Source organism: Myotis yumanensis, unplaced genomic scaffold (assembly GCF_028538775.1).
Source record: "Myotis yumanensis isolate MYYU_CA2020_CCGP unplaced genomic scaffold, mMyoYum1.0.hap1 SCAF_13, whole genome shotgun sequence".
Lineage (NCBI taxonomy): Eukaryota > Metazoa > Chordata > Mammalia > Chiroptera > Vespertilionidae > Myotis > Myotis yumanensis.
In genome coordinates, this window is record NW_027223764.1 from 47,722,952 (window position 1) to 48,009,922 (window position 286,971).

Consider the following 286,971-nt stretch of genomic DNA (forward strand, 5'->3'; position numbering starts at 1 on the left):
GTTTGACAATCAGTTTGAGGCAGCTCTGCCTCTGTATCTATTATTGTTCAAAAGTTTGTAATGGTCTTTATTATCCATGAATGAGTGAGATCATGTGGTATTTTTCCTTCATTGACTGGCTTATTTCACTTAGCATAATGCTCTCCAGTTCCATCCATGCTGTTGCAAATGGTAAGAGTTCCTTCTTTTTTACAGCAGCATAGTATTCCATCATGTAGATGTACCACAGTTTTCTAAACCATTCATCTACTGATGGGCACTTAGGCTGTTTCCAGATCTTAGCTATGGTGAATTGTGCTGCTATGAACATATGGGTGCACATATCCTTTCTGATTGGTGTTTCTGGTTTCTTGGGATATATTCCTAGAAGTGGGATCACAGGGTCAAATGGGAGTTCCATTTCCAGCTTTTTGAGGAAACTCCATACTGTCTTCCATAGTGGCTGCACCAGTCTGCATTCCCACCAGCAGTGCACAAGTGTTCCTTTTTCTCCACATCCTCTCCAGCACTTGTCGTTTGTTGATTTGTTGATGATAGCCATTCTGACAGGTGTGAGATGGTACCTCATTGTTGTTTTGATTTGCATCTCTCGGATGACAGAAGAGATATTCTTATCATTTGCTCAAGAAGGTAAAGAATTGGGTACTTTTCTTGATTCAGGTCAATCGCCCAAACACTTGGAGAGGTTGTCCTAAGCCATATTGCCCCTCTCCCTGGACTACTAATATTTGTGTCATTTTGGTACCTGGGGCAACAACATAGAGGTCAAGTCTCTTCCATAGCCAAGTATATCAGAGTTGCCTCTTACATACCAAACTCTTCTCCAACCCTCAGATGGGTTCCTAAGGCCATTTATAGTCTACTTGATGTCAGTGAGACCTTTGATCTAGCATTTAAACTCAAGTTGACTCCTGTTATAGCTTATCCAGACATATCACTCAGGGAAGTGCTCATTTCTATGTTACTTCTTGTAGGGATTGCGACAACAAATCCTAATGTCACCCGGCTAATTAGGAGGCTAACCCTGACTAGGGTTGATAGTCAATGTGTGCAAGCGCCTAACTTAGACTCCTTACCAGGGATGCTGAAGCCCCTCAGTGTAATCAGAACAACAATCACTGAGGTAAAGAAAACCATAGAATTGTCCTTGTCAAGCTCACCACAACGTAAGGTCCTTGCTCACGAGCCCCAACTGGCACTTGTCCGTGTGCCTGAAGGCATATGCAGCAGTGTATGTGCCTGAAGTACTTGTTCTCTGTTGTGATACTCCTTCTGAGGTCATTCTAGACCCATGCCATGTTTGTAAGATAGTTATGCTAGGAATCTGGAGAGAGTTATTGAGGAAGATTTGTGTGGTGCTACACAAAGAAAATGTGTTGTCCGACTTTTCACGTGCCACCCTTCCTATCGTTCAGCACTACTATGATCGTGCCAATTCCGAATTCAAGGAGCTATCACACCCTGTGCCTTCAAAGTGCCTGCACTGGTGGGACCCTCCAGACTTAGTTTGTCACAGGGTTACTCAGGGATAAGCCCATGGATCTGCCAAGAGCTTCTTCTATGCATTTGGAGCCTGGTGATTTGTGTTCCTCAGTGTGTCCAAAAACTGACGGTATTTTCTGTGCCACTGTGGAGGCCACATTGTCAAGCTGTAGTCTTACCCAATTGTTGCCAAGCATGCTCTCTCGGTTTGGTCTGATTTCTCATGGGAAGTTCTTATTGCTCCAAGGCTAACCCCACTGATCCAGCAACTCCATTGCTATTTGGAGATGCTTCACAGTGCAGTGAAAATGAGGCGGAGGAATCCTCAGACTTATGTTTGCTTGCCCACGGCTTCTGGGGGTGTTCGGGTTTCATTGTTTGGGGAAGGGCTTTGTATATGAGTTCAATCTGATGTCCTTGACACCGGCTGGGTTGTTCCACCTTCTACTTTGGCTCCAGATAGGCTCTCACCACTGCTGTGATCTAGTAACCATTCGAACCATTTAAGGAAAAGAGATTATAATGTCTGCTCATCCCTGCATATTTCCGTGCAGATATACCAGCCCCTATATCCGTGGTCCTCAAAATGTCAGTCCCTTGGGACTTGGGAGGCTTGTTTAAAAACTCATCTTCCCAGGTCCATCCCCACTCATAGGGGGTGCCTGGTACCTGGCATTTAAAATAAGCATCCTAGACGTCCCCAGACCACAATTTGGAAAACGTGCCCTCTTCCATTTTTTTCTCCAGGACCAGGATCAGGCCAGGTTTGGCCATCTGGTAAGAGGTCTGAGATGGCTGGAAGTGGCACTGGCCTATCTATCCGAGGCAGAAAGTGTAATGTGCTTTCAGAGAAAGGATACCTAGGTTGGAATGCCAGTTTAACTGTCTCTGATCAAGCCATGCCCCCCACTCCTCCCCCCCCAACCCCCACCCCCCGGGAAATTCAGTTAAAAAGTCGTTGCTGGATCAACCTTTCTCATTGGTGAGGACCAACTGACAGTTCTTAAATAACTGTCAGCAGCAACTGGTAGGCTAAGCCCCACCCACGTTGCCAGGGCAACCAGGCTTGCTGAGCCTGGCCCAGCCTCCCTAACACCAGTTGCCACTGGGTCCAGTCAAGAGAGGAGGACCAGGGAACTGCTCCCCTCCCTGAGGCAGGAAAGAGGCTTGAAAATGGGGGGAGAGGGAAACAGGTGGTCCCTCGAGGGCTTAGGGAGCCAGGGTCCCCTAAAGGCAGGAGCTTCCTGAAGCTCTATTTCAGAAAGCGGGTCAGAAGGAGGCTCAGAGCTGCCGCCAGGCCTGGGAGGGGCAGCCATCAGAGGCCATGGATGGGGAGAAGGTTCTGCTCAGTTCTGAGGGGAGGGAAGCTGCCCCATGGGCCCCGGCTGGGGCAGGCCCAGGTTTTACATGAAAGGGGTAGATGAAGTAGCATGGGGCATGGGGCAGGAGGATTTGGCAAACGCTTCAAACTGACCTATATACAGATATTAAATATAAGAGAACCAACACTAGTTAAAGGAATGGGAAGGTAGTAGAGAGGAAGTGGAGCAGGGGTCCTCCAACTTTTTAAACGGGGGGCCAGTTCACTGTCCCTCATACCGTTGGAGGGCCGGACTATAGTTTAAAAAAAAAACTATGAATAAATTCCTATGCACACAGCGGTGGTAAAAACACCCGGAGGGCCAGATAAATGTTTTCGGCGGGCCGCATGTGGCCCGCGGGCTGTAGTTTGAGGACCCCTGGAGTAGAGGAAGAAAATGCCAAGTACTAGCCTAAGGAGGCTGGAGGAACTCACTGCACAGAATGTCGCTCTGCGCTTCCCAGCAGTGAAGGGAGCAGGTGGGTGACTAGACTCTGACTAGTAGAAGGAAGCATCAGTACCAGTTTTTCAGGAAAGGAAAGTGATTTCCCGACTCCTGAGCAAGGCAGCAAGCCACAGACGCCTATTTCTCAGCATCTGTAGAGAGGGGCACTCTGATATCAGAGAGATGATAGTGAGGGGTTCGGAATCAAGGAAAGGAGGGATAGTTCAATTCGAAAGGAGGTAATTGATTAGAGATTATTGCCTTGAAGCTAATGAAGCTTAACTTCAGGACCCCACCCTCACAGGGCCGCTCCTTGAGCTCCTGTCCCTTTTTCTGTCATTCCAGAGAAGACCATATAGAATTGTGGGTTGTTTGCCTTCATTGGTTTTTACAAATTCAAATCAACTCATGGATACAGTTAGGGATTTCGAAACAAACACAAAAGTGGCGAGTGCTCTCCTAACAGCGTTGTATGTTGGGAAGTTAGCACCTCTCTACCGGCCACAGCTGCTGGGAAGGAGCTGACTGGGAGCTCTGGGAGCGCTGGCAGCACAGGGAATAAATGCCTCATGAGCTGTTGTGGACGGCTGCAGGGTGGAGGGCTGCAGGGGTGGAGGGTTGCAGGGTAGAGGGGAACAAGGGTGGGGAGCAGGGGTGAAGGGCAGCAGGGGTGGGGGGCAGTAGGGGTGAAGAGCCACAGGGTGGAGGGCAGCAGGCCAGACAACAAGAGGCTCAAGCCCCCCCCCCTCCCCCCCCCCCCCCCCCACACACAGGCCTGGCTGCTGTCCTCTCCCTCCCAGCCTACCCAGGATGCCCTGCTGGGATGTGGGCTCACTGGGGGTGAGATGCCAGGTCCGGAGCTTGTACTTCTCCTACTGGACTTACTTTGCCCACCTCCTTTCACAGCTGTTGTACTCAATCCTCTCCACAACAGGCCCACTGACGCAGGGGCAGATCTTCCCTGCCTTGGCTCCACCCAGGCCCTCTGTCGTGCACAATATACACATCGGCACATTCTTGGGGGCTTGATTCTAACAGAAGTACAGGAAGTAGGAGACAGTGTGAGCTCTGAGCATGTTTCCAGTCCTATTGTAATAAGACACTTGCAGGCAAACGCAGCCCTACTCACTGATCAGTTAAGCAGCACACGAGTTACCGATGGTCAGAAGCAGAGATGGGTGTAGGTTTTAGGTGGGCTGGAAATCTATAAAACTGGGAGAACATTGAGAAAAGTAATGCAAGATTACAAATATAAGGCCCAGAGCTGGGGAATATGGGGTACTGAAGGCTAAGTTTTAAGAACTTCAAGGGTAAAAAGCCTGTGGTCCATGCACGTACCTGAGGGAGGTGTCAAACAGATGGCACTTGAGCTTGGTGAGCCTGGAAAAATGGGCAGAATTTGGAAAGAGCGCATGAAAAGGGCTGTGTGTCTGGAGGAACTGACTTAAGAACGCCAGAGACCTGCAGGCCAGCAATGAGCAGCCCAGTCCACCTGGACAGGAGCTTTGCAAAGCGCAGGCAGGGAGAGGAAGGCTAGGAGCCAGCTCGGCAGACTGGGGAGTGCTTCCGTGCAGGCGAAGGCATCTGAATGGCTTTCACTGCTCACAGGACCCACGGATGTTTTTATTTTTTAAATGTCAGAGTGACTTGAACAGGTAAATGGCTTACAAAGATGAGCCTGGTTGTATTGTACAAAGAAGGCAATGAAGCAGGAGGCTTTTCACAGGAGTCCCGGCCTGGGTGATACGGGCCTGAACCTAGGTTGTAGCTGTGTGGGACTAAAAGGAAATAACCAATGAGGCGGGCTTTGGTGAGTTAGGGACCAAGAGGGGAAGATTTCCAAGAAGATCACGGTATCTGCGGAGTATGAGAGGGCTGTACCATTAAGAAAAATGGGAAGGTCAAGAAGGAGAGCAGATTTGAAGGAGAAAATATGGGGATTTTAGACTTTTGGGCTTGAGATGGTGGGAGAACCACGGATTCTGAGGTGCTCACCTGATGCCTGGCGTTTCAGGAATGGAGCTTTGCCATTTGGTAATCAGAGTATTCACTTATTCACTCATTCAGTATGCACTTATTGGTGACATGTGGCACACCCAGGTCTGTGTTAGATGTCAAAGGCATGTAAAAGATGAAGTTCCCCCTCCCTTTGCAGAATTCAACTGAGTGTATCAGGAGAGAAGAGACGGAGGTGAAACTGGTTGAGTTAGGCGCAGGGTGGGTTGGGTATACAAAAAGCCACCAAGACTGAGAAGTGGTCTGTGACATCTGGCCTCCTGTTGTTTCCAGAATTATTGTTCTGACTGGCCACCATGTGACTATCCCGCTAACTCTCTCCCACTCCACTCGTGTTCCTCCCCGAACAGCAGACTTGTCTGAAGAGAACGGTGCTCCCAGAGACCATGACTGTACTGCGGCCAAGGGTCCTCGGGTCAGAGTGGTCTAGACAAAGTGATGCCGGGTCACAGAATGAGAAACCCTAGAGCAAGGCCCCTGACTCCTGGAGGAGGTGGGATGGTCTGAATCCTAAATGATGGAAGGGGAGGGCTGACCTGGCCCTAGGAGATAACAGCGAAACCCCATCCACTAGAAAGTACCTGATACTGGGCTCATCCTCTTCAACCCATAAAACCTCAGCTACACAGAGGAGGTAGCCTTCCCAGTAGCAGCAGCATTAAAACTGGGGTGACCCATGGGGAAGCTCCCTGACTTCCCTTGTGTGACTCCCTCCGCCTGAAATGGCTCCACCAAGAGGCCAGCATTGGAAAGGGAAGTGGAAGCAAGGAGGGCCGTAGGGGTGGGCAGTCAGGAGGAGCACCGGGGTCCATGGAGGCGTGGGCCACACTTCAAGGTGTCCAAGTGCATCTAACCGGCCAAATTCTAAGCGGAAGGCCTGGTCTTAGCAGCGAACTGACTAGAGCTGTTGTTGCACCTTAAACTAAACAGGAGTGGCCTCATGTATGACATGTTTAAGTTCTATCATTGAAGGATGTTTCAATGTCCTCGCTTCATAATATCCCTTCTTGATCTTTGTATGTGAATGTGTACAATACATACATTTTTAAAAGGTAATTAATTTTAGGCATTTTGGACCCAAGCAGAGCCATCTGAAATCCAGAGGGCTTGATTTTCTTCTTACCTGCCGGCCAGGCAGTGTGTCCGCACACTTTTAAGAAGCTGTCCACTGCACAGCTTCACAGCCCGCCTGGAAACGCGGCATTCCCCCCTGAAGCAGTCCTGACCTCTGTGTCCCCATGGCTGCCTTTGGTCTCTCCAGGAGTTTTCTCTACCTTCTACACCTAAAGTGAAGCCAGGAAGAGCCAGAAGAAGAAAGAAAAGCGTTATTGTATGTCAACTATCATTTAAGATTTTTAAGAAAAGAAGTAGCAATCAAATTAATTTTGCCACTTATTCCCACTTGGCCACCAGCATACAATATGATGCTGGTGCTGTGGTTAGCATGAAGGTTTTTAGTCATTTCCATAAATAGTCACACCTCCTATTAGTGGACAGGTAGCCCATTTGGCAAGGAGAGCTGGTCACTTCTTGGTCAATGAAACGATACTTTGTCAAGTGCCGAATGAGGCCCACATGCGTCCAGGCGAGGGCCTGAGGCGAGGCTCTGAGGCCGCAGTGAAGGTGCCTGTCACTTCTATGACCCAGTCCCAAGCCCTCGGAAGATTCCCACACCAAAGAACCCTGCCCGCCTTGCTGCCAAGGGAAACTTACTCAACCATGTAAAGCTCAGCTCCTAATGGGAGACAGAAAGGGACTTTAGGTAGGAAATAGGCCCCCATTATTTTTTATTATAAAATATTTCAACAACCAAAAATACTGAGGATGAATACCCATACACTCCCTACCCAGCTCGAGCAAACTCTATTTTACTCTTCCTCTTCAGATCATCTTATTTAAAAAGTCAGATCCTGCTGCTGCCCAGGAGGCTTCTATTGTGGCATAAGGACAGAGAGGGTAACCCAAAGAGCTTCCTGCGACAAAGCGCCTAGGAAATGTCGAAGACAATTGATCAAACATATTTTTAATGCATAGCTGAGCTTGCAAGAGGGTCAGGCCAACCTGCAGGGGCCGGAGGCCAAGGGGACGAGCACCAGAGCCTTCAGCATCGGCAGCTGCTCTAGCTGCCTAAGGTTGGGCGTGTGGAAGGATGGGGCTTGTGTTAGGAAGCTTGATCTTCAATGCCCACACAGGGAGGGAAACAGGAGCCTTTGACCTTGCTAGGGAGTGTTCGAACTAAGAGACATAAAATTGCTCTAAAAGCAATGCTCTCAGCTACAGGGGAAATGAGACAAGTTTGCACAGGAAGAAAAGGGTCTGTCTATCTTAGCCTAGATGCTGGGGAGGCAAGTCTCCCTGGAGAATTCTGAACTGTGGTCTAGGACTCATGGGCTTTGGACTGTACATACATGCTACCCTCCTATTTGGGGAACTCGGTAAACTGCCCCTGTGCTGACCATCTCCCTAGATTGCCCGGCATAAGCAGGCTAAGTATCTCTGTGTAGGACTGATGTCAGAGGGGCAAGTCCCCAAGGGGCGCCTCGAGCCCTGAGCCAAGGGGGTTCTTGTCTTCATGTAGGAAAGAGTTCAAGACGTGAGCCAGACAGGAGGTTAACGTGGAAGGGTAGGTTTTGTTGAGCAAAGAGGATAAGCAAGAAAAGCCACTCCCCTTAGAGAACAGCTGACTCTCCTCCTGAGACAGGAAAGAGGGGCCCCAACCAGCTTTGTGAGAGGTCGAGCTCGTACCCCTGTAGATTCTGTGGAAAAGTGCTGTTATGGGGAAATAGTGGAAACACATTGGAGTTAACTTTAGTCTTCACGTGATATATCTCGTGGCCAGTTTTCCTTTTATGTTACTGGGGTAACAAGAAGATGTGGGGGAGGAGCTATTAACCGATCATTGCAGGCATTTTCTTTTTTCCGAAAGCAGCAGCTCATGGGCTGCTTGGGTCTCAGGTCAGCCGAGTTCCGTGCCAGGCAGCACAGACCAGGCCCCTGACTTTGACTTTAGTTCATTTATGTAGTTCTCATGCCCCTCTCCTCCTTTAGGACCAACCCATAAGCCAGGCTTCACAGAGAAAAACCCGGCTGAAGATAAACTCATAGTCCAGGACGTCGTACACTTGAAGAAACAACCCACCCCTTGGCCCGGATTTCCCCCGACTCCAACTGTGATTCTCCCGCTATCCACTACCCTCTGCCCCTGTCAAGCAACAGCTGTCGGCCCCGAGAACCTGTGCCCCTCCCCTGTCCTATTAACTCCCCAAGAGTAACCAGGAAATTCTTGATAATTCCCATGCATCATTTTATACTTAAGCTATACTGTGTGACTCCATAAATAACATGGACATGTGTTTGTGCCCTCAAACATATTGGTAAAGGGGATGTTACCTGGGCCACGCAGCAGGCTGAGTCCAGAGGCAAGGAGCGGCGCCCGCTCCCCTGGCCCAGCACAGCCTGCCCATCGCCAGCTCTGCACGTCCATGTCCGAGACAGAGGGAGAGGGCCTCCCGCCGCAGCGGGGAGGGCCTGTGCCGTCTTTGGGAAGCCTACGTCCCAAAGCAGCTTTCCAGTACACTTCTGAATTTAAAAACATTTGAAATGTTTTCATTTTCAAAAGAGTCTGTTTTAGAAGACCAGTTTGTAGAAGGCAGGTGCCCTTTTCGGCCTAATAGCGAGCACAGCACTTCTTATCAATATAACTTGATTAGGATGTAACTTCACTAGCTGAACAGATTCCAGGTTGGTTTCAGGAAGTAACTCCAAGAACTCTCATCCTGCCTCAGGCTACCTGCACATTTTATTTTGTAGTGTGGTTTTTTCAGCACTGCTTGTAAAAGACTTTTTTAATAAAATGAATTGGTAGGCAGGGCCCTCGGCGGTCCCGGGTCTGTCTTGCTTCAACAGTGTTTGGATGGAACAGACCAGGGACACCCTTCTTCCAGCCTCCGACTGCCCTCCAACCTCTTTTCCAGTCACCACCTTCGGAACCACCTCAGCCTCCTCAGCCTCTGAGACCAGCCAACACTGTTTTCCTACCTTAACTCATTGCCAAACAACCATGAGCTCCCAGATTCATCAGTTATTCCACGGAGGTGCAGGCTGCGGTCAGCCGCTGGCCAGCCTGCACCTGCGGGGCTCCCCACCTACCTCTGGGCTTCTATTTTGACCACGACATGTGGCTCTGCAGGGCATGGGCACTTCTTCCCTGGTTGGTACAGAAGTGCGAGGGCGCTGAGCGTCTCTTAAAGAGGCAAAACCTGCGCGGTGGCCGCATTCTCCTCCAGGACGTGCAGGGCCTTCCCCAGATGAGTGGGTAACACTCAGGACGCCACAGAAGCCGCCGTGGCCTTGGAGAAGAACCTGAACCAGGCCCTTTGGAGCTGCAGGCCCGGGTTCTACCCGCACAGACCTCAGCTCTGTGACTTCCTGGAGAACTACTGCCTGGGTGAGCAGGTGAAACTCATCTAGAAGATGGGCGGTACCTGACTCACCTCCGCAGGCTGGCGGCCCCCAGGCTGGGCTGGGCGAGTATCTCTTCGAAAGGCTCACCCTCAAGCAGGACTAGGAGCCTTTGGAGCCCAGAGGCCTTTGAGGGCCCCTCTGCATCCCCCTGGAGTCTGGCTTTTGCCTGAGCCTATTAGGCCTCCTTCTAACCACCCTGAAGCCCTCTCCCATGCCTGGGCCCAGACGGGAACAATAAAGCTTTCTATAGCCTCCCAAAAATAAAAAATGAATTATATATATTTTAATATGAAAAAAAAGAACTCTCCTGTGTGTCAGGAAGAGAATTCTTTATTGTGCCTAAACTTCCCAGTAGTGTCATTAAGAAGTCATTTTAGCTGTCAGCTTTAAGAAATCAGCATTAATTGGCCATTGCAGGCTGTTCCCAGTCTCCTCCCAGCAGGGCTCACCTTCAGCAACCCAAACATATATTCCCAAGCGTCACTGCAGGGGACAGCTTGAACTCTGCCTCATCCTGGGTTCCCTTTGGCGGAAGCAGTCCCACCCTGGGGGCTGGGAGCTCAGAGAGCGGGTGGAAGGCCCCAGTCCAGGCTGAAGGGCTGCCCACCTGCAAAGGGCCGTGGATGACCATCTGGGGAAGGAGTGGGTCCAGGGCTCCTTTGTGATTCCCTCAGACTAGTTCCGTGTAGTGGGGAGCTGCTCCTGGAATCCCAGCCAGGAATGGGACTGGAGTGAGGGACATGGTATTGGGGCCATGCAGCCCAGCCCATTGCCAGCGCCCATCTGGGATCTCCCCACCTCACTTGGCCATGGAACAGGTGCAGTTGCTGGGAAGCTGGCATCTTCCTCCAGGATTCTCTCCTGGCGCCTGGTTCTGACATTCGAAGCCAAGCATCACATCCCCCTAAGACGCCTTGTGTCTCATCCTCAGGGTCTGTGCAAGGCCTTCCCAGGACAGCGGCAGGGGCTGGGGGGCGCTGCTCAGCTCCTGCGCAGGGCAAGCACATGGCCTGCTCGGTCAGTTCAGGCTCACAGCACATTTTGTAGGATTTTCGGGTCGACCTACTCCTGACCTTACACTTTCCAGATAGGTAGACTGGCCCAGGATCTCCCCCTGGGGACTCTTTGTGCCATTTAACTCGTCTGAGGATCCCCGAGATTGCTCCGCCGGGGTCCCTGGCCTCTGGGGGTGAGAGTCAGGAACCAGCCGCAGTTTTACGGTTGATTCGCTGCCGCTGCTTCTATACCGTGTTGCTGCTGACCACTGACCCCAAACAGTGAGACACTTGTGCCCACAGATAGGATGGTGTTCTTGATGGTTCAGATCCTCACTGAAGACACAAGCGGTTTCAGAATCCCATGTGCTCAGCTGCTCCGCCTTGTCCTGGGGCTTAGCCGCGGGCCATGACAACGCCTCCCTGGATACCTTTCTTTGTGACAGCCCTCAGCTGCAAAGGCCTACAGCTGCGAACAACACCAAGGAACTTGCCTCCCCACAGGCGCGCACACCTGAGCTTCCCTAATCTCGGGACCTGGGGTTTTGTCTGCGACCTGTCACCGGGTATGGTCCAGGCTGCCCATCTCACAGGGACACAGCTAAGGGGGATTTCCCCGGAGGTTTCTCCCCAAGCAAACACCCTGACTACACACAGAAGTAGCAGGACTCGTAAAAACTGCAGCTTTATTGATTACATTTAAAAAAATGCATCGATTCCACCAGACAGCCGACTACGTGTCTATTTCTAGCAGTCCCTTCTAGTTAAAGTCTAAAAAACTGTTCTTGAAAATAAACCCTCAAAAGGATGTTTTTAAAGGAGCTTTTCACTCTCACAGTCAATGATGTCCCCTTGGGAAATTGACCGCCTCCAATTCCTGTGTCTGGGGCTGGGGCTGGGGCTGGAGGGGTGAAAGGGAAAAGGGGGTATCATGCGTTGCAAGTTCTAAAACCAGAGGGCTTCTTGTGAGGTGACATTTTGAGTCCTGGTGTCACTGTCCTAACTGAAAGATGCCTCTCTGTCTGCAGATTAGGCCTCATTTAGTAGTACAGGGGGTCATGGCATAGCAAAGGCCCGCAGCCCTCTCTGGCCCTCCCCTAATGGTGCATGTCAGTCCTGCCGATACCGATGTAATTAAGCTAGTTATTGATAACAGGAGGGGAGCAAGGGGAAGGCCAGACACCGGCAAAACATTGCGGGGAGAGGGCTGGACAGAGGGAAGATGGACGCATACCCAGTGAAGTTAGGGTGCCTTAGGGAAGATAGTTGTCTGTCAGTCACACCTGGGGACAGAGATGGTTGGCCAGAATGGGCGTGGCCACTGCAAGCGTGGGAAGATTTGAGAGATTTAATCCATGAACGAAGGAATTTGCTCTCTTGTGCTTCCGCGACTCTCAGGACTCTAGTTGCTTGGGGCATGTTCTCCTGCATTCGCCCACGTGGCCACTGGTGGTGTGGACCCCACACACAAAGGACTAATGGAACCTAATAGCCTGAGTCCAAGCTGAAGGGCTGGAGGCTGGACTGGTTCCGGCTCCAACATGGAAAGGAAACTCTGGACACAGGCTGCTTCGAGCTCGACTGAAACCCCAGGTGCACGTCTTCCATGACTGGATTGAGGGAAATGGGACTTTAGAAACCCGATAATGTAATTCCATGACAATAAAGCTTTCTACCATATCTCATCCTCCCGTGGGGGCCTCCACAAATGCTTATTCCAGCGGAACCCCAAGAACCCCACCTCCACCAATAACACTGCCTCCGTGTTGGGAGCGGACTTAGGCAAGGTTGGCTGTATCAGGCCTCCAACCATGTCATTCGCCAGCACAGACACTGCCCTGCGGGCCCAGGGCATATGAACTGGAAAGGAGCTGTCCCTGCCCTAAGGATGTCCCACAGTGAAGGGGGGCCTCAGACCCCCTGGTGCTCACCAGGACTGGCTCCGGGTCCTGCTTGGTTCTCTTTCCTCTGGCTCCCACTTTCCTCGGCAAAGCTATGTCCTTTGCTGGATCGGCACACCCGCCTGCTCTTCAGACACCGTCCTCCCCCCAGGCCTGGCCCAGTCTCTAGGTCTGGTTTGAGGATGTCCACTTCTCAACCTCCCAGCAGGCATGCTAGGAAGGGAGTCAAGAGCACAGACTCTAGCTGTATGACCTTAAAAGCAAGTTTCTCAACTTCTCTGTGCCTCAGTTTTTCCATCTGTAAGTGGGGAATAATAATACTTACCAAATCAGATTGCAAGTTAATTTCGATAAAGTACTTAGGGAAGTACCTGGCACATGGGTAGGGACCATGTAACTGTGGTCATTGCCTTTGTTACTGCTTCCTCGGGACACCATAGCTTTTCATCCACCCCTTCCAGTTGCTCATGCATGGCTGTGACAGAAAACTAGTTTGAGGATCTCTGATCTGATACACAGAAACCAGAGATGCGCTCACTCCTACCAAGGATCCCACATTGTCCAGCAGAACAGAGGCCTATTCTTCTTGCTCATATTGTAAGGCCGAATCCGAGCCGCCCTGCTTTGGTTGTCAGAGGTAAACTGGTATTTTCTTTTCTGTCTGCTAGGAGAGTTACTCTAGCAGGCCACATGCAGAGCAGCACTGTTCATCTCGTCTTTATCATTGTGGACCCTGAGAGAGAAGGTGCCTATAAGAAGGGCTCCCGCTGGCTAACTGGGCTCAAATGTAAAAAACAGCCCAGCAGTCATTTCTACACGGGCCTCTCACACCTGCTTCTGCATGTGTTTCTGCCATCTGAGCCTGGGGCACCAGGGAGAGGGGCTGGCGGTATGGGGTCACCCACCCCAAGCTGCTTATGTCCTGCTCCATGTATGGGAATCGTCTATATTTTTGTAATTTATGTACCTTGTGGGCGTACGTGACATTTCTCAGCAATACAGATTCCAAAAGAGCAGCTAATGGGTTACTTGGGCAGTTTACATAACCATTGATTGCTATACAATATTTCTTGTGTGCAGAGTCAGAGCTCAAGAGTCACCTCTGATTCTATGAACAGGTTGTGGTGGCCAGGCAGACGTGCCACTCGATCTCCTTCAAGAGGACCTGCTGTGGGTACAGAGTTCCCCACAGACTGACAGCTTTGGGCTCCAGAGGCCATTCCCCTGGGGCTGCTCCGGCTGCTGCGGGCAGCGACTGAGCAAGGCAGCGGGAGCGCGGGCTCACTCCTGCCAATATGGGACTCTTCTGAAGAGCAGCTTTTGCTCAGAGCCTTTGGCCTGGCTGAGATTTTCTCCGAATTGTACTGCAGCTTTGAGGATCTTCCTCCTCAGTCCTGCCTTCCTGCTTTCCCCCGCAGGAGTCGGATCTAACTCCAGCTCCAAGGCTTCTCTCATGCCCACCCACCCCCATTGTCCTTCACGGGCATTTCCCCAATAAACCTCTTGTATGTCTAATCCCATGTTGGCATCTGCTTTGCAGGGGAACCGGCTATGTTCTAAGGCTTTTCCCTTAGAACATCCTTTGAAAAATGGAGGCCACTCTCAATGTGTGGTTTCCTGTATCTTTTCATATTACATATTTTGAGCATTCTTCCCTGATACTACATGTTCTTCAAAGCGGGCCTGTAAAACAGCCACCTGTCGCATGTAATGAATGCACCATTATCTTATCCGAAGACTTTTGGATTCATGCTGTGCACGTGTTCCGCCTGAACTGCCCAGCATGCTTTGAATATCCTTCCTTCCACTTGGGAAACCCCCACACTGGTGGGCCCCGCCTCCCAAGCTACAAACCCACATTTTCTCAGGCCCCCTCGCAGGTGGGAGCATGGATGACCCTCCCGGTTCCACGTGCAGAAAACCTAACTTAGAAAGAGCAGTGCGTTGTGTGGGGCACATTTTCTGCCATTGGCGTTGGCGGTGACAGAGATGCTGGGCTTCCCAGGCAGTGGTCCTGCCTGTTAGGTCCGCTCCCGCAGGAACCAGGCCAAGAGACGACGACGTGAGAGTTTAAGACATGTTATTGCATTCTCTCACAGCCGGCTGAGCCCAGTGTGTGGGAGTTAGCCCCGCGGGAGTGTGTTCTCTCCTATAGGGCCTGGGTCAGGGCTGGGCCAGCCTGCGGGGGGCGCTGCTGAACAACAGGACGTCCTTGGGAGATAGCAGGATGTCCTGTTCAGGGACGCACAGCACAGCTCGGTCAGGCAGAGGAGGCGCCTGAGTCAGCCAGGGATTGTATCATATCCTCTGCAGGTGCAGGCCGTGTGCTTCGAGCTATGAAAAAAAATTACAATAATATTTCAGAAAACCCGTCCAAGCGGGAGAGGCCAGGCGTAGTGTATCCTAACACCGCCTGTTCCTCATCTTTCAGAGACATTCGCTTATGGTTGTAAGGAAGTAGCTGCCCCACTTATATCCTTCCTTCCTTTTGGGAAATTCACCACATAAAAACCAGAGGTGAGTGTTTAAAGTGACCTCTATCGTTGGGTCTAGAACAATGGCTGAGGCGTTTTGACTCCTGATGAAGTGCCCCAAAGTGATGGACAGGTGACAGGTCCGTCTCTGAGAGGCCAAAGGTGAAACGGTCCCCAAAGATGGGCTGCCAGGAGCACTGGTTTTATAAGCTCTGTGAACTTGGCCCCGAAGCCTGGTCCTCTCTCTTATGGGGCAAGCAACCAGCCTATTTCCTTTAACACTGCAAGGCTTCACTGTTCCTTTAAGAGTAGAATTAGATAAATGCTTTTAAGAGCAGAAAAGCTATGGAAAACTAAGTCACCAATATTAAATAGGTGATGGTTCCTTCATGCCAATAAATACTCTGCTTGTAGCTGTGAAAGGAACGAGGCAGATCCACATGTTACGATACAGAAAAACCTCTGTGGCTTTGGGTGGGGAAAGAGCGGGTCGGTGGGTTGTGGCTTTGTTTAGGTAAAAATAGGAAGGGGGGTGCAAATCTGTTTTCTGCTTGTGTAGACACAAACTGTGTCCCAGTGGTTCCATGAAGGAAGGGCAACTGAGGACGGATAAAAGTCGCTCCTTTCTAAGCATTAGTGTGAGAAGTTCAAACGCACCAGCCTGCTGTTCGGGGATGAAAAGCCAGGCTCACTGTCCAGATCTAAAGCTACAACATTCTGCCATGTGCATCAGCTGTATCTTGCTGAAGCATTTCAAAGGACTTTAGACACTGCACCTCTGAAGAGTTGAGCATGCATTGCCACATATTCCCCTACACAATGCCAATAGCACCCTAACATCCTAACCAATTCCCTAGTATCATTCCAGTCTAACTCCTTATTCAAATCTCAATTGTTTCCCAAATGTCTCTTACAAAGTTGTTCTTGTATTTGGTTATATAAATCTCTTGCCCTGACTGGTTTGGCTCGTTGGCCTGAGAATAGGGTCCTGGGTTCGAATTCCAGTCAAGGGCATGCACCTTGGTTGCCAGCTCCAACCCCAGTAGGGGGCATTCAAAAGGCAGCTGATCGATGTTTCTCTCTCATTGATGTTTCTATCTCTCTCCCTTCCACTCTGTAAAAATCAATAAAAAATATATTTAAATCTCTTAAGATGTTTTTAAGTAAATAGTTTTATTATATACCAGTGGCCCGATGCACAGATTCGGGAAAGGAAATTAATTAGAAGAAATATTTTAATATCACTATTTGTCCTTTCTCTATAATAGAAGTGTCAGGGATGAAAGAAAATTAGTAAAATGTATATGAAAATAATATATAAATTGAATAAGAAATAAATTGCTGTCAAGTTTGCCATCTCCAAGTTTTACTAACCATTCGCTATAAGCAGAATCCTTTGGTCTCATATTTGTTTTAAGAGACAACTGTCTGAAACATCCTCAAATACTACAGTACTTTAAACTCATTTGTACTATGGCTGATCGCATAGAATGCGGTACAATACTGAGACATTGTCGAAAATCCCCTCCAAGAAGAACTTTCCCACCAAATGCAACATTCAAATTCATAATTTCTCTTAGTAATCTGTCTATGGTGTTTATAGCATGACTGGATGCCATGGTGCATTCATCAATAATGAAAAATTGGGCCTTTTTAATGGTCTTAGCAACTTCACTCTTTATATTGAGTCTATAAATTGAAGCTTCATTTAATGGAATTTATATTGGGAATGAAAGGGTCTTCCACCGAGAAGTAAATTTGCAGCAATTCCTGTAAATCAGTGGTTCTCAACCTTCCTATTGCCACAACCCTTTAATACAGTTCCTCATGTTGTGGTGACCCCCAACCATAAAATTACTTTCGTTACTACTTCATAACTGTAATTTTGCTACTGTTATGAATCATAATGTAAATATCTGATATGCAGGATGTATTTTCATTGTTACAAATTGAACATAATTAAAGCATAGTGATTAATCACAAAAGCAATATGTAATTATATATTGTGAAATATTTATTTCTAATTACAAATAAATGAAATTTTGTCTTGAAGCATGATGTAGCATGGGTAACAGTCTTAATATAACAACAGTAATCTACATTGCTACATTTTGCGACAGTATGCGTAAAAAGCCAACATCAGTGCGAAGGTTAAGATTGCTTCTTTCTCACCAGATCAGAAATTCTCGGGGCAGTCTTTGCAAGAGCACAACCAAGATCATCTTCCACAACAAGTCTACTTCTGTATTTAGACTTGATAACCAACAAGCTGGAAAACCCTGTTTCACAAAGATATGTTGTTGGAAATGGAAGAAGGCGCAACACAGTCTCAGACAGAACAGGATATGACTGCAAACACTTGATCCAGAATTTTGTAACTGGCATTGTAGAGAAATCAGTTCTCGCTGCATCGTTGTTAATAAGTTCAATGAACTCCTCTTGTGCTATCTCAGGAACATCTTCAACTTTGACTGTGAATGGGCTTCTGGCAAGTGCAAATGGGTGTCAGGCAGATTTGGAAAGTATGATGAAATTTCGTCTGCAAGCATGTGCAAGTGTTCTTTCACAGAAATTATCATCGTAATCCTTTTGTCTGGTTCAATGTCATGTTCTAAAAAAAAACAGATAAGGTAGGCAACATGTAAATTTTATTTTCATCCAATTTTTTTTGCCAAAGCTGAAGTTTCATTTGGAATGATTGGATCTTTGCAGACAAATGAGGCATGTTGCATTTGGTCTTTGCAGTGGTAAATTTAACTCATTCAAGATGGCAAAGATAGCAGCCAAGTAAGCTATTTTCTGCAGTTCACTTTTATCGCTGAAAAGTGCTTCGAACTACGGTCTTGCTTTCTGATTTAAAAATGTTTTGAGTTCAACACAAAGCTCAAAAACACATTTTAAAATTTTTCCTCTCGACAACCATCTCACTTCAGTGTGAAATAGCAGAGTCTTGTTCAGCGCATCCAACTTGTTGCACAGTTGCAAAAACAGTTGACTGTTTAAAGTGCTCGCCTTTACAAAATTGACACAACTTATGACACTTTTCATTACTTCTTGTAACTCTTGTGGCAGCGTCTTCGTTGCTAATATTTGCTGATGAATCATACAGTGAGTTCCGATGACTTTTGGTGACTCATTCAGTACCAAACGTTGAAATGCAGATCAACATCCTAGCATAGCTGGAGCACCATCTGTGCAAACACCACACACCTTTTCCCAAGAGATCTTATGCTCTTTCAGAAATGAACCAACTGTGTCAAGTACATCACGTGCAGCAGTTGTCGTTTCAAGAGGTTTGCAAAAAAACTCTTTAAAGTCGCCATCATTAATATACCTCACGTAAACCAGTAACTGTGAACAGTTTGCAACATCTGTAGATTCATCAAGCTGGATACTGAATATTGGAAGTGGAGCAGATTTAATTTCCTGGATTACCTGATCAAGAATATCAGCAGGCATGTCCTCTATTCTTTTGCGGACAGTGTCGTTAGATAAGGAAATTGCACTCAATTTCGTAACAAATTCGTCTCCGATCATAACTTGAACAATGTCTTTGGCCGCTGGCAACAGTAAGTCCTCAGCAATGGTGTGAGGTTTCATAGCTCTGGTGATTCTGAGTGCCACCAGATATGAAGCTTCAACGGCTGCTACGTTTTGTTTGTGGTACTTGCCACCAGTGTCAAGTCTGGCTTTCTTGAGTCCATCAGCTTTGCTTCTAAAATAGTTGGTATCCCATGCCCTAGCCAGTTTGGCTCAGTGGATAGAGCGTCGGCCTGCGGACTCAAGGACACAGCAGCTGCTTTCTACACAGTAGCTGTTCTCTACACATGTGTGACTGGTCTGCATAAGTACATTATGGCACCAACCCTGTCACACCTGTATTTGTACAGGGTGTATGTGATGGGGTTGGCGTGATGATGTCATCACGCCAGGTACTCGTATGTGGGCATATCTGCATGTGGATGGATCCGCCTAGAGATGGATAGAGGAGCGGTGTCTCGGTTCCTAAGACCATCGAAAATATGTGTTTTCCGATGGTCTTAGGCGACCCCTGTGAAAGGGTCGTTCGACCCCCAAAGGGGTCGCGATCCACAGGTTGAGAACCCCTGTTGTAGATGCTGTGGGTAAAACAGTATCACCATGACCTCCAATGTAATGTATTAAAACTTTATACAGATATGTCTTTCCACTGCCGCCTGGACCATCCAAGAAAAAGCATTTGGGGTGTACAGTTTGATCTTCGATGGCTGAAGTTATAGTCTGAAAAGCTGCCAACTGTTCATTTAGAGAATTGATCAAAACCTCTGCCTATTGTCACTCATACGATTCATCATATGTATTTGCATTCATTAATAAAGGAGAGTCCAGAAGTTTGAAATGCGAACATTTCATTCCATGCAATGTGAATACTTCTTTAATTTCGTTAAGGGCATGCATTTCACAGTTCACACAGGCACCTTCTCTTCAGTGTAATTTCCAACAAAAATCTTCAATAAAATGAGATTTATTCTCATCCCATAATTCGTCTGCATCAGAAAGACATCCAAACACGCATATATATGCAAAAAGTTGCCATAGTTGTTTGGGCATATTAAGGATGACCGAATCATCATATCTTTCCAGATAGTGTCATCGATTAATAATCTTCGATTTTAGCAGCTTCACAAAAAGTATCATAAATTACACCTCCTACAGTTCGCAGATCAGCAAAACTTATTGCACCTTTAACATGCAGAAGCAAAAGTCTAAGGTAGTATTCTGGTTCTCTAAAGCTCACAGTGAACACTACCTAAAACTTTATTCCCACCCTTTTGGCGTTTTCTCCACAAAGAATTATTAAACACACAATGCTGTGGAATCTCCCACAGAATGTCAGATGGAAACATGCGTGCGGTTGGTGCCAGTGAGAGCTTTATATGTATTGTGCATGTGCAAGTCAACGTTTATTTTTAAATTGCCAGTGCGCATCATATGTACCAGCCGATCGGTCGGACTGCCGGTCAGTCAGTCACTTAGCCTTTTATATAAAGAAATAGCATTTAAGAGACCAGGTGATTGTCTTGTAGAATATCCATTGTAGATTTGCCTGGTTGTTTCTGCATTCCCTGAATTTGCTATTAACAAGCAGCTGGATTTGATGGCTTGACGAGATCCAGGGGAAGCATTTGGGGCAAGGATACCCCATAGTGATGCTGTGTCCTTATCTCATGTTGCATCTTCATCGTAATGTCTGGTGGTTTCATCCTGAGAGATTGAATATGCTAATAGACATCAGCCAGGCCATACACAGAACTAGGACTTGGACCCACAATCTGCAGCCAAGCAACCCCTGAAACCATCGGCCCCAAATGGCCAAGAGTTGAACATACCCGCCAGCCTCCTTAATGTTTTCCTGGCTTCCAGCTTAGCAGGACAAACAGAAAAAAAAGACAAATCTGCCCCCTAACCAGTCACATAGGATGCCCCCTACTAACTCGTCTGCCTCCGGCTGCCCCAGGCCATGAGACTCTGACCAGAGCCTCCAGAAGCTTTGCTTTTCCCCCTCTAGAGCTTCTCCACCCCCCCCACCCCCACCCCCCATCCCCGCCTGCCTCAAGTCTCTGCCAAAGGAAGTGCGGGGGGCTGGCCCCTCTGTCACAGCAATCTGGGAATGAATAGCCTTTGCTTGTTCTTGAGTGGCCTTATTCCTACAATTATTGCCTTTGCCCAATGTGATCACAGTGAAGGTGCAAACAGACCGCTCACTCTCACATTGTCAGTGCTCTGCATACCATTTGCGTGTTTGGCCATGTGCCTATATTAATTTTGCAAGAAAAAGGTGGTTTACTTTTTCATCTAGAATTTGTTTTGATCTTAAATAAGTGCTGCCAACCAACTATGCAATTTGAAGCCAAATTTTGCATATCTGGTCCAATGAATCAAAATGGCGGTATTGTTTTTACATGACAAGGTTCGGCCCTCTTTTCATTAGAATATGTAGTTAATGAAATTGTCTCATACAAATGAGTTTCATTGTAATTTGAATGAAAGAAGGCTATAGTCAAATACCATTAAAAAAGAACTTTCCCCCTGGGAAGTGTGAATACAGAGCATCTGCACGGGCAGCCCTGGCATTGCCCGAGGACCGCAGCCTCAGGGCCCGGAGGAGGCAGCAGCGCACACTCTCTCCCTCACTCCCATGATACCAGGTATTGTTCCTTCCTCCAAACTCCTTCCCTCATGCCTCAAGGTCTCAGCCAACACAGCAGGCTCAGAAGCTTATATAAGAATCAAGTGGACGCTTATCTGCTGCCTTCCCTCAGGAAATTGCACCTCCTGTAACTTCGGGGTGTACAGGACCACACCACATACAGAAACACTACCCACAGCCCAAAGCAGGGCTGAGTCTTCTCTTTGTGCCCCCACATACGGGCACAAAGCAGGGCTTCCAGTCTGGCTCAACATAAAGGATCTTTAAAACAATTTTCTTTCCTTTTTTTAAAAAAACACGCTCCCCATTGTCAATTGTCTGTGAAAAACAGGAAATGCCACTAGTTCACACAGCACCAGAGACACTCCCGATGCAAACTCCCAACCCACCCCAACACCTGTCCCGCCTCGGCCTCCTCTGAGGGCTGTGTAGCATTTTAACAGCATCTCCTGCTTCTCTGTCGGGGAAGTCGGCTCCCTGTGATGGGATCTGAACTCCAGCCCACCTTGCACGGGCTTGTATTTTCCGGCTGCTGGGCTGTTCACCTGGTGGCACGCTGCGCTTTTGATCTCAACTATGACAGCTTCATTTGCCACCACAGTGGTAAGTGCAATATGAAGCAAAAAGCGACACCAACATGTGGGCTTATGTGAGAAAAGTCCGTCACAGAACACTACGTGCACTCCTTCGGGGGCAGAAATGGGGCATTCACATTCCAGTCAGCTGGCATCTGCGTCACGCAGAAGTAGGAATAAACTGACAAAAATGTGTTCTTTCTGGGACGAGGGGTGGAAATGGTGTGTTCTACTCTTGAAGCAGAAAAATGAAAAACTCCTGATCACCAGAACCTTCCAGAGAGACATCTTCCCAGGCAAGGAGGCCCTTTAGTCCCAACCACTGAACTCGGGAAATGCTTTAGCCACCCACCCCCACTCCCTCAGTGATGTTTCATGCCTCCTTTCACGGAACAGCCAAGGCGGGCCACCTCCTTGTCCCAGGGAGCCATCTGGGGCCTGCAGTGTTGAAACCACAACCAAGAATCCAAGAGGCCTTTGAAAACTCCAGCACTTTTCACACACACACACTCTGTGGGCTCCTGGCTTCTTTTCATCCCTACACTGTTTTCCATAGATTGGCTCAGTTGTCATAGCCAGTATCTCCACTGCCTTAAGAGCACTGAGTGTGTCCTGTGGGAGTCTTCACTGTCAGAGCCCATGTGCTTGACCTGCCATCTGACGCTGTGACATAGGCGTCCTGACTGCAGCTCGTGGAGTGCTCTCCAGGGCTCTGAACTCAGCACAAGAGGGTGTGTGCTTGCTCCACCAACTGGCTACTGTAGAGAGATCAGGAAAGGTTCTGGGAGAGGACAATCCCTGCAGGACCTGAGGGCGCCTGCTCACCGGCCTTCTGAACCTCTTCTGCGGCCAGGACAGCTGAGTCTCGCTGCCCTTGGGGGACTGCAGTTGTTCGCTCCCTGCATTGGTCTTGGTGCCCACTTGCTGCATTGGCTGCTGTCATCTGGCATGTTCAGCAATATTTTTACTTGCTCAGCTAGTTCTTTCCCTGGGGACTTGAATGCTCTCATGACGATAGCCATTATGAGCCTCCAATCCAGGGCTGCACACAAACCCAGTCAATATCTGGGTATAATTGATAGATTGCCGACTTCGTTCCTGCTTGTGAGAGACACCATAAAGGCCTTCGACCTCTTCAAGCATGATCAGCACCGACAACCACCTTCTTTGCGGATCCGAAAACAATGAGCACATGCATGTGATGACACAACTTGAATCGCAGTAGCCTGGCTTCCTGGGCTCCTTCCTGTGCAGTGGCTGGGCACACCGACCTTTGCTGACTCGGTAGTTGGATGTTAGCGGTAACCTTGACCTCTATGTGAATACCTGCAATATCGACAGCATCACGTAAGCCACTATGACACAGCATAGAAGTCACACCTGTTACGGACTGAAGGAGGGGCTCCAGTCTGAAGTACTGCTTTCACATTCAGGCCTGTCCCCTTCCACTCTGCCTCAGACTGGGCCCTCTGCCTCAGACTGTTGGGGAGACAAGTACACAGACTGTAAGAGACCCAAAGAAGTTCTTCTAATGGGCTTCCATCCCATGTTCTTCTGCATTTGTAGACATTTTATTGGTCCCGTCCCTCCATTTTTAAGGGCCAGTTACCTGGGCTTTGACTGGAAATAAAGCCTGCCTTCTGACCTTCAAGGATATGTACACAGATACACTCTTTTCCTATTCAACTCTGACATTTTTTTTGTTTTAAACAATTGTATTCCCCACAAATGAGGATAACCTCAAGTAGCAGCCTCCTAGAGCAACACCTGCTCAGTCCAGACCCTGTCAACATGTAGAAATAATAGAATATTTAGGATATTTAAAAAATGTAATTCTAAAAAAATACATTCATTTTTAAGAAAAAATGGAATTGCTTAGAAATTATAAAATGTTACCAAAAGCACTTTATTTCAAACACAAAAATGTAAGTACAAGTTACTGTACTTCAAGAATAATGTAAACTTCTAAATTGCAAAAGTTAAACATATAATACCTTCAGTCCCTGTGAGGCTGAGACGGCCCCTGTGAGGCTGAGATGGTCCCTGGGAGGCTGAGACGGTCCCTGTGAGGCCAAACACAGGGACACATCACAGATGGAAATAGCTACGTTTTCTATGTGTATGACCTGGCAACAAAAAGCGTACACCTATGGATGAGGACAGTGGGGGGGGGGGGGGGGGGGGGGTAAAGGCAGAGGGTGCGGGGGGGAACTGGGTGGAGGTGAGCTATGGGGGGAAAAAAGGGGAACAACTGTAATAATCTGAACAATAAAGATTTATTTAAAAAACATATAATATCTTTATTCTAATTATTAGCAGATAATTTTAATAACAATAAACTGTTAGTAAAAAAGGAGCCACTGTCATTTCCAGCAAAATACCTTCTAATTTCAGGTTTCTCATTTTTGTTGTGTCCACGGAGAACTGACACCAGCATGCACTGCTGCTGACCCTGAAGGAGCTTTGGATTCTGCTCTTTTTTACTGTGATGTGTTCTGAGCTGCATACCAGATGCCAGTCACATCCCACAATGTGCTGCCAAAGCATCCAGTCAGCAGGTGGGCACCCAGGACCCTGCCAGTCCCACCTTTTATCCTCACAATCACTTATTCTAAACATCTCTGTCCATCTTTGACTCAAGTAGGCATAAAGTAGCTAGCTTAGATGGTTAACTTCCTCAGAGCAGGTAGCATCTGAGAGAAGCTAAAGAGAGCAACTTCAAAGTAAATACAATTGTGCTTTTATCCTGTAAACAAAGAGGGGCCATGTGCTAACCTGACAAGCTCAGGGAAGGCCTGCGTGGTGGCCTTGCCAACTCAGAGGCCTAAAGTAACCACGAAGGATGGTCTGGAATTAAAACTTTTTAACTAAAAGCAGTTTATGGCAGGTAGATGCCGTAGGCCAGTATCTTCCCTGACAAAGGCCAATTTTTACCTTAACTGAGCCTATCTACTGTCTTTTTACTTCTATGATAACATGTCTTTGGAATGTCAAAGTAATTTTCCTTTTTCTGTTCCCCTCAAAGCACAGACACCGCTCTGTGGAGACCACAAATCCCCTCATTGTTATTGAATTAATTGTTGACTGTTAACTACCCTGCACCCACCTAAGTAAAAGAAGTATGTATCTATCATTTTACTTTTCATCCAATCCCAAAGGTTTTTCTGCTTTGCATTTTCCCGCTTCCCTAATCTATCACCAGTGAATTTCATGTAACCTACTTGCATCCGCTCTTTTGATTATCCTATATAATATCCAATCTAATAAAAGGCTAATATGCAAATCGACCAGATGGCAGAACGACCGTCGCTATGATGCGCACTGACCGCCAGGAGGCAGATGCTCAATGCAGGAGCTGCCCCCTGGTGGTCAGTGTGCTTCCACAAGGGCAGCACCATTTAGCCAAAAGCTGGGCTCACGGCTGACAAGTGCAGCAGCAATGGCGGGAGCCACTTCCACCTTCGCTGCAGGTGGGCAGTAAGGAGCAAGGGGTCCTGGACTGTGAGAGGGATGTCCAAGTGCCAGCTTAGCAGACATCCCCCGAGGGGTCCTGGACTGCAAGAGGGCGTAGGCTGGGCTGAGGTACCCCACCCTCCGCACGAAATTTCGTGCACCAGGCCTCTAGTAATGCTAAAATAAGGTGCAAAACTACCATTCTCTGAAGCATTATCTCAATCCGTTAAGATTTTGCTTCCTGCAATTGTAGACAATTTGACTCAAATAAACTCACAAAAATTCTCTGTTGATTTGAATGTTTCTTATGTTGACTTTCACTTAGCATAGTCATCAGTATTCCAAAGAAACTTACCCAAGACCACCCTGTGGACCCGGACCCAGTGGGTGCTAGCATCCAGCAAAAGGCTCATTGAGCCTGCTGGCTCCCCGTCACTTTGCGTGAACTTGGGTGAGTTGTCTCCAGGATCCCGGACCTTCCCTTGCTTGTGGTAGAGGGTCTGACTTTATTTGAGCTGTACTCTTAAACCCTCGATGTAGAATTAAGGTTAAGGGTTGACAGAACCCAGGCTAAGGTAGATAGGAGGAAAAATGGGTGACTGGTTTTTAACTTTGCTTTTCTATTGGAAATGCTTTCTGAGAGTCTGAGCAAAAATCTTCGCTGTATAAATGAGAGCTCATTCAGCTCCAAAGATAAAGGGGATGTCCTCCTCCAACCTGAATCTCAGGTATTCCTCTCCCTTCTTCTCTCTGTAAGAATCAATAAAAAACATTTTTTTTAAAAAAACAACAATAAGAAATGTTAAAGATGGTCTCTGAACTCTTCGGAAGCTAATAAATGCCTACACCCTATTCTTCCCCCTTCTATAGCTCCTCTACCATATCTGTGCTCTCTGAGCCTCCTTGTTTGGACTTGCCCTTTCCCTCCCTCTTGCTTCCCTTCTATCTCCTCCACTACCACTCCCTGCTGACTGAAGGGAAAATCAGAATAGGAATTCTACTGGCTCCCTTTGAAGAAAAGCTGGTCTCAGCTAGAGAGGAACCAGCAATTGTTCTCAGTCTTATCCAGGACCCTGATGGGTTCTCAAAGAAATTTAACTGTTGAAACATGTAATCCTGGCTCTTCTGTTAGGATGGCCAGTGATGCGGATGGTGAACGAATCCACCAAGAAGAAGAAATGTGTCTTACTCTCCAAGGGAGGAAAGGGCCAGGCACTGATAGAGCAATACCAGGTTGAGGAAAGGGGCTTGGGCTTTGAAAGAGTCAGCAGTTGCTGTTGCGGAACAATAAGGGAGGGAGAAGGTTGTGTTAAATTAGCGATTCAACTGTGACTAGATGCCGAGGGTTATCTTGAAAAGTTACAGTTGTTTGGTTTCCAGGAGGTGGTCAAGCAGATACACCGAGGACTTGCTATATCAGCATTTTCCCAGGCCTGTAACTTAGGCTTAGGACAGAAGTTATGAAGCGTTCAAAGGGGAGGTCTTTTTGAAGGGGTGCAGGAACCAAGACGGGGAGGAGGAATCCTAGTTCAACTCCTCACTAACCAGAGACTACTTAGTGGGCATCATCCTGAGGCTGCTCAGCAGCAGGGAGGAGGGAGAGAGAGTGCAGCCTGACTAGGCCACTGTGTGAACAGAGGAGCCAACAGCCTCGGGGTTTCATTACCAGGTGCTGCTAACAAACTGGGGGGAGCCCCCCCACAAAGAAAAGGAGAGGCCTGGTTTCTGTCCTTTCACTTACCCATTGCCATCAATATACCTTCCGGTTTCTGGGAGCCAACGCAACAGGATTCCAAATAAGGTCCACAAGACACGCCTGTGAAGAAGTCTGTCCACTGTGAGGGTGACAGGAAACTGAAATCGGATTTAAAAACAGACACAAACAGAAACCAGCAGGGCTGCTCTGAGGACTACAAGGAGGCATTTCCCCTTCTCCTTATTAATAGTTTGGGAGAAATTAAAATTACCATAAAAAAGGGAGAGCTTATAATTCCATGTACGAGCCCCTGTAATTCTCCCATCTTTCCAATAAATAAACCAAGTAGAAAAAACGGAGATTTGAACAAAATCTCGGAGCTAAAAATGGGAGTTATTCCCAGACATCCTGCAGTTCCACATCCACATACCTTGTTATCAGCCATTCCTGTGACTGCCAATATTTTTTAGTAATAGACTTGGAACCGGATCATCAATGGGTCCAGGCTACCTCTCACTATGTGAGCCAATTCAGCAGAGACAGGGTTAAATTATAGATGAGCGTTTATTCCAATAGTGCCTGCAGTATGGGAGAGCAGCAAGTCATCCACAAATACCTGCTCTGCCCCCCACTATAGGCCAGTTACTTATATTGGGTAGAAGGACAATTACTTGGGGAAGTAGGCAAAAGGGTATGCCAAATGGGCAGTTTACAGGTAATGCAGCCTGGGCTTTTGCAAAGGCCTGCGGGTATGCAAAGGGCTTGGGGGGGGGGGGGGGAGGGTCTGGTTTCTGCAAGTAGGTTGTTAATCTTTCCATGGTACTAGGCAGCTCCCAGGTGTGGAGGAGGGGTCGCATTTCTGGGTGAGCTCCAAGGTCCTTGGATGCAACACCCAGCCAGGTTAGAATGTGCCTTCTTCAATCAGAACAAAACAATCACAGTTAACAGAGCACGATTAATGTTTCTTAAATTCTAGTTGGTCCCCATCATTCTATTTCTGCCCCTGTCATTAGTGTTCCTGGAGATACAAACTTCCCTGTCACTTGTGGGAACAAGGTTCCTACGATACCTTTAGAAAATGAGTCTTCTAAGATTCGCACAAGAGAATGAGATGTGGTAAAGGCTTTATTTGCATGGAGTTACATTCCTTGGGTTCCAAAGTCCCCTGCCCCTTAAACCAGTCCTGAGAAAGGTGTGGCTGGGCTTCCAGTAGAGCCAAAGGAGGGCCGGTGTCCAGAGTGTCTGTTCCACATTGGAGGTGGGTCAGGGTAGCATCCAAGCTCATTAAAGTCCATTAGTTCATTGTGTGGAGCCCCACATGGCCGTGGACCACACGGACTTGGGAGTGCAGCCCCTGCAACAGGAGTCACAGGAGTGTAGGCAAGAGAAAAGAGCATGGTCCTTTGTCTAGAAATTTAAATATTCACGTTTTGCATGCTGGCAGTGGCCACGCCCTCCTGGCTACTGACTCGCTTCCAGGTGTGATTGACAGACAGGTAAGCACCTTTCCACATCACTCAGACCTTACCGGGTATGCATCTAAACTGCCTTTGTCCAATCCCTTCCCCCATTGGTCAGCGGGGAAATAGACTTGGAAAATATTAAACTAGCAAAGCTATATGGCATGCATATATTATTTTAGTCTTCCCCTTTGCTCCTTTTCTGTTCAATAATAACCAGATTATTACAATGGTATATGGCAGTGATGGCGAACCTTTTGAGCTCGGCATGTCAGCATTTTGAAAAACCCTAACTTAACTTTGGTGCCGTGTCACATATAGAAATTTTTTGATATTTGCAACCATAGTAAAACAAAGATTTATATTTTTGATATTTATTTTATATATTTAAATGCCATTTAACAAAGAAAAATCAACCAAAAATATGAGTTCTCATGTCACCTCTGACATGCGTGTCATAGGTTCACCATCACTGGTATAAGGGTAGCTGTGCCTTTGGTGTAGCTCACAACTTTAGAATGTTGTGGAAACAGAAAGGCTTCTTAATTTTCAATGGCAGCCCCTAAAGAATGGAAAATACCAGAACCTGGCGACCGAACCTGGCTGGAGAACCTAGTGAGAGAACATGGCTACAGAACCTGGCTAGAGATCCTGGACAGAACTTGGCTGGAGAACATAGACAGAACTTGGCTGGAGATCCTGGAGGGAGAACCTCGCTATGCTGATGAACTGAACCCTGTCTCTGTGTCCTTCCTTCTTCGCCGACTCCATCCATACTTTTGGGAACCACTGGACCCCAACACCCGGTGAGGCTGGGACGGCCCCGGTGAGGTTGAATTGGCCCCCATGAGGTTGAGACGGCCCAGGTGAGGCTGCGACAGCCCCGGTGAGGTTGAGACGGCCCAGGTGAGGCTGCGATGGCCATGGTGAGGCTGCGACGGCCCCAATGAGGTTGAAATGGCCCTGGTGAGGTTGAGACAGCCCCAGTGAGCTTGTGACGGCCCCGGTGAAGGTGAAATGTCCCCGGTGAGGTTGAAACGGCCCCTGTGAGGTTGAGGCAGACCCTGTGAGGCTGAGACAGCCCTGGTGAGGTTGAATCGGCCCCGGTGAGGTCGAGACGGCCCCAGTGAGGTCGCGATGGCCCTGGTGAGGTTCCAACTGCCCTGGTAAGGTAGCAACTGCCCCGATGAGGTTGAAATGGCCCCAGTGAGGCTGAGACGGCCCCAGTGAGGCTGACATGGCCCCGGTGAGGCTGAATCGGCCCCAGTGAGGTTGAGACAGCCCGAGTGAGCTTGTGACGGCCCCAGTGAGCTTGCAATGGCCCTGGTGAAGGTGAAATGGCCCCTGTGAGATTGAGGTGGACCCTGTGAGGCTGAGATGGCCCCGGTGAGGTTGAATTGGCCTCGGTGAGTTCAAGACAGCACCAGTGAGGTCGCAACAGCCCCGGTGAGGTTGTGACGGCCCCAGTGAGGTTGCGACTGCCCCGATGAGGTTGCAACTGCCCTGGTGAGGATGAAACAGCCCCTGTGAGGCTGAGACAGCACCGGTGAGGCTGGGACAGCCCTGGTGAGGTTGAATCGGCTCCGGGAGGTCGAGATGGCACCGGTGAGGTCGAGGCGGCCCCGGTGAGGTCGAGACGGCCCTGGTGAGCTTGCAACAGCCCCGGTGAGCTTGCAATGGCCCCAGTGAAGGTGAAACAGCCCTGGTGAGGTTGAAACGGCTTCTGTGAGGCTGAGACAGCCCCTGGGAAGCTGAGAAAAATACATGATCTCACTCATTTATGGATAATAAGGGCCATTATAGACTGATGAACAAAAATGGATACAGAGGCAGAGCAGCATTGAGCAGGATGTCAAACTACAGTGGGAACCCTGGGGAGGGTTGAGGAGGGGTAGGAGATCAACCAAAGGACTTATATGCATGCATATGAGAATAATTAATGGACACAAGACACTGGGGGGTGGGGGAAGCTGGGGGAATGTCAAGGGGGGGGGAGGAGACATGTGTAATACTCTTTGTAATACTTTAAGAAATAAAAAAAGAAAAATGAATGGAAAATAGGTTGCAGAACGATTACATGTCATACAGAAATTAAAACAATTGGCAATTATCAAAATTCCAGGACATTCTCAAGAGGCCACCACGGAAGCAAAATGAAATAATTTCGCTTATTTTGCAGTAGACCTGTTTTGCCATTCCCAAGGGAAATGGACAGAGGTTCCATATACCCAAGGCTTTATGGCTCTCTGAGGTGACCCTGAGCTATGTGCTGCCTATAAACTAGAAATATATTCCCAGATGAATAAACACTACAAAAATGGGTGAATGGATTTGTCAGCCCATTGCCAACATTTGGGTGGCAACCCAATTATTGAGGTTGAATAAATAAATAAATAAATAAATAAGTGCTATCCTTGTTTTACAATGCAGTCTTTACAGGGCCACAGGTGTGGTTTGAGAACATCCAAAACCCAATAAATCCGTTACCCTCCTCCATGAGCTCCCCTACTCCTCTCAAGAGGTTATAGATAATTGACTTTAAGAAACCAAAGTCCTAGGACTTTGAAATGCAAATAGCTGGACTTCATCAAGAACTCTTATGTGGGACATCTTTTAAAATGGAAACAGCCTAAGTGCCCATCAGTAAATGAATGGATTAGAAAACTGTGGTACATCTACACGATGGAATACTATGCTGCTGTAAAAAAGAAGGAACTCTTACCATTTGCAACAGCATGGATGGAACTGGAGAGCATTATGCTAAGTGAAATAAGCCAGTCAATGAAGGAAAAATACCACATGATCTCACTCATTCATGGATAATAAAGACCATTACAAACTTTTTGAACAATAATAGATACAGAGGCAGAGCTGCCTCAAACTGATTGTCAAACTGCAGCGGGAAGGCCAGGGAGGGTTGGGGGGCAGGAGGAAGGGGGTTAAGAGATCAACCGAAGGACTTGTATGCATGCATATAAGCATAACCAATGGACATAAGACACTGGGGGGTAAGGGAGGCCAGGGGATTGTCAAGGGTGGGGGGCGGGGGGGAGGACACATATGTAATACCGTTTGTAATACTTTTAGCAATAAAAAAAAGAAAACAAAAAAAAAGAACTCTCATGTGGGACATCTTTTAAAATGTGAATGTTGCAGAACCAAGATGGCAGCATAAGGTATAGACCTGTGCGTGCTGCCTCCCACAACAACACTGAAACTACCAACTATTAGACAAACAGCTATCATTCAGAGCCATGGGAAAGCTGGTCCAGTGGAAGTTCTACAACTGGAAGGAAAGAAAGAAGTGCATTGAGACGCCAAGAACAGAGGTACGGAGTCGCGCGCCAGGCGGGCTGCAACTGCATGCGTGGTTTTTTTCAATAAGGAGGGGTTATAAACTCTCGAATCCACTGAGCTTGTTTGGGGCAGGATTCTGAGGCCCCAGACCCCTATGGGGAGAGGTGGGACGGCCTTGCAGTGGGTTGGAAAGCAAGAGTGGCTCTCTCGCGGAGCTGCTCGCCGGCACTTGGGGACGCAGAGTCACAGAGAGGCGAGGAGTCACAGAGACGCCATTGCTGCTTGCTCTGCCCTGGTGATTCCTTGAGACCCCGCCCTACTCAATTTACATCCCCGCCCAACCTGTGCCAGTGGCACAAAAGGAACCACCTGCGCTTTTGCAGCGTAATCCAACAAACTGCAGATTTCAACTCCTCGCACCCATAAGGGACACACTCAAGAAGCAGACTCAGGTTTGGAGGAAGCTGGAGCCAGACCCAGCTGGGCCAGTGACATGGAACCGCTGTACCAGCAAACGCACAAGCAGGTCCACCAGATCCAGTCTCACATGGGACACTGGGAGATGGCAGACAAGCAGTCTGTGCACTTAGTAGAAAACGAAACCAAAGCAAGCATACCAGATATTCAGCCAACTAGAAAACCTGGAGATTTTGTCCAGCAAGGAGCCTCCCAACAAAAGGCAGAATGCCAAACTTCGTGTTGACCAGTTAAAGTATGATGTCCAGCACCCGCAGACGGCTCTCAGAAACTTCGAGCAGGAGAGACAGCAAGAGGAGCTTCTGATTCGCACCTTCACCCCCAACATGGGATGCGGCACCCCCTGCGAGGCTGCGGCGGACCCTGTGAGGCTGAGATGGTCCCATTGAGGTTTAGATGGCCCCTGTGAGGCTGAGACGGCCCATGTGAGGCTGAGACAGTCCCTGTGAGGCTGGGACAGTCCCAGTGAGGCTGAAACGGCCCCTGTGAGGCTAAGACGGTCCCAGTGAGGCTGAGACACTCCCTGTGAGGCTGAGACAGTCCCAACGAGGCTAAAATGGCCCCTGTGAGGCTGAGACAGTCCCAGTGAGGCTGAGACAGTCCCTGTGAGGCTGGGACGGTCCCAGTGAGGCTGAAACAGCTCCTGTGAGGCTAAGACAGTCCCAGTGAGGCTGAAATGGTCCCAGTGAGGCTGAGACATTCCCAGTGAGGCTGAAATGGTCCCAGTGAGGCTGAGACGGTCCCTGTGAGGCTGAGACGGTCCCTGTGAGGCTGAGACGGTCCCTGTGAGGCTGAGATGGTCCCAGTGAGGCTGAGACATTCCCAGTGAGGCTGAAACAGCCCCTGCGAGGCTGCGACGGTCCCTGCGAGGCTGTGATGGCCCCTGGGAAGCCGGCAGAACCGTGTGAGCTGCCCAGACGGCTTCATCAACAGCCCGCAAACCAGCGCACAGCCCTAAGCACAACTATCACCCCAAGGGCGAGAGGGGCAAGAGCTGCTGTAGTGTTGCTTTCTCCTCACTTTTGGTAACAAAATCCTCATTTTAAACATGAGGACACATTATTTTAAAAAGCTGTTACGTGTCACCGTACCCTTTCTGAGTAGAGCGTGAACAAGTCGTGAGAGACCTTTCCGAACACAGGGACAGGTCGCGGATGGAAATAGCTACATTTTCCATGTGTATGACCTTTGACCTGGCAACAAAAAGCGTACACCTATGGATGAGGACACTGGGGGGTAAGGGCAGAGGGTGGGGTGGGAACTGGGTGGAGGGGAACTATGGGGGGAAAAGGGGGAACCCCTGTAATAATTTAAATAAAGATTTATTTTTTAAAAAAAGAAGTGGGGTAAGTAAATAGAAAACTAAATGTGCCAAGCTGGCAGTTTAGAAAAATTAATTCGGTCAAACTACTTGTAGTTAAGGGGCAGTACAATCCCCTAACTAATAAGGATGAGTCCAAGATTTGACTCATGTGCATAAAACCAGTGGGGAATGAAGTATGGCAGCAATTATCTCAGGTAGAAACTATAGTTTAACTTTAACCCTGCTGTATGGCTTCTGCACTTATTTCTTTTTTTAACAATAAAAACGTTATTTTAAAAAATTCGAATGTTGGAAGGTGATTCTTTTCAAAAGAAAAAAACTTAGCCATCTAAGCAAATCAATTTAACTCATTTCAGCAATTCCTTTCTAAATTAGTAAATTTGATACATTTATTGTATCTCTAGATATTTTGAAATAACATGAAATACTAAAACATTGATTGTGCAGATGAGTCTTGGGTTCACCTGCTTTGGGCTTTTGCTGCAGAGAGGCTGTGGGGGAAACTTAGAGCTATTGATATAAATACCTAATGCTTTGTTAGAGGTGTGTTTCTTGAAAGTGCCAATTGAGAAATCCATGTTTATAAAGATTATGAAATTTTTTCATAAAAGTCAATCTAGGGAATACTGGTTGCTTAGATTTTTGGTTATCATTGGAAATTGAAGTTTCTAAAAATTAGAAATTCTAATTAAATCGGAAAAAAGTTATATAGTTTTGGTAATAGAAGGCATGAGGTATAGAAATTCATTTTTGAGGGAAAAGGAAGAAAGTGAGTTGTGTTAAGGATACTTATTTCTGAATGGGTAAGAAGGTTTGTGAAAATTGCAGAAAGGTTTGTAAAAGGTTGTGAAGACTATAAAAGTTTGTGAAAGTTTTAAGTTTATAAAGAAAGAAACCCAGCCTGGCTCTCTCCTGTTGCTTAATTCCTTAGATAGTAGCCAAGTCTTTCTTTGTCGCCACTGCTCATTCGTAGCCCTTGACACTTTCATTGAAAGTCTCAACAGGAGAAACCAAGATGGCGGCATAGGTAAACACCGGAAATTGCTGCCTCCCACAACAACTTCAAAAATACAATGAAAAGACAAAACGGACATCATCCAGAACTACAGGAAGGCTTGCTGAGTGGAAATTCTACAACTAGAAGGAAAGAGAAAAGCACACTGAGACCCAGAGGAACTGCGGAAGTAAAGTGCAGAGGTAAAGAGGCTCGAGCGTGCACGGAAAGGGGCTGGCACCTGAGGACGCGGCTCTCTTTTTGAATCGGGAGGGAGTCACAAGCTCCTGACTGCTCTGAACTCCAGTTCCGGGAAGTCTCTGGGGACCCAGGACTCATACAGGGAGAAACTGGACTGTCTGGCAGCAGGCAGAACTCGGAACATGAGGGTGGCTTTCCCTCAGAGGTGCTTGCAGCAATTACCAGGACACTGAGACACGGGGCCCCTTAGGGCAGGGCTGAGGATCAGCCATAGCTGCTTGCTCCACCCTGTTGATTCCCTGAGACCCCGCCCCACCCAAGCTGTGAATAGAGGCTTTTGCATATGAATGCCCTGGCCCTTTGCAATCTGAAAATTACCTAACAAATTGCAGCTGGGCCAGACAGACCCAGAACTTCCAAGAGAAGGCCCAAGGCCCCACAGCAGCTTGCATTGCTTCACAGCTGGGCCTCATCTGGGCACCTCCAAACCCCCCAAAAAGGAAGGGGAATATGCAGATCTCTTCATAGCTCCTGCTGGGTAGCCTCAGGCAGAGGCTAAATTAGCACCTCCTTAGATCCAAGAGCCAGTGTACCCAGTGGTCAGAGTGGGACCATCCAGAATACAACTCCTCAGATCCATAAGGGACACACTCAGGGGGCAGACTCAGTGAGCACCAAAGCCCCACTGAAGCAAGTCTTGCCCCAGAAGGGTGTCTTCAGCACAGAAGTTCTCTCACTGCAGACACAGCTGATTCTCACAGCCAATTGGCCTGGAGGTCAATTCATCCCAGTGATAACTACCACAATCAAGGCTTAACTACAACAAGACCACAACAAGACTGTGCACAAAGCCCACAAAGGGGTGCACCAAGAGTGTCCACCTCAGATAATTGGGGAGGCTGAGCCACTGGACCCTATAGGACACCTAGCACACAAAGCCACTCTACCAACGCAGGGAAGCATAAAAAATGTGGAGATAAAGAAACAGGTCACAAATGACAGAAATGGAGGAAAGCAAACGACTGGATATAGAGTTCAAAACCACGGTTATAAGGTTTTTCAAGAATTTTCTGGAAACCGCTGATAAATTTAGTGAGACCCTGGAGGATATGAAAAAAGTCCAACTAGAAATTAAGCATACACTAACTGAAATAAAGAATAATATCCAGAGATCCAACAGCAGACAAGAGGATCCCAAGAATCAAGTCAAAGATTTGAAATATGAAGAAACAAAAAACACCCAACTGGAAAAGCAAAAAGAAAAAAGAATCCAAAAATATGAAGATAGTGTAAGGAGCCTCTGGGACAACTTCAAGCGTACCAACATCCGAATTATAGGGGTGCCAGAAGAAGAGAGAGGGAAGATATTGAAAACCTATTTGAAGAAATAATGGCAGAAAACTTCCCCTACCTGGTGAAAGAAATAGACTTACAAGTCCAGGAAGTGCAGAGAACCCCAAACAAAAGGAATCCAAAGATGACCACACCAAGACACATCATAATTGAAATGCCAAGAGCAAAAGACAAAGAGAGAATCTTAAAAGCAGCAAGAGAAAGAAAGTCAGTTACCTACAAGGGAGTACTCATACGACTGTCAGCTGATTTCTCAACAGAAACTTTGCAGGCCAGAAGGGAGTGGCAAGAAATATTCAAAGTGATGAATAGCAAGAACCTACAACCAAGATTACTTTATCCAGCAAAGCTATCATTCAGAATTGAAGGTCAGATAAAGAGCTTCACAGATAAGAAAAAGCTAAAGAATAAAGAAAAAGCTAACTCCTTGTTCATCACCACCAAACCAGCATTATATGAAATGCTGAAAGGTATTCTTTAAGAAGAGGAAGAAGAAAAAGGTAAAGATAAAAATTATGAACAGCAAATACATATCTATCAACAAGTGAATCTAAAAATCAAGTGAATAAAAAATCTGATGAACAGAGTAAACTGGTGAATATAATAGAACCAGGGGCATGGAAAGGGAGTGGACTGACAATTCTTGGGGGGAAAGGGGTGTGGGGTGCAGGAAGAGACTGGACAAAAATCATACACCTATGGATGAGGACAGTGGGAGGGGTAAGGGTAGAGGGTGGGGTGGGAACTGGATGGAGGAGAGCTATGGGGGGGGGGAAGAGGAATAATCTGAATAATAAAGATTTAATAAAACAAACAAACAAACAAAAAGTCTCAACAGATCTATCTGTTTGGCATTTAGAACTTCACTCCCCTTTTCTAGTCTTCTTAAAAGATGTGAAAAGCAAATAAGAAAATCTTGTGCCTTCTCTACAAAAATTAGGAACTGAAATTATGTGTGTGGTCTTTATGTGTTTGTCTACATATATATGTAACTAGTGCCCTGGTGCATGGATTCATGCACATTAAAAGAAAATTAATTAGAAGGTGGCTGGCGGGGTGGGACTGGGCAAGAAGGGCCGGACACACCCTGGAGCCAATCTCCCATGGTCCTGCCCTGGCTGGCTGCACTTGGGGCAGCGCTGGGGCTCAAAGGGCATCTGTGGAGTAGTGGGGTCCCTCTGGCAGGTGGGGTCCCTCAGCCTGGCCTGCAGGGATTGGGCCGAAACCAGCTCTCTGACATCCCCCAAGGGGTCCCAGATTGCAAGAGGACAGTTCTCGAGTGATGCACCCCAGAATCAGTCTCTCTCCTCTCTGGTTCAGGAGTGTGTCACCTGAGAACTGCCGTTGCCAAGTCACTGCAGCTTGGCAGCTGCTGCATTGAGTGTCTGCCCCCTGGTGGTCAGTGTGCATCATAGCTACTGGTCAGATAGTCGAATAGTCGCTTAGCCTTTTATATATATAGATGTGTTTTCTGCCTCTGGATGGCATTACTAGGGTGTGATATTTTAGTGGCCTAAAGAGATTAAATACTTATCTAGGTTAAGCAGGATCCTGTGGTCTGGACAAAATATTTAATATTAAAACCAGTTTAAGTTTGATTCATGTCTTTAAGAGTTATTACCATAAAATACATTTGTTTTACCTAGATTGACAAGGAATTTATGATATAATCTTTTGGTTAAGTATATTTGACAACTTTCTCAAAGTTTAAGTTTTAAGAGACTTTTTTTAACTAAAAGATGACTTTGAGTTATTCCAATGGGCCTTGGAATACCTCAAGGATTTATTCTCTCTCCTTATAAAAGAAAAGCTTTTAAACTAATTAGGCCTATTTATTATGCTTGAAATTACATGGGAAGCTTCGCCAAAATAATAATAAAATAAAATTGTTCTATTTGTATACATATATTTTTATTAAAGTGGGTGTTATAAACATTTCATCCTGCCCTAGGGAGGAACTTGCAAAGATTCAAAGCCAAGTTCAAACAGGCCCAGGAGTAGCAAGTGTCCTGCCAGCGACACCAGGCAAGCCAAACGTGATGGTTCCCTGTCGGGGCATCCGGCAGTGGTACTTGGGACATTGGGAGTTTATGAATTATTGCCAGTGCTCAATGTACACTTCCAATAAGCCATGTGCAGCATGTTAAAGTCTTGCATATTATCTGTTCTTTATATATTGAAATTCTGTATTGAATCTAAATATATACATGGACTTTATATTATTCTCTGTCATTCTACAGTAATTATTTACCAAGAAATTGTTGTCTTGAAATGTTATGTCTTACAAAAAAGCAAGGTGTTTTTTTTATCAATTGCATTATAATCAAACTTATAACTATGCCACTTTAAGTTTTGTCATTTATAGACAGTCATTGTTTTACTCTGATGCATTTGAAGATATGTTACATCTTTAGAAAAATACATGAAAAGGACTCTGACTTGCTCTAAATTAGACGTTTCTAAGCAGGTCATATCTTTGACCTAGATGGAGATTTATAGAACTCTAAGGAATAACTGAATTCATGAAAATACTGGCAAATAATCAGAATAAACAAAAAAATTGGTTATGGGACTAAATGAACTGAGAATATTCTTATGATCCTGTTTTAAGTATTGATTTTTAAATTTTTTTGTTTTCCAACTGTAAGGAAACTAAAAGGAGACATTCTGCTTTATTATCAATGGCTCATTAACAAGGTTATAGGGACTGATAAATTAGTAACATTCATTTCACAGTGTGGCCCAGCAGATGAAGGTTCCAAAGACCACAACTTACAACCAGGAGATGTTCATCCACTTATTAAAGACTCTCTCCAACAGTGTTGGAAGGGGCCTTATCAGGTGCCTAACTGCAAATGGACATCTGCCCCTGTCTCTAATACTACCCACTACCTACCTACCGGAGATGAAAGACTCTTCAAGGATGAAAAGCCCAAACATCAGACAGCCATCCAGAGACACTGACAAGGCCTGTATACCTACAAATCAATGTTGCTAATAATTACTATTATTATTATTATTATTATTATTATACTTGTTCTTTAGCCTTTTCTCAAACCCACCTCATGGTCAGATTATAAAAACTAAAAAGGTATGTATTATGCCCTCAAAACTATAAGTGAATGTTAGTTATATTAGATGCAAAATATATAAAAGTGAGACAGGTAACAAAACCTGGATCACAATAGCTTGTAGATTAGAAATAATCTAGCAGTGGTTCTCAATCTGTGGGTCGCGAACAATGAAAATACATCCTGCATATCAGATATTTACATTACGATTCATAACAGTAGCAAAATTACAGTTATGAAGTAGCAACAAAAATAATTTTATGGTTGGGGGTCACAACATGAGGAACTGTATTAAAGGGTTGCGGCATTAGGAAGGTTGAGAACCACTGAGAATGTTTTTCTTAATAAAGACCCATAAGACCTAACTGCCTCCCATTTACCTGCCATTCACTTTGGAGGAAAAAAAATTTGGCCTTGACTTCCATCCAAGGTTATGGTCTTGCCCCATCCCCAATGATCCATTGCTCAGAAAGACAAACACTAACACTGAGATTTCCTAGGAATGAGCCTTCCTAGCACTGTGGGACCTTGTTATCCAACCAAAAGGTTGATCATCATTGCATCCTTTGGATTGATTTATGGCCAAAAGGGGTACGTATGGACAAAAAGGGGACACATGCTAACCTGACAAGCTCAGGGAAGGCCTGCGTGGTAGCCTTGCCAACTCAGAGACCTAAAGTAACCACAAAGGATGGTCTGAAATTAAAACTTTTTAACTAAAAGCAGTTTATAGCAGGTAGTCATGTCCTAGGCTGGCATCTCCCCTGACAAAGGTCAATCTTTACCTTAAGTGAACCTGTCTAATGTCTTTTTGCATCTGTAATAACATGTCTTTGGAATGTCAAAGTAATTTTCCTTTTTCTGGACCCCTCAAAGCCAGACACCACTCTGTGGAGACCACAAATCCCCTCACTGTTATTGAGTTAATTGTTGACTGTTAACTATCCCACACCCACCTACTAGTATGTAAAAGATGCGTGTGTCTGTCATTTTACTTTTCATCCAATCCCAGAGGCTTCCCCACTTTGCTTTCTCCCATTTCCCTCATCTATCACCTGTGGATTTCATGCAACCGCTTGCATCTCCTCTTTTGAGTGTGATGTATAAAACAAGGTGCAAACTTGCCATTCTTTGGAGCAATATCTCAATCTGTTGACATTTTGCTTCCCTGCAATTGTTGACAATTTGGGTCAAATAAATTCACAAAAATTCTCTATGGGTTTGAATGTTTCTTATGTTGACAATCCTAAAGGTAAATGGCAAAAAAGGGGGTGGGGGTGGGGGACTCAGGCAATTTACTCTAACGGCGTAAAGCCTCAATGTCTTTATCTGTAAACTATAATCTCCACATAGAAGTTTCTATAAAGTTAAATAAGTCTGTAAACACAACTACAAACTTCATCCAAATGGCCATCTGCTGAGAACTGGTTAATTAATTTATTGGCTGTTTTTTGTTTTCTTGTGTCAACTCGGCTAGGCTGCAGTCCCCAGAACGGAATTAGACACTACTCTAGGTGTTGCTGTGAAGGGATTCAGCAGATGCAATAAGAGCCCCTAATGAGACATTACGATAATCTCAGGGAGCATCCTGGATAACGTAGGTGGGCCTGGTTCAATCAGTTGAAAGGCATCAGACGCAGAAGCCTTAAAAGCTGAAGCTTCCGTGAAAAAAAAGAAATTGCGCCTGTGAACAGCAGTCTCACCCGTTCCTGTGAAATCCATCCTGCTCACACTCTGCCCCTCTGGTCTGCCTCAGAAAACTTCGCCTGTGAGTTCCACCTGCCTGTGGTCTTCCGTTCTGACCACTGGCCCTGTGGGTTTCAGGCTTGCTTAGCCAGTACCCACAATCCATAAGCAAATTGCTTGTAATAAATATGTACATTTACGTATATTCTGTACTGGTTCTGTCTCTCTTGTTGAAGCCTGACACACCCACAACCTGGAAGGGGAGGCGCCTGAAAGGAATGAGATATGCATCCTAGGCTCTTCCAGGCCCCACAGAGAGTAATATACTAGTAAAGGAAAATGAAAAGGTAGAAGCCTTACTTCTGGGTTTAAAAGGCAGGTTGATAAATAAACTTAATTTTGTTCCTCTATTAAAACAAAGTAAATAGCCCAGCCAGTGTAGCTCAGTGGCAGAGCATTAACTTATGCACCCAGAGGTCACCTGTTCGATTCCCGGTCAGGGCACATGCCTGGGTTTCGGGCTCGATTCCCAGTGTGGAGGCATGCAGAAGGCAGCAGGTCAATGTTTCTCTCTCATTGATGTTTCTATCTCTCTCTCCTTCTCCCTTCCCAGGTCTGAAATCAATAATAATAAAAAGTAAATATAGGAAGAGTATTTCTTTTAAAAATACATCAATCTAGAAATAAGGGGAGAGCAGAGGCAACGACTGCAAAGTTATTTTAGAAGCCGAAAGCAGGTGGACCCATGGCAGCACAGTGGAGAGCAGTGATGCCATCGATGTCCAGTGCATTCCGACCCCCACGGTCCAGCAGAACAGAGGCCCATTCCTCTTGCTGGCCTTATCGGGCCGAATCCGAGCCCCTCTGCTTTCATTGTTGGAGGTAAACTGGCATTTTCTTTCCTGGCTGCTTGGACAGTTACACACAGGAGTTACTCTTGCAGGCTACATGCAGAGCAGCACTGTTCAACTCATCTTTATCACTGTGGACCCTGAGAGAGAAGGTGCCTACAAGAAGGGCTCCCGCTGGCTAACTGGGCTCAAATGTAAAAAACAGCCTAGCAGTCATTTCTACACGGGCCTCTCACACCACCTGCCCCTCAGAGAGGAGGGTGCATGGAACTACCACCCCCTGCACTGTGTTTTCGCCATATGAGCCAGCCTTACTAAGGGGTTCCTGGAATCCTATTTGAACCAATAGGACTGAGGTTTCCCTCATCCAATCAGAGCTGCACAGCTATATCCCCCATCAGCTTCTTCACTGACCAATCAGAGCAGCTTCAATCAGGACAGTCAGTGCCTTTTGGACCAAACTACAAGGAATTTGAGTCCTCATTTGCATGAGAATGGGCCAATCAGGGATCAGGAGTGGGTTTTCCTGTCTATATAAGTCAGGTCCCCTCTGGTCTGAAACTGCACTTACCCTTTCTGAAGACTGAAGACAAGTCTCCCCAGTTGAGCTGAAACACTGCAACACTGAAGCTGTCCGCCCGGAGCAGAGCAGAGCCGGCCAGCACAGGAGCAGGGCGGAGCAGAGCTGTCTGGCTGGAGAGGGGCCCAGCCCCTAGTTCTGAAATCCTGTCTTACAATTTTCGTGAGAAAGCTTCCCAGCTTGTGCCAAGTTGAAGGAAACGGAGTAGCCCTGGAATTTGGAACGGAGGAAATCTGTTTTACAGGCCTTCCTGAATTCCATATTTAAGCTCTCCCTCCACTGACCGAACTTCTGCCAGACAGTGAGGCCCTGGTCCTTGGAGAGCGCTGCCACCTGAACTCATGTGTGACGCCCCCTGGTCCCAGGACTCCTGCAAGTCCTTGCTCACTGACCCCCAGAGGAGCTCTTATAAACTCCCGGGGAGGCTGAGCTTCCCTCTGACCCACAGGTCGCACTCCTTTCCTGGCCGACTTCACCTAAAGGGGCAGAGGAGTTCTTCCCCCACGTGGCTGAATTTGTGCTTGATGCCTGGTGTTTTCAAAACTGAACTGTTTCGAGATATCTCCAGTGGGGGGTAAAAACAGGAAACAAAGACATGATTAAACCACAAGTCAGTAAGCAACTACTTGGTGGAAAATGGGGAGAATTCAACTGGGCTGGGCATAAGGTGGCTTCTAAGGTAGTGCTGTGCTCCTTAGAGACAACACCCATCTTATTCTTTGGAACATACATTTATACTATAGATGTCCTTCTGTATGTGTGACACATTTCACAGGTTAAAACACACATCAACTCGTAATAGCAAGACCTGCAGGGGCAACACTGAGAGGCTGGAGACCATGTTCCAGAAGGCGTGAGCAGAGGAGAGCACAGACTGAGGAAGGGACAGCGAGGACACTCACAGGCTAGACTCCCAGGAGAAGGGAGTCTCAGAGAAGGCCAGCTGCCCAAGGCCCAGACTCGGAGCCTTTCCCCTGCAACAGGACGGTCACTCCCAGGCCAGCCCAGCTTCCCCAGGGGGAGTTCCGCTGCCTCTGAGCCCCACCCTGTGCTTCCTCGGTTGGCATCCGTGACCCAGGTGGCCCTCCACCCTGTCAACTCACTGCGGGCAGCAGCTCAGCTTCCTAGCACCAAACTGCAGTTGGCCACTCTGCTCAGCCTCAGAGCTTTCTCTCAGCCAAGAAGAGGCCCGAGGCTTTGGGCCAGTGCTTAGCTCCTAACCCAGACTCCTTCCGTTTCTGTTCCTAAGCATCCAGCCTCAAACTCGCCCCCAGCCTCCCGCAAGCCATGTGCGTGCGTCAGGGCTCCTGGAACTGGGGTTTGCTCAGCCTCTGCAGGGCTGGGGGAGGTTGGCACAGGCGTCAGCACAAGAAGGGGCCTTGGAGATCACCCAGTCTGTGCTGTCTTTGAAGGCCCGGACACGGAGGCCAGGAGCAACCGACCAAGGCCTCCTGGCTGGAGCTGTCAGCTCTGCCTTTCCAGAAAGACCTGAGCCTGCATGCGACAGGCACCGAACTGGGGGAGACTCAGGGAACAGTGCCCCCCACCCCACCCCCACCTGGTCTCAGTGGCTCAGAGCAGAGCAGGAACCCCCTCCCAGGGCTGCTGGCAGTGTGCCCAGGCTGCCCTGCACGGCCTTGGTGCATCCCCAAAGTGTGTGGGCTCAGCAACTTGACTGGCCCTCCCTCCATTTTTAAAAGGTGGAATGAATTTTGCCTTGTAATTATAAAAGAAAACCAAGTTTCCCATAGAAAATTTGGAAAATACATCTAAAGAAAATAAAATTACTCATAATGTGCCGGGGTCGTTCTCAAGCATCTAGAAGGATTCAGGAATCTGAAGGGACTGTGAGTAAATTAATAGAGACTAGACACTAGACATGAAATATAAATTTGGAAGGCATTTTGGGGGAGTCAGAGGAAGCTTAGCTTTAGTAACTAAGTTCCTCGAATCTCTGCACTCAGGGCTTTTTATTCCCACATTTTGTCCTCTAGCAAAGCAGATATACATATCAAAGGTAAAGTTTGGTAAACAGTAAGATTATCAGGTTGGGGGAACTGCCCTCAGCTGTCAGGCAGCAGGCTATCATATGTGCAGATCTTCAGGTTTGGGGAAATGCTTTCAGCTATTCCAGCAGCAGGTAATACGATTCAGCCCTGCTGAAGCCTCAAGTTCCATCAACCTTTTGATGAACTCCTTGCATTTATTATGACATGCTGGAATTAGCCTCCAGCAATAATGCCCCAAGTGCAAACTGTTAAGGTTTGGGCAACATGGCTGAGCTCTTTAAAAGAACCCATTCCTGAAACAAGCAGCGTTCCCTGCATACATTTACCCTGTAGGTGACAAAATTGTCACAGCAACTGCCCCCTGAGAACAGCGCTGCATCTGGGCTGCCAAGGAGGTGCGGGCAGCTCTATGGCTGGATGCATGTGGGTAGGGCTGTGCCCTGGGTCCCAGCCAGCGGACCACAGGTGAGGCTGAGTGCGGGTCCACAATGGAACCTGCAGGAAAGGACCAGCGGTTGGCCTGTCCCCACAGCAGCAAGAGGCTTTTCCAGGCCCCCAAGCTCCTCCACACAAGAGAAGAGGAGGGCTCCTCAGTGCCCCAGGCCTCGGAGCCTTTACTGTGGCAGCCCTGGCATCCTGGCTACTTCTCCCAGCCTCCCCGCCCCTGGAACACAGGCTGCTCCAGAGAGCCCTGCAGTGCTGGGGGCATTGTCACAGCCCCACCAGGCTGTCCCCCTCACTCCAGGCTGGGCCTTACCCCTGCAGACAAGGCCTTGACTGGGAACGTTATGGGGTCCCTTCCCCTTTGCTTTCCAGGGCCCAAACCTGCAGACTGAATGTGAGCACCTGAGGGCAGGATCTGAGTCTTGCAATCAGCCACCTGGTTGCGGCCGCACCCACGCTGTGCTGGACAGATGGGCGGATGGAAGGACGCACGGATGGTCGCATGGGAGGGGAGGAGGGAGTCAGAGAGAGGCTGATGCAGCAGGAAAAGGGGCTACTGATTACACTGGAGCTGGAGCCCACACATCAGCTGGTTCCTGCTGCCGGGGACGAAGGAAGTTAGGAAGAAGCAGGAAAAGACGGGAAACAGTAAGTACAGGCGCCTTCATCACAACAAGTTACAGAAATTGACCTTTATTTATTGTACTAAAGTCTGTTTTGCTTTTGATACAAAGTAAGGTTTCATTACAGAAAATCCCAGTCTGTTGGAACAGTACCTGTGCACACTGTACCATCACAGTCCCACTGTCTGCAGCTCAGAGCAACGCCCCGAGAGCGCGTAAGACTCGAGACAGCCTCGTGTCTCGGCTGTCTGAGCTAGAAACTTGTACCTGTAAAACGAAGGGCAGCACTGAGGACCCAGACGTGTCTCTCTTTGAACAACTGTGCAAGAAAATATATCCCTTTTTAAAAAATGTCAGTATGGCTACACTATCATCTAGTGTCTAGAATTACAAAGGATAAAATGAAATCAAGGATTTCTTGCTAGTAAAATGAAATGTTAGGAACAGTATTAAAATATAGTCCTACCCCAGTGACACACGGAGCCCAGTACAGTACCTATTAACAACAGGACGCACAGTTTAGGGAGGAACCACATCAAATCTGCAGCCAGAGATACCCAGCGTCAGAAGTGCAAAAAAAAGAAAAGACAAAAGTCCCAACGAAGACATCTTCAAGGAGCACTGGGCATGCCGGGAGCGCTGCAGCCAAGACTAAAGGATCCTGCCTGCTTTTTAGATTTCGACAGTGACAACACTAACCACTAGGCTCCCCCGAAGACTCTCAACTCAAAGTTTGAAACATTTTCCATGTCCAAAAGAGCTGACGTGGCCGCTCCCTCTACAGTTTGAGAAGTACCCTGCAAACATTGCACTGAGAAAGGCTGTCTCTATTTACAGAACCTACAGAGGACAACGGCATGCATCGGCTGAGCCTCCTGCCAGAACCAGTCGTCGGCGTGAGCCCGGGAGGCTCCGAAGGACAGAGAGAGGCGGAAACGATCAAGGCAGGTGGAGGGGAGATGAGAGGGCGTGCAGGCGGGAGGGAAAGTCTGAGACGAGTCTGTGAGATGCCAGTGTCGCCTGCCCTGTTGCAGGCAGGGAAACCACTGCCGCTGGCGAGTCGGCCCCACGAAGGTACTGGTTCTGCCACCACCGATGTCCAAGCATCTGCCATGGCGATGTCCTTCCGGGAGAGACGCCACCGAGGAGTAGAGGTTTTCAGAGCTCTGGTCCCACCACGAACCTTCCAGAGCAGAGCAGCCCATTGAGGTTCCAGAGTTGTTTCGCTGAAAACAGGAACAAAACCAAAACACGAAAGCAACACGGGATTGACAGGGGCAGAGGCTGGGCACCAACAACATGGGCCGTTCAAGTAAACAGAAACAACCAAATACTTAGAAAGGCTTGTAAACTTGTGATGTGAAAGGTTCTCTGCAGCATCGCGGATCGCGGCCTCGGAAGGCTGGTGAGGAACCTCTAGCAGGAGTCCTGGGTGGTTACTGTTTTTGTCTTAAAGCACACGTGTGAGGAAGACGGTCTGTGCGTCGCGGCCCACTGTCTGGGGCCCTGCTGGTGGACCCTCCTCCGGTGCTCATACTCCGATGGACTTTCAGTCAGAGAAGCTGAGCCAGGACGGACGCTGGTGACAAGCTGCCTCTGTTCCCAGCACAGCGGCCTACGGCGGGCAGGCTGGAATCCACAGGACTTTGCTCTGCTCTTGGCTGACCAAGGCCACGATCTGATCGCAAATGCTCGACAGGGCTCCTCCCTGGACGACCCCTGCAACAGAGGAAGACCCCAGGTTCGAGGCAAATAAATACACCCCCTCTATCTACTCTTTCTGTTTCTCCGCCTATTTTGAGCTCCTGCCTCTCCGCCGTCCACTCTCTTCCATCAGCAAGAAATTGGGGAAGAAAAGGAGTTGAATACAAATCACTTTGGCTTTTTACCTGTCTATCTGGTCCACTGTTCGGCAGGATGCTGGAAGCATGGGCTTAAATGAAGGTGGGTGTCAAACTTTGCCAGGCTTCCCCAGCCCGTCACAGGGTAACCAGATATAACCCTGGGCATGACATGCGAGTAGGCCTGGTGCCCAGTCTTGCCCCTGGGGAGCCCAGCACATCAAAAAGCCATTTGGGGGCGTGTTATGAAGGTCTGATCCCCAGCAGAATTGTGCAGGAAACAGGGGTTAGGAGCTGGGCATCCCATGGACGAGAAAGGATTCCCAGCAAAGACGTGATGTTTCCATGTGTGTTCCAGCCCTGCTCACAGGCTTTCAACACCACGGGCCCTGAGACACCAGCCAGGGCGTTCAGTGTGCTCCACAGAACACGCAGTGGACAAAGCGTGTCCCAGGTGCCCGCCACGGGCATGACCAGGACTTGCTGGGGAGCGCTAGAAACTGCTATAGACATGTGACAGAATCTGTGTCTGTTGAATCTAATAAAGAAGCAAGGCCTGTATTTTATAAGTTTGGAGTTTTAAATCTTCATTTCTCTAGTAACTGTTAAAGTATTTGACTGAAATACTAGTCTGTGGTGGACTGGAAATTCACACACACACATACACGGGGAAGCCCCAAGGTTGGTTCTGAGAACAACCACTGCACGCGAAGCACAGATCCCAGCAGCCTCCATGCTACGCCAATCACTGCCACACCTCTCCGTGCCCACACCCCACTAACCCCCCACAAATGACTAACGTTGTGAAAGAGGCTGAAAGCCACAGGGTCAGCGACAGCCAGCAGCTGGGCCAGGCCTGTGGCCGTTTGCTTCGCTTCAAAGACCAGGGATGGTAAGGTTGCAGCTTTTCTTCACCAAACCTCAAGGCAAAACTGACCTGCCTGCAGGTGCTGGGAGCACAGGGTCAGAGCCGCCCTGTGCTGCCGCCCGGGAACCCGGAAGCTGTGCTACAGGCTGTGAGACAGACCTGCCACTGCACACGTGACAGACCTGGGTGGACAGGCCAGACCATGGCCTGAGGCCAAATCAGGGAGCTTTACTCTCAACCTATTGAATTCCTGACACTGCCCTGCGCCTGCCATCAGAGCATCTGAAATGAGTGTTGGCAAGGGCATCACCGGTCCCCAGCAAGCATGGCTGTGTCACTTCTAATTCTCTTCGGGACACCCGATTCCCGGCCACCTGCACCTCTCCGAGCGACGCACACCTACCTGTGAAGTACCTACTGTACTCCTGCTCAATCTTCTGAGCCGTCTCAAACTGCTCTTTGGAATGCCTCTGTGTCACCTTGTCCTTCAGGTACACGGGGTCTCTCTGCTCCCTGTGGGGATACACAGGGAACTGAGTGAGCCTTGCACTTCCCCGGTCCCTCCTCTTCCGTTCCTTTGTCCAGAGTAACAGGATCCCCATGTGCTCCCTTTGGAAGCACAGCCACAGCCTGCAGGCTCCATGGGGAGCTCTGGGCAGAGGTGGAGGGGGGCACCCCCGTGCACGCACATAACGAGCAGACACCCCAGCGGCCCCCGAGAGCAGGTACCAGACACTTGGAAGCACAAACAGGCAAAAGGGAGGGGCCTTGATGAGCTGTTAGCCCAGCTGGAGGTCGGAGAGCAGAGGCTCACGACACAGCCTGCTTCTGGCGGAGCTGGGCGCCCAGGCCCCCTAGCTCCTGTGTCCTGTGAGCACCAGCTGAGAGGCAGGAGAGGGAATGGGGACAGGGCGGGAGAGGAGCTCTGCAGACAAAGCTGGACCTACTCAGAGCTAGGGCAGCACCCAAACAGGGCAGAGGGGGGCGGGCAGGGAGGAGCTGAGCCAGGCTAACACTGCCCAGCTCTGAACGTGTCAGCAGCTTGAGGCGAAAGAGTCGTTCTCACATGTGCTGCCTATTCCAAGGCCAACAGGCTGGTCTAATTCTCCCACTCCCACCCGACGCCCCAGCACCACCACCCTGGCCGTGGGAGCAGCAGCCCAGCCAGGCCCCAGGCCGGGCCCAGGAGCCCCCACCTACTTGATGTGCTTGGCGCTCTTGTAGTGGATGAAGATGACGATGGGGTAGATGTGCATGTGGTGCAGCCGCTCGATGGCGTGGGGGGCGACGTCCAGCAGACAGTGCCAGTTCTGCGGGGGGCGGGCGGAGAGTGAGCGCCGGGGCCAGGCCTGGGGGCCGGGCCTCGGAAACACCGCAGCCCTTCTGGGGACACTTCCGCTTTCTCTGCCACCAATGGGGCCCACCTGTCCCCTCACAGCCTCTTCCTCGCTCCACAAATGAATACCGAGTTCTACCCGTGAACAAACAAGCGCGGCCATCTCTCATGAAGACAAGGCATGACAAACTGTGGGAAGCTAACCCCAAGCTCTCCCCCCACAGCTGTCGGTGCTGTGGGGTCAAGGCTGGGAGCCAGTGCCCAGTGGGGGCTGGATGGACGACTGCAAACTTCCTTTCCTGCCTTTGCCAAGATATGGGGAACTCTTTAAGCGCTACCCCACCTTGTCCTCCGATGAGCAGGGCCTGTGGTGGTGGACGCGAGTGTCTGTCTTTGGGGGACTGAGACTGAAATGCACTTACAGCCCTAAGAGGCCCGGGAAGGCAGGGCCTGAGGAGCACCCACAGCCTCGAAGGTGCCTTTCCCACACGCCCTGAGATGTCCACTTTCCCTCATGCAAGTGGAGCCCAGAACCTTCTAGAACCTAAAGACCCACAGCAAGGGCTGCTAGCCCACCCAGGGGCAGGGTCCCGACAGAAGCCATGGGCCCTGTCCCAGCAAAGGCACAGGAAAGCTCTGCATCCAGCTCAGCAGACGTGTGTGGGACCCAGCTGAGAACCTCCCTGGAAGAGGCACCCGTGCACAGGGTAACTCCTGCACCCCTCCCTTGCACCCCCTACACAGGGTGACTCCTGCACCCTCTCTTTGACCCCCTACACATGGTAACTCCTGCACCCCTCCCTCGCACCCCCTACACATGGTGACTCCTGCACCCTCTCTTACACCCTTTACACATGGTGACTCCTGCACCCTCTCTTACACCCCCTACACAGGGTGACTCCTGCACCCTCTCTTACACCTTTTACACATGGTGACTCCTGCACTCTCTCTTACACCCCCTATACAGGTTGACTCCTGCACCCTCTCTTACACCCCCTACACAGGGTGACTCCTGCACCCTCTCTTACACCCCCTACACAGGGTGACTCCTGCACCCTCTCTTACACCCCCTACACAGGGTGACTCCTGCACCCTCCCCTACATCCCCCTACACAGGGTGACCCCTGACCCCTCTCCCTGACCGGCTTCCTCTTCATGAAAGTGGAAGCACAGAGCAGCCATGGGCCAGCCCCAAGCAGGCTCATCGGACTGAAGGGCATGGGTGAGGGTCTGGGGCTGCACGGGGCGGCACCAAAGGCTCCAACAGGTGCAAACCCTCGGTCTGAAGCAGCAGGTACCTTTTCTGTGATCTCCTTTATGGAAGCCACCGTGGTCACGTCGAAATGGCCGCTCCTGCGCTTGTAGTCGACAAACAGGCAGTCTTTGACGCCTCGCTCAATGGCCTGCTGGGAGGCCTTCATCACCTCTGTAAGCAGACACAGGCTCAGGAGGCGGCACCGCGGAGTGCCCTGCGGGGAGCTCTGCAGAGGGGCCCTAGCACCCAGTCCTAACGTCCTCTCTCCAGAGAAAGCCGCAAGCTACTCCCCGTCTAGTCCCGGTCAGAAGGGCTTGGAAACACTGGGATCCGGCCCAGGAAACTGAGGGAAGGGGCACGGGGACGAGCATGGGGGGCCCTTACCCAGGGGGCATCTGCAGAACTTGCTGGGCTCCTTGTTCACCAGCATTTCCTTCACCACGTCCAGTAACGGCCCCAGGATCAGGACGGGCCTCAGGGAGGTACAGTCTACTTTCTGGACCCGCTGGTAGGCAAGGCTCACCGAATCTGAGGGGGGAGAGGGGCAGTGTCATGGTAACCGCCTGGGGCGAGGGAGGGAGAGGAGCTGGGGACACCGTGGTCCCAGGCAGGCTCACCCCTACACTCCACAAACCCAGTGCCAGGCAGTGTGGCCAGCTCACCCGAGTCTACCTGGAACTTGCCCAGTCTTAGCACTGGAGTCCCACGTCCCGGGCACAGCAGGGCACAGTCATGCTGGAGTCCAGCACAACTCCCCAGCCTGTGAACACCCGAGTCATTTCAGCACCTCGGCTGCTGAAACCCTTCCTTCCATGTCGTAGGCCTGCTCCCCCACCCCACTCCTCATTCTCTGCTCTAGGGATCTGTTGCCCAACAATGCAAGTATCCATAACGCCACCGAGCTGGATACTTAAAAATGGCTATGATGGCAGATTTAATGATATGTGTTTTTACCACAAAAATATCAAATGACAACTAAAACTAAAACAGGCAATTTCTGAAATAAGAACGTGTTGAACACAACAGAAGAGTGCATTGTGAACAGGAAGACGGTCAGGAGAAAGCACCCAGGCGGAAGCACGGAGAGAAACAACATGGAAAATGCAGGGGGAAAGTGTAAAACATGTGGGGAAATGGTCAAAGAAGTAAGACAGAGCCCTAACTGGTGTTTCTAAGCAGTTAGAGCATTGGTATATGAACCACAGAGTCACGGGTTCGATTCTGGATCAAGGGCATGTACCTGGGTTGCAGGTTCAATCCCTGGCCCTGCTGCTGGTCGGTGGTACAGGAGGCAACCGATTGATGTGTTTCTCTCACATCAATGTTTCTCTCTCCCTCCCTTCTTCTCTTCCACTCTCTCTAAAAATCAATGGAAAAACAATATTCTTGGCAGAGGATTCACCAAAAAATAATACTAATAAGATACAGGAGAGGAAAGAAGCGCACAGAAGCAGCTTTAAAGAAACAGTGGTCAGGCATTTTCCAAATGACACAATTTTCCAAACTCTAAATCTATGTGCACTTTTCTGTACATATATTATTCTTCAATAAAATGAAAAAAGAATTAGTCACCATGGGTTAAAAAAAAAACACTACTTACAAGAGACGTTTAAATATAAAGCTACAAAAGTTTAAAGTAAAAAGATAGAAAAAGAAGAACTGTGTGAACAGAAAGCTGTTATAACAGTAACATCAGACAAAACAGACTTTAAGGCAAGAAACATTCCTGAAGATAAAGATGTACATCTCATGATGATAAAAGGATCAGCTCACCAGGAAGATATAACAATTCAAAAGGTGTATGCACCTAAAGACAACTTCAAACAACAACTGATGAACTAAAAGGAAAAACAGACAAATAGCTATTTTTCAGAGATATTAATATGTCCACTGAGCACACAACAAATATGCCTGAGATGGTGTCTATGGGAGAAAGGGAATGGGGATATTGAAAGTGGAAATCAAAGAAATAAAGAAGAAAAGAAACAGAAAACTAAATAAGTGAGAAACCCAAGAGGTCGGCAGATTTTTTCTATTAAGGGCAAGATGGTAAATATTTTAGGTTTTAAAGGCCAAAAGGCAAAATCAAGTACTATAAGTGCTGTCTTTCTTACACTTTACCATGTAAGAACTCAGTCTCAGCAAGCAGGCAGTGGGCTACACTCGGTCCAGGGGCTGTGGGATGCCTTGTGAGTGACTAGGAGCCTGAGGCCTTAGTTTAAGACATTAAGAGGGGAAGGAAGGGGAGAGAATGAAGGGAAAGAGGAACGGCTGCCTGCCTTCTGCTGCTCACTGCCACCTCCACACCCAGAAGGGCTCCTGTTGTGGGACAGTGGACACATTCCAGGGTCCCAGGAGCAACACACACAAGCACCTCCTGCTTTATGGGACGAGCACACCCTCTCCTCAAGGGCAACCTGCCAGGGGATGTCTGACTCCTGATATGCAACTCCAGGTCGGGCACCTCCCAGCCCTGGGAGGATCTTGTAAAAATCATGAATGGATACAGAAGTGAGGCCAGAAAGGGGCAAAGATCTGCAGAGACCAGTGGTCCTTGGCACCACCAAGTAGTGCCTGTCCTTCCCGAGTAACAGGACCTGCGTCACTGGAGGCCAGGATGTGCCAACCAAAACCCTGCCTGTGTCACGCTCTCGCACATGAGAGTGACCACCAAGGCGCAGCAGAAGCTGCAGGGTGAGCTGTTCAATAGCCACACTCAGCTGAGACACACTTCGCCTGGCCCCTTCCTCCTTCCTGCTGCCGGGACATGGGCATGATGGCTGGAGCTGCAATGACAGGTGGTGACCATGGGGAGGCCTTGAGGAAGGAACCCACATCCGACAGACGGTAGACTGAAGACAGTGGCACCACCATGCCAACCCAGACACCTAACTCTAGACGACTTCTGTGCAAAAGCAAAGCAAGCCTCTAACTTATTTAAGTGGTTGCTGTGAGGAATCTGCGGTCAACAGCCAACCCGATCCTGAAAGCCGTCGGCAGAGTGAGCTCAGCCACTTGCCTTCAAAGAGTGGAATGGAGTCGTTGGAAAAGGCGTCCAAGGCGAGGAGGTCTTTCCCATCTTTGGACCCGCTGCGCTTGTGCTTGTGTTTTCTTCGAAAGAAGGATCTGCGCGCAGCCGCGGACAGCGTCTTGGAGGCGTTGCTGTCATCTTTGACTTCCGACATGCTGAGCCTCCTGGAGAATTCTTGGTCCATCCTGCACCATACGGAATAGCAGAGCTGGGAAGGGCCCATCTCCCGCCCGCCTGCCCCTGAGGAGGGCGAGGGCTGGAAGTCCAAGCTCCGTCCATATTCCTCTGCAGGTCTCCTGGGCACTTCACCCACCCAGGCCACCGAGGAGCCCTGGAACCACTGCTGTGGGGCGAGCTCTCAGAGCAGGTAACGTCTATTCAGATGGCGTCCAAGGACCAGGACAGCCTTCGCTGGGAGGCACTGCAGGCCACGCTCCCTGCCACAGGGGAACGGAGCTCTGATGCACGCTGCAGCACGCACGTTACACTAAGTGAAGAAGCCAGTCAAGTCGACCACGGCTCTATGATCCCTTCCCTACAAAGCCCAGAACAGGGAAACCTATAGACATGGAAGGTAGATGCATGGTTGCCTAGGGTTACGGGGGGGCAGGGAAGGCAGAGAGGGACAGCTAACGGGGCCGGGGCTGCTTAGGTGATGAGGCTGTTCTAAAATTTGTGGTGATGGTTGCACATATCTGTGAATATACCAAAAGCCACGAATCATACACTTCGAGTAAATTGTACGATATGTGAATTATACCTCAATAAATCTGTTAAACATTTTAAAAAGCTGTCTCCTCAGTTGCTACTGTGCTTCTGTGCAGCTGACCCATGCACGGCAGTGACCTGCACTAGGAGCAGCTTTCAGACAGCGATTTTGGAGGACGAGTCAACCAGAAGCCGAGATGAGTAGCAGAACGAGTCCTCTGTCTAGGGGAGAGTGCCACAGGCACCACCCCCCCACCCCCACCCCCAAAGCCCCCCCCACAAAACACTCACACGTATTTGCTGGGGATCTGCCCGCGCTGGATCTTCTGGGCGTTCTCGTCCAGCTGCCAGGCCATCCAAGACCCAAACGTGCCCTGGGGCAAGGTGTCATCGACATAGAGGATGTCGTCTTTCTTAAAGCTCAGTTCATGCTCCACCTCCGCCAGCCGGTCGTACAGGGCCCTGCGCCAGGCGACGAGGGAGAGGATCAGGAGCCGCAGCCTCGACAGCCAAGCCCCAGGTATGCTCTGCTCTGAGCTTTCCCAGACCAGGATCAGGACCTGCTGTCTGTCCTCGTCCGAAGAAGGGAGCCAGGCTACTAAGGGGACAAAGCCGCTGCCTTTCCTCCCTGAGACCCAGGCGCCCTGGGGGGAGGGGAGGGGCCTCATGCCCATAAGGCAGAGAACTTGCCAAGGACCAAGGCCCTGTCCACCTGTCCATGAGAACCTCTCCTTTGGCCTTCCTCCCCGAGTCCAGGCTGGTGGCTCCTACAGCCTGGAAACTCCCCTGGATGGAAACACGTCAGCCCACCACGCAGGGGGCCCTAGAGACGGGGACCCACACCTCATGGCACACAGCTGACCGGTGCTCTGGTTCTTTCTGTGGCCTCAGATTTTAGGGAATAGGAAGGAAGCTATGAGCACCCCCTAGAAACTGCCAGATGCCTGTCCCCCACACATTGCAGAACACCGTGGACACACGGCAGAGGATCAACAGACCTGGGTCGAGGGAAGACGGGGAGAGCAGGGCAGCCCACAGGAAAATGGGGCTCTTCAGTCCCAAGCCCCCCAGGCCCAAAACCCTAAAGGGGGAGCCCACCTGGCCCTGCGAACCCTCGGGATTTTCTAAGTCACAAGCATCCCGCCATGGGATGCAGTTTGGGGCCCAAGTAATGACCACGGTTCCACCCTTTGGGGTGAAAACAGAGGCATTTACCAGCAACAGTCTCCGTCAAAAGCCCCTCCCCTGGCCCCGAGTCCCTGGGAGCCCTGGCACCGGCACCTGATGTAAAAGCTGTCGCCAGGCAGGCCCTTGACCTTGGAGAAGTCCTCTGGGCGGTACTGCACCTTCAGGCGGACGCCATCCTTGGGCTTCAGCATCTCCACGTAGACCTCCTCCACCGTCTTGCTGCGCACGTCCAGACTGCCGTACTGCCCAGGGACAGAACCGGGGTCAAAGGGCAGAGGCCAGGGCAGCTTGGGCAGCCATGAGGGGCAGATGGTGGGATAAGGTGTAGGTTCAACATCCCTTAAAGGAGAACCTGCCTGCCTCCTCTTTGCTGGCAGGGCTGGCACGTCTGCCTGTGTCCGGTCTGCCCTCCACAGCAGGATGGAACCGTGGTACCTCCACCAAGGAGGGGGTTCTAGAGACAGAGACCTATTCCTCAATGGCACACAGCTGAGCGGTGTTTTTATTCCTTCTGTGGCCCAGGAGAAACCCTGCTCCGTCCCTCAGCCAGTAACACCGCACTTCGTCTTGCCTACACGACTGGCATTTCTCAAGGCCTACAACCCGGCTCCCACCATGCAGGAGACCAGGAGGGCAGACACCACGCTCAGCAGGTCAGAGTCCTGCTGCCGCAGGAGCCGAGCACTCCGCTCCGGACAGACGCCGGGGCTCAAAGGGCCAGCGATCTCCCAGGGGGTCTTGGCAGCTCCGCCCCCTCTTGAGAATGAGGAAGCCTGATGTGCAGACAGAGTGCTCAGAACTCACCTCCAGGATGAGGTCGCCCGGCACCAGGCCGTCGGGGCCCTTGGCAGGACTGTCGTCCTCCACCTCGGCCACAAACACCCCGTGTAGGTTCCCACCACACAGATGCACTCCAAGCTCCAGCTGGGACTTTCTGACAAAGACCACTCGTGGCTCTGGGGGCTTCTTGTTGGCATCTCCCACCATCCTTTCAGGAGAGAAATGGAGTTCCTTCGTCAGGCCCAGGAGGAGGGCAGGGAAAAGGCAAAACAGCGGCCAAGGCCCGACCTGTCTGCTTGCTCCCATGTCTCCTGAGGTCTCAGAACCCAGGAGCCGGGAGGTCCGGCTGCAGGCCCAGTTCTAGTGATCTGCTGAGGCTTGGCAGAGGTGAAAACGGGGCCCTGGTTGCAAAGCCAGTTGGCAACAGAGTGGGCATCAAGCCCCTGCTTCCTGGCCAGCTGCCAGCCCCGTGCCTCAGGCTGGGTGTCGCTCCCACCTGGCGGTACTTGCTTTCCTCACCTCGTTCTTCCCGAGGAAGGTGAGAGCCAGTCCCACCGACCAGGACACGGCTCAGGCAGCACACGTTTCCTGAGCAGCTGCTAGGCCCAGGGACAGCGCTGAACTATGGAGAAGGGCCCCGTGCCATCGAGGAAGCCACGGTGCAGTGAGGGAGACTAAGGTGCTGGCAACAGACCGAGCGCAGGACAGGGGGCAGGGGTGGAGTCCGAGGACAGGGACCTCAGGGGAGAAGCCAGGTGATGACCATGTGCTAAGTTCCAATGTGACAGGCCCGGTGCCGAGGCCACAGAGCTGGCCTCACGCTGAGTGAGGCCGGGCTTGGCTGAGGCCCCACCATGACAGGGAAACGGTTCCCTGCAGAGCTGCCTGCCCTGGCCCATGAGGCTCTCCCTGTTGCCCCTCCAGCTCCCATGTGCGCCTGCCTCCTCCTGCCCATGGCAAGGCCGACCGCTCCTCTTGATGGCTTTCCACACCTAACCCCTGCTCCTCCTGAACATCTGACTCAGCTGTCACCATTCCCTGCCACACTCCCGAGGGCTCCCTCGTGGCCTGCACTGCCCTTCCTAATACGTACGAGAGAGAAAAAAGGAAAGCAAGGAAGGGCAGGAAGCAGGAGGGGAAAGAGGAACGGTGTGCTCCCCACCCCAGATCCTGTTGGCTTGCTGTGTGGTCTGCAGCACAGGTGACACCCTGTCCAGTGCCCACGCCTCTGAGGATGTGCTCAGGCCACGACAACGACCCACCTGGACCACCCCACTCACTGAGGCGCACAGGAGGCAGGCTCACAGCGCACATTTGCTGACCTGGAACTGGGGGCGCTCTGCTTGGTCGGGGGGGTGCCAGGGCCCTCGTCCTGCTCCATCAGCGGGTCAATGCCCGAGGGATGCTCCGGGACCGTAGCACTGCTGCCCTGGAGAGTGGAGTGGGTGCTGGCAGGGTCCAGGTGGGAGCTGAGGACACAGGACAGGAAGAATAAGGAGCGGCACTCAGCCTTCCGCAGCCGGAGCCACGCCCTCTCCGGTAGGGACCAGGCTACACGACACTGTGCATCTCATCCCCCTCGCACAGCTGGACAGTGCTGGGTGGCGGGGGCATTTCCTCCCCTTCCCTCCTCTGCCCTGTAACCCACCGCAGGAGGGCAAACACAGGCAGTGCGCGCTGGTGGTCAGGGGCCCTGGGTGTGAACCCCCTCCGGCCACCACACCCCCAGGGGTGGGCCTCCTGCAGCACCGGGGGACCCAGCCATCCCTTTCCACACCCTGTTTCAGGAAGAGACACCTTCCCTCTAGTATGTCCTTTTTCCAAAGTCCCGAGCTAGGCACCCTGGTCTCCGGTGGGGAGCCGAGCACCTGCACACCCAGACAGCCCCTCAAGGCCAGGCCCTCACCTGGACCGGGAGTGGCTGCTGAGCTGGTGCATGTGTGGGTTGTACTGGGCCAGGATGGTGATGGTGTCGCACTGCTGCCCGATGATGAGGCGGGCCTGCTGCTCCGTGGCGCTCCGCAAGTTTATGCCATTGAACTAGGGGACACCCAGAGCGGGCAGTGAAGCGGCGGGATGGGGACGCGGGGGCACCGCTTCTCCAGGCAGGGAGGCTCCCGCTCACCTCAAGTAACTGGTCCCCATACTTAAGGCCAGCCTGGTGAGCGATGCTGCCCCCAGTCACCTTGGAGACGTAGACACCGCCCTTCTCTCCACTCACGATGGAGATGCCCAGGGGCTCCGAGCCCTTCTGCAGCTTGACATGGCGCGGCTCCTCCATGTAGGGCCTTGGAAGAGAGACAAGAATTTGGGGACTGGGACCTAACGGAAGGGTTTGGGGAAGGCCTGAGGCGAGGCATGCAATCAGCTATGCACACAGGGCAGGGAGCGCCAGGCGCTCCCACGTGGACACAGCCGGATGAGAACACGATGACCCACGTTTGTATGACAGCGATACACATCCCGCAACCTCATGCTACACAAACACAACACCCCAAATGGTACGGAAGCACCCAAGCACAAAGACACAAAGAAGGGTCCGTCTGAGCTATACTAGGAAATACTAGTATCCGCAGGAGGAAAGCACGATTTTCATGTGAGATGAGTTCCCTTACAATGTGCCATGTACAAACGCCCCAGTGGGGTCTACTAGTAGAGATGCCTTCGGAGGAAAAGAAAGGCTTCTGAGGTGACATTCGCCCCAGAAGAGGCACATAAAGCATCAGTTTCCTTATTTGCCGGAACACAGGGTGATGTAAGATGACCATGGAAATTAAGCTACTGCAAACCCAGCCACTAAAAAGGGAGCGGGAGGCTGAGAGCAAGGCAGCGGCCATGCACTTGCTGGCCCAGGGGAGCTGACCGCGCGCCCAGGGCCCTAGGGGCTCGGCGGGGCCTCTAGTCGGCCAACCTCAGACTCCTCAGGGAGGAGGACCTGGGCCTGGCAGCCACGGGCAGTCTCAGGAGGGATCTGTGCTGGTGACATCTGGAAGGTGCGAAAGGTTAGAAAGGAGAGGGATGCTCGGAGCAGGACACCCACAGACTCCTGGAACACAAGACAGAAAGACAGCCACGTGACTGCGCTTCACGCCGCCCTGAGCTCTTCCTTTCAGGACAAAATCATGGCCAGAGGCCTAGGGAGGGCCAGTAGGAGAGCCATCCCTCGGGGCTGCCCTCCAGCATGTGGGTGAGGGTGGGTCCATGTGGATCCATGTGGTGAAGGAAGGCGGGCGGAGGCCAGGCCCTGAACCACCCACCCCTGCCACCTGAGGTGCAGCAATCTCTCTTAGAAGCTGAGATAAAAATCCTTCCTGACTGGTCTCTCCTCCCCTCCCAGACTCACCTGCTCTGCAATGCCTTCCTCGACCCTCCGGCTCAGACGGTGAGTCCCGGGCCTGCACCTCCATCACTTTGAGACTCAACACGTATTAGAGAGCCAGGCAGTTTAGTTTTAAGAACCCTTAGTGATGCCCTAGCTTGTCTGACTCAGTGGACAGAGCATCAGCCTATGGACTGAAGGGTCCCGGGTTCAGTTCAGGTCAAGGGCACGTACCTCGGTGGTAGGGTCCTTCCCGGCCCAGGCCCTGGTCGGGGCTCATGCAGGAGGCAACCAATCGATGTGTTTCTCTCACATCAATATTTCTCTCTGTCTTTCCCTCTCTCCTCCATTCTCTCTAAAAATCAGTGGAAAAATATCCTCGGGTGAGGATTAACCAAAAACCTTTAGTGAGCAACCACCCCAACACCCTCCTCATGCCCCAGCCAAGGAGGATGGCATCAAGGCCCAGGCCGGCCTGCGGGTGTGGAAGAGTGAGTTTCTGGTCCAGGCATCCTCATTCCCCACTGAATACCCTTTCCTCTGTCTCACTCCAATCAACACATCGATCTCAATAAAGAGCAGGTAACTGAATCACAGTAGCCATACAATAGACGCCATGAAGCCTAACAAGGCTTCTCTGACATGGAAGGATACCAAGGACATGCGTGGCTGAGAGGACAGGCTGCTGGACAACACGTCAGGGAATGCTAGGTGACCCACTCACGGTGGCCTCAGCCTAGGATCAACTCAGTCAAAACTCCGCCTCGCCCTGCTCCTGCCAGGCGCCTTCCCTCGACAGCTCTGGCCCATTTGGGGATGTGCTACCCATCACTGTGCCCGGCACGGACGCCCAGGCCATGCTCACCTGTCCTTTCTCCGCTCCCCGAGGACCACGGGGTTGACTGCAATTCTAGGCAACGTGGAGGCTGAGGCCTGGGACTGGCTACAAGAGGACAGGGTGTCGATGTTGAGGGGTGACTGCGGGGGGGTGCTGCATTCAGAATGCGACAATGAACCTGCCAAAAAAGGAGTGGGTAACACAGGGCTCCATCTTGCATCTCAGCTCTCCCACAGCCAAGACCCAGAGGGAGATGTGATCCAGACACGTGGCCCCACGCCGCGGCCACAGCTCGTGGCCTGGACTCAGACGCTGGCTCCACAGGGCCTTTCCACCCTCACATCGCCAGGCTGAGCTGGACTCAGTGTTTACAGACTGGCTGGACTGAGGAGGCAGTCACAGCCCTGCCCAGACACTCCACCACGGGCACAGCCTGAACAGCGGGGGAGGGCGTGCTGGGAAGGCCTCACCTCTGTCGGAGCCCACGACAGACCGGGGGTATCTTGGCGTTGATGGGATTTTAATGCGCTCGGCCTTGAACTGCAAGTTGCTTGAAGACCCTGTGTTCCACAGGGGACAGAACTTTAGGCCTGAGAGTACACACCACCCTCACCCCTCTGTGGCCATGATAAAATGCAAAGCAGGGCCCTGCCATTGATCCCCAAGGGGCCTAAATGGGGCTCAGGCAAGAAAAGCCGCTACCGAACACCCAGTACGTGAATGAACTGTGCAGGCTCTGCCTGCTCCCAAACAGAATCACACAAATCTCACTCCGCCTCGGAAAGGGGCTGCAACCCAAGTGGGAGAGGCAGCTGCTCACCTGCTCTCAGAGCCTGGGCACCGCCACAGGGCAAGTGCCAGCCTCCACTCTGGCTGCCTTCCCGTAAGTAAAGAGCACTACAGCCTCCCCCAGGATGACCGACAAGCTCAGGGCGGGAGCAGGGCTCCTGGGCCAAGGGGTCGCCAGGAACAACCGCATGGCCACTAGGAAAGCGAAGAGCACAACAGACGGCCCAGAGCCACCCTGGGCCCCGGAGGGGAGGAGCCACGGAGAGGCCACCACGAGGCGGGCACGAGGCCGCAGATGGAGATGAACAAGGCCGGATTGCCACTGTGACAAGGCAGTGGCGCAGTTACCCAGGCGGGCGCTGGAGGGCAGTGAGTTGGACCCGTGGGAGGCTCTCATCTCCGAGTAGTCGCTGCAGGCCCTGTGGCTCAGGTCCAGGCTCAGGCGTCCCTGGTGCTGGACACTGTGGGAGAACCAGACAGGTGAGGGGCCAAGATTGGACACAGCCACTGGGAGAAACACAAGTGACAGGCAGCAAGGCCTCCCTCCCTGGGCCGGCAGAAGGAAGGCCTGGACGCCACTGGCTGTCAGCTGAGGACAGCAGCCTGCCCGCAGCTATGCCAGCGACACATCCACAAGGGCCCTGCATGAGGGAGAAAGGGCCACACAAATGGAGCAGGAGCGGCCCACCCACCTCAGCCTCAGCCGGGGTCGGGTTCTCTGGAGAAAGGGCTTCTACAGGGAAAACGGACTCTGAATCCTGGCGGGCGGGGGGGGGGAGGGGGGGGTTGGGGGGCGGGCGTGGGGAGAGGCCAGAAGGGCAGAGGGCCCTGGGGAGGGACCGGGGAGCCTCCCTCAGGAGAACGTGCCTGGGGAGCCAGAGGGCAGAGAGCCCAGGCACCTTCCACGCCACACCCAACAATGGCCTTTTAACAGCATAATGAGACTCCATCTCTTCCTGCCTAAAACCCTCCAGTGGTCTCCCCTGCACTCGATAAAACTCCAACTCTGTGTTATGGCCGCAGACCCTGAGGGTTGGTGCCCGGTGACCTGGGCTCACCTCCAACCCACTCTGTCCCAAGAGCCCATCACACTGCTGTCAGGTGCCCGAGCACAGCACCAACAGCCCTCGTCCTGTGCAGCTGGCCTACAACAGCATCCTCCCCACCAGGCGGCCTCCCCACCATCCAATCTAACCCTCCACCAGCTTCCCATTCGGGCTAGCTCGTCGCCTTGTTTACGGTTTTCAGAGCTACTCAGCACCATGTGGTATCGCTCTGTTCACGTTTTCCTATCTGCCTCCCAGACGTGAACACAAACGCCACGAGTAGAAGCTTGTCTATTTAGTTCTCCCTGCATCCCCCTGGAACTAGAACAGTCCATGGCATGCAATAGGTGCTCAATAAAAACTTATCAAATAATTGAATGAATGAATGAGTGAACAAATGAAAGTGACCATTTTTTCAGGCTCAGTTTGCTCATCTATATAAAGCAGAGACATAATAGTCCTTAGCACCTAGGGTTGCTGTGGCAATTAAATGAGATGATGTTTACAAAGGTCTGAGCACAGTGCCTGACACGTGAGCAACGAAGGATTGGCTACCATCACTATCATCTCTCCTTAAATATCTTTTCAAGCTCCACATTGGTGAACCGCTGTCCCTGGGGTCCCAGCGCTGCTGAAACCAGCCCCTTCCCAGCTGGGCAAGGGAACCTCTGCCCAGGAGCCTCTCCATGCCCCGGTGGCTTTATGTCCAGGTGGGCTTGGATGGTTAGGGTGCAAGGAGGTGAGGGAGCCTTCACATACCTGGGATGCAAAACCTGGGGGCCGACCTCTCTGGGGACGGGTGGAGAGCTGCAAGGGCCAACCCTGTGGCTACGCACGGTGTAGATGGGGTTCCTCAGGATGGAGCTCACAGTGGTGCTCGGGGTCATGCTCCGGGGAACGGTGCCTAGAAATGGGTGGGGTGAGAACCGGCTCCCCAAAGCACCCAGCCAGCCCACAGCTATGCAAGCCTTTCTCTTTGCTGCTTCCTGTTTCCCAGGCCACTATGGGGGGAAAGCACCCTGCAAGGCTAGGAAATGTCCCTGACACTGACTAACATCACCCAGACAGGGCAGCGCCTGCTAGCTCTGGGCTGAGGACACACAGCTGCCCCTTGAAATGACTCCATTGCCCCAGGCACTGGTCGGCCCTGGGGCCACAAAGCCCTCCTCTGCCCAGCCCTGCCCGGCTGACTCACCCACAGATGCCTTGCCGGGGTAGAGCGGGGGGTTGCTGTGCCGGCTGGAGTGCCCTGGCGAGTAAGGGGACCACTCCGGGAGCTCTGGGGAGACTTCTCCGCTGGCTGAGACCCACTTCTGCTCCTGCAGAACCAGAGGTAAGAGGGCGTGGCTGGAAACAGGGAGACGCATAGGTGTCTACGAGCAACTGTCCCTTGCACACTAGCTCCTCCCACTTGGACACGAAGTGCCGGTCAGGAGATGTCACTGCTCATTCAAATTGCCTTCTACACCTGGAGGGGAAGAACTTCCTCCAAAAATGCTCCGGAGGAAAACCACAGCGGAAGGTTCTGTTCTTTCCAATCAACAGGCTGTGTGTGTGCAGAGGTGGGCCGTGCATCAGAGCTGCGTGAGGCTCTGTCTGCAGAGCAGCACGGACCTGTTCCGCTCACAGCAGCTCTCCCTTCCGGAAATGCTGCACCCCCGCCATGCCCAGCCAGCCTGTCCTGCTGCCAGGTAAGAGTCTCTGTGTAACCTTCTCTCCCAGAAGCCCTCAAGGCAGGTCCATGTCACCTGGTTTTGTTGTACAGTTTCAAAAGCTTCTTGCTGAATAAGCAAATTTAATGCTACACCCCAGAACGTGTTTCTCTCTTGGTGTCATATCCCCAGGAACGTGCACATCTACATGACTCTGCAAAGGAAGGCTGATCCCACTGGCATCCACCTGCCTCCCTCAGGTAGATGCTCAGAGCCAAGGAGCCAGGGCCAAGCACAAGGCTGGCGACGGCCAGCTACCCCTGCCGCCCCCACCCTCAGCCCAGGCTGGCCCTACCTCCAGGAACTGAGCAGGGATCACCACTGGCGCGAGCTTCGGCCGGAAGCTGGGCGCAGACTTTGGCCGGCGGCGCTTCTGTCCCTGCTCGTCCACCTTCTGGGAAGTGAGGTCCTCATCACAGGACTTCTTGGCGGGCAGGTAGGAGGAGTCCCCGTCCGCTTCAGGGTAGTAGCTGGAAGCAATGCGGACCCTGCCCTTGCGAGGGGGTGAGGCGTGCATGGGTTCCCCAGGGTCCACGTCGCGGGGCAGGGCACTTGGGGGGCTGGTGGACGGGGAGCTGCCCACCAGAGTGGCCTCAGATTCTGAGCTGGTTTCTAGCCTGTGCTGGAACTTAATGGAGTCACTCCTCCGCGGAGGTTTTGGGGGCGTCACAGGGCCCACCCTCTTGGAGGGCTGGGGGGAATGAGCGGGCCCAGGGCCGGGGAGCAAGTAGTCTATTTTGGGGGGCGTCTGGGGGCGTTTGAAAGTGTTAGGGTCGAAGATGGACTTTCTTTGCTTTGGCTTCTTGTAAACAGAGAGCTTCTCGGGCACTGCCACGGAGCTGAGCCCGGCCTTGGGCCAGGTCCCGCCGCTGTGGGGGCCCTCGGGCTCGGCCTTGTCCAGGGGAGCCTCTGTCGCCCCGCAGGAACCAGCCTCAGTCTCGAAGGGCAGCAATGGCCGCTGGGCACACATGTCCCCCAGCCCATAGCCACGCTCCCCAGAGGCATCCGAGCGAAAGGAGCTCAGGCTACGCTCGGAGGCGCTGGGACACGTGTGGGGGGCGGCTGGGAAGGGCCCCCCAGGGAACGGCTTGTGCAGGAAGGAGCTGCCACCGCCTGGGGGGCCCGGCTCCTTCCTGTCCTCCGGCCTGTCTGTGCAGAAGATGTCCGTCTGCGTGGAGTTGTTGTGCTGCATCAGGTTCCGCTTATTCTGAGCCTGGACCTCTGGGCCGTGGGCTCGGAAACTCAGCATCTTATCAGAGTCCTTGATGTTTTCAAAGATGTTCTGGCCACTCCATGAAGAGCTCTGAGGGAACACCTATGTAGGAACCATGGAGGAGTGAGGAAGAGAGAAGACGACCACAGAACCTGGCGCTGCCACTGAAACTGCCCCTGCAGGTAGAGCAACGGCCAGAAATGGGCCACACACCCCAGAAAGCAGACACACACACACACACACACACACACGCACGCACGCACGCACACACTCATCCTCTCCCTGACCGGGGGCTTTCTCACAGCCCTGCTCACTGGGACCCACAGGAGAGTCGTACGTGCTCTTGACTTGAGCACTTTCTGAAATCACATGTATACTGCATACTTTTTAATATTATTAAGTAAAAGAAGATTCATTATTAACAATACATATCTTTTAGTATTCACGTAATGGAATATCACTCAGCAATAAAAGAGATGAGCTATCAAGCCGTGAAAAGAAATGCAGGAAACTTAAATGCACATCATTAAGTGGAAGCAGCCAACCTGGGAAGGCTACATTCCAACGAGAAGACATTCTAGAAAAGGCAGAACGATGGGGACGATGAAAAGATCAATGGTCTCCAGGGACAGGGCGAGAGAGAGGGATGGGCGGTGCAGCCCGGAGGAGCTTCGCTCATCACGGCGAAGCCACGCTGTGTGACACTGCAGTGGGCGACACATGTCCTTGCACATCTGTCCAAACCCACAGAATGTACGACACCGAGAGTAAGTCCTCATGTAAACCATGGACTTTAGTTAATATTAATGTGCTAACATCGTGGCAAAAGAACCCCACTAATGCAAGATGTTACTAACAGGGGAAGCAGAGGGGGAATATGAGAATTCTCTACACTAGTGCACCTTTCCTGTAAACCTAAAACTACTCCTCAAAAAGTCTGTTATTTTAAAATAAATTTGTAAAACTTTGCTTAATGAAGTAGATGGGCCTATTTTTCCAACTTTCTATTAATCAGTATTTTCAATTATGTAGAAGAGTTGATAGAAAAGTACAATGAATACTCATAAACCCACCATTTAGATTCAACAATATTTTTAAAAACTGTCTATATCTGTCAATATTGCAGAACATCTGAAAGTAAGTTACAATATTCATCCCTAACAACTTTATCACGTACTTCCCAAAACCAAGGTCATTCTCCTAGGTGACCCCAATACTGTCACTGTACCCACAAAAATCTACAATTCCTTAGGATCAACTAATTATTCAATCCAGATTCAAATGCACCCCACTACCCCCAAAACGCCCTTCAGAGCTTTTTTTAACTTTTGTTTTTAAAGCAGATTCTGGTCTGGGCTCAGGCGCTCCCTGCACGTCGTAAATCAATACCCCTTTCCAGTGACACAGAGCAGTGGAGCTGGGACTTTGCGAGAGCAGGGAAAGAGCAGGGACGGCGGGCGGGACCCTTACCTTCAGGAGGGAGAGGGTCAGGGAGTCCTGGCAGCTACGCAGCAGAGACTCACACTCATTCAGAGACTTGTTGTCCAGTGCGATGCCATTGATCTAGGGCCAAACAGAGAGCCTGTCAGGCCCGCCGCCAGGACCCGTGCTCTGCCCGCGTGCCAGCCAGGCTGGACAGTGGGCTGGTTCTGTAAGGTCCCCAAGTCTGAAGCTGGCGGAGGAGACAGCCCCGCCCCTACGGCCTGAGGAATCCAGGGAAGGGGCTCCCGTGGCACGTGGACCACACAGCCTTGAGCTCACTCTACAAGAAGATGTGTGTCTGACTCGGACCAAGACACCAAAGTGACAGGAACAGCCAGCTCTGCTTCCTGCTGTGTCAGGTTGGTCCCGAATTGGAACTCCTTCGTGCACAAATTGGAAGATAAACACATGAGTCCCCCAGGGGCGGGAGGAGACTGAAAAACGCAGCCAGGGTGTGAAAGGCCTTTGTAAACGAGAAAGTGCCACGTGAGATGAAGTACTGTCATTGTTCACAAAGAAACACCACCACCGCTTCTGCTTGAACTCCGTCCACATCCCTCTTGGATGTGCTCCAATCTTAGAAAAAGCGTATGAGCAACAAGCCAACAGTCAGACCAGGCTGCACCCACACCAGGAACATGACACCCAGCAGCGGGAAGGAACACAGCCAACCACACACTGTACCATTCTACTCATCTACCGTTCTCGAGGTGACAGAAGCACAGAGATGGAGAACAAACTAGTAGCCAGGGTTTCTGAATGGGGGAGCAGGGTGTGGGTGTCACTATAGAGGGGTAACAGGTAACATGAGGGAGATTGTGGTGATGGAACAGTTCTGCCTTGATTTTTTTTTGGTTACCTAAACATGATAAAACGGCATAGAATTAAATACACATGCTGTACCAATATCAACTACCTGGTTTTAATATTACAGTTATGTAAGATATAACCATTAGGGAAACTGGGTGAAGGGTATATAGGAACCTCCCTCTACTACTTTTTAAATATTAGTTATGAAATATTATAACTGAATTATAATTTTTTATGTAATTATTTCAAGGTCAAAAGCTTAAAAAATATACGCAGAGGGATTATTTTAGAGTGGTGGATTAATTGGGTTGTTTTTTCTTTATAAATTTTCCATATCTTGAAATTTTTCACAATGGCCATATTGCTTTTAACATCTGGAGCCCCCAAATCTGAAAAACACCGGCAAAGCTGTGAGGAGAGGAGCTCCCACGCACACTGCAGGTGGGTTGAAAGGTCAGGACCTGAGCGGGCACAGGGGACGGTCGTCTCAAATGTTAAATGCCTATCTGACCCAGCAGTTCCCCGCCCCAGGAATAACCCCGTGGCACACTCTCGGGGGGGCCCCGTAGAAGGAAGGATGCAGCAGGCGCCACGCAGCACGACTTGTAAAGGCAAAGATGCCCCAAGTTTCCACTGGGGGCGCAGCTAACAGCCTGTGCTGCTGCCGCTAAGGAACGGGCAGTTACTGCGAGGACCAAGGACCCAGACACAGCGAGGAAGCAGCGCAGGGCACGCGTCACAAGCAAAACAAGGCTAGCAGCTCGGTCTGTGATGATCCCTCTGTGTGTGTGTTTAAGTGGGAGATGCCCATGTTTTGAACATTTCTGGAAGAAAACACAGTGAGTTGTTAACCATGGTTGCCACCGGCTGGGAACTGGTTGGTGGGGCGTCCAGAACTGGAGGAGTTCCTGCCACTGTGCCAGTCGCAGGACTGGATTTTTTTTTTTTGGGGGGGGGGGGAGGCGGGGGGTGCATACGAGTATGCCTTCACTTTTAAAGAGTTACTGACAAAGACTAAGCGTGCTGCCCTATGACTCAGCCCCTCACGCACTGCGGGTGTGGTCACCAGGGATCTGCTAAGTCTCCCCCACAGTGGCTGCTGCACACAGGTGACGTCCATGCAGGGCTGTTTGCAATGGCAGAAACTGAGAACAACTCCTATGTCCATCAGTTGTGGGATAATGTAAACTACAGATGGTCAAACAGCTGACCACCACGAGGTGGACAAAAACAGTAAGGACCGACTTAGAAAGATATCCACAATGGCAAACGGCGGATAACATAAGATGGTCCCATTATTGTATTGTAAAAAGCAAACAAAATCCAAACACCCCCATCTGTGCACACGGATCTGTGCGAGCACTTGTGGCCTGGCTGGGAGCACATCCCAAAAGGGGTAGAGATGCCTCCAGGAGCATGATTACAGGGAGAGGGGGCCACCACTTTACACACGTTGGTATCGCTTGAATATTTTACCGCAAAAGAATCTTACTTTGGTAATAAAAAAAGAAATATTACAAGAAATGGATAAAATATTAAATGAAAAAGATTTCTAAAAACTTATTTTTTTTTAATTGGCCTCACTATGCCTTCATATCCTATATAATAAAAAGCTAATATGCAAATTGACTGAACGGCAGAACGACTGGTCACTATGATGCGCAATGACCACCAGGGGGCAGATGCTCAACGCAGGAGCTGCCCCATGGAGGTCAGTGCACTCCCCTGCTCAGCCAGAAGCCGGGCTCATTGCTGGCGAGTGCAACGGCGGTGGCAGGAGCTTCTCCCGCCTCCGTGGCAGCGCTAAGGATGTCGTCCAACTGCCGGACATCCCTTGAGGGCTCTCAGACTGCAAGAGGGGGGCAGGCCGGGCTGAGGTCCCCTCCGCACCCCAAGTGCACGATTTCGTGCACCGGGCCACTAGTATAGAATAAAGGTTGTAGAGAAATACAGTGAAAATGTGAACAAAGGTTATCTATTCCTTCCTAAACCTTTTCTGTACTTCTGAATTTTCTAGGAAATAGAAACATACTATTAGAAGGGGGGAAAATCACATTTAAATGTTTACATTTAAAAGAAAAAGGCGAATATAAAAACTGTGTTCATTACGTCTTGTTCATACCTCCCAAATTTGAATCTAACTGTCTATACGCGCAGCGGACGGCCCATCCTGGAGACTTACCGCCACAATCCTGTCCCCCACGGCAAGAGACCCCTCTTTGGCGGCGGGGCTTCCGGGCACCACGGCGGCAGCATACACTCCATTCTCCAGACTAATGCCGCTGTCTGTCGACCACAGGGCGGACACAGGTGTCCCCAGTTAACCCCGCCCAGATCGCATGGCCCCTGGTTGTCCCGCCTCATCTTTGGGAGACTCTCTTACAAAGCGTCTGTCCATCCCAGCGCCCACCCAGGCCAGACCACCCAGGCACTCAGTTACGTAGGCTCTGGGGAGGGACTCAGACAAGCAGGACCCAGGACCCAGAGGCCCCACATCAGGGGAGCACATGGGCTGCATTCAAGCAGCATCAGCACCTCAGCCCTGGGCATGAAGTGCGCCCGAAAACACAAGGAGAGGACCCCTGCCATCTGAAGCATCTGCCCACGTCATGGGCCGCTACCTTTCTGTCCACTCAGGTTGATGTGCAGGGGCGTGACCACCTTCCCGCCCAGGGACTTCCTCCGCCGCACGACCATGTTGATGGCCCCCTCCCCGTTGAGGAGCGCCTTGAGGGCCTGCTTCTTGTCCTTGTTGATGAGGTCCACGTCATTGATCCTCAGCAGCCAGTCATTGACCCTGCGGAGGACAGCCCGCTCAGTGCCCACGCAGGCCTTGGGACCAGTGAGCCACTCAACTGTTCCCATCCGGGGAGTCGAATGCCAGAAAGCAGGTCCTTCCAGGATGGCCAAACGGTTAAGCTCACAGGTGCTGGAGCCAGACTGCCCGGGGTCAAGACCTGGCTCCACCACCTACAGCTGAGTGACCTAACCCGTCGGGGCTTCAGTGTCTCCATCTGTAAATGGGGTAGCACCTACCTCACAGGATTGTAAGGATTAATGAATTATTTAAAGTACTTAAACCAGCAATGAGCGCACAGTAAGCACTATTTTCTCATCATTGGTATTTCATGGAATGAGCATGCAACGCACATCATACGCTCTCACACGCGGCCTGAGCCCTTTTCTACCCAGAAACGCAACCGGGATGCATTCATTTAACTGCCGCCTGGCCTCCGGGGCCTTTCACTAAGCCAGGGGGGGCCCACCCTCCCTCAGAACCTCGGCTCCCTCAACTCTTACCGTAAGCGGCCGTCTGCAATGCTTCCTTTGTCCACCTTAGTGACAAATATGCCGCAGTCCCCGGGCAAACAAGGCTCATTCACACCTTCCGCCATATCGAACCCCAGTGCCTTCAAGTCAATGTCCTCCTGTCGAAACAGCAGCAGTCACCACACACTTTACGAAGCAGTGATGAGAAACACGTGGCTGTAAACCCCAAGCCACTCACTCGACTATGGGACTGTCCCTTCGCCATGATCGACGGGGCACTTGGGCCACAAGCAGCAGCCTCTGAGCTGCTACCACCTGCCCCTCTCAGCCACTCAGATACACGTCACCACCAGCATCACCTCTGGGGGCCCGGCTCCTCCCTCTCTGTTCCGTGTGCCGTGTCAGCATCCGCCAGGCGACTCAGGAAACTATCTGCTGTAACCCAGCGGGCGCAGGTGCAGGGAAAGGATGCATTTGCGCCCCGGGAGGAAAAGCTGAGCCTCCACACTAGCCACGGGGACCCTGGGGACACTGGGAGAGGGCATCCAAAGTCTTTATGTCAGGAGAACGGGCAGAAAAGACACAAAGGAAGCTCACCGTCTCCCTTTCAAACTCTACAACTTCCGTTTCCCACTCCATGGAATCTGTGTCGATGGCTGAGTCGTGGGAACTGTGGGCCATCAGCTGCCGGAATCGGGCCTCCTTTTCCAGCTGGGATTCCATCTGGTCCCTGTGAAGAGAGGGAGCCATGGCCATGGCCATGGCCCTGTGAGAGGCGAAACATCCCACCCAAGTCACAGCCTGGAAACCAGGGGGACCACTCAAAGCCAATGGGCTTTCATCTTGTCCTTCACGCCAGCTGCCCAACAAATCCGCAGCGCCAGGCCCAGGCTGCTTGGATTTCAGTGGGTTTTTATACTTATTTTTAAAAGACTCAGAAATTCTTCTCACATTTATCTAGAAGTTTCATGCAGTTCTATGAAAATGCCAACAAGACAATTTCATAGGTACAGACAAGACGACTCTAAAGTTTACAGGGAAAGGCAAAAAAGTAGAACAGCTACACTGATTTAGAAAATGAAGAATTAGGTGGGAGAAACACTCTACTCGAATGTAAGACTTTTTCTATAGCTACAGACTCGAGGCTGAGAGGAACCGCCAGGAAGAGAGACACGCAGATCAATGAAACAGAAGGAAGGATCCAGAAGCAGCTCCACCAAGTACAAAAGGTGCAGACATAAGGGAACAGAGGAAGGGTAGCCTTCAACTAATGATGGAGCCGCTGAACATCATGGGAAAAAAAAGAATCTCAACCTGAATACCACACTTTATTTAAAGATTAACTCAAAATGCATCACAGATTTATATGTAAAAAAAAATTATAGCCCGGCTGGTGTGGCTCAGTGGTTGAGTATTGACCTATGAACCAGGAGGCCACAGCTTGATTCCTGGTCAGGGCACATGCCCAGGTTGTGGGCTCAATCCCCACTAGGCGGCGTGCAGGAGGCAGACGATCAATGATTCTCTCTCATCACTGATGTTTATCTCCCTCTCCCTTCCTCTCTGAAGTCAATTATTTATATATATATATATATATATATATATATATATATATATATATATTAAATAAACTGTAGAACTTTTAGAAAGACAATACAAGAGAAAAATCTTTAAGATCTAGGGTTAAGTTAAGGGTTCTTAGATATAACATAATGCATTGAAATAAAAAAAATTAAAAATCAATAAACTGGACTTGATCAAAATAAAAACTTAAGCTCTCAGAAAGACCCTGTTAAGAGGGAAAAAAAGGAGTCAGAAACCTTTCCTAACACTTGCATGTAATGCCCTTCTTCCTAAAACCTGGGCCCAGACCACCTTCCCAGTTCACTAGCCCTGTCCCAGGGCTCCTGGCTGACTCTGGACTGACTTTTGTTTCCTGCCCGGGTGAACAGCTCCAGGACCACACCTTGGCTGGGCTGTGCTCTCATTGGCCAGCTCTAGATGCCACTCAGCCTCCCTGGGCCCCGCCCCAGCCCAGCCCACCTCTGTGTAGCCTGAAGCTGGGCACTGAATCTGACTGCACTCCTCCCTACCACTGGGCCCCTCTGCTGCTCTGCCGGCTGGAGGCTTCCTGTGCAGCAGCGCGGACTCCATCCCCAGCATCCCTGGAGAGAACTCAGTGGAAAGGAGGTGCAGATACAAATGTGCTGAACAAGCAAAGGAAGCTGACTTCTTCAGATGGCCCAGCAACCTGGCGCCATGAGAATGGAAACCTCCTCCTGTACTGAAGCCCCAGGGGGTCTAGGCTGCACCTTCATTTGATTCCATCACTTGCTAGATCCAATGTGGGTCCCTGGAGAGACTGTCGCTTCGCAACCTCTGAGGTTTTCCTTAGAGCACTCAAGCCCAGAGGCTCCAGGTTTCCATCTAATAATATCACTGAGGGGGAAGGGGAGGCTGCACTCCCTTCAGGGCACAGCTCAGTGGGCAGGGCTGGCACACTCCCACTCCCCTGCCTCTCGCCTCCATCACTGGAAGCTCCTGGCACAGACAGAGCTGCTGCTCCTCAACCAGAATCTGGTCCTCGGCTGCAGTGATGGCTCCTGGGCTCTGCAATTTCTCTCTTTAACCTTTGATATTTGTATTTTCAATCTACTGCTTAGAGTCACCAAGGCTTAAACGACACCCTGGGAGCTCTGCTGTCACGGAGGGGGGTTGTCTTACATTCCAAACAGCCTCTTCCAGATGGGCCTCCAAGTAACACAGCAGGACAGACTGGGAGTGGTGGTCACAACCGCCTGCGAGCACCACAACCGTCATCACGCTGTTCCTTTAGTACGTGTCTCTCTGACGGGCCTGTGTGCTGTGAGCCCCACAGGGCAGGGACCTGGCCGGCCTGCTCAGCCGTCTCCCCTGTGCCTCCCACAGGCCTGACCCAGGGCAGGTTCAGTTGATGAAAAAGGGAGGGAGGGAGGGAGGGAAGGAGTGGACAATGCATGCTCGCCTGCGCCCAGAAGGGCTGCCTTGGAGCAGGCCCTTCCTTCGTACACGCCTTTGCACACAGTGCACGCCTCCATGTGCTCACCAACAGGCCACTTCTCGGTTGGTCTAAGAATTTCTAATTAACTCTGCACGTGGAGGCAGCATTTGGACCCATTCTACAGATTGACAGAATAAGGCAGAGAGAAGGAACAGATGGCCAGGCCCTGCCCTGAGAGGAGGGTGGGCACTTCGCTCCCAGGTACATGCAGCCCGGGCAGGCGCCCACCCCAGCGTACTTGAGCTCCTTGAGCTCCCGGCTGACGTCATTCTTCTGTTTGCGAGTGTCGTCCAGGCTGCGCAGGGCCTCCGCCAGCTCGGTCACTGCCCGGTCCCGCTCCCGCCTCAGGTTGTCGCAAAGCGTCCTGGGAGAGGGCACAGGGCAGGGTCACCATGAGGGGTAAGGGGCGCAGCACTCACGGCCTGCAGTGAACACCAGGCACCTGCCTCACCCCCAGAGGCACAGGAATATTTGAGAGTTTGAAGTAAGGCCATCAAGGCCAACCTCACTGAGGGGCAGAGGCAACACTGAGGACCCCGGAAAAGAGACCCCCGGCCCCCCGCAGTTAGCACGCAACAAGCACTGGGTTCCAACATCCAGTGCTCATCCCAGGGCCTCACCCTCAATGTGCTGGGGGTTAATGACCACCCTCCCCCGGCCCACCCAGCAGGCCCTGTGCCCAGCACCAACCAGATGCCTGACAACCCACATGAGGCCTCTCAGAGCTGCCGCCAGCCCACGACCAGACAGGATCATGCCTCATGCCTCTCTGTGGCCTGAGCTCTGCGCAGGTGCAGGCTGGACAGCCCTGCTAATGGACATGTGGCTGCCAGGACCTCAGGACCCCCTCGGCTCCTCAGAGAGGAGGTGGGGACAGGCAGCATGGCAGCAGGGAGTCTGTGCTCCATGCCACCTCCGGCACCACCCCTGCCACTGGAAGGACCCTGAGAGCTGGTACCCCCCTCCATGGCCCCAAGTCCCCCCACCTGAACCCTCACCTCCTGGCCAGCCTGCATGGACATCAGCCTCTCCTTCAAAAGGCCACAGGGATCTTTCAGAAACTCTCCATGACCAAGTCCTTGCTCACTACCAACACCCCACCCTACAGCCTCTCCTAGCTCTCCCTCCAGTGGAATCCATTCCCGGGTTCCTTTCAGGCCCTTAGAACTGCCCTCAAGACAGTCAGCTGCCTCCTCCGACTCCAAGTGCAAGACCTGCTCCAGTCACACCATGTCCTCCTGCCTCCACACCACACCTCTGCTTATGATGGTCGCTCAGGCCGCCAAGCCCGTCCCCTGTGGGAAAAGCCCACTCATGCTTGCATTCTCGCTCGAACTCCATGCTTTCTGGGGAAACTCCCCACCTGCTCCCCCTGCCCAGTGACACCTCACGGCCCTGGAATTCCGTTCATGCATCCTCCTTCCCCTCTGCCCTGGCTGGCAGAGCTGCCCGTGGCCCCCACAGGCATCACACCACCTGGGAGCCTTGGAGCTGTCTCCCAGGATCTCCTTGCTCAAGGGACCTCAGATCCTGGCACACAGTAGGTGCCCCATTAATACTTCCTGGGAGAACGCAGCTCTGACTGTCAGTGTCATCAGCAGCCCCCTGAGAAACCAGCCTGGCCTCGGGCCACTCCGCTGGGTCTCACTGCCCACGGGACCTGGGTGAAGTGCAATCGACACAGAGACGTGTGGAATTCTAATGCTGAGGCGAGTGGGGCATCGCCCAGGGAGAAGAGGGAAGAAGCCAGCCACTCTCGCCTTACCCGGACCCGTAGCAAATGACTGCGGCCCTCCCCACAGACCCTGTGTGCCAGGGGGGCCCGAGCCCACGCCGCCCAGGGCACCGTACCGGATACTGTCCCGCTCGGCCACGATCTTGTCCCGCTCCTGGAAGGCCCAGTCCCGCCGGCACTTGGCCACGTCTGCCTCTTGGAGGGCTTCCTTCAGCTCCTGGCACAGAGCCTTGCACTGCTTTCGAAGGGTCTCGGCCTCCTTGTTGGCTCTCCCGGCGTCGACTGTCACTGTGTCTTTGATCTGGTGGGGACGAGGGCCAGCAGAGGAGGAGGTTACTGGCCTTCTGGCTCGGAAGTACCGTCCGCCTGACAGGAGCTGGGGCTGGGCTGAACTCTCTGGAGCCAGATGGAGGGAAACACTGGGGTCCCAGCCACAGCCCACCCCTCCACCCCCCTGCTGCGTCCCTGCCTCCCAGTGTCCTCGAGCCCCACAGCCATGCTCAGACCTCTAGTGACGTTAGACTAAGTCTAAACTCTCACAACTCCACACAGTGCCTGGACTAGAACCCCCGTCTCTCTCAGCCAAGGTCTCAGTGGCCCAGGTGGACCGTCTCCCCTGGAGGGCTCGCTCCAGGCTCCACCCTGCCACTTACGTGGCTTGTAGCTCACAGGGAGCCATCACATCGCTCTAAAGTGCCCCTGTGAGCCCTGCCCGCATGGCTCAGTGGTTGAGCATCAACCTATGAACCAGGAGGTCACAGTTCTATTCCTGATCAGGGCACATGCCCGGGTTGTAGGCTCCATGCCCAGTGGGGGCGTACAGGAGGCAGCCGATCAATGATTCACTCTCATCATTGATGTTTCTCTCTCCCTTCCTCTCTGAAATAAATAAGTAAATAAATAATTTTTTTAAAAATAAAAATAAAAAAAATGGCTGAGAGAGACGGGGGTTCTAGTCCAGGCACTGTGTGGAATTGTCGAGCCCACAATACAGTGCTCCTGTGACAACACATAACAAAGTAAGGCCCAAGTGCAGTGAAGGCAGAGGTCCTGGTCAGGACCATGTCCGACGGGCAGCAGCACTGTTCCTGTTCTCTGGTTTTCGTACTCCAGCATCCTGGGTGACTTTCCAGTCTGAACAGGCAGCAGTGTTTTGGCGGTGAAGCCTGTGTGTCTCAGTTCGATTTAAAAGCTGAAATCTGAAGCATTTGCATCCTGACACCTCCCCGGAGCATTACATGCTCCGTTAAAATTCAAATCCAACCCTTAGAAGCGCTCATACGGAAAGCTCCCCCTGTGCCCCTCTGATCCTTAGAAAACACGGGGAGACGATAAAGCAAGTGTCTACTCCTCCTCTAGCTCACAGGCTTCCTGAAGGAGAGGAACAGACCCTGCATCTCCGCCTCGGAGTGACAAGCGTGAGGAAGACAAGCACACCAAGGCTTCCCCGGCCCCACGGCAGACAACAACACGCCTCTGCTGCAACACGCCCGAGACCTCACAGGTTCAGCCAAGAGGCAAGGATGAGGGAGACAGAGGGAAACGTGTGCAGTCGGCTTCTAACTCCCCCTCATCTCTCACGTCCAGCGTCAGGGGGAGCTGGGGGCGGGGGCGGGGGGGGGACGGATCTGCACAAAAATAACCCCTTAACTCGAGAGAGGGGCAGTGTCACGCTGCTGAGACACACTTCCCGGGACCAAGTCAGCCAAATGACCTCAGTTTTCATTTTTCCCACTTTCATGCAGTGCCGAGTATTTGTTTAGTTTGATATATTTAAAAAAACAATTATTTTTATTAATTCTAGCATGAATTTATTGTAGTAAGTCTTAGGTTTAATAATGTTTCCTTTTTTTTTAATATATTTCTTTTTTTTTTTTTAATATATTTTATTGATTTTTTACAGAGAGGAAGGGAGAGAGATAGAGAGCTAGAAACATCGATGAGAGAGAAACATCGATCAGCTGCCTCCTGCACATCTCCCACTGGGGATGTGCCCGCAACCCAGGTACATGCCCTTGACCGGAATCGAACCCGGGACCCTTAAGTCCGCAGGCTGATGCTCTATCCACCGAGCCAAACCGGTTTCGGCTTTAATATATTTCTTTATTGATTTCAGAGAGAAAGGGAAGAGAGAGAGATAGAAACATCAATGATGAGAGAGAATCATTGATCGGCTGCCTCCTGCTTGCCCCGCACTGGGAATCGAGCCCACAACCCAGGCATGTGCCCTTGGCTGGAATCGAACCCAGGACCCTTCCGTCCGCAGGCTGACGCTTTATCCACTGAGCCAAGCCGGCTAGGGCTAATAACGATTTCTTAAATTTATATTTTACTCAATGTTTTACATTAACATAGTTTTCTATTGGAAACGTGTTAACATGTGCTTTCAATGAAAGGTCTTTCCTTTTGGCCCCGGATAAGCATCTCGAGCTGAAGGCTGGAGATGGAGACAGAGAGACCAACGCCAGGGCATCAGGCAGCGCCTCCCCTCTCCACCCCCCCCCCCCCCCACCCCGTCTCAAACACCTCCAAAGCAGTTTCCTTCAGAGAAACACCGGAAGCACAATACTGGGTTTTATTGAGAGGGGAGAGGAGGAATAAGGTATCTTTAAAAGGGCAACAGCCATAGCCGGTTTAGCTCAGTGGATAGAGCGTCAGCCTTCGGACTGAAAGGTCCCAGGTTCGATTCCGGTCAAGGGCATGTACCTTGGTTGTGGGCACATCCCCAGTGGGAGGTGTGCAGGAGGCGGCTGATCGATGTTTCTCTCTCATCGATGTTTCTAACTCTCTATCTCTTTCCCTTCCTCTCTGTAATAAATCAATAAAATATCATTTTAAAAATTAATTAATTAATTAAAAAAATAAATAAAAGGGCAACAGAACTGAAGCTGAGGTCCCTTGTCTGAGCCCCTGATTACACCAATGAGGACCCTCAGGGTCCAGGAAGTGACTGCTCCCCGAGGTCTACCTGGGGGAGCTGAGCCCACACCCCAGGTCTCCAAGATTCTTGCCCCAGGGCTTCTTCCTCCACACCACGCAGGTCTCACTCTGCAAAAGCACCACCCATGATCTCCTCTGGCCCCCCAGGGTGGCCTTGGGGCAACAGGCTAAGGAAGGGATGGGCTGGCTTTCATAGGACACTCACGCCCTAGACCTAAGGCCAAGGAGAAAGGCCTAAGGGCAGAGCCCACACAGGCGGTCCCATCAGGCCCTCGAGATTAAGGGCCTCCCACCCACACCTTAGAGCCAAAATGGCCCACTCGGGGGAGTGGGGACATGGTTCTGGAGAAGCCACACAGAGCAGAGGAGGACTGAGCGTTTCAGCTCTGGAGCCTGCCCCGGTGGCAGTGGGGGCAGGGGCTTTCGTGCCTGCTGGCTGGATCGGTGCCTAGAAAAGATTCCTGCCTCAGCTGACAGGCAGACTTGACACCCAGCCAATGCCCCCTGCGAAGCCGGAGCCGGGCTCCAGGCTGGAGGGCACGCCTGAGTGCGGCAGTGGGGGCCGGGCTGCCACCAGATGCTAGCACTCGGAAGTCGGCGGTTCTTCATACTTCGCGGTGCTTTCCACATTCCTACAAAGGGCATGGTTAACCTCCTAGTTTCAAAATCCCCTCCACGTGGGCCGTGTCCTCTCCCGGCCTCATCTCTTCTGTGCCTGATACATCGGCCTTGACTTTCTAGTGTAGTGACCGACTGGCTCAGTCATTTTCAAAGATTTCCTCTTCATCATTTTTTTTTCCTTATTTGATAACAACATTTCCCCAACCATTAAGTTCTCAGAGGCCGGAGTGTGAAAACCATGAGTTGATAGTTTTTCTAGGACAATTACCATGTTCTAATACATTCTATTTACTTATTAGAAATTCCTGCATCGCGGTCTTTTAAAAAATTCATCAAAGTAAACTCTCCTTTTCACAACGGCTTTCACCTTGACAGTCTGGAAAAGTCTCACTCCCTGGATATGAAATTGCCATTAGTTGGCCCATTTTTGCCTACAGAGCACTTCCCCAGGGTTCCTGACAGAGTAGCTAATAATCATCTTAATAACAAAGATTCAAATCATTCCTACTTGGTGCGGGCACTAATCTAAGTCCGTTTTCAATATTAAATCATGTGATTGCCACAGCCACGTGAGGTAGATGCTATCCATTATCATGTCCATTTTGCAGAGGAGGAAACTGAGGCCCCGAAATATATGAGGTCACATGACTGAGAAGGCCCACTCCAAGCACAGGGCCTGTGCCCCTGGCATCCATGGCCCCCCGCACTACCTGGGCATCAGGAGATGTCACTGTCCACAGAGAGCCTCACAGGGCCCTGGCCACTCCTCAGGCATCAGCCCGGCCTCGTGCTGGTCCAGGGGCTCCAGCTCCCACAACCCAATGCCCGCCATCCCCTGCTAACGCGCCCAACCTTTAACAACCTACACAGAAGAGTAGAACAGGGAGGCATTTCAACGGGGGAAAGTCTGCTATGGTCAAGTTCAGCAGGTCTAAACAGCCACACACTGACCGACAGGATGGGGAGGGAACCTCAAATCAGGGAGCCGGCAGGACACATCTGCACTTGGGGTGAGGGGTGTCAGCGATGAGGCCGAGGGGCCAGGAGGAAGGAGGAAAAGGGTCCACACTGACCCATCCCTCAGGAGCCAGGCTAAGTGGCCTGACTCTAATGCTAGTGAGCCCCAGGCCCCCGGCCCCAGAGGCCTGTCCCCCAGGAAGCAAGACTGTAGAGGGGCCTCGGCACAGCCTCGTAGACCATCTTCCCAGCAGGAGCCGGCTGCCCCTAAAGAGCGACCCCTCAGATACAAGGAGGAAGAGCCCTGAGGGTGCTCTTCTGGCTCCCTAGCCAAAGGTACCTATGGCTTTGGGAAGTTGGCCTTGGGAACTTTCTCCTTAATGAGCAAGTCTTTGGGATATCTGCTGACTTTCAGCACAAGATGGACCAACAATGACTTAGCCAAGCGTCTGAGTGTGAGAGTGTCTGTGCATGGAGCACACGCGTGTCTGGGCGTGTCGCCTGACTTTCTTCCTACACTGTGAGCTGTGGAGGCTGAGACACGGCTGGACCTCCCCTCGCATCCCTGTGGCACAGATCAGAGCAGGCACCGAGCACAGCGAGCGCAGCCGTCTCCTGCAGCGCCCACGACCCAGCCAGCACGCAGGCCTCAGAGGAGAGGCTCTTCACCCGACTGGGGAGCAGGCTGCTCACTGGACACCATGTGCGCCGCAGCCCTCCCTCCCTCGCCGCTTTGCCAGAGTCTGGGAGGCCAGTGCCCAGCCACCTACCTGCCGCAGGGCCTCCATCTCCTCGCTGGCCGCCTTCTTCTCCGACGTGCTGCTTTTGAGCTTGGACTCGGCCAGCTCCACTTCGGTCTGCAGCTTGTCCAGCTCGGAGATGACCTGGTCGCGCTCACTCATGATGAGCTTGTACTCGCTGTACACGGCGTCCCGCTCCTCCTTGTACTTCTCCGACTCCTTGGCCGTCTTCGCCTGGGTGGTCCTCAGCTCCGTCAGCTCCGACTGCAGCAGCTCCATCTCCCACTGCAGGTCCTTGTTCTGGGCCGTGGCCTTGTTCAGCTCATGGTGGATCGCCTCGAACCTGGGGAGAAAGGCAGCCAGGACATGGGGGGTGGGGGGTGGAGACCTGCCCGGTCAGCTCTGCTGCGCTGGACAGTCAAGCATGAAGTTTCAAGTGAGGTCACTCTCCGCACCCCCAGGAGGGAAGTCACGGAGCACCAGTGCCCGGGACCGGGAATTTTTCTCAGCCTTTACAACTATCAAAAGTTGAACTGAGGACTTCATGGCCCTGCTCTACTAGAAACAGCAGCAGATGTCTGCCACAGTCCAGCTACGTGATTATTTTTTTAATGCTGGAATCACAGCATATGAGAGATAGGTGGCCTCATCAGTCATTTAATCCACCTCACTTTACAAATACAGAAAATAAGGACATGTAGTGGCTGGCCCAAAGGCACCAGGCTAGTGTGAGAGCACAGCTCAGCCTTTCCAAGCCAGGAGGTACCTTCCATGCGGGCAACCCTGCAAGTTAAGAGCCTGCGGATCCAGAGTAGCATTCCCGAAAGTGTGTTCCTTAGAACACCCATCCTGCATGGCGCTCCATTAAAAAGAAGAAAAAAAAAAGTATGTTCTTGGATGACTTATGTTCGGGAAACACTGCATTCTGTCCAGTGCTCAGTACCCGCGTAAACGCTCTGAGCAGTCCCGCGTTGCAGACACCTGAGTCTGTGTGCAACCTGGCAATTCCAAAACCTTTTCATATCCAGAGAACACTTTTCCTAAGAAAGCGGTGAGCGCTCCAGGGAACTGGGACTCTGCAGAGATGTACTTCACAGAATACTGAGACCAGGGCTCACTTCCCTATGGATTAGATACCTTAATAAAAAAACAAAGAAATTCTGGAAGAAATGATGTCTAGGAAAACTAACTTTGCAATTTGGTAGGTGAGTGACTGACAGAAGGGAGAGGCTTGTAGGAGCCCTAGGAAACGGGACAGTCAGAACACCCCAAAGTTGTTCAAGAGAGGAAGAACTTCTCCCAGGACATACTGAGTGTCAAGAAAACGTTTCCCGGAAATAAGCACTTTTTGCTTGAAAAAGCACAATGGCTGTGCTGCTTTCACTCTCGGGAAGCCTCTGGGAGCCTCACAGATAACCACACGCCCCCAGAGGACAGTGCCCCCGAGCAAAGAAGGTGCCGTTCTCCGCCCTCGGGGCCTCGCTCCTACCTCCGCAGGGAGAGGGCGCACTGGTGCTGCAGCTGGATGGCCGTGTCCCTCTGCTGGGTCAGCATGTCCGTCTGCTTCAGCAGGCGCTGGTTCTCCTCCTCCAGCTGCTCCAGGCGGCTCAGGTCCGAGCTGTGGATGGCAATCTTCTCATTGTACCTCTTCCGTAGGGCGTCGTAGTCCTTCTTGACCACCTCCAGCTTGTCTATGGCCGTGTCGTACAGCTTGCTGAGGATTTCTGACGACCCGTTGTGCTTCAACACCTGGGACCAGAGAGTCACACTCATCACGGGGCTGGGGGCAGGAGGAAGGGCAGACTGATAGGAGGAAGATTTCAGACTGCAATGCGGGACTTCTCAGAGCCTTCACTCTGGTACTGAGCACTCTCACCTCCGGGCGCTGGGGGCAGAACTGCTGACCAGGGAGGAGGCCCCAGGAGTCTCAGGTGACTCCACAGCCCTGCAGTCACACGGGATGACTCATTCGTTCCTAAGCATTTGGTAAATGGTGTGCTGAAGGGAGCTACCCGGCAGGCCTAACTTCTCTCCTTGGAAAGGCTGCTTGCAGGTCCACCCGTGGCTGGTGCTGGGAAGCTGGGTGGCAGAGTTCCCTACACTGATACAGAACTTCCCCCAAGTGACAAGAGGGACTCCCCGTGCCTGGAGCAGGTGAACAGTGTGGCTTAGACTGAGCACCTGCTTTCTCTGGGAGTCTGAAGTCTCAGCACGGCCGAGGCAGCGGTGCCTCCGGGGCCAGCCCCCAGGAAAAACCCTGGGCCAGGAGTGGCTCGGGGCTTCCCTAACACCACTCCACACGTGCTGTCCCGACTCGGCACCGGCGCCCTGAGCATGTCCTGGGACCTGCACTGGTTTCCTCTGGACTTCGCCCCACGCACCTGTCTTTGCTGAGTTTGTGTTGTGTCCTCCCACTGAAATAAACATTAGCCGTGAGTAGGATTATATGCTGAGTCCTCCTAGACCCATGGTCGGCAAACCGAGGCTCACGAGCCACATGCGGCTCTTTGGCCCCTTGAGTGTGACTCTTCCACAAAATACCAAGTGCGGGCGCGCACGTGCAGTGCGATTGAAACTTTGTGGCCCATGCGCAGAAGCCGGTATTTTGTGGAAGAGCCACACTCAAGGGGCCAAAGAGCCACATGTGGCTCGCGAGCCGCGGTTTGCCGAGCCACAGTTTGCCAACCACTGTCCTAGACAATCACCAAACCTGGGGACCACCAGGTCTGAGAACCCCCAACACCAGCACCTGACATGTTCTAGAATCTAGATGCTGGTGATGCCAGACACAACACATACCACTGCGGCTTGTGTCCCTCAAATCCTGAAGGAGGATATAAATGCATAGATGGACAGACAGAGATAAGTAGATAGAAAGGAAGAGAGATAGACCAAATAAAGTAACTTCCTAGCATAATAAGAGCCATCAAGAAAATAACGAATAAAGTAGGCTCATGAGCAGGAGGCTTTTGGAGCAGGTGTGAGAGAGGCTAAGGCCTGAGGAGGTCAATCTAAGAAGGTGATGCAAACGAAGAGCAGCAGCCCAGAGCTCACCTGGCAGAGAGGTGAGCAGCACAAGGGCCCTGCGGCAGGAACGCACAGCATGTTCTAGGCACAAAGAGAAGGGCAGGGCAGAGCGAGGGCAGAGCGAGGGGAGCCAGTGCACAGGGAGCAGTGGGTTCAAAGGGAGCCTGACAGGCTGCTCGGCTTCAAGGCTCACAGCCAAAACGATTCCTGAGGGAGAGGGGAGCCCTGGGAAGTTTTAAGCAAGAGAGCAATTACAGGTCCGCTCGGGGCACTGTTCTAGAGAAGCAAACAAGATGATGACTCAGGAGGCCGTCAGGGGCCTGCAGGCCACTGAGGTCAGGGGAGCTGCTGGCGTTGGCACGTCACTCCACCTCCCCGCTTTCGGTTTCCTTACTCCTCAAATGACAGGGCTGAACCAGAAAAGCCTGCTCAACCGTGCCAGCTCCAACAGTCCAGGCCTCGCCTGGTCCCTCCGCGTGGACCCCGGGTGATCAGAGCTCGGCGGCCGGAGAACCAGAGCCTGGAGCTCCCGCACTCAGGCACCAGGGCCTCCTCTTACTGTGCTCCGCTTCATGCACGTGGAGGTGTGTTTTCTTACAAACTGAAGGCAGCACCCCTGCCGGCAAAGAGACACAGCTCCGGCTCCCGGTATTGCGGTGATCGGGAACAGAACCTGCGAAATCTGATATCTCCGAGCTACCTGGGCAGGGTCAGCCTCCATGAATATGATTCGCATGAAATGCCCAGGAAGGGTTCATGAGTGACCAGCACCACCCAAGGCAGGAACAGGAGCATGTCCCTGGGACACTAAGCATTAGCTCTGGGACTGCAGACTCGCGCAGAGGAGGGGAACCTCAGGAAGCAGCTCATGCGAGGCTTTTAGTCTTTTTCCTTTTTTAAAAAGAAAGGAAGACAGGGAGGGAGGAAGGGACGGAGGGAGGGAGGGAGGGAATCTTACAAAGGAAGGAGGGAGGGAAGGAGGGAATCTTACAAAGGAGGGAGGGAGGGAGGGAGGGAGGAAATCTTACAAAGTAAGGAGGGAGGGAGGGAGGGAAGGAGGGAGGGAGGGAATCTTACAAAGGAGGGAGGGAAGGAGGGAGGGAGGGAGGGAAGGAGGGAGGAAAGGAGGGAATCTTACAAAGGAGGGAGGGAGGAAGGGAGGGAGGGAGGGAGGGGAATTGGTCGGGGAATCATTGATCAGCTGCCTCCTGCATGCCCACAACTGAGCCACGTTGGGCAGCATAATGTCCTCACATTGGAGGGAGGGAGGGAATCTTACAAAGGAGGGAGGGAAGGAGGGAGGGAGGGAGGGAAGGAGGGAAGGAGGGATGGAGGGAGGGAGGAAATCTTACAAAGACACCAAAGTACAAAACTCCTCAGTAAGAGGTTCCCTGCCAGTTAAAATCACCACCGCTCTGCACGGATGGCTTGCTGCTGCAGAAGGACCCACACGAGAAACAGCCGGGAAAACCACTCCACCCGCTAAAGCCCTTTCTTAAAACAAGCAATAAGTCTCTTCCACACACACAGAAAGGCACAGCTAATAAAGGAACAAAGTTCTAAGTACCCACCACTTAGCTCTAATCTCAACATCTCGTCGTCTGTGTCAAATTGATTTTCAAAGAAATACAACATTACTGGTGTTGCCCAAGCCCCCAATGCACCTGCTCATCCCATCGCCCTCTCCTCCCCCGACAAGGAATCGCTCCCCTAAACTCGCTGCCGACCATCACCACGCGGGCAGTGTTATCTGTGCTTCTCTAAGGGCATCGTGTGCCCTTCCTTTACTTAACGTTGCCCCTGAGATTGAGTGGAGTGACGCAGGCAGCATCTCACCGTATGAAACCACAGAATCCCTTTTCTGTCTGATGAACATTTACATTGTCTCATTTATTTGGGGGGAGGAGGGTTCTGTGGGGGTTTTGGCTGTTATGAATGATACTGCCTGAACACTGTCGCACACGGCTGCTCTCCCACACCTGAGGGGTCTCTCTAGCAGCAGAGCGGCCCCGATACCGTGTCGTGACATGGACTTTTTCACACCTTCTGGACAATATCACATCGTCTACCAACGGAGGATCTACCAGCTGTGGGCAAAGTGCTGAGCGTCACCGTCCTCAACACACCTCGCCAAGATGTCATACTTTTAGTTTTTCTTTTCGTTCTTAATTGTGATAAACTACACAGAAAACTGTCTTAACCATTTTCCAGATTTTTAAGGGCACATGTCAGTAGTCACATTGTTGTGCAACCAGTTTCCAGAACTTTTCATCTTGCAAAACTGAAACTCCAGGCCCATGAAACAACTCCCCTCCTCCCCTCCCCACAGCGGGGAAACCACCACTGCCCTCTCCGTTTCCATAAACCTGACGACTACAGGCACACCTCACATCAACGGAATCATGCACTATCCGTCTTTCTGGGACTGGCTGATTCCTTTCAGCATAATGTCCTCAAGACTCATCCGTGTTGAAGTATGTGACAGGATTCCCTTCCTCTGGAAAGACAACGTTCCACTGCATGTGTGTAGTGCATTTTGTTTTTCATTCATCGACAAGGACTCCTGGGCTGCTTCCACCTCTTGGCTACTGTGAAACAGTCAGATGCTTTGAAGTACTGCCAATCTCATGGGCACACAAAAAAGATTTCTTTTTTTAAACTTGCATTCTGATCGCTAAAAAGACAGAGCAGCCTCCTTATGTTTATTGACTATACACATTTTCTCTACCTCTCTCTTCTTCTTCTTTTTTGGTAGAATTTATTTTTCGATTCCAGGTACTGATTCTTTCCTAGTTATATTTATTACAAATATCTTCTTCCAATATGTGGCTCTTAAATTTTCTTGTAGTACCTTCCCTATACTAAACTTCCACATTTTAACACTGTAAAAACTATCAATCATTTCCATTATGGTTTGTGCTTTGGCAGTGTTTTTCGTGTGTTTTTTTTAAATATATTTTATTGACTTCAGAGAAGAAGGGAGAGGGGGAGAGAGCTAGGGAAACATCAATGATGAGAGAGAATCATTGATCGGCTGCCTCCTGCATGCCCACACTGAAGACTGAGCCTACAACCAGTGATTGTGCCCTGGCTGGGAATTGAACCATGACCTCCTGGTTCATAGGTCAATGCTCAACAACTGAGCCACGTCGGGCAGGCTGGCAGTTTTATTTCAAAAGTTCTTTTCTTCCTACCTTGAGACCAGGAAGGTATTCTATTATTTTTATTAAAGCATTAGTTTACTTTTTACATTTAAACCCTTGAACTGTGGAATATATTTTTGTGTATGGTTCGAGATGGAAATACAACATTATTCTCTCCATGTGTGCCAAACAAATGAGAACTGGGCCCCTGAGTGCAGGACAGAGTGAGACACCTGAACCTGTCTGAGCGCAGGCAGTGACGGCTGGAGGACACTGGGGACATCGCCTGACACAGTGCCCATCACTGAGCGGCGAGGAGGGCGCCCAGGGGATGTGCCCACACGTGCCCAGGACAGACAGAGCCAGTGGCGAGCTCTCCTGATTTCCAGGTTAACCAGTGCCTTCTACTCACATCTGGACAGTCCAGCTTCCAGGATGGATTGCCCTGACTTGTGGGCAGGACTTGAATGTTTCAATTAAAAATCATTTCCCCAGGCCTGAGTGGCCCAGTGGTTGAGCATTGACCCAAGAACTCAGAGGTCACCAGTTCGATTCCCAGTCAGGGCACATGCCCGGGCTGCAGGCTCAACCCCTAGTAGGAGGTGCACAGGAGGCAGTCGATCGATGATTCCCTGTCATCAATGATGTGTCTATCTCTCCCTCCTTCTCCCTTCCTCTTTGACATCAATAAATATATATATTTAATCATTTAAAATTTTTTACTCTCTAAATATCCCCTAAGCCAGGTGAGAACCCCAATGTCTCCAAAGGAGTCAAGTGGTTTGCTGCAGAACAAAGGCACTGCTGCCATTCCCGGAGTTCCCACAAGGTGGCAGCCCTGCGCACACCAGGCAAATGCTCTCCAGCAGTCCCACCTTGCAAGCTTCATTAAAAACGAATTTTAAAGGCGGCCTTGAAATGACACAAACAAAGACACCGATCGGGCGTTAGCCAGCAGAGCCCACCCCACCTCCACGATAGAATTCGCGATCTACACCTCGGCTTGACCTTTCTTCATGGGGAGATAGTCCCCAAAATGTCCTAACCACGAGGAGCTTGGACCTCGCTGCATGGCAACCCAGTAAAGCACCAGGGCAGGTGGGTCACCAGATCCCAGTGAGACGGGATTGGTCGGGGAAAATCCCAGAACAGACCCAGGGATCCCCTCTGAGGCTTACCCCACCTGTGATAACATGGTGGGATCCAGGACCTGGGGGGCCAGGGGAATCAGGCCGATAGATAACCTGTGCTGTTTGGGCCAGGGCTCTGGCCACTCCACAGCTGGAAACTGCAGGAAAAGGCCTTGCCTGAAGGGCTTGCCTATTGTGAGCTGAAAACTACCTTCCCCAACGGCTCACCTCTAGCTCAGCCAGCCCAGAGTCCTGCAGAATAACCCTTTCCCACAGAACAGCATCCACAGATTCTAAGAGTCTCCTGGGCCCCAAACACGTCTCAACTTTTCTCTAGAAGAGGCCTCAGGACATGCCTGTGCCAAGGTAATCGAACGCATCTGAAGAAATTTGGGGAAAGCACAGCCAAAGTTAACTCCAGAGAATTCAAAAAAACTATCCCATTAGTCTAGAATTTTTTCCGTTTTATCATTAGACTAGAGGCCCGATGCACGAAATTCGTGCAAGAGGCTTGGCCCTCACAGCTGCAGGGGCTTGCTTGGCCCTCGCAGCCCCGGCTTCATCCAGAAGGTCGTTTGGCTGTCCAGTCTAATTAGCATATTACACTTCTATTATTATAGATTATGTTCAGAGTAAGAATTGCACATGAGCATGCATACACACACACACACACACACACACACACACACACGACAATCCAATGCTCAGCTGCCCAGCCAAGGCTATACTGGAAGTCCAAATGAGGGAGAATTGAAACTGGGCCCAGAATTCTCAAACGAGAATGCAGTGAACGTCTCGTCTCAGGCAGGCAGCAGTCTAGAGAGGCCTGCCCTCCAGACGGTGCGGAAGGGGCCTGGGAGGCGGGGACAGCAGTGTTACCAGGGAGGCACAGAGCCAGGGTCTGGGTCCATCCGTGTGGCTGCAGCCGGAGCCTGAGCTGAGCGGCTCCCCACAGGAAGGCCACACAACTGCCCTACCTTTGTCAGAAACGTGTTTTCTCTGGGACTCTCTTTGAGGCTGTGAAACTCCTTTCCTGGGATATCTGGAAAAAGTTAACTTTCATGAATCACCAAAGAAGAAAGTATATTTAAAGGCAAGGGTCAGAGCCAGGAAGTGCAGAGAGAAGTCTCCTGAGGCCTTATATGTTTCCCAAGTAAATTGGCAGAACCTACTGGTAAAGAACAGCAGTGCTCTGGACCCTGCAATTTTACCTCTAAGAATCAAATTGTATCACACATGCGCAGGGAACGTCAGGACATATGTAAGTGTGTCACCAAAAAGAGCATTTGTAATAGGGAAAAGCAGACAGCCATTCTCAATACATGCAGAGGGGGCTAATAAATTATTGACAACTAAACTGTATAATAGCTTGTTGGATGTTCCAAATTTACAGAAAATATAAGGAGACCTATATATTGTGTCCCCAGGGATGTGTCCCAGCGGTTCAGAGAGGTCGGTCAACGCCAGGGGGAGCCTGGGGTGGAGGGCACTGCACTGCTGTCTGAGGCTCTCTCCTTTTCTTACCAAAGCATATGCACTGCTGTGGTAAAGTAAACGATGTAAAAATACCCTCTGCGTTGCGCCCCCACCAAGGTCAGCAATCTCAGCCCAGGAGCTATGGACACTTTTGACCCAAATGAGGATTCAAGTGGTGCATTCTGACTGAGAAGCCCTGGAGATGGCCTTGCCACGCTGCACACACGCATACACACACACACACACACACACACACACACACACACACACCACCTGTCTGCTGCTCTCAAGTGGGAGAGGGCCCAGGCCCCTGCCTGTGCCGCACGCCCACCCCCACCCCCACCCCCACCCGGGGCTGCCTCATTTCCTCGGAGATAAATCATGAAGAGGGCTGGGAGCCCCACAAATCCCTCAAGCAAACAAGCAAGTCAAACAGCACCATTTACCCTGCAAGGGCCTCTTCAAGTGAACAAGGCGTGGGAGGAACCAGGCAACAAAACCGGCCTTGTCCAGCAAGGGCAACCTTTGCCCCCAGGCCCGTGGGGAGGAAACCTGGGCCTCCCCTGTTCCCTGCTTCCTCCACTGCTGACCTACCAGGGCCGGAGCTTTGCTCAGCCAGGCACCTACCCCGGACCTGGTCCAGGTGAGAGGGCCCAGGCCGGGGGCAGCAGGTGGCCCGGCAGCTTGGAGATCCACCCCCAGCCGTGCCTCCTGTCCTGGTGGGGTCCTGGTGGCTCATGGTAAGGGCACCAGTCCCGCTGAAAGGAACTGGGGAAACTCACTGACCACTATAATAAACTACCCCTGCCAGGGTCACAGCTGTGGGAAAAGAAAGGAGAAAAGGGATGGAGGAGGGGTGGGGGGAACCTTTCCTGCCATTTGTGGGAAGAGCAGGAAGGGGGGGCGGAGTGTGTGCTCATCGCAGGCTGGCTGTCTGCACAGCCATCAGAGGCCTGAGGGAAAACAGGATCGGGAGGCAAGGACATTTTTGCCTCATGAGGGCTGATTTCTTTCTTTTTTTTTTTTTTTTTTTTTTATGACAAGGTGATAACTGGAGTCCTTTTATTTTGAGATATAATTCACATACCACACAATTCAATTCAGTGGTTTTGGGAACAGTCACAAAGTTGTGCAGCAACTACCACTATCTAATTCCAGAACATTTCATCACCCCAAAGAGAAACCGTCCCCTTAGCAGACACTCTGTCTCCACAGATTTCCCTGATCCGGACACTTCCTGTGAATAGACTCATATCATACATGGACTTGGTCTGTGACTGGCCCTGTGCCCGACTCCCCACAGCAGTCATCCTGACCTGCCTCACGCACGGGGTTTCTGCAGAGGACTCCTGTTGGGGTAAAATGGTTTGCCTCTGAACAACTGAAAACGCACCGTCTTAACCCTTTGCTCTAGGAAGCTCCGTGGACACGCAGGGAAATTCAATGCACTCAGCATGGCACTAACCATGGGCTGGCACCGCACTTTCTCCTTGTGCCTCCCGTCGTCCCTAAAGCAGTGCTCCCCCAGCACCGCCCACCCCAGTCCTGATCCTGGAACTGTTAGAGGGACAGAAGGAAAGAGGCAGGCAGTGGAGTCTGTGTGTGTGTGGGGGGGGGGGGGGGGGGGGGGGACAGCAGGGAAGGCTCCATCAGGGCTACCAACTCCCGCCCAGGACCAAGTCCCCTGATCAGAGGGCTCACGAAGACATGGGAGAAGCCCCAGTACATCGCCTCGGGCCCCTCCCTGAGCCTGCACTGGGAACTCCACTAAGACTTCAACAAAGATCACAGAAAGAAAGTCAACCACAGAAGCCAGTTCTTCAACAGTTTAAATGGGAAAATCCCAAAACAGCCCAGGAGTCCGTCAGCAAGGGGCCTGGTTGAAGCCATCACAGTGCGTCTCTGTGACTCAATGCTCTGCAGCCATGACAAACTGGGACGTGGACTTTGTCCTGAAGTAGGACGGTGCACATGCTATATATTCAGCAAGAAAAATGCCACAGCATAACGGACGCGTGGTGCCAGTTTGTGAATTAACCTGACAAGATACCAGGGTTCTGTGCACACATGAAAACCTCAAACTTCCCACTGGCAGTGTGCTCAAAGTAGTTAGTTCTTGGGAGTCAGACAACGGGAGGAATTCTACCTTTTATTTTTTAAACGCCTGTATTGTTCGATTCTTTTATTAGTAAAATGCATATTAATTTTGCAATTAAAAAAGTAGTATAAAAATGAAAAGAAAGTCCTGCCCTTCCCCTTTTTGAACAATTTGACCTTTTGACCTGACGGCCATGAGTGAGGCCGAGCAGGACCTGGAGCTCTAGTCGGTGTGTGGCTCTTGTGGAGCCGAGTGGGCATCAGGGCTGGCACAGGATGAGGAGGGACCTGCACAGGTGAGGCCGGGGGAGGGAATGCACAGAACATGGGAGCTCAAAAGGGTAAGAAGGGAACGTGTGGGAAGGGAGCTAGAGAGGAGATGGGATGAGGGTACACAGTGGGGCTGACCAAGTAACAGATTAAGGACAATAGGAACCAGCCGTGGCCAGTGATACTAAGTGATTAGAGTGTCGGCCTGCACACTGACGGGTCACAGGTTTGATTCAAGGGCACATACCTGACCAGGGTTGCAGGTTCGATCCCCAGCCCCAATCAGGGTACCTGCGGGAGGCAACTCACATTAATGTATCTCTCCCATCGATGTTTCTCTCTCTCCTCTCTCTCTCTCTCTCTTTTACTCTCTCTAAATATCAATGGAAAAAATATCCTCAGGTGAGGATTAACAAAAAAATAAAAAAAATAAAAATGAAATCCCCACACAGTAACAGGAACCAAGTTTCACACTGCTGTAAAAGTGAATTACAAAAAATGGGAAGAGTAAAAGAATGAGCCCTGTGGTGTTGTAGTATTGGACTGGAACTGAAAGTGTTAGTGTGAACTCCTGTTTTCCACATATATGTTACCTATTGAAGATATAGACACAGAAGGGATAGAAAGAGGTGTGAGTGTGGGGGTGCAGGGGTGTCCACAGACATTCCCTACTCTGTCCACTGAGAGGCCCTGGGAGCAGTGATACCCCAGTAGCTATGAATACACCCAGCATTCGGATCTTGCTGCTAAATACCATTCTCAACTAAAAGGAATGAAGACTCTTTGAAGAAATGGCTGATTTTCCAGGACAAGGGCAGGGAAATTATAAAACGGGCTTGGAACACCTTGTGCCAGGGAGCAAGGAAGCACTCAGAGTGAGTAGGACATGACAAAACATGGAGAAGCAACCCTGAGGGGCTCCTGCTGGCCACAGTGGACGATAACCCGCTGAATAAAGCACCAACCATGAGAAAATAGGTAGGTAGGTAGGTAAGTAAACAAAAGAAAAACAAGTAACTTCACAGGAGAGAAGCCAGGGGACACCACCTTAGTCACGTGACCCAAGTGAACATCATTAGTAACAGGCCCATCAAGCAAAGTCCCAATCAGTAGGATGCAAAGAGAAGAAGACAGCATCACGACCATGACAGTCCTGCCTAAGATGCTCAAAGGGTATCAAACAGTGAGGACTGCCAAAATCCAGGTGGAGGGACAGCCTACAGAATAACCAACTGGCTTATAATCTTCCCAAGCATCAAGGTCATGCAGGTCAACGCCAAGGAACTGTTCCCAATTTAAAAAGACCGAAGAGACGTGGGGAATGGACGCAATGCTTTATTCTGAACAGGGTCCTTTTCCTGTTACAGACACTATTGAGACAATTGGCAAAACGCGAAGGGGTCTGCTGACCGGGTGGTAGTATGTACACTACCTTCCCGATGGTGCCCATGTGGCTGCTGTATGGAACATCCTTGCTTGTCAAAAGTACACGTTAGCACGTTCAGGGCTGATGGGGCATCAGGATGGCAACTTACTCTTGAATGATAAGGGGGAAAATTCTCTGCACTGTACTTAAAACTCTTCTGTAAGTTGGTAAAAGTTTCACAATTTTAAAATGTTTAATTACAAATGAAAAAGCAAAGAAGATAATGTCATGCTACATTATCAGATGAGTTCAGGTTGTTCCAAACTGTGCTGAGCAAGCCCAGCAGTCCTGCTTTGTCTCAGGGAACCATAAATGACTCTAATGGGGACGGGCCTCTCTACCTAATCAGACCCAGGCTGCAGCGCTCGGACAACACTCTGCCTCCTCCTGGGCTTGCCTTCCGACCCCTCACGGTCAACCATCTGTGGACACAGCACATGCCACCAGCCCTGCCATGTCCCTGGACAGCCAGGCAGTTCCGAGAGGAGAAAGGGCCACCATCACTCACAGCAAGCCAGGCTCTGACTGGCCTGCCCCTCATGCCTTTGTCCACACGAAACACGAGCTGAGCAAAGCAAAGAAACTAACTTGTAATGCCGAGAGCAGCAAGAGCAACAGGCCACACGCCCACCAAAGTAACAATAAGCACTCCATCTCGTTTGCACAGGGCTCTAAAGTTTCCGAGCTTCTCCACCTGCAATCTCATGGGATCCGTACAAAGGAAAGAAGCTAGAGCCCCCCAGCCCCCAGCCCCAGAGTAAGTCTAATTCCCGGTACACACTGCATAGCGTCTCCTTCTTGGTAACCCTTGCTACATTCGTAATGATGCAAGGGTACCTGGGATTATTTTAGTAACATGTGTCTCCTCCAGGGGACTGCAGAGTCCAGAGAGCAAGGCCTGAGTGTTTGCTCACAGATCCCAGGGCTTCACATGAGGCGAACCCTCCAGAAATACTTGCTAAATTATCAGGGGGGTGAATGGATGAGTGGCTGGAGGGATAGGTGGTAAGCGACTTGCACCCAGCACCCAGCACCCAGCACCCGGCCCGCTCTACCTGCTGCTGCTGGGCCCGGAGGTCGCCAATCTCCTTCTGGTCCTCCTCGTGGAGCCGCTTCATGTCCTCCCAGGACTGCTGCAGCAGGTTCCGCTCCCGCAGCAGTTGCCCATTCTCCCGCCGCAGCGTGTCCACGTCGTCCTTCAGCTGGGTCTGGTCGCTCAGGAGCCGGCTGTGGAGTGTGCTGAAACCCCCCCACAGTGAGCCCCACACAGCCTCCACCCCCACCCCAGGCATCACCAGCCCCTCCTGGGCCCCATCCACCAATACACCAGCCGGGAACCACAGAAGCTGGGTGCCCAGCGCTCAGGGGCGGGCAAAAGCCTGCTGTCAGTCAGACGCCAGAAGGACCCAGACCACTTGTTAAAAACCTGACACCAACAAGGGTGCACAGACAAGGGGGCTACCTGGGACAGACCTGGCACCACCACGTACTGAGGTACCTGGGCCTGAGCAAGTATCAGCAGGTGGGCAGGCAAGTACCCTCAGAGGGGCACCAGGAGACCTGAGGGGAGCATGCTGCATCTGCCTCTCCTGCGGCCGGAGCCGCAGCAAAGCCCTGGACAGTGACCCAGAATCCCAGGGATCTGCCCCCGCCCCGCCCGCCCCCCCCCCCCCCCCCCGCCCCACCCCCGTCTCCCATTCTGCCGACCTACCCTGCTTCTGAGGCTGCAACAGATGGTATGAAAGGTTAAAAGCCTCACTCCGTGCTTGGGGAAACTGAGGCACAAACCCACTTGCTGAAGGCACACTGCTGGCCTCATGGAAGGGGCAGGACTAGAACCAGGAGGCCTGGCTCCAAGTCCAGAAATGAGGAAGGGTAAGAGGCAGCCATTGGTGTATGCCAGAGCCCTTGCCAGGCAGGCCCCACTCACTGGTAGAAGTCGGTCTCCTTGGCCACCTCCTCACACCTCTTCAAGGCATTGGTGTGCTGGTTCTGCAGACTCTGCAGGTCCGACATGGCCCGGACACACTGGATCTTCAGCCTCTCGTAGTCAGGGTTCAGCCTGTGGTAGGGCCTGGCCCAGACAGCAAACGGCACCGTGAACACACTGAAAGGTATGTCTCTTCCCCCGGAAGCCGTGTCCTAGGTCACCCCAGCCCAGTGGTTCCCAAATACCAAGTCTCCTACGTTCCACAACCACCAGGATGTGTGTCAAGCTCAGATGCCCCGGCTGCACACAGGCCAACAGAATGAGAATCCCCAGGATGGAGGGGCCCTCGGCTACCTGAGCGCCCTGCATGGGCCTGAAGAGCTGAGAATGGACCATCTAGGACAGTGGTTCTCAACCTGTGGGTCGCGACCCCTTTGGCGGTCAAACAACCCTTTCACAGGGGTCGCCTAAGACCATCTTGCATATCAGATATTTACAGTATGATCCATAACAGTAGCAACATTACAGTTATGAAGTAGAAACGAAAATAATTTTATGGTTGGGTCACAACATGAGGAACTGTATATAAAGGGCCAGAGGGTTGAGAACCACTGATCTAGGAGCTTCTGGGAGACCTTGTGACAGGCCTATGCACACAGTGGGTCCACCAGAAACCTATGATGAGGTTTCTTCTCTCTTTAGACCAGTGATTCTCAATCTTGGGTATACATTAAAATCCCAGGCCAACTATATCAGCACCCTGGGATGGGAATCAGACATCAGAATTTTTTTTTTTTTTAAACTTTCCAATGGATTCCAACGTGCAGCCAAAGCTGAGAAAACTGGCAGGGTGCAGTGGTTCTCAAAGTGAGGTTCCTGGTCCTGCAGCATTGATAACCTGGGAACTTGTTAGAAATGCAAATTGTCAGGCCAGCCTCAGACCTCCTGGATCAGACACTAGGGAGGGCAGGCTAACTAGCAATCTGTGCTTCAACAGTAAGGCCTCCGGGACTGCAGTGCTTACTCGATTTTGAGAACCCCTGCCCTAGAGCAGACATCAGCAACCCTTCTCTGTAAAGGGCCGCACTCTAGACTTTGCTGGCCACACGGCTGCTGTGGAACCACACACTCTGCCTCGGTAGCATGAAAGTAGCCATGGACAACATGCATGCTGGCGCACCGTGTCCTCACTGCCCTGCCTTTGTGCCATCTGACTGGGTCATGTCCTCATCAGCGCAACCTCAAGGAGCCAGCTTGTAGCCCGACATTCCCCCAAGAGGAATCTTCCTCGGAACAAGGCACACACTCTGATGCTCTTAAAGGGAAGAAGCTAAAACACCAAGGACCTCTCCAGCATCTCCTGGAAGGATAAACCAGTCTGCATCCCTCCTCCTCCTCCATGAAGCCCCCCGGAATCATGGAGGTGGGTAAGGCCTCTCCCTCTGCCCCAACCCTTGGACTGCCCTTTCCTGGCAACAGGAGCAATGAAAGATTTTCTTCAAAACAAAGAAGCCATGTGGGATATATTCTTCCTAATACATATACATGTCAGGATACAATGAATGTGTTTGCATGCCACATAAAGATCCATCCAATAGGAGGTAGACTGGGGTCTTCTGGGAGACAGTGGCACATGGACACACGGACACACACGGACACACACACACACACACACACACACACACACACACACGGCACCACGGTCAGGGGCCAAATGTATGATAGACACACCCACATCTTTCAATCCTCGAGTTGTGCAATTCAGGCCATGGGCTTCAATTTCCATTTGGAAGAAGCAGAACAAGCCTGTGCCCCTTCCCCCTGGAGCTGAGGACCCCCTGGCGGGGAGGGGATGGTGATGGTACTAGGATAACACCCTTGCCCTTTGGCAGGTTGGTGAGTGTTGGGCAGGGGAGCTGGCTGCTCTCTACCTCTTGTCGAAGGTCGTCCCGTGAGTGGCGAAAGCCAGGCGCTTCCGCAGTTCGTTCCTCTCCCGGGTCATCAGCCGCAGCTGAATGGAAAGGTTCTCCACCTTCTCATTCACTTGGCGGTCAGTGAGGAGGGGCGGTGGGGACGGTGCCTTTCCGGTGGTTCCTGGCAGGAGGGAAATAATAAAGAGAACTGGAATTGAGGGAAAGTCACCAGGTGCCAGGCTCTGTTTTGACTTTTGGCTGCATTACTCATGCCCAACGGCCCTGCCAGTGTATCCTGTGAGCATCGCCCTTCAGAGATGGCAACACACGTCAGAGAGTAAGAGATGAAACAAAGACTAGGCCCAGATGGTCCCCAAGCCTCCCAGCACTCACCCGCCTGCTCTCCTGGCCCTGGCTGAGCACCCCAAAAACCTCCACCCTTCCCAATCCGCCATGACACCTCCAGGACCAACTGTTTCGGCCCTAATCCTCGCCTAGTCTGCAAATGATAACTGTCACCCACCCCTGGGCATGGAGAGGCCCATCTGAGTCCCAAGCAGAGCAGAAGCAATGGCCTGAGGAGGAAGGTCCAGCTGGAACCCCCTGAAGCTCTGAGGACCAAGGTGACTGGCTCCAAAGCTGGGCCCAAGGGCCGGGTCCCCACCTCCCCTGACCAGGGCGGGACACTTCGTACAGCTCCCTTTTCCGAGCCGTCCAACTGCCTGAAGGACCTGCCCGAACAGCCAGGTGTGCGGGCTTGGAGGGGCTGTCAGGGAGAGCTGCCCACGGTTAAGTGGGATGTGATGCAGGTAAGTCGTGGAGCCCACATCGGGCCCCCAGCACCTGTGCCAGGAGGAAAGCGTCCTGAAGGGAACCCCGTGCCTCCTGCTATTACTAGGAGCAGTGGCCACTGCCAGCACCTCTGACAAGACCCAAATCCTTTCCTAACAGGACAGCCCTCACTCAACTGTCGGGGAAGGAGATGAGTCCATGCTGCTTTATATTTAACTCTGTCCGTATGTTCACCTGGGACGCCCTCGACCCTCAGGGAGCCAGGAACTCAGAGCAGCCTTCCCATTTCATGGACGGGACCCAGGAGGCTGGCTCACCCAGGAGCCCTAGAATGTGCGAAGGGCACATGCATGTCTCTGACTCTGCCATCCTGACCCCCCACACCCCCATGACCCTTGTTGGCTGGCTGCTCACAAAAACCAAGTGCTCCCACCAAGACAAAAGAGGGGCACCCGGGTGTGGCCTGCATTTCCCAGGAGTGCCAGGGAGGGTGGGGAGCTCCACACTGTGGTGACAAGCCATACCCTGGTCTGAGGTAGGAGCCTCACGCTCAGCTCAGGTTCCCAACACTGGTACCCCAACCACCTAAATCTAGTACCCCCCGAAGTGCATGTTATTTTAAAACCACCACACCCTGCCCCCCAGGACTCCTGTGCTCAGAATGTTCTCTAAAGTGGAGCCCAGACCAGCCCTTCCCCTCCTCCTCCCCACATGGTTCTGCTCCAGACGCTTCCCTCACCTTCCCCCGAACGCCCTGCACCCTCACCCCTGTCCAGGAGTTTCGGGAAAAGGCTCGTTGCAGCTGTGTGTGGGCTGCATTACTCCTTGCTCTCTGGCAAATGAAGTCACTTTTATGAGGAGAGCCCAGGGCCAGGTCTTCACTGTCCTCTGATTTGCATAACTTACAAGGGCCTCCCAAGTGGGGCTTCCTCTGGACATGTGTTGGAGCCCCTCCGGGAGATGCCTATAAGTCGCCCTCTGAACTCCGGGAAAACCACCTGTGGGAGACTGACCAACCTAAGCGAGTGGGATGCAGAGGCTCAGAGCGCACCCGGAAAGCGGGGGAGTTAACACAGCGCAGACAACACAAATGTCCCAGACATGAACTCCAGCTCCCCAACAACCCGAGGTGGGTACTAATATTGTCACCCCATTTTACAGGTGAGAAAACCGAGGACCAGCAAGGTTAGTCCACCAATTCAAATAGATTCGGCAGGCACACTCTGCCACCACGCCTCCCTGCCTCCCCACTGACAACCATGAGTAGCACTTACTTCGTGCCCAGCAGTTTCTGAAATGCTTTCCATACATCATCCCAGCCAATCCCGTAAGGAAAATACTGCTGTCACTCCCATCTAACAGATCAGGACACCCAACCTGGTCGGCTAAGCAACGTGCCCATGTCGCTGAGCCGGCAGACGACAGCACTGAGCCTTCCTCTACGGACCTGACCCCAGAGCCAAGGCCTTAACCTGAAAGTTTCCCAACTTTTGGATGTCAGGACCTCTCTCTACTCTTAAAAATGACTAAGGACTGCAAAGAGCTTCTGTTTCTATGGGCTACATCTACCTAACACTATCCACCAGATTAGAAATTAAAACCACGGAAATCTTAAAATCTAGTTTTAAAGTAAGCAAACACCTACTACATATCTACTTAAGATTTTTTAAATTAAAAATTAACTACCCTTTCAATTACAAAACAAAACATGCAGTGAGAAGAGCAGCACTGCTGGGCATCTTTATGCGTTCGGTGCCTGGCTTGCCTCGCGTCCGTGCATCCGTGCAGGATGGCACACCAGGACGGACTTCAGGAAACCTCACCCACAGCGAGTGTGTGTGACAGTGGAAAAGCAAGTGACACCTACGTGTCGTTGTGAAACGGTTTTGACCTCACTGGCCCCTGAGGAGATCTCAGGGACGCTGGCCATGCTTTGAGAACGGCCGCTCGGTGCTACGCCCAAGTGCACGAAGTATCCGAGAAGCATCACATCTCGAGTTCGGGAACTGAAAACCACCACGTGCAGAGATCTGCCTCCAGGGAGAGAAAGGATTTTCACCCCAAGTCACATAAGAAGCGACAGAAGGTGCGCGCGCCCCTTGGCTTCGGCAGAAGCTGGAGAGAAGCAGCAGCAGAAAGCGGGACCATCAGTGCTGTCACCATGCATAGCCGTCACCATGCATCACCATGACCTCCGGTCCGGCTCCAGCAGGGTGAGGGTCTGGGCAGCAGATCACGCAGACGATGAAGTGAGCGCTGATGTTTGCCCACCACAGCCTGGCGCTGGGTTCTGTGCAAAACCCTCCATCCTGACCTCCTTCGTCCCCACGCGCCCTCCCAGGTATGTGGTGTTACCACCCCGTGAGAAAATGACGTCCAGAAAGACGGTGCAGCTAGGAAAGCGGCGGACCCCGCGCAAAACTCAGCTCTAACTCCCGAGCCAGGGCCTCCCCCTGCGCTGCACGGCCTCCTGACGGGCGCCTCCTGTGTCCCTTCTCCTGCCCCAAGGCTGGAGCACACAAGACACACACAAAAGTGAGGCCGCCCAGGCCTGAGAAGCCATCAGACAGCCGCTCCCTGATATGTGTGTGGGGGGGTTGGGAGGTGGGGAGGATGCGGCCTGGGCGCCCCTGTCCTTCGCAGTAAGGAAGGCGGAGGACAGAGGAGGCCCAGGGCCCTCAGGAAGAGTCCCCAGATGTGCTAAGCCAGGAAGTTCCAAAATATCAGCAAGTACTGCAGAAAACCCACTCCATCCCAGTCACTAAAAATAAAGCTTTCCCTTTTACTTGCATCTCAGGGTTGAAAGGAATTTTGAAGATGATGCTGACCTCCCATCCAAATCGTCGGCAGAATCCCCCCAATGGCCATCAAGACTGTCTGAACCCTCCATAGTGAGGCAGCACACTCCTTCCTTCACACAAAGCCCATCCAAACCTTCCCCACAGAGTGATTCTCTGCGTGAGTTCAAAGCTGTCCCTCTATTTCCCCCACTGACCCTCGCTCTGCCCAAAGGCCCACAAGGTACAACTGCAATTCCTTTTCTACACAACAGACCTGCAAGTACTGAAGACAGCTATCAAGTCCCTGTGTCACTACCAGAACAGCTGACAGCAAAAAGCAGCAACACCAGCCCTAGCTGGTTTGGCTCAGTGGATAGAGCGTCGGCCTGAGGACTCTGAAAGGTCCTGGATTCGATTCCGGCCAAGGGCACATGCCCGGGTTGCGGGCTTGATCCCCAGAGGGGGTGTGCAGGAGGCAGCTGATCAATGATTCTCTCTCATCATTGATACTTCTATCTCTCTCTCCCTCTCCCTTCCTCCATGAAATCAATAAAAATATTTTTTAAAAATTATTTTTTTTAAAAGTAGCAACACCAAATGCTGGCAAGGATGCAGAGAAACTGGAATTCTCAAACACTGCTGGTAGGAATATGCAATGATACAGCCACTTTAGAAAACACTTTGATAGTCTTTTATAAAGTTAAACACACGTTTATCATACTACTCATGACCCCCCCCCCCACAACTATTTACACAGGAGAAATGAAAACTTATGTTCACGCAAAACCAGCACACAACTGTCTGTAGAAGCTGGTGAATGGATAAACAACAGCATTACGTTTCTACAATGGAATACTACTCAGCAGTAAAAGGATGGACAACTGATCAAACTACCAATATACGTAGCAGCATGGGGGAACCATGAATGCCGTGTGTGCTACGGGAGAGAAGCCAGACTCAGGCTACACACTACAGCAAGCGTGTCAAACTCGCGGCCGGCGGGTGTGACATGCTCGTACTACAGGATTACATTCATGACACTCAGGACAAGGTAAAACTCTAGCAGCAGGAAGAGGTCAGTGGCTGCCAGGTGCGGGGGGTGGAAGGTGGAAGGCGAACTACAAAGCCACAGAAGGAAATGTTTTGGGTGAAGGGATTGTTCTGTATCTTCATTGAGACCATGGTTAAATGGTCATGAGTTTGTCACAACTCACTGAACTGTATGCTAAAAAGGATAAATGTTACTGTATGTAATTTATACCTTAACAAAAAAATTAAGTTAAAAAAACAACTACATCTGTGGGGCCCTAAACTGAAGCCACATCCGAGGAGTGGAGTGGCTGGGGCAGCGATGGGGACTGTGAGCCCTTCTCCAGTCACTGCAGGTCTGATAAACACCTTAAAGAACAAATAAAATAAGAGTGAGTTGTCCAACGTATTCCAGAAGGAAGGGGGCAGCGTGAAGAGATTAACCAATGAACTTATATGCATACGTGCATAGCCCATGGACAGACAATAGTGGGGGAAGGCTTGGGTAGGGGGCTGGATTGGGAAGAGAGAGTTAATGGGGGAGGGGGACACCTGTAATATTTTCTACAATAAAGGTAAATGTTTTTAAAAAGTGAGTTGTCCAAAAAATGCCAAATGCCACTTCTCTCTCCTATCCAGGACAGTTGTTCTTTCGGATTCAAATGCTAAACTGTCCATTCTCCCCAGCTTCACCCCTTCCTCTTCCCAAATCTGGAAGCCACTTGAGAAGGCAGATTTTCTTTTCCTTTTTGGTGTCTCAGATGGGATTCGGGGGTAAGGGATGTGATCGCACTGAAACGGCCTCAAAAGGGGTGGAGGGAGATTCCAGGAGACCTGGCACAGGCCCTGGACTCTGGACAAGGAGCCATCACTCACTGGCCCTGGCGTGAGGGGAGCAGCAGAACCAGAGTGGGCAGAGCCCTGTCTCCACCACAGGAGTCCTGGCTCCTCCTCCTCGTCGCCCCAGCTGATGTGGCCACCCCCATAGACCACGAGGCTCAGTGAGCAGCCTGGCCGCTGGGTGGGCTTCTTGGCCATAGTCCCTTTGTCCTTGGCTCCCTCATCACCACACTCCAGCCGGCCCCAAAGGCTGCCCCTCAGTCTTATCTACAGCTGGACAGGTGGCAGCTCTGCCTCAGAGCACTGTGGCATGGTGCCAGAGCCAAGGAGGAAGTTGGTACAGGCCAAATGTGGTCAGGTGGAGTGAGGATGCCCAGGTAAACGTTCTGGACACCTCCAGGCCCTGGCTGTCAGGGGAGAAGCAAAGGAGCAGCAGGACGAGGTCATCACAGGCAGCAGAGAGCAAACCCAAGCCAACCTCCGCTCCAGCCAGGAGAGCCAGGGCTACAGGGGAAACAGCCCCACACCCGGAGCCAGTGCTTCTGGAAGCATCTTAGCATCAGGAGAGAACTTGTTAGAAATGCACATTTCAGGCCCCACCCAGACCTACTGAATCAGAACCCCTGGGGTGATCCCCTCCAGGTGATTCTGATGCCTGACAAAGCTGCATTTGTGGCCCAGTGTAGCTTTTCCTTCCTTGTTATTGTTTTTGTTGTTTTGTTTTTAATTGACTTCAGAGAGAGGAAGGGAGAAGAGAGAGATAAAAACATCAATGATGAGAGAGAATCATTGATCGGCTGCCTCCTGCGCACCCCCTACTGGGGATCGAGCCCGCAACCCGGGCATGTGCCCTTGACTGGAATCGCACCTGGAACCCTTCAGTCCGCAGGCAGACGCTCTATCCATTGAGCCAAACCAGGTAGGGCTTTTCCTTCCTTGTTTTACTGGCTGTCCACTAGCCACTACACTTAAAGGCATCACCCTTTGATGAAACGCAGGGAGGACCACTTCCCTAAATATGGAACCAGGGGCACGGCCTCCCCGGTCCTGCAGCCCACAGCTCAGCTCCTCCCAGGACTCAGGGAGAGGATGTTAGCCGCCAAGCAGCAGCTGTAGCCTTGCCCAGCTCCCAGTTCTCCTCCCAGATAAGCTACTTGCTCTCAGTCCTAAACTCGGGATCTACTTGGCAGAAACCCAAGCCTAGACACACAGAGCCGGCCTACTGCCTCCGGAGCCATGCCTTGGAGGCCCACCTGAAGCTCCCCCTCCCTGGAACTCACTCTGCAGCACTATCAGAAACAGCTGCTCCTTCCCGGGCTGTTCCTTTCTGTTTCACACAGCAGAACGACCAGTAGCTTATCTCTGCTGCCAAGGTCTGAATGTTTGTGTCCGTCCCCGCCCCCCCGCCCCCCCATTCTTATGTTGAAATCCTAACCCTGAAGTCATGATATTAGGAGGTGGAACCTTTTGGGGTGATTAGGTTATGAGTTTGGAGCGCTCATGAATGGGATTAATGTGTCATAAAGGAACCCCACCCCCAAAGAGATCTCTCTCCCAACCCTGCCAGGTAGGTTCCAGTGGGTAGGTGCCACCACTGAGCCAGGCAATGAGCCCCACCAGACGCTGCAGCGGCCTTAGCACCTTGATCTTGGACCTCCCAGGCTCCAGAACGGGGAGAAATACATGCTTGTCTTTGAGCCATCCATTCTGTTAGAGCAGCCTGGATGGACTGAGACACTGGACTCTAAGGTCGGGGCCAGGCCCCAGTGGGATCCCTACGAGACTGAACGCACGCTCCAAGAGGAGAGATGCTCCTATTCCTCTGTTGAACTGAGAGGAAAAACAGGCCCCTGGTCCCAAAGGACCAGAGAAGGAAGAGTCAGAGGGTACACGGAGTCGGGGTGCAGCCCTGCCTCCACCTTCCCTATCAACCAGAAGCTGCACTTTCAAGAAATCGTCGCTGGGACATGAAGGATGCTCTCAGGCTCCCAGCCCTGCCAACAGGCCAGAGAACTCTCTGTTCAATGAGAAATCCCTCTTGTTACTTCGATTTGTATGACATTTAAGTCTCATTTTATAAATGCTACCCAAGAATGGCTCTACTTAAAACTGCCCCAGTTACTCAAGATGAGAAATAAAAGACACCAGGGAAGTCAGGTGCGGATGTAGGGGGAGGAAAACATGTGGAGTGCGCTATCCCGGCAGATCCCTGGGGCCTCCCCGGGGCAGGTTCCTTAGCAAAGGGCTGCAGGGGATGGGGGAGGGCCTCCAAGAAGCCACCACACTCAGCTGATGAAAACTGCCTGGAGCTTTTTACAAAAGATGGTGAAGAAGGTGCCAAAAGCTAAGAAGGAAGCCCCTATCTCTCCCAAAGCCAAAGCCAAACCAAAGGCTTTGAAGGCAAAGAAAGCAGTGCTGAAAGGCGCCCACAGCCACACAAAGAAGATCCGCACGTCACCCACCTTCTGACGGCCAAAGACACTGAGGCTCCGAAGGCAGCCCAAATATCCTCAGAAATGTGCACCCAGGAGAAACAAGCCTGCCCACTGTGCCACCATCAAATCCCCACCCCTGACCATGGAGAAATCAGCCATGGAGAAGACAGAAGACGGCAATACACTGTGTTCCTTGTGGAGGTCAAGGCCAACAAGCACCAGAACAGGCTGTGAGGAAGCTCTATGATACTGAGGTGGCCAAGGTCAACACCCCATGAGGCCTGATGAAGAGAAGAAGGCATATGTTCGACTGGCTCCTGACGATGATGCTTTGGGTGTTGCCAACAAAACTGGGATCATCTAAAATGAGTCCAGCTGCCTAATTCTAAATATAAAAATTTTACACTGTAAAAAAAAAAAAGAAAGGAAGGAAGGAAGGAAGGAAGGAAGGAAGGAAGGAAGGAAGGAAGAAAGGAAGGAAGGAAACAAACTGCCTGGAGAGACCTCAACAGAAAGACACTGCAGCCTCTAAGACCACTAGCTGGCAAAGGCAGGGTGAGGTATCAGTGGGATCAAGCTGGAGAGCCGAAACGGGACAGACCGCCTAAGGATCTAACGCCACCCAGGGGACCCAACGTTAAGAAAATGTCATATACTCAAGGTTTCATCTACCAGTTTCTTTTACGGAATACAACCTGCCATTCTCTTCCCAAATGTCCTTTGTTAGGGAGATATACATGGAAGATCAGAGGTGACATTTTTATTCTAAGACCTTTCTCTTGCCTTTCCTTAGGTTCGAACAGAAACAGCCAGTCCCCACCTGACTGGCCAGCGCCCCCGGGAAAGGAAGGGCTGCGGCACTGGGTGAGGGCTGAGCCAGGACGGACTCTCCAGGAGGCGCAGTGGTCCCGAGGCTGACCCCACCATTCACTCCACACCCAGGGCTGGTCCATGCCAGCCCCCACATTCCGGTTCTCTTGCCAGGGCTTAGGTTAGGCCCACCCAACCCAGACCAGGAGGGCGCCTACATGCGGGGCCTACGCTCAGAGCTTCTGATACAGCAGGCAGGAGGTGGAGCCTGGAACCTGCATTTCTAACACGTGCCAGAAGGCTGCTGGTCCAGGGGCCACACTGGGTGAGCACCAGTTCAGACGTGGACAAGCGGTTCAGTGAGAGGAGACTGTGCTGAGGGAGTTCTGGGGAAGGCTTCTCTGCTCATAACGAGACAACCCTCTTGTCCTCTGAGAGGACAGTTCATGCGACAGAGATGTTCTTTTACCTGCTCTATCCAATACGGTAGCCACTAGCCACAGGTGGTCAGACAGCACTTGAAATGTGGTTAGTGTGACTGCTGAAACTAGAAATTTTATTTCATTTTAATTATTTTGAATTTAAAAACCACCTATGGCCTGTGGCTCCCATATGGACATCAGGGTCCATGACACTGTCCCCATCAGGCTAAGGGGAGGGGGGGGGGCGCGGGCAGAGGACACCACACCATGGATGCTCACTTCTTACTGTTCAAGGTCATGCATGTGTTTATTGTTTAAGGCGGTGTGAGTCGGTAATCCCTGTTGCTGCAGCCATGAGGACATGGAGTTAGCCACCCCAAGGGCGCGTCACCTGCATGCAGAAGAGCGAGAGGAGCAAACCCTGTTCTGGTGAACTGAAGAGGGCTGGACCTGAGGGATGCAACCCGGTCTTGCGGCATTCAAGATCTGGACACAGCATGCTCCCTGTCGGCCTGCTAACAAGATCCGGGGACACTGCTGACCCCTCCTCCCAAGGACCACCAGTGTGTGTGCAGAGCTAAATGGCAGGCTACTGACAAGACTCCTTCCAGGCATGTGGAGGTCTGGAAAAACACCTCCTGCTCTAGCTCGCTGTGGTTTAAGCAAGACCTCTCTCTGGAGCCCCCTTTTAACATGCAAATGCTCCCAGAAAGGGTGCTGGGTTCAGCCTTAAAGTATGGATGTGAAGTTGAATAAGTTAGATCACTGTACCTTGTTCCCAAGGAACAGGAAACTGGAAAAGGGTGAAGCATGAGAGAGGCAAGGGGTACACACTCAGGACTCAACCAGTTCACAGCTTTACAAAAGCTGCACCTCACTGCTCTCCTCATCCCGATTGCACACCCCATGTGCTTCCTGAAAGCCAGCCCCAAGTTCGAAATTCCGACAATCCCATCATGCAATCAACGTGTCTCCTGGACCCAAAGCAGGAAGGACAAAGTGATAGAGACTCAGCAGCTCTGAATTATGGTCCCAGAAGAGTCTTCCCTGAACCCTACACAGGACGAGGGAACCTGTGAGGGGCTGAATTTTGTCTTCCAAAAAGATGCTCAAGTCCTAATCCCTTGTAAATGAGAATGTGACCTCACTTGGAAATACGGTTTTTACACATGATCAAGTTACAATGAGGTCACACTGGGAGGGGAGCGGGGGGGGGGGGGGGGGGGCGGGGAAGGAGACCCCTAAACCAATATGACTGGTGTCCTTTTAAGAGGAGAAATTTGGAGACACACAGAGAGAGCATCATGTGAGGATGAAGGCTTGGGCAGACTGGGTGATGCATCTACAAGCCAAGGAGCATGGAAGACTGCTAGCAGCTGCAGCAGCCAGGAGAGGCCTGGAACAGACCCTCCCCTGGACCCTTCAGAGGGGCACGGCCCTGCCAACACCACACCTTGGTCTCAGACCTCTAGCCTCCAGAACTGCAAGAGAATTCCTTTGTCATACAAGCCACACCGTTTGTGGTACTTCCTATGGTAGCCATAGCAAATAAATACAGTACCCCCTACACCAGTGATGGCGAACCTTTTGAGCCCGGCGTGTCAGCATTTTGAAAAACCCTAACTTAACTCTGGTGCCGTGTCACATATAGAAATTTTTTTATATTTGCAACCATAGTAAAACAAAGACTTATATTTCTGATATTTATTTCATATATTTAAATGCCATTTAACAAAGAAAAATCAACCAAAAAAATGAGTTCGCGTGTCAGAGGTTCGCCATCACTGCCCTACACCATACCTGTCTTCCCTTCCCCATCACTCTGACTTCACTTTTTGTACACTTCTGTAACTGTCTTCCCCCCCATAGACCCTAAGATGCACAAGCACGGGGACCACACCTGTGGTCACCACCACATCTCAAACCCACTTCTAGCACCTAGGGGAGGTCTCAGCTGTCGCCCAGAGAGCACACAGCCAGGAAGGCCTGCCCCCGAGCTCTGGAATCTCTGGCGTAAGGCTCCCCTCCTTGAGTGGAAATCTCCCTATCCGTCTGTAGGAAGGAAAACCAAATACACAGACCAGACGGTCTGCTGTGAGCCCTTTCAACTCAAAAACTCCAGGAGTCACCTCACCACTGAAGGGGTCCCCATCCACCCAGACCAGCTCGGGATATCAGAAACTGCCACCAGGGTATTAAACAGAGGGCGTGTGGCACAGGGGTGGGCACAGCGGTGTGGGTCAGCGGGGAGACGACGACAATCTTCCTGCCAGGACGTCCTCAGTCAAGTGAAAGCACAGCCGGCCTCATGCTATGGGCTTCTGGAAACATCCATGTCAGGATGGACTGCCACTCCTGTCCCCATGGCAACAACCCTGGCAGGCTGTTCCTGCTTAAAGGACAGTCCCCAGGGGGCCAGTCTCATGGACAGGTGGCCTTGGTGGGGGAGGGGGAGCTCACTGAGAAGTCCTGTGCCCTGACAAGTGAAGAAACAGCAAAACAGGTGCCTCCCCCGGCACCCACCACCCTTCGACGGCCAGAGCCAGATTCCTGCCCTCTCCACGAAGACAACATACTGCTGAGGAGAAAATGTAAATGGAATCAACGGAAGATGAGCCCATGAGTAATATCCAAGGTGAGGGCCAGCTTCCCATCCCCTGGACGCGGGGCTGCCCCGGCTCGCACCCAGACCCTGGCCCACCGGCTCTGCAGGAAGGAGGGGCCGGGAGGCGGTACTCACCCACACTGCTGAGGGAGCTGCTGCTCTCGGAGTCGGAGGGCATGATGGATAAGACGCTGTAGGTGGAGCCTGGGGGCAGAAAGGGAGAGCATTTGTTACTAACCCCAAGGGGCCTCCTGTCTATACCCCAGACCACTGCCGGACCAACTGACCTTCAGCCATCGCCAGGCTGAGAACAGGCCCTGCACCAGGGACCAGAAACCGAATCCCAAGGGCCAGGCAGGGCAGGGGCAGTCGGCAGGAACGAGTCTTTGGTGCCTCTGCCTCACCTCTGCCTCACCTTCCGCACCCTCAGCTCTGGAGGCTGATGTATGTGCGGGCAGCGTGGAACTTGGAATGCCGGCTGGCTTCCTACTGGGACATCTGGGGAAAGGCTCAGCGAGGGAGCAGCATGCCCCGGTTAAATGCCGTGAGGATCCCCCACAGATAGTATCACTATAATTCTGGCTTCCATGCAGAGGGTAACAGCATAAATTGACCGTCGATGAACTACCTGTGGTTTTTGCCGGACTACTCTGTTCTTAGGTTCTAACTGTATTCAAGCTCAGTCCTTAATAATTTAGTCAGTGTCTACCCCCTTATTAAAAGTTACTCATCAAGTTCAGAGCAATTACACTGTCCTCGAAGCCAGGGAGTAGCACCTTTCCTTGTTGTTGTTGTTTGTCAACACAATGTTATAGACACACAACTCCTGGCTACAGACACACAACCACTATGGTTTGGTTTGAATTCCGATATTTTCAGACAGGATATTCCCGCCTAGCATCAGGAAAAGCCTCCGGGTCAGGAAACTCAGCGTCTGAACTCAGCTCGTGTCCGAGTGCGAGGAGCTGGGTGATGCTGAGCAAATCACGTCAGTTTCCTGAAACTCTGTCCTGGTCTGTAAGATGAAGCGTTCAGCCAGGCGGCTTATGGGGTCCTTCGCCTGCCCCACCTCAGCGATTCCACTCTCCACTGATTCATGGCAACAGAAGGTGTGCCTTGCTTAGCAAGACTATGGGCGACACAAAGATAAGAGGGTGAACAGACTCGGAGACTAAACTGGGAGTTTAAAAAAGCACAACATGCAGAGATGGTGGGTCACTCAAAACAAGATAACGGGAGGAATGCAGTGTTTTGTTCTTGGAACCAAAAGAACTATAATGAAGAGGAGTGTGTACTGGGCATGGTGGGTGAGCCCAGGATGGGATTTGAACAAGCCTTAGGACTTGGTGTCAGAAAGCGGCCAAGAACTAATATCTAGGGCTCCAGGACCAGAAATGTGGGGTCAAAGTTAAGGGGTTCGCTCCCATCTCAACTCTTTACTAGCCACCCCATACATGCAACACATCCTCAGAAGGGAAAGAAAAGAGAGATGGGAGTAGACTGAGGAGAGGGAGAGGAGGAGGCGGGGAGCAGGAGAGGCCCCAGGGGAAGGGGAAAATTGCGAGGGAGAAGAAAAAGACCACACTTGGAGGGCAGAGAGATGGTCAACCGGTGCATCTGAGCTAAGCAGGTGTGTCCGCACGAAAAAGAGATGAAGGGAGAGCGAAAGAAGAGAATAAAGGGGGACTTTGGTAATGGCAGAAACTAGAACAGCGGCCAGGAAAGACCAGTGACCTCATGATCACATTTTGTGAGACTCTCTGAAGAACCTACAGGTGTTTCGCGTGGACTGAAGAGAATGAGTTGGGGAGTGGGCCAGTGTTCTGTCTTCAAGTAGGACTGTCAGAAGGGATTCAATTTGTTCCGCATGGCCTGCCGCAGCAGCGCTGGGAACAGGAGGGAAATGTGGAGAAAGCTCCAGGTCAGGGTGGCCCAACAGTCCGTGCTGCCCCCAGCACACCTGGCTGGGAATCAGCGGGGACTTGCACATCATCAGAAGGAGGCTAAAACCAGAACACCCTATTCAGCCCTGAAATGCCCTGATCCTACTAAAAAAACGAATAGGAATGTTCAATGAAATACCTCCTGAATTCAAGTTCAACCCACACTGAATTCATTTCACTGTCCATTCAACATCTCTGCATTTTTGTTTTAAACAATGAGCATCACAAACTTCTCAAATGATCTCTCTTCCCAGATCATAAATGTCGAGTGTTGGGTAGGGATCCATGAAATAAAGTCAGATGCAGTTCAGGCAGACCATGACATCCTCAAAGAACAAGAGGGCAACACAATGCCTATTTTTAAACGCAGTCGCCATTTTCTCAATTATTTCTTTCATGTATGGGGGCAAGGAAGGCTAGCCAGCTGGTAGGCTGGTGGACTGTTTTCAAAAGACGCCAACTCAGAAAGGCAGGCATAAATAAACTCTCCCACTCACACCTCCAGGTTCTCGGAGTTCAAGCCAATCCTGCCTGCAACTTGGCGGACAGGGTGCCAGTGCTCTGCTGGACGCTCCCTGTAGGAGCGCCTCGCTCCTTCCTCATACTGGCATCAGCAGTGCCCCATCTTCCGGTAAACAGCCCCTCCTCCTCAGATGGTCTCTCTCCTTCCCTGTGGCGAGTTTCCACTGTTAATTAAACTTGGCAGACAGCCTTCCTTCTCCCCGCCCATCTCCCACCCCAGCTGGGGGAGTCAACTGGCCAACCAACACATTCTGCTCCTCTCCCCTGTCCCCGAAGTCCTGCCGGAGCTCTGGGGCCTGACCCAGGGACGGTGTGACATCTCTGCCTGCATCTCTGGGCATCACCACCCCCGAGTCAGCTGGCAAGGTTCCTGGGAGCTATGGGTGGGGGGGCCGGCAAGGAGCGATTAAAATTGGACAGGGCCCAGCTTTTACAATGTTCCCAGGGCCTTAGACGTCATTCGGGGGGTGGAAAGGGCCTGAAGACGACATTGTCTTGGTCATGCTTTGTCTCTGCGGCTCCTGTGGTCTTAAAAGGCCTGTGTGGTCAGGACTTTCGGGAATTGGCACAGGAGTCACATGGTCTTTTTTCCAAGCCGGTGCTTCTGAGAGGCGGTGTCAAGCGTCATCTACCTCTGGGGTTTCACAATCAGATCTAGAGGCCACCAGGAGTCCTGTCTCACAGGCAGCCCCTGCCCCTCACAGCCCCTCACTCTCGGCCATGTCCAAGGCACCTGCACCCCACCTGCTCTGACGCCTACACATCCTCCACTTCCAGGAGAGGCCCAGACCAACGCGCGCCCCCTGCACTGCCCCCATGCCCACGGACAGCAGGCACTGCCCTCAGGACATGCCCCGCAGCCTCATGCACACCTGCGCAGAGGTCCTGCCAGGCCCAGAGAAAGCTGATGAACTGGAAACGTTTCCAGCAAAGGAGAGCAGAGCATGCGCCCCGGGGGTTCGTGGCCTGGGAACCAGAGAGGGGTTCTTGACTGTAGGAGTTACCTCGGAGCCTGGCTCAAGTGCAGGCTCTACCTGGGCAGATCAGGGTGGGGTCTGAGATTCCGCATTTCTGCCAAGGCCCAGGCCAGGTCCGCAGCCGGAAAGAATGCAGGGTCCGTGGCTGGCCAGGGCCTGCAGGTGGAACGCAAACCAAGTCAAGGCGGAAGGCGTGGAGAGAGCAGCACACTCCGGGCCAGCCTGGGCCACGCACTGTCTGCGCCCTTCCCAAGAGCACTGCGGGCCCTGCAGATTGTGTTTACTCTGTGACTCAGCCCATGGGTCACGGAGACCTCTTAGAAAGAACTTCCAGTAAAATCACATGAGCGGTCACCAGCCTGTGGGGCCCAAGAGAGACAGAAAGTCGTCCCTCACACAGCGCTCCATTCACCTGGAGCCCGAGAGGCCCCGGTGACTCACGCTTTCTCCCGTGAAAGCTGCAGCTCTGAGACGTGTTCCAGCCAGGGGCCAGCCCAGGAGGTGCACAGAGGCTGGCCTGCCAGCTGCCCTGAGACAGCTGAGGTCCCAGGAGGATGTGCACCACCCCGCCCCAAAGCCCCTGAGAAGAGAGAGGGAGAAGGCAAGCTACCATGCCCTCGGGGCTCTGTGAGAGTGGGGAGGTGCTGCCTGGCCTCAGGTGGGAGTCACCACCAGGCCACCTGCCTCACCCTGGACCCTCTCCTAGCTCACACCTCAGGAACTGCAGCCGGCTCACAACCGACGGAGGGCTCACAGTCCACCCGCACGGCACTAGGCTGGGTCTGGTGGGAAGAAGAGAAGCTGGGGCTGACGAGGGTGCTCACCTGCCAGGAGACTGTACAAGTCCCTTCCCCACTCTGAGCCTGGGGCCCTCGTCTGTAAATCAAGGCGGCAATGAGTAGAATACCGATGGGGCGCCAGCCGGCCTAGGTTCAACTCCCAACTCTGCTCCTTAGCAGCTCTGTGCCCTCAGGTAAGTCGCTCAGGCTCTCCCACCCTCCCTCCGTGTGCTTATCTGTAAAATGGGATAATAGGAGTACTTACCTCATTGAGGATCAACTGCATTAATGGGCAAGGCAGGGCTTGAAACAGCTCCTGCAGAGCCAGCACTCTGTTAGCTGCTGCTATTATGGTCAAACCAGACCTTCCAACCTGTCCTCAACCCCTTGATGATCTAAGGTGAGAGCCGTACTAGCATGACGAGGTCACACAGTTCACCATGACAACTGCTGGGCTGTCTGAGCCTCACTAACCATTACTGCCTGGATGTGAAGGCTTGTCTCAGTTAGTCCCCACGCCCCAGCCCTGAGGCTGTCATTAGTCCCACTTCAGAAAGGAGGAAACTAAGAGTTAGAAAAATTAAGTCACTTGCTTAAGGATATGGTAGAGCTACTGAGGGGCAAACAGGATACAAACCCAGGCAGTCTAGCCCAAAGCCTGCACTCCTGATCCCTCTCCACCAGGCTGCTGCCCAGCTCTGAAGGCGGAAGAGCAGTCAGGGGAGACTTCATGGAGGAAGGGGTCTGGAGTTGGCCCTGGAGGATAGTAGACTTGGGTAACCACCTGAGAAGCCAGATCAGCCTGGAGGAGACACAGGCAGAACCTGTCACCCTCACCCTGTGCAAGTGCCAAGTCTCAGAACAGGAGTGGCCCAGCCCAGGGCCTCCCAGCCCGTATTCCCCCCCTTTCCCCACAGAGTGAGCCTGTCCCCTCCCCACCCTCTTTTCCCCACCAAGAGGACACTCAGCAGGCCCCGTAAGCTGAGCTGAGCATAGGAACTAAATGTGGGGAAGGGAGAGGGCGAGGAGCCATGGCTTCATGGCACTTGCCCATACTGGGTGCAGAGACTGGCCCCAGAGCTGGGCACCCTCACTCGAGAGGACCTCACTGGGGAGGTGCTGGGAGGGTGAGTTCCTTTGGCTGCTAAGAAGCCCTCCTGAAGAACCAGGGCTCAGGGCAGCCACACTCCACCCTGGGGCCGCAGCCCCCTTTCCTTTAAAAACATGGCCCAAGGCTGTGGATGCTGAGACCCAAACTTGGAGTCTGACAAGCCCCCGCCTTTCAGGGAGGTATGAATGGCCCTGGAATGGAGCAGCCACAGAGCCTGGGGCATCAACCAAGGAAGGACTGCTTTCATGCACCCTCTACACCCAGGTCCGGGTGGACCAATCCCCTTCTCCCTGTCGGCACAGGGAGGCTGGCGACACAGCAGGGGCCTGCTGTTACCTTTGGGTCAGGCGAAGATTCACCCCCTAGCATGCAGAGCACACCCCCTAAGTATCAAGCCTGTAAGTTAATATTCGTTCTCTCTCACTGCAGCTGCGCACAATTTTGGAAGAATAATGAACTTGCTAAAATACCACAGTAATGATGCTTATTTCCCACTTTCTGTGGCCATTCTGAGGACCAGTAGTCCATCTTTTAACATGAATGGGGATGATGAATGGGGTGTCCATGTCCCAGGTAACTGTGAGGTGTGCAAGTACAATCTGGGTGGGGCAGCATGAAGGACTGGGGACAGCAGGGCCTTGCAGGCCATAGAGTGGGCACCGAGTTTAGTGAGGAGAGAAAAACCTCTAGAAGTCTTTGTGTAGAGGAGAGACATGGTCTGACTTACACTTTAACAGGATCACTGGCTGTTGCTGCATTACATGCTGTCCACGGGGAGAGAAGGGTGGGAGCAGGGAAACCAGCCAGACAGCAAAGGCAATTGTCCAAGGGAGCTGTGCTGGCGGCCAGGCGGGTGGTGAGAGTGGAGCTGGTGGGAGGGCTGGGGCTGGGGGGTGCTGTGGAGGTAAAGCAGGGAGGGTCTGCTGACAGACTCCGTGTGGAACAGGAAAGAGAGATGTCAGGATGCCTCCAAGGTCTCGGCCTGCAAATGGAAGGGTGAGCTGCTTGTCACTGAGATGGGGAACCTTCCAGGAGGAAGAGTTGGGGTGGGGTAAGGGGTCATGAGTTCATGTTTCACCAAATTAATTTGAGGTACGGACAGACACCCAAGTACAGCTGACAGATAAGCAGGTGGAGATATGGTCTGAAGTTCAGGGGTGAGGCTGGGGCTACATCTATCATTTGGGAACTGTCAGCATATGCTCAGTATTTAAAGCAATGAGTCTTGATGGTATCATAACCCAAGGAGGGAGGATGGACAGGAAGGGCGGTGGAGGCGTCCAAAGAATAAGCTCTGAGCGCTCAGGGCTGAGGATGAAAAGAGGGATCAACACAGATGGCATAGGAGGAGCAGGCAGTGAGGCTGAAGGGGAGCCACCTGGCCAAATAAAGGGACTGAAGACAAAGGCATGTGGTCGAGGGCTTAGAGGTGGGCTGAGATGTCCAGGATGCCCAATGGTGAAGGAAAGATGGACGCACAACCCTCCCAACTTCTGATCAAACTGTACCTGCACTCCACCTACTCCCTGCACTTTCCTGGGTATCAAAGAGACTGGCGGACATGATTCAGGAAGTGCTAGGGAGACCCACCAACATACAGTAAATACCTTCCATGCTTTGGCTCAAGTTTTTCTTGAATGTGTTACCACACTCTGACTACTCACAGCAGCTAACATGTTTTGAGTACTTGTCACTATTTCTGAGGATTATTTCATTTAATCCTCCTAAGAACCCTATGAGCAGCAGACTACTGATACCTCCTTTTCTAGATGGCAAAATACAGGCCAAGTAACTTGCCCAGAACAACAAAGCTGGTAAGTGGCAGGTCTAGATTCAAATATAACTCCTATCCACTAACTCTATACTACCCCCTTTCCAACAAGATCAGGAAAACTGAAACTCAGCAATTCCTTGCGGCGCTGGACAGCAGAGGCGCGAGCAAGCCATCCCCTCGCTCAATGACAACGTTCAGGTGAGAAGCACCTAGGAATCATGACCGATGGGTCAATAACTCTGAGAAGCAGCTGCCAGGAAGTGGCTTATGGGCCAGCGTCGGCACTTTGGCCAAGGTTATCTTTCCCCACAGCGGAAAGGAAGAAAGGGGAGAGAGCTGGGTTCCAGTCATCTCTGCCGCACCTCAGCTGCAGGCCTGTCCTCTGCTCCTGGCTTCAACCCCTCCGACCATGTCACTCCTCCGGCCATCAGCTAATCCTGGTCCACCCAGGGGAGACCAGTACAATCTCTGGAACAAACTAGATAAATATTTCCATCCTGGCTCAGAAGGCAGCAGGAAATAGAGTGAACCAATAGGGTTTGGGGAACCTGATCATGATTCTGATGATCAGACTGCATGCGAAGAACTGCAAGGATGTCTCTCTCCCACTGTCCTCTTCATGCCACGCCATCCTCCAAACGGCCACTTTTCATTAATCTCAGATCAGGGTAAGCGGAGGAGTCAGCCAGAGGGAATGACAGCTCAGGGAACAGCCCAAGTCTCAGGGCAAGAGCTGGAAAGGCCACAAGGACATGACCACCCAGGCTGGACAGGCCAGGGACACTGAGTCCACAAAGGCCAAAGAGGGGAACTACAAAGGAAAGGTCTTATCTTCATCAGCAACTGTTTGATGCCTCATCTTCCTCCACCAGCATCAACACCACCCTCCTTATCTGTGTGGTGCCTGGAAGATTACTGATCACCACGGCAACTCAGTTCACCACGGCAACTCAGCCTGGGTCTCTAGGACTCTGAGATCATGAACAAGCACTAACTTGCCCCCACACTGCCCCAATATTCCTGCTGAGTCTGAACCCACCAAGAAGACCCCTGCCACAGGGCGGGAGGTACAAAGTGACTCTGCACAGGGAGAGGGCATGGGATCAGGAGCTGGATGGGCCTGGCTCTCCCTGGTTTGGTTATTAATGGGTGACTGGGGGGCAAGTCATTTTCCTGAGCCTCAGCTTCCATATCTGTACACTGGGGCTATAAGAAGTATTTATCTGTAGTTCACAGATTGTCGTGTCAAGCAATTAGTAACAGATGTTGAACCTGCATTTTAACTGTGAAGGAACTGCTCACGAATGTTCTGTTCTAAGCTGCTCAGGAGACCCAAGTCTCACTGTTCCCTGACGGCTCTACACCTTTCCCCGCTTCCTTCATTCCTCCACTCTTTACTACTCATCTCTTCTCTTCCCGAAATTCCATCTACTTTTTTTTTCTACTCTTACTCAAAACACAAACAACACACACAAGGAAATGAGTAAAAAAGGAAGGCCTTTGTTAAGATTCCCATATTACACAAAGTGATCTACAGACTCAATGCAATCCCTATCAAAATCCCAATGACGTGTTTTGTAGTAACAGAAAAAAGCCCATCCTAATTTTAATATGGAATCCCCAGGAGTCCCAAATAGATGAAACAACCTTAGAAATGAAGAAGTAAAGACAGATAACTCACACTTCCTGATTTCAAAACTTACTACAAAGGTATAATAATCCAAACAGTGTGATACTGACATAAAGACAGACATATAGACCACTGAAACGGAATAAAGAGACCAGAAATAAACCTTTGCATATCAGAGGTGGGAAACCTTTTTTCTGGCAAGGGCTATTGGATATTTATAACACCATCCGAGGGCCATACAAAATTATCAACTTAAAAAATAGCCTGCTATATTTGGTCAAACATTTAATTAACTCACCCCTAATGCCAGACGTTCCCCACCCCTGGCATAGATGGTGAAATAATTTTTGACAGGTGCCAAGACCATTCAATGAGGAAAGGACAGTCTTTTCAAGAAATGATGCTGGGAAAACTGTATATCTACATGCAAAAGAATGATTTTGGACCCTTATCTAATACCACTTATAAAATTTAACTCAAAGTGAATCAAAGTCTTAAAGATAAGAGCTAAAACTATCAAACTCTTAGGAAAAATACAGGGCAAAAGCTTCATGACATTGAAATGGCAATGATCTCTTGGGTTTTTTTTGTTTGTTTGTTTTTAATATATTTTATTGATTTTCCACAGAGAGGAAGGGAGAGGGACAGAGAGCTAGAAACATTGATGAGAGATAAACATTGATCAGTCGCCTTCTGCACACCCCCAACTGGGGATGTGCCCGCAACCAAGGTACATGCCCTTGACTGGAATCGAACCTGGGACCCCCTAGTCCTCAGGCCGACGCTCTATCCACTGAGCCAAACCGGTCAGGGCTGATCTCTTAGTTTTGACACCAAAACACATTGGACTTCATTAAAATTTTTTAATTTGGACATCAAAAGACACTATCAACAGTAAAGAGGCAACACAAAGAATAGGAGAAAATATTTAAATCACAAATTGATAAAGGGTGTAGACAACTCCTAAAACTCAGCAACAAAAAACAACCTGATTCAAAAATAAGCAAATAACTTGAATAAGTTATATTTCTCCAGAGAAAGTAAACAGTCAATAAGCACATGAAAAGATGTTCAACATCACCAGTCATTAGAGAAATGCAGATCAAAACCACAATGAGATACTACCTCATACCTTTTAGGGGAAAAAAACACAGAAAACAACAAATGTTGGTGAGAATGTGGAGAAATTGGAACTCTAGTGCACTATTGGTGAGAATGCAAAAATGGCATAGCCACTTTGAAAACTAACATGGTGGTTTCCCAAAAAAATTAAAAACAGTACAGTGGGGCCTTGACTTACGAGTGTCCCGACTAATGAGTTTTTTGAGATACCAGCTGTCTCTCGGCTGATTTTTGGCATTGAGTTGATAGAGTAATTTGAGTTAACGAGCTCCTTAACGAGCTCGGTCTCCAAACGAATTAAACTCGTAAGTCAAGGCCCCACTGTATTACCATATGATCTAATAAATCTACTTCCTGGCATTTACAAAATAATAATAATAATAATAATAATAATAATAAAAAACACTGAAAGCAGCATCTCAAAGGAATAGAGGAGGAGATGAGAGAAGTATTTCAAATACACAAAGGGGAGTGCGTCTTTCACACAGAGGCAGCCCTCAGGAGAGAAAGATGATCTTAAGTAACAAGAGAAAATATTTTACTATTTTGTGCAAGGAGAAAAACACAAAATCCATAACCACAGAGCACAGCACCAGCCCCCAAGCTCCCAGTGTCCTCCTGGCTCCTGTCTCTGGCCATCGGCAGGTAGCCCTGACAGCACACATGCCCAGTCTCCTCCCAGCAGATGGGAGACCCCACGCCTGCAGTGTGCTTGCTCTCCCCAGGCCCAGCTTAGTTAAGGCGTGAAGAGTAAGTGTTGGCTCCATGTTTTCCAGCTACTCTTCAGCCTCCTCAGAGAGTAAGGGGACCCCTACACCGCCCCGCCCTAATGTTCCACAACTGAGCCAAGTCACACCAGGAGGTGTGGGACTTGGGCAACTTCGGCACGCCGAGCCATTTCAGAACCGTGCATAACAGAAATGACTGCTGTGAAGGGTTGCATTGCACCCCCTCCAAAATTCTGTGTTGAAGTCCTAACCCCCAGTAACTTGCTCTTGTTACTTAAGAGCATGTGACTATTTTGGAGATAGGGTCTTACAAGAGGTGACTAAGTTAATATGAGGTCAGTAGGGTTGGCCCTAATCCTTATAAGAAGAGGAAGTTTGGACACAGACTTAGGTGTGCACACACAGGAAAGACCATGTGAGGACACAGAGAGAAGACAACCATCTATAAGTGAAGGAGAGAGGCCTCAGAAGACCCCAACCTGCTGACACCTAGATCTCTGACTTCTAGCCTTCAGGACTGGGAGACAGTAAACGGCAGCTGTTTGAGAGCCCCGCCCCCTCCCGCCCCCCCCCTCCCCCGCCCCCACAGGCTATGGTACTTGTTGCAGCAGCCCTGCCACACGAATACAGTTGCTACTGTGCCAGGCTCTGTGCAGCCCTTTCCCATGTAGACATCATCCCCAGTGAGAGCCTTGAAAAACCATCAAATGAGCGTGTGTTCTTACAACTCCCCGCACTTCAGCAAAGAGGTACTGCTATTAGCCCCAATTTACAATGGCCCTGAAGTTCAGAGAGGTGAGGGAACTAGCCCTGGACCCATCAGCTACACCTGAAGTCAGATGCACCCTGCACCCTTAACTACTTCTGAGCTGCCTCTAAGCCAAACTGCTCCCTCTGCCCACTCTTCACCCACCCAGAAGCCACGGTATGATCCCCAGGACGGCCCTGCCCACCAGATGACCACTGTCCGAGGCCACTATGCCTTCTCCCCAGCCTCAGGCCCCTGGCAGACACATAAGAGAACTCAGGGTTTCTATCATGTATAGTTCTGGAATATTTTCCTTTCTTCCTTTTTGCTTTTCTTTTTTTTTTTTTTTTTTTTTTTTTTGGTCCTTTAAAATGAGCACTACTTTGATAATTAGAAAAAAATTATTCTTAAGGAAAAAAGTTAACATGGTTAAGGAATTCTATCAAATCTTCAGCCTGTGTGCAAATAAATAAGTGATCAAGGGAATCTATTTGGACAGACTATTAAGATTTTTTTTAAAAAATATAAGCCTTGCCAGTGTTGCACCACCTGATATGCAAGAAGGGACTTACGGGGGCAGAAGTACCATCCCAGCCAGGCCCTCTCCAGAAAATATGTATTTTAAAAGCTTGTTCCATTTCATCCCATTTCAGAAAAACAAGAGGAGACCTTGGGGGACAGATGAGCAGCCTCCGAGGCGACGTGCAGCATGGACACTTGCAGAGGCAGGGGCACAGCTAGACAGTGATTTTCATCTGAATTCGGATTTCTACTGATGGACGGGACTCCAACACGGAGCTACCCAGGCCTGCAGCCCAACAAAGCGCCAATCTTCATATTTCCTGGGCCTGCTGGCCCCCAACTTCCTTGTTTAAATGGAAACTGTCAGACGGGATTTTGTGCAAACATGCGCTTTCCTTGGGGGCAAACATTCTGAGTCTACAACTTGTTCTTTCATTTTCTAAGCTTTCTGTCCATGGCAACTACTTCAAAGATGAGAGACACGGGTGGGGAGGGAGGGCTGCTGGGAGCACCAGAGAACAGAGCAAACTGAATGCCTAGGAGGCAAAATGCAGCCTGAGCCTCTTTGTCCAGCCCTAAGGGGTCAATCTCACAGAAATGACCTCAGAAGGGTCCATGTGGGAAGCAACCGCTCCCCCTTCTCCTGCAGCTCCTGCCCGGATGCCCCAGGCTGAGTTAGGACACCTTCTCTCCACATGACCTGCAGGTCCTGCCGAGGGAAATGGTATCTCCAGCTGTTCTAACCGCACCTGACCCACCATATCCAGCATAAAACCACAGCAAATGTGGGAGGCAGGAAAGAACCAAGAGTTGCAAAATTCAGATCCAAGGTGGGGGGCAGGGACACAAAACCATGATGACAGAGGAAAGAGTTCCCATATGAAAGGAACAGATGAAGGGGTTAAAAGAATTACTAATATTCACTGGGCAAAACTGTTGGACATAGTTTTAGTTAATGACACTGATTCTTCTGGAACCATTTTAAAGGGCCAGCCACTTTTTCATTCTAAGATCATTCACTGGAGCCTCTTAAAACAGTCTCAAAAGACATACATACGTCTGTGCCCAAATCCTCCTTTACACCACGAGTGTGTCAAGCAAATGAAATTCTAAGGCAAAGACATCTAGGACCATCCCAGCCCGTTTCTAAATGTGTCTTCCTCTCAAGTTCCATGCGTTAAATCTAATTAAACCAAGTCACCTAATAGTTACCCAGTTCCTTTGAGGTGTATGGTCTCTTATAATGTGTGGTACATTTGGGGTTTGTGTTTGGACTCCCTCAGAATAACTAAGGAAGAATTGCCACAATGGGAACATTCGAATCTCCCAGTCTCGCTTCCCCTCTGTTTGCATCTCAAGAAGACCTGGTGAAAAACCAGCCATGCAGCCCGGCCAGTGTGGCTCCGTGGTTGAGCATCAACCTATGCACCTGGAGGTCACGGTTCAGTTCCTGGTCAGGGCATATGCCCAGTTGCAGGCTCGATCCACAGTGTGGGGTGTGCAGGAGGCAGCAGCCCATCAATGATTCTCTCTCATCATTGATGTTTCTATCTCACTCTCCCTCTCCCTTCCTCTCTGAAATCAGTAAAAATCTATATATATAAAAGCCTAAGCAACCATTACGACCGAATGACCAATCGCTATGACATGCACTGACCACGAGGGGGCACACGCTCAATGCAGGAGCTGCCCCCTGGTGGTCAGTGCACTCCCATAGCCAACCTCCCTCGGCCGGCCAACCTGCTGCGGTCCCTCCCCCCAGCCGGCAGGCCCCAGGCTGGGACGGGGAACCACAGGTGGGTAGCAGTGGATGCGGCCCCTTTCCCAGGGGAGCCAAGGGCCGGCGGCCAACCTTCCGCACCCCTCCCCTCCCCCTGGCTGGCAGGCCCCAACTGACCCTGCCCTAATTGGCCCTGATCGCTGGCCAGACCTAGGGACCCCACCCGCGCATGAATTTCATGCACCGGGCCTCTAGTATATTATAAAAACAAAACAGCCATGCAGAAGTGCTACATCCCACCAGTAGCCTCCCAGGCCTAGGCCAAGCAGAGAACCAACAAAGCTTCTTGACACAGGCACAACAGAAACATAGAAAACACTGCCTTCAATGGCAACCAAAGGGCAGAGGAGCAGTCCCTGCACGTCTGTGCCCCATATCATCAAGAAAAACGGGGTCTGCTGCAGGCCTCCCAGCTCCCTGGGCCCTGCCCAGCCTGGAAGGCCTGCCTGTGCAGCCACCTCGCCCATGCTGACAGCCACTCTGTCCACCGGCTCACCACAAAGGCCACTTGTTTCCCATGAGTGCCCAGAACACTGGCTCAACCAGTTAGCCCAGTTGGGGGACTGTGGTCCAGGTGGATGGGCAGTGACAAGGGCTAGCTGTAACCTCAGCAGACAATTAGCAAAGCAGTATTGAGTTACCAAGCTTCGCAGGTCACCTGCCAGGCTGGGAGACTGTGTAGGATTCACCTTCCAGACCCAGAAAGGGGTCAGGCAGGGTCAGTTGCATGCTACTTCATCCTCTACACTAAGCATTGTATCCTCTGACACTTGGGGGCAGGAGAAGAAAGGTAGTCACATGAATGAGTCTAGAATGGGTCACAGGAGTAACCTGGCCAGGTCTTGGGGCATATGGGGTATGGTGTTAGCCCTCTGAGGGGGGAGTGTGTGGGGACATGGTTCAGTGGACACATGATGGCGAGAAGCACCCAGTGGGTGGGGCGCCAAAGATAAGGAGCACCTTCAAAGCGCAAGAATATCCAAAACCCAAGGGCATCACTGAGACCTGCTGAAAGCCAGTCCCACCTCTCCCAGCTGTTCTAACGGCGCCTGAACCACCACGTTCAGCACAGAACCGCAATTAATGCGAGAGCAGGAAAGAACCAAGAGTTGCCAAAACAAACAAACAAACAAAAAAACACAAAGGTTTGGAGAACAGACTGCTGCCTTTGCATGTCCAAAGGATGATGATGAGAAAAGGGGAACAGATTAGGCTCAAAACACCAAGGCTAACAACTGGCAGGATTCACTGATGAGACAGGCGAGCAGCTTCTCAAAGCAGGTGCCCCACCACTGCAGCAGCCGACCACCACGCAGGTGCCAACGTCCACCTGACCGACTCCCCACCTTCTCGTACTCGTCACTTCTCTCTATGCCACCATCCCAGTGACACCACTCATAGCTCAACTGTTTCATTCATTTTCTAATTCTGCTCAGGTCTCTAGGGCCCCCGCTCAGCCACCTACCACCTTGGACAAAGTACAGAAACTTTCTCGCCTCCGCTCCTCATCTGCAATGGCTCAGAATGACTAAGTGAGCAACAAATGTCAGGTATCTCAGCATCGGTTGTTCCAGCTTCTGGAATGTCACTGAGCCCCACCTCCCAAGAGCGCCCCCCAGAGCCCAGCTCTGCACCATCTCCAAGCACCAGGAATCCCTGGCTACACAGTCAAGCCTGTCGGAGGCTGAGATTTAAGGGTCTTAGAGGGCTGGGCCCAGCCGGTCTGCACCCTCCCACTGCCCCCTACCTCCACCCAGGCCTCCCAGCAGGCTAAAAGGATGAGTACTCCTCACTCCCTGTCCATGCCCACATGTTCCCATCTCCACCATCACCACCACCTCCACCAAGGTCCTAGCCATCCCTCCAGGCCCAGCTTTAAATGGAACCTCTCCAAGGAGCATTCCAGATCCCTCCAGCAGGAAATGACCTGTTACCATCACCCTGCCTGCCCCTCCCTATGGCTCTGACTGACGTCTACAGGCCTGGCTTTACCTATGAGATGGGACCAGGGCCGGTGTCCTGCACTCAAGCTACAGTCCCCCATGCCTGGCTTCACACTTGGCGATCGCCACCTTAAAATTCTCAATGACTTATGAGCAAGGGGCCCCACATTTTCACTTTGCAATGGGCCACACGTAACGTCTTCAGTCCTGCTGAGGACTTCTCAAGGGCAAGGCTTCATTTATCTCTCTGCATGGCCCACAGCAGCAGCCTCTGCTACAGCAGGAATTCCATGTGGAGGAAGGAGGTGAAGACCTAAGCATCTGCTCTATGTAAGCAGTTAATAGAGGTCCCACCACCTCAGCCACTCACCTTTCTCCCTCCCTCCTACACACACACACACACACACACACACACACACACACACACACAAGAGAGCAGCGATGCAGAGAGCAGCGATGCAGAGAGCAGCGATGCACCCCGGGTCGTTCCCTATACCCACATTCCCCTCTGGTTCACAGTCATATCAAGAAAAAGGCTGTGGACAATCCTGAAAATGCTGCACCTCCGAGGGCTGTAGGATGCAGGGACACCGACTGCGAGTCATTGGCTTTGCTGCTGCTGGTGGCTGTGTAACCCTGACCATGTCCCTAGCATGAGGCCTGGAAAGGGGGAGCCCTCAGGGACAGGCCCTCTCCACCTTTCCTGCCCCTGCCCCTCCTTCAGACCTGGTCCCAGCCCTGCCCCCACCTGCAGCCTGGCTCAAGTGACTTGGGCCCACAGTGACCACCTCTGCTCCCACAGTCCACATCTGTGGCGCCCACAGGCCCAGACTCAGGAGGACAGAGACACCCACAGGCCTGACACAGCCTTAGGAACCAGGGATGGCAGCCACTTCTCTGGGACACCCCACTAATGGGATTGCACCCAACCCTGGCTCAGACCCACACAGCACATCTGACACATGCCCTCGATCCCTCCCTACCCCATGACCCATAAGCAACCTCCTGGCACCGGCACACAGCAATAAGCCAAAGCAACTTGCGAGGAAAACACTCCCTGGCCATACAAAACAAATGCACTTGTCCCATTAGAGGAGTAAGTGTGAAAAGATAAATATACAGAACACAGTAGGCTCCTCCTGCTCCAACTGACTTGGGAGCACTTTCAACATAAAATTTTGGTTGGTGCCAGGTGTGTTTTAACCCTCAAGATAACACTGTTTTCATGAAGAACCACAGAATGTAAAAGACAGGGACACCCCAAAAATCAAAATAGTGCAATGCACCCATTGACAGGTGGGGAAACTGAGGCTCCAGCAGGTCAAGACTGCCTACCTGTGGGCTCCTAGACTCCACCATGCTCTGCTTGGACACTACGCCAGTGCACCGTATGAGCACTAACTGTTTACGAGCTGCCACTCCCCACCAAACTGTGAGGTCCCTGACACCAGGGTGTCGCCTCTTTAATTTCTGCAGCTCTAGCATCTCTCACACGGTCAGGCAACCACAGGTGCTCAATGAATGACTGTTGAACAAACAAATGACCCACAGAGTCATCCCAAAGCCACGGGGTCAGGAGCAAACAAAGCTTCCTGTGTCACCTGCTTCCTGCTCTTCTCACACTGGATGCGGCAGGTGCTGGGTAACTGGGGGAAGAACACGACCCTCAGAATGGCAAGGCCAGCGAGCTGCGTGCTGCAGGGTGAGGGCACCGGCCTGGAAGCAGACCCGCTGCCAGCCTGCCTCTGACACTGGCATGCGGGCCATGCCACCACGGGAGCAGCTCCCTCTCAACCTCGGTTTCTTCCTGTCTCAACTGGAGGGTTAATAGACCTCACCTTGCCTACCTGCCAGTATCGGAACGAAGAGAGATAACGGGAGTATGCAGGGCCCCAAGACAGTGCACGAGTGGGACGAAATCCCCAATGATGCCGCCGCCTCCTCCACCAGCTCCCTGGTGAGCAGGGAGGACAGACACCAGCAGCCCCACAGTACAGATGGGGAAACAAGGTCCCGAGGCCTCGCCCGTCCCTGCGGTGCCCTGGAAACCCTGGTGCCACTCCTGCTCTAACTGACCAGGCCAACGAGTGGAGGAAGGGTTCCCGGGTGCCAGTCCCCCAGGTAGCAACACCTGCCAATCCCACATCCCTCTGGGCAGCCATTCCTGGCTGCGACCTGCCAAGCTCACAGCCAGTCCCCGATGCCACCAGGAAGCACGGGCTGAGGACCACCCCATGCACTGGGGCAGAAGGGCAGAAGTCCCAGGAACTCAGACAGCCAAGTGAAAAATAACCACGCCCTACGGCCGAGAAGTTACTGGCCTGGAGTAAACATTATTGACAGCAGAGCTGGGGAGGGGGAAGCAGTTTCAGACCCCACCTGCTTCCTGGACCGATTCTCCAGTCTCCTCTTCCTGATGTGGCCACAGACGGGTGACCGCTATCCTCAGCAATCACAGCGAGCAGACAATCCTCAGTTTCTAAACCGGCTTTCACACAGGGAGCTGTGGGGCGGGAGATGGCACAGACTGCCGTCTGCTGGTACCCACTGCATGTGGTTAGGGGTCTCCATCACCCACTTAGACTCTGAATCCTAGCCTATGTGCATAAGGACATGCGCACACAGATGACATCTGCCAGGTATCTGCAGGGGCGGGCACATGCTAGGGGGGTGGCCAGCATGGGCTCTGGAGCCCGCCTGCCTGCGGGAATCCCAGCTCATGCCCCTTCTGTGTGGCCAGGGCACCTTCCTTAACCTCTTGTGCCTCACTCTCCTCACTGGTACCACAGGAACAACACAAGTACCCGCCTCCCAGGGTTTTTGTGAGGATGAAGTGGGACAACGTTTGGGGCAATGCTTGGCATAAAATAAAAGCTCCGTATTCCCTCAGCACAATGTTAACAGTGTCGCCTCTGGGATTTTGTGCGCTTTCTTTTTCCTTCTTCATTCATTACATTTTCTACATAAATGTGCATGCCTTACTGTCAGCAAAGAATAAAGCTTCACGTTTGTATTTTTGAGATGGAGTAAGGAAAACGACTCAGAATTCCAAGGCACCCTTTCTTCCACACACTCGGGGCTGAAGCCGCCCTCCCACTGCCGCTCTGTTTTCAGGAACCCCCTTGAGGGCAGGAGCTCTCCTGTCCAGGCAGCCCCAGCCTCCTCAGCCCCCTGACCCACACCTCTTCTCCACCCCTGCCCATCCCGTTAAATTCGGCCTGGCCTCCTGGAAGAGGACCTCCCGGAGGGCCCACAATGCAGCCTTCCTCCTTGGGGCACCAGCTTCCCTGACCCCTGCCCTCCCCTAGCTGGTGCCTGCCCATCCCTGAGCAAGTCCGTCGTGAACCAGTGTCTGACAGTTTCCGGGGTGAAAAGCTGGCCAACCCCACAAGGGACAGTCCTGAGGGCAAGGCCACCTCCCTCCTCTGCAGTTTCAAGGCACTCGCCCGAATTCTCTTCTTGGATCCTTGCTACAACCCCATGAGTGGACGAGAGATTCAGGGAAGGGAAGTGATGAGCCAGTCCCACAGCTGGACCAAAGCCAGTCTGATCAATTCTAATCCAGGGCTCATTCCCGACCCTGCTGCCCCGAGGGAGGCACAGGGCAGGCCCCCCAGCTAAACAGACCCTAGGGCCACCTAAGCGCTGGCTCCACAGGGCAGCACTGCACTGGCCAAGGTGGCACCTCTCTCTGCTCCCTCCCTTCCACCTCCACTCACTGCTCACTTCCCTCCTCCCTCGCTGGGCTCTGGTCCTCCGTGACCCCACAGCAGCCATCAGCCCTTCTGAGGGTGTCCACAGCTAAGGAGGCCAGTGACGGGAGGAGGAGGTTTGGGGCTTTGTAGAAGATACTGCTGGTTTTTCTGTTTTATGTCAAATGACCTCTAACACTCCAGGCAACAGTACTTAAAAGGGTTGAGCCCTGGGTACTTACAAGAATTTAGCAGGACAGTTTAAAATGTCCAGACTTGGAGGTGTCAGATTTCATAAATCGAAGTAATTCAGAGCACATACACAAACCACACGCTGGGACTCTGGAGAGGCCTCTCATGGCCCGGGTCACAGACTCTGGAAGAGAGATCTCCAGGCCCTGACCGAGTTTCAGGAATTCTAAGACTGTCTAGGGCAGCGGTTTCCTTAAACTAGTGGTCGCCAACCTTTCCAACCTCACGGACCACCAGTGATCCACGGACCACCGGTTGGCGACCGCTGGTCTAGGGGACACTAGTACATACATGTCTATATCATCATGATGGGTTCTAACAAAGCTGTGTCAATCACTGGTAACTGAGTTTATAATCCATGGTTTTAATAACATTAGCATAACAACCAAATACATGTTTATCAGAGCCTACATTTTAAGAACTGTATAAAAGAACAGAACAGAGAACCCTGAAATTGACCCAAGCCATTATGCTCAATTAATATTTGACAAAAGAGGCAAGAGTATACAATGGAGTCAAGACAGTCTCTTCAATAAATGATGTGGGGAAAATTGGACAGATACATGCAAAAAAAATGAAACTAGATCACCAACTTACACCATACATAAAAATAAACTCAAAACAGATAAAGGACTTAAATGTAAGACGGGAAACCATAAAAATCTTAGAAGAATCGATAGGCAATAAAACATCAAGACATGTCGTAGCAATATCTTTACCGATACAGCTCCTAGGACAATGTAAACTAAGGAGAAAATAAACAAATGGGACTACATCAAAATAAAAAGCTTCTGCACAGAAGAAACCATCAACAAAACAACAAGAGAGCCCACTGCATGGGAGAACGTATTTACCAATGTTATATCTGACAAGGGTTTAATCTCCAAAATTTATGGGGAACTCATACAACTTCACAAAAGGAAGATAAACAATCCAATCAAAAAATGGGCAAAGGACCTAAATAGACACTTTTCAAAAGAGGACAATACAGAAGGCTGAGAGATATAGGAAAACATGCTCAAAGTCACTAACTCATCCAAGAGATGCAAATCAAAACGACAATGAGGTATCATTTCACATGGGTCAGAATGGCTATCATCAACAAATCAACAAACTTTTTGACAAGTGCTGGCGAGGATGTGGAGAAAAAGAAACCCTCGTGCACTGCTGGTGGGAATGCAGACTGGTGCAGCCACTGTGGAGAACAGTATGGAGTTTCCTCAAAAAACTAAAAGTGGAACTCCCATTTGATCCAGTGATCCCACTTCTAGGAATATATCCCAAGAAACCAAAAACACCCATCAGAAAGGTTATATGCACCCCGGTGTTCACAGCAGCACAATTTACAATAACAACTAAGATTTGGAAACAGCCTAAATGCCCTTCAGCAGATGAGTGGATTAAAAAAACTCTGGTACATCTACACAATGGAATATTACGCTGCTGTTAGAAAGAAGGAACTCTGACCATTCACAACAGCATGGATGGACATGGAGAGCATTATGCTAAATGAAATAATCCAGCTGGAGAAAGATAAATATCACATGATCTCACTCATTTGTGGAATATAATGAACATAAACTGATGAACAAAAATAGATCCAGAGACATAGAAGCATCAAACAGACCGTCCAACCTCAGAGGGAAGGCGGGGACGAGGAGGGGAGGGTGATAAGAGATCAACCAGAGAACTTGTATGCATGCGTATAAGCATAACCCATGGACACAGACAGTAGGGGGGTGAGGGCATGTGCTGGGGGGTGGGAACTGTCGGGGAGAGGTTAATGGGGGGAAAAAGAGAATATGTAATACTTTCAACAATAAAAAAATTAAAAATAAATAAAATAAAAACTTATAAAAGGCCTGTTTAGGACAATTAGGGAGACTTGAATGGACTGCACAGATCATGTTATTGTTCCCCCACTGAATTCCTTGGGTGTGGTAGGGTGGTGTGTTAGGTAGGAGCACATCCTGGTTCACAAGTGATGCCCGCGTCAGTGTTTCAGGGTGAAGTGTCCTGATGTCTACTTTTTTCTCAATGAATCGGGGGCGGGGGGGGGGGGGGGCGGGATGTATGTGAATATATACGGAGTCACAGAATGAAAAAGCAAATATGCAGGCTGTTACCCACTGGTGAATCTAGGTGAAGACTATGCAAATATTTATTGTGCTATTCTTTCAACTTTTCCATGGATCTGAAAATTTACAAAACAAAACATCAGAGAGAAAAATAGTACCATTAGAAATTTGCTTAAAACAAAAATTTAGCCCAGCCAGTGTGGCTCAGTGATTGAATGTCAACCCATGAACCTGGAGGTCATGGTTCAATTCCCAGTCAGGGCACATGCCTGGATTGCAGGCTCAATCCCCAGTAGGGGGTGTGTAGGAGGCAACCGATCGATGATTCTCATCATTGATGTTTCTATCTCTCTATTCCTCTCCTTTCCTCTCTCTGAAATCAATAAAAACATACTTAAAAAAAAAAGAAAAAGAAAACTTTAAAGAAAAATAAAATGGTTCATAATCCCACTGCCTAGATAATTCTTTTAAATTGTTGCGATATAACTGTGAATTTGAAAATAGGTGAATATAGGGGTTTGGGGGCTTAGTGAAAAAGGTAAAGGGATTCAGAAGTACAAATTTGTAGTTACAAAACAGTCACAAGGATGTAAAGTATAGCATAAGGAATAGACTCAATAATATTGTAATTACTAGGTATGGGGCCAGGTGGGTACTTGAAATATTGGGGGGTTCAAATTGTAAAGTATATGATTGTCTAACCACTATGCACCCGAAACTAATTAAAATATTCAATGTAAATTGTAATTGAAAAATAAAGTTTTTTAAAATAAATAAATAAAAATAGGTAATACTTTGTGTCCAGCCATGTTTTATCTGCCCAAGAAGGAAAATGTCCTAAGAGAATTTTTTTCTCTTCATAAACCAATGTATAGGCAAATAAGGAATAATCCATTTTTAAAAGTGTACTGTATCATTTCTTAGTGTAGAATGAATTTTTTTGTAAGTATGTGATTCCCAGAATGAGGGCCTATGCAAAGATACGAGACATAGGGAAGAAGTCAGACAATATTATTCCAGAATATTCTGGTCCCCTTGCCCGTGGGTCACCTGATGGTGGTGGTGGAATTTCCAGGCGGAGCTCACCCTCCATCTCCACTGCCCATGGACAGTGCAGCCTCCTGGGGCTCCCAAGGCCCTCACGAGTCCTGTGCCTGCCTACCCAGGGTCCAGGAGCACGGGGCCACCCACCCAAGACTACTCATGACCACCCAGCTTCGAAGCAGCACCTTCTGCAAGGCGCCAGAACAGCCCCCGAACCAGTGACTGGAGGACATGGCTCAGAGCAAACCCCCACACTTCCTAGTAGGCTGAGGCCCTGCGCTTCGCCCGTTTCCTCATCTCTACCTTGCTCCCCTCCACTTAGACAGCAATTCCTGCGGACTTGGATTTTCTCAGAGAGACGGGGAGACAAGGAGAGAGAATGCTGCTAACTTGCTCACTGGGATTATTAAACTGTCCACAGAGGGGGGGCTGGTGACAAGGTGAAGGAGACAGAAGTGGAGGACCACCTGAGCAGGGCTGTCCTGGCAGCTGGGGGGGACTGAGAAGAGAGGCAGAGAGACCAGGGCCTGCAGGCGCTGAGAGCTTGCAGAGCCCCGTGGCTGCTTATGGAAGCGGGAGAGGGCTGCTTCTCCGCCAGTTGAGTTATCTTTTAATCCAAACCCCAGACGACACCGTCTGGCAGCAGCACAGGAGCAGCTCCTGAGGCACGGGAGTCACGAGGGGCCCTGGTCTCTCCTTCAGGCCAGGGCTTGCCCGTGATCCGTGCTCCCGAGGCACTGAGGCCCCTGCTCCTCCGAGGCCTACTTCCCAACAGGCCTGTGCATGCCTGGGACAGCGAGGCAGTAGGGGAGGGAGCGGAGGGAGCTGCCGTGCTTTGCAGGGTCCCCAATACCAGATGCAAAGACCTGAGAAGGGAAGGCACTGGCCCAAGGTCGCTGAGCGGGCTGGCATCGTGCCAGGATTCCCCTTCTACCCAGATGTGGCAAAGAGGGTTGCAGCTCAAGAACAGCCGTGATCAACTGGCCGTGGTGAGCTGCCTGGGATCCTGAGCGAGCAGCATTCTGGGGCCCCGGGCAGGCTCAGCAGGCAAGAGCATCGCAGCTGAAAGGCCCCATCCCTGCCACTCCTCCATGAACTCTGACAACTCAGGGGCCAGCCTGGAGTCAAGTGCCCACCTGCAGGCCTGACTTCTGATCCCTGCAGTCACTCAGGACACCGCAGCAGCATTCTCCAAGACACCGCGGGCTTATTCCTGCCCCCATGCAAGGTGGTCTCTGCCTGCCTCTGTGAATGTCCATCTCCACCTGCCCCCTCCAGCTCAAAATCCGCTCCTGGAGCACGTGGGGGAAGACGGTTGGGAAGGAAGGGCATCTATCAGGAAGTCTCGAGGCGGGCAGGAGCGAGTGGCAGGAAACCCGTCTCCTTAGCAGGAGGTTCGGACTCGCCTTCCTCCCACTCCCACAGAGCCCCTGACAGAGCCACCCAGACCCTCCCGGCTCGGGAGCTCACACCTCCAGAGGCGGCTGTCGCATTGCTGACCAGTTCTCCGTGCACAGTGCTCTTCCTCACGGGCAGCTGAAATCTGCCAGCAGGAACGGGTAGCCAAGCTCAAATCTAGTGGCCCCAAAGGCTGCTCAGTCTCCCAGCACATCTCCGTGGGTGTGCCCTTTGGATCCCAACCGCCAGGGGCAAAATCCTGACTCATTAGCTTGAGATTCTGGGCAAGTAACTTCCCTTCTCTGTGCCTGTTTCCTCATCTGTACAATGGGGACAGTAGCCCCTCATCTTTGGGTTTCTGGAACGACCGTGGGACATCCATGTAAACTCCCAGGCATCCCGCCATACGGTCATCAATGTCTACCATCACGCCACATTGCTGTCATGGTCTGCTGCCCCTCACCTGACACGCACCCCACTTCCTCACACCAGGCTAGCACTCAGCACGAGTCCAGTCCTGCAGCCTCCTGTAGGGATGGCTGGCTTCCTGACAACGCATTTCAAACTCTAGCCTCTCCCCCCAAAACCTCTGACCAGAGCTCAGGCAGGCCATATGGGAGGGGCGGGCAAGAAAGGCAGGTGGGGACCATGACGGGGAGGATGCTTCTCATCTCTCCTGTCTTGACCCATGTCTCTGGCCCCACCATCCTAGACTCCCAAAGTATCCTCCACCAGACCACTAAAAACACACAAACACTGAGACAAATAGATACAATCGTATGAATCCCATGCTCCACAATTTTCCAGGGCTCCCTGTGACCTATGAGGCCCGTCAGAAAGTCTCACCCCAACCCTGAAAGGAAGGAAACAAATATTTACTGAGCATCTCATTTTGTGGCAAGTTCCCAGCTACAGGCTCTACACGTATGACACCATTTAATAACTCCCTCCAAGGTAGGTCTTATTACTGCATCTCACAGGGGGAGGAAGTCAGGCTCTGAAACAGTAAGCACTTTGCCTAAGCCACACAGCTCAGGAGCATCAGAAGCAGGCTCCGAGGCCAGGCCCACAGCCCCACCTCCACGCCCCCACCCCGCCTCCTTCTCCAGCTTGTCCCCTCCAGTGCCTCCCGGACCAGGCCACCGTCCAGTCTCCACAGTGGTCGCCAAGCATGCCTGGCTCCTCCTGTCTCCCTGCTCTTCCTCAGGCTTCTCTGCCCACGGTTGGAATGCAGCTCCCCATCACCTGACAACTTCTCCTCACTCCTCAAAGCCCAGCTCTCCGGTGTCTTCTCCATGAGACCGACCCTCAGCCCAGAGACTCCCTTCCACAGACTGAACCAATCCCTTACACAGATGCATAGCAGAGCACAGCTTACCAGTCCCCAAGCCAGCAGCTCTCTAACGTAGACCATTCATCTTGTCACCACTGCAGCCCAGTGTGTTGGCTTGAATGAGTGAATGAATGATCTCCCTTCTAGACTTACAGACCAGGAAACAAACACAGTGAGAGGCGGACTTGACCTTTGCAGGGACAGTTGGTAAACAGCAGGTCTAGGGTAGCCTTCTGGCAAACAGTTCATTCTCGGCTGGGTGCACGTGAGCGACCCCATCAGGACTACCAACTCCCGTGGCAGGAAGCAGCACCTCCACATGGTAAAGTGGTGGTGAGGGCAGCAGCATCAGGGCTTCTGGGAGCCACACTGCTGCGGGGGGGCCTCTGGGCCTTCTGCACCCACTCCTGGCACTGGCAGGGGAGCCCACATCAGGCTCGGCCCTGGGCCTCCCGGAACTCTCACTCCTGACACAGAAAGAGGCAATCCTGGGCTCCTCTCTGCTGCCAGGGCCTGGAGGGGCCTGCGCCAACCGCACCCTGCTCCAACAGTGTATCAGCCCTGGGTGCCCTTGGGGAAGAGGCGGAAAGATGAGCTCTGCGTCCTGACCCACTTTTCCCAGAGCTCCCTGGCCCGGCTCAGTGAGCTCCCTCTCACCTGGGACATCAATAGGGAAACCATCACACAGGTATTCATAGAGAGCGCACGTCAGCTCATCACAACCACTCTGAGACTCTCACTTTACAGATAAGGAAAGCGGTGCCGAGGTAGACCCTGAACTGTGCTCTCCTTCCCCTACTGCCTCCCTGACCCCCATGAGCACCCCAGTTCTCCCTCTGAGGAGACAGAACAAACCTGCTTCCCTGCTTCTTTCCCGGGCAGGCTGGGACCCCGAGGACATCCGCACACTGAAGGTAAGGGCCTCCTGAGCGCTGGTGAGAAATGCAGCTGCTGAGACCAGCCCACCCCCAGGCTCTGCTTCAGGAGACCCGGGGTGGGGCCCAGGAGTCATCGTTTTTTAAGAAACGTCCTAGGTGACTCTGAAGAAGCCAGTCCACACACCACACCTGGAGAAACGGGGGAGTGACTCAGGATCAAGGCCATCAGCCTGGCAATTTGTATCAACAGCCTTCAAAACATCCACACCCTCTGACCCAAGAGCACCACTTCCAGGAATTTATCCTGAGGAAATAAAGACGTGAGCAAAGATCTATGCATAAGAATGTCACTGCAGCATGATTTATACTGAAAAATGGGAACTCTCTAAGTCTCCATAGAAGGGAACTTGTGACCTACATCTTGCTAAGGCAACACTGTGCACCCACGAAAAATGACTCCTTTTACACTTAAAAAAAAAATCTATAGTGGTTATCTCCAGTTGGTAATATTACCTTCAAGTTATTTTCCTTTTGATTATCTACCTTCTCTAAATTCTCTATTGTCGCCGAAGCCGGTTTGGCTCAGTGGATAGAGCGTCGGCCTGGGGACTGGGGGTTCCCGGGTTCGATTCCGGTCGGGGGCGTGTGCCTGGGTTGCGGGCACATCTCCAGTGGGGAGTGTGCAGGAGGCGGCTGATCGATGTTTCTCTCTCATCGATGTTTCTAGCTCTCTATCTCTCTCCCTTCCTCTCTGTGGAAAATCAGTGAAATATTTAAAAAATAAATAAATAAATAAATAAATTCTCTATTGTCAACCTGGCTAATTGCATAATATTTTTGAAATCACATAACTTTTTTGTTTTAATTACCAGCATCAGACCTACAATTTGAAGCCCAGTTCAGTTAGAATAGAAGGGATTGCAGACAGCAGCTATTTCAACCAGGAAGATGACAGAACTCCTTCCCTGCCATGCCTGGAGTTCTACCTGAAGCCCTGAAGCCCTGCCTGGCTCAGTTGGTTGAGCATCATCCAGCACCAAAGTCACTGGTTCAATTCCCGGTTAGGGCACATGCCCAGGTTGCGAGCTCATTCCCAGGTCGGAGTATGTGTGGGAAGCAACGGATCCATGTTTCTCTCACTCCCTCTCCCTTCCTCTCTCTCTGAAATTAATAACTTTTTAAAAACATATTTTAAAAATGAAAGTTCTACCTGAATACCTTCAGCAGTCTCTTCCCTAGAGCAGTATCTAGCAATTTAAAAGTTATCCCCCATCCTGAACAGGATTCTACCTTCCTGAAGTTAAAATCTCCTGTTTCCCTAACGCATTTGCACTACATGGCATCATATGCCCAATAAACACAAGGAACAGGGCAGTTCTTTTAATTAACTGACTTACAGGATGAGCACCCATAATTTCCCACTATGGCCAAGATGAGAAAGTAGAGTTTTGCAAACATGGCTGATGCATATTCACAATGCCATGTTTAAGTCAACTCTTGCTCCCCACAATCACCTAGATGATTACTAAAAACACCTGTGTCCCGACTCCATTCATTGTTCCCTGAACAGTTGCCCCACCCCCACTTCATTGGGCAGTAACTCTTTCCTGAGGCCGTTTTGGGGTGAACAACCTGCTTAAAGTTGCTGGCTAGGCCGAGACAAGCAGATGCCTCACTACTAGAAGCTGAGGGATCAAGTGCAGCCCAGACACAAAAGGCCTTCCCTCAAAGACAGCAGCAGGGCAGAAAAGTGATGTTTCTTTCCTCCTTCTCTGGTTTTATTTCCTTTTATTCCCATTTCCTTCCCCTTCTCCTCCCCCAAGCCCATAAGTGACCATTCTTTGGTGTTAATCTTTTTCTTTGTATTTATGCAAACTGGGTATTGTTTTGTATTCATCTACACACCAGCACTGCATTACTCTACGCCTTACTTTTTCACTGAGCTCTATGCTTTATGATCCATGCCACTGCCATATGTGTCTCATCAGTCACTTGGAGCTGCTTCAGATGACTGCCAGCCCGTGTCCACCCATCAGCTCTCCCAGGGATGGACACCTCCGCATAGGCATCACCAGGAACCGGTCCCCTCAGGGACCTGCATGAGAGCCTGGGGGGGGGGGGGCGGGGGGGCGGGGGGGGGGCGGTGGATTTCCAGGCTCTCAGGTAGGGTAGGGCTTTGCAGGAGCTCTGCCAAAGGCTCCAGCTCAGCGGCATCAGTAGAGGGGAGTGTCCAAAACCCCACACACCACTGTCCATTGACATCACCCAGCTTTCTCGTTTCTGCCAGCCTAGGAGATGGAAAGAAATAGAGCTCATTGTGGATTCTTACCAAACCTACGAGAACCACGCCTGCTAGAACGGCAAGAAGGGCATTTGCCACAATAAGTTGAGCTGAATGGAAACAATTGCTCATTAATAAGAATCCTCGTAGGGAGCCCTCCCTGCCTTGAGTTGTCACAGGCTGCTGGAGCATAAACATCACACACTGGCTTGCACAATGCCATGATCGCGCCCGCCTGCTCCGGTAGGCAGAGGCTCCTGCCAAGGAAGTCGACTGCTGGGGGTAGGTGGCAATACAGTGGCGCTCTCATGCCACTTTTATTTGCAATCACATGGTCCTACTACCTGATGACTGTTACGCACAGCTCCTACCACATGTGACTGCCATGTGACCTGACAGCACCTGAAGCAGTCTATACCTGTTCAATGAGTCCCAGCAAGGTCAAATTGCTCTCGAGGTTGCTAACCGCTTCCTCTTAAATTTCTGTGCTAACATCAGCACGGTCCAGAAACCAAGAGCCTGAGCCCAGCACTGATCTGCAGACCTCACCCTGAGTGTGGGATACAGTGCGGGGGGAAAAAAACCAGTCAACCTCTCCCAGAAATCACAATTTAACGTGGCACTTAAATAGCCACGGGGCTGGGGCACTAAGAACAATACCAATGACTGCTTATGCTTACATAGCGCTTACTGTTTGCCAGGCACTGCTCCAAACACTCCACAGATAGTAACTCCTGTAGTCCTTACCGTACACGGCCCTATTATTATCCTCATTTCACAGATGAGGGAACTGAGGCACAGAGAGGGAAAGTAACTTGCCCAGGGTCACAGTAAGTAGCAGATCCAGGATTTGAACCCAATTATTTGACTTAGATACAGACTCTTAACCACCCTACTAAACTGACTCCCAAGTGACCTGGCCTCCCCTACCTGTTCCCTCACTTGTAAGGTGGAGTAAGGACCCCAAAGGGTTGCTGATGAGATCAAATGAGAAAGTAAATACAAAAATAAAGACAAGGCATCCTGTGCAATAGAAACACCGTCTACACAACACACAACCGGCTCCGTCCACCCACCCACTTCCATAGCAGCTCTGAGAAGGAGGTGGTATCATGGACCCCAACAGAGAGAGAAGGATGAGGCTTAGAGAGACTATGGACTATGAGAGCCACATGGGAACACAGCTAGACCTACTCATTCCCTGTCAGCCACCTTACTCCTCAATCCCTCCCTTCTCCTCCGCAAAGAGAAGGCCAGCAGATGGAAACTGGTCTCAAACCCCCCAAAGGACTCCTGGACTCTGGTTTCTAAACAGCCCAGCTCTAACTCTCAGACTTGAAAATTAGGGAAAAGATGGCTCTCCAATCCATCTAACACAGTGGTTCTCAACCTTCTGGCCCTTTAAATACAGTTCCTCATGTTGTGACCCAAACATAAAATTATTTTCGTTGCTACTTCATAACTGTAATGTTGCTACTGTTATGAATCTTAATGTAAATATCTGATATGCAGGATTGTCTTAGGCGACCCCTGTGAAAGGGCTGTTCGACTGACAAAGGGGTCTCGACCCACAGGTTGAGAACCCCTGATCTAACAACTCACAGAAAGCCGATCAGACACCCCCCGGTACTCTGCAAAGGCCAGTTGGGCTATCCCCTCACCCTACCCTCCGCTGGCCACATCCCATGGATGACCCTCCTACTTCATGCCAACTCTACCACTCCTCTCCAGCCCCAGCTCAGGCAGTCTCAGAGACCCAATTGCAGGAGAATGACTGGGAGCAGCAGCCGGGCCGCCCTGTGTCTGCCGGGGGCTGGTTAGCCTAGCCTCGTCTTCCCAGTGCCTGCTGAATGCTTGCCTCCAGCAGAAGCCTGTACTTCCCATAAAGACCCACCCTCCAGCCCTGGCCAGTGTTTCTCAGTGATTAGAGTGTCGGCCCATGCACCGAAGGGTCGGAGGTACAAGTCCCAGTCAAGGGCACGTACCTGGGTTGCAGGTTCAACACCCTACCCCAGTCAGGGCACGTGCGGGAGGCAACCAGTCGACGTGTCTTTCTCATACCAATGTTTGTTTTTCTCTCTTTCTTTCTCTTTCTCCTCCCTTCCTCCCTTCTATTCGCTCTAAAAATCAATGGAAAAAATATCCTCTGGTGAGGATTAACAAAAAACAACAACAAAGATCCACTCTTCAGAGAATGGATTATCTCCCAAGTCTCCTCCCTTGTTCTGCGCATTGCCTTGGCCAGGCCTGCCTTCCCCCGTGCACCCATCTGGCCTTCCAAGCATCTGCCTGCGCCCAGCTCACTGCGGGCTGTCCATGGGCTGGCCTCTCACTTGTAAGGTGGACTGCAGGCTACCTGCTCCAGCAGGTTTGGGCTTTCCAATGAGACAATAAACTCCTGGGATGCAAGAATCATCTCCTTTTCGCCCTTTGTGGCGAGCTGGCACGGCCATGGCATACTCAGCCCCACATTGGGCGCCTTATGTGCCGCGCCAGCTCAGCCAGGTTCGGTGACCCTGAGAGGGGGCGGTGAAGGAGAAAAGACAGACAAGAGAATAAAAGCTGGGCCTGGGTGAGACGCTGTCCTCTCTGATGGAGAGCTAGCGACAGCGCCACGGACTACAAGCCGTTTCTTTATTTTATAGCCAGATTCCACGAGGCAAAGTAAGGGTGTGGTCAAGATGTTTACAACATTCTGGTGGTTTTCGATCCTACTCAACTACATGCACCTGAGCTTTATCAAGCCCACATCACTCAGACACGTGGGGCCAGGTGTTCGGACCATAGGTTCAAGCTTACAACTATAGCTGTTGGCTATAACTGTGCTGGGAGGGCTCTGCCCTCCAAGCTGGGACTTGCACGTGGCCATGAGAGGACTGTGCCCTCTCATTAGTCCAAGGCTTGAACCTGTCCAAACACTGTAGCCGCTCTCCACAGCCCTTCTGAGAATCTTACAGATTTTTGCAACCAAAAACACATGCCATTTGCTATAAACAAAAAAATGGAAGGTGAGGAATAGGAAGTCGGTAGGCAAGGCTGTTTACTTCTGGCAGTACAGGCAGAACAGAGAGAACAGAGCAACCCAAAATGAAAGCTTCGGTGAACAATAGGATACACATTGCAGCTAAAGAACAAATCAAAGTCAGGGCGTTTGGTCTGGGCCTATGGTGTTGATCATGGGTGATGCTAATGTCTTTCTCATCTCTACACACTTAGCACTCAGCAGAGTCACAGACCAGGTATGTGCTGGGAGGAGGCTGGGGCAGACAGACAAGTGGACGGCCACCGGAGAGGCTGTGGGACTTGTGCAAGAAGACACTGTGACCAGCTCCTCTGAGTTTTCAGGACAACCTTAATATGAGGGAGGCTGAGGGCAGAACAAGCTGACATAAAATTCCACAAAGCAAAATTCCCTAGAAAGCAAGTTCACTGTTTTGTTCCCTCTCCCTGGGCTCATAACATGGGGAGAAAATATGACAGGATTTATAATGGTCATCTGACATTTTCTATCAAAAATTAGGTAGGAGAATAGACAGGCGTATGTAGTCTCTCACACACAGCCCCTAAGTCTAAGCTGCTCCAGGTTCAGCTATATATTTTTTGTTGGTTTTTTTTCTGGGAAAAAGACCGAGAACCAGCACACTTTGGTTTTGTTTACTTTCTTGCTTTTTCCTGGATCCAGTTCCCACTGAGGTTGGCGTGTGGGGGTGGGTCCCAACTCAGTGTCCTAGGGCCTTTACCCTCTGATCTTTATTTCAGGCTTTTTCCTCTGAGGCAAGAGACTCAGTGGCGTCATTTTCCTGCCTGAACTCTGTCCTGTGACTAAGCAATAAGAAGCCGCAGCAGTCAGCCCTGGAAGTGTTTTGCTGTGTCACAACAAGAATGGGACAAGGAGGTACCTCCTGCCAACATCAGACCCATTATCTGACTCAGCACTTAAATTCAGATGTCCTGACCTAGGTCTGAGTCAAACAGTGCCCCCTATGTGACAGGTTCTCAGAACACATCCGCTGAATGAATGAATGCTGTGACAAGAAAGGGAGGGGTGTCCAAGGCTAAGGACATGGACATCTCCACGGGGACCTTCACAGGCTGGCCCAGAGCACAGAACAAATGCAGTCTTTATAAAGAAAGTGACAAGGACTCCAAAACCTGCCCAGTCTCTGAGCAGCTGGCGGCCCCGAGCAAGCTGACGAACATCTCTAGGCCTGGTTTGCCCATCAGTAGGATGTGAATCCCTCTTACACGGATTGAAAATAGATTTATTTCAATGGTCAGGAATGAGAAGCTGCAGCACAACTCCACGAGCTGCAATGCCCTGCTACTTGCTCACCCTCACGGGAAAGGCTGGTGCCTGCAGAGCCAAGGCCCGGATCAGGAAAAACCAGACTCCCCGCCCAGCCTGGGGCTGGCAAAGATGCCTTGGAAAGAACCCCAGCAAGGGCAGAAACCTGGGTCCTGGGTCCAGCTCTGCCAGGTGCATGTGGAGATCCCGGTGGAGTTCCTCTGTGTCTCTGGACGGCTGTTTCTCATTTGGAAAATAGGCAGTTTGGGCAAAATGGTCTCTAAGACCCCTTCCGGCCCTGATACTAAACAGTCTTAAGCTGCTTAAGAAACATAAACAGGAAATGAAAGTTCTGGCCAGCGAAGATGAAAACGAGGTTATCCTGGGTAAGACGAACAGAGTATTGAGAAGGTCACTGAACTTTTTTATGACTTCTGACATCAAAATATAAAAATCCAGTTTCTTCCCATTTGTTCTCTTATCACATCACTCACCCCTGGCAGGATGGGTTTTCATCACTTTTGGTCAGCAGACTCACAATGGTCAATGATGTACGAGATTTGTCTGCGGGGTCCCAGGCCATCTTAAGGAGTCAGACAGATAAGTAACCTAAAGCTGACTCAGAAAGAGGCCTGAGAGCCGCCTGGGAGACAGGCCACACCTGGAAAAATGCTGTGGGCACGGAAAACACACCCTGGCTTGAGACAGCCCACAAGGCAGCAGCAGGAGTGAAGGCGATTCTCTCTGACTGCACAGCTTCCCACACAGCAGCTCTGCCCACCCCACCTGAAGAGTGCCTGTTGGCTGGGACTTATTTATGTATCCATGGCTAACAGTTCTCTTATGCAATGTAGATGTGGGGCCAGCTAGGGATCATGTATGTTTTTAAAAACAGACTAATTTTTCAAAAAAGGTAACCACTCCCCTCTGCAAAAGGACCACTTGATGGGGTTTCACTCCGCTCCTTCCCATATCAAGGCCTTGGGACCAAGAGAATAGGTTTTTTATTAGTCACACTGTGGCCATTTTTGAGAGTGTGGGTCATCCTGAAAGAAAACTGACAAAGGTAAACAGAGGAAGCAGAGGAAGACAGGAGTATCTCCTGAAAGCACAGCTGCCATCAGTTGCAGCTGCTGTGTCCACCTGTGACTCACCAACTGCGCTCAGGCAAAGGAAGGTAAGGCTTTGGGGAGGGGGGATAGGGGAGCCCTGTGGAAGCACCTCCCGGAGGCCACAGGAGGGGCGAGCCCCAGGCCTCCACACCTGACTGCCACGGCTCCTCTCGGTCTATTTTACGCAGTTGGCTTTTCTGTCAGAGTCCAGTTAATGAAAAGGGTCCAATCATAAAGAACATTTACACTTCACAGGCTCCTTCATTTAACTGTTCACAACAGCCCTGCAAGGAAGCTGAGGCTGAATAGGCGTCCGGTCAGACTTCACAGCCCATTCTCAGAGTAACCACGCTGTGCTCGCCCAGCGACCACATGGACTCTCGGGGAAGAAGCGTCACCACCTAGAACAGTCCACTCCAGAGCCGGATGGCAATGGCCATTAAGACGAGCTCTTCCTTAAACAAAAGGCCCAGGAAAGCCCTAGCAGGTTTGGCTCAGTGGATAGAGCATCGGCCTGAGGACTGACGGGTTCCAGGTTAGATTCTCGCCAAGGGCACATGCCCAGGTTGTGGGCTCAATCCCCAGTAGGGGGCCTTCAGGAGGCAGCCAATCAATTGTTCTCTCTCATCATTGATGTTTCTATCTCTCCCTCTTCCTTCCTCTCTGAAATCAATAAAAATATATTTTTAAAAAAGAATAGTGCCTGACACATAGTAAGTGCTCAAAAGATGTTATTATTTAAAAAAAAAAAAAAAAGGCCCAGGAAAGGGGAGCTGTTAAGGATTATAAAAGAGGCTCAGACGGTGACATCAACTAAATGCAACATATGCACCTTATTAAAATCCTGATTTGGACAAACCATCTATAAAAAGACATTTCTGAGACAAGGAAAACTGAGCGTCAACTGGCCATGAGGTGATATTAAGAAAGTATTGTTAGTACTGCTAGTTGTAAAAATGGTTTCCATGGTGATGTTTTTTTTTAAGGCTTTATCTCTTAAAGACACTTCCTTAAGTATTTTGGGGGGTCGTGATATACTCTCCGGGATTTGTTTTAAAAAACTACAGAAAACAAAAGTTGTTGGAAAGTTGGGTGTTTGTTATATTATCCTCTCCATCTCTACCAATGTTTGAAAATTTCAGACTATAAAGTTTAAAAGGAAAGAAGGAAGAAAGGCCTTTGCTCAATTCTACCTTCCAGTCAGCCCATGTTCCGCTTTCTGGGACCAAGTGCACTCCTCGAGAAGACAAGAGGCTTAACCATCTCAAAGAATAACTATCATGAAACCAGACTTCATTCTTGTCAAGCCACACTGGGGAAACTGAGGCCCAGAGAAGTCACACACCTTCAGATCACACAACCAAAAAATCTACTGGCCCCAGAATCACATGTACCCATTTCAGCCAAATTTAAAAGAATGGGAAAGTTTAAGATTTTGGTTCCCCACGTGAGAGAGATGAGGGAAAATTGGAAAAACAATGGTATATTTAATGTTCCAGTTCCGTGCACTAATGCTCAAGTTCCCCAAAAGTGCATTCCTCAGAACACCAATGTCGCAAAATGCTCAATGAAGAAGGATTCTGTGGTCAAAGCAGTTTGGGAAACGCTGCATAGCGAACCCACTCCAGTGAAGCCCAAAGCCACTGGCTGGTTGGTGTTCTCAGGAGGCTCCCAGGAGAAGAGCCCCTGTGACCTGCTCAAGCCAGCTCTGGTCAAATGCCTTTGAGCACAGAACCCTTTAAACGAGCAACACCACTGACATCCCACCAAACCAGTCTTGAGATGTTTCCTGGGGAAATGCTGATCTAAGCCTTTTGAAGGAAAATCATGAGAGCTAGTTCCCCTGGATCAAGATTTAAAACCAAATCGACCCTGAATGGGATAAGGAGGAGAGTCTACAAAACAGAAATAACTAACATACTTCAAGGCCTTTGGGGATGTAGCTATTAGTACTGAAACCCAAAGGAAATGTGTGAACATCCCTTGGCTGCCAGATATGAATACTGCTGGGATTCTATGGTTAGTAACTTCTGGCCTCGAAAGAGTCATAGAAGACTACTGAAACTAAATATTTAAAGTCCAAAGGAACTGTGCCAAGACTTCCCAAAATAGGTGGGGGGGGGGGGGGGGGGGGGGGGAGATACACAATTTTAGAAGAAAAAGGAAATAAAATATTGGAACTAAGACTCCAGCCAGGCCATCACCCCCATGTCAAGGAGCTGTGGACAGTATGGCTTTCCTTTAAAACTGAAAACACACAGTATGGAAGTTCCTCCAAAAATTAAGAACTGAATTGCCTCATGAGCCATAATCCACCCCCACCCCCCCCGCCACCGGACATATATCCAAAAGAACTGAAAGCAAAATATCAAAGAGATATTTGTATACAGCATTATTCACAATAGCCAACATAGCCAATAGGCAACAGCGACCCAAGTTGATGGAGGAATGGATAAACAAAATGTGGTCTATACATACAATGGAATATTACTCAGCCTTAAAAAGGAAAGAAATATTGTCACATGCTACAACATGGATGAACTTTGAGGACACTGGTAAGTGAAAGATGCCAGTCACAAAAAGACAAATAATGTATGATTCCACTTATATGAGATACCTAGAACAGCCAAATTCCTCGAAACAGAAAAGTAGAAAGGGTTGTGGCCAGAGACTGGGAGGAGAGGAGGATAGAGAGTTACTGTTTAATTAGTAGAGAGTTTCAGTTTTGCAAGGCGAAAAAGTTCTACTGATAGATGGTAGTGATGGTTACAACAATGTGAATTACCACTGAACTGAATGCTTAAAAATGATTAAAATAGAAAATTTTATGTTATGTATAGTGTGCCACAATCCTATATAATAAAAGCCTAATAGGCAAATCGAACAGTGGAACGACCGGTCGCTATGGTGCACACTGACCACCAGGGGGCAGATGCTCAACGCAGGAGCTGCCCCCTGGTGGTCAGTGCACTCCCATAGGGGGAGCACCGCTCAGCCAGAAGCTAGGCTCACGGCTGACAAGCGCAGAGGCGATAGCGGGAGCCTCTCCTGCCTCCACGGCAGCAGCAGCACTAAGGAGCAATGAGCTGAGCAGTAAGGAGCAGCAAGCGGGCGGGTGGGTGGTAAGGAGCAAGGTGTCCCAGACTGCAAGAGGGATGTCCGACTGCTGGCTTAGGCAGATATCCCCCGAGGGGCCCCAGACTGGGAGAGAGTGCAGGCCAGGCTGAGGTACCCCTCTCCTCCTAGTGCACAAATTTTGTGCACCAGGCCACTAGTTTTAAATAATAGAAAAAATGGTTCAAATAGTAAATGTTATGTTATGTATATTTTACCACACATACACACAAAAAGCAAATAGGTTATTACCCTTAATCTATATATATAAAAGCCTAAGCGACCAAACAACCGAACAACCAGTCACTATGACACACGCTGACCACCAGGAGGCAGACGCTCAATGCAGGAGCTGCCCCTTGGTGGTCAGTGTGCTCCCACAGCCAACCTCCCATGGCCAGCCAAACTACCGCAGCCCCTCCCCCTGGCTGGCCAACCTCCTGCAGTCCTGATCAGCCCCGATCACCGGCCAGACAAAGGGACCCCACCTGTGCACAAATTCGTTCACTTGGCCTCTAGTGTGAAATAAACATCAAGGTCAACAGTCACCTCCCAATTACCCACCAAGGGTTTAGATCTGGATGACTGACATGAAACATTCCAAACAGCTCTGTTTAGTTTAAAAGGTTTCTGTAGCACTTTCATGAAACTCTGTCCCAAAAAGATCAACAGAGACACACAATTTAGAGATAAGCAACCTGCCTCGGATAAAAGATGGAAACAGATGCAATATCCCAACTCAATTCACCTTAAAATTCCTGCCGAACACACTCAGCATCCCTACTGCACAGACTGACAGCAGCTCAGCCCTCTTGCTCTATGTGGCTCCCATCTTCCCAAAGTTACAGGAAATTACTAAAGAGCCCTCACACTGGCCTGCAGAATGTATAGGTGGTTGGGAATGAGGTAGAATTTAAAAAAAAAAAAAAACTGAGACAAAATATTTCTCTGGTGCTTACTTTTTCAGGAAATAGAAAGCCAGAGTATCAAAAATCACTCAACACTAACACTAAGTAAGAAAACAGCAATCATGGTACAGAGCTGGAAGAAGCCTCAGAAATCTAGTCCAACCCTATCACCAAGCCTCCTTGGACCTGATGCCTCCTTGGACGTGCTGAGGATCCCACAGGACTGAGCCCGTCCTCAGTCATGCTGAACTTCTGGTTTTCCTGTTGTACTAAAAACACACACATATGCACACACAGAACACAAGGGCCAGGTAGTTAAAAAGCTCATCCAATGTCAAGATATTGCAGTTAGGAACAGATACCATCCAAGACTCTTTCGAGGACACCGAGCTGACATTCAAGTTTCAAGTGCAGAAACGGAAGGGCTCTCTAATCCTACAAAAGGCTCCATATGGCTCCTGGCAGCCAGCCCCACAATGCCAGTACCTGATGGGTGACCTTGGGAACTTCAGACACCAAAGTCACACCACCTGCTTCCATCACAGACATACTGTGGGTGGTGACATCTGTGTGTGCATCTGGGACTCACTCTAGCCTTCCTGCACTCCCACAGCCTTCTGCCACTGTGAAGTCACCACTTAAATGATTGCCAGGGGGAGAGGGAGGGTGGAGGTGAAGAGGGCATAGAGGGGATAAATGGTGGTGGGAAAAATACAATAAAATAAAAAAGAAATCTGCACGTACTTCTGAAGAGGATCGGGTCTTACACAGGATCACACCACACACTGTACACACAGCTGACTAGTCATCCACTCAATAGAAATATACTGAACACCTATGTTGGGCCAGGCTCTATTCTAGGCATTAGGAACAGAACAGCAAATTCAGCTCATGGAGATGACATTCTACTCTCGGTGACCCACAGCCACAGTTAAAGCATCCCTGCCATCTGTTCAGCACAGTTTACAAGGAACTTCCCATAACCCTTAGAAATATCAGGAGAATCCCGGCTTTCTGGTTCTAAGGCTGGTTCTGGGCTATATTGCTCACCACAGTAACAAATGTTCCTCCTTTTTTCTTACCACAGATTGTCAAATAGCATAGTGACGTAGTTGTTTTATTTTGTAGAGTAAGCTCAGAAAGGTTAAATGCCTTGCTCAAAGTCTAAAACCTGGTGAAGTCTGCCCACCTCCCCACTATCCCACTCTAGCAATGACCTCACCTTCTAACTGCATCATCACACAAAGGTGCGGCCACATATCATGGACATGCACCAGCTGTTTTACCTGCACAATATCCTTCCCGCTCTTCCTCCTTTGGAGAACTGCTTCTCCCCACTCTAAAGAACCAACCACAGCATCCCGTCACCCCACCCTATTGGTTGGGTCCACTGCTGGGCCAAGCTTTAGTCCTCTAGCCCTGGGCCTCATACGGACACATGACCCTTGTCAGGCCAATTGAAGTCCTGCCAGGAGGCTTTTCTGCCTGGACTAACTGGATAGAGCTCCCTTCCTTCTCTGGTCAGGGGCTGTGAAGATGGAAGCCCAGAGGCTGGGGACCACGTTCTAGGAAAAAAGTGTGGCATTCAGGATCAAGCACCCAAGTGCCAGTTTCTCCAATCCATCCCAAGGTTTTGAAATATCATATAATAAATTTCTCTTTTCTGCCTAATACAGTTTGGGCTACGTTTCTGTCGCTTGCAAGAGGCACCCTGATCTAAACCAGAGAGAGAGAAATAAAATCTGCCTTTCCCTTAGAAAACTCTCCTCAATCATTACTTCCGAGTTCCTCCACCTCTTCCTCTCACATAACACAATTAAAAGAAAAACTACACTGGTTGGAACTTTTATTTATGTTACTGTCCCTGCTGACCCTCCAGGGCAAAGGAGATGAAGAAAAGGTGGCTGGTACCTAAGTGAGTAGGGAGAGAACAAAAGGCCCGGGTAACCTCTAATGAATAATAAATAATCCACACCTGACTATCAGCAGCCACCTGCACCTGTCCTACTGGAAAAACCTGGCAGGGTTATCCCTTTAAGAAAAATTCCTCCAGCTCTAACTTCTGACAAGTGCACAATGCCTGAATTCCAAGAGACGTCCAAACCCCTCGCTCGGCTAGCCATCGTGGTCCTCCACATTAGCTCTGCATCCCCTGCGCTACTCAGGCTGGCCTGATTCTGCAACCTGAAAACACACTGCCCCTCTCCAGCTATGCCTACCACCCAGAACATCCTCCTTTCCTTCTGCGTGTCCTAAGTCCCTCTTCAACACCCAGCTCAGGCTCCAGTCCCTCCATGAAGCCTCCCCCAGCATCCCCAGCAGCTGCTGCTGTCTCCATTCTCTTCACTCTGGTGAAGCCAAATCAGCAAGCTCACTAGGAAACTAAAGATGAGGCATCGAGGGGAAGAGAAGAAACATCCAGCTTGGAGCACACACTACAGCAAACATGTCAAACTTGCAGCCCGCGGGCCGCAGGCCTCGTGTATTTGGCTCGTGTTAGCCTTTGAGTTTGACATGCTTGCACTACAGGGACCAGCGGCAATCACCAAACTCGGCCACTTCTGCCCCACAAGGGAGGCCTCCGCGGGGAGCCCTCCACATTGAGATGGGAATTAGAGCCCCTAGGGGTGGAGGAGAGTATTTGGGAAAGCATGTCGCATCCAGAGCTTTAAAAGGAGGAAAAGGCCTGCTTGTATTGTATCACTCAATTGATCTGTCTCATAATGTCACTCTCCTGAGTGTCCCATTCCCCCAACGGAGGCAGTGAGCTGCAGGCTGGAATTACATCCTACGCACCCCTGTCTCTAGCTACACCCTCTGGCCTCCCGTGGACCAAGCACAGAGCCAGGCACTGCAGTCCTCTCCGATCACATTCGGCCCTCCCAGTGGCTGAGGCAGGCAGTGTAGTACCCTTAGCCCCATCTCACAGATGAACACACTGAGGCTCACAGCCAGGAAGGCCCTCACTCCAGGTACAGACAGTCAATGTTCCTCAAGTGAGAAAACCCAGATGTTAGTAACTGAATCAAAGCGGGGGAAAAGACTGTGTGGGTTCCAAGTGAACAAACACGATCCTGGTACAACTGTGGAAAAACCCTCCAGGCTGAGCCACTCGGAGGGAGACAACAGCTCTCTCCTGGCTCTACCATCAGCGGGGGCAGAGACATCACTTCCTCCTTGCAGACCCATACACAGGGACAAGGAAAGGCTGCATGAGCCCAGGGGTCCCCAATGCAGGAAGTGCCTGCCCTTACAGAGGGAGGGCCAAATCAGGTAATAGGAAAAGGTGTCCCCATCACAGAATCAGGAACTGCTTCACCTTGACTCCAGCTCCTCTTTGCCCCGCGACTTCTGTCCTGTCTTCACACTCAGGGATGGGGGCAGAGAACCCCGCATAACGCAGGAAGGCATCACTCATCTCACTGGGGTTGCCACAGGGTTAAGTGAGATACTAAAGCAGGCTGTGAGATGCCGTATGCTGAACAGCAATGTACTGTCTATCTTATATAGGAGTCCCCCTGCCACCCGAAATAAAACAGCACTGTATTTTCTTAGCCACTTTCATACTCCAAGCCTACACATGGTGGGTTATAAATGTCCGGGGCTCTAACTGAGCATGAGCAGGACAGACAGGTTTGCTGTGCTCACCTGCCCAGCTTCCTCCCAGTTCCAGGGCCCAGGTGGGGGCTGCCAGACACTGTCTGCCTGCAGCACAGCAAACTCCCACAGCAAACAAGTGCCAGGCAGGGGATGTGCACTCTGGGCCAAGGAAGCCCTTAACTGGGTGGTGGCAGCACCTCCAATATAGAGACGGTGACAAAGGGACCTTCCCTTGACGCTTTGGATCCTTACAAAGCCGACTGCTTCCTCTCAGGATCCCACAAGGGCCTTGCTCTAAGGCCGACCCATAGCAGAGCCGTGGACGTGCACGCAGAGTGGAAACTGCTGGGAGAGCAAGAATGCAGGACACAGTACTGGATTGCCCTGACTTTGGCTCCCTGGGGATGAGACGGGTACATCCCCCATCCTTCAACCATAGCAGCGCTTTTATGCACTGAGCTTTGCCCCGTAAGGGCTCCCTGGCTAAAAGAAAAAAAGTTGGAAAACCACTGCACAGTATGTCATCCTTTACACAGATCCCAACACTCTACTGCAGCGGTTCTCAACCTGTGGGTCGCGACCCCTTTGGCGGTCAAACGACCCTTTCACAGGGGTCGCCTAAGACCATCCTGCATATCAGATATTTACATTACGATTCATAACAGTAGCAACATTACAGTTATGAAGCAGCAACGAAAATAATTTTATGGTTGGGTCACAACATGAGGAACTGTATTTAAAGGGCCAGAAGGTTAAGAACCACTGCTCTACTGTTTCCTTGCACATCATGTCACTTCTCCCCCAGAAGCTCTAGATGGCATCTTGTCACACCAAATGCTACCCTATATTTTTTCTAAAGTATTAACTAAAATAACTTAACTTCCCCTTGAAAGTTATTTTTCTGAGGATTCCATGACCCTCTGCAAGGCTATAGAACTCTGCATTGTAGTAAAAGGAGGGCCTGAAATCACTACCCTTGGGCATAAAATCCAAACTCTCTTCCATTCCTTCCTCACAGGTTGGAGCAGCTCCTAGAACTTTGGTCCCGTGAGGCCCCATCTTCTCCACCAGGCAAGGCAAAGGGTCCCCTAAGTAATGGCAATTCACCCCTCTACGCCAGATACTACGGCTAGCACCGATTCAAACACACCCCAGCAGGACCTGACTCTGCACTCCGACTTCTCGGATTCCGCGATAAACCCGCTCCTTCAAAGACAGATAAATGGAAAGACAGGCAGAAAGATAAAAGCAATTTAAAAGAAAAAAAAATTACCACAATGAGATTTCCCTCTGTCCTTATCCTTCTCCGCATCTTCAAAAACACCATTCCAAGAGAGGGCTGGGTTTGCCCAGAAACTCAGATATGATCATAATTGGGGGACAGAACACAGGTTTGAGGGGTGTAAATGCTAGAGAGTCAGCAACCCAGAGTGGAGACAAAAGGGCCACCAATAAAACGATATGCTGTGTGGCCAGCCATTTAGTCCCTCTGTGTGTCAGTTCCCTTCACTAGAAAAGGTTGAGGTCCAGAGGGCCAGTGTACATCAGAGCTGTTACCAAGAACAGCTTATAAAATCGTCCCCTTAATAAGCGAGGCATTTAACAGCCTTATAAACGGGTCTCCTCAGCCTTGGGCCTACAAGTTGCTAAGGGCAGTCTTTTGGTCCTTTCCTTCACTCTTAACATAAAGACAAGACATAGAAACGGTAGCACTTACCGCTCCCTGGCTCCGAACAAGTTAAATAAAACAGTAGGTCACAACTGAAAACTACTTTGAGCATTTTAACCACTCCAAGCCAGAGTTTTCTCTCTGGCAAGGTAAGAATAATAGCTCACATAGTAACAATTAAACGCGATAAACCAGTGTCCCTACCACAACAGTAGGTGCCTAATAAATGCTCGTTCTCTCCCTTCCTCAGTTCTCACCTTCCTGGAGCTTCCTTGTCTGAAATACTGGCTTTCCACACTCCCCAACAGGCCAGTCCAGGCCTACCACTTGTCACAAATTCCCAGCATAACCCCACACACGTGAAAACTCACAAATCCGTCACCCACCACCCAAGGGAACCAGCACCAGCCTTCGCTGTCGCACAGCTCAGCACTCAGGGAGGGATCTGAGCCCCAGCAGCCACTACTAGGATTTTCCCATGGTGCAATGCAACTTCCCCAACTTTTCCGGGCCCACAGTTTCCAAAGAAACCTAGCAGGCATTGTGCACAATCAACCACAAGTTTGGGCTAGCAAACGGCTTGAGCGCTGGGCAGAGGGAGCGGAGAGAGCCAGAAAGAGAAAAGGCACCAGTGGTCCCGAAACCAGATGGCAAGGACCAAAAGTCAGGACTCGGGGTCCTGGTCCCGGTCCCGGTCTTCTTGCCTGTTTCATGAACTAAAGGCGAACTGAGGCTCTCCAAGGACCCGTGGGTGGTGAGGAGCCTCCGAAATGGGGCCGACAGACATCCCTCCGCGGTCCCCAGGAGGCTGGCCCTGTTGGACCCGGTGGTCTCGGGAGGACCCTTGCAGCCCTGGCCCCCGAGTCCAGGCCTGCCGGGCGGGCATTGTTTCCGGCCCGGGGAGGAGGTGTGAAGCGGGGTCCCCGCAGCTAAAGGGGGGAGGCTGTCCCGCGGCCCGCGCCAGGTAGAGCCGTGGCCCTCCCGCGCGCCCCTCCGCGGGCCGGAGCGAGAGGTGGCGGCAGGCGGGCCGCGAGGCCGGGCGGGTCGCACACTCACCGGCGCCCTCGGCGGGCTGCGGCGGCCCGACGACGCCGTTCAGGTAGAGAATGGGCAGCAGGTGGGGCTGTGTCTTCTCCAGCGCCGCCCGCAGGTCCGGGAAGTGGTCTCGCTCCTTGGTCAGCAGCAGCTGGAGCAGCAGCTCCGCCTTGGAGCCGCCCGCCTCCGCGTCCAGCCGCCGCCGCTCGCCCGGGCTCAGCGCGCCCGCGGCCTCGAGCAGCCCGAGCACGGCCTCCACCTCCGTCATGGCCTGGGCCAGGCTCTGCTGACACTGGGCGAGCAGCTCCCGGCGCTGCGGCTCCATGGCGGCGCGCCCGCCCGCCGGGCGGCTCCGGCTCCCGAGCGCCCGCTGCAGCCTAGCGCGCCGGGGCCCGGGGGGCGGCGGGGGCCATGCGCGGGGGCGCGGGCGGCGGGCCCGGCGACGGGCGGCGCTCAGCGGCAGCCGCCTCCCGGGCTCAGGAGCGCAGCCATGTTGGCTGCGGCGGCGGCAGGACTGGAGGAGGAGTAGGAGGAGGAGGAGACGGAGGAGGAGGAGGAGGAGAAGGAGGCGGAGGTGGAGACGGCGGCCGGGGCGCGCCCGAGGCCGGGCTCCAACGGGCATGCTCCCTCCCCCGCGCGCCGCCGCCGCTCCCTCTGCCCCGCGAAAGAACTCGCCCGACACCCCGGCTCGGCCCTCCCCAAACCAGCTCCCAGCTCCCAGGCCCCTGACGGCTCAGGCTCGGCCCGGCGCGTGCGCCCCCGCCGGTCCCCCACCCTGTCCCCTGCTCCGGGCGCTCTGGCCGGCCCGGAGGGGTGGGCAAGGGAAGGGGTGCTCGCCCCCAGACCGCTCAATTGCCTCACCTAGTCCCCCAAGCCCAGGTGCCGCAGGGGGTGAGAGACACGGATTTAGGGGCCACGCCGGAAGCCGCAGGAACCCCCAGCCCCTTGGGCCAGGCACACGGCCATGCCTCATACAACTGGAGACCCCCTCAAACCAAAAACCCTGACCCCGGTTCAGGGTCTCCTAATATGAGAACTCCAAAATACAGCCTGGAGACAACTGAGGGTGAATGGACACGCCTAAATTTGGACATCTCCAAATTAAGACACCCCCGCCCCCTTGAGTCTGTGAGAGTTCCCCGCCTCCAAAGAGCACTTATATAGAGACTTTCCCAATCTAATCCCCCAAGTTTTGGTTCATCAGGATCTTTGTCCTCACCCCCATTTGAGATGGGTTGGTCCCCAGAGTCTAACGGGGTTTGGATGTGGGGAAGAGGAGGACATGTGTTCCTGGATGAGAAAGAAGGTGGTGGGGGTCTGCTGTAGAGCCATTAATCTTTTGGGCAACAGGGGTGCTCTCCCTGCTAGATGTCACCCCCAGATTCTAACTCGTCTGGGGAAGAGGCAAAGCAGTGAGCTATGGAAACCTTGCCTCTGTGATGCCCTCAGTGAGGGTCTGAGGTCCTGCTCCAAGTGTCTTCTGCCTCCCGGTACAGTCCTTTGTAAGCACATACATACCACTAACTTCAGAGGACAAGGTCCTTAGAAGCTGGAACCCCACTTGCTTGCTCTCAGTCACCCCACCACATTGGTGTACAGTGGGATCCCAGGGCCACTGCAAATGTGTTGTGGTGGGTGAATCCCATTTACAAACATGGAGGGGAGGGGGCAGAGGTGCTTTTCCAGCTGATACCCCCATCACTCCCATCACTTCCTCTACTTCCCCCTAAAGCAAAGTTCTCCTTCAGATTCTCATCTTTAAAGGGGAGGAGTAGCTTTTATTTAATGGAAACAAACTCTCTACATTGTGGTTAGAACTAGAGTCCCAGACTTTGCACTTCAGTTTTGGGTTTCCCTTTAAGGAGATGGACAACATGGGAGCAAACCCATTACCCCTGAATTCTCCTCAGAAAACGGGGTGGAGAGTATATTCAACCAGGGGTCCTGAGCCTTGGGTTCATAAGCTTCAGGGTGTCGGGGAAGCTTTTAAAGTTATCGGAACTTTTCTTGGATAGTTACGTATATTTCTAGGAGAGAGGTCTGTAGCTTTGATCAAACTCTTTAAGGTCCCCTGACCCCAGATGGACTCCAAAATGGCAGAAGGAAACTATTTTAAGCTGCCTCCCTGCTCAGAGAGCCTGGGCTGCTGTGGCTGAGCAAGGCTCCAGGAGAGGAGAGGCTCGTGCACAGTGCACAGTGCCTGGGGTCCAGACAGGCTCCCTGGCTCCTGCTCCCCCTCCTGCCCCTGAGAGACGGTTCCCCCTTCTGGCCACCACTTCCCTTAGAGCAGCCACAGAGCCTAAATCATCCCCAGAGGCACCCATCCTTCCAGACACACCTGGACCTCTGTTCTTAGATGGATTAACTGGAAATATAGGGGGTTGGGGGAAGGTGAAAGGATGTGGGGGGAGGTTTGAGACTAGTTTGGTTTATGGTTAGAACCAAAAGTAAGTCCCCATCCAAGGCAAAGGGTCCCTGAGGCAGGAGTGGGCAGCAAGGAGGCACCGTCCCCAGTAACCCCGAAAAGGAAGGTGTGGAGTGTGTATGTTGTCCCTGGAAGCCTTCCCGGGAAGCCAGTGCTGAGGAAGTCCATTTGCTAAGAGTGCTTTCTCCTGGGGGCTGTGCAGTGATGGACACTATTTTCAACAAACCCTTTATTGGAAACTCTGGGGCTTTATGCAAAACATAAATTCTGGAGGAAATAGTTTACTTTAGGGATATATTCAACTTTAAGGTCCCTTGAACCAGTGATTTTGGTATAACCTTGAATTCCTGTCGCATTTTATACCCTTCAGGGCACCTTTCCACACACTGTATTCTTTGTGCCCTGTTCTGGGTTGAATTGTGCTCCCCCTTTCCCCCTAAAAAAAGATACGTTCAAATCCTAAGTCCCAGTACCTGTGAATTTGACCTTATTTGGAAATAAAACCTTTGCAGATGTAATCGTGCTAAAATGAGGTCATAGATTATGGTAGGCCTTCATCCAATGACTGGTATTCTTGTAGGAAGAAGGGAATTTGGATTCAGGCACACACAGGGGAACCACGTGAGGATGGAGGCAGAGGTTGGACCACTGAGGAATGCTGGCAACCACCACGCATGGAGAGAGGCCTGGACCAGATTCTCCCTCAGAGCCCCCAGAAGGAACCCAGCCTGCGAAATCGGGGGGGTTTGGACTTTTGGCTTCCAGAACTGAGAAAAGTTCATTTCTGCTGATTTAAGCTCCGTGCAGTTCATGGTCATTGGTTATGGCAGACCCAGGAACTGAACACAGTCTCATCACATGGGGGAGATATGAAGGACAGAGATGGGCGTCTCATTTTACAAATCCCCCTGTCACATCACTCTTTCACTAAGAATGTCTCTGTAGATTTACCCTTCTTTTCTGCTTTCTTCTGCTCTTAGGAAAAGAGGGTCTCTCTTCCTTGAGAATAGCCCTCCCACACTCTGGATACAACCCCTGCACCCTACGCACACTCCCACACACAAACGCAATCACATTCATTCACTCACACACACACTCACTTCCACACATTCACACACACTCTTGCCGGAAGCCAGTACATACTTGCTGCTTGACAAAGTTGCTGCAGGGAAGAAACATCTGCACAGCATATGTTTCAAGGGACCTGGCATATATGGCATACTGTTCTTAATATGTTTGCTTCCCCCTCTTAGCGCTATGTGTTTTAACCAAGATCACCTCTCTGAGAAAGGTTGTTTGCCCAAGTGAGGATTTTTTCCTGGAGTTGGGGATTAACAGGACTAAGGAAGAGAATAAATCAGTGAAACCCCTTAGTGTTACAGAAATACCATGTACTACTTATGAAGAACTTGGACTAAGACTGTTGGCAATAAATTTGGGACTTGTTGGGCCCACATCCCCAGGGGTCTGCCCACCAGGGAAAGCACCAAAGCCTATACCCCTGGAGACTCACCGACACAAGGCAGTCCCAGGGAAGGCAAGCAGCGAGGCTGGGGGGACATAACCTTTACTGGGTAGGATAATCTCCTTCAGTCACTTCCTTGTAGTTTATCAGTAGAGCAGTAACCTTGGAATAGCCCTTATAATAGAACACAGAGATTAACCTGGACAGGATTAAACTCAACAGAACTAGATTAACAAATGCCCTAACCTTGGGAATAGAATGGATAGGATTAAAATCAACTGGTATAAATACAGATGTAACAGGACAATAAAGAACCGAACCTGGCTGGAGAACCTGGCTATGCTGATCAATTGAACACTGTCTCCGTGTCATTCCTTCTTCGCCGACTCCGTCCACACCTTTGGGAACCCCTGGACCTGTTGGGGTTGGACCCCAACATAACCCTTTGATTCAGAGCCCTTTCTCCACATTTCAACTTTGATGCTCCCTGCTTTAGGAAGCCAGCCATGCCTTACCAGCCTCCTCTCAAAAGATCTAGGTGTCTCTGCTCCTTGCTCCCATTGCAACTTCTTACCTCCCCTTTATTAACACTGATCAGTGTATATTGTTAAAATAGTTCACTTCTCTATAACCCTCTAGTAGAACAGCCCCCCAAAGATGTCCATGCCCTGGTCCCCATAATCTGTGACTATGAGATGTTATATGACTAAAGGAACTGTGCAGGTGCGATTAAAGTTACAGACCGAAGGAGGGAGACTGTCCTGGGTTATCCAGGTGGATCCAGTATAATCGCATGAGGCCTTAAAAGCAGAGAATTTCTCAAGCTGGAGGCAGTAGAAGCAGAAGTCAGGGAGAGTCCAAGCAGAGAATGGTTTGACTTGCTCTGAGAGGCAGGACCCCACAGGCAAGGACCAGAGAGAGGTGCTAGGAACGAAGGCATCCGCAGCTAACAGCCAGCAAGGAAACAGAGACTTCAGTCCTACAGCCCAAGGAACTGGGTTCTGCCAACAGCCAAGCGAGCCTGGAAGTGGATTCTTCCCACAGACCGAGGAGAGCCCAGCGGGTCAGCACCTTAATTTCAGCCTTGTGAGCAGCCCAGCCAACTGCACCTCTGACCTACAGAGCTAAGAGATACTAAATGTAGGTCGTTTTAAAGCTCTGCGTTGGTGGAAATTTTGTTATGGCAGCAAGAGAAGACTAGCAATCCCCAAAGACTAAGCTCTGCGGGGACAGGAGCGATAGTAACTGGTCCACTGTCAAACCCCGAGTGCCCACCATAGCGCCTGTCATTCGGTGAGCTCTCCGAACCCGTTAGGTGGAGGAAGGGAAACCTCCTCTCCCACCAGGACTGGCTTTGGGGCTAATTACTTAAGACATCTTTGAAAAACAGAATCCAGCCCTCCACCAGCAATCGGGGGTGGGAGGGGGACGAGGAGGGTGGGGGGCACGTTTTCAACCGAGGATGCCTAAGAAACTGGGCCTCCTCTGCAGGCTGAGTGACCTGGGGCCCCAGGGGCCTCTGATCCTGGGGTTTATGTTTCTAACGGAAAAGCAACCGTTGTCCTGCTGCTTTGCTCCACATGTGCAGTTCCTCTGGCAGTAAGCAAAGCAGTCTGCAAGAGTGTGTGCCCGTGTGAGCGCATGTGTGCACATGTGAGCATGCATGTGCACCACAACAAAGTGTGAGAGCATCATGGGCAGGAGTGGGACCGTGCAATGTGAGTGCGAGTGTCTGTGAGCACAAACTGTGTTACTTAAGAATACTCGGGCCCTGGCCGGTTTGGCTCAGTGGATAGAGCATCAGCCTGTAGACTGAAGGGTGCCAGGTTCGATTGCAGTTAAGGGTACATTCTTTGGTTGCAGGCTCCCGGCCCTGGTTGGGGTGCATGTGGAAGGCAAACAATTGATGTACATCGATGTTTCTCTCTCTTTCTCTGTCTCTCCCTTCGCTCCCTTTCCCTTCCACTCTGTCTAAAAATCAATGGAAAAATATCCTCAGTGAGGATTAAAAAATAATAATAATTAAAAAAAAGAAATGGAAGAAACAAACAAACAGAGAATACTTGGATGTTTGTGAGTGAGGAAGCGATTCTTTCTAGGATGGTTCCCCATCCTCCCCTGGACATTGCAGGTTGCCCAATATTTGAGATGTGACATTTAAAAGGATTTTGTTTTTTTTATTCACTCGTCTGCTGATGGGCACTTGGGCTGTTTCCAGATCTTAGCTATTGTAGATTATGCTGCTATCAACATAGGGGTGCATATATTCTTTCAAATTAGTGTTTTGGGTTTCTTCGGATATATTCCCAGAAATGGGATCACTGGGTCAAAAGGCAGTTCCTTTTTTTTTTTTTTTTTTAGGAAACTCCATACTGTTTCCTCAGTGGCTGCACCAGTCTGCATTCCCACCAACAGTGCATGAGGGTGGCTTTTTCTCCACATCCTCACCAGCACTTGTTGTTTGTTTATTTAAAAACTGTGGTACACAGTAGAATACTACTGGGATATTAAATAAAAAAAAAAAAAGGGAGCCCTCGCTGGTTGTTTCTGTGGATAGAGCATTGGCCAGGCAAAGGCACATGCCTGGGTTGTGGGCTCAATCCCCAGTGGGGTGCGTGCAAGAGGTAGCTGATCAATGATTCTCTCTCATCATTTGCATTTCTATCTCTCTCTCCCTCTTCTTTCCTCTCTGAAATCAATAAAAATTTATTTAAAAAATAAAATAATTTTTTAAAGGATATCTTACCTTTTGCAGCAGCATGAATGGACCCGGATAGTATTATGCTAAGTGAAATAAGCCAGTCAGAGAAAGACAAATGCCATATGATATCACTTATATGTGGAATCTAATGAACAAAATAATTTAACAAACAAAATAGAAACAGAAGTATAGGTACATAGAACAGAGGGACAGTTGTCAGAGGGGAGGTGGGGTTGGGGGCTGGGTGAAAAAAAGGTGAAGGGATTAAGCAAAATTCATATATATATATGTGTATGTATATATGTGTGTGTGTGTGTATATATATATATATATATATATATATATATATATATCTCACAGAGACACAGACAACAGTATGGTGATAGCCAGAGGGGAAGGGAGGTGGGGGAGCTGAAAGAGGGCAAAGAGGGGATAAATGGGATGGAAAGAGACTTGACCTTGGGTGCATGGTGCAGTGTGCCCAGGATGTTTTGTTGATTGTACGCTTGAAACCTGTATGGTTTTGTGAACCAATGTCTCCCCAATAAATTCAATTTAAAAAACTAAAAGAATAAAAATAAAAGAAGAGTTCCTTAAAACAATGAACTCCTCCCGGATACTGAAAATGAAGTACTATTTATGAAAATGCCATGTTTCCCACAACTGTTTTGGGCTGCTACACCAATGAAGTGAACCATACCTGTTTAGAAAAAAATTAGTTTACACTTGGCTATTGGTAGCTTCTCAAATCATGAAGACATTTTTTTTCCGGACTACTTTTGTTCTTAGTTCCGGAATAGCCCAGAGGCAAATGCCCTAAGATTTTAAAACAGGACATCTGAGAGGACTCATATCTAGTGATGAATCTTGCTCAGAGTACCCAGACAGGGCAAAATTCTGAGTTCAGAAATTCAAAGCATTTGGGAACCTTAAAATGGATTAATTAATGATTAATAAATAATTAACTAATTATTGAATGCCTACTGTGAACCAGGCGCCAGGCTAGGCCCTAGGGCAGTATACCACCTCCTTTTATCAATGAAGAGCCAAGGAATTGCCCAAACCACACAGAAGTGGGGCAAGGATTTACACTCATCACCTGAATTCGTTGCTCTTTGTCCTGGAGTCAGGCCCTCCTTTGGAGTCCTCAATTTCAGTCTTCATTCTTTCTGGATACCACCCAAACTGTCTGCAGCAACCCTGCAAGGCTTACACCCAGCTCCTCCTCCCTCCCGCCCTCCATTAAAACACTCCGAAGGTATAGCTCTTCTACAGAAACCAGCTGGAAGCCATATTGGGAAAGGATCTGATACTAACTGATCACTTCCTGGTTACTTCTCCCAAAGGGTTGGTAGTTTGACAACAATGAGGCTGAACTTCAGGTCTGAGCAGCCATCTGGGTGAACCCTACTGGGTCAGGACTGGCCACATAGTCTCAATCCATGCTCCATCCATTCTTCAGACCACAGTGCTACTTCCTCAAGAGTCTTCGCTAGCTCCCCAATGCCTGCGGGTCCACATGCAGCTCCTTGGGTAGATATCCAAGGCTTACTGCCTGCTAACTTTGTCTCCTCACCTCCTCAGTGCTCCAGTGACCTACCCACTCTGCCCTCCCCTTGGGAGCCCGCTCCTTCTGGCTCCCCTGCACATACCTGTACAACCTCCTGGAATGCTTTGGGGCCAGGAACCACTCCTGCTGACTTTACCTGTCCCTCCCCAGAACTAGAGATGTGCTTACACCTTGAATCTCTCTCCCCCATTGCCATTATCTATTTCTTTGCATTGTTCATAAGTTTCCCTGGGATGTATTTCGCCACCCACTGGGGACAGTGGCCTAGCGTTGCTCTTTCTCTCAGATTCCTCGCAGTGTAGCTAGGATAGTGAAGACCTAGAGTGGGCACTTCAGAAATACTTGCGATGGAAAGAACCCAGACAAGGGGAAGTGGGGCAAAGCAGAGCTCGTCTCCTCGAGGCCTCGGTTTAAAGGTCTCTTCTTCAGAAGCCCGCCTGTCCTGGCGTCTCCCCAAATGATCACAATTGGGTTCTATTCCCTCTGAGCAGCCATTTTTCCTCCTGGCACTCATCACACTTTACCTTATTTCTTATGTGACTGTGTTAAGTGACTGTCTCCCACTGACTAGAAGCTCCACTGAGCACCTATCAGTTCACCTCTGCATCGCAGCATCCAGTCTCAAAACTACCTGTTGGAAGAACAGATTAGAGAAAGAGAGGCCATACCTGCCTCTGGTGCCTATAATTGCGCTCAGGAGCTCCCTAATGGAGCACTTCATCTCTCTAGTCTAGACCAGACTCGAGTCTGGAAGGACCCGTATCTGTGGGGTTGCTACAACCCCAGCCACAGAGTAAACTGGCAGTTCCCTTTTCCTGAGTGTTAAGTGCATGCCAGGCGCTGTACTGAGGCTTCCCCCGCAGCACCACGCCCAGAGGTACCACCATCAGCTCCGTTTTACAGATGAGAAACCTGACGCTCAACACTCCTACCCCTCCAAGCCCCGCTGGCTGTGGTGTCTCCCATCTGGTAGGAGAGAGGATCTGAAGCACAGGAAGTGGCCCAGGAGCCTCAGAGATGTTTTGGAAATGCACCAAAACTACCCCTGCCCTCAAGGGAATGAAATCCAGCTGCTGGAGAACAAACTGGAAATCAACTGGGGTCCTGTCTGTGCTGACACAAGTAAAGTCGATGCAATCGGGCCCGTGGGCCTGGTCAAGCCAGAAACGGCATGTTAGAATGGACAGTGCTTGGGGACTCTGGTTTGGGTAAGTCAGAAACCCATCTGTGCCCCAAGGGCATTCAAAGTCCTTTAACCCACTCTCTCCATTGTCTCTCCCCTCCACAGAGTGGCGAGTGGCGGTACCAATGCCTCAAGTCCACATGGAGCTCAGGGAAGCAGCCCGCTCAGGCCCACGGAGATGGGAAGTGATGGAATCGGGGGTAGCATCAACAGCCTTAGCAGCAACTCCCCCCAGGTGTGGGCACGGCTAAACCTCGTTTGTGCAGATGTAGCAGCTGGAGAAACAGCTGCGGGTGAAACGCTGGCCTCCAGTGTCCAGCTGGGAGCCACCAGCTTTCCTGGGACGCTCCTTGGTGGGAAAGCCCCGCCACGGCTGTTCCCCATGCCAACAGCCCCAATCAGAGCACACCCAAGTCCTCCCCTTTTCCACCATAAAACTTGACCACCCCACTAGCCACCAAAAGCAAGCCATAGTGGCTGGCTCCCTTGCTCTAAACTCAGAATAGAGAGCCTTCGCTTATTTTCCTGTGGGTGATCTTCATTTATTTCCACACCTCCTCATTGTCTAATTGCTCTGTGACTCAGTTTTCTTACCTGTAAAATAGGATAATATCTGTGGGCATAAATCTTTGGGAAGGAAACTGCCTTGGATTGTGGGGGAGCTTCCTAATATTATCCCCTCCCTGGGTCACCTCTGATCTCAATCCAGCTGCCACATACCGACGTCCCTCTTGTTCTTAGACACCTGAGTATATCCACATGTCCAGCCCCTTCATTGTTCTCAAGAGAGGACCCTAAAGCGCAGGCAGGGAAAGTGCCTGTGGAGGCCTCTGAGAAACCAGTCTGTCTCCAGTTTCTCCCCACTGGCTCCCAGACTCCAAAAGCAAGTACATGAGCCTATCAGGAACTCCCCAGGTGTCAGCGTATACACATGGTGAAATGAAGCTCCAGAGAGCAAAACGCACCCAGGAGTGAGTTACCAGGAGCCACGGCAGCATCCCAACCAGCGCAGGCCAGTCGTGGCCTGTGCGGAACTCTGCCCTCTGCATGCACGCACGCTCCCTCCTTGGTTTCAGGGCGCCCCTCACAGCCTCCAACCATCTTTCATTCAAGGAGGCTGGCCGGCTCCAGAGAGGTCCCTTCGCCTTTTCTGAGGTCAGCTTCACCCAAGGCTGCCCCACCTTCTCACTGTCAGACAAAGCGAGAACACAATGGTCACAGTTACCATTCTTTTTAACACCACGCAGTGCACTATTTTAATAGCTTTGCATGTCAACTATTAATCCTCAGAACACCCTCAAAGTGTTTACCATTATAAGCAGGTCCACTTCACAAACGGGGATGTCACAGAGAGTCAGGTGTTTGCCCAAGGTCACATGACCAGCAAGAACAGCGATGAAAAAAACACGCCCAGAGCTGAACTCTTCCCGCCTCACTGCACCGCCTCTGAATGTTTTCAGGTTAACACAGATGCTCATAGAAGAATCTTGGGGTGTTTCAAAGTTGGGAGCAAGATTTATTGACGTTTCAGAAAAATGCTGGGTTCTATCTCATTCGCTTCTGGTTCACTTTGGATCCACAAACATTCGCTAACCAGCAAGAAGTTGGAGAGGACAGAAATGAATAAGGCCTTCTCTACCTCGGCGGGTCCAGCACTTCCCTGGGCATGAAGAGGCCGCCCTGCTAGTCCTCCCACCAATCACGCCAAGGCCTCCCAGGTGGTGAGCTGTGTCTCACGTTCAGAAGAGAAGGGGCAGGGTGTACGTGTCACTGGGCAATACATGGGACACCAGAGGGGTGAATTTGACATCCGGATTCTTGGATGTCAAATAAATGTGGAAGGCAAACAATTCAAATGGCCACCCCCTCTCCCACCCCAGAGTAAGAAGTAGAACCTGGCCAGAACCCCAGAAGCCTCCTGCGTTACCCTCTGGGACAGCCTATCACCCCCTCTCTCCTCCTCCAAACTCTTTGCTGAGTTTGCTGTGGCCCATTTTCTTGCCTCTTTTTGTAGATTGGCCATGAACGTATGCGTCACTAGATAACACATTGTCTAGAGTTGCCCGGCTGGGATTTTCTATTACTGCAGTTTCTTCTGTGGCCTGCAACCACCTCCAGACCTGTGAAGCCAGGCCCTCCAGCGCAGTGGCCTGAGAACCTGCACCCCAGATGACTCTAACCCAGGGATGGCGAACCTTTTGAGCTAGGCGTGTCAGCATTGAAAAACCCTAACTTAACTCTGGTGCCGTGTCACATATAGAAATCTTTTGATATTTGCAACCATAGTAAAACAAAGACTTATATTTTTGATATTTATTTTATATATTTAAATGCCATTTAACAAAGAAAAATCAACCAAAAAAATGAGTTCGCGTGTCACCTCTGACACACGTGTCATAGGTTCGCCATCCCTGCTCTAACCCATAGTCTGGGAGACAGTGACCTGGGACTCTCTGAAGTCCCTTTCTAGGGACAGTCAATGCAGCCTGTATTTTAAGCTGGAAGAGCTGCACACGGACCTGCGACCTGCATCGGGCCCTAAGCAACAATCCCCAGTGCTCCGTGGAGAGGGGACAGAGCCGTGGGAAGGCTCCTCTGGGCCCCCAGGTGGATGCTCCTTTAGCCTCACCTGATTAGGACCCAGGCCCTGAAGGCGCAGGGCCAGATGAGGCCAGTTGGTGACCTGTCTGCCCCCCACTGCACTCTGAGCTGCAGGAGCCAAGAGGCCAGGTTTGTGCATTTTTATTGGTTAACTCCCTCCTGTCACCCATCCCTCCCTCTGACACTGGGACTTTCAGGAATTGTCAGCTGAATGAATAAATTAATGACAGAGGGAGACAGACGTGCTAACAGCTAACAGTAATTCGAGCAGAATGGAGTAAGTGCTAAATGGTGGTGGGATGAGTCATTACTGCTGACAGGAAAGGAAGAGGGAAGAGGCATTCATCCTCTCTCCCCTGCGCTGTCAAAACAGACTCTCAACTGCATCCCTTCCTGTCTCCCCCACATTGGGGAGAAAGCAGGGAGGTTAGATTAACTCCAAAACAAACATCCACATGGCCACCCCCTCTCCCACCCCCGGAGTAAGAAGTAGAACCTGGCCAGAACCCCAGAAGCCTCCTGCGTTCCCCTCCGGGACAGCCCGTCACCCCCTTTCCCCTCCTCCAAGCTCTTTGCTGAGTCTGCTGTGGCCCATTTTCTTGCCTCTTTTTGTAGATTGGCCATGAACATATGCATCACTAGATAACGCATTGTCTAGAGTTGCCAGGTTGGGATTTTCTATGCAGTTTCTTCTGTGGCCTGCAACATGATTTTTTGGAGGGTTGCCCGTGTAGATGCATTGGTGGTAGTTCATGCCTGCTCATTGCTGCTCATTCGACTCTGTTATGTGAACACCCCTCATCCTCCTGTTGGTGGTTATTGGAATTGTGTCCAGGCCCCGCTGATCACTAACAACGCTGCTGTGTGTGACTCCTAGTCCCTGGCACAGGTCTGCTACCGGGTTCTTACGCTGCTTCATGGCGGGGTTCCTTCCATCTCGCTCCCCGCTCTTTTGCACGAGGCTCGGCTGCTTAAACTCCCTTTGGCTATTTGAGCGCCAGCCAGCACGTCTACATTGCAGCTAAGTAGAAGGAGGAGAGAAAAAGAACGTTTACCACTCTTTTTTAATACACTTTCAGAAAATTATACAAGACACTTCCTCTTATATCCCACATGGCCGTGTTAAAGTGAGTTTTCCTCAGCCTTTCATCTTGCAAACCTGAAATTAAACCCATTAAGGACAACTCCTCCTTTCCCTGCTTCCCCAGCCCCTGCAACTACCCTTCTACTTTCTGTGTCTATGAATTTGACTGCTCTAGGTACCTCATATAAGTGGAATCATATACTATTTGTCTTTTTCTGACTGAGTTATTTCATAAACTCCTCAAGGTTCATCCCTATTGTTGCATGTGATAGGGTTCCCTTCCTTTCTAAGGCTGAATAATATTCCAGTATATGTAGAGACCACATTTCATTTGTCCATTCACCCATCAGTGGACACACTGAGTTGCTTCTGCCTCTTGTCTTTGTGCTATGAACATGGGTGCACAAATAACTCTTCAAGACCATATTCTCAATTCTTTTGGATGTATGACCAGAAGCATAGGGGTATTTGCTGGGTCAATGGTAATCCTATGTGTAATATTTTGAGGAAGCCCATATTGCTTTCCACAGTGGCTGCACCATTTTACATATCCACCTACAGCGCATGGCGGTTCCCATGTCTCCATAGCCTTACCAACACTTATATTTTCTGTTTTTTAATTTTGTTTTTAGAGTCATCTTCTTGAGTGTGTGGTGTTTTACTTTTTGAAAATTCTTGCTCAAAAAAAAAAAAAAGCTCAGCCAGCGTGGCTCAGTGGTTGGGGGCACATGTGTCCCAGGTCGGGGCACATGCCTGGACTGTGGACTCGATCCCCAGTGGGGGGCATGCAGGAGGCAACCAATCAATGATTCATTCTCATCATTGATATTTTTCTCTCTCCCTTCCTCTCTGAAATCAATAAAAATATGTATTTTTTAAATTAAAAATAAAAATTCTTGCTAAATGAGCTCAGACCCTGACATATCAGTGTTTATGGAGTGAATGAATGGATGGATGAATGATGAATTTGACCACAACTGGATGAGGTAGTTTTGGTTTCCAGGATATGTTCTATGAAGAAATAGTTTCCAATAGGTAGGTGTCTTGTCCAAGGTCAAAAATTTGAACTGCAAGCCCACATACTCTGTACAGAACAGTTTTCCTCTGAGCTCTAGGGTTTGTTTCTGCCTTCCAGGCCCCAAAGGCACACCTTCAGTCCTCCTGGTGAGCAGCTCCTGCGGGTGAGGGCAAGGCAGCTCCTTCCTAGAGTCTCCTCTCCCATATGGTTCCATCTTGCACAAGGAGAACAAATCCAAGAAAAAGAAACCTGCTGGCTTGCAAAATCCAATTACCCAAGCTGCTCCCCCTGGGTGTGGCCCCACGAGGGATGCTCTGTGGCTGAGGAGGGGGCAGAAGCCCAGCCAGCTCTCCCCTCCCACCCAGTGCTCAGTGGGGCAGAGCGAGTGGCAGTTCAGCAACACTCCCAGGCCCACTTGAAAGCTGAAACAAGTGACTGCCACTGCCGGGCAGGGTGAGAACTCCTCCGGATGCCTGCAGGCTTATGCTGGGCTGACTCACTTCCTCACCTTAATTCTCCCCTAATACCTTCCCTTTCTCTGCAGCTTTACTCCCGGCACCACTGTCTGAGTGTGGAATGTCTGGTGAAGCTGAGCAGGTGGGTCAGCTGTGCTGTCTGCCCAGATATTACAGGCCTGACTGGGATAGAGGATGTGAGGGGCGAGAGTGGGGAGGCAAAGTAAAGTCAGATTGTCTGCTAGCTCTGAAGTGCAACCTAACCTCTCAGCCAGTTTGATTCTGCAAACCTGAGCACAAGTCACCACCTCTAGGCAGGAGTCCTGAGGGCTGGGAGCAGGTGGAGGATGGAGAGGAGCAGAGGAAAGGGTGGGGAGCCATGGCTGCTTTGGGTTCCAGACACTTCCATCCCATGCTGCCTTCCCTGGGGAAGCTCTCACGTGCCATCCCTGGGGGAACAGGGCTGCATCCTGAAGGTCAAATTTAAAGGTTATGTTATGTGTATAGGTTTCCTGGACGAGTCAGAAGAGGTTCTCGCTTCTAGCCTGGGTCTGCCTATTTGAGGGAGTACCACTATTCCTCTCACCTATGCTCTTTTCTTCCCTGTCTACTACTAAACCATTCTTTTCGGATCCTGGATTCTTCATCTCTATCTCCTTAGCATTGCTTCCTGAATCTACCTGCCTCAGCTTGTACATTGTAAGAGAGAAATTAGAGCAAAGTTTTAATTTTTTTTTAAAGTTATTCATTCATATAGCTCAGAGTCAAATAGTGGTGGAAGACAGGAAAAAAGAGCCCTCTCCCTCATCTATACTCCTTCAGTTTTTATGACTCATTCTTTTGGCGTTTATCACAATTCCCTAAATAATGTAGTTGTATTACTACTTCATGATTTTTCAGTTTTAGGCACTACTGATTGTCTTTCTCATTCCAACAACCCACTCACACTTCCTGGCCCCCGTCCTCCCAACATAGCCATGTAGTAATTTGGTTAGAGCAACAGTCAGTGTTTACATTATTACCACCAGGTAAACACTATTTCCATGTGTTTACACAATAAGCCCTGGGATGGACTATGATTACTTCTCTTTTCATGCACATGTTTTTATTTCCCTTGGAGTTAATAATTATCGCCCCTGCCCCATTCACTTAGTTTTCTTTGTACTCAATGCCAGATTCTTTCAGTTATTGAACTCTCCCCTCAGTACATTCAGATGACAGTACACCAGTTTTATTTTCTTGAAGACATCTCTCCTGGAGCTTTCTGACCTAGTTCAATTTAGGCTGGCTGCCCTCTAGGCTTGTTGCATTGTGTTCAACCTGCAATATATCCATTAATATCCGGGGGGATTCTCTCCTGTGCCAGATTCCTGCTGTCTGTGTTTTCTTGGTTTAATACCTTATTTTGGTGAAATACATCCTCCAGCATCCTCATGAGTCCATGAGAAAATTTTTTTAAATCTCAAATGACTAAAAATGTCTTTTTCTACTTTCAAACTTGATTGATAGTTTGATTGGGTATAAAATTTGAAGTTGGGGATAATTTTCCTTCAGAATTTTGAAAGCATTGCTTAAGTGTCTTCTAACTTCCAGTGCTTTTTTTTTTTTTTTTTTTTTTTTTTTTTGTTACAGCCAGAGAAATTTATTTTAATATAGAAACATACATACATTAAGCTTTAAAATAGTCAAGTTTTAAACAAAAAGGAAAAAAGCCATTTGATCCCAGAGTCTGTACAGCATGGATTTAGAGGCATTTGAATTTCACGTAAGGAGCACTTACAGACAACTGGAGGTGGAAACCTGCACCTCCCTGCCTCCGGAGTCCGCCAGGTTGGGGGACACCGGTGATGGTGATGGCATAGCCACTGCCAACACTGGACGCTCCTCTGCTGAGAGCCACCAACAGCCAAGGATGACCACGAGTGCCCAATATCTCAGTGACCGAGACAGATGTCTTCATGCTGGGGACACTGTAAGTGAAGCCAGCTCCTCTCAAACACCTTGTGACGGGACTCAGGAGACGTATCAGAAATGCTCAGAGGTTTTGGCAATGTAGAAGGTATAACGTCCAGGAATTCACCAGAAGCTTCCAAAAATACTCAGCTGACCATCCAAGATGTGCTGCATAGTGGCTCGAGGGCGGCCCAGGCCAGGGCTCACTGTGTGTGGGGTTTTTGCTGGGGCCTCTCTTCGTAGGATTCCCCAAATTCGTTCACTCTGCTCCTATCTACAGGGTAGAGCCATCGCTGGTACAGGTAGATGAGGAACACCACGTCGTCCCTGAAACAGGCCAGGCGATGGGAGGTGGGCATGGTGATGATGAAGGCGAAGACATCATCAATGAAGGTGTTGAAGGCCTTGTATGTGAAGGCCTTCCAGGGCAGGTGTGCCACCGACTTCATCTTGTAGTTCACAAAGAGCTGGGGCAGCATGAAGAGGAAGCCAAAGGCATACACCCCATTGACGAAGCTGTTGATTAACCAGGAGTACCAACTCTTATACTTTATGTTCAGCAGTGAGTAGACGGCGCCCCCGATGCACAGAGGGTAGAGCAGATAGGACAGGTACTTCATGGCCTGAGTGTCATACTCCTCGGTTTTCCTCTCAGACTCACTGTAGGCACCAAACTGAAACTTGGGCCTGAGGCCTCTCCAAACAACAGTCATTTTCAGAGCCTTTTTCACTTTCCACAGCTCGATGGCGGCTCCGACACCCGCCGGGACCAGGACCAGCAGGCTTGTCTGCTCATCCAGCAGGAACAGGAAGATGACCACAGTGCTGAAGCAGCGCCAGAGTACTGCTTTGGTGGACATCCCAATCATGCTCTTCTTTTTCTTCCAGAAACTAATGTCATTTTTAAATGCCAGGAAATCAAACAGAAGATGAAATGCTGCGACAAAGAAGGTCAATGCTAAGAAATACAAGTTGGTATCAACAAAAATTCCTTTCACTTCATCAGCATCTTTTTCTGAAAACCCAAACTGCTGCAGGGAGTACACGGCATCCTGCATGTGGATCCAGAAGCGGAGCCTCCCCAGTGAGATCTTGTCGTAGGACACGGTGAGGGGCAGCTCGGTGGTGGAGCGGTTGATGACCATGAGGTCCTTCACCCGATTGCTGAGCTGGTCGATGAACAGGATGGGGAGGTAGTGCACGGTCTTCCCAAGCTGGATCATCTTCATGTATCGATGCACATCGGCAGGCAAGGAGGACCCATCAAAGACAAAGTCATCCACCATCACATTCAGTGTCAATCTTGGTCTCCAGTGAGAAACAGGCTCATCCAGGGCACTCATCGGCTTCTTCTCAGCTTCGATATTCTGTGCAGCAGATTCTCCAGTGAGCAGATTGACCTCTTCTGGTTTGGGGACCATGTAGGTGGTCAGAGGACTAACCAGGTGCACCTGCTTCCCATCGTGCCAAGGCAGAATGCCAGCATGATGGAGGAAGATATAGGCGTACAGCGTCCCGTTATTCCTTGTTTTCTTTGGTACAGAAACATTAACTGTCCTTTCAAACTTGGACTCCACATCAAAGTCTTCCACGTTCAAGACAAGATCCACGTTGTTCTCAGCACCAAGGTTGGACGGTGTGGTGGTGTACACACTCAGCTGCAGCTTGGGCCTCTGAGCCAGGTAGGGCTGAATGCAGTTACCGTTGACGGAGCACGGGCGGGTGTAGACGATGCCGTACATAACCCAGCAGGTGTGCACCACGTACACCACAAACACGCCCACCACCAAGCTGGTGAAGGAGCTGCGGCCGCTCCACATGGTGCCGCCGCCTCCGGGCGGAGCGTGGCGCCCACCCGCCCCGGTCCGTCTCGCTGCCGCGGGCCCCGCGAGCCTCCCTCCCGGCGCCCGCTGGATGCTCTGGCCGTCGCCGCTCACGCGAGAGCCGCTGCGCGCCGCCGCCGCCGTCGGGGAACTAACGCGCCGGGCGCCGCGGACCACCGGCCACCCTGCATACTCTTGCCGCCGCCGTCTACCTCTCCAGTGCTTCTATTAGACAGTCAAGACATTCTAATTCCCAACCTGTTCCCCAATCCTTTGGGAATCTTGTAGAACCTCCTGTTTGTTTTCCATGTTCTGAATTATAATGATTTGTCTTGATATATGTCTATTTTCATACATTCTGTCAGCCACTCAATGGACCCTTTTAATCTGTCCTTCAGTTTTGGAAAAATTTCTTTTTTTTAAAAAATATATTTTATTGATTTTTTACAGAGAAGAAGGGAGAGGGATAGAGAGCCAGAAACATTGATGAGAGAGATTGATCAGCTGCCTCCTGCACGCCCCCCAGTGGGGATGTGCCCGCAACCAAGGTACATGACCTTGACCGGAATCGAACCTGGGACCCCTGAGTCCACAGGCCGACGCTCTATCCACTGAGCCAAACCGGTTCGGCTGGAAAAATTTCTTCATGTACTTCTTTGATTATTTCCTCCACTCTATTTTCTCTGTTTTGTTGTTGTTGTTTGTTTGTTTGTTTGTTTTTCTTTTTTTTTTTTTTCCCCTGGAACTCTTGTTATTTGGAAAGTGAGTCTCCAGGAGAAGGCTTCTGGCTGAGCAGTGCTCCCCCTGTGGGAGTGCACTGACCACCAGGGAGCAGCTCCTATGTTGAGCATCTGCCCCCTGGTGGTCAGTGCACATCATAGCGACCAGTTGTTCTGCTGTTCGGTCGATTTGCATATTAGCCTTTTATTATATAGGATCATTCACATACCATACAGATCACCCATTTAAAGTATACAATTCAGTGTAATTAGAATATTTAAAATATTCAGAGTAATGCATCTATCACCAAAATCAATTTTAAAACATTTTCATCATGCCAGAAAAGAAACCTCATGCCCAATTTCCCATATCTCAGCCCTAGGCAGCCACAAATCTACTTCTTGTCTTTGTAGATTTATCTATTCTGGACATTTCATATAGATGGAATCACTTTACTAGTATATGTGGGCCTTGGTGAATGGCTTCTCTCACTTAGCGTAATGTTTTTGAGGATCATCCCCATTGTAGCATGTGCCTAGTACTTCATTCCTATGTATAGCTGAATAAATAATATTCCATTGTATGAATATACCACCTTTATCTATCTATTGTTGGACATTTTGGTAGTCTATGGCTTGCTATTATGGATAATGCTGCTATGAACATTCATGGACAAGTTTTTGTGTTAACAGATGTTTTGAATTCTCTTGGGGATATGCCTAGGCATGGACTGGGGTCATGTAGTAAATCTATCTTTAATCTTTTGAGCAACTGCCAGAGAATTTTCCAAAGTGGCTTGTTATGAATTGAATATTTGTGTCCCCCCTACCCCAACCCAACTCATACTTTGAAGCCTTAATCCCAATGTGATATTAGGAGGTGGGGCCTGAGGTAGGTAATTAGATTTATCTGTGAACTGGAGGATGGAGCCCCATGAAGGGATTAGTTCCGTTATAAGAAGAGAGACTTCAGAGCTTCTTCTCTTTACCATGTGAAGATCCAGCAAGAAGGCAGCCAGCCATCTGCAAGCCAGGAACTAAATCGGCCAGCACCTTCATCTTGGACTTCCCGGTGTCCAGAACTGTGAGAAAAAATGTCTATTATTTAACCACCCGGTCTATGGAATTTTGGCTGAGCTGTGACTTGACTGTACCATTTTGATCCCCATCAGCGGTGTATGAAGGTTCCAGTTCCTCAGCATCTTCTCAAACACTTGCTAATGCTTGATTCTTTGTTACAGCCATCCTTTCATCCTAAAGGGGTGCGGAGGGCCTCATGGCTTGGGTTTGCCTTTCCCTGGTAGCTCCCCTTCCCGCCTTGGGCCACAGCCACCTCCTCTGTAGACAGAATCTAGAGGTTCTTCACATTCTAGCCTGACATTCTGAGTTCTTTTTTGTTTGTTTGTTAATCCTCACCTGAGGATATTTTTCCATTGACTTTTAGAGAGAGTGGGAAAGAGAGGGAAAGACAGAGAGAAACATCGATGTGAGAGAAACACATCGATTGGTTGCCTCCTGCATGAGCCCTGACCAGGGCCCGGGCTGAGTAAGAGCCTGCAACCAAGGTACGTGCTCTTGACTGAAATCAAACCCAGGACCCCTTGGTCCTCAGGCCAACACTCTATCCACTGAGCCGAACTGGCTAGGGCCATTCTGAGTTCTTTAAGTGTTTCCTTTAGAAGCCTGAGGATCCACTGCTGGGGATGGGGACTAGGGAGAGGGTGAGGAGAGGAAAAGGAAGAGAAGGATTTCAATACCGGTTCTCAGAAATCCTTCTAAAGAGCCATAGTCACAGAACGTCTGCAGTCAGTAGGACTTTTGCCTTCATCCAGTTGAAACTGCCAAACTCCTTTACCGGTGAGGAATGGAGGTCCAGAGGGGAGACGGTTACTAAAGGTGCTCAGCCTGTGGCTGTGGCCACTTTCTGGACCACAGTTTTGCCATTTGCGTGATGGGAATAATATCTACCTTCTGGGGTTGTTTCAGGATATAACTACTCTATCAATAACTTAATTTTACTTTTGGAATAATTAGTATGTCATACCTATGGTAAAGAAATTCAAACAGTATACAGAGAAGCATACAATGAAAAGTACGTTTCTCTCCCCTGCCCCCTTCTCCAGCCCCACTGTTACTAGTTTCCTGCCTCTCCCCTCAGATAGATTCTGAGCACACAACTGAAGCTATTATCACCAGGGACCCTAGAGTGGGTGGAGATCATTAACTTGCCTGCCTTTCTAAGCTGGTCTTTCCCACTCTGCCCCTTCACCCCTCCTCCCCCACCTACACAGAACTGTGGGGTTCCCTTATTTGTCTAGCTCCCCCTTCCCCAGCCTCCTCCACCTGGTAATGATTTCCTAGAGAGTCTCCCAGGGGTCTCCATGGGGACGTTTCCTGCTCCGATCTCCATGGTAACTCTTCAGGTTGCCATGGTGACACTTAAGTGATTATTTGGAGGCCCTTAAATAAATCACCCATGGTGATATATGCTAGAAGCATTTGGCTCCAACTCTTCTGTTCGGGGCCAGGGTTGGGGCCCAGGCCCACAGGCAGAAAGGGGAGGAGGCGGGAGGAGGTTGTCAGGGCCGGTTGCCCTTGGTTCTGGCAGGGAGAGGGGCCCTCTCTGGGCAAAGGTGGAATTGAGCCTTTTGGGAAGTGGCGCTGGAACAACCAGTCGGGGTTGTGCAGTCCTTGAAGAGAGATCCTGCAGCCAGGAGGGCACCCTTCATAGGACTGTGGGCTCAGGACAGGAGCAGCTGCGAGGAAGCCGGAAAGTGACTGAGCAGGGATTCAAACCAGGATCACTGGGCTGCAAGCCCTCACTGCCTGAGCCTAACTGCTGAGAGGGAGTTTAAGATGGAATCCACTCCATTTACTCAGCCAATATTTTTAAAGCACCTACTGAGTGTTGGGCACTGTGCTAAGCACTGAGGATACTGCAGTGAATAAAACAAAAATAGCCTGGCCGGTGTGGTTCAGTTGGTTGAGCATTGCTCCATGCACCAATAGGTTGCCAGTTCGATTGTGGGTTGCAGGCTCGATCCCCACTATGGGGTGTGTAGGAAGCAGCTGATTGATGTTTCTCTCTCATCATTGTTTCTATCTCTCCCTCTCACTTCCTCTCTCTCTAAAAGAAAAAGAACATTAAAAAAACAAAAATAGCCATAACCGGTTTGGCTCAGTGGATAGAGCGTCGGCCTTCGGACTGAAGGGTCCCAGGTTCGATTCCGGTCAAGGGCATGTACCTGGGTTGCAGGCACATCCCCAGTAGGGGGTGTGCAGGAGGCAGTTGATCGATGTTTCTCTCACATTGATGTTTCCAAATCTCTATTCCTCTCCTTTCCTCTCTGAAAAAAAAAAAATTAATAAAATATATTTAAAAAAAAACAAACACAAAAAACAAAACTACCCGTCCTCAAGGAGCTTACATCCTACTAGGGGAGACACAATCAGCCCCATAAGTAATAAAGTACAGAGGCCAGATGGTGGTTTAAGTGTTCGGGAAGGAGCTAGGACTGCGGGATAGGCCGTAGCACACAGTCACAGGGGCTCGGTCCCTGGGCAGTCATGGGGTCAGCCTTTGGGACAATTCCTGAAAGGGAGGAGGGCAAGGTAGACTCCATCAGCGGTGCCGGCTCCTCCCTGGGTTCTGGTAACACCGCTTAGTGATTTTCAGGCTCCCAGCTTCCTGGAGGCCTCACACCACACAATGAAGCAGACAGGTCTGGCTGTTGACTCTGTTTTAGACCGGGGAGCTGACAGCAGAGGGTGGCAGCATGCCGGTGGCAATGCGGCTCAGGCGGAACTTGAGGGTGATGACCAGAACTTGAGTCTGGGCTATCTTAGACCAGGACCATTTCTGCCAGACAGTGGACTTGTCACCAAGTCTGCAAATTCATACCTACACCGGCACTGTGTTAGACTCTAACATTGTGAACATATCGCTTACGTCGTACACCTGGGAGACTGGGGTAGTGTGCCTGGGGGATCTGTCTTATTTTCGTTCCAATGTCAACCTCAGGTGGTTATGATACGCTCCCCTGACCTGTATGGGATGAATGGTCATGCTCATTCTCTGGTGGTGAGCAGACAGAAGGGCATTTTTCTAACCCCCGGCTTCCCAGGAGGCAATACCAACTCCAGGAAATGGGGAAGGTTGGAAGCACAGGTCCAAGGCATATGGTGTACAGTGTGGATTCCGCCACAAAGCTTCCTAAGAAGGCGGTGAGACTCATCTTTCTACACCAGGCTCTCTCTGCCTTAAAAAATAATGTTTTTTAAAATCCTCGTCTGAGGATATTTTTCCATTGCTTTTCAGAGAGAGTAGAAGGGAGGGAGGAGGGGGAAGAGAGAGAGAGAGAGAAACATCAATGTGAGAGAGACAAAGTGACTGGTTGCCTCCCACATGTGCCCTGACCAGGGGTGGGGAGCCAACTCACAACCCAGGTACATGCCCTTGACCAGGAATTGAACCCTTGACCTTTTACTGCATGGGCCAACATTCTAATCACTGAGCAACACTGGCCAGGACTCTACCTTTTTTGTGTGAATTATCTACTGTCAAATAGGCCTTGGATTTTGGGCCAGGTTAACAAGCAATAGAAAATGATGGCTAGACAGTTTAAGCCCCCAGAGGCCTCACTGGAAAGTTCCTTGGTCAGTGAGTGATTTGTTTAACCTCAGGTGGCTCCGAGTGTCCAGCTTCAGGAGGCGCAGGACACTGGAGCTTGGGCTCAGCTCAGACTTCAGTTCAGCTTCTCGGGAGGACAGGACTGGCCTCCTGCTGGTGACTCTTGGCCCTTGGAGGGTCCAGGCTCCCTCCACAGGGGCTCCCTGCACACTAGTCCCTCTGCCTGGGGCACACCCTTCCCCTTTCCCTTCTCAGCCTTCAGATGTCAGCTTCAATGTCACCGCCTCACAGCGTCCTTCTCGGTCTACCCAACCCAAGCAGGCCTCCGTGATTCCTCTCGCTGAGCTCCTCCTGGGCTCAGGCAGCCTGTAACTAGGTATTTGTTTGCTCTCTCTTGCACTAACCTGCTTTCCAACCTGAACACAATGCCACTGGCCACATGTGGCAGCTGAGCGCTTGAAACTTGAGATGTGCAGTTAAGTGTGCAACATACACTGGATTTTGAAAACTTAGTATGTAGAGTGTAAAATAGCTCATTCATAATCTTTCTACTGATATTTTGGATATGATGAGTTAAAGAAAATGTTAAAATTAAGTTCATCAGTTCTTTTTAAATGAAGACACGAGAACATTTAAAATTCCATCAGTGGCTTGTATTGTATTTCTGTTGGACAGTGCGGTGACTGGATTAATTCTAAAGAGGCAAAGGAACTGTTCGTCACTCTATACCCAGCACCTGGTATTGGGCCAGGCCACAGTAGGTGAGCAATAAATAGTGTAATTTATTGAATAGCTTGACAGTTGTATTTTCCATCAGCCCAGATATATTTTGAACAGTCTGCTCAGTGAATGTGACCTAATTTAATAGTCAGTTTATTAAAAACAACTCAGGCATAAGAGTTGCAAGAAACAGAAACAAAGGGAGCGGGAAGGGTCAGGGTCTCAGTCTCTCTTCTGAAGGCGCCTTGGTCCTACCCTCCCCAGCACGTTCTAGTTCCCAGGGGCTTAGGGGGACATGCTGACCTTTGTCAAAAAATAAATTAAAATCCCAATACACCAAAGGCGGAGACAATTGTTTCCCACTTCCTGTTCCTTTTTCTTTGCTAACAGAAGCCCCTACTTTTAGATAAACACACAGTCACCCAGAACCCAAACATTTCTCAGCCTCCCTTGGAGCTGGGCTTCGCTAGTGCTGGCTGAGGGGACGTTAACAGGGATGTCAAGTAACTTTTGGGAAAGGTTTCAAAAGTTATGGCTTTCTTTCCCTCCTCCTTTTGGCTGGAATGCCTGGGGCTCCACCAGCTACCTTGGGCCATGAGGAATGAGGCCGGGTCATACCCTGGGACAGGGGTCCTCAAACTTTTTAAACAGGGGGCCAGCTCACTGTCCCTCAGACCGTTGGAGGGCCTGACTATAGTTTAAAATAAACTATGAACAAATTCCTATGCACACTGCACATATCTTATTTTGAAGTAAAAAAACAAAACGGGAACAAATACAATATTTGTATTTGCATGTGGCCCGCGGGCCGTAGTTTGAGGACCCCTGCCCTGGGATGTGGGAGGTGAGACTGAGAGGGACCTGGGTTCCCCACGGCTTTGGAAAAATGCTGTCAGCCCCGGAATGCCCCCTATTGGCTTTGCATCAGAAAGAAAGTCTTAGGCATTTAAGACTGTTAGGGTTTTTTTGTGACCTGATCCTGATAGCAATACCCTTCTCCCTGAATATCTGGTGTCTACCTGCTACCACTCAGCTCCTTTCAGAACAGAACACTCAGGACCAAGTCAGTTCCAAGGTGACAGAATTTCTTTAGCATCAGATATTGATTTAAAAAGAACTGGAAATACCCTCAGAAGGTACAATAGAGCATGGAGTGAAAATAGTCACCTCCACCTGTACCCTAGTCATCTGTTTCTATCCCGAGGCAACCATTATTACCAATGTCTTTACACAGTCTTCGCTGACAACTTTTAAATAGCAGCTTTTCCTTTAAGAGACAAAGAAAAGTTAAGTCCCCCCTCATGGGACACCCTGTTATATAATAATCTTATATAAATATCCATATTCATCTCTCTCAATAAAAAATAAACAACCTGTTATTTTGGTCTTACTACCCATAAACCTTCATTTGAGATCACTTTTGCTCTAGGGCTCAAACTTAAGTGCTCAGGCCCTTGGCTACATGACTGCGGTGTGAGCCCTTCCCTGGCTCTCCTGTGTGGTGCGAAACACTGAAACCTACTCCTGAGCAGAAGTGGGCAGGGGTAAGTCGGGAGGCCTGATCCCCAAGGCCACAAAGCACAGCTCCATCTGGAGGAATTTAAAAGGATTAGAACTGGGTTTTAGTTGTGATTTTTAGACTGTGTTTTTTAGTAAAAATAGTGATAATCACATAATAAAAATGCAAGCATTCTTAATGAGTATATGCTCTGTGCCAGGTGCTGCACTAAGACCTTATATGCACAATCACATTGAAACTGCACAATGACCCTGAGTTAGATACCCTTCGAAAGCATTCCTATCTTATGAGTTAAGCCAAGAGAGGTTCAAGGTCACCAGAGAGAAAAGGGAAGTTGGTATTTGAGTTCCAATAGTCTGATCATAGAACCCAGGCTTTTAACATGATGACTGCAGACAGATGGGCAAGTCCCATGTATGCAGGGACTGTCCCTAAGGGCCCAGCACACTGCTGGGTACGGAGCAGAAGCTTAACCAATACGCATGGTCTTAAACATCCATTCATTAACACTGCAAGTATGCTGGGGCTGGGGAGAGGATGGTAGCACACTTTCCCAGGGTCTGCAGGCTGTGTCCTCTGCTCAAGACACACCCCCTGGCATCCATGCCCAAGGAAAAGAGACCAAACTGGGGGCTTAAAGGGTTCTGAAGGGAAGGTTGGAACCTGGGGCAGGGGGTGCTCTGGCTCAGACGGACACTTGTGAGGCCTGGAGTGCTGAGCCCGCCCACAGGAACCAGGCTCTAGATCAGGGGTCCTCAAACTTTTTAAACAAGGGGCCAGTTAACTGTCCCTCAGACCGTTGGAGGGCAGGACTATAGTTTAAAAAAAAAACTATGAACAAATTCCTATGCACACTGCACATATCTTATTTTGAAGTAAAAAAACAAAACGGGAACAAATACAATATTTGTATTTGCATGTGGCCCGCGGGCCGTAGTTTGAGGACCCCTGCCCTAGATTATGCTAGAGGCACTTCTTGCCAAGTTTGATAAAGAACCTCTTTTCTCTACCCTCTTTGCTGAACTATTTTAAGATGCGTCTGTATCTAACGGACCGTTTTACTGCTGTATTTCTAGTTCTTAGAACACTGCCTTAGACACAGGAGGCCCTCATTTGTTGAATGAGCAGTTGAGCTGGCACCTGGTCCTGGCCAGGTGGCACTTCCAGTACTTAGGGGCACTGCTGCCTCCCTGGCTTCGAATCAGCTCCGTCACAGGGTGGGGCTGGCGCTTACCGCTGACCCCCCACCTGACAGTGGGCTTGCGGCAGGGACACTGGTTATTTTGAGTCGGAGCCCGCCTATATCCCAATCATCTGCTTCACAACCCACAGCAGCGACGTCCAACCTTCTCACCGTGGCACACATTAACTACTAAAATGCTGTGGCACACCAAAATATGTATTTCTTTTGCTGATCAGACAGAAAAAAATGGTATGGTTTTGATTGATTCACACCGAATGGCTACTGTTGTCATTCTTTAATTTGTCGCTCTAAGGCAGCGGTTCTCAACCTGTGGGTCGCGACCCCTTTGGGGGTTGAACGACCCTTTCACAGGGGTCGCCTAAGACCATCCTGCATATCAGATATTTACATTACGATACATAACAGTATCAACATTACAGTTATGAAGTAGCAACGAAAATAATTTTATGGTTGGGTCACAACATGAGGAACTGTATTTAAAGGGCCAGAAGGTTGAGAACCACTGCAAAGAGGTCAGTGCTCCTGACTAAATGGCCAGGCATTGCCAGCTTTAAAAATTCTTGCAGCACACCAGCTGAAATTCGCTGACCTACAGGATGAATCGCTACAGTTTTACGTTTATCAATTTTTCCTCTTTTGAGCTTTGGTAGAAAAATAGAATTCTGCCAAGAGAGAGCAAAAATTTATGAAAAATCATTATACAGTGTCAGGTTCAATCAGACATGAATCAATGTGAATGCACACAGATAAACCCTGAAATGGAAACACACCATAATTTAACTGACACACACTGAAACTCTGGGATGTTCCTCCTGCTCAAAGTGCTGAACACAGCAGGGGTTGTAACGGAGTCAATAGCTATTTTAATCCTTTGTAAAAGATAAAAGAGGGCAAACTGCTAGACAGATGACTAGGCAGGAATATGTATCTGTGAATGGCTGAGACAGAATATACATGTTTTTCTTATTTCTTCCAAACAGGCCCAGACTAAACCCTAACCTATGGAGCTCACTCTGGAGAACATATTGCTGTCTGGTCTTCAAGCTCCGTGCTCACTATAAAGCCCAGTGCCCAGGGCAGGGAGAGGATTCCATTAGGGACAATTTCACCCCCACACCCCCATGGCTCACACAGCGGGGAGCACACAGCTCCCAGCCAACACCGCCTGTGCCCGTGGTCCCAGCAGGCGGCAGTACCCGAGAACCAGTGCTTGCAGGACCCCTCACTTCTCAGTGGGTGGTGAGCTCCCTCGCAGAACCCTTCTGTTCTGAGACACACGCTGATCTACACCCAACCCATCTGCAGCCATTGCAATCCCGTCCCATGGACGCGTCAGCCCCCAGAGCGCTCCCAGGTGGCCGGGGCTCCTGGCAATGCGTCTTTGTTACAGAAACACACTACTGCCGCCATCTCTCCTCCCCCATTTCAAGCGTGTGCCACACACAGGAGAGTGGGTGCTGCTGGTGTTCCCTCCCGCCATCCTATACTCCAGAGGCCATGAAACCCACCTGCGAGGGTGCAGTCACCAGTGGAAGATGGCCTGGCATGTGCAGCCTGTTGTCACAGTATTTACTCTTCGAGGAGTCTGCTGTTGCCAATGGGGGCAAGTCCCCAGCTCCAGCTGACCCCACCCCATGTGGGCCTTCCCCTTCCTGACTGGGTGACCCTTTCACCCCTTACAGCTGGCACCTGCTGCCACTGCCCTGGGGCACGTCTCAGGCCACCAGTTCTGCACCTGTCCCCTGCGCACACAGGTGATTACTTCAGGAGGGTGGAGAGGCCACCCATGGAGTGCCGGCAGCTCCAAGAACACCGACAATCCCACCCCAGCAGGCCCCGAGCGCCGGCAAGGCTCCCATGGGCCACGAAGAATGGGCCCCCACCTCTGTCACAGGTAGAGTGACAGGGCAGTGCCACAAACTGAAGGAGCTGGAGGCAGACGAAGCAACGGGGAAGCCAGAGCATGAGAAAGTGTTTCAGAGCAGCTGGGGCCTCACGACAGGCTCAGCTCACTTTCCAACCCCAGACAGTCTCATTGGCTCAACCAGTTTTTCCAGTGACGCTTCAATGCTGGCTTCCTTGGTTTCTAAGCTGCTGGGTTTCAAAAGTAAAACCAAATAACAAAAAATCCAACTTTTTCAAATGGAACAAATAAATAATAGTAACAATATTTACACAAATACATCACACCGAAGTCTGGCAGGACCGAGGGGCGGAAAACCTGGGACGGTGCCCTGGCCCTGGGGCTCAGGCCCCTCGTTCCTGGGAGCCGCTGGACAGACAGGTGAGGTGGGGATGAGTGAGGCCTCCTGGCTGGGGCTCCTCGTGTCAGGGAGGTAGAGTGGGCGGCAGGTGTGGAGAAACCTCAGCTGTCCTGGCCAAGCACTGTGGGGTGGTCAGGGTCACTGGGTGAGCTGCTCCCGGGGTGCAGGGGGCCTGCCCTGGCTGCTGGCATGGTGGGGACATCAGGGCCTCTATTCCAAGGAGCACAAAGCCGAGGCAGCTGCTGGTCTCGAGCCCCTTTCTAGACAGGACAGGAGCCGAGGGCAGGAATGGTCCCCTCTTCCCAGGACTATGTGACAAGGGGGATGTGGAATTCCTTTGTGTCGAAGATCAGGGGCCTCTTGGGAGGGCTCGGGTCCCTGTTGGCCTTGTGGAGCAGCTTGAAGAGCCCGGTTCCAATGTTCATGGGGATACCCATGATGATGCATTCGGACACCCCTGAAACGAACCAGAAGGAGATTAGAGAGCTTCTGACACACAGTGGGTTGTCAGGACAGAAACACTGCTGACGTAGGAGCCAGAAACTGGGATTCAAGTCCCAGCTCCATGACATATCAATTGGTTGAACCTGGGCTGGTCACTTTACTCCTCATCTATGACAGGGTATACTGCGAAGTGCAGGCTGGCACTGTGCTCCTAGCTGGGCAGTGCCACGCACAGACCGGCTCCCAGCTGGAGACTGACGGCTCAGTAGCTCTCTCCCCTAGCGCTAACGTAGACAGCAAGGCTGGTGAAGGATGCACAGGGAATCCCGAGTTTGCCATCCAGTGTTTGGTTAACTTAGGCCCAGAAGAAAAGCAAACAGGACAACATGGTCAGGTGATGATCCTTGGAAACAGCAACAGCAAGTTGTTCACTGTGCTCAGCGCCCAGGCCTGGGCCAGGCTCGAAGGCGGCCCCAGCCTTGGGAGAGCACAGCTCTAGGGTGAAACACTCAGAAGGTGGGGCTCCCTGGAGAGCTACAGAGTAGGGAGGTGGTGCAGATTCTTACTCTGAGCTCCATTTCAGCTTCACAATATCTAGTGTTGGGCTTTGCAGCTGGCTTCTGGCTCTAAAACAAGCAAGTGTGTGCTTACTACATTCTGGGCTTGGTGCTATCAGGAAACCAGAGAGACAAACAACCAAACTAAAACCAACATACGCTGAGGACAACATTATAACGTGTAAAGGACCAGGAGGAGGGGAGATTTCACAGTGGGGGTGGGTGGCTGTGCTAAGCCCCTAAGGGATCAGCAGTGGAGAGAGGGGCAGTGGGCGGGGCCATAGAAGGCAGCAGGGCTGCAGCACAGGCCCAGGGCCTACATCCTGGGGGCAAGGCTGGGGTGCTGAGTCTTAGCACCTTGTCAAGTACACTTGCTCTTACCTTTATCTTGGATTTGGCCTTCTCTGCCCCAATCTCTGCTCCCCTTCCTTTCCTTTCACCCTTTACTATCTTAAAGAATTATGCAATTCCTCTTTCCCTTTATCTGCAACTGATGCCCTCTCAAAGGAGGAAGAGTTCATCTTAGGCGTACACCGACTGGGGCTCTACCTGCCCATCACCTGTGTGACAAATCCACCCAAGAGCAGGAGGTGTTGGGAACGGCCACTAGGAAGCAGAGCTCTGGAGGCGGGGAGGCGGCCAGGCCTGGAATCCCTGTGGCTTGGGGAGGCTCCTGAGCCTCCCGTGCCCCAGCCCCTCACAAGTTCCCACCTCGGGCCTGCGGGATGATGGCATGAGAAAGGCTAAAGTGGGCACTTTGTAAAGGACCAGCAAGAGCCATGTGGGCAGCAGGGACTTTGTGACAGTTCCCCCTTCTTTGGTCTTCTTACTTGCAAACAGGTTTGATTCCTACACCTCACAGAGGTGCTGAGATGCGGGCATTTAAGGTGCCCAACACAGGGGCTCCACAAACGTAAAAGGCAGGCTGGGTGCCTCTGCCGGGGAGTCAGGACAACAGGGAGCCCGGGCACTGCCCCCTCCCGCCAGCCCTGGCATCACAGAGGGTGCAGGAGCGGCACGGCGATTTCAGGGGCTGGAAAGGTTCCTGCACGCGCAGGCTCAGTCTTTTCTTCTTGGACCAAAAACTGACTGTCCTGACAGAGCAGCCTCCTAACAGATGTGGGGGGTCGTGGGGTGCTCCAGTCAAGCTTGGGAGATAAAAGATCGACTGGTTCCAGCTCCATGACCTGTGACTTTACTCTTAAAAAACAGAAGCTCTGCCTGTTCAGTGTGTTCACTCCCAGAAAGCCCCAGCCAGGGTCTAAGCTGCAAACACCCGAGGCCTCTGGTGATGCTCTTGGCAAACCTACCACACACGGAGTCCTTCTGCCCGAAGTAGGCGGCGTCGAAGAGGTGGTCAGCCGTCTTCTCGAAGGAGGCCAGCATCAGCACACTCTCCTTCATCTTGGCCAGGCCAAACCTAGTGATGCCCAGGACTTCACCCTGGCAAGGGAGACACCTGTCAGACTGGCACCCACGCCACCAATGAAAGCTCAAACCAAACTGCACCCACGGCACCTCCTCAATAGAAGCAAAAATCAGCCCAATACAGGAGTTGTTCAAGTCACAACCTAAGGTGTGCACAGGATCCTAACAGCTACTGTCCCACCTGCCTCAGTAAGGCGACCAGCCACTGGCAACACGGATCCTTACACTCACAAGCAGGGGCCGTGAAACAAAGAAGTAAGAATCTAGAGAAAAGAGAGCACTTCCTGAAGATGTTCATTATGTCTCGAAGACTTAAAACTCAATTTAAAAACAACAAAGCAAAAAAACCAAAACAACAAAAAAAACCCCACAAAGCAGGGATAGAGTTAAGTACACTTAGGTGTTTTCACCCAAAGGAATATTCTGCCACCATTAAAAAGTATACTTAACAACTATGTAACAAGGGAAATATAACGTTAAATTAAAAAAGGCAGCATAAAAACGGCAGGCCAGCTGTTTACTGCAACTGCAGTAACATAATATATGCCTCCAGAGTAGACTGAAAGGGGGGACTTTAAAGCACAGCCTATACTCCAGGCGGGAGAAGCCGTTCCTCCCACCGAGTGCCTGGACCGTCCGAGTGCAGCACAGGTCTGAATGGGAAGGGTCATAAAAACCTGCTGTCCTCTAGCACTGCTAGAGGGGAGGCATTTCTTGGGAAAAGAAAAAAACATAACAACCATCCAATCTCAGTCCCGCACGATCATGTTAACTTAGTCTTTTCCTGGAAATGGCTACAGAAGTGTGATAAATGGGTTTAACAGGGAATAAACACCTCAGTTTGCCAGGACATCAGGCCTTTGGCAATAGCTGGCTTTGCTTTAGGATACGATTTCTACTAAGAACAAAACCATTCTCCCCCTCATACCAGGAGGTTGCAATGTCTGAGCTGGAGTTTTACCAGAACACCCAGTCTGCCCGCCAGGCCTTGGTTTTGGGGGGATGGTGACGTCTTATTTTCTCGCAGTGGCCACCACAGCAAGTACTCCGCGTCTTATAAGCGGGCCGGCTTCTTTCTCCTGAGACTGGGCCCCCACGCACCTTGTAGGTCATGAGGTCGGAGAGCAGCATCACATGCCTCCGGTCGATGCTCATGCCGTGGTTGACCATCGTGTACTGGATCTCATTGATGATCGTTGTCCGGGCAGCTTCAATGCCCAGAGTTTTCTCCACCTACGGAGAGCCAGGGTGAGCGGAAGCAGCCACTTCCGGGTGCCACATCCCCCCTCTCTATGCCCCCCTCTGCCCTGAAGGTTCACAACAAGCCCGGTGCCTTTTCCAGAATCAGCTCTTGAGTGGTAGACCCAGAGCAAACAGCTGTCCCAGGAGCGCCAGGAACCAGCTGAGGGAGACAGGGCGCATGTGCGGGGACCCGGGTGTGAGCAGTACCTCATAGGTGTTATTGGAGGTGGTGCGGGTGCCCTTCACACCGTGAGTGGCCATGACCGCCCGCAGGTTATCGCCCTCCACCAGCAGCTTGTACTTCTCCTTCCCACTCTGCTCGTCGATGTGGATGACGGCTCTGGACACCTCTGGGATGCCCTGCACCACCACCTGGACTCAGAGACACAGACGTTTGAGGCCCTGCAGTGCCCATGGCCCCCACCACCCGGGCAGCCTCAGAAACCACAGCCGCAGAGAGGATATGGACGTCGGGCCCTGGTGTGTTCCCGGGAGCACCCCGTTCTCAGTGGGGAGTATCAGTGGTGTCCATGCCTAAAAGTCCTGCTCACTGTTCTGAGGTCCAGGGAGAAGGCAGCAGTTCAGGGAACCGTGTCCTTTCTCATCGTCCGTTTTAGGAGAGAACAGAGGAGTCTAATAGACAGAGCTGACGTGACAGTACTGAGGAGAAAACATCGACTGATTCCTTAGGAGTGTGGCACAGAAGGAGGAATGGGTGCCCCCTCAGTCTCAGGAGTGACAGGACTTAGGGTGCTCTGGGGCCTAGATACTGATGCTGGAGGTAAATGCGTCCCTTTACAAACCTCCCGGCACTTGGCTGGGGGGCACTGAGGGTGACTGTCGCCTCACCTTGGGGAGGTCCTCCTTCAGGAACTGCAGCACATAGTACATGGAGCTCTTGCTGTTCTCGCGGGGGGTGACACACACCACGGCCTCGCCGTGAACAGCCACGTCGCCCGGCTTCACTCGGAGCTTGGACATGCAGATGGAGTACCGCACCGTCTCCGCGTTCACCTGCGGGAGCCAGAGGCGTCCACACAACCAGGGCATTACTGACGGTTCGGAGCCTTTGATTCCAGTATTTCTCAGCCTTTTGTCATCACTGCCCCTCTAAGAAGTCTTTTCAGGCATTTTTCCCCCTAATCTCTCTCCCCACCATGAGATTCTAATACTAGGGATATACTGTATTTGTTTACGTACTGTATGTATATTTGTGCTTTATTTATAGTTTCTTTTTATAGTCTCTCCACACCCCCACTGGAAATGCATGCTCAATTCATGGCAGCATGTCCGGGCTCCAGGGGAGTCTGGGAGTGCGAGGTTGGTGGCCAGGACAATTTAAAAACATCAGTGCCACTTCCCCTGTACCGACCTCACAACTACTCGTATCTAAACTCCCGGATGCAGCCCCGCTCTTGTGCTAAAAGAACAGAGGCAGGTGGCCAGAGCCAGTCTAGAGAAACCCTGACTTGGAGAACTGGCTGCTCAATTTGGGTCATCGTTCCCATGAACAAACACATGGACCTGGTACTTGAGAGAAGGGACACAAAATGTGTGAAGACTAGCACAGATTTTAACTACCTCGAGAAGGAGGAAGGTGCCAAGAAGTTACTCAGTTTGCACCCCGCCTCAGTCTGTCCCTGAGAAAGGCTGATAATCTTTCAACCATAAATGCCAATATGGTAAGCAAGGTTAACCCGCCCACCCAAAAACATTCACTGAGCTAGCCAGGTGCAATGCTGGTGCTGGGGCCACAGATGTGCAAGACACGGACAGCCCTGTGGCCCTTCGAGACACGGGGAAGACGAACAAGGAGACGAATTATTGCAATACTTTGTCACTGTGAATGGGTACGGTGGCCTGCACAACTAATTTCCTGTGTCAGGTCAGGTTTAGAAAGAGACTGTGAAGGTGCAACAGACTCAGACAGAAGCACCAAAGGCAAGTCTCTGCAGTGCGTCCTGTGCCTGGCCCCGCTCACCAGCACCAGCCTGGGACTGACAGAGGGCGACTGCCTCTACAGATTTAGTTAACGACTCACTTCCAGCCTCAGAAGTCTAATCCGTTCCAGGGAGAGCTTGACGAGGATAAAGCAGTCGTCAGGAAGGAACACTTCTTCAATATACTCTGAAATCTGTAGTGTCAGAAAGACCGGTACGTTAATCAGTCACTTTCCCTTTTTCTAAGAGCATTCCCTGCTTGTTTCTTTATTTAAAATTATATGTTTTTATTGATTTTTTGAGAGAGAGAGGGAAGGAGAGGGAGATAGAAACATGGATGAGAGAGAATCATCATCCATTGGCTGCCTCCTGCACACCCCCTTCTGGGGATTGAGCCCACAACCCAGGCATGTGCCCCGACTGGGAATAGTTGGTTCCTGGGTTGACACTCTACCACTGATCCACACCAGCTGGGGCACTGGCTGTTTCTTGTATGCGTCCTGTTTAGGGATTGAATTCGCCACCTTGGCGTTATCGGATGCTGCCCTAATCAACTGAGTTACCTGGCCAGGGCCTGCTTACTCTTTTTTTTTTCTAAAGTTGATTTTAGAGGGATAGGAAAGGGAGAGGAGAGAGAAACTTCGATTTTGTTGTTCCACTTATTTATCCATTCACTGGTTGCTTCTTGCACGTGTCCTGACCAGGGATAGAACCTGCAACCTTGGTGTATCTGGATGATGCTCTAACCAACTGAGTACCTGGCCAGGGCCTGCTCTCTCTTTTCTTTTAAGGACATAGAATAGTGTGGATACACCAACTGGCATACCCACTGCACCTGGTTTTTATATTTCCTTGCAATACTACTGGTCTAGTTTTCTCATTATTAAGAGGGATTTCTCCTTACCTCTCCCAAGAGAGTTTTCTCAATTCTCCCTTTCACGAGGCGAGCGTAATCTGCATCCTCATCCTTGTCTAGCTGAGCCGTGATGATTGGAGTGCTGTGAAACGTAAAGCAAAAACAACTTCAGCACGAGAAGTACGTCTGCTTGAAGATGGCTGCTTTGTTAAATCCGCACACAGAAGCAACTGCAATTTATTGAGCATGTGCTGTGTCACGCTGCTTCCTCAGACATTCTCATTTATTTTTTTAAAATATATTCTTATTGATTTCAGAGAGGAAGGGAGAGGGAGACAAATAGAAACATCAATGATGAGAGAAAATCATTGACTGGCTGCCACTTGCACACCCCCTACTGGGGACTGAGCCGACAACCTGGGCATGTGACCTTGACCAGAATCAAACCCGGGACCCTTCAGTCCGCAGGCCGACACTCTATCCACTGAGCCAAACCAGCTAGGGCCAGACATTCTCATTTACATTTACTATTTTTGGAGCCCATGAGGCAAACCACTCTACCAGTGAATGAAATGCCTTTCAGGAAATTCTTTCTGACCAAGTGCACCTACCTCTTCCTCTTTGGTCCTAATAAGTAGTTACTAGTAATTTAGTTCTGTTCCCTGAGTAAATTGGCTCTTTGTGTATTATAGCTTCCACCATCCCTTTCCCCTGCCCCATAACCTGTTCTCCAGGACACCTCCAGCTCCTCCAACACCCACTGTCCTGGTAGTGTCCCCTGAACACACACTCCTGGACGAGACTGACCCACCCGGAGAAGGCAGGCGCTCAGAGCCCCTGCCACCGTGGACGTCTATAGTTGCCATTCTATAGCCAAGTGCAGCTTTCCTTCATTTAATGCTGTTTTTATTCAGATCACAGAGGAATCATCGTTCTGTCATCAAATGTAACATATTTCTATATTTCTAGTCTCAGATCATCTACAAATCCTATCATGAAATCACGTGGGAGTCACAGAACATGACCACAGCCCAAATGGTAGACACATCAGTCAGGTCTGGTTAGGCTGGGGATATAACATCAAAAATTTGAAACCTGCCCGGCTGTGTGGCTCAGTGGTTGAGCGGCAACCAATGCACCAGGAGACTGCCAGTTCGATTCCTGATCAGGGCACATGCCCAGGTTGTGGGCTCAATCCCCAGCAGTGTGTGCCAGGAGGCAGCCAATCAACGATTTTTTCTCATCATTGATGTTTCTATCTTTCTCTTCTTCTCTCTCTAAAATCAGTAAAAATATATTTAAAACGAAAAGTGAAACCTAGCTCTGGCTGGGCTGCGCAATGGTTAGCGAGTTGACTTGTGCACCAAAGGATCTCTGATTTGATTCCTGATCAAGAGCATGTACCTGGGTTGCAAGTTCAACCGCTGGCCTTAGCCAGAGCATGTACAGGAGGCAACCAATCGATGTGTCTCATATCAATGTTTCTCTCTCCCTAACCCTTCCCCCTTCCCACTTTCTAAAAAAAGGGGGGAAAAGATCCTTGGGTGAGGATTAACAAAAACAAAAAAGTGTGAAATCTACACTGACACATTGCTGTCATTTTTCCAGTAGTTTTTTAGGTTTCTCTCTTTCATGTGACCAATGGCCATAAAGAACCACTTTTCAATTTTGACTGTATCCAGTTTCAACTAATTTTTTTTCCAACGGGTTTTTTAAAAACTAAAGTATGATTAACACAGGCATGCCACTGAATTTCAGATACTGCCCATTTAGATAGCACATATGACAAGAGATCACTGCTTCTGAAAAAACGAGGCAGGCAGTATGGGAACAGAAGGGAAACGGAGGCAGACACCTGATGGCCTTGGAAGCGTTGATGATCTCTTTGATGCGGGGCACACCCAGGGTGATGTTCATGGAGGCCACGCCTGCAAAGTGGAACGTCTTCAGGGTCATCTGGGTGCCCGGCTCGCCGATGCTCTGGGCACAGAGTGCGCCTACCGCAGAACCGGGCTCCATCTGTGCCCTAGAAGGAAGATGTGGATGGAAAGTCCAGTAAAACCGCCAGGGAGAAGCTTCTGTTTACTTCTTTTCAGCAGAAAAAAATGCCTTCAGGGTCAGGAAGGAATTGGCAACGAGCTTAGCTGTGCTGATGGCAGAGGAAGAACCTGGCATAGATCAGTAATACGTGCGTACAGGAGACACGATGCCCAGAAGGGCCAGATATTGAAACTGTGTGGCAACAACGTCAACGGGCAATGACTGGGCCCCAGTGTCTAATGCCTGGAGAAGATAAGAGCCTGCTAACAAATGGAACTGAAGGTAGAGACAGGAGGTGGCACCTGCCAAATACATATTGGTAGTTTCTCTGTGGGGAGAAAACACTTGGAAATTTCTTTGCAATTCCACACCTTGGAGCATCCGTCTACACAGGCTATCATTAAGTGGTGCTGGTGCAGAATCTGTTTCTGTGGGCCAATAGGAAGGATCTGAGACCCTTGTGACTACCCAGTAGTCTAAGACGGTGAGCATCCCTACCTCATGTACTTGTCCCTACAGGTCTCCAGAAACTTTTCTATTTGGGTGGGGGTGATCCGGTCCAACTGGTACAGCACCCGGGGCTGGAAAAACAAAACCAAGTGCAGAGTTAGGGCTGGTACCTGAAAATGCCCGAGTGTCCACCCTTCCACCCGGGAAAGGCCGCTGACCTCTGTCGTGCCGTTATCGTTGATGCCGTATTTATCTCTGGTTTTCTTGATCTTCTCAGAAACCCCCTTAATGAAGTTCTTTATTTCCTGAATGATTACACAGCAAATATCAATAATTCAGATGATAGGATGTGTTTTATAAACTTCAGTAATATGCAAGCCCATCATATCACTAAAATGGTAACAGCTAAATGTATACTTTAAGGGGTACAACACGGATAAAGTTCCTACTACAAAATGTTTCCCCAAGGGATACACCCAATCACCCACACCCTGGACACAGGGCTCACTGGTTCAGATGTTTCTAGGGCCTTTTTTCTCCAATGATGCTTCAGCAAAGGCCACACCGGCCACTTTCCTGGCCCTGCCATGTCGCCCTTACACTAGGAAAGCCTTCTCACCTTCCGCTCTTCCTTTGCTCTCCTGGCATACACACTGCCTCCATTTACACAGCTCAGAGCAGGCAGAAGTGCACTGTTAGACTTAGTCTCTAGACTGATTGACTTTAGATTTTCTCCTGAAGTCGTTATGATCCATTTAAAAACTAACAAGCTAAGGCACAGCTTTGCAGACATTATGTACATTTCAAAGGAAGCATCCCCACACTCAGCTTCACCTCCTCTTACTCTCACCTCGGCCTCACCCCCTCAGTCTCCCGCTCCCTTCCCTCACAATCAGAAATTTGGAAGGGTTCCTGGAAACTGCTCTCAGCTAGAATTGAAACTTCAGTGTATTTGCTATTCCTGCTGTATTTGAGAACAGTACTCTCAAAGGATAAAAAACAAAAAAGGATGTTGACAAAATGGAGCAAGGAAGGTGAGAAGTACATCATGAGGAGGGCAGCATTGGAGACTACAGACCTGCAGCAGTTTTCTAGCAACCCTCAAAGGGGAAAAAACCCATCTGTTTTACAGCTGACGGTGTGTCTGTGAAATAAACCCAGCTTCATGGTCACTCCCAGAACCAGGACCAGCAGGCACCTCCTCTCGCGTGTGCTTACGGAGGGGTGTGCTGCACTGTAATGAACTGCCCCCTTCAGAGTGCTGCTCCCAGAGGGTCACACTTGATAGGACTGACTCAGAGCACTTCTCAAATGAGCCGACAGCACACACCACGCAGTAGAGCCCTCTCCCCTGGTGTGACTCTGCCTAACAGGGAAGATTCAAAGGCAGCATGCCCTGTGCCACTTCACTTTTCCTCTGTGTTATCCGCGGAAAGAGCCTCTTCCACATTGCTCATTCCTCCCCACCTTCTTGTCTAGCTGTTGCCATATCCTTTAGGCGCCGTGGTCGGCAAACTGCGGCTCGAGAGCCACATGCAGCTCTTTGGCCCCTTGAGTGTGGCTCTTCCTAAGCCTTAGGAGTATCCTAATTAAGTTAATAACAATGTACCTACCTATAGAGTTTAAGTTTAAAAAATTTGGCTCTCAAAAGAAATTTCAATCGTTGTACTGTTGATATTTGGCTCTGTTGACTAATGAGTTTGCCGACTACTGCTTTAGGGCAAGCTCCTGAGAGCCCTCTTGGCTCAGATGCTGCCATTTGTCGCCAGGTGTTAAAAGTGCCCCACCTGTCGGTGCAGGGAAACTGGAAAGAGAGCCTGTGCCTGGGCAGACCGGGCACTGTCATCTGGAGGAACTCTGCATACACAGTAGAGGACACACCTAAAACCACTCCCCAGCTCAGGCACTGGAAACGAACCTTTAGTGGCCACCCACAGGGACCCGCTTCCAGCGGCTTTGCTGAAATGACTTTTCTTACACAAAAGTTAGGCATTCTGGAGGTTAAAAAAAAATCATTCTGCAGAAATGAAAACTGAAATAAGCTACTAAGAATTCAGCTGAATCAACCCATGCACACTACAGGGAACTCACAACATGGCAAATGACAGGCGATTAATCACACGATTAACCAGCAGTTCAGTTCTCACACTCACGCCATAGTAGTCTGTGAGCAGGGGCAACAGCCTCTGGCAGGGCCAGGGCTCAATGCCACTCAGGAGCCGCCTCTGCTGCCTCAGCTCTGGCAAGGCGAGGGCCAGCACAGGCGAGGGCCAGGACACATCTCAGAGGCGCAGACAAATCTGTCTGGCCAGTGGATTTTGAACCCTCTTGGCAAAACTGAGTTCACCAGATTGTGAGCCACTGAAGGGCAAAGACATGTTTAGTCATCTTTGTGTTCCCAAGACCTGCAGTGTGTGACACAGTGCTGCTCACTGACTAAATAAACACTGAGGTCAGAGGTCACCCATTAACCCTTGTCAAAGACAAGCAAGGGTCCCGTCCAAAGTGACGCACAGGGAGGCCTGCTTGCCAGCCCCAGGATGAAGGGCTGTCATCTCCAGTGCTGGCAAGCAGCCGAGTGCTGCTTGGCTTCACCCCTTAATGCTCAGCAGTCGCAGCATGCGAAGTGCGTTACCTCGTTATACTTCTCATAGCCTGTCTCAGTTAAGGTCTTCAAGGATAAACAGAGAAATATATAAGTAAATATAATGATGTAGAAAAACAAAATCACAACTCTAACTTGTTAATTAAAAAAAAATCTACAGAAAAAAATTAAAACAAAGGCACCCAGCCTAGCCATACTCTTGATTTAAACATATTAAATTCTGTAAGATTCTTTTTCACCGTTCACTCCTCAACACATGAAAGGAAGAAGTGAAGCTTCCTTAACTGAAAGCATCCTTGCACTTTCACTCTGTGGCTTTTTAAAATGTTTTAAATATATTTTTACTGATTTCAGAGAGAGGAAGGGAGAAGGAGAGAGAGACAGAAACATCAATGACGAGAATCATTGATTGGCTGCCTCCTGCATGCCCCCTACTGGGGATTGAGTGCGCAACCTAGGCATGTGCCCTGACCTGGAAATGAACCATGACCTCCTGGTTCATAGTGTGACGCTCAACTACTGAGCCACACCAGCCGGGCATGGCTTTTATTTTTGATATACCGAAAGGCATACATTCCTGCTGATTTTTTGCTGCATTTGAATAACCAATCAGTACAAACAGGAAACAATCGGTTCCTGCATCCCTTTGCTTTTGGTCATCACCACATAAAGAGAAAGGAGCTGCTTAAATGGGTCAGTGACATTAAAAAAACAAAAACAAACAAAAAAACCTTTAAGAATGCCCCCAGGTACCAGCTCTCCTGAAGAAAAAGGAGGGCAGACTCCATGGATCCCTGATCCATACCGTAGTAGGAGAAAGAGCAATTTAAGAGGATACTGAGACAGCCCCACTACCAACACAAATTATTGGGATTCAGAATGAACAAGGAAGAGCTGGTCCACAGGAGGTGATTGCAGGGTGTTGACGGGTACGGTTACACACAATCAGTTCTCTTGCTAAAAGCATTTTCCTTCGAATAGGAAAAGACTTGTGTAAAAGCCACAAACTAAGAAAGACATGAGACAAATTCTTCACATTGGCTGCAGAGATTTTGCCTCAGCCATTCTTTAATTTTTTAAACAAAGAAACACTCTTACACAACCCCCCCAGCTCATGACATTCCCCTGCTGACCCTTGGCCACCACTGTCTGGTGCAGCCAGGCGGGCGACCAGCCCCGGAGCTTACCTGCAGGAAGCTGTCCTGGCAGCAGAGGAACTCGTGCTTCTTCATGATCGACTCGGTGCTCAGGACCAGTTCGTTTTTACTGAGCGCAGGCTCGCTCTGACACGGGAAGACTGCCTCAAGTGTTAAAGGACACAGTATGATGTGGCGGGCGCAACGGAGAAGGGGGCAATATTAAATGAAAGAAGCTACAAGAGACAGGACACTTAGAGGGATCGTCTAGCAACCTGTGATGTTTTTCTCCTTCAAAACAAGTTTTAGATCCTACCTTTAATATGAAGGTGGAAACGGTAAACTGATACTCCACTTACACAAGACTTCTGGGTATTGTCACATTGCTCCCAAACTTCGCCCCAACCCCGATTTGCATTACAAATACAAATTGTTGTTTAAAAAATCCCAAATATTTTAAGAGTGAAAATATTCCACCACCCTCAAGCTGAAAGCATTTTTTCCCCAAAGATTTAAGGGCTACATATCATCCTAACGCACAGGCAGACCACTATGGATCTGAATTCTCCTCCACTGATGGTCTGCCTCTACCACAAACAGTGCTGAAAACGCTCTTGGCACTCTTAGATCATTTCTGCAGGGCTGGTTCCTCTAAGAGGAACTATGGGAGCAAAAGGCACCCACATTTTAATTCAGATCCGTACTGTCAAACTATCTTCCAAAAAGGCTGTTCTAAATTATGTGAAATGTAACTGCTTTTCACACCCATGACTTATAACACTGGCCTGTTACATAGAAACCAAAGCCCTCTTCTGTTGGCATCTGATGACTAACACTAGACTTTGAAATTGAGAAAATATTTTCCTTTAATATTGGAAAACTTATTCAGAGTAACACAAAAGGAAAATACTAAGCCAGTAGTTGGGTAGATATGACTGAGCATTAAACTGTGTGTGATGTTCCAAAGGGCACCTCCATTCTAAAGAACACTCCAACCCCAGATATAATACTAAATCTTACTTTGATGTTGTCCAGAACCCTTTTAAACTCCAAGGGCTCATCTTTTCCCTCCATAGCTGCGGGATCTAAGCCATCTCCCCCGTAAATGAACTGTATAATATCTCCCGTAGAGCTTCGGACTGTCAAATCATACTGTGAACAAAGATCTTCAAGGGACTTCACAAGCCTTCTCTAAAGGGAACAAAACAGAAAACAAAGACTAGTCACATGTGCAGAGGATGAGATTTCCAACTATAAGTTTCAAGTTACTAGCCCTTTAATCACATAAAAACATTTTATTAGAAATCCCTTAAAAAGATTCCCCTAACCCCAAGAATGAGGCCAAGAGTGCCTCACTAACCTGTCCAGAGGGATTCAGAATATGCCCAACCTCCAGCACTTTGGTGTGTTTTAGAATACCTGCAATTTAAACCCCATCCACCCTGAAGGACTATGCAAACACTGTTTTCCTAGCCTGCTGTGCCTCCTCTCTCTTTCTCCCTAAGGTATAAATTAATGCCACCGCTCTGCATTTCTAAACACAACTTAATCTCGGACCCCCGTGGACTTCAATATGAATTACAGAGGATCAGGTACAGACCCTCTTCTGGGACAGGGGGCAGGAGAACAGGGCCAGCATTGTGTCTGACCCAGCAGGCAGCAGCCATTTCTCAAATCTGCCTGAGGAACACCTTCCCCCAGCAGAACCCACTGCAGCAGCAATGTGACGGTGGCTCCGTGCATGAGGGAGACAGAACTCTTCCTCCAGGCAACTTCAAAACAAAAATCCCTCATGCCAGAATCAATTTGTTCTAGGTTAACACACTGCTCTGGGAAATCCATATTCTACTCCAAAAGGTAAAGAGAGAAAATAAAATCAAAAGACATCTGGCAAGAGTGGTAAAAGCATTTCAGTCCTTGGGCTTTTGACAAAAGCAGCACACTCCAAAACTGAAGGGCAATTTCCCATCAAAAGATGATTAAAAGGCAAGTATCAGTAATGACACACCACACGAGGCACAGAAGAGGGTATAGAAGTAGGTGTCTACTGGCTGGAGTCGATTTCACCCTCAGCGGCCTTGTTTGTCTGGCCCACTCGTACACATCTCTGGATTAGCAGCCCTGGTTCCCAGTTTGCAAAGGGCCATGCTTCTCAGACTGGCATCCAGTGGGGAGACAGAGGACACAAAGCTACAGCGAGTTCATGGTCCAGCAACTTGGTGTTGTAAGTAGGAAAAACATTAAAATTAAACAAACAAACAAACAAACATATATTATGGAGTACAGAGAAGAAATGAAAATTAGACTGGAAAAAACAAAACAAAACAAAATCCCTTGCTAAAGACTTTTTTTTCTTTCTTCAGTCTACGGAAGAACAAGGCAGCAGGGGCAGAGGGAAGTCTGAGAAGCACAGGCACAGGAAACCCTCTAGTTTAAATTAACCCCTGGACCTGTTATCCTAGACCAGCCGTGGGCAAACTACGGCAGGCCGTTTGAAATGAATGAATGAATGAATGAAACTAAAAAAAAAAAAGACCGTACCCTTTTATGTAATGATGTTTACTTTGAATTCATATTAGTTCACACAAACACTCCATCCATGCTTTGGTTCCGGCCCTCCGGTCCAGTTTAAGAACCCATTGTGGCCCTCGAGTCAAAAAGTTTGCCCACCCCTGTCCTAGACTGTACACACAGTGGAGAGCCTTCCCTCCCAGCTCCCCTGCGGGCACCAAAATGCCAAGAGATTCCTGGAGCCCATTAGAATGATACTAATAATGAGTTACTTAAATAGCCGCAAAGTGAAGCAGAGTCCTCTCAATAGACAGGAGGGATGCCCTGCCACGCACATTTGTGTGCATTAGGAAACAGGCTCAGTGAGGTTCCATCGTTATGCCCCAGGATGCACATTCTCCTCCCATAGAGTCTTGGAACGTGTGGCTCTGGCCTGGTCTTGATCATTCGAGGTGCACAGGATTTGGAACATTAACATTACCCTTTTTTGTTTTTAATTTCTTCTACGTTTCTTAATTTTCCCTTTTTATTACCAAGACTGGGTATATTTTAGCTCGTGTACAAAATATGTAAACACTCAGCAGTCAAAGTCCACAGAGCACTGTCCTACTCTGTTGTTAATGGCCTACATTTCTTCAATTACCTGCATGTATCCCGTTTCAGCTGTCTTTACGGCCGTGTCGACTAGACCTTCCCGGCCAGCCATTGTGTGGAAGAAAAACTCAGTTGGTGTCAAACCAGAATAAAAGCTATTAGCCACAAAGCCTTTGGCAGCTGGGAGCTAAAGAGAGGTAGAAAAAAAAGAAAAATCAAACAAAAAAAAGTTCAGGGTCCATTCCAAACCCCATTCACATCAGAAAATGCTACACCTTCCAACTTGAAATCCCTGGCCACTGCACTCTCCTGAAGTGGCGGGCTTTGTATACCCTTCCCTAAACGAGAAATAATTTGGCACAACCCATCCTTCCCAGAGACAAGGAGGGTGAGGTCCCAGCCAGGGCCGGTGCTGGTGCCAGTGGCAGGCAAGTGGCTCAGGAGAGGAAACCAAAGGCTGGGCTGCCATCCACGGAGCAGGCGGGCAGCCAAGGACCTTGGAGGGCACTCACTGACTGCAGCAGCCGGCCCGTTCCCTGGGAAATGATGACTCCCTTAAAGACATCCTTCCTGGGCCAGGCCTGTCCACTTCTAGAACATAACCATGGGCTGCTGATGTTTATGGGGTTCACTTGGGGTGCTGAAAATGTCCTAAAATTAGATGATGGGATGATCACACAATTATGTGAATATACTTACTAAGTCACTGAGCTGTACACTTTGAATGGGTGACTATGATGTATACAATGTATTTCAGTGACATGGTTAAAAATATACACATGTGTAAAACACCATGTGAAATGGCCAAATAGCCTTCGGTCTGGATAGGTCTATGCTCCTTAGAGGACAACTGAGATGAACAGACCAACCTCCCGCTTCCTTATGGTGTTTAAGGGACAGCTGGTGGACTCAGACATTTCTAGGCAAGCAGACTTCCCGAAGTCTAATCTAGCACTGGCCCAGGGGCCGAGAAGTCTGGATGCCCTGGCCTCTCCTCGCAATTAGTCAGCTGCCCGACAACTCTGAGCCTGACACACACAGACAGGTACCATTCCCGCGAACACTCATCTGCCTGACCTGGTGAATTCTGGCCTGGGCAGAGGACCTGCATTGTTCCTGGGGCGACCTGATGCAGAGACTCCATACATCTCAGGACAGCAGTGCTGTCTGCCTAGGAGGGCTGAACAGAAATACTGCAGTTCCAAGCGGCAGGAGCTGTTGGGCTCCACATCCAGAATTTACTGAGGGACCAAGTCTACTTTAAGTTTTGGAACTACAGGTTTAACAGTTGTCTGCCCTTGAATCCCACAACAACCTCAGCACAGGTTTGCCTCTCTCTGCTTACATTAGCGCCCAAACCACAAGCTAATAGAATTCAGAAGACATTTAAGAGCTGAGTTTGAGAATTCCAGAGGGAGAACCTGAAATTTCTTGGTCAGTTTAAGTGTGGTTTATGCTATTTAACAATCCTTATACTTTTATGTAAATCTCCCCCAAATAAGCAAACAGATTGAAAATATATATATATATATATATATATATGTATATATATATATATATATGTATATATTCATTTTGATTACTTAAGCTGGATGGGAACCTGAAAGCCTCCTCCTCAGAGAGAAACTTCAAAGGGGGCATTGTCCAAGTGTTACAGCCCTGAGTTTAACAAGGCTCCTTCTACGCGAGTTGGTTGGGTTGAAAAGGCAATAACGACCCTGAGCAGGGCCCGCCCTTGTACGCCACTTTTATGTTGGTTGGCAGCTGCAGAGCTTCAGTTACTCTCTTCTGCACTACAGATGGTTGTCCTTAAAGTTCTGCCTGACCCTCCACTGCTTACCTTTGAATGTTTTTCAAAGTGAGGCAAGGACCTGTTTTCAAAGCCATCTGGCACCCGGGAGCCACTGATGGCTTGCTGTCCCACACAGGCAATCATCTGTGATATGTTAATGAAGGAACCTGGGGAAGCAGGTCAGGAATGTAACATCATTACTGACATAACACTAACTGAAGTGCGAGCAGATCCTTGAAATAAAACAGGAAGCAGTGCAGCCCAGCCCCTTCCCCACAGTAAGGTCACAGCCTAGGAGAGAGCTCAGTAACAGGGCACAGCCTAGGGGGGAGCTCAGGAACAGGGCACAGCCTAGGGGGGAGCTCAGAACAGGGCACAGCCTAGGGGAGAGCTCAGGAACAGGGCACAGCCTAGGGGAGAGCTCAGGAACAGGGGAGGCTGGGCAAGGGCTAGAGGTGCTCGGGAGCAGCGGGCACGTCTGGGTTGGAGGCAAGACTTCAGGTGCCTCTTCAAGAGCAACCAGGTTAGACTTCTGGAGGACATGACGACTCAGACTTAAAATGGGTGGGGGAGGAATTCCAAAGTGGGGGCGGGGGGGGAGTGGGGGTGGGAAGCAAAGACACAGGAATGGGAAAGGGTGGGGCAAGTGCAAGGAGCAAAAAGTAGAATATTGGGGTGAAAGGCAGCAAAGTTAAAGAATTTAAACTTTATCTGTAAAACATTTTCAGAAATAGGGGAAGCATGGAGGTTTTGAATTTGCGCACAGTATCATGAAATCTAATGGTTTAAGGTCCTGGGTAGGTGTGAAATTAAAAGCATTTTGCTTCATTACTAAATACTATATATTATATTTTTAAAAGTTGTTTTAAAGTTGCTCAAAACATCCTCAAACTCAGAAACCCACACACATTACCAAGAAGTTCCTCTAGAATATTAAACTCCCCAAAATGCAAATAGTTCTTTTTATATATTTCTATATACAGCTGATCCCTGAATAACGTGAGGGTGAGGGGCATCAGCTGCCTGCAGTCAAAAATCCATATGTACCTGAAGTCAGCCCTCACATACGTGGATTCCCAACTGTGGATCGAAAATAGTTGATTTTTTTTTGTTTTTAAAAACAACATATGAGTGAACCTGATTTAAAAAGATTTGCCTCTATAAACAAAAGGTCTGTTTGAAGTTATGTTTCCTACATTTTCCAGAGCAGAACCAGCCAGTCCTTATGGCAACACAATGACGGTGGTGGCGGCCAGAGCACTCACCTTTGGAGCCGCACAGAGCCATGGTGAGGGGACTGTTGCTCTTGTCCAGCTCCCGGAGGCAGGCGCTGCCCGCATGGTCTCGGATCACCGACAGCTCCTTCAGGATCAGAGCCTGATGGGAGAAAGGGAGGCGTGGGAGTGATCCTCATTGGCTCTGCTGATCACAAATGTACAATTTAAGGAAATTTGAAAAAAATTTAAGATGTCAGATTTCCAAAAGATAGAGGTTTCAGAGCCTTGGAAGACTAGGATGCCCTATATGTACAGACCAACATCTTCCACAAGGCTCCAAATCAGTGTGTTAGGTAAGGATGATTAGTAACAAAACCCCGAGCAACCCTTTCATTGGCAGTAAGGAGAATGCGCGTGGCTGTGTGCACAGAACCACACAACACATATCAGCAAGTCTATCGCTGTGCACACACATGCCTGAGGAAATGTGCACAATGGAAGACAATGCCTGTACTATTTATAAAATGTGTCTAGTTTTTCTTGCCAAGAACACATTTGAACTCCCACAGTGAGCCGTGCGATGAGGTGACTCCCCAGGAATGCTCTAGTCCTCCAGCTCATCCACACTGTCCTTCCTCAACTCCCAACTCAGGAGGCTGAGTCACTTAGGGTCACGGTTCCAGTAAAAGTGAGTGCTGCTGCGGCCTCAAGTAATTCTCTAGATGAGAACCTTCCATTTCTCCCCGCTACCCCCTCTCTAAAATTTAAGTGAGCTTAAGACTGAGCTAGTAATAGTAAGGGTGACCACCTCACACAACCCTGCTTTAAAAATTTACTTCATCAGAAAACTTCTTACTGCTTCAAGAGCCTTTCCTCTGGAGAGCCAGGCAAACCCCGGTGAGACAGACTGCTGACCAAGCTGCTTCAGAGAACACGCAGGGCTCTCAAAGGATAGTTGCAATTCTGACTCTGACATGTGCTGGTCCTGTTCTCAGCTAACCTAGTTTCCAAGGGGGGCGGAGGGGCGGCACTCTGGTACATGACTCTTGATATAATTTTCCATCTTCTGTACCCAAGTCTCTTTCAAAGACCATCCATTTACAGTGGCAGTGCCAGCCTCTAGGCCAGTGGTTCTCAACCTTCTGGCCCTTTAAATACAGTTCCTCATGTTGTGACCCAACCATAAAATTATTTTCGTTGTTACTTCATAACTGTAATGTTGCTACTGCTATGAATCGTAATGTAAATATCTGATATGCAGGATGGTCTTAGGCGACCCCTGTGAAAGGGTCTTTCGACCGCCAAAGGGGTCGCAACCCACAGGTTGAGAACCCCTGCTCTAGGCGAAGGATGTAGGAAACTGATAGGGCAGAAACACTTTACCAGCTCCAGAAGGGCCAAGTGTGATGTCTGAACACAAGCAGCTCGGGCGGCCAAATGAACAGATAGGGCTGTGTCTTCACCACCTAGAAGGTGACAGCTGAGAGGGATGTAAGGGGCCTGATCGAAGGCCCTCCTCTCATTAAACACATACAAGCAGCACAGGGCCAAGACGAGGCTGAGTCACTGCCTCTGCTTCCCTCTCCCCTCTGCTACCTTCTCTCTATGGCTGACAGCACATCCCAGGAGCACAAAGTGGCGGAACTGACCACCCGAAGAGCCAGACTCACCTCCAGCGTCTCCTCCGCAGTGCAGCCAGGCTGCTGCTGCAGTTTGCCCGTGTTTAGGGCTTCGATGTACTCATCACATTTTTTGTAGCCAGCGTTCAGCAACTCATTCTTGGCCTTTAGCAGCCCTTGACCAGGTGTGACGTCACCAATCCCAATTGAGAATCCACGGTTTGCTGTGGAATAGTTGATAGGTAAAGCAAGAGAGGGTTCATGGATGTTAGTCAAACTACTATGTGGAAACAAGTTTATGCCTTCAGAGAACCTGTCATAATTAAATTACATTAAAACTTACTGTATCAAACAAGCAAACAAAAAACTTACTGTATCAGTCCCTAGGGAGTGACACAATCCGGACTAAGACTCACTTCTCTCGAGTGGGGAGCACAGCATGTCCCACCTGCCTATGGACAGTGTGCCGTCTGACTTCCGGTTCTCGGACAGCATCCTAGGGACTTAGATTTTGCTCCGCGCCCCCAAATACTGGTTTCTCTTTTCAGAAATCATCCCAAAACACAGAGAGCAAGAAACAAATGTAAACTCCACCTTGACGGAACTATGCACCAGCAATAATCCTAGCCGCAATAGATGTAGAAAGTGAGCAGATGAGAGGTCGGGAGTAAGATGCCTACAAGTGGCTATGGAAATGAGGACCACTGGAAAGGCTCAGAAACTAGATCACCAGGCTCTGCAGATGCTAGAGCTGGTATATGTGTTGGAAACAGAGAAACCCAGTGTCAAGTCTGCACAAAAAACAGACCCAGGGTCTTATCCCTGTGGGAGATGGGAGTTTATTACCCAAAAAAATTCAAGTAGAGAGAGTCTGGATTGGGGGATACTAGGTGCAGACAGATGGGGCTGACTGCCAATCAGGCACTGAGGGAAGGTCTTCATATTCCACGCGAAGCTTCCTTAGCCCCTTTCCCTGTCCAGATCCCAGAATCCCAGCAGCCAGGTCTCCATCCTAGGGAAGGAGGTTGAGATTGAAAGATGTCTCTGGAGAAACCAAGTCTCTCTGGAGGAAAACATGACTAATAGGGATATTGGGCAGTTCCTAAATCAAAAAGCTGGTTTCCAGCTCAATTAATAAACTGAGAGATCTATCAGCCAATCAGCTCCATTTTCAATCAGTGTTTTTGTGCCTCACTCATAAAATATGAATGACAGCCAGGGAACCAGATATTTGAGGAAACTCATTACCATGAAAGACAGAAGACAACAAACACACAGAAAAAAGAAATTAAAAGAATATTCAGGGAGCAAATAAAACAAAACTGAGTAATATTCTCACAGTAATAGAGAGGATATATCTGGGGAGCAAGAACAGGAAGCCTTGCCCTAGCCTGTTTGGCTCAATGGATAGAACATCAGCCTGCAATTGAAGGGTCCTGGGTTCGAGTCTGGTCAAGGGCCTGTACCTTGGTTGCAGGCTCCCGGCCCTGGTTGGGGACATGCCAGAGGCAACCAATTGATGTGTCTCTCTCACATTGGTGTTTCTCTCTGTCTTTCCCTCTCCCTTCCACTCTCTCTAAAAAGCAATGGAAAAAATATCGAGTGAGGATTTAAAAAAAAGAAAAGGAAGCCTTAAGAAAAAAGGAGCCCGGCCAGTGTAGTGCAGTGGTTGAGCATCAACCCAGGAATCAAGAGGCCACCAGTTCGATTCCTGGTCAGGGCATATGCCAGGGTTGTGGTCTCGATCCCCAGTAGGAGGCATGCAGGAGGCAGCTGATCAATGATGCTTCTCTCTCATCAATGTTCCTATCTCTCTACCCCCCCCAACCCCACAAAAAATAAATAAAAACATTTAAAAAAAAGAAAAAAGGAAAGAACTACCTGAGGATAAAAACAGTGGTTGGAAATTAAATATATGATAGTGAAAAATATGTTTAAATCAATAGGAGTGTTAAAAGATAATATAAAATCAGAAACAAAAAATAAAAAAGGAAAAGAAGATTAAATCAGAGAGAGTCAATCCAGGAGCTCTAGTAGACAATTAATAGAAATGCCAAAAAGAAAGAACGAGGAAGTAAAGGAGAGAATATTATCAGAAAAATCTATAATAAAAGCGTAATATGCTAATTAGACCGGACAGCTGAACGACCTTCCGGACATCCTTCCAGATGACCTTCTGGACGAAGCCCGGGCTGTGAGGGCCGAGCCCCTTGCACAAATTTCGTGCATTGGGCCTCTAGTAATACAAGAAAATTTCCAGAACTGAAGGACAAATAATTGTAGATTAAGAGAATTTACAGAGTGCTCGGCACAATCAATGGTAAAATACCCATACCAAAGATGTACCATTGTGAACTTTCAGAATGCCAAAACCAAAGAGAGGATTCTTAAAGTTTCCAGAATAAAAAGACAATTCAATACAAAAATTTGGGTATAAGATAGAAATACACTTTAATAGCAACGCTGGCAGCTAGAATAGAATAGAGCAATATCCTCAGAATTCTAAGGTTAAATAATTTTCAACTGACAATTCTATACCCAGCCAATGAATCAATCAAGTTAAGAGTAGACTAAAGATGTTTGGGGGCAGTAAAGATCTCCTGACTCATGGCAAGCTCAAAACATGAGCAAGCACAGGAAATAGAACAGTGCCAGGGTAGTAGGGAAATACTGAGAAATCTGGTAGGGCTGAATCATGCAAGGCCCAGAGGGTACAGTGAGTGCACAGGAACCTTGGAAGCAGCCCACAAAAGGCTCTTTATGTAACACAATCCTATCTGGTAGGCAACAGGGAGCCCTTATAGATTTGACAAGAGACTAAAAAGCAACGCAAATGTGCAGCCCAATTAGTCAGTATCACACTCATTTCACTGAGGAAAGCATAATGTTTAGCTTGGAATAGATATGTGTATGTGTGTGGGGTGAGAAAGGGGGATTAACCCCTAAGACCCAGAAAATACGGCATTAAAACGAGGATGCTGAGATACTCACAGAGGTAGACAGGAGCCAGCCTGGCAAGCCTTGACATGGCATCGGCAGCTTCATTCTGTCCCCAGTCTCGCAGCAAAATGTAAAAAATATTGTTCTTGGACCCTGATCCCAGTGTTCCTTTGTCCATGCTGCCACTCATCAGCTCACTGTTCTGGATAGTGACATCTGCAAGGATAACAGTGACTATGCATTTAAACAGACAACTAATACACCTTTTTTCATTCCAAAAAGCATTGGAGGTAGTTGAGAAAACTTGTTTCCATATTTAAAGTTAAAGCAGAGCAAATGGAAATTCTCCTCAAAAAGAGGAATCTAGCATCTTTTAAGAAGCATTAAAGGCCCAATTAGTTACCTTATAGTCCTAACTCTGAAATGTACTAGTTAGCCCTCATTCTCTTCATCTGTGAACTGTGAAAGACAACATCAAGCACTTGCTATCTCTATGTCATGGGGATATTTTGGGCATCAATGACATCGTGTATAGCAAAGTTCTTTTAACCAAAGTGTAGAGCACTGTGTTGTTCGTCTAAGACAGTGGTTGGCAAACTGCGGCTTGCGAGCCACACGCGGCTCTTTGGCCCCTTGAGTGTGGCCACGAAGTTTCAATCACACTGTACATGCATGCCCACATGTGGTATTTTGTGGAGGGGCCGCAGTTTGCCGACCACTGGTCTAAGATATTGGAAACTAACAGGGGCACCATTGTGAAGAGCTTATGTAACCAAAAGAAGTGAAATTCTTATCTAGAAATAAACAAAACACAATCTAAAACATCAAGCTAGCCCAGGGGTGGGCAAACTATGGCCCGAGGGCCGGATCCGGCCCGTTTGAAATGAATAAAACTAAAAAAAAAATAAGACCGTACCCTTTTATGTAATGATGTTTACTTTGAATTTATATTAGTTCACACAAACACTCCATCCATGCTTTTGTTCCGGCCCTCCAGTCCAGTTTAAGAACCCATTGTGGCCCTCGAGTCAAAAAGTTTGCCCACCCCTGAGCTAGCCCTAGCTGGTTTTTCTCAGTGGATAGAGCGTCGGCCCACAGACTAAAGGGTCCTGGGTTTGATTCGGGTCAAAGGTACATACCCAAAAAACAAAAGAGGCAGAATAAAAGAAATTGCATTAAATGGCAGGCTCGATCCCCAGCCCTAGTGGGGAGGGGGGGCAACCAATCAATGTGTCTCTCTAACATCAATGTTTCTCTCTGTGTCTCTCCACATCCATTCTACTCTCTAAAAAAAAAAATCAATGAAAAAATATCTTAGGGTGAGGATTAAAATAAATAAATACATAAATAAATAAATAAATACATACCACGATGCTTTAAAAAATAAAAACCAAAATAAAACAACAAGCCAAAATATCTAAAAATCCTAGGAGCATATTTTCAAAGTAATGATTATAAATCTGAGAAAAACCAATGCTCTACAAAACATTTCACCTTCATTACAAGACAGCAGAAACCTTGACCTTCAGAGAGACTCCACAGAGTCTTATAGATCCATTTCCTGTCACAAGGCCTTGCTAGCAAAGCCCATTCTTGTTAGCAGCCTAAGATAAACTAAGGAGCTCATGCCAGAAAGGAAACGCTGGCTCGATGGCACTGGTCTGTAGACCAAACTTTGAGCTGCATTCGTCTACATGACTCAGTTGGCTTGCACTTACATAAATCTCACTGTTAACATCTGTTCTTCATGTTATCAGAAAATTCACTAACCAGGTGAGGCAGGGAAAAAACTTCGTATTTTTTGTTATACGTTTTAGTCATACTTTTGGTCAATGAACACATTTTTTGGACATAAAATAAGAAATTAGATGCCTTAAGTAATGAGACTCTGGTTGATGAAAAAAACAACTCAAAAAAACAAGAGGCAGAATAGAAGAAACTGCATTAAATGACAGAAACTAAATCAATGTCAGCTCAATAAATTTAATTAAGACAAAAAAAAAAGGCAGAAACCAGTCACTTAAGACAAAATGCATGTGGTGAAAAACATTCTAATCACTGGCCCATGTGTCTACAGGATCTCTACCTTAGAGAAATAGAAAATCACATCTGAGCCCAGCCAGCATGGCTCAGTGGTTGAGCATTGACCTGTAAACCAGGAGGTCACGGTTCAATTCCCAGTAGGGCTCATGCCCAGGTTGCGGGCTCGATCCCCAGTGGGGAGTGTGCAGGAGGCAGCCAATCAATGATTCTCTCTCATCACTGAAGTTTCTCTCTCTCTCCCCCTCTCCCTTCTTCTCTGAAAACATATTTAAAAAAACACAAGAAAATCACATCTGAGAGGAGAATCATCAGCTACATTTCCCTGAAGAACAAATTTCCTGCCTCAGGCCAAGGCCTTAGAGAAACACTGAATTTGCCTTTCTGACCCCCCTCCCCCCGTTTGCTTTAACTCACAGGAATCATTGACACAGAGGTCTTCTCCTTTGCCACAGTACTGCTTGCCCTTGGTTCGAAGGTTGGCCCTCACTGGATTGTCATCACTAGGTCTGAGGATGACACTGAAGATCTGCTTTCCTGTCCACAGGGTGACAGGCTGGAGGAGGAAAGGAAGGCAGAGCATCAACTGGCCAAGCCTGGTCTGGGCCACCTTTCATGTCAATAAGACAAGACTACAGCGATCACATGCAAACCCAGCACCGGCACGGGTACATCCATATGGACATATGGGGATGGACACGCACGCACACCTGTGTGCACACACACACACACACACACACACCTGTGTACATACACACATAGCTCCTGCACTAACCTTTAATATTGTAGGAGGCGGGAGACGAACTTTAATTTTCTCATCCTTGCCCACCAGTATTGAAGCAATGATTTGGCATGCCTTGGCTCGGTCAAAGAAAGTGTCCTTAAGAGTAAGGAGATAGGCACCTAAAAGTGTTAAACACACACACGCATAAAGGAATGAAACTGTGAGAAAATCACATTTCAATTTTAAAATTGAGATTCCTACCAGCATCTCCTACTGATGTTTTTATCTCTCTCTCCCTCTCCCTTCCTCTCTGAAATCAATAAAAATATATTAAAAATAAATACGGACTATTACTTAAAAAGTGACAAAACATACAGCTGCTTACTGGCTCTCCCCCTCCAGCTAGAATTTAGGCTCCATGAGTAAAAGGAGTTTGATTTACCCACTGCTGTATCCCCAGGGCTTAGAAACATGTTTGGTCTATGCAGGAGCTCAACAAATGCTTGTTGATTCAATGAACAATCAACCAATACAAAACATCTCAAAAATAAGTTCACAGTTAAACTTAGTAAACAAACAACAGAATGAAACACAGGCAATTAAATAGCTTTGCAAGTTCTCATATAAAACCATTGTGAATGAGAACCATTTTCCACAGTCTCCTTTTAAGTGAATTTCACAAACCCACCTGTTAGAAAATCCTGAATAGCAGCAATCAGTGGTTCTCCGTTCCTTGGGGTTACAAGATTTGCTTTAGTCTGAAGGAAAAATGGATACAGTAGGTTAGCCATCCTTGGAGGCATGATGCAGTCCAAAGATCTGCATGCCTTAATCCCAGCTTTGTCACTAATTTCCAGTTCCTCATCTGTCGAGCAGAGAGAAGAAATACCAGCAAGGCAGACCTCAGAGGTTCCTATCAGCACTAAAATAGTAAAACACCGAGTTAAGTTGTTTCAGATTCCTGTAAAGAACTCTGCCATCTAAGACTTTATTGTTTTTGATAAATGCACTTCTCCAAAGAAATTCACTTCTACGAATGAGTAGTACTGGGTCATCTTTGAAGTGAATCTATTCCACACTTCTTCACAATGATGGCAGAACTGTTCAATTGCTCTTGAGACAAAAAGTTCTAACAAAAAACAATTCAGCAACAAGATTTAACTAAAATTCAATGAGTGCCACATTGGGCAAAAAAGGAAGCTGTTGTCCACCACATGGGTAGGTTTACAGAAGGTTCTGGGTCAGAGTGCACTGCTCAACTCTTGATGCGGACTTGCAGGCATCCTGGGCCTCCTCACCCACAGTGGAAGGCCCTCCAAGGCAGAGACCTTGCCTGCCTTCTTCTGAGCCACTACCCAGAGCAGTGATCCGCACCGGGCGGGAGACAGCTGCTCACTTCTGGTTAAGAGAATTTCTCTGGGGTGGACAGCAAGTGGCCTGGGTGGGAGTAGGGTGCGCAAGCCCATATGTGCACATTTTGGAGAAGTTTCCTGGGCTATTTGGGCCACATTTAAGCTAGAGCCCCACCTGCTCCAGGAGACAGGACTGCTGGTCAGTGCAGTAGATCAGCAGTCGCCAACCGGTGGTCCACGGACCACTAGTGGTCCGTGAGGTCCAAAAGGCTGGCGACCGCTGCAGTAGACAACTTTCTCACAGAAACTGAGGGATTTGTCCAAATAGTAATTATGGATTCTCCCACCCAACATTCTTGAAGCCTGTGTTTTAGTGTTTTCATTTTTAACCAGTGAAATATGTTGTTATAACAAAATGTCTAACAAAAAGGATCTATAATAGCAAAGTCAAAGGCAAAGTCTAACTGGCTGCAGGCTGATAACTATTATCACTAGTAACATTACTTTTTAATTATAAAAATAAGATATATCCATTATTAAAAAAATCTAAAAACATAGACCATAAAAACATCAAAACTCAATGTGTCAAACTGCCAAGCAAAAGCATCTACTGTTTTAAGACTTAGCATATAGCCTTTCCAACTTTTTGCTATAAACATTTTTACAAACATATAGGCAACTACTTATCAAACAACTATGTCATCATTTTTAAGAGAACACAAAGGGTTTCATTGTATGAATGTGACACAATTTAACAAAACCAATTTCTTTTCTGGGCACTGCTTGTGTTCTGTGATTGCAAATAATTTGCAAGTCTAATTACTTCCTCTGGAGAGGTTCCTAGAAATGAGAGCGCCAGTCAGGATGAATGACTGTACTGACCTATTCACCCTCTGACTATAGGAGCGCAGAACAAGCACTCATTCGCGGCTATCCATCCTCCACCAACCACGCACCCATCAACCATCTTGTCCTCTCGTATCAACCACCAATTCCCAACACAGCCCTCATCACCACTGCTACAGACACTGAGGCACAGGAGAAAACAGGCCACGTTCTTGCTTCCCCAAGTGTGATTGTATCTTTGGAGCTGCTGCTCCTCTGCTTGAATTATTCTTTCCCTGACAGACCCACTGATCATTCTCCCACTTCTTTCAGAACCTGGTTCATGTAACCGTTCTAGTGGTCCTCCCAGACTATCCTAAAACAGACCCCCTTCATGCTCTTTCATCCTTACTCTGCCTGATCCTTTTCTTCTTAGCACTTATAACCATCTGACATTTTATATTTGTTATTCTCCATCTCTCCCCATTCGAATAGGAAGGAAAGAAAGAACTTGACTTCGCCACTCACTGCTATGTTCCTAGAAGAGTGCTTGGCACACAGTAGTGCTCAATCAGCATCAACTAAATCTTTTTAATAGGCCGAGGAGTCCAGAGAAATAACTTAAAAGAAGACTCTAAATGCACAAAGATGGCCCTTGAGGGACTAACTCTCAAAACAAAACAAGAAAAGCACCTTCAATTTTCAACACCAGAGGGAAGATGAGTCATGGTGTGCTAACGTGGTGAAATGCTGTAAAGCCATTATGATCAATCACGAGGACTCTATAGCAAGTTGGTATTTATAATACGTTAAGCAGAAAAAAGGAAAAGAAAGGCTATTTAACCATGACAACAACCATCTATATTCATGGATAAGGAACAAACTGATTAAAGAGGTGGAAATAAAGAAAGCTGTGATGTGTAGAAACTCTACCTTATTTAAATAACTTCCATTACTTTGCTAGAATGTTTGAATAAATAAGAATCAATGTTTCAAAAAAGTTGAAGACTTCAGTCTATTTTAGCACATAAATTTCTCAGAATTATTTAACTCTCCAAAGGATAATTTAAACATGTATAAACAATATATGATAAATCAAATATTTCATTTATTAGAAAAGATATATCACCCAGCTAGAGTGGCTGAATGGTTGAGCTGGATCGATTCCCAGTCAGGGCACATGCCTGGGTTTGCAGGTTTGATCCCCAGTAGGGGGTATGCAGGAGGCAGCCAATCGATGATGTTTCTCTCTCATCGATGTTTCTACCTCTCTATCTATCCCTCTCCCTTCCCCTCTCTCTAAAAATCAATAAAAACATATTTTAAAAAACACAAAAAGATATGTCAACTCCTGCCATGAAGAGCTCTAGCAAAGGCTACGAATGTAGCCCCTGCTTGCTGTCCCACCAAATCCACACGGACTTTTAATATTTAATAGATCTGCTTGCAGAACCTAATTGCCTTTAATTGAGAATCAATACTAACACCATAAACCAAAATAGATTAGAAGAATCATATCAGAAATAGTATTTTTGGAGGAAGGAACACTTAAGACTACAAGATACATCAGTTCATAATACAGAAAACTAGGATACTAGAAAAAAGAAAGACCTAAGTTCTGAAAACCCAACAGGTAGGACCATTGAGTTTAGGAGGGAAGAGCCTACCCAGCAGGCACCCGGGCCACTGTGCTCTGGCGGGTTCAGGAGCGAACAGCACACACAGTGCAAGAGTCAGAGCCCAACTGTGACTCCTCAGGATCAGGCACCAGCCTCACTCATCACCGGCCTCCCCTGGCACCCAATGGGCACTCCTTACCCGTTAATAATAAAATGGTGATACGAGTCATTACAAAAACAACGGTTTAGTGTGCCCGCCAGAAGACAAAGAAGTATTGCTACATTTTGGGAAGGTTTCCATTCAGAATGTTCAATACAATATATTGGTGCTTAAAGAATCTTTAGCTAGTAGAAAATCCATGTATGCAGAACCATCTTTTCCCATGATACCCAACAGCTGATTGCTACGCTCTCTCATCTTTTCATAAATGGTGCTCACATATCCATTTTCTCTCAGGAACCAACATTATAGGTCAGGAAACATCAACTCCCCCCAAAAAGCCCCTATCACAGACACCAACTCACACACTAGAAGGTGTTTCCCAACAGGGCCCGATCCCTTTTCCTACCCTCATGGAGCTGTAAGCTGGGCCGCCCCACTCTACGTACCCCCATTAGAACAAGGGCCTCTGCTTTAGCTTCTTCTGTTTGTGGAAGATGAAGATTCATCTCATCACCATCAAAATCCGCATTGTAGGGTGTACACACACACTCGTTAAATCTGAAGGTCCGATGGGGCTTGACCCTGGCCTGTGGAACACAAAACAAGAGGAGGGCTGAGTCAATGATCCAAAAGCTTCTTAGTTATTAAAAAACTAGAGGCCCGATGCACGAAATTCGTGCAAAGGACTTGGCCCTCGCAGCCCTGGCTTCGTCTGGAAGGTCTTCTGGATGGTCGTTCTGCTGTTCGGTCTAATTAGCATATTAGCTCTTTATTATATAGGAGGATGGCTTCATGGAAAACCAGAAAATGTAGATCAAGAAAATAAATCTCTAGTGTGTTCTCCCGAGTGACTCACTCACCTGTGGACTCACTCACCATGGCCAATGTAGGGAACTTGTTTTACCGCTGGAGGCAAACACCAGCACTGGAGCCACATGAAGGCCGCCCGGCCCATGACATCACAGTTTGATATCAGTAAAATTTATGACAGTTAATTAAAACACACAGACTACATAAACCGATGAGTTTATAATGACAATGAAGGAAGAGAAATCCAAAATAAGCAAATAAAGAATCTAAAACAACCGGATGGGAAGTAACTGAGCACCAACTTTTTACTTCCCAAACTGACAATAAAGGAAAAAGAATTAGGTATTTAGACTGCTTTTCCTTTATGAATTGTATTTCTAGACAAGCAGATAGCTCTACTTTTTTAGTACAAGAATCCTTTGTAATAAATGTGAAATTGATAAACTTCACCATTTTGCAGCCCTAATGAAATAATGTAGGCAATGACCATAAATGAACAAAACTATTAGCAGAAAGGTTGATGAGGAGCTTTTTAAAGAAGACATCAGATGAATCCTTATACTTTTCAGCTTAAGTAAGAATGGGACATTCAGATAACATGTGCCTCTTCAAATAAGCCCTCCTGAAAGTAGCCAGCACCACCCACAGTCATTCTTGTCAAAAAGTTGAACCTGCATCTGATCACGTCTTGGGAGCTAATTTCCAGTTTACAGAAATACAAGGAAGAATGAAGAAACACTTAACTCCATACCTATACAAACTGAGAGCATGGGACATTCTCTAAGACAAATAACATGGTTTTTTCAACAATGACATTACAATTTAAAAAAGGAGGGAGGACTGTTCCAGATCAACAGAGACCTTAGATACGTATCATCCAAATGTAACATGTAGACTCTGCATCCTGATCTGAACAAACTAGCAGCAAGTTTTTAATTTGTTTAGGGAATCTGACTGTGAACTGGGCACTAGACACTGACAAATAAAGAGTGACTGTTCGTTTTGTGAGGTGTGACAATGGCACTGTGGTTACTATGTGTGCCTTACACAGTAAACTGAATACACATGGAAAAAGACATGGCATCTGGGTTCATCAAAGAAAGAGGAACTGCCGAAACCGGTTTGGTTCAGTGGATAGAGCGTCGGCCTGCAGACTGAAAGGTCCCAGGTTCGATTCCAGTCAAGGGCATGTACCTGGGTTGCGGCACATCCCCAGTGGGAGATGTGCAGGAGGCAGCTGATCGATGTTTCTAACTCTCTATCTCTCTCTCCCTTCCTCTCTGTAAAAAATCAATAAAATATATTTAAAAAAAAAAAAAAGAAAAGAAAAGAGGAAGATATACAAGCGAGGCCAAATCAAGAAAACTGAATAAAGAGGATGGGAATATGAGAGTTCACAATAGTATTCTTTGAATATTTAAAAATTTCTTTTAAAAAAATGTTCCAAAGATAAGCAGAAGCTTCTAGAAAAGGAAGGCTTCTGTTTCCCCCTAGATCCCATAATCATATCCTCATAAATCATAAACTGCTGCTTTGGTATTTCACTGTTAGGCAATATATTCACAAACTACTGAAAAATGGAATCCAGAAAAACCCGACTTTCAGAGCTTGTTTAAACACTGTTTACAAATGCTCATGGTTCAATGGCTTTGAAGATGGGAGAATTAATGAATATTTAACAAATTAAAGTTGCACCTCATTTCCATTTTAAATTTCCAGAAAAAGAAACTGCTGCTGTTGCAAAATGGAATCATCAAAAAAATATGGTTTAGGGTCTTAGTTGGAGGACTACTGCAAAGAAAAATATTTTAAGCATTTTAGTTTCTTAGTTAATATGCTAAGTTAAATCAAAAGTCAAATTTTTTATCATGTCTATTTTACATAAGTTTGTGCACATATATATGTATATATTTTAGTTTGCAAGTGAAATCATGCTAGTCACTTTCACACTAATTTTCAATTAGTTCCTCTCTGTTTAAGTGTATGAATATTACATTATAAATATTAAAAACATTGATGAAAAGCTTGAAATTTAAGTTTCCCTCAAATTAAAAAGTGAGAGAAAAGGAAAAGCAGGTTATGAAAATCAGAGATTACTGGCAATTTTAACTTTAGAAGTCTGGAATTTAGCACTGTTTACAGCATATTTCCACTCCACAGAAAATAAGACCAGAACCGCACGCTCACCAGGTGCGCCATGATGCTCAGCTTGTGCAGCGAGGGCTGCCGGTTGAACAGCACCACATCCCCGTCTATGAGGTGTCTCTCCACAATGTCCCCGTACTTGAGCTCCTGAGCCATCTTTTCCCTATTTCCGTATTTCAAAAACCTGTGCACACAATAATACACATGATATGTGAGAGCAAGGTCTCCTCACCAAGTTTCTCCCCCTTCATATCAGAATTCAAATTCTAAAATGATCATATTTCTTCACTCTAAGGTGCTCCCCCGAGGCATCAATTAAACTATGACAAGCTGATCGTAAGACACAGGTTCATTTCTCTCAATGTGCTTTGTCCACCTAGATCCAGTGTCTCTAAATGCTAAGAAACAAATGAACACTTCACGTATATTCAATCACCAAATAGGGCAAATGGTATACCCAGACCACTGCAATTTAAACACATACTTTCCACATGCTAAATACCCCAAAACTGTACTCAGGACTGCATTCTGTGGCTAACCATGGCAACAGTGACCTTGGTCATGAGATACAACCAGCCAGACTGGGAAAGCGTTACCTTTTCATCTGCGTGTGTCTCTGCTGAATGAAATTGGCTCCTGGGTGAACTTCAGGTCCATTTTGAACCAGTTTCCTTAAAAAGTTAATGTTTGCTTTGTTTACCTGCAGGACCACAAAGAGATGCTATTAGATTATACTTCCTATACTTCTACTAGTTATTCAATACACTGAATTGTGCCTCAATTCACTTTCTTTGTGTGGTTCTAGGAGGGAGAACGGCAGTGCCCTGTGCATCCTGCTGCCTAGAGTCATGTATGTAATGACAATGGACTGGCATACAGGAGCCCAGGTTCTAGTCAAAATTTGGTCACTCACTCATGGGTGACACAGCCAAGTCCTTCACTCGCCTTTGGTATCCCCATCAGAAATGAGCGTGGCTGGACTGATCTATAGGAACATTCCAGCACATACTGTGATCTTCAAAAAGGTGGCAACTTCATCTGCCATGATTAACCATGGGCTTCTAAGGTTTCAAAGTGGTGACACTAGCACAGAGGCCCTGGTCTGTAACACTGTCCTACAACCTGTAGGACTACAGTCTCCTGGGACACCCATCTCAGAGCAGGAAACTTTGAATCATCAGAAACTCAACTGAGGACACTTCCTGTAAGTTTTATCAGAACTGTCTATGATCTGGCCAATTATGAATCTCAAAGGCAAAGCCAATTAATAGCCTCCATATTAGGCCTTGTACACGTCAGTTAAAAAAGGGTACCGTGTAGTTTACACTCAGGTTGAGTGTGCACTGAGGTAGAGTGGTGCAGCCTTTCTGGTTATGCATCAATAGCCTTAAAATACTCAAAGCCTTGACTCAGTGATTCTAAGGTTTTAAAAATAAAAATTCATCCCACCCTGGCTGGTTTTGCTCAGTAGATAGAGCATTGGCCTATGGATTAAAGGGTGCTGGGTTCGATTTTGGTCAAGGGCACAAACCCAGGTTGTGGGCTCGGTCCCTAGTGGAGGGGTGTGCAGGAGGCAGCCAATTAATGATTCCCTCTCAACATCGATGTGTATCTCTCTCTTGACCTCTCTGAAATCAATAAAAATATATCATATCTAATAAATCAGGAATATGCAAATTGACCCTCACGCCGTCGCAAAAAGATGGCGGCACCCATATCCAATAAAGAGGGAATATGCTAATTGACTGTCCCACCCTCAAAGATGGTGGCACCCAGTCCCCTCAGCCCCACAGCCCCCCAGGGCCAGCCCAAGGCACAGGCAAGCCTCAGATGGCGGCTGCCCAGCCGCCCAGGGCCGGCCAGGCTTGAGCTGCTGGCAGTGGCAGCAGCAGAGGTGTGATGGGGGTGTCGCCTTCCCCAATCTCCGGGTTGCCTCCCGCCCCCTGAGGGCTCCCAGACGGTGAGAGGGGACAGGCTGGGCTGAAGGACCCCCACTCCAGTGCATGAATTTTCATGCACCGGGCCTCTAGTATATATAAAAAATTCTTTCACTTAAAAAATAAATAAAAATCCATCCCAAGAAAATTAACTGTGTGTGGTGTTTATCATTTAGCTCCTCTAAAACATGAGGTATGAAGCAACATAGAAAGATGTTAAAGATGATAGTACTTGGGAAAAAAGTTGCAGAACAGTACATTTAATGTATCTGTGAGTACATACACAGTTCTGCTTGTACTACATATAGCGATGCATATGTAAAACATGAAACAAACAGGAAAGATACCTATACTAACACATGCCAAATTGTGCATTGAGGGTGACTACGGGGGATTTTCCAGTCTGTTGTTTGGCATCTTAAACTATAATGTAAAGGACTGGATTCGAAACACAGAATCAAGCAGCTGAATGGTACTTACTTTCTCAGGAAAAGTTAGGATTTTGGCCACATGAACTGGCACAGCTACCTCATCAATCCGGAGGTTGGGGTCAGGTGAGATGACAGTTCTGCCAGAAAAATCCACCCTCTTTCCTGAGAGGTTGCCTCTAAATCGACCTAAATAAATAAAAATGTGTCACAGGTCTCCATGGCACAAGGAAAATCTGTGATCCCCAATTAGATAAGCTGGTCATGCATTTGAAAACAAGCAAGCACGCAAGCAAGCAAAGGCAGTCAACTGCCTCCTGCACATTTTGTTGGCAACATACCCTGTTTTCCCTTCAGGCGCTGGACAAAACCCCGGGTCCATTTCTTGGGCGCCATGTTGAGGGGGATGCCTGAGAGCTCACTGTTGATGTAGAGGGCACACTGCAGCTGCAAGAAGTCCCAGTCTTCCATGATCATCTGGGTCTTGGCTCCTGATATCCGATGCTAAAACGGAGCAGAGAAAGAACAGAAACGAGCCTCGTCATCTTGACTTTCTTGCTCACAAGTGTTTGCATAGAGATATGCTAACGGGAAGCACTGACCTTTTTAATGACATCATTTAGGAAAATGATTTCTGTCAATTTCATTGTCAGATCATCTTCATTGGTGCCAGACTTCAAATCACTCACGACGGAGGGTCTGATGCACAAGGGGGGCACTAAAAGCCGCGTGAGGATCAAATCGGAGGGCTTTCCAGCTTCTGGGTTCATCAGAAGAAGAGGGACATCTTCAGCTGGGATTTGCTTAAATAAATTCAGAACTACTAAGGGATTCAAGTTTTCCTATGGACAGGAAAGAGATACATTAATTTCCATAGCTTGAGCAAGGGCTTACTCTCCATACTCTCTAGCCTATTCACCACTTAGAGTAAGTGTAAGTGATGACAGATTTCTGCTAATATGCTATATTGTGAGAGCCCTTAAAATATGCATGCCTTTTATTCCAATTATTTAAACCAATAATTCCACTTCCCATAATTATTCCAAAGGGGATGGTTAAAAATTAACATAAAGATTATGTTCACTAAAGCTGTTCTTAATAGTGAAGTTGGAAACAGCCTGACTGACAGGTTACTGGCTAGATAAAATCATACACCGAACATTACAATGAGCACCTCACTACCACCTGCAGCAGTTGGGGCCGGGGGTGGGAGGGTGGGGGGGGAATCTAGAACTGTTCATAGCATTCTAGGAAGGGCATGAAGGCCAGCCATCCCCTGGAGTACCAGTCAGTACTAGACGAGAACATCATGGGCTGAAGGTCATCCAGGAGGGCAGAAGGACTGGCAAGAGTCTGGAAGCCATTTCTCTGTGAGAGCAGCTACTCCAAGAGTGATAACCCAACTGCCTCCCTGGAGGCACCTGGAGGAGGCTGGTGACTTATTCCGCTCTCATCAGGAAGCAGAAATCAGGGACCCATGAAGTCAGCAGAGAAGGACTGTTCTGCACAAGGCAGAGCATCCTAGTGGCTAGAGCTCTAGTGTGGGCTGCTTTTGGGTGGTGGTGAGGGAACATGTCCGGCAGGATGGCAGCCAGGGCAGCCTGTAACCCAGTCTGCCAGGGACATCATGGACTGCATTTCACCTGGTGGGGAGACAAGACTGATGGCATCTAAGGAGGTACTTTTGTCTGCAGGTCCACCAACCCCTGGATTTACATTACAATCACGAATGGACAGACAGTAGTCTTCCGGGGATAGAGTCCAGAGGTTCAGTTCAATTCCTACACGGAGTGTAACCCAGACTCAATCACGCTGTGCTGCCCATAAAGGCATGGGGTTCCTTTCCTGAAAAGGAAATGAACTAGGGCCAGCTGATGATCTCAGGGACCCTGCCAGGCTCCAAGCACCACAACTGGCATCAAACAGGACCTCAGAAACATGGATCTTGTTACGGACCAAGCTTAAGCAGAAGAAACCACCAAAAGTACATGACAGAGCACAAGTGTTATACAAGACACAGAAGTTGTACACATGGGGAGGCAAGGCTGAGAGCTCAAAGGGGGTCCAGACAGCAGAGCAGGCTGCACAGAAGCAGCGAAGGCTGGGAATTCTGGTGACGCCGAGGAGGGAAGGGAGGCGTCATTAAGCTGAAGGGACACTGAGTCTGAACACAGCAGAGGTGGGAGGAAACCTCCTCATCTTTATCACGATTGTTATTACAGGACTGTTAGTGGCAGTGGAAACTCCTGCTGCAACTGGGCAACATGCTCTACGCACTTGTATGTGTCAGATACTGTGCTAAGCACTGGATCTGGAATCATCTCTTAATCCTCGAGAAAGCCCAAAAGCAGATACTCTTGTAATCCCTGCTCTGTAGCTGAGGATACTGAGGTACAGGTTGGGTCATGTGTCCGAGATCATGGAAATGATAAGGAGCGAAGCTGGGCTCTAATCTCAGCTCTGTCTGACCCCACAGACAAAGCTCGTAACCACTACCCTAAACCACCTCTAGGGTGTCAACCTGGGTAAAGTGGAGTGGGGGCACGGGGAGGTGGTGGCAGTGGGGGAGTGTCCCAAGGGCCCAGCTTAATGCACCAGATAAGTGGCTCTTAAATGGAGGGGATCCTTCCTAGGCCAAGTCACGTAGGAGACTTTTCCAAACAAGATGCCTCCGGCCCTAGAGGAGGATCACTCCTGTGGAAGCGTCAGAAGAGCGGTCCTTGGAAGTGAGGACAGTGCCGCAGGTTCTGGACAGAGAGGCAGCAGGGGAAAGTGCCAGTGAGATGTCAGGGAGGCTGATCTGAGAGCAGCAGAGTGACTACGGGGGAACACAAGTAAGCCTGCACCCAAGAAAGCCCGGGCATCCTCATGCAAACTGACCAAGGCTGCTTGCCAGGCTTCTGACAGCTTTCTGCCTCACACACCCATCTCCACAGTGGCGGGTCATCAATTCTGGTCCACTCTTACTGTACACACTGACTCTGGCCTCAGGCTCCACCATCACTACCCAAGTTCAGGGTTGGTTTCCCCCTTTTTTAATTCAAAGCATAATTTATACATAGGAAATTGCCCAAATCTTAGAGATTTGAAACCTCTACATGTGTACACCTGTGAGCATACATATCACCATTCAGATCAAGATACAGAGTATTTGCATCTCTCCAGAAAGCACCTGGTGCTCCTTTCCCAGCCAGTGTCTTGCCCTCACCACAGGGTAACGGCTCTCCCAACATCCACTCCCACAGATGAGCCCCGCCTGTTTTTGAACTTGATCTAAATGGGTCGGACGCTAGGTACTCTTGTACACAGCTTCTTCCTCGCAGCAGGACTCTGAGAGTCAGCCAGGATGTGAGTCGGGAGTTATTTCTTTCATTGCACTATATTCACTTGTTTGGACATACAATTTATTTATCCTCCTGTTCACAGGCATTTGGGATGTTTCCAATTTTGGCTTTTACTAATAAAGCTGCAAGAAACATTTTTGTACAAATATTTCTGTGTACATACATACACACTCATTTCTTTTGAGTATATACCCAAAAGTAAAACTGCTAGACCACATGTAGGTTTAACTTGATAAGAAATTGCCAAACTTGTTCAGAGTGGCGATAACATTTTACACTTCCACATCAATATATGTCAGACCCTTCCCTACACTTGGTTTTCAGTTTTTTTACATTTTAATTTTTCTGGGAAGGTGTGTGTATATTTTAATTAGCATTTCCCTGATGACCAATAACATTGAGCAACTTTTCATTTATTTATAGGCCATTTGGATACATCCTTTTATGATGTATCCAAATGGCCTACACAACTTTTCGGCCAATTCAAGTCTTGCTCCCACCTTTTAAAATTAGGTGGGTTTTGCCCAGCCAGTGTGGCACAGTGGTTGAGCATTGACCCATGAACCAGGAGGTCAGGGCACATGCCCTGGTTGTGGGCTCGATCCCCAGTATGGGGTGTGCAGGAGGCAACCGATCAATGATGCTCTCTCATCATTGATGTTTCTCTCTCCTCCTCTCCTTTCCTCTCTCTGAAACCAATCAGGTCGTTTTTTTCCTTAGCGATTTGTAAAAGCTGTTTCCTGTGTTCTGGCAACGAGAGTCCTTTGTGAGGATTTAGGAACTGTGACTTCTTTCTCCCAGTCGAGACCTGCCTTTTCCCTTTCGTCATGGTGTTTTCTCAAGAGCAGCCAGGTGTTTTGAAAACTTCACCATTTATTCATCATTTCCCTCCCTGCTCAAAACCTTCAGTGGCTCCACACGCCCCGAGCAGGAGGCCCTCCGCCCAGTACTGTCAGTTGGCCGTTGTGGGCCTACAAGCCCACTGCCTGGCAAGAGCTCCCACTCCCTCCTCACTGCCATCTTGGGCAATGCTGTCCTGGAAGTGTATTGTGGGATTAAGTACAAGGTGGGGCAAAGCAGGCTTAGTTGTTTGTATGGACAATAACACAATCATTAGTAGATAATAATACAAGAACAAACTGTTTTGTGTACTCAAAGCTGTAATCCTCCTTCTGCATGAGCTAATCCATCTGAAGAACTCGGAACAGGGTCAGTGCGTGACAGCAGCCACTAAACACGAGGTGCTTTTCCATCGCTCCCCGGTCTTTCAAAGAGAGCCTCCGCCACAGCGGGAACCTAGGCACTGTGACCTGCACGTCCTGAGCTCACTGCCCAACTCTCTCAGCCCACTGGCATTTACACCAGATGGAACCACACCTTTCCTCAGTCTTCCCTAACCAAGGCCAAAGTGACATTTTCCTCCCGATTTCCCACTGAACTTACTGTCCTTGCCATTCCTGTGAGTCAGCACTGCGGCCTATGATATTAGTTCTCTTTTCACAGATGAATGGCTACCGACACATCTAAACTGTGGGATCCTTGAGAGCAGACAAAGTGGTGGCAGCTCCTGACTGATGCTCCCCCACAGGTCTCATAGAGTCTGGTACTCAGTAGCCACTCAACTAATTGGTTAGTTTCATATAGTATCAATTCTCGACAGTCCTATGTGAATTAAGAACTAATCAAGCTCAGAGCAGGGTAAAAATAAGACACTTCATAAGATTCTGTTGGTCAAATGTATGCCAATAACAGTAATGAGAATTACCTCCAAGTTCTTATGTCTCATTATCCTCGTGAGAAACAGGATTTCTCAGTTTGTGCTCTGTATAGCTATAATTTTACAATCTTTTACAATAAAGATATGACATGTTACCTAGACAATGGAAAATTTGTTAATTACAAGACCAGACCACATTAGGCTTAGTGCTAAACACTTGCCACATGAAGTATTCTTGGAGATCTAACTTAACAACTTCTAATTTTGCAAAACGTGCATATATCAGAGGGTGGAGAGACAGAACGTGTGTAAGATCTGGGGGAGCAGGGGAAGCAGAGAGAGCAGGTGGGGCAGGGGGAGGCAGGAAGAGGGCAGGCATGCACATCAGACTCACCTGTGCCCTCCCCAGCAGGGGCTCCACTTCTTTGTTGTGCTCGATGGCCGTTTCAAAAGAATGAAGGAAATTCGATACGATAGGATCTACCACTTTTTTGTTGGTCTTGTATTTCTCATGAATTATCTTCAATAAACCACACTTCTTTACAGTACCTGTAGGAATTTATTACTAAGGTTAAATAAAAGGTTATTAGCTAGGCTGGCCTCAGGTTGCAGCCTGGTTAATGAAGTTACTGCAATTGCTACAGCAATGAGAGATGAGATGTGCACCCTGGCCAGGTAGCTCAGTTGGTTGAGTCTGGCCTCCCTGAATGAGGCCTCTGTGGGGTTACGGCCAAGCTGGGGTTCTTTGCTTATTGCAGCACACTTTTAGACCAACATGACTGTGGGGTGCAGGAGCTGTTTGTCTTGAGGGTTAATTGCCTTTAGGGGACAAAGCATGATTGGGGTGTTAGACTCAATGTCCATCATTGTGGGTTGATTTCTGTGGCCTAAGAAGGGTCTTTTTGGCTAGGGCCAGCCTATAGTGAGCCCAGCAGCCCCAAGAGTCTGCAGCCCACACAATGGCTAAAATATGGTGCATTATGGGAACTAGTCACTTTGGGTCAGGCTGGGCCACTCACAGGCCTAGTCGTCCAACCTGGCTACTAGGCAAAAGGTTGCAGGTTAGATTCCTGGTTGGGGTGTGCACAGGAGGCAGCCGATCTATGTTTCTCTCTTTCTCGCTCTCTAAAAAAAATCAATTAAAAAAAGAACACCCCAAAACATATCCTCGAACAAGGATAAAAAAAAAGATGAGAGGTGCATTCCCTAACAGTGCCCCAATTGCTAGGCTCTATAGCCTAATTTGCAAGAAAAAAAGTTGACTGAAACACTGCATAAAGCTAAGAGGCTAAACAGAAGAGAACGAGTGGAAAGGGGTACTGCTGAGCCTTTCCTGCGTTCTGCTCACCATTGAAAGCGCCACAGTGATGGCAGATGTTTTTCTTTCGGCATTTATCAGAGATTTTCTTCTTCAGCCCTCGCTTCTGGAGGTAGGTTAGGCCGGGCCTCTTGAGATAATCCAGAAACTGCTTCTTCTCCTCCTGGGACAGCATGATGTGGCAGCAGGTTTTGCAGATCATCTTTTAAAAATTAAACAAAACAGATAAAGGATAAGAGGACGAAAAGCCTTCTTTTCAAAATGGCACCCCCACGCCTTGCGAGGACACTGAGTGACCATGCACTGGGGGACCTACAAGATCTGCACGGAGGCAGCCCGAGCTCAGGAGAAAGCTAGGCAGTCAGAGCTGCTGGTAGGATCTTTAACTTTTTTCTCTCTGTTGTTCTGTATGACTTGAATTATTATTTAATTATCTTTCATATTGCATAGCTACCACTTACTCAAGGAAATTCAAGGAATAAAGAATCATTAAGCAACTTATTTATTGAAGATAAAATAGTATGCGTTTAGTATAAAAATTTCCCCTAGATGTGTCTCCCACCTCTCACAATTCCTAAGATCACTCCAATGCCCCTAACTGATAACTCCCGAGTTCATGCCTGGGACAGGAACACACACGCACTCACCTGCAAGATGCCTATGACGGCTCGGAAGTATCCCACGTGAAAACAAGGCAGCTCCAGGTCAATGTATCCGTAGTGGCCCAGGCAGTCAGCCAAGTTTTTCCCACAGGTTTCACAAGGACGGTCCTTCTCACTGGTGCCCTTTGGATAAAAGCACCCCCAGTAATCAATGAGGACCACCGGAGAGCAAAGTGGGGACCAGTCCTCACCGGTGGCCAAGTGACTGGGAATCAGAACCACCTGGGAAGCTAAAGTGTATTCCCATCCACTGACCGCAGGCTGGAGGCTGGGATGGGTGCGCAGGGGAACAGGGTGGTGGAAGGAGGCCCTGTTTCCACCCATGTGATAAGTCTCCAGTTTCAAGTCAAAGCACAAAGAACCCGGAAGGCGCAGGGGTCTTACCATCCTGTGGTCAAGCACCCCGTACAGCAAGGGGGCGTGGTTGTTGTCCTGGCTGTAGAGGTTCTTACTCACAACCTGGATGTGTGCTTGCTGGCGCATCTCCTCGGGTGACTTCATTCCAAAACAGATGTGGCTTCTGGAATGAAAAGAAACAGGGGAGCAATTACATCAAAACCACCTACCAAAAACGGTGATTACATCTGTGACCCACCATAACCAACCACATCCTCCCAGCTCTCTATAGGCTCTGCGCCCCATTATTATATATTAAAACCTCTCCCATTTTTCCTCGGTAAGCACCCTTCATCCTGCTGGAACTGTTCCCTCTCTATCGAATGAAGTGGGGCTCACCGAGGTCACCTGCTGGTTGCTCAATCTAGTGAGAGCATCTCCCAGCTGCCATGCTTCCCCTGTACCTTGAAATACTGTCTTCTCATGGCTTTGGTGACCCCTTATACTCGAGCTTTCTTCCCTTCTCTGGCTCATGCTTTTGTGGTCTCTTCTACTGCCATCTCTTAAATATTGGCATCGCCCCCTACCGGGGGTGATACCCCTCATCCTCTTTTCTGTTCATTGTACACATTCCTCCTGAGTGATCCTGGCACTTGAGTACATGTTGATGTCTGTCTAATCTCTAGCTATAGGCCAGCTATTTCTATTCAGCTGGAGGCCACACAGACACCTGTTCTGGACACCCATGCTCAATGCCCTACAGGCACCTCAGACTCGACGCTTCTAAAATAGAACCCAAGACTTTCTCTCCCAGATCTGTTTCTTCATTCACTTTCCCCGAAAACTGGGGATTTACAATGTGCCAGGCACCTCCTGAGGGGCTGAGAGCACAGATTAAATAAGATAGACAAGGTCTCCTGCCAACATGGAGCTCACAGTCCAGGGTAGGCAAGACAGATAATAAACTGATCCACAAGACTGAGTAAAAGCAGAGAATGAAATGATGTGAAGGGGTAGTTTAAGGAGCCGACTTTATCTTGTGTGGTCAGGAGGTTCCTGTGTAAAATTGACTTTTATGCTGAGTTTTGAATAAGAAGGAACCAGCAATAAGATGATCCGCTGGCTGAGCATTTGAAATAGAGCATAAATAGGGCAAGGGCTGCAGGACCAGCACAAGGTTGATATTTTCTTTCTTTCTTTTTTATACAGATGTTTCATTTTACTTACAGATTTGAGGGACAGAGAGATTAGTTGTTCCACTTACTGATGCATTCATTGGTTGATTCTTGTATGTGCCCTAACTGTGGATCAAACCTGCAACCTTTTGTGGGGACGATGCTTTAACCAACTGAGCTACCCGGCAAGCCTGGCATTTTCAAGGAACCAAATGCAAGCTGTGTACTAGAGCACAGAAAGCTAACGGCACAAGATGAGGCCAGAGAGGTTACATAGGGCTCAGAAACTATGATAGGGAATTTAAATGTTAGTGTAATGGAAAGCTGCTAGAACAGAGGTTCTCAACCTGTGGGTCACGACCCCTTTGGGGGTCGAACAACCCTTTCACAGGGGTCGCCTAAGACCATCGGAAAACACATATATAATTACATTTTTTTTGTGATTAATCACTATGCTTTAATTATGTCCAATTTGTAACAATGAAAATACATCCTGCATATCAGATATTTACATTACGATTCATAACAGTAGCAAAATTAGAGTTATGAAGTAGCAATGAAAATAATTTTATGGTTGGGGGTCACCACAACATGAGGAACTGTATTAAAGGGCATTAGGAAGGTTGAGAACCACTGCTCTAGAAGATTGCAAGCTGAGTGTCAGGGATGTGATCTGCATCGGAACAGTCACTTGGGTGGCTTTGTGGGAAGAGATTACATGTAAATAGAGGCGGGGGTTGGGGTGGGTGTGAGAGGCCAGGGCCCACTGGGAGAGACAGCCTGGAAGGGTTCATCCAGATGAGGCACTTTCCCATTCCAGGGAAAGGAACCATCCCATCCACACAGCCGCCCAAGCAGGAAACTCTGTGCATCCCATTCCTCCCTTACTCATCCTGCCCCGAAGCCCCTTTGGAACCCACTTCCCTCCAATGGCCCTGCCACCCCAGTGCAGGCCAGCATCCCCTGCCCGATCCCTGCCCAGGCCTCCAGCCACCCCCCCCAAACTCCCCCCCCTCCCCTCGGTATCCTGTCCCTCTGAACCACGGGACCTTTCAGGAAAACTCTGACCAAGCCTCTCCCCTGCTCTGTGAAAACCTTCAAAGGTCCCTCCCTGCCTGCGAGATGATTCCGGACACACGCTTATTTCTCATCGCCCCCGGCCCTTCCCACGGTCCTGGAAGAAAGCTGTCTGGTGGCTTTCTGCTGCCCGAACCCTTCTCACTCGGGGCTCCCGGAAGCCGCTGTGCCCACCCTTGCCGCTGCCCTGTCTGCCTCTGCAGCTGCACCGGGCAGTGAGGTCTTGATTCCCGGAAGATCCGCAAGGCCCGTCGCTGGGCCGGCACACAGCGCCTTCCTCGCAGATGCCTGCTGCCAGGACGAGGGATTTTCGTTTTCCACTGGGCCCTCTGAGAGGGGCCGCGGCTCGTAAAACAGCTCTGGGGGAGCAGGCCCGGGACAGCAGCCCCCCTCCGAGGCTGCCCATCCCGGGGCGCAGCGCTCTAGCAGACAGGCTGTCCTCCCGGGCACGGGGCCTCCCGCGCGGTGCGCTGCAGCAAGACCAGCATCGGTCCCCGCCCGGAGGCTCCCCACGCTGCCGTGGCGAGAAGGTCGCGGGGGTCAAGGGACCACGGCCTGACCTCGGGAACGCGAGCCTCGGCCCACGGCGGGCGATCGCATCGCCCAGGCCCACGCCCCTCCCGCCCGGCCCAGGCCCAGCCCGGCCTGCAGCCGCTCGGTGCGGAGGGCTCGCTCCGGGTCGGGATTCTTTGACCCGCCGGGTTCTGACCTCTGCCCAGCCCTTCGGCTGACTCCCAGCCGCCCCTTCCAACTGGCCCTCACCTCACACCCTGACGGCTCGGGACCCCTGACCTCGGGCCCCTCCGTCCCTCCGCCCCCCTTTCGCCCCCTGTGGCCAGTCTTGCTCCATCTTACATTTTCTTGGCCACATCCGTCTCCCGGAACTGCTCCTTCACCATGGTGACGGCTGCCGGGGCAGCTCCCCGGAGTCGGGGGGCTGGTTGAGATAAACGAGGTTCCTCACTCCTCCGGGGATGCTTCTACAGACACAACCGCTGCAGCCTCTCGGCCACCGTAAAGCGTCCCACGTGGCCGCTTCCGCTTCCGCTTCCGCTACTCGCAGGCCGTCTGTCAAGAGAGGCTTCAGGGAACACCGACTTTTTTAGTTTTACATCTACTGCCATCTTGTGGCACCTCCTTGAAATGGCAGGGAAGCCGGGCCTGTATTTTTTTTTTTTTTAATATTTTTATTGATTTCAGGGAGGAAGAGAGATGGAAACGTCAATGATGATGAGAGAATGATTGCCTGCGTCCTGTACACCTCCCCCCACTGGGGTTTGAGCTCCTACCCTGACAAGGATTCGAACTGTGACCTCCTGGTTCATAGGTCGATGCTCAACCACTGAGCCACACCGGACCCGCTCCTGTATTTTCAAAGTCCCACTTCTGCTTCATTTCTCCAGGTCATCTGACACAGGCGGAGAAGCTACAACTCATTGCCTCAGGATTGTCAGACAACCAGGGAGACAAAAATCGCATAAAAGAAAAAATAGTGATTATCAACATTAATAGCATCTTAAGTAAAGTCTCAAATAGTTTAAGAGCGTTGGAGGCTGAAATGAGCCCTCCCAAGGAACAAAGGGCACCATCTGGACATCCAACAACAAAAATAAACAAGGCAGAAAACACAGCCACGCAGGCCCCTCCAGTTCACAAAGATACTTTGCAAAAGAAAATGATTAAACTCATGTTCTTGGTTGCAAAAACAGAAGCTGAAAGTGTATGTTTAGAGTGAAAAGTGAGCCACGATGAGCTAGGGAAACAAGATGAAGAGAGAATAGGAAGGAAAGATCATTTATGTATTGAAACAAATTGCTTGCCTACAGTCTGTGGCAACCTGTGGGAGGTGATTAATATGACAGCTTAGTGCACAAAACTAGCAAGGAAACGGCACCATCACAGGAGTCAGCGCTACAGAACCTGAAATTTCTTTACTACTTTGAGAAACTGTTATAAAGTGGATCAACAATCTTTACATTTTATGAAGGAATGCTATCTAAATTTCAGACTCCATGAATCCTCACTAGTAAAACAATAATGTGGCAGACAAAAAGCAAACCAGATGTTCCTAACCGATTTCAGCAGTTAATCGCTCATTGTATCTTTGAAGTAATGGAAGTAATGTTGACAATCCTATACCAACAAGATTTGACGAGTGACTGGAGGGTAAGAGCAAAGGTTCTGGAACCACAGGGCCTCCAAGTTGTGTGACTTCAGGAAAGTTACTTAACCTTATTGTGTCTCAGTCACTTACCCATTTATAAAAAGGGTAGAATAGGTACCTGTAACATAGAAGCTCCAATCCCAGGAGTGCCACACTGTTCTTTGCTAGTTGACAAAACCATGAGGGGACTAGAGGGGAAAGATATGGCCTTTATTTTTTTTTTTAATTTATTATTTTTAAATACTAGAGGCCCAATGCATGAAATTCGTGCAAGAGTAGGCCTTCCTTCCCCTGGCTGCAGGCACCGGCTTCCCTCTGGCACCTGGGTTCTGGGCTGGCTTCCCTCCACCTGGGCTTCAGCATTTTGAAACACCCTAACTTACCTCTGGTGCCGTGTCACATATAGAAATTTTTTGATATTTAAATGCCATTTAACAAAGAAAAATCAACCAAAAAAATGAGTTTGAGTGCCACCTCTGACACGCATGTCATAGGTTCACCATCACTGGTCTGGAAGGATGTCCGGTTAATTAGCATATTACCCTTTTATTATTATAGATACCCTCATTGATTTCAGAGAGGAAAGGAGAGGAAGAGAGAGAGAAACATCAATGATGAGAGGGAATCATTGATTGGCTGCCTCCTGCACGTCTGACCTAGCCTGCAACCCAGGCATGTGCCCTTGATCGGACTCAAACCTGGGACCCTTAAGCCCGCAGGCTGATGCTCTATCCACTGAGCCAAACCGGCTAGGCAAGATATGGACTTTATTACTTACACAATGAGGAAGACCCCATGGATGCCAGGGGAGTGAGTTTCTGCTCTCGGTCAGGGTTGGATAGGGGCTTAACTAGAAGGTGGGGGAACACCCTGCGTCCAGGCAGGACAAAGACAGAGTCTGGTGAGGTTTTTAGCTGTCAGGGTCCAGGCAACGCCCTGGGGTCTGTGCTGATCTGCTTCTTGTGGCCACTGGCCAGGCAGACACTGTTCCACTGACTGGGAGGGGGAATTGGGCTATGTCTTTGACCCCACAGCGCCCTAATTTTAGGGTTGGTGGGATGGTCAGGCAATCATTCAATGAATATTAACTATTCTTTTTATTCTGAAGCATACAGGAAAGCTACCCTCAAAACCTGCATCCTGGTCTCCTGGTCTGCACTAACCTTTGGGAAGTTCTTTCCTAATGCCTCTCTTTGAACATCCACACGAATATTCTTTATCTTTACATGTCTCTTTCACTTTGAATAACTAAATTTCTGGATCAAGCAAGCACTAATTAAAAGCTCATTTTTTGTAAGAACTACGATTTGCAGAAAAAGTTATTTTTAATAAGAACATCAACAGATGGCAAAGAGAGAGAGAGAGAGAGAGGCGGGGAGGGGGAAGAACATTAACAGAGAATCTCACAAAAATGCTAATTAGTAATAAATCAAAACAGTCAGATTGAGCACTTGAAATAGCAAAGGTTTTGAGTCAGGGTTTCTGCAGTTTCTTTATTTTTTTATTTTTTACCTTTTTTCTTTTCCCCCTGCAGTTTCTTTGGCTGTAAAATGAGGAGACTGGCATAGGATGTCTTCCAGCTTTACCAACTTCTAACTCGGCTGGAGGTAATTTTTTTCTTTTTATTTATTTTTCAAACTTTATTTTTCAATTACAGTTGACATTAACTATTACTTTATACTAGAGGCCCAATGCACGAAATTCGTGCAAGAGTAGGCCTTCCTTCCCCTGGCTGCAGGCACCGGCTTCCCTCTGACACCTGGGATCTGGGCTGGCTTCCCTCCACCGGGGCTTCAGCATTTTGAAAAACCCTAACTTACCTCTGGTGCCGTGTCACATATAGAAATTTTTTGATATTTGCAACCATAGTAAAACAAAGACTTATATTTTTGATATTTATTTTATATATTTAAATGCCATTTAACAAAGAAAAATCAACCAAAAAAATGAGTTCGAGTGCCACCTCTGACACGCATGTCATAGGTTCACCATCACTGGTCTGGAAGGATGTCTGGTTAATTAGCATATTACCCTTTTATTATTATAGATTATTAGTTTCAGGTGTGCAGCTTACTGGTTAGTTCCCACCCCCCAATATTCCCAGTACTCAACAGGCACCATACATAGTTATTGTAATAATACTGACTATATTACCTATGCTTTACGTCCCCTATTTTGTAATTATCAATTTGTACTTCCTAACCCCTTCACCTCTTTTACCCAGTGCGCCAACCCCTCCCCTTTGGCAACCACCAGCCGGCTCTCTGTGTTCATGAGTATGTTTCAAATTTGTTTGTTTATTAGATTCCACATATAAGTGAAATAACATGGTATTTATCCTTGGTTGGAGTTCATTTAAACTATAACTTGGTTTACAGAAATTTTAAGTAGGGATAATTCTGATAGTAGTGAATCGCACTGAAGTTCAACACGTGCTTACGTAATCAGCACTGAACTGTTCCACCTCCTAATTGGTTAGTTCAGTATTCTGGGTGTGGCCAAAGATGGATGAGGCGGGGCCTTAGGCACTTTCAATCCGGCATTGGCGTGGTCAGCCTCGCGGTCTGGCCACGCCCCCACGCCGGCGCCGCCGGGGTCCTTCCGTACGCGTTGATATGATTGGCCGAGGAAGAGTGGCTCTCTTTTCCTCCCTGGCTGCCTGAAGACCAACCTTCATCATGGTGAGTCTCCCGTGCCTGTGCCGTCATCCGCTGCGTATCCGAGCCATCCGTCGCCCCCCGCTCCCCCCGTCCGCGCTACGGCCGCCCGAAGCCCGGTTGCGCTCCCCTGGCGTGTTGGACTGAGGCCTGTTGCCGAGGGCCCCGGAGCCGCCGGCGGGGTTTCCAGGCTGCGCTGCCGACCGGGACACGCCGGACGTCTGAGTCGAGGGCCTGGGGAGGAAGGGAGGGAGCGGCTGCTGCGTTTGTTGGCTTCGTAGAGTCCAGAGGATCGGGTGGCGTGAAACACTTAGAACCCACAGTCGCAATGCGGGACAGGCGGTTTGCGGGGGACGGCAGCCCCCGGCGAGTTGGGGCGAATGAAACCGCTGTCCCGTGTGAGCCAGAGTGCTGCCAGCTGCTGGGGTCCTTTTGTAACGTCTCGGGGATGCCGCTGCCGGGGACGGGAGGCAGCGCCCCAGGTTGTGACTAGTGAGGTCCGTCATTCGGAAGGTTCGCCACCAGTTTTTTTTAAGTCCACTCCGCTTTGCGAGCCTTTCCCCCTGGCCCTTGACTTCCATAATTAGATACTGTTGAAGTGAGCTTTGGTGTGGTTTTCCAAACAAATTTAAATCTAGCAACCAGACGTTATGTGAAAGCATTCCCCCTTCTCCATCATTTTGGTAAAGTTTATTTTGGTTTGCAAACATGCTAAATATCCACACCCCTTGGTAGTTAGGGGAGCTGTTGGGCCATTCAGAAGGGAATCGGGTTTTCTGGGCTGTCGAGCCGGTCCCTGAAGAAGGGTAGGTGCATGCAGGCGTGCATCGCTGTCGGGTTGGTGCAGGAAGCTGTCGGGTTTGTGCAGGAAGCTGGAACGCGGAGCGGTGACTGAAGCACTTGGCGAGTCGCAGGTTTACTCCAGAGAAGGTTCTCAGCTGGGGGTGACTTTGGCCTCAGTGGGGACAAAGTCTGGAAACATTTTTGGTTAGAACTGGGAAGTGGGGATGCTCTGGGCATCTGGTGATTAGAGGCCAAGGTCGCCACTAAAACATCTTAGAATGCTTAGGGCAGCCCCCACAACGGGGATTCCTGGGGCCAAGGTGTCGGTAATGCAGAGGTTGAGATACCATGCTCCATCCACATGGTGCCCACACCAAAGGGAAGGAATACGGATTCCCACGCGGCTGCCGGCTGCCTTTTCTTGGTACTTAGTTTGTGTGTTTGGGTCCTGTGAGCTAGGCGCACGGTGGTAAGTGGATTGGGAGGGGATGGGAATTTGGGACTTTTTTTCTTTGTATTGAAGCTTTCCTGTTACGAGTCCCTGTGGCTCTTGAGCATTTGAAATGTGGCTCCAGCAGCTGAGGAATTGAATTTTAAATGTTATTTAATTAACTTTCCACATATGGTGAGTGCCTACTAGTTTGGACAGCACAGTTCTAGATCTTGGAAAATCACAACAAGGCCAAGAAAAGGTTGAGTAGTTTTATTAACTCGTGTTACTGTTTTCAGAATGACACAGTAACCATCCGGACCAGGAAGTTCATGACCAACAGACTGCTTCAGCGGAAGCAAATGGTAAGGAAGGGGCACATCACAGTTTGGTTAACTGTTCTCCTTTTTTAAAGATGTGTTACATTATAATAAATACTAAACTCGACATTTCCTTTTAGGTCATTGATGTCCTTCACCCTGGGAAGGCAACAGTACCCAAGACAGAAATCCGGGAAAAACTAGCCAAAATGTATAAGACCACACCTGATGTCATCTTTGTGTTTGGATTCAGAACCCACTTTGGTGGTGGCAAGACCACTGGCTTTGGCATGATTTATGATTCCTTGGATTACGCAAAGAAAAATGAGCCCAAACACAGACTTGCAAGAGTAGGTATCTTCATTTTGTTACAGCTGCTGAAGACGTTTTTCAATAGCATTGTATTGTGGGTACAGTGCAATAAGCCAGAGCAAGCAGTCGAGGGAGGGACAACATACAGACCTAATGAACTCTTAAGGAGTTAAGAGAACCCCTTGATAAAGGAACAGGTAGAGTCTGCAGCATTTGAGGGGATAGCTTTTGAGCTGGGTCTGGAAGAGCAGGTAAAGTGTTATTCCTGGGGATAGGAACTAGAAGTGGGGGTGAGTTTGGAAAGATAGGTTGTTACCAAATAAAGTGAGATCCTTTGTACCGAATGTCTGAATTTGGACTTAACTCCCATAGGTAGCCAGCAGCCAGAGTAGTGTTTGGGTAGTAAACTAAACTAGCAAATAGATTACTTTTTTATTTTAATCCTCACCTGAGGATATTTTCCCATTGGTTTTTAGAGTGGAAGAGAGGGAAAGAGCGAAATATCAATGTGAGAGAAACGTGGATTGGTTGCCTCCTGCATGCACCCTGACCAGGGTCTGGGCAGGGGAGGAGCCTGCAACCGAGGTACATGCCCTCGGCTGCAATCAAACCTGGGAACCTTGATCCGCAGGCCAAGGCTCTATCTACTGAGCCAAACCAGCTAGGGCTGGATTGTTATTTATGTCTATCCTCTTAAGTCCTTTTTCTCCTTGCTATTAGATAAATCTTACAGAAGAGCTGTGAGGGAAATTATTGTGGTCTGGTAGATAGATGTTGCACTCTTTACTGGGTGCTGGGCGGTGTTGAGATGACATTGAAGCTGAGATCCTTGTAAAGATATGGACGCAGTCTTTAGGCAGCAGGAACAGTAAGTGCAAAAGTGGACAGTGAAGAGGAGTCGATTATAGCAGTCTCCATGGAGGGTGGGTGGAACTCATGGAAAAGGCTCCTTTGTCAGCTGGGAGTAATCGAGACGAAATGGAAGAGACTCTGAAGAGAAGGCAAATGTTGGGGGCCTTGTTAGCTGTAGGTTCAAGGCTGGACAATAATAGCCGAGTCCCCTGAACTTACCATGCAGGGAGTGTTGAGTGGACATTTGTTTCCTGTGCTATTTATACTCATTGTTTCCTAATTTAAATCCCTTTCTGTTCAAGTATTAAATGCACTTGAAAAGTTTAATTTGGGGAGTTGCATTTCTTGAGCTCCAGCCTGGTCCATTTTCCTACCAGATTAGTGGGCAATGATGTTTTGCAAATAACCTGTATACATTCCTTTCTCCTTCAGCATGGCCTATATGAGAAGAAGAAGACCTCAAGAAAACAGAGAAAGGAACGCAAGAACAGAATGAAGAAAGTCAGGGGGACTGCAAAGGCCAACGTTGGTGCTGGCAAAAAGGTATGGTGCATCAAGGAAAATACAGAGGTGTCAACTGCAGGTCTTTAGTTTCTAGAAAAAAGGGGTTTTGTTTTCTTTAATAACTTTTCTTAATGTTTCTTCCCTTCCACTACTTCTGGATTACAGAAGGTAACGTATTTGAGAAGCTATAGAATGTAGTGTCCTAACACCACGTCAGTAGAGTAGCTTCTCCCACAGTAGCTTTGCCACAGCTCACAGATAAGCACAACACGGCGGCCACATCGGTTCAGTGATCGCCCTGGTGGGCGCCTTGCAAGCCCAATCTGGAGTTTTCATTTTACTAATTGGCACAAGCTCACCAGGATGCAGATCTAGTTTTCTGAGACTGAACTTACTTTAAAATGGACAACTGGGTTAAGAAGCAGTTGAATCAATGTGGCCTGTGTTCTGGCATGCTGGAGAGGCAGCTGAAATCTGAATTGTTGACCTCTCCAGTTAGCCAAGACTTAAGTGATTTTAATGATGAGCAGCTTTTTACCAGCTTTGCCTAGCTAATTCTAAACAATTAAATTAAGGTGTTGGGTTGTTAAGTTAACAAATAATCAAGTGTTCTGTGAACTTTTTTTTTTTTTTGCCTTTTCCATCTTGGATTCTTGTTCATCAGAAATGAAGTGTCTGGCAGGTACAGAGATTCTGAGCACGGTGTGGGATGCATCACCTTCACTGAGTTTGCTTTGATGCTTTGCATGTTGGCTTTTGAACAATAGAGTTTCACAGTGTGGTTTATTATAACACCATTAGAGGCCCGATGCACACAATTTGTGCAAGAGTAGGCCTTCATTCCCCCAGCTGCCGGCACCGGCTTCCCTCTGGCACCTGGGACCCGGGCTTCCCTCACAGCCCCGGCTTTGTCCGGAAGGTCGTCTGCTTTTATTATTATAGATTGCTATGCTTTAAGATAGTGTACTGTGAACAAAGGAGGAAAGGTTTTAATCACGTTTATTTTGGAAACTCAAAAATGCATATTCCGGTGTGAAGTGGAGGAAGGTGGATATCCTACTTAGTAGGCACCCTTTAACTTCACTTGGAAAGCTGTGTCTCAGAAAGTGACATACTCAGGAAATGGCTTTGCTTAACACAGGCTTGGGAATGGTCCTCTCCACTAGTGAGCAGTCTTTTCCTTGGGGACTTGAGAGACATCCATTCTCTGCAGCTCTGATAAACTGGCCCAGGAAACTTGGCAAAGCTTCTGTCCTGGGATCATCCATTCAAAACTGCCTTTTATCATGCCATTGTTTTTTACTCAACTTTTCATCTGATATAAATTCTAAATTTATTTATTGAATTTTAGAAAGAGGAATAGGAAGAGAGAGAGAAAGAAACACTGATTTGTTCCACTTATTTATGCATTCATTGGTTGGTTCTTATATGTGCCCTGACCAGGAATCAAACCTAAAACCTTGGTGTATCAGGATGACACTCCAACCTGCGGCCCGTGAGCCGCATGCGGCTCTTTGCCCCTTTAGTGTGGCTCTTCCACAAAATACCAACTTCTGCGCATGGGCCACGAAGTTTCAGTCGCACTGTACATGTGCGCCTGCACGTGGTATTTTGTGGAAGAGCCACACTCAAGGGGCCAAAGAGCCGCATGTGGCTTGCAAGCCGCAGTTTGCCGACCACTGCTCTAGCCAATTGAGCTACCTGGCCAGGGCTGATTTATATATATATATGTATATATATATTTTAAATATTTTTATTGATTTCAGAGAGGAAGGGAGAGTTAGAGACAGAAGCATCAATCAATGAGAGAGTCATTGATCAGCTGCCTCTTGCATGCCCCTCAGTGGGGATTGAGCCTGCAACCCGGGCATGTGCCCTGACCAGAGATCAAACCATGACCTCCTGATTCAACCACTGAGCCACCCCAGCTGGGTGGATATATTTTTTTAATTAAAAATTTCTCAATATAATTGTATATTCACATGAAAGCCTTTGATGAATATGCTTTTCCTACACATACTTAGAATGGTGCAGTGCCCAGTTTTAAATACATTTTGCATATTTGAGCAGTGTAAACCAGTTGTAACGTGGCTGAGCTTGGGCTGGGAGTAGTAGGATTCTGAAATGGGTGGTCACTGCCCCTGTGTGCTGTGATCTCCCCTTCTCTCCCCCTAGGCCGGGCAGTAAACGTGTTCTGCCTGCACAGAACTCAGATCACACTGACTTCCCAGCGCCATGGTTCACGTTGACAAACTGCCAGAGGAGCTACTGGCCACTTAGAGCCACTCTTATACCTACCTGTTGACAGAATTTCTGGAGATTGCAGAAAAGAATCAGTCTATATTTATTTGTCTTCTGATCTAGATCTGAAGAATGATTAACAATTCTTTTTTCTTCATTTAGCCTGAGTCTCATGTGTTAGTGCTCAGTGGTGACAGGTACAGAGGGGCTACCTGTGGGGACCTGAGCCATCACTGTCCTACTTCAAGTTGTACTGGTGCATTTCACTAGCACTGCTCTGAAAAGCCGCCTGGAAAATGAATGCATAAATGAGCACGTGCATTTTATTTTTTACTTATTGGTTTTAGAGAGAGAGAAAGGGAGAGAGAAGAAAACATTTATTTGTGACCCATTTATCTTTGCATTCAATAATTGCTGCTGTCCTGACTGGGGATCTAACCCCCAACCTTGGTGTTTCCGGATGATGCTCAATCAACTGAGCTATCCTGAGAGAGAGAGCGAGCATATAACATTTTTTGACTACAAAAAAAAAAAAAAAGTCAGGCATATTACTGTTCCTATTTTAGTTTTTGTTTAGGTATTGGAATTGGTATTTGCTTTTTACCTTTTGAGTGCAATGAATTATTTTAAATTAAGGAATAAATAATCTCATGTTTGAAGAACAGTTGAAGCATTTTTACTTTAGCTAAATTCTGCCTGTTTTAATATTAATTTGCACTACTTTTGTTAGCTGTGGATGGTGGCTTTTAAAGTATTGAGCTGAGGCACGTTTTAAAAGACTTGCTTGATCATTTAGACCTCTCCCATTATGGTTCCATTAGACTTTAGTCTGGGATGATTACCAAGTCTGTCGATGGTGCTAGTGTATAAGGGTGCCCAGCGCAATGTTGCTGGGCAGAACAGAGGTATGCCTACTTCATCTATAAGTAGGCAGTGGCAGCCTGGGTTGGGATTAGCGTTGTACTGATCTCTTCATTGTGAAATCATCACGCTACCTTGTTTGCATAAGAGCCTGAGTAATCAGGCAAGGTATTCTCAAAAATTGGGAGTAATAAAATCAGTGAGTGTGTCTAAGGAGTGTTCTATATACATTCTGCAAAGAAGAGAATGATCATCTTCAAGGTACCTGATTGCATGCACGTAAATGCAGATTATTTTGGAGTTTAAAAGGGACTATTAATGAATGTCTCTCCCCCCTCTTCCCTTTTCCCTTCCCTGCCACTGATTCAGTGAGCTGGAGATTGAACTACAGGTATATATAACTCAAGTTTTTCATTTAGAGCACTAGACTTCTTCATTTACTGACACAGTAATTTAAAAGTAGAGCATGCAAAGTAGATGTAGAAGTAGATTTACAAATGTGCTCAAGAGTTGTGTTTTTAATACTAATAGTTACATGGCTTTGTTTTTAAATTTTAGTAATATTTAACTCATTGTTTGTTTGTTTCCTAACTTGAATGTTCTATTTCTTATTTATTTATTTATTTGTTTATTTATTTATTACGTTTTTCCCCCTTTATTGATTAAGATACTACAAATGTGTCCTCACCTCCCCAATGTCCCCTCATCCCCCCAATCCTGCCCTCACCCCCTGTTGTCCACATCCATCACTTATGCAAATGTTCTATTTCTTGATGCTTACGTTGTGTTGTGATCATACAAACCTAACGTCATTCTAGGTTACTAATAATTGTTCTGCATGAATGTCATTAATTTTGGAGTTTGTTGACGACTTTCAACTTGAATTTTTAAAGTTCCATTCAGCAGTTGCTAACTAAATTTTTTTTTCTTTGATTCACAGAAGGAGTAAAGATTCTTCGGTGACTTTATCTGTGATGGTTGTGCAGATTTTTCATGAGAGGATTAATAAACTATAAACTTTTATGTGTCTGGTTGTTTGATTTTTTTTTTTACTGGGAGTGTAACTAATCTTCTGTTTATCGGACTTAAGATTGCTGCCCCCAAGTTCACATGTTCCATTAATCTAATTCACTGAAAACTTGGTATGATGGGGTGGCGTTTATCCTTCTATTTAACAGCACAAAGACATCAGGTTAGAGAATGGGCAACATGGGAGCATGCAGGGCCAGTACGGAGTGCTCAGTTTACTATTCGCCGTCAGTGTAATGGTGTTTCTGAAAGAGACACCTAAAATCTGATTCCTTTTTGTTCTTTCTAGAATCCACTTAGTTCTTGTTACTGAAAAGATTATTTGCTGGCCTCAATGAAAATTAAAATTATTAGGTCACATTTTTATTTATCCTGACTAGGATCTATCAAAATTGTTACCTGTGTGTTGTAGGTTTATGCTTATGGGATAAGTGAGTGGTTTATTATGAGTGGGGAATTTTTGTTTTGTTAATCCACCTGAGGCTATTTTTTCATTGGTTTTTAGGGGGGGGGAAGGGGAGACAGAAACATCAGTGTAAGAGACCCATTGATTGGTTACCTCCAGCATGCACCCCGATCAGGACCCTGGGGATCAGAACAGAAACCCTTTGGTGCATGAGCACTCTAACCACTGACCCACACCAGCCAGGGCTGTAGAGCTTTGTTAATGGGATGTGCTCAGGGAGAGCAGTTAGTAGCCAGAGCCTCTGGAGAAGGGAATTGTGATTAGCTCTGGCTGGGCTGGGTTGTTGTGAAAGTCACAAATTGGCTGTCTTAGTCTGTAAGATTTTAAACATGCAGAGCATTTTGAAAGGACAGATTTTACATAAAGATCCAGATTCCTAGCCTCTCTAAATATCTGGAAGTATCAGCTGGCCCTTCCTGCCTGGGGCACTTGGTAGGGTTTACAGGTGGGCTACGAGCCTCAGGACAGGTGTTTGCTCTCCGGTTCCCATGGCCACTATTGCAGCTAGCTTGCACCCTCGTCTCCTGGGGGTCTTGTCTCCTCTGCATGCTCCTTCCACCTTGTCCAGCTGAGTGGGCAAGTCACTTGGTCCCCTGATTGGGTTTAAATTGGGGCTCCCAAGGGTATTTGATCTGCTGACCTGATACGATGTTTTGATGCGCAAATGATGCATCTTTGAAACAACTGCTAAGCAATTGTGACTGGAAGCAGGAACTTGCAGAAATTCTCATTAAATTGTAGGCAATTGTGTTATTGAACTACAGGGTTCTTGGAGATTCAGCACTTCCTTGGCCCTGACAGTAATCAGACCACACTGCTGCTGTCAACAGGCTTTGAAAGCCTCCATAAAAATGCAAGGTTGCAACAGGGAGAGCACATCTCCCCCTTCAACTTGCTACTAGGTGGGGGGGGGGGGGGGAGGGGGCGGTTTGAAGCTTTGGGAGAGGTAGCAGGAGTCATTGGAGGATGGTGAGCAGCTAGAGGTGGTTCTGAAGGCTGAAGAGTCCAGTGAAGAATGGGGTGCTTTATAGCTTGCCTTAGAACTACACCCCTGAATTCCTTTTGTAGCTGCACATGCCAGATTATCGGGCACCTTTTAACGCTCAGCTTTCTTCCTCGAAAGCTGATTATTTTGGGCTACTTAAAAGGCAGCATCTTCCCCCCGCCCCGCCCCCTTGATAGCTCTCCTTGCGTCCCCGCCCCTGTCTGGAATCCAACTCGCCATGAATTCCTTACGACTTGGGCTTCTAAAGTGTAAAATCTACACCATCGTCCACCTCTGCACCAGCACACACCACCTCTCCTGAGTTCCCTGGCCACCTTCTGCACTCCTGTTCTCTCTTCAGTCCTTTTCTCCTGCAGAGAAGGATCTTCCGATAACTCATGCTTTTTCATGTTAAAACTTTACTGTGATGTCCCAGTACTCTTAGAATAATGACCAAAATTTTACTATGGTTCAGGAAGATTCTGTTTCCCAAAAATCTGTTGCTTCCTGCAACCAACCCCTGCCTCCAAGCAAAGTAGTAATGGAAAGGTGAGGGAGGGAAGGGGGTGGGGAAGGGTTGGGCTTCAGGGGCAGCCCGGGGAGGATATGTGTGTGGTGTCACCACAAGGGCAGCTGGGGAGAAAACGGGATGACAGCAGCAGCAACCAGTCCTGTGAGTTTGCAGCATTGTCCCCTGGCAGGGCCCATCCTCCTAAGAGCCAGACTTGAGGGCGAGGGAAAAGCAACATCTTAAATACATCATACTCTTGGAGCCGAGGCAGCTGCTGTTAACTCTATAAACTATTTCCTTTAATCTGCACAATAACCCTAAGAGGTCTTAACCAGACTCATGTTGGAGAGGGTTTCGAGCCCCACCAACTAAGTGATGGAGCTGAGATTGCACTGCAATTGTATGACCCCAGAGTCTTTGTTGGGCACTTACTCATTCACTCAAATATTGAGTAGCTGTTTTCTGTAGGACATACAGTGGTATATATGACTCATGATTTATATGCCTACTATGTGCTCAGCAAGGTGTCTGTTGCCAGGGGATCATTGAACAAGTTATATGGCTGACTGAATTCCCCATTTATTACTGAGCTGTGTGCTAGTCCCTGTCCTGGGAGATGGATGAAGAAGCAGTCCCTCCCCTCAAAGCCCACAGTGGGTTTAGCAACTTGAAACAGTCTTAAGGCCTGGCTTCTGCTCCTTACCAGGAAGCACCAGACAGTGCGTAATTGTGTTAAGTTATGTCATAGGGATCCAGAGGCGAGAGGATCAGTGCAGGGGGGCTGGTGTTGGCTGGCTTCTGAGAGAACACCAAGTGGGGCAAGACACGTGATTGATCTGGACACAGGAGCAGGGGTCTCACTTGGCGCCATGAAAGATGGGAAGGAGCACGGGGCTGGGAAGAGCAGGCAGCTGTGGTGTGAGGCAATACCAGTCGTTCTGCTGAGGGAAGAGGAGACCAGATTGGGGAGGGTGGGAGCAGAGCGCAGGTAGGCATTTTCTTATCAGTGAGCCGAAGGCCCTGTGGTGACTGGTGGCTTCCAGCAGCTTGCACAATGCATCTCTGGTAGGAGAAATTCCATTTCAAAAATAGACTTCAGGTTGGCTGCCAGAGTACAGAGGCATCCCACTTTGACTCGTTTGTGCTGACAAAGCAGAGGCTTCCCTGAGTTCTAGAGCTCTAGTGTGGGTCTAGGGAGCGAGCAGACTCCCACACTTTCATTTGACCTTGCACACCCACTCACCTTTAAATGTCTGTAGGCCAGACATTGCAGCAGTGAGACCCCCGGAACAACAAACTCCACGGTCTGGTTGGGAGATAGGGTACAAGCAAGGTTCTGGTGGGAAATGAGACAGGCGAGCTCATCAGGGAGGTGGTCAGGGAGGACCTGCTATGCCAAGGGTTTCTCTCCAATAACGTGGTTGAATGAATCCGCTGGAGAATTAGATGTTCAGCAATGGATTGAGTGTCCTTGGCACATGCTGAATTCCTCCGCATGGGAGATACTTGAGCTGTTGGGCTGCTCACTATGTATGTAGGAGAGGGGATTTGCGCAGGCGGTTAGGGGTAGATGAGATGGAATCCATGCAGTTTAGCTTGGGAAAAAGCTACCCTGGCATCTGGAGACCTACTTTCTGACCCCTACCCCTCCTCCAGCCAGCTGGGGCCATGGAATTGGCAAGGGACTTCCCTTTTCTGGGCCTCCATTTCCCTGTCTAGGTGTGGAACAAGGGCTAGATAAGTGGTTCCCAAGACTGGCATGTGGAGGCTTGTTCAAAATACAAATGCCCAAGGCCCCTGGTCCCAGGAACCCAAGCATCTGAAGTTGAACAACTTCCAGATTGGTATGCTGATCAGCTAGGCTAGGGAAACTGAATTGAAGAGTCTGAGGTCCCTTCTGTCTATGAGAATTGTGTGTCTCTAAGTAGGAGACCTGGTCTCTGGCCACAAGAAGCTGGCAAATAAACAGTGATAGTATATTACTTCTGCTAATAAAATAGTGATGACAGCAGAATCGTTTTCTAGGTGCCAGGCACATAGTAAGCCTGTTGTGCAAACTATCTTATTTACCTTCTATAACTACTCTATGAGGGAGGTACTATTCTTATTTATTTATTTTTTAAATTTGTATTTATTTTTAAAATATATTTTCTATTGATTTCAGAGAGGAAGGGAAAGGGAGAGAGAGATAGAAACATCCATGATGAGAGAGAATCATTCATTGGCTGTCTCCTGCACACCCCCTACTGGGGATCGAGCCTGCAACCTGGGCATGAATCCGTGACCAGAATGAAAACCGGGCCCCTTCAGTCTGCAGGCAGACGCTCTATCCACTGAATGAAACCAGTTAGGACTCTTATCCCCATTTTATAGACAGAGATTGAGGCTCAAAGATGTTAAGGCACTTGGTCAAAATGACACAGCTTTGACATTCTGTGACATCTCTGGACACTCGTGGAACTTCTAAGGAGCTTGTACTGAGTCTTGATGGTTGCAGAGAGATTAGCAGGGCAGTGCTTCTCCCAAAGGGGTCCTGAACAGGCAGCATCAGGGGTTTAGAAATGCAGGTTCTCAGGCCCACTCCAGAACTAATCACACACTGCATTTTAACGAGTTCTCCAGGAGATTCTGATGTGGGCTGAAGTTTGAGAAACACTGAGCTAGGGGGATCGAGGGGAAGGCATTCCAGGAGGGGCAGTTGTGGGGACTAGAAAGAGTTGTGCTATACCCCTTCGCGGACCTTCCCTTTGGCGGAATAAAGAAGGCTGATAAGCCTCACGGACTCCCACGAGGGGGCGCTGTGGGCACAGGCTTGGATGCTGCCTGCTTTGTTGTCAGGGCTGTACCCTTGCGGAAGCATGAAAAAAGCCTGGTGCCACATCAACTGGAGAGGTCACTTTCTTCTTAGAGAAGGTCTAATGGGGGTGGTAATCTTGTTTATAGGATTCAGCCTTCGCAGGGAAGCTGAATCTGCAGGGCTTGCTGCTGTTCACATGTGCGTGGCGATGCCCACCCATCCGTGCTGCAGTGTCTCTGCAGAGCCTGCGCACACGGCATTCTCTTGTAGCTGCCCAGCTGCGGGCTTGCCGTTTCTTGGGGAGGAAGAAGGCTGGAACCCCAGCGGCTAGCTCTGCTTCAGCATTCTCCCTGCAGGGGCGATGCCACTGTCCTGTTCTTGGACAGTCTGGGTGGGGACCAGAGTGCTGGGGACAAGCCTGTCTTCAAGCCTCACCAGTGCCCAGCCATACTTCACGGTCTCATGCACACCCCGACTCTGGGCCTCAGTTTCCTACTCTAAGATAAGGGACTGGCTCTGAGAAGGTGGCTTTCAGCACTTCCTCTACGCCAGAGGTGGAGAACCTCTTTTCTGCCAAGGGCCATTTGGGTATTTATAACACGAGCCCGGCAAAATTATCATCTTAAAAATTAGCCTGCTATATTTGGTCAAGCATTCAATGAACTCATCCCTAATGCCTTGGCAGGGCCAGACCAAATGATTTCGTGGGCCTGTGGGCTGGATGTTCCCCACCCCTGCTCTATGCAGAGAAAATGCTTCCCTGGGGAGTTGAGAAGGAGATAGACTGGTCCTACTTGAGGAACTCGGATGGCAAGGCCAGCTGGAAGCATCTGTCTCCCGTATCCCTTTAAGTAAGCCTCGGCAGGGGCTGGTGCAAGGCAGTAAGGTGGAACCTGGCAAATTGGATTTTTAAAAAGTCCACATCTTTGGACATCAAGGATTTGCCTCTATAGATTTCTGTTCTGCGTTGCTTGGCGGGAGGAAAGATTTACACCCTGTTCTCTTGGCCGCAGTGTATATTTCTTCTGAAAATACAGTGCTGCAGAGGGAGGGGCTGCGACAGCGAGGGGCTTCAGCATTCCTCATTAATCCAAGGATTGGCGTCCTGCCCCTCACGGTGGCCGCTCTGCCTGGGCCGTTAGTCTCTGGAACGATGAATTCAGAAAGCTGTAGACATGTGGATCACAGAGCCAGGGGATTAGAGCAAGGGTCTGCTCCAGCCCTCTGCCGGCTCCTACTGTCTATGATGATTCAGGTGATGGGGAAAATAAGACATTTTTGGGGGCTAGAAATCTGAATCTGTGCAGTAACCTCATGGACATTCTTGATAGCCTATAATTAAGTCACTGCCCCTTTCTCCACAATCTGGTCTTGCAAAACCTGTTTACCTAAATACTCCCATTTTACAGAGGCCACAAACCATGGACAATACACAACACCCGGAGGGGTTACCAGCACTGGTGCCAGGCCAGGCCTTCAGGTGTGGTCTCACGGCCCCCATCCCAACACAAAGCCCGAGAAAGGTCCGGAAGTCCCATCTATATTTGGGGGGCTAAGAAGCCAAAGGGTATAAAGGGAGAGCTTCCTCCATATTGGTTTGCTCAGGATTTGGAGAAAAACCAGTCTCCCCTGAGTCACAGTACTAGTACATGAGAAACATCTGAAAATGAATGGGTTTTTCCTGTATCTCCAAGTACTCCTGTGTATTTTTCGATCGCCTGGTAAATTCTGTAACACAGGGAGTTTGGTTAGAAATGGCCCAACCGGTAGGCAAACACCCTCGAGTGGCAGCTCTGCTTGGGGAGGAAAGTGAAACAGGACGCCTCTTGCCTCCAGGCCTCCTCGTAGAGGGGAGGGAGCTCTTCAGTTGATGTGGCCCCTCTGCTGTGCATGCAGGTAGCACTGCATTTTCTCTGCTTACGGATGAGACCACTGAGGCACAGAGGGGTCAGGTGACTCCCCCCCGCCCCGTCCCTCAGCCTTTTGCTATTGAGCTGTGTGAGTTCTTTGTACATTTTAGGGGTTAACCCCTTACCCACGATATTGTTTGCAAATATTTTCTCCAGTTCAGTAGGTTGTCTTTTCATTTTGATGGCTTTTCACCTTAAGCTGGTGCCTCTCCTGACTCCTGATGGCAGGTGAGCCATTGGCTACTCAGGTGCCATTTACTTTTTTATTTTATTTGAATGTTCTACCATTAGGTTTTTTAAAGATCTATTCTCTTAGTAACTTTCAAATGTACAATACAATATTTTTTAAATATATTTTATTGATTTTTTACAGAGAGAAAGGGAGAGGGATAGAGAGTTAGAAACATCGATGAGAGAAACATCAATCAGCTGCCTCCTGCACACTCCCCACTGGGTATGTGCCCGCAACCAAGGTACATGCCCTTGGCTGGAATCGAACCTGGGACCCTTGAGTCTGCAGGCCGATGCTCTATCCACTGAACCAAACCGGTTAGGGCTGTACAATACAATATTGCTGATTTATTCTCTTAGTCACTTCTAAGTGCACAATGCAACATTGCTAACTGTACTCACCATTCTGTACATTATATCCCCAGGAGTTATAATGTGAAGTTGTCCCTTCTGACCATTTTCACCCATTTCACCCACCTCCACCCTTCCCATGTCCCCCACCCCTGCCTCTGGCAACCACCAATCTGTTCTCTGTTTCTATGAGTTGTTTTTTTTAGTGTGTGTGTGTGTGTGTGTTTAGATTATGCAATATTTGTTAGCGAGATCAGGCAATATTTGTTTTTCTCTCTCTAACTTATTTTACTTAGCATAATGCCTTCAAGGTCCATCCATGTCACAAGTGGCAGGATTTTCTATTTTTTATGGCTGAATAATATTTCTGTGTGTGTGTGTGTGTGTGTGTGTGTATGCACATATATTTTCTTTACCCATTTCTCCTTTCATGGACATTTAGGTTGACTGTTGTAAATAATATTGTGAACATAGAGTGCAGATACCTTTTTGAGATCCTGATTTCATTTCCCCTACATATCTACTCAGGAGTGGAATTGCTGGAATGCATGGTAGTTCCATTTTTAATTTTTGGAAGAACCTCCATACTGTATTCCATAGTGCACCAATTTACCCACAGTGCACAAGGGTTCCCTTTTCTCCACATCCTCACCAACACTTGCTATCTCTTGTGTGTTTTTTAAAAAATATATTTTTATTGATTTCAGAGGGAAAGGGAGAGGGAAAGTTAGAAACATCAATGATGAGAGAGACTCATCAATCAGCTGCTTCCTGCACACCCCACACTGGGGATTGAGCCCGCAACCTGGACATGTGCCCTTGACCGGAATTGAACTTGGGACCCTTCAGTTTGCAGGCCAGTGCTCTATCCACTGAGCAAACCCAGCTAGGGCTTTCTTGTGTTTTTGATGATAATCATTCTAACAGGTGTAAGGTGATATATATATATTTCATTGTGGTTTTAATTTGCGTTTCCATGATAATTTGTGATGTTGAGCACCTTTTCATGTACCTGTTGGCCATCTGTATGTCTTCTTTTGGAAAAATGTGTATTCAGTTCCTCTGCCTGTTTATTATTATTTTTTTAATTTTTAAAATTTTAATTTCTCTATTAGTTTACATTCAGTATTATTTTGTATTAGTTTCAGGTGTATAGCATAGCAGTTAGTCATATACTTTGCAAAGTGTTCTCCCAATATTTCTGGTATTCACTTGGCCCCATACATAGTTATTACAATATTATTGACTGTATTTGCTATGCTGTACTTTACATCTCTGTGACTATTTTATGACTACCAACTTGTCCTTTTAATCCCTTCATTTTTGTCATTTAGTCCCCTAACTTTTTCCCCCTTTTAAAAAATCAGATTGTTTCTTTGCAATTGAGTTGTGTGAGTACTTTGTGCATTTTAGGCATTAAGCCCTTATCCATGATATTGTTTGCAAATATTTTCTCCCATTCAGTAGATTGCCTTTTCATTTTGTTGATGGCTTCCATTGCTGCACAGAAGCTTTTTAGTTTGATGTAGACCCACTTGTTTGTTTTTGCTTTTGTTGCCTTTGCTTTTGGTGTAAAATCCAAAAACATCGCCACCAAGACAGATGTCAGGGAGCTTACTGCCTACGTCTTCTTCTAGGAGCGTTCTGGCTTCAGGTCTTATGTTCGTGGCTTTAATTCATGCAGTTGATTTTTGAGGGTGGCGTGAGATAGAGGTCCAGCTTCATTGTTTTGCATGTGGCTGTTCAGTTTTCCCAGCACCATTTTCCTTCTGTTGGTAAGGTTACAAAGCACTCAGTGCTGTCCAGGGGACGTCTCCATGCTGTTCAGCTCATTGCCCTGTGCCGCCTCAGTGCCCCTGGAGGCTGAGTGCTGAAAACGCCTACAGTTGGTGCTCTCTGGGATGCTTTGTCTTTGGTTTCGATCAGCGGTCGCCAACCTTTCGGACCTCGCAGACCACCAGTGGCCCACGGACCACCGGTTGGCGACCACTGGTTTAGATGGTGTGTTAGGTAGGAAGCCTTCAGCTGCAAGTAACTGAGAACTCACTGACTTTGACCAATGAGGACATTTATTTGCTTACATAGAAGCTTCTAGATGCATAGGGACTTCAATTGGATTGATGCAGCAGTTCCACAATGTCCCCAGGACCTAGACGCTTTCTCTCTCTGCTTTTCACTCACAGTGTTGGCTGCGTTTTGTAAGACGGTTGCCAATTACAGAGGGAGCCAGCAGGGCTGGGACTAGGGCGAGGCAATGAAATGCCTGGGACGCGGAAGCTAAGGAGGCATGATGTTAGGGAGCTTACTGCCTACGTCTTCTTCTAGGAGCGTTCTGGCTTCAGGTCTTATGTTTGTGGCTTTAATTCATGCAGTTGATTTTTGAGGATGGTGTGAGATAGAGGTCCAGCTGCATTCTTTTGCATGTGGCTGTTCAGTTTCCCCAGCACCATTTTCCTTCTGTTTGTAAGGTTACAGAGCACTCAGTGCTGTCCAGGGAACTTCTCCATGCCACTCAGCTCATTGCCACTCAGGGTGGTACAAGTGAAGGGCTAGCACTTTCATGACCCCAAGAATACCTCCCACTACACAGGCCTGGCCCTGGGGCTCCTGGCCTTCCTGTTGGTGGGAGAGAGACTGCCTGCTTCCCTGCCTGCCTGCCTGCCTGGCTTCACTTACAGCAGGCTGCACTGTAATGAGCAGGTCCCCAAAGGCGCAGGGCATAAACACAGCACGCATTTCGTGTTAACTCTCCTAACAGTCCAAGGCAGGGTGGTCAGGGTCAGCAGGAAGCTTTCCTTCCAGGTCTCCACGGAGGCCTGACCAGAAGTTTCTGTTCCTGTTCCAGTGGCTGTGCCTTAGCCTCTGCACACCTGACTGCAAGGGAGGCCGGGGAATGTAGGCTAGCTCCAGCCCAGGCACAGGTAGGAGAAGGGTTTTGGGGACATGGGCCGGTCTTTGCCGTGGCAGAAAGAAATAAATGGGTACTTCACAGGGACCCCTCGGACAGAAGTCTCTCAAGCAAAGGGGGAGTTTATTGGAAATCTGGGCGATGTCAACCAACCAAAAATATAGGCAGTGCTGGCGGCCTTCCTGAGATTGGGCCTGGAGAGTATTCCAGTACAAACCAGCTTCTCCTCCTTCCTCCTTCCCCTCTTTGATGCTCCTCCACTCTATTTGCAGCCTGGCTATTTTTGCCTTTCTTTCTATGGCCACCACACCAGGCTTCCCATTAGTTCCCATTGAATGCATCCAACAACATTAGACTCTGCATCCTACTTGTTGCTTCCTGGGAATGGGATGCTGCCTGGCCCTGCCCAGGAGAGGGGTGTCCTCCTGGTCCTGCCAGCTCATGGGTACCATTTCCACTGACCTGTGGCTGAGGGAGCACTTGCTGAGAAAGGGGAAGGGGGTGACTGCTAATGTGGCCACAGCAGCTGCCCTCATGTTGCTAAGGCTTCTGCCCTATCTCGTCACTTAAAAAAAACCCCAACTATTTTTAAAAACTTTGTTTAAAAAGTAGCTTTATTGAGGGCGGGGGCCGGATGCCGGGGCTCAGACATCATGTGGCCTGTGTTTTGGACCGTGGTGAATACTTATGCTCCATATGTCACATTTCCTGTGGCCTTCGTGGTCAGGGCTGTAGGCTACCACCTGGAATGGTTCATCCAGGGAAAAGATCCCCAGCCAGTGGAGGAGGAGAAGAGCATCTCAGAGCGTCGGGAGGACCGAAAGTTGGATGAGCTGCTAGGCAAGGACCACACCCAGCTGTTGAGCCTTAAGGACAAGCTGGAATTTGCCCCTAAAGCTGTCCTGAACAGAAACCGCCCGGAGAGGAATTAGTAGAGGACACAGGGCCATATGGGTCCTTCCATAGGCCGTGACTGGCCCTGCCACCATGTTGACCCAGCTCCAGAATCCACAGCTGATTTGCGTTGTTGCTTATTCTGGCCCCTCGGGCACCGCCCGGCCACACACATACTGGGTGCTCTTCTATAGCCAGGCACACGGACACACTAGAAGCTGAGGGGCCAGTGAAGAGGACGGCCCTGGAGGGTTCTGGCCTGCAGGCTGCATCTGTTGTATGGTGGGCACAACTGCTCAGGCTCCTGGGCGCACTTCTGGGAGTAGTGTTATGAGATGAACCTGGGCTGTCGGTCCCTGCAGGGAGGCCGTTTGGCCTCAAGCTGAAGTGCATGGGATTGGGGTGTTGCCTTAAGAGAGATACCTCATGTCTAGTTCTCGTTTGCATGGGGAGATTTCAGAAATCTACCTGGTTCCTTCCCTCGTTTGCCCAGTCCTTTGTGCTCACTCTTGCTGAAATCCTGTCCTACCAGCTCAAGAAAGGGGGGGACTCGCTGGGGAGGGGCTGTTCTTGGCAGCCCAGGCTGTTCACCGTCGGGTAGGTGAATCTGCTTGAAAATAATCACCATCTTGCATCCCCCCCATCACTGTATAGTGCAAAACTTGATTAAAGTGGCATCTGAGAACCAAAAAAATAAAAATAAAAAAGTAGCGTTATCTAATCTAATAATAGACAAGCATGGTAATTGACCATACCTTCGCTACGCCTCCCACGGGCTAATCAGTGCGATATGCAAATTAACCGCCAACAAAGATGGCGGCTAATTTGCATGCTGCAGGCAGGGCGGGCCAGCGCGAGCTGCCATCTGGGACCCTGTGTGCCGCCTAAGCCCCGCCCCCAGCCGGGACCCCTGTGTGCGGCCCTGGGCGGAGGGGCTTGGCGGCTTGATCGGCGAGGAAGCCCTATTCTTGCAGGAATCCTCCTGCAATGGGCTTCTAGTTGATATATAATTCATATACCAAAATAATCATCCTTTTAAAGTAAACAATTCAGTGGGATTTAGATATTCTTACAGTCTTGTAACCATCACCACCACCTAATTTTTGATCATGTTTGTCATGCCAGAAGAAACCCCATGTCATTTAGCAGCCACTCCACATTTCCTCTGACCTCCACCCCCTGACCCTGGGCAGCCATCCATCTCCTTTCTGTCCCTATGCACTTGCCTATTCTGGACACATCTATTGTGTATAAATGGAATTATAGAATATGTAGACTTTTGTGACTAGATTCTTTCACTCAACACAATGTTTCTAAACTTCATATTGTAGCATGTATTAGTATTTTATTTTTTAAAAACAGCCTTTTGAGATATAATTCACATGCCATAGTATTTACCCTATAAAGTGTACAGCTCAATTGTTTTCAGGATGTTCACCGGTTGTGCAACTCTCACCAATAGCTAGTTACGGACATTCTCATCACTACATAAGAGGAAACCTCTTACCGGCGAGGAGTTTCTCCCTGTTCTCCATCCTTCCAGCCCCTGACAGCCATAACGTCTATAGGGATTAGTCTATTCTGGACAGTTTATGTAAATGGAATCATACCATGTGTATGATTTTATGCCTGGTTTTTTACACTTAGCATAATATTTTCTAGGTTCATCCATGTTATGATATACTATAGTACTTCACTTCTTTTCATTGGCAAATAGTATTCCATTATATTTATCTATTCATCAGGTGATGGACATGTGAATATTTCATTATATGAATATACCATATTTATCTATTCATCAGGTGATGGACATTTCAATATTCCATTATATGGACATAGCATATTTATCCATTTATCAATTGATGAACTTTTTGGCTATTAAAGATAATTCTGGGGCCCTAGCTGGTTTGGCTCAGTGGATAGAGCATCGGCCTGTGGACTGAAGGGTCCCAGGTTCGATTCCGGTCAAGGGCATGTACCTTGGTTGCGGGCATATCCCCAGTGAGGGGCGTGCAGGAGGCAGCTGATCGATGTTTCTAGCTCTCTAGCCCTCTCCCTTCCTCTCTGTAAAAAAATCAATAAAATATTTAAAAAAAAGGGCACATGCCCAGGTTGCAGGCTCGATTCCCAGTAGGGGGCATGCAGGAGGCAGCCAATCAATGATTCTCATCATTGATGTTTTTCTCTCTCTCTCTCTCTCTCTCTCTCTCTCTCTCTCTCTCTCCTTTCTGAAATCAATAAAAAATATTTTTAAAAAATATTTTTTAAAAAACAAGCTCTCTTTTTGTTTAAAAAAAAAGAGAGATAATTCTGGGTAGTATTTGAGATTTTGCTCCTCAGCATATGTTGTCAGTTTGGTTCAAATAAACTCTTATAAAAATTCTATTTAGCCCAGCTGGCGTGGCTCAGTGGTTGAGTGTTGACCTATGAACCAGGAGGTGATGGTTCCATTCCTTGTCAGAGCACATGCCCAGAGTTTTGGGCTCGGTCCCCAGTAGGGGACATGCAGGAGGCAGCCGATCAATGATTCTCTCTCGTCATTGCACTTTCTATCTGTCTCTTCTCTGTCTCTGTCTCTTTCTCTTTGAAAGCAATAAAAATATATTTTTAAAAATTCTATTTAAAAACATTCTGCTGTTATTTACAAGAGCCAAGGTATGGGAGCAACCTAAATGCCAACAATAGATGAGTGGATAAAAAAGCTGTGGTGCGCGCACACGCACGTGCACATGCACACCCAAACACACCAAACAAAACCAAAGTGTGGCCAGTATGGCTCAGTCAGTTGGAATGTCCAGTATACTGAAAGGTTGTGGGTTTATTCCCTGGTTGGGGCTCACACAGGAGGCAACCGATTGGTGTTTCTCTCTCACATCAATGTTTTTCTCTCTCTCTCTCCCCCTTCCTCTCTCTCTCTCTCAAAATCAATAAAACATTTCCTCGGGTGAGGATTAAAAAAAAATTATGGGCAAGATTTTGTGTGGACATAAGCTTTTCTTTTCTCTTGGGTATATACCTAGAGTGGGATTGGTGGGCCAGAGTGGTTACTCTATGGTTAACATTTTGAGGTGCTGCCACACTATTTTCCATAGAGGTAGCACCATTTTATGTTTCCACCAGCAATGTCTGAGGGTTCTAATTTCTCCACATCCTTGTCAACACTTATTATCTGCACTTGGATTTTAGCCATCTAAATCGTGTGAGGTGGTATCTCATTATGGTTTTGATTGGCATTTTATAATAACTAATGTTTTTGAGCATCTTTTCATGTGCTTATTGACTTTATGTCTTCTTTATAAATGTCTATTTAAGCCTTTGCTCTTTTAAAATTAGGTCATTTGTCTTTTTATTGTTGAGTTGCAAGTGTTCTTCATATATTTTACATATTAGACTATTGTCACATATATGCTTCACAAATATTTTCTCCCATTTTGTGTGTTGTTTTCTCACTTTTTAAAAAAAATATATTTTATTGATTTTTTACAGAGAGGAAGGGAGAAGGATAGAGAGTTAGAAACATCGATGAGCCCTGACCGGTTTGGCTCAGTGGCTAGAGCGTCGGCCTGGGGACTGAAGGGTCCCAGGTTCGATTCCGGTCAAGGGCATGTACCTTGGCTGCGGGCACATCTCCGGTAGGGAGTGTGCAGGAGGCCGCTGATGGATGTTTCTCTCTCATCCATGTTTCTAACTCTCTATCCCTCTCCCTTCCTCTCTGTAAAAACTCAATAAAATATGTTAAAAAAAAAAAGAAACATCGATGAGAGAGAAGCATCGATCAGCTGCCTCCTACACACCCCCCACTGGGGATGTGCCTGCAACCAAGGTACATGCCCTTGACCAGAATCGAACCTGGGACCCTTCAGTCCGCAGGCCGATGCTCTATCCAGTGACCCAAACCGGCTAGGGCCTTCTCACTTTCTTAAAAGGCAAAAGTTTAAAATTTTGATGAATTCCAAATTATTTTTCATCACTCATGTTTTTGAGGTTTTATCTAAGAAATCATTGCCTAACTCAAAGTCACAAAGATAGTTATGTTTTGCGTTATGAGTTATATAGTTTTAGCTCTTTCATTTAGGTCTGTGATTCACTTTGAGTTAATTTTTGTACGGTGTGACAGAGGTGTCTGACTTCATTCTTTGCATGTAGCTACTCACCTGTCCCAGCCCTCTTGCTGAAAAGACTGTTATTTCCCCACTGACTTGTGGAAAATCGGGGGGTTATGTTGCCACTTTTTGGGTTTTCTGTCCTTGGAAACTGCTGTCAGGGCTCCCATGAGACTTTGAATGTAACAACAATTCATTTCTTTTATTAATCACCTACTATTCTTATGTCACGCACATTATATATATTCTCTTTTGTCCTCACAACAGTTTTGCAAGGTTTAATGTCAACAACTGTTATTGTCCTCAGCCCAGAGATAAGCAAATTGAAACGCAGGATTTCAGCCACTTGCTAAGGGTTGTTCAGTCAGTGGCACAGCCGGGCCTTGAACTCAGTCAGTGTGGCTCCAAGGCCTCGGCTCGGCTGTTTACTGTGGTTCTCTGCTCCCAGGAGGTTCCACCAGCTTGGACACCCTTTCTGGGGTGCTTGGGGTGATGCCTAGCCAGATACATGTGTGGCAGGGGCTATGGTCTGAAACCTAAATGTCGATTATGACTTCACAGTTGATCTGGATGTTACAGAAAGCCTTCGTAGGAAGCAGGAAGCGGGCACCCAGAGGGAAACAAGGGTCCTGCTCTGTCCTGTCCTGTCGGCCACTGCTGGAGGTTGTGTTAGATTTGGAAGCCATGAGCTGGAGCCCATTCAGAAAGGAGCACCAGGGTGGTGGCCTGCCTCCAGGTGGTGGCCTGCCTTCAGGTGATGGCGTGTGAGGCCTGTTTGAAAGGCCTGGAAATGAGCAGAGAGAGGTGCTCTTGGTTAAGGGCTACCATGTAGGAAAAGGTAATGCTTGTTTCTGACTGTGGAAAGGATGGCAAAGTGTCTTGGTTGGAAAGGAATAAGTTTTTTAAAAATTAGAGCCTCCCTGGCCGGTTTGGCTCAGTGGATAGAGCGCCGGCCTGCAGACTGAAGGGTCCCAGGTTCGATTCCGGTCAAGGGCATGTACCTTGGTTGTGGACACATCCCCAGTAGGGGGTATGCAGGAGGCAGCTGATCGATGTTTCTCTCATCGATGTTTCTAACTCTTTATCCCTCTCCCTTCCTCTCTGTAAAAAATCAATAAAATATATTTAAAAAAAATTAGAGCTAATGGAAGAAGGCAGGGGCTGCTTTGGGGAGCGTCGCGCTTCCTGTCACTGATGACGTACAAGCAAAGCAGAGTCCAGCCGCTTGCTTTGTGGGATTGCTGGGGAAGATCATTGGCCTTCTGTGAGGTGAGGTCTGGGGATTTTTTATGGTCTCCTTTGACCCCCAGAGGCTGAATGTGGTGCTTCTGGTTTTGCCAGAACATCCTGTTCATGCAGCTGGGATTACTCCCAGCTTGGATCTGTCAGGCCTCACTGATCCTGAGGGCTAAATTTGGAATTTAATAACAACATTTTGGATTTATGTAGCCTGTTTCCTTGGAGGCACTGCATCTGTTATCCCACTAATTCTCATCGCACATCCCTGGGCGGAAGGTGAAGGAGGTGAGAGGAGAAGGGATCTCTCTCTGGGTTCCTCACATCCTGAAGGTGAGAGCAGGTGGCTGCATTAGGAGCAAGTCCGGGAGTGGCCTGGATCACAGCCCCTCAGGCTTGCCCCCCAGAGTACAGTTTGCTCACTTGGTAAGGCGTGCGTCTCCCAGCTGGAGGCTCATGTCTGGGGCACAACACTGTATATTGGTGACCTGGTTCCATAAAACGTTTAAGGCACATCCTCTGTGCAAAAGGCTCCAGGTCGACTCTGTCAGGAGTGGGAGTGGGTGGGCATGGAGGCGAGGAAATGAAGTCTGAGCCCCACGGTGAAGGGAAGACCCATGTGTCCACACTGGCTGGCTGCAGGGGGAGGACTTGCAGAAGTCAAGGTCCTGAGGCAGCAGGAGGGGTTTCTCAGGGAGGGCATCTGAGCTGAGTTTGGAGAGAGCCCTGGAGAGAGCCCCGGCCTTGGGCTTGCAGTCTGGAGCTCAGGGTTTGAGCCTGGTTTTTCTACCTCCTAGGTAGGTAATGTGGGCAAGGTCCTCGTCCTTCTGGCTCACTTTCCCCAGGGGAGGACTCTCGTAGGGCCTCTTTCAGGCTCTAAGCCTGTGAGCTGAGTGTTATTGCACGGATGGCCTGAGAGCCAGGACATGCAGAGGCGGGGCTGTGGACTAGCTCAGGGAAGAGCTGCTGGAATTGCTGAAGGATGAGCCCAGGTGGAAGGAAGGTACCCCGGAGGGAGGACTCTGCATGGGCAAGGCACATTGGCTTGGGTTCTTGTCTACTTCAGCCATCCTGTTCATCATGTCTACCTCTACTCAGACTCATGGGCACCTGGCTTTTTATCCCTCCCAAGCCCCTTCCCTCCAGGCCTTGGCATACGTTTTTCAGGCTGGCACTTGGCGAATCCCAGCCTATAGTGGGGCCACTCTCGCCTGGACTCTGACTGCTGTTAGTCTTCCAGGCACCAGGCAAGTGGGTGGGGCTCAGAAACCCAGGGCCACGGTCTACAGCTGGGAGGTTCCTGGAAATCATCTGGAGCTATACTCTTCTTCCCTCTTTGCATTTGAGTGAACTGGGGCTCAGAGTAGCAAGCCCAGGGAGACATTTCCCAGGAAGAGAGAAGGGCAGGTGACAAGACCTAGAAGCAAGAGAAAGCGGGTCGGTTTGTGGAAGGTAGAGAGCCAGGACCTGGGAGTGCATGGACATGTGGCTGCAGGGCCGGGTGGGCCAGAGGGACGGTGGCAGGCTTCTCCAGGTCAAACTGTAGCTGGAGGGCGGGGACAGCCACTGGAGGATTTCAAGCAGAGGACTGGCGCTCTCAGGCTCTCCTTTTTACACAGGGCACTGGCCAAAACCATGGGTTCCCTGCCCCCCCCTTCCCCGACGGCTGTCCCCACCGTGTATGGCAACTTCGTACTCTGCTTGCTGGGGCTAAAAACCCTGCAAATGGCCTCAACTCTTTCTCTCACCCCATGTCAAATCCGCCCTCTGCTCTTTTGGCTCTTACTTCAAAACGTGTCAAGGATCTGACCACTTCTCACCACCCCCACGGCTTCTTTGGTTCAAGTCCCCACATTTCACCTTTTTATGCCGAGATCCCCTCATGTGCTCCATTGCACCTCTGTTCCTCAGTCTCTCCAGGCAGCAGCTGGCACGGATGCGGTCAGTCCTGTGTTCAGAACCCTCTGCGGGCTGCACAGGCCCCTCAGTGAGACACCAAAAGGCCCTCTGTGATCCACGCGGCCCAAGACCTGGTTTCCAGCCCCCGTCCAGCCACTGGCTCTGCCCCCAGCGTCTCAGTCCTGTTCCTGCCCCAGGGCCCGTGCATCTGTCATTCTCTCTGGCTGGTCCCCTCTCCCCCCAGCTCACCCTGTGGGTCATGGTCTCGCTTCCTGTGGTCTTTGCCCAAGTTTTACCTTCTCAGGGACATCTTCTCTGACCATCTTATCAAAGGTTGTAGCTATCCTCAGATTTTCTTCCCAGCTTCATTTTTTTCTCCCCGTCACTTTTAAAACTTTCTTGTGTCTTGGTTGTTTCCCCACTAGAAAGCTTCATGAAGGCAGGATTTAAAAAAAATTTTGTATGTCTTTCTAATTTGTTCTTTGCTGTATCCTGAGCTCCTAGAGCAGTGCCTGGTTCTCACCAGGATAGATAAATGCTTGTGCTGAATGACTGGCCGACCAAATGGTGGCTGGGGGCAGCGCACAGGCTGGGGGCAGGGCCGGAGTGGAGCAGGGAGACAGCTGGGAGGCTGTGGCAGGGTGAGATGGGAGGTGACAGGTTCTTGTCTATAAGACGCCAGGGCTTGGAAGCGCTGCCCTGGCTGCGATGCATGAGCTGTCCATTGAGAAGAGTTTTTAGGGTTAGTTTGTCCAGTTCTCTCTCTGACCATGTGGGGAAACTGAGGCCACAGAAGGCATTCCCCACTTAGTTAGGGACAGAACCCAGCTTTTCTGACTGAGTGGGGCCGCTGGTGCGTTCAGGGCAGGCTGAGGCCTGTCGGGTGACTGAGGACATGTATGAAGTGCTTTTCTCACTTGGGGTGTCCAGCCTTGGGGGGTAAGATGGCCCCTGCCCCAGGTGCTGCCAGTGAGGCTGGAAGCTGAGGTGTCTGCTTAACAGTTTGTGTAAAGAGATCTTGGAGGCTCTCCCAGTAGCCTCACCAAACATCCGTTCTATCCCCTACCACTCCCCCGACTTGTCTGTGCAAGGACTTGCCCTTGCTAAGGTGACTGAGGGAGGTTGGGCCAATCAGAGTTGCCAGAAAGGCTTCCTTTCAGTGGCTGGACCTGTTCCAGGTCGTGGGAAGTGCAGAAATGAGGATGGAGCTGCCACAGACACTTTGCTACCAGGAGGGAAGCCAGTTTGAGGGAAACATTTAGATTTGGAGCCGGGCAGAGCCGAGAGGACAGCAGGGAAACAGCCAGAGCCCCACAAACCTGCCCGAAGCACTCGTCCCGGCCCCCAGTTATGGGCCCATTACATGCTGTCTGCTGGTTAAGTTTGAGCCGGCTTTTCTGTCCTGCTCATCAAAGAGGCCTAATTGTATTTGGGTGGGTCATGGTGACGAGGGGCATGACTGGATGGTGAGGGCCTTGGTGGCTTTGATGAAGTGACTGCCACAGCCCTGCACAGTCCCTGCTACTCTGAGAAGCCTTTGTCCTGCAGGCCCGGAGGGCTAGTGCCGGGAGATGCTCTCAGCCATTTCTCCCTGAAAGGGGGCCAGCTTGGGTGGTCCTCATGGTTTCTAGCACCCCTGGGACCGAGGGAGTAATCTGTCTTAGAGAGTCACTGGCTTGTTAACCTTTGCCCCCTATGGACACATGCCCCCTATGGACAAATACCCCCTATGGACTCATGCCCACTATGGACTCATGCCCCCTATGGACACATGTCCTCTATGGACACATGCCCCCTATGGACTCATGCCCCCTATGGACTCATGCCCCCTGTGGATTCATGCCCCCTATAGACTCATGCCCCCTATAGACTCATGCCCACTATGGACTCATGCCCCCTGTGGACTCATGCCCCCTATAGACTCATGCCCCCTATGAACTCATGCTCCCTATGGACACATGCCCCCTATGGACACATGCCCCCTATGGACACATGCCCACTATGGACTCATGCCCCCTATGGACACATGCCCCCTATGGACACATGCCCACTATGGACTCATGCCCCCTATGGACTCATGCCCACTATGGACTCATGCCACTATGGACACATGCCCCCTATGGACACGTGCCCCCTATGGACAAATACCCCCTATGGACTCATGCCCACTATGGACTCATGCCCACTATGGACACATGCCCCCTATGGACACATGCCCCCTATGGACAAGTACCCCCTATGGACTCATGCCCACTATGGACTCATGCCCCCTATGGATTCATGCCCCCTATAGACTCATGCCCCCTATGGACTCATGCTCCCTATGGACACATGCCCCCTATGGACACATGCCCACTATGGACTCATGCCCCCTATGGACACATGCCCACTATGGACACATGCCCACTATGGACACATGCCCACTATAGACTCATGCCCCCTATGGACTCATGCTCCCTATGGACACATGCCCCCTATGGACACATGCCCACTATGGACACATGCCCCCTATGGACTCATGCCCACTATGGACTCATGCCCCCTATAGACTCATGCCCACTATGGACTCATGGCCCCTATGGACTCATGCCCCCTATGGACTCATGCCCACTATGGACTCACGCCTCTGCTGGAGGTCTGTGCACAGGTCCATGTGGGAGCCTTGCTGGACCCCAGGCAGCTGCATGCCATCCCCATGAGGACCTTTACCTTTCCTTCGCCCCTGAGTGGGCTGCTGACCAATGGGCTCCTTCCTAGAGTTTTATAAAATGCATAAAAATGTGAACTTAAAGAGAATTTTGTAAAATGCATAAAAACATGAACTTAAAGAGAATGTACCACTCAGGTACATTTAGCAAAATATTTAAAATTTTCTGACAAAGTCCCATATGTTTTTAAAACATTTCTTTACTTATGTGATAGTAATAGTACCTTGTGGCAGGTCTGATAACTATAATTCAAGGTAGTGATAGAGAGGGGAATGGGCATTTGGAGGCATCTGTATTAGCCATGATGTTATATGAAAATACCCGTGATTTCTGTTAGTGACAAAGTTACTGGAACTGATCAAACTGCTGGGGTTTGTTGTCTACATTCATAATTGAAAAAAGTTAGAGGTTAGTGAAATAGAGATGTGATCCCCACCCCATCTAAGTTTATGGCCTCCCTGCATTCTATCCATGAACCTCATGGGCCCCAAGTTAAGAACCTCTGAGTGACAGATAGTTGTAAAAAAAAGCAAAATCCCTTACACACACGCACACATGCACGCACACACATGTACACATGCACACACACATGCGCAATGTGGATGTTATGCATCTATACACTTCCCAGGATCCTCATACTGCATACAGAGCTACAGAAGATCCCTCCTACCTCCTCAGCGAACCTGCTATGCATGCACACACATGTACAGCTGCAGGCACATCCAGACACTGATAGATGTGCGTACACACATATGCATATTCATGAGTGCACAGCCCCCACAGAAGTGTATACGCATGCTCACACTTACACATTGCTCACACACAAAAGCATGTGGACACGCGTCTTGCTCTGTACCAGAGCCTCTGTATAAACACATGCACAATCCTAAGTCTCAGGGTCGGTGAGCAGAAGAGGTCAAGCTCATGCCATTGGACATTGCCAGCCAGTCCCCCAGGCATCATGGAGGCTCAGTCCATGAGGATGAGGATTCTGTCCAGTCCACGCCCAGGGACTTGTAAACCAAGGAGCCAGGAGGGCTCTAGAGTCTCCCCTCTCTCCTCAGTGAAGCCCTAATTCCCCAGACGGGTGATGGGGTTTGGGTGATGTCCTGGTGCCACCATAACTGGGTCGCCAGGGAGCCCTCGGCTTGGGCTTTCCGAGCTGGTGGGGGCAGCGGGCAGTGGGCCCAGTACCATGCAGGGGTGTCTTCAAAGGAAAGCATTCTTCATTGGTAATGAACATTTTGTCTGGAGAAACTAATGGCCCAACCTCCTATTCAGTTTATGTAAAATAAGACAGGCCATATGTTGGTGCTTTCAGAGTTTGGGTGTTTAAATTAAATGTTGTTTAATGAATATTCAAACCCATTTGCTTCAAAGTTGTGCTCAATGTGGTGGCAGCTTTCTCCCCCTCCTTCCTCGCAGCCCCCACCCTGCTCCGGTACCCAGGGTATTAAGCCATTAGAACGGGGTGTGAACATCCAGGCATCTGTCTTTCAACGGAAAGTTGGATATTAAAATGCTGCAGCAGATGACAGTATAAATAAAGACATACAGTGAGAGGCTCGTCTGGTTAGTTTTTTTGTTTGGTAATTAAGGCTGAGGAGGTTTTGACTTAAGTTCTGTCTTCCTGAGACAGAGGTGGGGCCGAGAGCTCTGCACCTGTCCCCTGTTCCCTTTTCCTGGGAGCCCAGGGAGGGCCCGCATTGGCCGCTGTGGAGCTGGCTTATGGACCAGTATCAACTTGGTGGCACAGGGACGTGGGATGGTTTTATTTTCCCTCCAGTTGCTCTGAACTCTGTCAAATTCCCTTTACCATCAGCTCCAGAGGAGGTCATAGCTTTATGGTCACTGGAAGTCCAGGCTGGTTCAAAACTGCCTGCTCATGCCTTGGCGATGGTAGGCCAGACCTGTGCTCGGGTGATGGAAGTGGGGTGGGGTGGCGCTTGCTCTCCACTCCTCCTCCCACTGCAGAGCCTTGAACCTCCTTCAGGTGTGGGGGCAGGGATGGTGGGCTGTGGAGGCGGACTTCCCGTCTCTACCTTGGCTTCCACCATGGCTGAGCCGGAGGTCTCTGTGCAGATGGCAGCTGTGTCCTTGGACAGAGCCCAGCACCAGCGTCACCGAGGATGTCCCTAGACAGAGGCAGCATTCTCCCTTCAGCCCCATGGATGGGCAGCCATGTCTCCTTTTAGGGTGGGGTGCTGCTTCCTGGGCTGTTCCCGGCTCCAGCCCCTCCTCTCCCCTCCCCTCTGCACCTCCAGGTGGCAGCACAGGAGGATCTGTGATCCTTAAGTGCTTCGGGGCCATGAGGTCAGGGATGCAGATACACCCAGGCTTCCTTGGCACTGTATGCTTAGCCTTCCTCATGCTGCTGGTTCTGTGGGCTCCAATACGCCTCTGCTTGCAGAGAGCTCTAGGGAAGTTCTGTGCTCAGGTTTCTCCTCAAGTTCCAGGTGCCCGAGGCAGCCTCAACCACACTCCCTCCCGAGGTTCTGTTTCTCTCCCCTGGCAGTGTCAGGGTGGGGCTGCAGATCCAGAGCTCAGCAAGCGCCCAGCTGGGGAAGGAAATGCCAGCTTCCCCATCTCAAGGCCATCCACCAGTTCTATGAGTGATTCTCTTGAGCCCCTCATATCAAAACAACATGTTCTCTACACAATCAGTTCTCCCAGTGGCCCTCTTCTTTCTCTCCCCTCCCCAGTCTTTATATTTAGGGTGTGTGGGAGAGAGAGGGGGGTGGCATTGGGGTGGGGTCTGGTATTACAGGCCTGGGTTATTTCCTTCTTTATGAACCCATTGGGGGTGTCTGCTGCTGGTGGCTCTTTAGATGTGTGATGGTGAGCCTCTCATTGCTCTTAGCTCCAGTAGCTAGTTCAGGGGCTCCGGAAAGATCCTACTGACATCCTGTGCCACATTTAGAGTGAGGGCTTGTGTATGGCTGGGACAATTTTAGGAACATCCTGTTGTTTTTCATCCTCTTCTACCTGCTAAGCCACCTTCCAACCCCCCAAAGCTCAAATGCTCCCATGCTTCTAATGATCACCTCCCTGTGGGATACCCCATGCCTCTGTCATCAGCCCTGAGCCCCCTCTGTGGCTCTGTCTCCACTTGGACATCCCACCAAATTTCATTGCATTTATACCCAACGTCCTCATCTCTTTCCCTTCTCTCCGGCACAGTCCAAACCAATGTTTTCTCTACAGTGAGAATTTACTCAACAAGTACTTAATTGAGCAGCTACTATATGCCCACCCTTGTGTTAGAGATCCAAGGATGACCAAAAATGGTGCCTATACTCAGGGAGTTCTTGGTCCATTGGGGGCCAAAGACCTAAGGAGAGACTCTTGGTATGCAATTGTAAGAGCTAAGTCAAACATGTGGTTGGAGACCACTTAGAAGCTATTTACTAGAAGCTATTTACTAGCCTTCGAGTACATCGGCATTCAGGAAAGGCTTCTGGAGGGGATGACCTTTGAGCTCAGTCTTGAATTGTAGTGACCATCAGGGTAGGAAATGCAGGAAGGGCATCCTAGGGAAAGGGAATAGCAAGAATGAAGACTGGGGGGCATTGAATAGCATAGGGTGTGCTGAGAACTTGGAGCAGTTCTGGGTCTAATGTGCTGGGTAGGGAGTGGTCAGAGACGTGCTGGTTTCCTGTCTTTGTTCTTGGCACCTCCCCCTAGTCCTCCAAGTGCAGAGTTGTGGCTGAACCCTCTTCAGCAAACCTTCACCCCTGCCACCCATCCCACCGTATGGTGAATGATGGAGTGGGGTGGCTGGTAGCATGGTACCTTCATACTTTGATATCATGTCACCAATAGGTGTTTATGGTGATGTCTCTCCTGGGGGAGGTGGCTTGAAGGAACCATTTGAAGATGGGAGGCTATTTGGGGTAAGGCAGCTAACCTAAGGCTACACCCTGTGCCCTGACCTTGACCTTTATCTGGTCTCTGCGCTTGGTCTGAATTTTGAATCTCCTTGATGTGTGACTTCTCTTTGCTTTTTGGTCCTTGAGTTTGTTCCAGAATATGGCTTCCAGATTCCACCTGGTTCCTTTTTTTTAAAAATATATTTTATTGATTTTTTACAGAGAGGAAGGGAGAGAGACAGAGAGTTAGAAACATCGATGAGAGAGAAACATCGATCAGCTGCCTCCTGCACATCTCCTTCTGGGGATGTGCCCGCAACCCAGGTACATGCCCTTGACCGGAATCGAACCTGGGACCTTTGAGTCCGCAGGCCAACGCTCTATCCACCGAGCCAAACCAGTTTCGGCAGCCACCTGGTCCCTTGAATAGGACCCATCTCAGTTGGCACTGGCCCTGGCTCCTAATCACCTATATGTGCATTAACCACGGCCGGGGGGTGGGGGGTCCATCTTGAGTGGGAAGAAGTCCTAGTCCCAAATCCATGATGTGGCCTTGGACTCTCCTAGGCGACAGGTGTGGACTCACAGAATGCATTCTCATGCTAACCACGGCCAAACAATTCCAGTGCTGAATGTGCTGTAAGGAACCCATTCGTTTGCTTCTTCAGCCTTGAAATCTGTGCCAATGCTTGCCCTGGGAATTGGGGGTAGCAGGATGAATAAGACACAGCTCCTGTTTTTGAGGGGTTCATGGTCTAGTGCAGACTGGAAGCAGATTTTATGATAGCCAGCCACCTCCATACGATGAGGAGGGCCAATGTTTGTCTGGTATTTGCCATGTACCTGCTTGGGGCTGCTCCTGAATTATTTAACTTCATCCTCCCAACTTCCTGATAAGATCAATACTATTCCAAAGGAGAAAACATGCTCAGGAGGGTACGCAAAGCATCCAAGGTCACACAGCAACAGGGATAGGTTTTGGATGTGGACAGCCGTGTTCTAGAGATTCCATTCTTAATTCCGGCAGCTTCCAATATACTTGTGGAGGAAGGCTGGCCTACAGAACAACCAGAGTGCATCAGACTAAGGGCATAGTTCTGGCCCTTGTGGTGTGACACAGACAAGTTGGAGGGATCCCCAAGGAGAGGAAGACCCTGAACTTCACTCAAGAGTGGTTCTGGAGTTGACAGAAGTGATCTGCCATTCCACAGGGCAGAGGCTCCTGGCCTGGCTTTCTGAGACCCACAAAGATAGGTCTCCCCTAACCCTGGACCTGTTCCATGGCCTTTTCTATACCCAGAGGCAAAAGGAAGCAGCTCCAAGTCTTGAGACCTCCTGTAGTCCTGCATGTGGAGGAGACAGTGCAAGGTGGATGGCAGGAAAATTGGTCTACCTGAGTCTGCTCAGGGTTCCTTCCTAGTGCCTCCTGCAAAAATTGGGTCATCCTGGTGGGGAATGGAAAGGCAATGGGGAGTCAGTTGAGGATAGTAGTTCTGCCTCCCCTTGCATCCTGGAGTGGTTGTGATGAGCATGTGAGACAATATTTGTGAAGAAATATTGTTGAGAAACATCAACTTCTACAAAAGCATAAACACTCACACTTCTACCTGAAATTTTCCCATTTCAGTAGGTTTTCTCCTGTCATTAATGGGTTTCTTAAAACCAACCAACCAAGCAGCTCCCTCACCCATCGCAATACATTTATTTTGTACCTAGTTGTTGGTAGTCACTTGTAATAAAAGACAACTTATAATGGACAGACAACCTCTTATACTATTTTACACTATTTTGAATTAGATGCATTATTTTGCTGAGTCCTTTCCAGACCACATAGTCAGATACTAACTCCATAAGAGATGAAAAACTTGCTCCAGGGCAGAGCTGGTGAGTGGCAGAGCCAACATTTGAACCCACGTTTTTTATGCCAAATGGCTTGCTTGGCTAAGGATGCAGTGGCTTTGAAGGTGTATATTTTTAGTGGGTGGAGGAGACTCTTTTGGTTCCAGGAGACCAAAACAAACAATCTATCGTGTCGTGGTTACACTGAAGCCTCCTTGGTAAAGGGCAGTAACTCTAGGACTGTTTTATAGATCTCTCATCTTATCTGTAGAGACAGCTCAAGCACAACACCGGGAGTCCTGTCGCAGGTCAGTCTGCACACTGCCCGGGAGCTCAGGGAAGTCCTGGTAGGCACATGGGGTTTGGGCCCCTGGAAAAGACGGAGAGATGGAGAGGAGGATATTCAGACAGATATGGAGTCAGATCCCTAAGAAAGATGAACCCCTGCTCCTTGGTGGATGTCCCTTGACATCATAATTGTAGGTGAGGATCGTTGGGTTGCATGGAACACAATCCATGTGTGCCAGCTCAGGAACCAGGGGTTGGGCACAGGGCATGGCTATTGGAGCAGTACAGGGTTTTAGATGGAAAGTAAGGCCAGCCAACTCATGGGAAGTGTATCTGGGAGGCCACAGGGAGCGGGGCTTCTCTCTGTCTCTGTCCCCAGTCTCCCATCTCTCTTGGGCTGTATGGCCTTTGCTCTTTGCCTCTCTCTCCACCTCTGTTCTGTTTTCCTTTCAGTAGCCAGGATTCCTCTGCTTACACATGGCTTCTCTGCTCTGCAAGCCCCCTCCTCAAGCTTGTTTGCTACAGGGCCAACCTTGGCCATGACTTTACACAACCCCAAATGCCCATCACTTGGTCCAAATTCTTGAGAGAGAAAACCTGATTGGTCACTGGTTAGCCAATGAACTTGATGTCCTTAAGTCAGGTATCCATCTCTGGTCCAAACAGAGGAGAGTATGTGATACAAAAATGGCCACTTAGGGCTGGCTGCCCCTTCATCTGGGGCTGTGTGCAGGCCAGTGAGCCTAAACACACCTGCCATAGACCAGGGACAAGCCGAAGCCATTTGTCTCACTCTAGACTAGCAGTCGCCAACCGGTGGCCCACGGACCACTGGTGGTCTGTGAGGTCCGAAAGGTTGGCCACTGCTGCTCTAGACCATGGTAGGAGGGCAGAACCAGGCGTAGTCTCTTGTGGTCTTATTTTCTTTGAGTAGGCAGCTGCCTTCTGAAGGCTCTGAGCAGAGACTGTGCCCTTGGGGAGGCCTGCAAGACCACAGTTCACTGCTGGGTTTCCACCTGACTTCAAGTCATTTGAGCCCATGAGGAAGAGAGCGCTCTGTGGGGGACACGGATCAACATCAGTCAAGAGTCTAATAACACTCTGTCCTGAGCATCTCCCATGTTCCAAGTACTGTGCTCAACATTTTACCCATGGACTCTCATTTAATCCTCATAACCCTGCCAGGAAAAGTGGGCCCAGTTATAACCACACAATGATGACATATTCATTTGTTCATCAAGTATTTATTGAGTGCTTACTGGTTGCCAAGGCTGTACTGGGTGCTGGGGATATAATGGTGCACATTGGCTACCATTACAACAAGCTAACTGTAACCAGAGACCATGTGAAGGAGTTGGTATTATATTCATCACTTTCAATCCTCAGACCAACCCTATAAAAGAGTTTCTGTTTTTGACCCTTGTAGGTCACACAGCTAGTAAGTGACACAATCTAAATTTGAACCCAGGCCTAATGGTCTCTTATGTGATTCAGGAATTCGGGAAAAGACAGACTTTGTTCAGCAAGGGGCACCTGGCCTGGAAAATAATGTTCTCATGGTTTTTGCCTCAGCTGGTTACTTCAATTTCTGAAGGAGTGGTGGTGGTGGTGGTGGTGGGGGGGGGGGGGTCCTGGGTGTGTGCCTCCCACCTTCCTGCTTTATTTCCGGGGCTTTATTTCTGCTCTGGCCCCATTCCTGCTCCTTCCTGCGTGGTGTTTCCTATTCCAGGGTCACAGAGACTTGTGGGCTTTTCACAGGCCACATTGTCATAGCATGTACTGGTTGTGTCAGATCACAATTCATATGTTGAAATCATAGTCCCCAAGGGGATGGTATTTGGAGGAGGGGCCTTTGGGAGGAGTTTAGTCAGGGGTGTGAAACCCTCATGAATGGAAGCAGTGCCCCTATGAAAGAGGCCCAAGAGGGCCCCCTCACCCTTCACCTTGTGAGGACACATCGAAGTCTGTGACCTGGAAGAAGGGCCTCACCTGACCATGCCAATGCCATGATGTTGGACTTCTGGCCTCCAGAACTTTGAGAAATAAATTTCTTTTATAAGCCACACGGTCTGTGGTGTTTTGATATACTAACTTGAATGGCCAAGACACTGTGTTTGGTCAGGGAATCTGCTGGCCCTGAGGGCTGAGCAGGGCCATGTTCATCTTGGCTGCCCCTGTCAACAGCTTCCCCCGTGCTGTGGACCTCCCCTATGTCTTTACAGAAGAAACAAGCTGTGTGTGAGAGAGAGGGAGAGGGTTAGACATGGAAGGAGCCTTATCACCAGGGCTTTTAATGGGCAAAGTGACAAGATGACTGTCCTTAATTGGCTATCACAACAGCCACTGGGTCAGGCCTCCTGCCTCCTTGCAGATCAGCTATGTTAGGTTAGGGGTCATGTGACAGCCAACTGTCAGAGCTCAGCTGGAATCGGCTAGGGCTGGGGAGCAAGGGACAGCCTTCCTCTGGGTCAGAATCCAGGAGACAACCAGCAGGGACCAACTGGTGAGGCCAGCTTTCCAGAGTGGATGGGCCTTCTCCCTCTGCTGCTTGCGTTCATCACTGCACAGAGGAGCTTCTGGCTGGGGGTTTGTAACTCCTAGGCTGTCATAACACACTCCTTATGTTATAATGAACCCAGAAATCGGCAGTGAGAGCACTGGGAAGGAACAGTCCTATTCTGGATGAGCTGGGAGAATGAATGAGGACCTTGGCCCAGGGCTAAGACTCCCGTTTTAGCCGAGGAAAGAAGACAGGGCAATGTCAGAGCACTGACCTGGCAGGAAGCTGTCTGGCTCTGACGTCATGGAAAGAGCAGAAATATAGGAGTCTGTGGGCCAGAGCCAAGTTCTAAGGAGATAGTAGCTAATAATAGCATGGTACTTATTGTGGGCTGGCTACTCTTCTAAGCACCTTTCAAGCTTCAATTCACGTTCACAACAACACTATGGGTAGGTGCATCATCGGCTCTATTTTACAGTTGATGAAATGGAGGCACAGAGGGGGTAAGCGGCTTTCCCATGGTCCTATTGGTGGCTGAGCCGACAGTCATGAGTGGTGCTAGCCGTCTGCACGACTGGGGCAGGCCCTGGGCCTCTTTCCTGGAGTGGCTGGTCTGGTGTCACCTGCTGTGTTCGACACCACAGTCTGGCCCATGTGAGATGGCAAGGGGTGGAGTTTCCCTTCCGAGGGGCAAAGGAACTGCCCCAATGATGTCACCACAAAGCTGCAGAGCCAGCCGTTCCTGGTCGATCACTCTCCTCATTAATCCCCATGTAAAACAGTGTGGGACTAGGCTCCTGACCCTTGGTTGCGGCCATGTTTTCACAGGCCTGATGAACGATTCTGTTGGAAGGGGCTTGAAGAGCATCTGCGGAAAGTGGTTGTGAGCAAAATTCCTTCAGACCTTTCACACGTTCCCATCCGTTCCGAGGCTGCCCTGGGACCAAGAAGTGAGAACGCTCACAGCAGTGGGAAGCCGTGCTCCCAAGGTCTTTGGAGTCAGGGAAGCCGGAAGGTCTTCTCCCAGGAAATCGGGTGTGTGTGTGTGTGTGTGTGTGTGGGGGGGGGGGGGGGGCGTTTAGAGAGTGGCTAGTCCATCCTTTTCACTGCATTGGGAGATTCTGGTCCAGACACGAGAAGGGAGTGGCTCAAGGTTGACCAGCATTAGTCCCAGTGCTAGGACTCAGGGCCACACGGGTCTTCCTCCCCTCCTAGCTAACACATGTGGAAACGTACAGTGCCCTGCATGCATTTTCTCCACTTCATCTCCACACCAACCCATGGAGATGAGTGCTATGAAACCCATTTTACACATGAGAAAATTGAGGCCAAAGTGGCAGAATTGGGATTTGGCCCCAAAAGCTTCCTTATTAGTCCTTCTGCCTTTTTAAAATGTAAGATCTCTTTATACGTATTTTCCAGTGCACTTTTTCTTTCATGCGCAGGCTGTCTGATGGCTATTATTCCTGAACCCACCATCAGGATGACCAATCCAGTTTCAGACAGTCCGGGTTCAAATCCCAGCTCTATCATTTACCAACTGTGGCCTTCAGCAAGTCATGCAGTTGTTGAAGCCTCGGTTTCTATTTCGTAAATTGGGGATAATAATGTCCAAATCGCAGGGCATTTTTAGGACAAAATGAGATGATCCTTGGGAGACCCTTTATCATGATACCAAGTTAATAAATAATAATAATTATTTTTAAGGAGTGCCAATATTTGATACGAAGTCTTGTTCTAAAAATCTGGAATTGAGTTTGTTGTAACCATATGCTAAAACTTCTATTTCTGAAGAAGGAAAGGCTATGAGTGTTTCATCTATTAAGGTCTGTGGAATCTGAATGAAAAATATGAATAATGGGACCCTAATGTCCATGCCCTAATTCTGGACTCTGTGACTATGTTACCTTACACGGCGAAAGAGATCTTGCAGAAGTGGTTAAATCAAGGATCTTCAGATAGGAGATTGTGCTGGATTATCTGTGTGGGCCCAATGTCATCACAGGGTCCTTAAAAGAAGGAGGCAGGAGGGACAGAGGTGGAGAAGCAGATATGATGGCGGAAGCAAAGTTAGAAGAGAAAGAGATTTGAAGGTGGTTTGCTGCTAGCACTGAAGATGGAGAAAGGGGCCACGAGTCAGGGAATGTGGGCGCCTCTAGAAATGGGAAAAGGCAGGAACCATTCTCCTCGAGGGCCAGAGAGTATGTGGCCCTGCCAACCCATCCTGGACTTCTGGCCCATAGGACTGGGGGCTGGTAAATGTGTGTGGTTTGAAGCCACCAAGTTGTGGTAGTTTGTTACTGCCGCAGTAGGAAATCAATACAAGATTCTTATTTAATATTTTCCATTCAGATTCCACAGGCATTTCTAAGCGCCTCCTCCAGGCCAGGCACTGTGCTGGCACTTTCACTCAACGTGTTTCTGTGAACAGCGTGATGAGTGGGTGCGGAGAGTGTGGGCCTTGATGTAGATTTGAGCAGGAATCCCAGTTTTCCTGCTCATTGGTGGTATGATTTGGGCAGTCACCCGACCTCTCTGAGCCTCAGTTTGCATATCTGTAGAGGCTGCCCTCCTCATGAAAAATAGTTGACATGGGCTTGGCACTCAGTAGATTCTAACGCAATTAACGCTGCTATTTACTTCTAGCCTCGGATGCACCATAACTCTTTCCCAGGAGAGCTCTCTTGTCTGGCCAACGCAGCCTGCTGTCTCCCAGGCTCTCCCGGCAGCCTGACCAGCAGCCTGAGGACAGAGTGAGAGCCAGGCAGTGGGGGAGAACTCACCTTCAGCCTGGCTTTCCAGAGGCGGAGCAGCTCCTTGCTACCCTCCTCGATGGTGGGGGGACCCAGGTGTTATGAATGCCCTTCCCAGGGCCTGTCCTGTGTGTGCCACAGGGGCCTGGCAGGGACATTTGGCTCGGGCCTCACACTGTGAAGGGCCTCAGATGTGGACTTGTGATGCTGTCATCCCTGCGGTCACATGCAGTCACAGGACCCATATGGGACTGACTGCGGAAGAAATGTGCCCCTTGCAGTCTTGCCCCTGTGGCCCGGTCCTGCCTCACTCTCTGGTGCTCCGAGCTTCTCAGGAGGGCGGTCTTTATTTCATGTCTCCCAGGACCGCATTGCAACCCACTTGGGTGGGGTTGAAGGGTAAAACATTTTGGTAAAGGCACACGTTGCAAGTTTCCCGCGTTTTTCTCTTTCCTTTTTGCGTTCTGGCATTGGTGACTTTGCATTTTTCACTCCCCTCTAGCGTAAAGAAATGGCAGTAGCTGAGTTGATTTTTTTTTTAATCCTCACCTGAAGACATGTTTTTACTGATTTTAGAGAGAGAGAGGAAAGGAGAAGGAGAGAGAGAGAGAGAGAGAGAGAGAGAAACATGGATTGGTTGCCTCCCATACGCATCTAGACTGGGGATCAAACCCACAACCTGGGCATGTGCCCTGACCGGGGAATCGAACTATGACCTTTTTTTTTTTTTTAAATTAAATCTTTATTGTTCAGATTACATTTGTTCCTCTTCCCACCCCCACCCCCCCCCTGCATAACTCCCCTCCTTCCAGTTCCCGCCCCACCCTCCGCCCTCACTCCCCACCCACTGTCCTCATCCATAGGTGCACGATTTTTGTCCAGTCTCTTCCTGCATCTCCCATTCCCCTTTCCCCCCCAATGATAGTCAGTCCATTCCCTTTCTATGTCCCTGATTCATTATAATCACCAGTTCATTCTGTACATCAGATTATTTATTCACTTGATTCTTAGATTCACTTGTTGATAGATGCATGTTTGTTGTTCATAATTTGTATCTTTACCTTTTGCTTCTTCCTCTTCTTAAAGGATACCTTTCAGCATTTCGTATAATACTGGTTTAGTGGTGATGAACTCCTTTAGCTTTTCCTTATCTGTGAAGCTCTTTATCTGACCTTCAATTCTGAATGATAGCTTTGCTGGATAAAGTAATCTTGGTTGTAGGTTCTTGGTATTCAGCACTTTGAATATTTCTTGCCATTCCCTTCTGGCCTGCAAAGTTTCTGTTGAGAAATCAGCTGACAGTCGTATGGGTATTCCCTTGTAGGTAATTGAGTCTCTTTCTCTTGCTGCTTTTAAGATTCTCTCTTTGTCTTTTGCTCTTGGCATTTTAATTATGATGTGGCTTGGTGTGGTCCTCTTTGGATTCCTTTTGTTTGGGGTTCTCTGCGCTTCTTGGACCTGTAAGTCCATTTCTTTCACCAGGTGGGGGAAGTTTTCTGCCATTATTTCTTCAAATAGGTTTTCAATATCTTGCTGAGAACTATGACCTTTTGTTGCATTGGATGATGCCAGGGACTAGTAGATTTTAACCTCATGAAGACTTTGCCTGCAGTCATATCTGAAAAAGAACTAAAAAATATAAAAATATCCGCTCTCTCAGATGTGAACACAAGCCTCCCCCTTTGCGGCCCGATCCCATTCATTCACTATCTCCGGCAATGCTCTCCACAGAGCTCTGAGGGAAGTGTTCTTAGTCTTCTGATCCCACAGTTAACCGGGATCAACAGGTGAGGGTCCAGGCAGTGAAGACATACTATGTGCCCATGGTTCTGGTTGTTTCCCACCAGCATCCATTCTGATTGGCCAGCGCATGTGCTGCACTGATGGGTACTTGTTGGAATAGGACCCCTGTTTATCCCCATTTTACAGATGGGAAAACTCAGATAGGTGAAGGATGGGTGCAAGCCATGCTGCTGAACCCAGGACCTGGGCTCTGAGGAGCCGTGAGCCTCCCCACTGCCCAAGCTGCCCCTCTGTGTGGCAGGTTAAGTCATGCTGGCTTTAAAGACCCACCACAATACGTGGCTTTATTTTCTTTTTACTGCCTCGGAAGTGGCTGTAAAAATATTAAAACCAATTGCCGTCATCTTCCAGACCACTGCGTTTATGAGACGTAGCTTTCAAATGAATGGAAATAACAGGAAACCCTTTCCACTCCGTTCTGCGGGACAGTTCAGTCATACAATATTCCTGAGAGTCTTATAATAGGGCACATGCACTTAGGGCATTAATGGAGTCGGCTCAGGGCTGGCTGTTCTCATTTCATGGAGCTAATTGTTAAGTGTTTTGCATACTTACAATTGACTAAATTATTCCAAGCTAGCTGGTTTCAGGAAGTGTTAATTATATTTCAGTAAAGGAAAATCAAGGCTAAAAAAGCACCCACTTAGAGCTTATCTATTTATGAACATCTCATTCTGGAGATCTCAAACATATATTTTAACGCCGCGTGAATATTGAGATTAATATTTCTTCACCAAAGGAGCCTTTATTCCCTCTTCCCTTCTTTGAAGAGGACGCCCCCAGCCCATCCTTCCAGCTTCATTCAGCAGCCTCGTCTGGAGGTTGAAAAGCCTTCCTTTGTATTTCTGGCGCCTTGAATCTTTAAGTTGGATGCCAAGAACAGCATTAGCTCCATTCATCTTGAGACCAACTGGCCTTCTGTAAATGATATTAAGTAATTAATTTATGGGTCCTGCACAGGCCATTTAGGACCAAGCGCTCCCTTGCTTCTGGGGTTCTTTCTTTGAGGAAGCTGTTTAGACTGGAGTTTTCACCTGGGACGTGGGTTGGAGAGGCTGAGTGACGGGGCATTGCCACTCAGTTCCCAGGACAGGGAGCGGAGGGGGAGAGGACAAGGCCTGAGGTGGGGGCCACAGGGCCTGCACTGTGCATTCACACGTCTCTTCCTGCTCATGGGATCAGGTCTGGATGAATGCCTAACAAGAAGTTCTAGTTTCTTTTGCATCTGTTGCTCAATTTCTTTTCTATTTCTTTTTAACTTTCTTTTCATTCACTCATGCATGCATTCATTCGCTTATTCAGTGCACACATACCGAGCTGTAGACGGCCCATCACACAAGAGCACTGGGCCAGGGCGTGGGCATGGAGAGCTGAGGATGGCAGAGCCCCATCCTCGAGAGCCCTCCTAATACACAAATAGACCAGGTGCGAGGGCCCCACCGGAGGTTCTGATTCAGAAGGTCTAGGGAAAGATGATAATTTGTATATTTCGCAGGTTCCCAGGTGTTGCTGATGCTCTGGTCCAGGGAACACCCTCTGAGAACCACTGTGGGAGCCTCATGGGAGTTTATATCCCGAGACCACCTTGATTTGCACCTAAATGTACATGTGTCACTATCACAGAGCTTTTTTTGGCTGGCAGATAAGAAGGGCATTTTTTTTTCATAATTAAAGTTTTTTCCATTGAAAATCCCTTATCTCGTAAATAATGAATAGAGAATAACAAATATGTACTGAGCAATGGATGCCGAGTGGTTAGTTGGGCTTATGAAACAGCCGCACCGTTCCCTCTGCACACCAGCCTTCCAGAATGAGATTCAAAGCCACACTCGTGCAAATTCCTCCTTTGCAGAGGCCTCCACGAGTGCTCCCATGTGTATGGGACCTTGGGTGGAATTAATATTTAAGTAGCAGTGATCTTAGTGTTAAATCTATGAATGTCATCGTAGTGTTAAATCTACACATGTCCAGGTTACCCAAAGCTTATGTCGGCCTGGGCCTGGTATGTGGGCCCTGAATGAGAATGGTCAGCATGGAGAGAGAAGAGGACCGGGGAAGCTCACAGGGAGGTGGGACGGTGACCGTTCATCGGGGGTTTGAAGGATGACTAGGAGTTTGCTAGCATTACAGTGAGGGTGGGGTAGAGCACACTTTGGGCAGAGGGATCAGTGTTTGCAAGGCACACAGTGAGGGAAGGGAAGGCTTGGACAAAGAGCAGAAAGAAGGGTGCAGACGTGCTGTTTGCCTGTGTACCGGGCACGAGGAGGGAGGCAGGTAGGAGATGAAGCAGGAGGACAAAAACCTTGACTGGTAGGTGGAAAGTAACTTTCCTCTGAAATGCAGGTGGTAGAGGATCTATAATGCAGGTGGGATAAGACTGTATTTTATAGTTTGGGGGAGTGACTCAAAGCTGCTGATGGGTGGGGGTGGGATTAGAAAGGAAGTCTGGCAGACTGGGAGACTAGTGGGAGGTAAATTAATTAAAATTAATTAAGATAAAAGAAAAGCTTCAGTTCCCCAGCAGTACTAGCCATGTTTCCAGGACTCCTTTGCTGCAGGTAGCTAGTGGCTACCACTGGATGGTGCGTATAGAACTTCACCACTGCAGAATGTGCTAATCTAGGAGGATCCATGGTATTGGGGTGGGCCTGCCCTCTTGGATCCATGGACACCTTACTGCATGGAGAGAGGGGTGCAGCAGAGGAGGACCAGAGTGGAGTCCTCTAAAAGGGGGACATGCTAGCCGCCCAAGTTCAAGGACAGTGTGTGGGTGGAGTCGTAGCCAGGATCAGAGGCTGCTAACAGGCTACTGAACAGAGGGAGTGGCCAGAGGAGCCACAGTCAGGGGTCAGAGGAAGGATGGCTCAACTCAAGCTGAGTCCTGGAAGCCAAGAAGGACAGTGTGAGGAGTGGAAGCCACTGGTGAGCCTAGCACGAGCGGGGGGTCAGGAGGCTCCCCCTGGGCCCGCTCTTTCCTTCCTCCTGGAAACATGAACCCATTAACCGCGAGTGCTGAGTTGGAAGGCCATCCGCGCAGGGGACAGAGCCTGAGGCTGCCGTGCTTGGGAGGCTATGCAGGCTGTGTGCAGGAAGACAGGGACCCTGTCTATGAAGAGAGAGGAAGAGGCCCACGCCCCTGAAAGCGACAGAGGCAGAGAGAGTGTGGCTCTGATCACTTTCCAGTTCCCGCGAGGCCCTCTGCTCTCCCTGTGACACCCGGGCGTCTTCACAACACTGCTGCCCCCACTTGTAACTAAAGGAGCTTCAGTGGGTTCCCCTTTATTATGACCCAAGGATCTATAAACACATGGCCTCCCCACTGCCCAGCCTAGGACGAGGCACGTACCAGGCTCATCAAAGCGGGCTTTGTTGTTGAATGTGGGAGATTTAACCAATGGACAAGACTGAGACAAGCAGAGGGAAGGAGAAGGTCAAGGATCGCCTCTTCATTCTGATAGACGTTCCCCCCTTGGGCACCTGGAATATGGTGCCCCTCCTTCCTCCTTCCTCCTTCCTCCTTCCAGAGGCCACATGTGTGGCTGGCACTGGTTTTGATGTCTCTCCCTCCGTGCATCACCACACTCTCACATCAATTCAGGTGGTGGTTTAGAGCCAATTAAAATTTATAAGCCACAGGTAGGGAGTGAAGTCCCAAGGATTAATTTGCTCAGTGGAGTATTAATCTGTGTAATGTCATAGGCACTCCTTCAGCAAACAGGGCAAGATGGAGAGGGAGATACATCCCCTCCCGTGTTGTACTGTAAATGCTCTAATTGGTCCCACTGGGCTGGAGGTGGCGTGTGGCTCCGCCTCCTCTGAGCACTGTGAAAGGGCAGAGTCAGCTTCTCAGGCCCCCAACAGAGCTGCTCAGAACCCAGCCCCTTCTTCTCCTACCCCTTCCCTCAACTGGCAGACATGCCCTCTCCTGCCAGCACTCCCTGTGCGCTGTGGGCTGATCCCGACAGAACCTAGGACTTGCCACTTTCTAGGACTTTGTCATTAGAATCCTTCTCAATGAGGAGGTGAAGTGAATCAGCATCCAGCTTAATGGTATGGCAGTGCCCACCTGCCTAGCCAGCCACCTTGCCTCCAAGACAGTCAAAGCGCAGTAGAGAGGACTGGCCGGATGTGAGCCTGTCCAGTGGGGTTTGGTGCTGGGGTTTGGGACGCCTGACTTCTAATTAAACTCCTCCCCTGACCAGAGCTTGGGTCAGGAGAGCTTTGTCTCAAGGCTGCCCGGTTCCCTGCTGGAGAACCTAAACTTTAATTGGTGACTTTGGGGTCCAGAGGGGTTTCAATGGCCTGTCCAGAGAGCTAGGCAGCAGCAGAGCAGTGGGAATCCATTTAATGTAATGGCGAAGAGTTCTAGATCTGGAGCCAGATGGACCTGGATTTGAGTCCATATTCTGTACTTTGCAGCTGGATGCCCTTAGGCAAATTACCTAACCTCTCTGAGCTTGTTTCCTTATCACTAGAATGTGTATCAAAATATCTACCTTGGCTGGTGTGGCTCTGTGGTTGAGCATGGACCTATGAACCAGGAGGTCACCATTCAATTCCAGGTCAGGGCACATGCCCGGGTTGCAGGCTCAATCCCCAATAGGGAGTGAGCAGGAGGCAGCCGATCAATGATTCTCTTTCATCATTGATGATTCTCTCTCTCCCTCTCCCTTCCTCTCTCAAATCAATAAAAATATATTTTAAAAAATCTACCTTGTAGGGTTTCATGATGTAGATGAAGTGTTTAGTATAGTGCTTGCAGACAGCCAACTCTTAACAAATGGTAGCTTTTATAATTATTTTAATAATAGTGTTAAACATAAAAAACACACCCTCAGAATGTCCCAAGTCCCAGTCTCTATCCTGTCCTCTCTCTTGGCTTCTCTCAAACTTACCTGGTAATAGCAAGACCTGCCCTGTCTACCTCCCCTGTGCCTCATTACAGTGACAGGGCAGTGGAGGGGACGGCTTTGAAAAGGTCATTGGTGCTTACGCATAAGGCATTATTACTAATAAGCTGAGTTGAAGGCTGCAGAATCATCTAGGCATTTTAAATTAAAAAAAGTTTAGTATTACTATTTATTCGTGGCAAACATTAAGTTTACTTACATTTCGTAGGGAGAAAAAGTTCCAGCATAAACGATAAATCGAAGCAGTACTTAACTCACAAGCCTACGTACTTTTCATCTGGGCCACAAGCAGACCTTCCTCCAGGATAGCGGGCTTACTCTGATGACAAGAGGGAGAAGTTCGAACAAAAGTTCCTTTGGCTTCAGAGGATTCTGATGGGGTCTGCGTTGGTCCAAGTTCGCAGCTGCCAGCACAGAAATGGCCTCTGGCTGGTTTAACAGGAAAGGAATTTGTTGAAAGAAAATATCAGAGCATCCACGGGAAAGCTGGGGAATCAGGGACAGGTTGGCGGGGCACCAGGACCGCAATCTGAACTGTCCCGCGGAAGGCTGGGTGTGGAGTGGTGCTGTCGCTGTCCTCACTGTGAGGCCTGGGGACCCCGGAGCTGCCTCGCCCTCTGGGAGGTATCTGCTCCTGACCCCGCCTCTGTGCCAATGCACAGCCTGGGTATCTAATCTGCTCTTCCTGGTGACACACTGGACTTCAGCTGCAAAGAGGAGTAGACAAGTATCAACCAGCGGCCAGACCTGCATTGCTCTGAGTTAGGAGGCGGGCTCTGCCTCCTGAAGATGCACACAGTAGGCTGTTACACAGTAAGAAGATGCGGGGCAGCCAGAAAATGATATATGTCAATGACAAATGCTAGAGGTCTTCACAATCCTCGGCCATGATGATGTTGAAACCTTATCTGGTGTATTTTTGGTGTATTTCTGTGTTGACTGGTACTTCTGTTGTGTTGAAAAAGGGACTTGGGCTCCTGGAGGTTGAGGCTCAGGTTTTGAGAGGAGCCACAACAGGCTCCTGGGGAGCTCTGGAGTGGGGGAGGGGAAGGGAGGGAATCGGAGATAGTGGACTGTCCCTGCCTTTAAAGCAGCTGGTCAACAAGTTCAGGCCAAGGGAAGAGTCCAGCTGTCTGGGGCACCAGTGGGTCAGAGCCGAGCTTGCAGGACGGAGGGAGAGCCGGCAGTGCAGCTACGGTAGGGAGCCGCCATGCTGCCTTTCTGGGAATGCATTTGGCCTATGACACCCTCCTCACTTTGTGATGTGGGTGTCCAGTGGGGAGGAGACAGGAAAAGGCCTTTTCCTGCTCTGACAGCCTAGCTCAGTGGTTGGCAAACTCATTAGTCAACAGAGCCAAATATCAACAGAACAATGATTGAAATTTCTTTTGAGAGCCAAATTTTTTAAACTTAAACTATATAGGTAGGTACATTGTTATTAACTTAATTAGGGTATTCCTAAGCTGGCCTTTGCTAAAAACGTGGTATTTTGTGGAAGAGCCACACTCAAGGGGCCAAAGAGTCGCATGTGGCTCTCGAGCCGAGGTTTGCCGACCTCTGGCCTAGCTCATCACCCAGGGACTCCACCCCACCCCTCCCCAGCCCCACAGTGGGTGACACCGTGCTCCAGGGAAATGAAGTGTAGCTTCTCATGGCCAAATGATAGGGACCCTCCATGACATCTTCCGGTCCTTTTCCAATCACAGTGTGTAAGTGGTCAAACACCAATAAAAAACAAAAGCTAATCTTACTCACACAACAGAAAAAAGTAGTGCTGCTCTGTTCACATCACATCTCGGGCGGGGCCCAGAACCCGCACCGTCTGCCTGCATCACCTGAAACAGCACCAGGAACCCTGAGGACAGTGGTCCTCAAGGTGTGGTCTCTGTATCAACAGCTTCAGCATGGCCTGGGAACATGTTAAATATGCAAATTCCAGGACTCACTGAATCACAAACCCTGGGGCTGGGGCCAGCACTCTGTTTCTACAAGCCCCCTCTCCCCCCTGGGCCTTAGGATTTTGAGATGTGCTTTGTCTTGAAGGGCCTCACTCTCCCCATCTGTTAAAGTGGAGCGTTTGAATTATTTTTTTAAACTGCAAATTCAAATAATCCCATGGAGTGGAAAAACCTGGGTTCTTCCCTCTACTCTGCTGTCAATTAGCTGAGTGCCATGGGGTGAGTCCAAAACCTCTCTGGGCTGTTCCTTGTCCGTCAAACGAAAGGCATTCAGATGGCTTCATGGGGGAGGTGGTACCGAGGCGTGGGCTGGGTTAGATGACCTCTGGGGGCCGCCTGTGCACCTGGTGTGTAGGACCAGGTATGTTTGCGAGGTGTTTTCACAGCCCTGACTTTCAAAGCACCAGACTGCAAGCAGCTGTCTCCACAAGGAGGACGCTGGTTGAGGAAATGATGGTGCGCCCATGCAATAAATACTCTGCACCGTCAGAATGAGGAGAATGTATATGTACTGATTGAGGCAGATCTCTCAGACACATTGAGTGGAAAAACCAAGGTAGAGAACATCATGTATAACATGCTAAAATCTGTGTAAAAAGATAGGTATGTAAGAGCGCTGGCCACTGTAGATGCCTCCTGGACAGGGCAGGCTACAGACGGGTTGGAGGGGGATGGGAGCAAGACTTACCTGTCACTATATCCCTTGCGGTTTGAGTTTTTAAAGCACATACTTGTACTACTCAAAAAATGAAAACGTGCCCTAGCTGGTTTGGCTCAGTGGATAGAGCCTCGGCTTGCGGACTGAAGGCTCCCAGGTTTGATTCCGGTCAAGGGCACGTACTTGGGTTGCGGGCTCGATCCCCAGTAGAAGGTGTGCAGGAGGCAGCCAATCAATGATTCTCTCTCATCATTGATATTTCTATCTCTCTCTTCCTCTCCCTTCCTCTCTGGAAACAATAAAATACATTAAAAAAAAGAAAACACAACATAAAACAGCAACAGCAGAGAACCACAGTCTTGTCAGGCCCTCGTATACTTTGATCCTTGGCGTACTGGCAGCCCAGGCTGAAAGTCAAAGTTGAAGGAGGCTGGTGTGGTAGCTGTGAGAGGAGGAGAGGGCAGTGTGGCAGCAGGTGTTGGCAGCGCCCCCCTTTACACACGCAGGGAGGCCAAGTTTCTGGGCCTCTGTCTGCACCCTGCACAGGGAAGGGGTGGTGGAGGTGCAGCGGGCCCTGCTTGCAGGCTGTGCACTGAGCTGGGCAGGGAAGCACTTAGGGCAGAGCTGTGCTTGCCAGGCAGCCAGGGCACCAGCCTCACGGTGGACTGCAGCCGGGCACTTCTGTGACGGAGTCCCCGACCCCAGGGCTGCCAGGGGGTGGTGAGTCTATGCTGGAGGACAGCGCTCATTGCTGTGGCTTCGCATCCACACTGCCCTCTCCCTGCGAGACCCGCATCTCAGGCGGGCCCGAGGCGTGATTGTTGTCAACGCCTCTCTGCACAGGAAGAAACGGAGGCTCATTTCTCCCAAACCTGCCCAAGACCACATCACTGACCAGTGGCTGACTGAGCTGGGATGGGAACTCAGCTTACTGGCTCCAAACTCCATGCAGTGGATGGTGGAGAGAGGCTGCTGGTTGTTGTTTGCCTGGTAGGGAATGGTCACCCCTGTTTATGGTCCAGGTGGAAGAGCTCGGACGTCCCAGGTTCGAGAGGTGGGTTTGGGGAGCTGCACTCTAGCAGCTGCTGACCTCCAGGCCCTTCCTTAGGCAGCGCCCCGCTGCTTCCTTAAAGGAGGAGGAACACGCCTCTGCGACCCTGCGGGGGCTCTGCATGCTGGTCCCGCTCCCTCTTCTCATTGCCAAGCGCCACTCAGGCCGATCAATGAAGAAAATAACATTCTCTGCCTTTTGAAATCCTGTTACTCGTTCACATGCCCGTCCTCAGGAAGGTTCTCTGAGCAGCCCCAGGGGCTGGGTCTCTTCTTGCTCAGCCGGGACCAGGCAGAGTGAGACCTTCAATTTCTTCCTCAGGCAGTTGCCAGGAGCCAGGAGCCAGGAGCCAGGAGCCAGGAGCCAGGAGCCAGGAGCCAGGACTGGATTCCTTGCCGTCGCCCACCCGATGGCAAACGGTAGGTGCACAGCCATGTTCTATGAAGGCTGAAAGGTTTTGGCTCATTTCTCTCTCTGACCTTTACGGTGCCTAGTCTCACGGCTGGAGCCAGGGTGCGTGGCCGGGAGTGGCCAGACTAGACAGTGCTCAGCGCTCAGAGCTCAGCGCTGGGGCTGGTTGTAAAGGCCCTTTATTCTGTAGGGAGACTTGACCCTGGAGGCCCTGGGAGGAGACATGGGAGCTGCCAAATTAACCAGTGTGGTCTCTGCCAGTGGTAAGAGCTGCAGGGAGAGACCCTGGATGTGAAGGACCAGGGGCTCGGCAGGCTGGGGGCTGGCTGGGTCTGAGTTGGGCAGTGGGGGCAGCCTTATGGGGGAGCAGCCAGAGCTGGAATCAGCCTGAAGGAAGAAAGGGTGGGAGGGGCCTACATGGCCCTGTGGCCTCTGATGGGCCCTGGCGATGGGAATACAGAATTTTAAGTCAAAGGAGGGTTAGAGGAAGTCTCAAAAACCAAGGGGCGCACCCTTTTAAAAAGGAGGGGTGATGGCCCAGTTGGGAGGGCTGGGAGAGTGGCTGGAGTGGGCGGTGAGGCAGAGGCATTTGTCTGGGCTGGGAGTGGGTGCCCAGCCCACACGGGCTCACTGCTTGAGAGATTCTGCTGCTTGAACAGCACATAGAGCCGGAAATGAAAGCATCGCCAGACCCTGCACGGAGCCCCTGGCATTGCAAATTACCCCGAGGTCACTCCCTGCCAGGGAGCAACTACATCGCGCCTCACTTCCAGCTGAGCTACCTGAGCAGGGCAGGCTGGTCTGGCTGCCCACTGACCCCTTGCCCCCCTTGTTCCCAGTTCCCTGTGAGAAATGCCAAAAACAACCACCCAGCCCTGCCTCCCCGTCCAACCTTCCCACCGCACCACTGTTCAGGTATTACTAGTTAAGAGGGGGACTAATTTGTGTAATAAAAAGTCACAGAGAGAGAATGTGGTGTAAATGTTAATCGTTTTTTTTTTTTAACTTCACATTATGTGATCCGTTAACATTAATATTTAATTTAATGCAGTCAAAAGATTAATGCTTGTGTTGATTTCTAAAAAAGGCAAGGATGCTCCAGGCTGCTTTTCAGCTTGGTTGAGCTTTGGGAGAAAAAATAAAAATCCACCCAGAACAGAAGAAATGTATTCATGCTGTAGTAATACAAATACCCTCTCCCCCACCCGCTCTCCCTCCTCAATTCCTAAAAATAAGCCACAGGGTTCTAATGGGGACACTGATTAAATATTCGGCTCTGTAATTTATGCCCAAGTGAATCCCAACAGGAACCAGGGGCTCTGGAAATCTGTTGTGAAATAATTATCCTGAATGACATTGTCGAGATGGTCTGCAAGGGTGCTGTCAATAATGCATTAGCCCAAATCTGTTTGAAATACAGCAAGGAAATTACACGATATTCATGGGAACTTGAAAGAATTATCAGTAAACAAATTTAATCAACTTGATGTTATGCATACCACTCAACCTCTTATTATCTGATCATCTAGGTTTAGAACACGCAGGGGAATTGAATGAGGAGGGATGCAGGGCTGAGTGTGTGTGTGTGTGTGTGTGTGTGTGTGTGTGTGTGTATGTGTTTGGTGGAACCAGCCTCAGGTCTCAGCATTTCTCCTCCTTGGCTGCATTTCATTTGCATTTTTTCTCTAGGCCTGATTGTTGGCTCCCGGCTCTCACCTCAGCCTGGCCTTTTTTTTTTTTTTTTTTTAAATTCTCACTCAAGGATATTTTTTCCATTGATTTTTAGAGAGAGTGGAAGGGAGAGGGAAAGACAGAGAGAAACACTGATGTGAGAGAGACACATCAATTGGTTGCCTCCTGCACATGCCCTGACCAGGGCTGGGAGCCTGCAAACGAGGTATGTGCCCTTGACCAGAATCAAATCCAGGACCCTTCAGTCCATAGGCTGACGCTCTATTCACTGGCTAGGGTTCAGCCTGTCCTTTGAATTCTCATTCTTCACCCCCAGTGTCAGAGGCCCGCTTAGAAAAGTCAGCTGACTGCCACCCATCCCCCATGTGCCTTTTTCTCTCCTCCACTTTCCAAAGAAGTGGTGTTTCCCCTGCGATTGAGCTCAGAAGTGAAGAGGTTGGGTGGGAAGGAGGTGAGTGCTGTAATCTGGGGAGATGCTTCCTGGTCTAGAATAAGGAGTCCTGAGTGAAGACTGCCACCAATTTGCTGGGTGATCTTACCTACGTCCCGCCCTGGAAAAGGAGTCTTGGTCTGAGCAGTCGGTATGACTTTGTGAAATCTTGGTAGATGCTCAGGAGCATCCTGTTTACTTGGCTTCTGCTCCGTGTCCTCTAGAGCCTGATGAGGACCCACAGGGAAGGGGCTTCCTCAAGGCCGCATGGGCAGTTGGAGGCAGAGTCAACAGAGTTTTCACTTCTCATGACCCCTGTGCACCCCAAACTCAGAACATGACTTTCATCTTCAAAAGCCATGGGAAGCATCCCGAGTCTTTATCTCAGAGCTGAGCCCCAGGTTCTGTGTCAGGGAACCGGGCTTGCCTTCTTGGATGGACAGTCACTTCCCATGTCCAGACCTCAGCTTCCCCACCTGTGCAGCACAGGAGTTGGGTGAAGTGACTTCACACATGCCTCTTATTTTAGCTTTGATACTCCAAGTTGTCACCTACTTTCTAAGTTCCTTCACTGGCTTTGGCTTCATACCTTGAGGAGGAATCTAGCTTCCATTTCCAGACTGTAACCCGCCCTTCTAACTTATTTGTGGAGTGAGAGTACGTTCTTGTTGAGTATCTGTTTGGTTGGTGCCCAGGGCCAGGCCTTGCGGTGGGGAGAACATACTTACTGAGTCCTTCTTTGTGCCTAGCTCTGGTCCTGGTATTGACATAAGTTGATGGAACTCAGGAAGTTCTCCTTGGGGACTAAGTAAAAGCCAGTTCATTTAACAAATTCTTTTTGGGCACCTACTGTGTGTCTGTCCCTATACTGGGCATTGTATAGGATAGTAGTTAAGGGGGTTCAGAGGATGTCAGGTTGGAGTAGCTCTTGGGGAAGTGTGGTGGCGAGCCTTCCCTTCTGTAAGGTCTCCTTAAGTCTAGCTCATGCATGCATTCTATCAGTTTGGGACCTACCTCATAGAGATTATTACCAGAGACAGTGAAGATTGGGCCATGAAAGAGCTATTAGCCACCTGTATCAGTTAGAGGTTAGGTTATGCTAAGTAACAAATGGCACCAAAATCGTAGAGCTTTATGACAATGAAGATATATTCCTAGTTCATTATTCATGTTCATCTCTACTAATTCTACTGGGACCTGTGTTCACATGTCATTTGCTACAACAAGCCACAGGGTTCCACATAATTTAAAGAAGACAGGAAATTGTAATTTTTCCTTGTGCCTGGGGTTAGGACTGGATATTTTTATTGACCAGCACTATGCTCCTTTCTATCCTTTTTTCTAGGCCCTAAAGCTCCAAGGAGAAAGGGCCCCAGGAGAGGAAGAGCAGAGCGTGCGCCCTCCCTCATGGCAAGACTCAGGTTGATGCTTTGCTATTATGGGAGGAAGGGGGGGGGGTATAAGTGCTAAATTAGATATGCAGTTGAGATTTTAACCAAACTGGACTTTCCATTTAGCTACTGAAAAATGAAAGGAGACAGGGGGCTCTTCTTGCAATGTCGTTACAAAATGGGAAATTGAGCTTTAATAGGGCATGGGTGAAGGCAGTACTTAGAAAGGAACAAAGCTGTATTTTGTGTGGCCCACTAATTTCAAACACTACCTAACCCACTATTCATGCATTTAATCCTCAACAATCCTTTCAAGTAGTCACTATTATTACTTTCCTTTTACATGTCACAAAGCTGAGGCTCAGGAAGGTGAAATAATGTGACTAGTGGCATAAGCTCGAGAAGCTAGCAAAACCCAACCTCAGATTAGTCTGACTCCCAGTACACTTTTGAAAGCCACTCTTGCTACTGTGCCATGCTACTCTAAGTGCCCTCCTGGAGCAGACAAGGAAGGATGCGTACATTGTGAGTTAGCCCTTTGTGGGTAAAAGGGTCAAATTAGAAAA

General features: G+C 49.5%; 4 protein-coding genes and 1 pseudogene across 12 annotated transcripts; 2 read left to right on the plus strand and 3 right to left on the minus strand.

Annotated features, from left to right (window-relative positions):
• Positions 1 to 45,475: 45,475 nt before the first annotated feature.
• DLG5 (discs large MAGUK scaffold protein 5) lies at positions 45,476 to 153,648 on the minus strand. Of its 3 annotated transcripts, XM_070433049.1 has the most exons (33): positions 153,345 to 153,648; positions 109,201 to 109,269; positions 97,371 to 97,533; positions 95,440 to 95,583; positions 94,565 to 94,748; positions 82,430 to 82,689; positions 80,971 to 81,283; positions 75,799 to 75,983; positions 74,186 to 74,311; positions 71,505 to 71,637; positions 70,938 to 71,065; positions 70,259 to 70,434; positions 69,820 to 69,923; positions 66,816 to 66,908; positions 64,428 to 65,447; positions 63,616 to 63,739; positions 63,180 to 63,324; positions 61,723 to 61,835; positions 61,056 to 61,145; positions 60,613 to 60,763; positions 59,340 to 59,414; positions 58,554 to 58,716; positions 58,335 to 58,468; positions 57,751 to 57,897; positions 56,453 to 56,636; positions 55,742 to 55,890; positions 54,752 to 54,922; positions 53,741 to 53,937; positions 51,106 to 51,249; positions 50,765 to 50,892; positions 49,331 to 49,440; positions 48,534 to 48,643; positions 45,476 to 47,140 (listed from the first exon to the last, which is right to left on the minus strand). In XM_070433049.1, exons 1-33 carry the CDS (start codon positions 153,646 to 153,648, stop codon positions 47,037 to 47,039), a joined length of 5,841 nt encoding a protein of 1,946 aa, XP_070289150.1. In that variant the 3' UTR covers positions 45,476 to 47,036. The 3 variants fall into 3 exon arrangements, with proteins under 3 accessions (XP_070289150.1, XP_070289151.1, XP_070289152.1); XM_070433050.1 differs by lacking the exon at positions 59,340 to 59,414; XM_070433051.1 differs by lacking the exons at positions 59,340 to 59,414; positions 109,201 to 109,269.
• A 15,797-nt stretch (positions 153,649 to 169,445) lies between these two features.
• LOC139022046 (lipid scramblase CLPTM1L pseudogene) lies at positions 169,446 to 171,678 on the minus strand (annotated as a pseudogene).
• Positions 171,679 to 177,810: 6,132 nt separating this feature from the next.
• On the minus strand, positions 177,811 to 228,702 carry POLR3A (RNA polymerase III subunit A). 2 transcript variants are annotated; one of them, XM_070433053.1, is made up of 32 exons: positions 228,556 to 228,702; positions 225,497 to 225,632; positions 225,098 to 225,235; positions 224,481 to 224,652; positions 223,527 to 223,681; positions 218,674 to 218,913; positions 218,413 to 218,575; positions 218,124 to 218,260; positions 216,303 to 216,406; positions 215,749 to 215,890; positions 213,198 to 213,338; positions 209,481 to 209,550; positions 208,844 to 208,971; positions 208,486 to 208,624; positions 206,080 to 206,244; positions 203,140 to 203,312; positions 201,518 to 201,629; positions 200,301 to 200,419; positions 198,510 to 198,647; positions 196,376 to 196,546; positions 195,407 to 195,520; positions 194,250 to 194,285; positions 191,833 to 191,919; positions 191,663 to 191,745; positions 190,980 to 191,150; positions 189,173 to 189,266; positions 188,370 to 188,462; positions 187,178 to 187,342; positions 186,536 to 186,700; positions 186,188 to 186,319; positions 184,969 to 185,101; positions 177,811 to 183,114 (listed from the first exon to the last, which is right to left on the minus strand). In XM_070433053.1, the coding sequence occupies exons 1-32, from the start codon at positions 228,597 to 228,599 to the stop codon at positions 182,966 to 182,968; spliced, it is 4,209 nt and encodes a 1,402-aa protein (XP_070289154.1). In that variant the 5' UTR covers positions 228,600 to 228,702; the 3' UTR covers positions 177,811 to 182,965. The 2 variants fall into 2 exon arrangements, with proteins under 2 accessions (XP_070289154.1, XP_070289155.1); XM_070433054.1 differs by lacking the exon at positions 194,250 to 194,285.
• A 3,759-nt stretch (positions 228,703 to 232,461) lies between these two features.
• On the plus strand, positions 232,462 to 239,851 carry RPS24 (ribosomal protein S24). Of its 6 annotated transcripts, none has more exons than XM_070433057.1 (7): positions 232,462 to 232,545; positions 234,034 to 234,099; positions 234,195 to 234,404; positions 235,651 to 235,761; positions 236,387 to 236,404; positions 239,194 to 239,215; positions 239,765 to 239,851. In XM_070433057.1, exons 1-5 carry the CDS (start codon positions 232,543 to 232,545, stop codon positions 236,390 to 236,392), a joined length of 396 nt encoding a protein of 131 aa, XP_070289158.1. In that variant the 5' UTR covers positions 232,462 to 232,542; the 3' UTR covers positions 236,393 to 236,404; positions 239,194 to 239,215; positions 239,765 to 239,851. The 6 variants fall into 6 exon arrangements, 5 of the variants coding, with proteins under 5 accessions (XP_070289158.1, XP_070289160.1, XP_070289159.1 ...); XR_011473604.1 differs by having other exon boundaries at positions 232,467 to 232,545; positions 236,387 to 236,424; XM_070433059.1 differs by lacking the exon at positions 236,387 to 236,404.
• Positions 239,852 to 250,665: 10,814 nt separating this feature from the next.
• Positions 250,666 to 250,944, plus strand: LOC139022049 (small integral membrane protein 12-like). Its single transcript, XM_070433061.1, has one exon. The coding sequence runs from the start codon at positions 250,666 to 250,668 to the stop codon at positions 250,942 to 250,944; it is 279 nt and encodes a 92-aa protein (XP_070289162.1).
• Positions 250,945 to 286,971: the final 36,027 nt, after the last annotated feature.

Excerpts from the sequence above, each read along its gene's own strand:
- DLG5 (XM_070433049.1), bottom strand. The coding sequence starts at position 153,648 with ATGGAGCCGCAGCGCCGGGAGCTGCTCGCCCAGTGTCAGCAGAGCCTG. Across the intron at positions 94,749-95,439 it reads AAGGAGACCGACTTCTACCA|CACACTCCACAGCCGGCTCC; the intron begins GTGAGTGGGGCC and ends GGGGGGTTTCAG. Across the intron at positions 58,469-58,553 it reads ATGGGGACCAGTTACTTGAG|TTCAATGGCATAAACTTGCG; the intron begins GTGAGCGGGAGC and ends GGTGTCCCCTAG.
- POLR3A (XM_070433053.1), bottom strand. The coding sequence starts at position 228,599 with ATGGTGAAGGAGCAGTTCCGGGAGACGGATGTGGCCAAGAAAAT. Across the intron at positions 216,407-218,123 it reads TCCTAACTTTTCCTGAGAAA|GTAAACAAAGCAAACATTAA; the intron begins GTAAGTACCATT and ends GTGGTCCTGCAG. Across the intron at positions 203,313-206,079 it reads GCTGGCTCCTGTCTACCTCT|CAAACCGTGGATTCTCAATT; the intron begins GTGAGTATCTCA and ends ACTATTCCACAG.
- RPS24 (XM_070433055.1), top strand. Across the intron at positions 234,100-234,194 it reads TGCTTCAGCGGAAGCAAATG|GTCATTGATGTCCTTCACCC; the intron begins GTAAGGAAGGGG and ends ATTTCCTTTTAG. Across the intron at positions 234,405-235,650 it reads CCAAACACAGACTTGCAAGA|CATGGCCTATATGAGAAGAA; the intron begins GTAGGTATCTTC and ends TTTCTCCTTCAG.
- LOC139022049 (XM_070433061.1), top strand. The coding sequence starts at position 250,666 with ATGTGGCCTGTGTTTTGGACCGTGGTGAATACTTATGCTCCATATGTC.